Raw genomic sequence first — 284,381 nt, forward strand, 5'->3', positions numbered from 1 at the left:
AGCGAGCCTACAGATACTACCCCAGCCGTGGCCAGTGTCAAAAATCCCCACACTTGGAAATACATTCCTTGGAGAAACTTAGACATGAGCTGTTGTGATCACTCTCAAATGCTGCTGATCGAACTGGAAATTGACGTAAGATATCTGGAAGAGAGGGATGCCTGGGGGGGCTCAGTCGGTTAAGCGTCCGACTTCGGCGCAGGTCACGATCTCGCCATTCGTGAGTTCGGGCCCCGTGCCGGGCTCTGTGCTGACAGCTCGGAGCCTGGAGCCTGCTTCGGACTCTGTGTCTCCCTCGCTCTCTGCCCCTCCCCCCGCTCATGCTCTGCCTTTCTCAAAAATGAATAAACATTAAAAAAATAAAATTAAAAAGATATATCTGGATCAAGATCCCTAAAATGATCGTGGGTAGGCACGTAGTGGTGAAATATGGCAAAGACAGCAAAACATTGTAGAACTTGGATGGTGGGTTTATGAACGTTCACTGAAAAATTCTTTCGGTAGTCCTATATGTTTGAAATTTTTAATAATAACGCATGGGGAAGTAGATGGCCTTGTGAGTCACTAAGAGTGAAACCTAAGGAAATAGTCAAGAGACGCAATTTTTTTTTTTAATGTTTATTTATTTTGGGGGCAGAGAGAGACAGAGCATGAACGGGGGAGGGGCAGAGAGAGAGGGAGACACAGAATCGGAAACAGGCTCCAGGCTCTGAGCCATCAGCCCAGAGCCCGACGCGGGGCTCGAACTCACGGACCGCGAGGTCGTGACCTGGCTGAAGTCGGACGCTTAACCGACTGCGCCACCCAGGCGCCCCGAGACGCAATTTTTAAACATCAATAGTCCCTTGTACTGTTGGTGGGAATGCAAACTGGCACAGCCACTGTGGAAATCAGCGTGGAGTTTCCTCAAAAAGTTAAAAATAGAACTGCCCTGCAATCCAGTAATTGTAAATAGTGAGTATTTACCCAAAAAACACAAAAACACTCATTCAAAGGGATACGTGCACGCCTCTATTTACTGCCGCATTATTTACAATAGCCAAGATACAGAAACAGCCCGAGTCCATCAGTAGATGAGTGGGTACAGATGTTGTAGCGTGCCTCCCGTGGAATATTACTTAGCCATGAAAAGGAATGAAATCTTGCCATTTGCAATGACGTGGACGGAGCTAGAGAGCGTAATGCTGAGTGAAAGAAGCCAGTCGGAGAAAGACAAATAGCATATGATTTCACAGATGTGGAATTTAAGAAAGAAAACAAAGGGAATAAAAGAGAGGGAGGGAGATGCCATGAAACAGACTCTTAACTATTAAGAACAAACAGGTGGTCACCAGAGGGGAGGTGAATGGGGAGATGGGGGAAATAGGTGATGGGGATTAATGAGCACGATGGTGATTAATGGCACTGAGTAATGAACAGAACTGTTGAATCATTATACTGAACCCCTGAAACTAATATAACACTGTTGGTTAACTATATTGGAACAAAAATTAAAAATAACTAACTAAATTTTAAAAATAATATAAATCAATATTCCAGGATGTCTTTGGTAGACACCAATGGCCTCTCTTGTTGGCCTGGACACTGCCCTCCTCTCTCCGTCCCAAGGGTTGGTCTCGGCAGTCGTGCCCCTCCAGGTATGGCGGACGGGCCTGGGCACATGACCTGCACCTATCAGGATTCTGTCCCCAGGAAATTGGAATTTGACTTCCAAATGTGAGTTTATTCTCAGCTGGTCCCTTAAATGGAAAGACGTCAAAACTTAAAAGCTACGCTGTGGCTGTTCTGGATGGAGTTGCGTCCCCCAGAAGGATTGTGTTGAAATTCAAACCCCCAGCTGCCTCAGAACGTGGCTTTAGGGGCGCCTGGGTGGCGTAGTCGGTTAAGCGTCCGACTTCAGCCAGGTCACGATCTCGCGGTCCGTGAGTTCGAGCCCCGCGTCAGGCTCTGGGCTGATGGCTCAGAGCCTGGAGCCTGTTTCCGTTTCTGTGTCTCCCTCTCTCTCTGCCCCTCGCCCGTTCATGCTCTGTCTCTCTCTGTCCCAAAAATAAATAAACGTTGAAAAAAAAATTAAAAAAAAAAAAGAACGTGGCTTTATTTGGGAACGGGGGTCTTTGCAGGTGTAATGAGTTAAGATGGGGTCATACTGGAGTAGGGTGGGCCCTCGATGCAATACAACGGGAGACCTTTCAAGAAGAGGAGATAGATACCCAGACATGGGGAGGAGGCCGTGTGAGGCACGGAGGCAGAGATGGGAGCGAGGCACCTTCACGGAGCACCAGAACACCGCCAGGAGCCAAAAAAGGCGAGAGAGGATTCCCCTGCAGTCTCAGAGGGAGCACTACCTTGAGGGTTCTTGATTCAGACTTCTGGCCCCCAGGACCGTGAGACCATGCCTTTCCATTGTCTTAGCGACCACCATAGCAGCCACCTTCCACCATGGGAACCCAGCAGAAGAAAGAACAAGGCAGATGAATGGAGAGATGGGGGGGGGGGGGGCGGCGCAGGGCAGGGGGAGACATGGCTCTCTTTCTCCAGTCCCTCCCTGAAGGCAGGCACATGCCCTCCCTCGGCTGGGTGAGACGGCTCCTGCCCTCACCCTACGGCTCCCTACTCCATTTAAGTCAGTTGTTACTTATAACCGTAATTCAGTACCGTGGTCAGCACAGCCTCACTCATAGTAGCAGAAATAAAAGGGAAACCAATAAAATGGCCAACAAAGAGGACCAGGGAAATCAATGGTGGTACATTCATAAGGCTCTTAAGCAGTCCATCCAAAATCGCGGCGTGGACGCCTCTGGACCCCTGTACTTAACACACTCCCCCTCCAATAGGTGATTACCGCGGATTTGATACCTGTCACCTGCAGGGGGCGCCCTCATCTCCCCGCCCTCCAGGTTCCGGGGCACTGCCTCACTTCGCCGCCAGGGGGCCCTGCGGCCATCACAGCAATCTGGCTGCAAGGAGCGCTGAGTTTGTGGTCTTCCAGCTGGAAGGCGGACCCAGCCTCTCCAGGCCCAGTGTCCGGACAGCAGTCCTGCTAGGACGCCCTTCTGAGAAAGGTGGCCTTCCACGACGTGTGCTCTCTGTCCCAATTTGCCTGCTGCTCTTGGAGAAACAGGCGAGATTGTTACTCCCTGCTGCCTATACCAGAACGCTGCCCGTTCTCCAGGGGCTACTCAGTGAACTTGAGCTCCCCCGAGGTGCTCAGCTTCGTGGAACAGGTTATACATGGGCAAGCTCCCAGAAATGCACCAGACTAAGGGTCACTCGCTTCTTTTTTCGCTAAAACAAAACACATATTAGCGGCCTAATTATGTCAGGTACCGTCCCAGGCGCCATTGCTGACCCCTGGGGGGCACTTGGCCAACAGAGAAGCTAGTACATTATACTGATCCGGAGACATCCCCCCCCACAGGCACACACACACCGGAAGCCCAGCAGAATACCTTCTTCTTCTTTTTTTTAATGTTTATTTAATTTTTGAAGGAGAAAGAAAGACAGTGTGAGCAGGGGAGGGGCAGAGAGAGAAGGAGACCCGGAATCCAACCAGGCTCCAGGCTCTGAGCTGTCAGCCCAGAGCCGGACATGGGGCTCGAACTCAAGAGCTGTGAGATCATGACCTGAACTGAAGTTGGACGCCCAACCCACTGAGCCACCCAGGCGCCCCCAGAATACCTTCTTTCTGCATGTGATTATGGTGGAAAAACTCACAGGGAAGAAAAGTTACCACTTTAACTGTTTTCCCGTACACAATTCAGTGGCAGTAAGTACATTCACATTGTTGTCCAGCCATGACCGCCAGCTGTCTCTAGAGCCGTTTCATCTTGCCAAACAAAAACTCTGTCCCCATTACACAACGGTTCCCCATGACTCCCTCCCCAGGCTCTGGAAACTTCTTTTCTACTTTTTGTCCGTATGGATTTGACTAAGGCATATACTATTTGTCCTTTTGTGTCTGGTGTGTTTCATACACATAACATATTGTATATACGTTAGCATGTATGCTTTCGAGATTCATCCATATTATCGCGTGAGTCCAAATTTCACTCGTTTGTAAGGCTGAATAATATTCTGATGTATGGATGTACCACATTTTGTTTATCCATTCATCCATCCGCGGACAACGGTATAGTCTTCACCTTTTGAGTCCTAAGGCTAATGCTGGAGTGAACATTGACCTGTCTAAGCCCCAGCTTTCAATTCTTTTTTTCTTCTTCAATGTTTATTTATTTTTGAGAGAGAGAGAGACTGTGAGCAGAGAACGGCAGAGAGAAAGGGAGACTCAGGATCCAAAGCGGGCTCTGCAGTGACAGGCGGGAGCCCAGCGTGGGGCTCGAACTCACGAACCGCGAGATCATGACCTGAGCCGAAGTGGGCCGCTGGGTGGACTGAGCCACCCAGGGGCCCCTCCATTTTTCAAATCATAGCCATCCTAGCGGGTGTGAGGTGAAGAATAATCTCTGAGCTGAGCTAGTCTGGAGGAGCGTGTAGAATAGTCAAGCAACCGGGCAGGAGGAAGGACATGCCCAGCGGAGCCAGCCATACATAGAACGTCGGGAAGGTGTGAGAGTTCTGGAAGCCAGGGGACCAAGTGGGGAAGCCAGGGATGAGGCTGGGGCGCCAGGGAGAACCAGACGTGGGGGCCACGGAGGCGGTGCCCAGGCGACCGGACTGTCCTAGAGCAGTGGGTTCCCCCAAGAGGAGAGGCAGGGTAACCTCATGGAGTGCGGTGCATGGCCTGGAGGCAGACGGACTTGGGGGGAAGCTTCTACTGCTCTTATCATCTGTGTGTCCTTCGCACACATCACTCAACCTTCCTGATTCTGCCTTCTGACTGAGAACTGGGACCCGACTGTTGCTCATCACAGGATTGCGGCCAGACGGCGGTGACACGATCCATGTAAACCGGCCACCCAGCATCCACCCCAGGAGCGCTCCCTCGGTGGTGGCCGGGAGCGTCACGGGGGTTAATTACCATCCCAATAAAATAATAACCGTGTGCACGTCTGAGTGCATGTGATGAGTCGTTAGCAGCCACCGACCAGGCCGCTCGGAGGATAGAGAGGAGAAAGCGAGGCCTCTCTCTTTCAGTGAGCTCACAGTCTGCCTGCTGGACTTTGGCATCAGAGAGGCTGGGTTAGGATCTGTGGTGGCTTATATATATTTCCTGCCAGACGTTCCACTTCCCCTCCCCACGATGTTCTTCCGTAAGAGAAAGTGACACATCACTGTCACCAACTAGTGTCCCCTCAAAATTCACATGTTGAAGCCCTGACCACCACCACCCCCGTCGCCCCACTCCGTGGGACTATATATTCGGAGATAGGGCCTTGATGGAGATAATTCAGGTCAAACAAGGTCATAAGGGTGGTGCCCTAATCCGATACAACTGGCGTCCTTACGAGGAGAGCGAGAAACACCAGTGATGTTCGTGTCCCGGGGAGGCTCCTCACCACGGGAGGACACGGTGCGATGATGGCCGTCCGCAAGGCAAGAGAGGCCTCAGGAGAAAGCCTCCGGCACCATGATTTTGGACCTCCGGCCCCCAGAACCGTGGGACAGTACATTTCTGTGGTTTAAGTGGCCCCATCTGTTGTGGCCGCCTGAGCAGGCTAAGACAGTCCCCGCTAGCTCAACTCCTGAGTTCCGGTTGGTTCACTGAATGTGGGTAAGAGTGAGTGAGGAGTGCCACTTCTAAGCAGAAGATTGAAGAGCCTGTGTGGTGGGGTCGTACCAGAGGCTCCTTTCCCCTCTGCCGTGACAACAGCAACGTCCCTATTGAGGCTGTTCCCTTACTTGGGTCGCAGAGCAAAGGTGCCATGGAGCACAGCCATGGCCAGCCCGCGAGAGACAGGCGGCATGGGAGAACAAACCCCTGAGATGAGGCCTTGTGTACTACAGGATAACCTAGCCCATCCTGACCATCACCGGTGCTAAGATCCACGGCTCTGCGAGCTTGGGTGCCTTTGTTCACCTCCCTGAGCCCCGCCTGACACATAAAAGGGTCGTGATGACACCTGCCATGTAGGGTCATTGGTTCCTTCACTCAACACATTCACTGAGTGCGACATTACACGTCAAAGGGGAATTCAGCTTGCAGAAGGAATGAAGGGCTGCTGATTAAGTTAATAGGGAGATTATCCTGAATTATTTGGATGGGCCCTTGGAATCAACAAGGGCCCTTAAAAGTGGAGGGGGGAAGCAGGAGGGAGAGAACAGAGAGATGGGACGTGAGAAGGACTCAGCCGGCCATAATCGGTGGCTTTGCAGATGGAGGAGGGGCCACAAGGCAGGAAGTTCTAGAAGCTGGAAAGCCAAGGAAGCAGATATGCTTCCAGAGCCTCCAGGAAGGAGCCCAGCCGGGACCAACCCTTGTCTACAGCCCAGTGAGACCTGTGTTGCACTTCTAACCTGCAGCACCAGGAGATAAGAAATTTCACATTAAGTCACTAAGGCGGAGGTAATTTGTTACAACAGCCTCGAGAAACTGACACAATTTCCGAGAAGGGGAAAAGCAAGGGGAGGCCATAGAAAATCATGGTGGCTTGGGAGGCAGGGGGCAGCCTCACAGGGTGCGGTCGGGGAAGAGCTTCAGAAGACTTGAAATTCAAGCAGAGCCATAAAGGCTGAAAAGGATAGGTAGACTCTTGTGTGCAGATTCCCTAAATCAATAAAGGTCAAGAGCATGAGCTTAGCATCGTGCCTGACACGTGGGAAGCAACCAGCATGTTGTAGTTGGATTCTAAGACCTGTGCCCGGTTTTAAGAAAAAATCCAGCAGCCGAGAGATAAAGCCATGTGCTCTCATGCCTCCATGCCTTTGCTGATGCTAGGCTCTCTGCCTGGAACACCTTCCTCCTTTTCCTCTGGCTGGTAAAATCCTCCGCTGGTGGCAAGGGGGGCGAGGTCAGGTGATAATCCAGTTCCTCCCTCAGGGTTTTTATTTCATTCACCTTTTTTTCTTCATTATTTTTTAAAAATCTTTATTTATTTTTCAGAGAGAGAGAGAGACAGAACATGAGCAGGGGAAGAACAGAGAGAGAGGGAGACACGGAATCTGAAGCAGGCTCCAGGCTCTGAGCCGTCAGCACAGAGCCCGATGTGGGGCTCGAACTCACCAACCGCCCCATCATGACCCGAGCTGAAGTTGGATGGTTAAGCGACTGAGCCACCCAGGCTCCCAGAATTTCATTCACTTTTAAGCAAATATCATGACCACGAGAACGCCCCCCCCCCCCCCCCCGCCCCACCAGAGATGCTTCTAATCTAGTCCCATCTGCCTTTGTCTACTCTCCTTTCTGAATGGAAAGGGTGCTTTAGGAAGTCAGGGTGAGGGACAAGGCCAGGTAAGCAGCAACCACAGTAACGCAGCTGGGGGAGGGCAGAAACCATAGGGAAATACAAGAAAAAAGAAATTTCTGGTTTATTCATTGACCTCCCCATGTTACACCCTGCTTAAAAAAAAACCTGGGGGAAGGGGAGCCTGGGTGGCTCAGTCAGTTAAGCCTCCCCAACTCTTGATTTCAGCTCAGATCATGATCTCAGGGTTTGTAGGTTCAAGCCTCATGTCAGGCTCTGCGCTGTCTGCTTGGGATTCTCCCTCTCTCTTTTTCTCTCTGCCCCCTCTGGCTTGTGTTCTCTCTTTCTCTCTCTCTCTCTCTCTCTCTCAAAATAAATTTAAAAACTTAAAAAAAAATCTTGGGGAAGCACATGCAAAGTTATCATATGTTATTTATTATCATTATTAAGTATATGAAGTTTGGTGAAATTGTGAGTTACTAATTCTGTTCACTGTTCTACAAACAAAAAATCAAGGTTTCTGGACTGTCCTTTCCTCTTCCTTAAATCCTCTGGTTTATTCTTTTCTGGTTAGTGAGCAAGACAGAGAAGGCAGAACAGGAAGAGAAGCCTGCTGCACTTGAGAAAATATTATCGTCCCTTGTCTTTTCCAGGAACTGGGGCCCAGCGCTGGGGCTTGATTGGCTCAGCGTCCGGCCCAGGCTAATGAGACTTTCTGGAATTGTCTCAAATCTTGGTCGCCTAACTCTGGAACACTGAGTTTACTCAGCACCAAAAAAGCAGTATTGAATTTGCACCCAAAGTTCTAGAATTCAAAAAGTTTAGTCACGTAACATGTTTTGATCTCTTGATCTTAAAACCCAGTGTCGCTAAACGGGCGACCCGCTGTGTTTGTCGTCTCTGCAGCTTAGCGGAGCTGTTGAGACTGGTCTCAATGGGCCTGCCCGGAGGGCTGTCCAAGATTCACTGCGCCCTGCACACCGTTCTGCTTCTGTGCCTTTGTTCATGGGCTGCCCTTGCCGGGAGCACCCCTCCTGCCTTGCTGTCACCCCAGAAAAGCCTCTTCGACATCAGACTCCCTCAACCAGCGCAAACTGCTTGCCTCTGTTATGTGGTCTCATAGAACTTTCTGTATATACTTCCGTTGTAGCTCCTTATTGACCTGCATCCTCTCGTGGACCGTGGGCCTCTATCAGCCAGGAACATCTACTAATCATCATAATAACCACCACCCACCCCCCCGGCCTAGCACCGTACCTGAAATAAACGGATATTCAGTACATACTTCTCAAATGAATGAGTGAAGGATGGAGTGAGTGAATGAATAAGTGAACAGCAAATGCATTTAGGCCTTTGTTTAAGAAGAGACAGAATATCCCAGATCATAGCAAAACATACTGATCAACCCACCTTGTGATGGCTAAAACGGTGTTTTCCATGTTTCTTCTGTTCTCCCCACAGCATCCAGGATGCTTCAAACGCATAGCCATTGAGGGAAGCATCCGCAAACCTGATTCTGTAGACCGCTGACTCTTTTTGTCATCACATAATTCTTTTGTTCTAAGTAGCACTGATCAAGTGACGCCGGGTCTGCTAAAGAGTTGGTGGTTATGAGGTATTTGTTGCGGCTGAGTTTTTTTTTTTTAAAAACACTTATTATTTATTTATTTATTTTTTAAATGTTTATTTATTTTTGAGAGAGAGAGAGAGAGAGAGAGAGCAAGTGGGAGAGGAGAGAGGGAGACACAGAATCTGAGACAGGGTCCAAGCTGTCAGCGCAGAGCCCGATGGGGGGCTCAAACCCACGAACTGCAAGATCATGACCTGAGCCAAAGTCAGACGCTTAACTGGTTGAGCCACCCAGGCGCCCCATGTTGGAGCTGAGTTTTAAACTCGAATAGCCCATGATACCCTTGGCAATACTTTGAAAATGACCTGCAGCATTAACAGGAAGGTGTGTGTCTGGCCTCTGAAAGGGGATGCAAGGTCAAATGTGATATTCACTTTATGGAAACGTCAAGGCACTGTTGCCCTTAAAGAATTGTGCTCTATTTTAAGGGGGATGTTTGTATTAACCTGCTCAGGCTGCCATGACTAAGTACCACAGATTGGAGAGCTTAAACCGAAATGCACTGTTTCACAGCCCTGGAGGCTGGAAGTCCAAGATCAAGGTGCAGGAGGGTTAGTTTCTGGGGAGACCTCTCTCCTTGGCTTGCAGACGACCACTTCTAGCTGTCCTCACGAAGCTTATCTTCTGTGTGTGCTCACTCTGGTGTCTCTTCCTCTTCTTATAAGGTCATTAGTCCTATTGGCTTAGGGCCCCACCCTTTGACCTCACTTCACCTGAATTACTTCTTTAAAGGCTCTATCTCCAAATATAGTCATTTGGAGATTAAGGCTTCAACATTATGGATTTGGGGGAGACACAATTCAGTCAATAACAATGTCATACTTTATTTTTAAAGTTCATTTATGTATTTTTAGAGAGAGAGAGAGGGAGGGGCAAAGAGAGAGGGAGAGAGAGAATCCCAAGCAGTCTCCAGGCTATGAGCACAGACCCCCCCCCTCCCCATGTGGGGCTGGATCCCCCCACCCTGGGATCACGACTTGAGCCGAAATCAAGAGCCAGACGCTTAACCTACTGAACCCACCCAGGTGCCTCAACAATGTGATATTTTAACAAAAGTTTCACTTAAAGCAAAACAAAAGGCAAAACACAAAACCCAAAATGCCCTTGGAGGGGCGCCTGGGTGGCTCCGTTGGTTAAGTGTCCTGCTTTTGATCTCAGCCCCGGTCTTGATCTCAGGGTTGTGAGTTCAAGCCCTGCATAGGGCTCCACACTGGGCAGGAGTGAAGCCTACTTCAAAACAAAACAAAACAAAACAAAACAAAACAAAACAAAACAAAACCCTTTGACTCCCAATCTTTCCTAGGCAAGAGACAGGTTTTGGCTATAGGAACCCCCCCACCACCCAAGGAGAGATGGGTAGGAGACGAATCACCAGGGGAAGCCTCCCAAAGAGTGGAGCAGACCACAGAGTTCCTCCCAGAGAACAGAATCAGAACCTAATTGAGGGGCTGTCTTTCCTCCATGTGGGAGCCTTACGGTGTCCACCCATAAGGGATTTCAGAATTGCCCTGAACCATGCACCGCAGTGTATCTCCTACTTTTCCCCTTTCTGGAAGGTAATATTGATTACGATTCTCCTCCTCTGTCCCCACATCATATATTCTGAGTTTGGGGGTGGGAGAATAGCTCTTCTTTTCAGTTCATGAGCTCTACACCATGTGGACTCACACCCTGACCTGGTGGTGGGGGGCGGGGAGTCAACACTTCACCCAGACATCCAGGGCCTCGAGCTGGCTATAGTGATACACATTGGGTTGACTCCTTTGGGGAGAGACTAAATGTGTTCCACATGTGGAGAAGAAATAAACATGGATATTTGGAGGCCAGAGCACGTACTGCAGCAGAGATTGTCTTGAACCTCACCAATGCAGTTTCTCTTCTTGGAGACAGAACACCATTTCCCAGCCTCCCTTGCAGTTAAGTTGGGGCCACTGGCTGGCTCTAGCCAATGGAATGTGAGTGGAAGGACACTACCAGGCCTGGCCAGAACTACCTGTGCAGTCTCCCTTAGTCCCACCTTGCTCCTCAGTCACTCAGGCAGAAGAACCAATCAAGGACTCCAAGGAGGTTCTAGAACTGTGCTGTCCAACAGATAGCTACTAGCTCTGTGTGGCTATTGACCATGTGAAATGTGGCCAGTCTAACTTAAGATGTGCCCTAAGTATAGAATAGACTCTGGGTTTCAGAGAATTGGCATGGGGGTGGGGGAAGGTAAAACAGCTCATTAACCATTTTTATATAATTACATGGTGAAATGGTAACATTTGGAATATTTTGGGTTAAACTATATTATTAGATTTAATCTCTTTGGTTTTACTTTTGTTAGTTTTGTTTTTACTTTTTAAAATTTTTTAATTTTAATGCCGGTTCAGTTAACATGCAATGGTATATTAGTTTAGGGTGTTCTTTTTTACCTTTTTAATGTGGCTACTAGAAATTTTCCATTTTCATATGTCGTGGCCAACATATTTCCATTGAACAATCCTGTTCTGGAACAGCGTTTCTCAGCCTTTTTTTCTTTTTCTTTCTTTCTTTTTTTGTTTTTTCCTTATCATGCCCCTAAGGAGACTTTTTAGATATATCTTTTCCTAAATTCCTCTCTCCCATGAAATTTGGAAAACACAGATACACTGTATATCCGTTTATGTATTGTGGCCCTTGTAATAGCTAAGATTTTTTCACTGCTATCCCCCAAGAACCAATTTTGCCCTCTTGGGGGTAACATCTCCCATGCTGAGAGTGCGTGTTTTAGAAGATGGTGGCATTGTACGATGGGAGAAGCCAGAATTTCTGAGTCACCCATGGAAAGCTCCTTTCCAGCGAGAGCAAGAAATAAAGCATTATGGGGTAAGCCACCCAGATTTTAGGGCTGTTTGCTTTAGATTTTTTTTTTCGACGTTTTAATTTATTTTTGGGACAGAGAGAGACAGAGCATGAACGGGGAAGGGGCAGAGAGAGAGGGAGACACAGAATCGGAAACAGGCTCCAGGCTCTGAGCCATCAGCCCAGAGCCCGACTCGGGGCTCGAACTCACGGACCGCGAGATCGTGACCTGGCTGAAGTCGGACGCTTAACCGACTGCGCCACCCAGGCACCCCTGGGCTGTTTGTTTTAGATGCCACCACTGATTATCCTGACACACCAAACCCTAGATTTTACAGTGCCATCAGTAAGCCCAAAGAGATCTCTCAGAGAATCAAAAATCGGGGATCCACAGGGCCCAGCCCACAGATGGTCTGGATGTCTCACGATTTCTCCACACAGCCCCCCAGCACCACCCCATCATCTGGCATTTGCTGCCAGCTTCCTCTGCTTGGTGTCAGTTCACCCTGAGGGAGCTTCTTCACTCTTTTTGCTTCCTGTGCATGGATGACTCTCCTGTTTGCCTAGCAAACGTTTCAGACTCAGCTCTAGGGCCACTTCCTCCAGGAAGCGCTCCCGACAGGCCATCACCACTCCCGGCTCCCACTGTAGTGACTCCCAAATCCTTCCGCCAGAAGCAGCGCTGTCTCACGCATTCAGCACTACAGAGAAATAAACCAGTACGAATACGAAAACAAAATGCTCAAGGCCAATCCAAACACAGGAGGGGAAACCTGGGTGGAAAGATGCCGTATCTTAGCCTGCTACGCTTAAAATATTTTACTTTTGCAAATTTTACAAAACACGTGATCACTGATCATATTGCAAAGGCCCCTCCCAGGGTGAGGAAGGAAACCCTCTGAGGAGCTCTGAAGCTTAAGCCCCAAGGGCTTCTACAAAGAACAAGGTCCTATCAGTGAAAAAAAGTTTTGGAGTCAGATGCCCTGGACGTGGGAACTTCTAACTAAAGTAATTCAACCAAACAAATAAGTGTTGAATTATGGTAGGCACAGTACGCACAGTATGATTGAATACCCATCAAGGCACAGGACAAATTAAAGTGTCATTTATTAAGGTCATACATGTACTGAGCGCCGAAAGTTATCCTCTCTGGGGGACAAAGAGGATAAGGGGTGGAGAGTAGGGGGGGCAGGGGATGAGTGAAGGCTGGAAAGGGGCTCGTTAGAGGCAAGGGAGGGAAAGAGAGAATAAAGACCCTTAAGATAAGAAGAACCAAATACTGGACTCTACGGGGGGAAAGTACCGACAGCCCGCTTCGGGCTGGGGGAATCCGAGAGCCACGGAGGAAGGAAAGGGTGGTCCGCCCCGCCCCCAGCAAGCCCCTCCTTCCGCCGCTCGCTCCGCCCTCCATGAAAAAATCAAACCGGTAACCTCTACCCGGCCTCCTCCCATTGGTCACGCGAATGAGCGAAGCCTGCTGGAACCAATGGGCCGCGGCCACGGCTTGGCGAGCGCCTTCCGGCCCGTCCCCGCCGCACCGCCCGGCGCCTGCCTCACGGGCCGAGGGCGGGACGTGGGGCGGCGGGGGCGCGGCGCGCGGAGCTGAGGCGACGGTCGGACTGCGCGGCGGCCCGGGAGCTCGGCATGGCTCGCCTCGTGCTGGGTAGGCGCGGGCCTCCTCGTCCCGGGGGACCGCCGGGGAGGCCCGGGGCAGGGCGGGCGGGCGGCCTCGCGGGGCCAGGGCTGGGGTGGGGGATGCGGTCGGGGCCGCCCCTCGCGCGGGGGTGCGGGGCCCTGCCGGTCTCGGGGCGCGTGCGGAGGGGAGGCAGCGCGGCGGGGCTCCCGCAGCCCACCCCGGGGAGCGAGCGCGACGGGGTCGGGGAGTCTCGGGGTGGTGCATCCTGAGAACCACCGGGGAGCCCCGGGCCGAGGGGGGCGGCGGCGGGCCGGGCGAGGGTGAGGGCCGGGAGCTGCGTTCGAGCCGTGCCGAGCAGCTAGGACTCGATCCCTGGCGGAGGTGGAGCCGGGGGCGACCTGAGAGGGTTGGGGTCAGGGGTCCCTTGTCCTGGGTCCGCCCTCCTCACCCTGGCGTGTAGACGGCACGGCCGCGGGGTCCTCACCCTGCAGCTCGTCCTCACCACTTGTTTAATGCCGTTCCCACTAATTGAGAAAAACTGAAATATCAAAACCGAGCCCTGGAAAAGGCCGAAGAGTTTGCTTTAGAAAGGGAACGGTGCCTTCCCAAAGAGCTTCAAGTGTGAGCGAACTTCTAAAAACTAAATGGGACGCAGACCACCATGAATTATGTAAATCCCTGTTTTAGAAACTGTGCAGTGAGTGGGGTTGAGGATCCCGACCCCTTTCTGGCTCGCCTTGCTCCCCGCCGAGGCGCTCTTAACCTTCGTTACCTGAACGCGCTGGATCCAGACCGCAGAGTTTGAGCCCCAGCCGGCCCTGCCCCGCGTTTCCTAGCTGTGTGACGGCGAGCTAGTGACTTAATCGCTCTGGGCTCGTCCTCCCCCGCTGGGTGGGTCTCAGGATGCACGAGTTCACATGGGTCTCGAGAGCAAACAAGATGTAAATATTTGCTGTAGTACAGAGAGAATGTAGAGGAGGGGAAAAGATTCTAGTCTCTGTTCAGTGTCCCTCGGGTGAATTCACACTGGGCGCGGAAAGAGTCTGTGATTCTCTCATTTATTTGCATAAATGGAGTCAGACCTTTTTGGGAGCCCTCTTGGTTTCTAGATGAGTGCTGTGGGAGCGTGTACTCTTGGTGGCAGGTGTGGGACAGAGATGCTACTGATGGGGATTTATGACATCCTTAACTACTGTGGAGGAATAATGGGGAGCCACAGATGGCAAAACCATCTGCTCACATAGATTCTAGACACTTGGATGTTCCCATTTCCCATTGGTGCTCATTATCAGTGAGTGGAACAGCCATGTGAATTTTAGAAACCGAACGCTATTAGTCGGCATTGACCCAGTTTATCATCTTAAGTGGCCCGGAGTGTTTTGTTTGTCTTCTTGAGGGTTTTCATAGGGGGTAGTTAACATCTTTTAATCTGTTTTTCTGAGTAGTATGGTTCGATTTTTTTTCCAGCCCTATGTGGTCATATTGCCTTCTAAGGAATGTAAGTCTCAAATCTTTATCATCAAGACATTTCCACTAGAGAGTCATTTATAAGGAAGGTGGGGGGGGGCTCTCGTGAGAATTCAGCAAAACTTAAAGACAAAAAGTCGGGGCGCCTGGGTGGCTCAGTTGGTTTAGCGTCCGACTTCCGCTCGGGTCGTGATCTCACGGTTTGTGGGTTCGAGCCCCGCATCGGGCTCTGTGCTGATGGCTCGGAGCCTGGAGCCTGCTTCGGATTCTGTGTCTCCCTCTCTCTCTGCCCCTCCCCTGCTAGCACTCTGTCTCCCTCAGAAATGAATAAAAACATTAAAAAAAATTTAAAGACAAAAAGCCTAGCACTGTTACTAGGAGGAAAAAAAAAAAAAAGCAGCAGCCCAAGTCCATGTTATACTGAGTATCGGTAGCCACGACCATCTTTGTATGTAAAGGAAGCACATTCCTGAGGTGAAGTCGTGGTCCATCCCTTTGGTGACTCCAGCCTGCTGTCCCGGATTGGCAAGGGAATGCAGTGAACCTAATTCTCCTGCCACAATCTAACTAATGACCCTCCTTGGGATTATACTAATGCAGTCTCCAGTCCTTTGGTTTAAAATGTGGGTTGCATAACCGTGTTCTCTCTCTTTCTAATTATGTGGCCTTAGGCAAGTTACCCTTTCTGTGTCTCCATTTCCAGGTCTAAAAATGGGCATGATGATACATACACCACATAGAGTTCTTAAAATGAGTTAATATATCCTAAGTGTTTACACACTGCCTGGTGTGTAGTGTCATTTAAGTGTTATTCTCAGTTAACATGTCAGTTTCTGGAGGGTAGTTGGATAGATACATACATCAAAATGTTAGCTATGCTATACCCCCAATCCCTTTGTAAGATTATCTCTTAAGGAAATACTCATATTTATCTGAAGGGGGGAAGAGTGTAAGGATTTTCAGCATTGGCCTGTTAATAGTGAAAAATTGGAAAGAAATTCTGTTAGTGGTGAATGGGCAATGTGATATAGCCTTTAAAAATGGTTATACGGGGGGTAAAAAGTAATCCATAATTATGTGAAAACTTATTTTGAGTGGGGAAAAAAGGCTACAAAAAGGAATGTATAGTAAGAGCACATGCATATAAATATAATAATAGTTTTAGACTTCCGAATAGCACAGAGAAGTCCATATGAATATCACCAAAATATTAATTGCCCATTCCAGTGGGACTGTTCATGGGTTTTCTTTTGCTTTTCCATTTTTGAAAATTTCACATTGAGCTTAGTGTATTGAACAAGTATTGATTTATGTTGATTTTTTACAAAAAATACACTTTAGAAAGTAGATCTCCATGGAGGATTTTCCAGGCCCAGTCTTAACTTGTAAGCTTATTCAGAATTAGGATGGTCTCTGCTTGTTCTTAATTTACTTGATGCGTTAAATATGTCAAACTCCACTTAACCTTTACTGCAGCAACAAAAAGATTATCAAGCAGCACAATCCAGTAGAGATATGCAAATTTTATATCTAATTTTAAATAGTCTCGTAGCCACATTTCAAAAGGCAAAAAGAAACAGGTGGCGTTAATTTTAACATATTTATTCCCCACTGTATCTCAAATATCATTGTAGCGTGTAACCAATATCAAAAATATTAATGAGGTACTTTTTTTTTTTTCCCCTACCAAGTCTTCAGAATTTAGCACTTTGTATACCTTCACTCCATGTGGTGAGTGGTTAGCATGTTGGACAGCGGCAGTTATTAAGGCAACCCCAGTTTGGTTGGCCTGACCTCCATCCACATGCACTCTTTCCCACCTCTCAAAGTGGAAAAGGGGGCCATCCTGCCCCAGGCTACCCCTGCCACTGACTCTGGGTTCCCTCCCTTCCGGATTCAGATTCCAGGCATTTTGTTTCATGATTCCTCTACTTTATCTTTAGCCTCTCCCACTCCACATATTTTTTTCCCTTCAAGCTCAGATCACTCTCATCTTTAAAAAGAAACCTTCCTTCTGCCCCACATTTGTTTGCTCTCTTGTGCTCTTTATAGTGAAACTTGTTACAGAGTTCCCTTTTCATGAACTTGTTCCCTCCTACTGTCTCCAGTCTTTTGCAGATTGGCTGCTGCCTGTTTTCACTCCTCCACCTCAGCCATCCTGGGCTCTGGGGATCCTCTGTCATGAAATCCACCAGATCATTTTCAGTCTCCTACTTGACCTCCCAGCAGCGGGTGTTACTGCTGGCCATTCCATCTTCCCCTGAGTTTAGGTGTGACCCCACTCTCCTGATAGTTCCCCCATCTGCTGTCCACACTGCAGCCAAAACGCCCTTTCTAGAAAGCAAATCTGGTCATACCCCCTGCAGGATAGCCTTTTAGTGGTTTCATGTCCCCCTTACCAAAGTCCACAGTTTTATTTCATATGAGGTTCCTACATTATTAGCCACGTCTATAAATCAGATGCAGTGTTCTTGAAAAATAGAATTATGTTGTTTATTCATGCCCCTGACATACCGAACCATTTTATCCTGAGCTCTAAAAGACAACATGGTTTAATGGGAGGAGCTTGGAAATAGAAGCTAGAGACAGCAGAGGGGTCCCTAGAAGTGCCTTTGTTTCCTTATTTACAAACGAGGGGCGATTCCTACTCTTAGTTAGTAATGCTGTGAAAACCCAAGTGGTCCAGTGTATTTGCAGTCTTTTGAAAGTGGTTCCGTAAGCATAAGGTGAAATATTTAGCAACAGAACAGTTAACACTGGTGTACATTCCTTCCAGAAGAAATTTACCATTGGGTTATTCAAAAAGGTTCCATTTGAAATCTTCCAAATTCTGTCTACAGAGTAAGCATATGAGCACGTGACCACAATGGCATACCCGTCCGCTGCCTTAGGACACAGGTCCGCCTCATCATTTGTTGCATCAGTAGATAAAAAGAAAGAAGTTATATGATCATCTTCACAGATGCTAAAAAGAAATAGGTAGAAATTTCTTTAATATCCTAAAGTTTATCTGTTTCAACTCAAAAGCCAGCAAATGAGAAAATACTAAAGTCAAGAACAGTCCATTACTTAGCATTGTTCTGGAGGTCTTAGACAATGCAATTAGAAAACATAAAGAAATCATATGTTTAAAGGCAGAATTGGAATTTTGATAGTACTACCAACTCAAAAACGTTTTGAGTTTTTAACATATTTCTTTTTTTTATACTTATTTATTTTTGAGAGACAGAGTGAGACAGAGTGAGAGTGGGGGAGGGGCAGAGAGAGAGGGAGACACAGGATCCGAAGCAGGCTCCAGGCTCTGAGCTGTCCGCACAGAGCCCGACGCGGGGCTCGAACCCACAGACTGACCTGAGTCATGACCCGAGCCGAAGTCGGACGCTCAACCGACTGAGCCAGCCACCCAGACGCCCCTAGTTTTTAAGATATTTCTAAGTCCATCCGGAACTTGTTTTCCTATATAATTGTTAACAATTACGTTTTAAGTTCCTACAGTAGCCAACAAAAACGCATTTGGGCCACAGTGTGTGTGGCTAAACTCTGCTGTTAATAAGACAATAACGCTCCATCCTTCTTTTGTATATCATTTACGTGAAAAGTCTTTGCAAGCTCATCCAGCAGCGTTGCAAGTGTCTGGTGACTGCCATACATAGTGTGAGTAGAAATAAAAATATTTGTAAAAACAAGTATTGCCCTTGATAGAGTCCCAGTTTAGTAGACAAGACAAATAATTAATTTTTCCTTCAAAGGAAGCTTAATAAAGATACTGTACTCGGGCGCCTGGGTGGCTCAGTCAGTTGGGCGTCCACCTTTGGCTCAGGTCATGATCTTGGGGTTCGTGAGTTCGAGCCCCACATCAGGCTCAGTGCTGTCAGCGTGGAGTCCACTTCGGATCCTCTGTTCCCTTCTCTCTCTGCCCCTCCCCCGCTCGTGCTCTCTCTTGCTCAAAAATAAGTAGACGTTAAAAAAAGAGAGTGTGCTAATATTGCAACTGAATAACACAAAAAAATAAATGCTGTGTGGATTACTCGGGGTCACAGGGTAGCCTCCCAATTTTTCGGTGTCTTCGCCCATAAAATGGCACGAATGCTATTACTTCACGAGGTGATTGTGAAGAATGAAAATGTTAATACATAAAAAGCACCTAAGTTAGAGATCTTTTTCGATTGCAGCTCAAGAGATGAGAGTGTGGATCTCTTTCCTACTTGCTCTGTGCTGCACCGGTGGCAGTGAAATTCCAGGGGCTGCCACAGCAACAAGGGGGATGGGCACTGGGGGGTTAGAAAGGACCTGACCCAGGCCATCCTCCTGTGTGAAGAACCTTGGGCAATTCAAGAAGACGTTTCCTGCCAGAGCTTGAACCCTGTCATTAATGGTGTGCCTTTTGTCTTTTACTGCAGGTCTAATAAGCTGTACCTTCTTTCTAGCAGTGAATGGTCTCTATTCCTCTAGTGACGATGTAATTGAATTAACTCCATCAAATTTCAACCGAGAAGTTATTCAAAGTGATAGTCTGTGGCTTGTAGAGTTCTATGCTCCATGGTAAGTATAAAGCACTTGTGGATTATTTGTGGTACTTTATAAAATTAGGAATATTATATAAAAATGTGATTTTATTTAGTCATCTAGTTTGTCTAGTTTACTGCTTGGTTAAAAGAAGTAGAGAGGAAAATGGGGGATTCCACAAAGTGTTGTCTGTTAAAGGCCATGGAGATTGAATCCATTGGGGGGAAAAAGGTTGAAGTAGCTAATTGTTGCAAGAAAGAAGAAAGAAGTATTTTCTTATAATTTTAAGAAGATATATCTCTGTAATGAGGTAAGTAGGGTCTTGATGGAAGGGAAACTCCTTTATGCTGAAAGAATATTGGGCACAGGAAAGGGAAAAGCTAGTGATTGATTCCATTCTGTTTCTTGAAGAAGAGAGTGGCTTCTAGAAATACATAATTTTAACAATCTGATTTAATTTAAAAATTCCTCTCTTGACTTACATGCATTGCTGGAAAAAAACCCTTGTGGAGTAAAGATAGAATTTTCATTGAAATTAACGGTCACAACTATATACAGTCAAAATACTGTATTGCACTAATTGTTTATGGAGTTAAACGTATAATGCAAACAAAACAAAAATGCAACAAGTAGAAGTGCAGAGACTGGTTAATGGAACCTGCAAAAGGTACCCGAGGCTGTTACTTCTATAAACCAGCGGGGCCATGGGCACTCAGGTCCGGGGAGGCCTGAGCCCCAGCCAGCTGTATCTGCAGATCAACTGTGCAGTGATCTGAGATCCCGATCGTCCTTTTAGATGTGAGCTATGTCCCCTAAGCTCACATAGGAGGTAGTGAATGAAGTTATTACAAATTCTTCTTACCTGAGTGGGTGCACTTCAGAGTATGCCTGATGAGAGGTTTCCTTTTATTGCTTTAATTTTTTCTCTGCAAGACCATGAAACAGTTTTGGAAACTCAATGCCGGTCCTTGTGGACTGTTTTCGCTTAATGTTCAGTGTAGCAAATTAAGGTAATACCCTCTGCTTAAAAATTTATGTTCCCACTTTGTGAATACTGTTCATCCTAATGCCTTCATCATTTTTTTTAAATTTTTTTTTTTTAATGTTTATTTATTTTTGAGACAGAGGGAGACAGAGCATGAGCAGGGAAGGGGCAGAGAGAGAGGGAGACACAGAATCGGAAGCAGGCTCCAGGCTCTGAGCCATCAGCCCAGAGCCCGATGCGGGGCTCGAACTCACAAACTGTGAGATCATGACCTGCGCTGAAGTCGGACGCTTAACCGACTGAGCCACCCAGGCGCCCCCTTCATCATTGTTTTTTAAAGCTTCTCTTTGTTTTTTGTTTGTCAAATCCAAATGAGGATTCTGTGTGGAATGTACGAATTGTAAATGTACGAACTGTTATATTGTTGAATGCCTTTGTATGCAGTTTTTGCAAGTTTGATTTTTTTTTTTTTATCATTTATGGCATGAGTAATTTACATTGTTTTGGGAAGCTTCGATATGAGAGAATATACCTCATTCCAAAATGGAATCAAACAGCATAATTGAGAAGGCTGGATCTGGATCCTGTAGTTAATTGTTTTTGTGACATGGCACTTGGGCCTCCCAGTGTTTTGGGTAAGAGGAGGTGTCATTAGAGCAGGTGCCTTTAACCTCTTCTTGTGCTCAGACTTGGCAGCTTGGTGAAGGCTTTGAATTCTTTCCAGAATAAAGGTTTTCCTTTTCCATCTATGGAGTAAAGCATATAGGATCACAAAGGGAACCTAAAACATTGAAATAACATTCACAAAATACTAAAACAAATTTTGATGTGATTATGTAGTACTCTTTTACTGGGACAGTAAATACCAAGCTCCAGCAGCAGATGTAACACCTAGACATCATAATTTTGAAATAGCAATGGACAGAAATGAAGTTAAACTGTAGTAGCGATCTGAAAGGGGCTGAGTTTTCATTTGTGACAAAGTCAAATGCTCATGGTGTGTTGTTAATGTTTATAATTGAAGGGAAGTCTGCATTTCATTTACAAGTTAGTGAAATAGGGGGGGCCTAGGTGGCTCAGTCGGTTGAGCATCCGACTCTGAATTTCAGCTCAGGTCTTAATCCCAAGGTCATGGGAAAGAGCCCTGTGTTGGACTCCAGTGCTGAGTGCAGAGCCTGTTTAAGATTCTCTCTCTCTTCCTCTGGCTCTCTCTCTCTCTCTCTCTTTTTTTTTTTTTTTTTTTTTTTAAATTTTTTTTCAACGTTTATTTATTTTTGGGACAGAGAGAGACAGAGCATGAACAGGGGAGGGGCAGAGAGAGAGGGAGACACAGAATCGGAAAGAGGCTCCAGGCTCTGAGCCATCAGCCCAGAGCCCGACGCGGGGCTCGAACTCACGGACTGCGAGATCGTGACCTGGCTGAAGTCGGATGCTTAACCGACTGCGCCACCCAGGCGCCCCACTCTCTCTCTCTCTCTTAAAAATACTAAAAAAAAACCAAAAAGTGAAATAGAGGTGTTTTTACCCCCACCAAAAGTTCCTAGAGCCCCTGAATTTTTATACACCAGTCCTTCGGGGTTTGGACTGCAGGAGAAGAACCCTTGGGTCAGAGGTGTGCTGTACCTCGACTCGTGCGGCATTTCTGTCGGTCTTTACTACGCTTAATATTGAAATTGAAGGAGTATGGACTCGGACGTCTCCAATAGGAGTCCTTTCATAGACTAAACTCATTGAAAGAGGCACAAAGTCCTATAAAATTTTGACCCCCAGACTTCTAAGTAGCTCACCTGAACTGCAAAAAACTACTATATGTAAGTATGTAAACCAGCATCACAGGACATTTCTCAGAAGATCCTGACCTTTAAAATACTGGATTAAGGTTAGGCCCCTATGGAAGGGGCCACCAGTATACAGGGATGAAGAATGTGGGACCTGGAGGCACATAGACCTATGCAGCAGCTCTGTGACCAGATGACTTGTGATACTGGGTAGGTTTCTTAACTCCTCAGCCCCTGTCTCCTCATCTGTAAGAGGAAAATCGCAAGGCCTGTCTTCAGTGATGTGCTGACGGAATGAAATCCTGTATGAGGGGCTCCTCTTGGTCTGGGCACCTGGCATTTACTCATTAGGTTCTTAAACACTGGATTAGGAGACTTGACTTTGTCAAAGAAACAACTAATCACCTATGGATAAACTAGCTTTAGTATCTTCATGCAGTGGATGTTACTCAGTATTGAAAATGAACAGTATAACTGCAACCTTGATAAATGGCATGAACGTACCAGGTTTTTGTATATATAACTTTTAAAAGCGCTGTCTGTGTGTGTTATGTTTCACAATAATCTATTTCAAATACTGTAACGTGAAGGATTTTCTTTTCTTCTTATCTCTGTCTCTTGCTCGCTCCTGTTCTTTTATCACCATCTTGTGGTATTGAATACTTTTCAGCTTGCTCGGCATATAAAATTGGGATTACGTGTACATTTTTAACCCCACGTGCTGCTGTGGGAGCCAAAGTGCATTGAGATTTAGGCTCTAATTCAGATACTTCATCTGTAAAATGAAAAGGTTGGACTAGTTCAGGGAATATGAAATCTTAATGGGCTTAAAAATCACTGGTTGAACTTTCTAAGATGTAGGTTCCTGAACCCCTTCTCTAGGTGTTTGGATTTCATGCGGCCTAAGAGTCTGCCTTTTGCCTAGGCTTACAACTCAGACCACACATTGGGTCACACTTGACCAGATGAATGCTAAAGTTCCTACCCAGGGATAGAGTTACAAATGATGGTTTGTCTAAACTCTTTAAACATAATTTAAACAGTAGCTTGGGGGGGGGCACCTGGGTGGCTCAGTCAGTTCAGTGGCCGACTTCAGCTCAGGTCACGATCTCACGGTTTGAGTTCGAGCCCCACGTCGGGCTCTGTGCTGACAGCTAGGAGCCCGCAGCCCGCTTCGGATTCTGTGTCTCCCTCTCTCTCTGCCCCTCCCCCATTCACACTCTGTCTCTCTCTCTCTCTCTTTCAAAAATGAATACATGTTAAAAGTTAAAAAAAAACCAGTGGCTTGGAAACTTTTAAAATTAGTATATGAAGAGGAGTGATAGTAAAATCCTAAAATGGCGAGTTCCTTCACGTCACCGATCACGTCTCACTAGCGCATGTGTTCCCTGCCAGCAGCCACCCCTGTGCGTGTCCCTCAGTAGAGTGTTGGTAGAGTATTGTTGAATCGAGGATCGAAGACTTGAACCGTTGCCTTATTTGTGCTTTTATCTCCTCAAAGGTGTGGCCACTGCCAGAGGTTAACACCAGAATGGAAGAAAGTAGCAACTGCGCTAAAAGTAAGTTTCCAAGACGCCCACATTCATTCACGTGTGTGTGTATAATAAGTAAGAACGCAGCCGGGCTTCACGTGCCGCCGGAAGTTCATTTGCATGTTGGAGCTCAAAAACCTTGTTCTGGTGCCGAAAGCATGTAGGGAGCAAAGGGATAGTACACTAACACGTGTAATTCTTACGTTGTCTGTTTTTATTGAGTCAGTTTTCCGGATTAATGACATAATCCTCGCGGTCTCACTAATTCTCGGTGCTGCAGAGTCCCCTCCAGAGCTCCGTCCATTTCTCCCGTCATTCCACGTAGGCGTGACTTCCCAGGCTACAGGTCTCATTAAATCTGTCTGTAAACCTAACCTTGCCCTGTATCATCTTGGAGTCTACATGAGTTCAGTGATGGATCTTTGTGGAATCTGCTCCAGTGGAAAAGAAAAATTGATAAAACTCTTATATTTTCACAGGATGTTGTAAAAGTTGGCGCAGTTGACGCAGATAAACACCAGTCCCTAGGAGGTCAGTATGGTGTTCAGGGATTTCCTACCATTAAGATTTTTGGATCCAACAAAAACAGACCAGAAGATTATCAGGGTAAGGACTTTTCCTAACTACTCTATTCCCCTGGTTGGAATTTTAATTTCAACAAGTAGGTAAAAAATAGGAGCAAGGGCCTGTTTGTTTTTGTAAATAAAGGTTTTCAAAACAGTCACACCTAGTTTCATGTCGTGTGTAGCTGCTGTCACGCTGAAGGGGCAGAAGCGAGTCGCTGCAGCAGACCGGGTGGCCCGCACCCCTCAAAATCGTTTGTGTTCGCCGCTTTACAAAGAGTTTGCCACCTCTTGGTCTAGAGCGCAAAACCCTCTCTTTTTTCCTAGTACATTTGTTTTCTTTTTTTATTTTGAGAGAGAGAGAGAGTGTTTGCGAGTGGGGGAGGGGCAGAGAGAATCCCAAGCAAGGCCCCTCACTGGCTCATTCCCACAAACAGCGAGATCATGACCTGAGCCAGAATCAAGAGTCAGACACCTAACCTGCGCCACCCAGGCGCCCCTCCTAGTATATTTCTTGATTTGGCATATTTCCAAGTAGATTGGTAGTAGGGTCACCGGTTCCGAGGATGGAGGTCTTGGCCCTTCTGTATTAGGAAGTGACACACGTGGTGATGTCAGCCGGGGCCGCAGTCCCACACCATCTGAACATATACTGCGTGTTGCTCTACTGTATTTTCTTTCTAATGTCAGGGCTAAAAGTGTGCTCAGGTGTTTTTCTATCTTCCTTGGCAGTTTGGTAAGAAACTATTTAAAAAATGGATGGAATTTTCTAGAGACATTTTATTAGAGTTTTCCCTTTGAATGCTAAAGATAGCGTGGCCCATATTATTCGTACGTTTTTCATACCTTAATAGCCCCCCTGACTTTTTCTCGAGTGTATAGTTTTTTGGTTAAACTTCTAAAGGCTGTTGTCATTATTGAGTTTCAGTACAGTGTTTGTTACTTCTTAGATTAGGAGAGAATTCAGCTAAAGAACCTAAAACAGCCCAAGTATTGTAAGCAAGATAGAAAGAAGGCGCCTGGATTGCTTTCCAGTTACTTGGCTTCAGACGTTTCATATCCTACTTTTTCTACAGTTTTTTCTGCTTGTCATCATAGAAATAGTTTCTTCTGGGGAGCCCGGGTGGGTCAGTTGGTTAAGCATCCAGCTTCAGCTCAGGTCATGATCTCGCGGTCTGTGAGTTTGAGCCCCGAATTGGGCTCTGTGCTGACAGCTTAGAGCCTGGAGCCTGCTTCGGATTCTGTGTCTTCCTTTGTCTCTGCCCTGCCCCCGTGCACCCTCATTCTCTCTCAAAAATAAAAAAATAGAAAGGGAGAGAAGTAGATCAAAAATAAAATAGAAAGAGGAAGGAAGGAAGGAAGGAAGAAAAGAAAAAAAATAGTTTTCCTGTATTTCCCTCGATGTAATTTGTATTTAGAAACGTCCCCTGCTTTTTTTTTTTAACTAGGTAATAGGCTTATTTAAATCTGTATACATGTTACATGTTCAGTGGACATTTGTGAGTTTCTCTCATTTGTGGATGGCATTAGTAGGTGAACAGGATGTTTGTGTTTAATAAACTAAAACTGAAGGAGAGGATTTGGTTTTCCAAGGGAAAAGTCAAGTGCAGTGTGTATTACAGGGAGAACTTGACTCTGTGTTAAATACCCATGTGTTGTTGGGTCTGTTCAAACACCAGACAAAGCTGACAGAAATCTGACAAATGTAAAGGGCCACGGATAGGCACACGGCCCCCACCACCCATTCGTCTGATTGTCCTTTGTCTTCTGTAGGTGGCAGAACTGGCGAAGCCATTGTAGATGCTGCTCTCAGTGCTCTGCGCCAGCTCGTGAAGGATCGCCTTGGGGGGAGGGGTGGTGGATATGGTTCTGGAAAACAAGTAAGACTGTGTGATGTCAACTTTGAATGTGTGTGATGAGTTTGATGCCACAATATGGACTCTTTGTAGAGGATAGTTTTTGGGTGGGTTATTTTTGTTTTTTTGGGTTTTTTTTTTTGTAGTTACTACTAATGTTTTAAATTAGTGAACTTTCAGTTAAAAGATATTACAAGGTTGGATCAGCTCATGCCAGAGGGAATGAGCCACCTAGCTTGTTGATTTGGCCTCCTCAGAAGTCTCTAGTCCCAGAGCATCTGGCCACCACTATAGGCCAAGAATCAGGCCACAAGATGGGCTTCCTCGGCCCAGCACTGAAAGGGAAGAGTTTGGGCTGTAGAGCGAGCTCTTGAGAAAGAGCTTCAGACCGGGAAGCCAGGCTCTGGGACCCTTTGGCATTTGTAGTTCCAAAGTGGGGAGAGAGAGACCAGATCGGCTTGGGGACAAAGAGAGATGAAACCTGAACGACCTCTTGGCCTATATCTGGCAATCAGCCTGAAATTTTGGAAAATTCAATCTCAGTGGACAGGGAAGAAGAGAAAAATTCCTGTTCCATGGATTGGTATTTTAGATGCCCATGTAGGAGATGTGAACTTAACCAAATGTTCTTGTGAAAAGGCATTAAATTCTTACAAATGAAGGTAAAATGGCCCTTCGCTCTTACAGAGACCAGTAAAAGTAGCTTCTTTATACAGATGTAGAATTTACCCGAAGATTCCGTGCTCTTGGCTTTTGGCCCAGGCATCCGAAAGCAGTATAGTGAAACTGCTCCTGAGGTTTGCTACTCAAGAACACTCTTTGAAAATAAAGAATTAAATGTTACTTTTAGCTCTCTTGAATGGTAGAGACTTTCTCTATGGAAAGGTAGTAACTGGTTACGTTTAACATCCTGGGATGAGGAAGCAGCTGTGCCCAGTCGGAACTAGAGTAGAATCGGGTGGTTCTGTGAGCCGTGTGGGGGTTTCTCTTAGCACAACAGCAGGCGAGAGAATTCAGGAATATTCATAGCTTACGCTGGAGGTGCTGGTGATTGAAAGTAAACACTGTTTGACAAGTGATAATAATATTAAGGAATGACCCCAAGTGTAGTAGAATGGTTTTCACTAGAAAGAAGAACTCCAAACTTCGTTAAGATGCAAAAGAGATCATTGTCTGTTATCTATTTAGAATAAGAATAGCGTTCTTTCTGGCCAAGTGTAACTAAATGTTTAATGTCACATGCGACAGGGTAGAGGTGAGAGTTCGAGTAAGAAGGATGTAATTGAGCTGACGGACGACAGCTTCGATAAGAATGTCCTTGATAGTGAAGACGTTTGGATGGTTGAATTTTACGCTCCTTGGTGTGGACACTGCAAAAAGTAAGGGCTTTTTACCAAGTATTTTGAGTCCCAGTGCTTTTAATATATTCACCTAGCTGGCTCTGAAAAAGCTGACCCAGACGGCAGGTCAGTCACCAAGATCTCCTCCAGGAAGGCTCTGACGCCGAGTGAATGTTAAACATTGGCATTGGTGCCGAGTTTCTTCTGTCACAGCTTCAAAGATTAACAGGGACCTAGCGCGGGGGAGGGAGTGACAGAGACCTGGGAAGTGAATGTGAAAAGACAGCATCACATTGTACGCAAAGCTACGCACGGTGGTTTCCAAGCGCGGTGTGACTGGATTGGGCAGAGATGCGCGTCTCGGTTAAAGTGTTCGTGCTGACGGTTAAAACACACTTTTAAAGTGCAAATATCTTTCCATAGTCTTGAGCCAGAATGGGCTGCTGCAGCCACAGAGGTAAAAGAGCAAACCAAAGGAAAAGTGAAGCTCGCGGCTGTGGACGCCACGGTTAACCAGGTTCTAGCCAGCCGGTATGGGGTGAGTGTCCAGATGGCGAACGTCTTTGAGGAGTACATGCTGTTTTCAGCTGTGACTTCATCGGGTATCCGGGCTTCCCTGTGTGGTAGGAGGGGAGATGTTTGGCCATTTTGTAATGGAACTAAATTACTTTATTGTTAAAACTAACGAGTCTTGAACTCAGGACTGACTCTCTCTCCCTCTCTCTCTCTCTCTCAAGTCCAATATCTCACTGTTTCTGCTGTGTGCTGCATGTGAATTTTCAGCTTGCTCAGGCTCTCACAAGTCACTACTAGTGCTTTTGAAGTTGGTCCGCTTGTTCTAGAGCAGATAACGTTGTATTCAGTACATATGGAAGGTTTGAATAATACTCCGCTAAGCCTGGTGGGCAGGCTGTTAAAACTGCCTGATCAACAGACCTCTGTGTATCCTCCCTGATCACTGATGCAGCCTCGGAATATTGTTCTATTAAATTCCCTATAAGGTAGCCTTAGAACCCGTAAAGATTATTCCTTATTAAATATTAGTTTGATTTTATACTCTTGTCTTTTCTAATAGATTAGGGGATTTCCTACAATCAAGATATTTCAGAAGGGGGAATCTCCTGTGGATTACGATGGGGGGCGGACGCGATCTGACATCGTCTCCCGGGCCCTGGATTTGTTTTCTGACAATGCCCCACCTCCTGAGCTGCTTGAGGTAAACCGCTTCCGTCACTCGTGATCAGAACCGACCATGTCTGATGGGGCAGGCTCTCACACAGTAATGACACTCCTTTGGTGTCTCCAATTGGACTTTGTCCCTTCTCTTTTAAAATCCTCTCTTTAAAGTATTATTGGACTTTCAAGTGGGGAAAACCTGCCTGATAAACTGCTGCTTTTCATAATTTTAGTACTACAATCCTTACATTAGGAGGACGAGTGTGCCAAGCTTTTTAAAAATAGAATGCGCCTGGCCACTCTCTCCCCGTTGTCTCAGCCGCAGCTGCTGTTTGTGGAGCACCTAGTCATGTGACAGTGTGACAGCATCATTCTGCTTTTACGGATATTTTCCTTTCAGTTCGCACATGAATGCCTAGAGGTAAATACTGTTTTTATCTCATTTTATGTGAGGAAACAGAGGCACAGAGAGCCTCAGATCCCCATAAATATATAATACACATGTGTCTGTCTAGCTAGGTGATTGTCAGAGCCAGGCTCCTCTGAGGCTGTCTGCTTTTGGAGCCCACGTGTGTCGGCAGGTGCCGAGTCAGCACCGGGATGGCCCGGGGACAGACCCGGAAGGCCAGCTGTCCGTGGTGCCGTAGCGCGAACCTGGAGTGTCAGGGGGAGTCGCTCTGTCTCTTGAAGTCTTTGCTCTTCATTGAACGTGATGATACCGAGTCTCTGTCGTCAGGCTCACCTTTGGGTTTTGTGTCCGTGGCCTTCCAACCACCCCTTGTGCTCTGGGCCCACAGATCATCGACGAGGACATCGCTAAGAAGACCTGTGAGGAGCACCAGCTGTGTGTCGTGGCCGTGCTGCCCCACATCCTGGACACGGGTACGGCGAACAGGGGCGCCCTTCTCCGTGACTGCTCTGTGCTGCCTGCTCTGAGAACGCTTTCTAAGCTGATGAATGTTTCGGATTCTTTTATTTTTACCTTTTCAAAATTTTCTGTTTAAATTAGGAGCTGCTGGCAGAAACTCGTACTTAGAAGTTCTTCTTAAGTTGGCAGACAAATACAAAAAGAAAATGTGGGGGTAAGTTGCTGAACTTACTTTCTCAGTATGATTTGGACAGGAGGGCATAGTGCTACCCGGATACTGTCTGGTTCAGGGTGCCTGGGCGGCTCAGTCAGTTAAGCGTCTGACTCCGGCTCAGGTCATGATCTTCGTGGGTTCGAGCCCCGCGTCGGGCCCTGTGCTGACAGCTCAGAGCCTGGAGTCTGCTTCGGGTTCTGTGTCTCCCTCTCTCTCTGCCCCTCCCCCGCTTGTGCTGTGTCTCTTCGTCTCTCAAAAGGAAAAGAAGTAATGCAAGTCTTTTACCTGTCTGTGCCACAGTACCTTTTTTCATAAGAATCATTTTGTTTTATTTTTTTTAAGTTTACTTTGAGAGTGCACGCATGAGTGGGAGAGGGAGAGGGAGAGAGAGAGAATTCACGGAGCTCAGCTCGGGGCTCAATCTCACGAACTGTGAGGGCATTACCTGAGCCAAAATCGAGTTGGACTCTTAACCAGCTGAGCCACCCAGGCGCCCCAGATACAGGTGTGCTTTTAAAACAAAGTATGTCTGCTTCTTTCCGATTTAACTTTTTGTTTCTCGTCCTCTATCCATTGCTGTCTCACCCTCCTCAGGCCATTGCTGTCCCCCTCAAGTGACCTTGTGCCCCCTCCCGTTAGTTCAACAAAGTGTGGTGTGCCTACAGAGCACCGCATTCTGGCATCCTTCTCCCTCACCGTTGTAGAAGTTCAGTAAGAACTGTGGCTGAGCATTGTTACAGGGATTGAATAATGATACAGCAGTAAGTCTTAAGAAGAAGTTATCCTACTGGCGAACGTGCCCAGTTGTCCAAATGACATTAGTAGGATTTCAGGTAATAGAGACAGAAAACCCAGCAGGTTTAGTGGACAGTATTTTGGAGGCTGGGAGCAAACCGTATATAGATTTGGGAGACTTCTGGGGGTAGAGTGTAGGGAACATCCAGAATACATTATTTTTGTATTTTATTTCTGTTTCTACATCCATTTCATTCCATAAAATGTTGGGAGTGTAATCCGTTTTTGTTTTTTTTGAGTATCCGCTGATTCGATTCGAACTACTTTGAAAGGGATCTTCACCCTAAAACAAGCCTGTTTTTCTAGGTGGCTGTGGACAGAAGCTGGGGCCCAATCTGAACTTGAAAATGCGTTGGGGATCGGAGGCTTCGGGTACCCTGCCATGGCAGCCATCAACGCACGCAAGATGAAATTTGCTCTTCTGAAAGGATCTTTCAGCGAGCAAGGCATTAACGAGTTTCTCAGGTAATCTCTTGCCTCCTTGAGTTGTTTTTGTTCTGTGGCGTGGGTTCGAAGCTAGGTTTACATAGACCAGGCAGCGCGTGGAGTTAGAGTGCCTTTGGCATTCCGGGGAATTAGGTGTTTGAGTTCTAAAGTCATCGTTTTTGCGCTTTTGTTCTTTTCCGTGGAAGCATTCTGTAGGGGAAGAGGCCACCTGGCTGTTGCGCCATGCAACTCTGATCTCATGCAAGTCTCCTCTGGGCTGGTAGCAGCCCTCCGCCCCCCCCAGCATGCTTTGTGCCTCTCACCTCCGCTGACGCGGCTTCCGTTTCTGGCCGGTAGCGGTAGAACGTGTACTTCTGAAGTGATTCCAGCAAGGCGCAAACAACATAATAGGTTCTGAAACTCAAAACCAGTTGATAGAGCTCTCTGTCTTGCCCGGCCATTCAACTCCTCCAAAAATTGATTTGATCATCTTTCAGGTAAATCGATTAGCACGAGGCATCGACACTGTGCTAATTCTCAGGTGTGCGGTAATTTGGTTCGTGCCTCGTCCTCCTAACTGAGTCTCACAGGCACATCTCTCACAGACCTTCTCTCTGCTTACTACTGCAGGGCCTGGCTGATCGGCAGCTCTTGGTAAATAGTACGTTTTTTGTATGGTTTATGTACCATCTACTGTATTCTCACAATAAATGTTATTAAGAAAATGGTAGAAAATACACTCACATTACTGTAAAATTCTGCGAGTGGACTTGTATGGCTCACCCCACGTGCAGGGGTCAGCTGTGCTCATCAAATGTCATCCTTTCTCAGCAGCTGATTCCAATGTCACAAATCGTAAGAAATTTGTGAGAAAATCGTAAGAAATGTTTGAGGCGGATCAGTGACCATGAGGTTGAGCCTGTGGACTCACTGGAAATGGCAGGTCTAACTGCGGCTTTGATTTTATTCACATTTCTTTTCAGCCAGTTTCCCTTCTCTGGTTTGTTGTTTGTCGTGTGTTTTGTGTCTTAGTACAGAGGAGGTGGCTGGTTCGCGGGAAAGCTGCGGACAATAGCGTATCGTCAACTTGAGACCATCGCTGTTGCGCTGGGGATCGTACAGGCCACTGGTTCTCCAACTTCGTGCCTTAAAGGCAGCAGAGAACCTCAGAACCCACCCAGTTACCAGTGGGGAAGAGGACGCGGTAATGGGTCGAAAGGAGACACAGTGGGCGACAGTATACTTGTCTCTAGTCCCACGCGCCTTGTTTTCTGACGAGACTGGACATGTGCGCAGCTTGTCGCCGGTAGACGGTGCCAGGCCCGCCAGGGAGTTGGTGTCCACGTCCACCAACGTGTGCGCTTGAAAACCACAGACCTGAAGCTGAGACGGACTGTGATGAATACATTGGCAGTAACTCACAGCTACAGTCAACCCAAGACGAGTGTTAGTGATTCCTGTACCTCTCCCTGCAGGCGTGTCATTTAAGTGTTCCTTTCGGTGTAGCAGCCGAACATACGAGTACGTCATTGTGCGTGATGCAGCCGGAAGTGAAGAAAGGACTCGAGTTTCACAGAAGTTCATTGTTTGAAGCAGCAGCCATGTTTCTCGGGGCTCTTTGAGAAGAGATGATAGCATTTAGCCCTGCAAAGAGAATGGGGGCGCAGGGGAGGAGCGGGACTGAGCTGTTAAAACGCTTTTTTTTTTAAACAATCGAACCCTGCCCTCAAGGCATAGTTCCCTTAGAATTTTGTTCCTTTTTGGGCGCCTGGGTGGTTCAGTCGGTTGAGCATCTGACTTCAGCTCAGGTCATGGTCTCATGGTTCATGAGTTTGAGCCCCGCATCGGGCTCTGTGCTGACAGCTCAGAACCTGGAGCCTGCTTTGGATCCTGTGTTTCTCTCTGTCTCTCCCTCTCTCTCAAAAATACATAAACATTAGAAAAGAAGAATTTTGTTCCTCTTTAAAGGACTCTTGGCATCTTTCCATTAGTCCTTCTGTTTGCTGCTGCTGAGGACATTAAGTAGGAATGTTGGGGCACCTGGGTGGCTCAGTTGGTTGGGCGTCTGACTTCGGCTCAGGTCATGATCTCACAGCTCGTGAGTTTGAGCCCCGTGACGGGCTCTGAGCTGACAGCTCAGAGCCTGGAGCCTGCTTCGGATTCTGTGTCTCCCTCTCTTTCTCTACCCTCCTCCACTCATGCTCTGTCTCTAATATAAACATTAAAAAAATTTTTTTTAATTAAAGAAAAAAAGTAGGAAGGTAGCTGCTTTCTGAGCACCGACTCCCTACATCTCGGCATCTTCTTGATGAAGAGACTGATGTTCAGAGATGAATAATCGGATTAAGGGTCCCAAACTAGTAAGAAGTAGAACCACTGGCTTGCCTTTGATTACTTGCATGGGTTTGTATTTCTTATGTCAGCCAGAGCTTGGGTTGGCCTGTGCCCCCTCACGGCAAATGGAGCCATTCTGGTGTAGGTTTTTGATGGACTACGAGAGACACAGGTCTGACTCGCCGTGCCCAGTACCTCTTGACCCTGCACGCGCATCGGCGTGGAGGCCAGCGTCCTGCCCTGTGTTACACTTAGAGCTCAGCGGATGGCGGTGGAGCGTGGCTCTAGAGCGTGTGGATAATCGGTTTTTTGAACGTGACTCCTCTTCGGACATCAGGGTTTCTCGATGTTGGCGCTTGTGACATCGTGGGCCAGAAGTTTGTCCTGTGTGTTACCGGGTGTTTAGTACCTGTCCTCTAGATGCCAGTTGCACACTGTCCACATACACACACAGTTGTGATCATAAAGATGTCTCCAGACGTTGTCACATGTCCCCTAGGGAGAAACTCGCTCCGTTGAGAACCACTGATAACACGTCATAAAAAATGCAGGGTAGCCAAAGGCAGTGGATAGAATTCCCCCCTTTTCCACCGAGCCAAAGAACCGTCAAACACACGTGGGACACTTCCACTCCTGTCTCTCTTCCTCTCTTCCCTGTAGTCCAAGCACCCTTCACCATCTGGAAACTTTTTAAAGAAGGCTTGCTCCCAGTCTGGCAGTTGCCTCTACATCTTTCTAATGAAATGTTTATCAGAATTGGTCAAAGGCAAGACCTAATACGCCCTGTCACCACAGAACTCTTTCTTCTGTGTCTTAAAAGTCTGAGGTGAGGCTTGCCGCCATCCCCTCTAGGTCTGCCTGTGGGCTGGTGTTAAGTGCTTCTGCTCGCTATTGGAAGTCTGGGGAAGGAAACCGAATTTTTGTTTTAAGATGCCATCTTTCATAAAGTGTTTTGGGGTTAGTCTACAATTTTGTTCATCAAACGTTTTGCCTGTGTTCTACGTGAATGTTGATAGGTTTTGCGTACTTAAATTTGTATTCTAGGAAAATAAGTTTATTTTTCTTAATTAGTAGTAGTAACTAGCTTTATCTGATGCCAAGACCTTAGTCATTTCATGCCTGGTTACGTTGTCGTCCTTGCTTGAACGGATAGTACTGTGCGGGAGCAAGACGTGAGAGGCACCTGTGCAGAAACTTAGCCGGCGAGTCATTGTTTTAACACGTCGTGTCTTCATCAGTATGTCCTTTGGTCACTGTCCCCTCAGGGAGCTCTCTTTTGGGCGCGGATCCACAGCACCTGTGGGAGGTGGGGCCTTCCCCGCCATCAGCACCAGAGAGCCTTGGGACGGCAAGGATGGCGAGGTGAGTCCCCAGGGCTGGAGGCCACGCGCGTGCGGGACTCATCACGGGGTGCTTGTCCCGCCTCTCCTCACTCTCCCCGGCCCAGGGCGCCTTTGCTGTTTGTAGGCCGAGTCCTTTCCATCCGTGGCGTGGTGTCAGAAGTGCCATAACCTCGCGAGCCTTTCAGGGCTGCGTGACAGAGTCTTGACAGACAACCAAGATAAATTTCAGGAATGAGGTTTCATTCCTGATGCTTACCGCTAAACGGAGCATTTCACCCGGAATCCATTTACTTTGTATCTGAGAAGCACAAAATTACAACTTTGGAATTATCGTGGATTCTGGCACACTTGTGCCCCTCCCCCCTCAAAACGATGAGCTAAGTAGCTGTCGGTGTTGAAGAGGTAGGTGATCTGTTAAAATCCTACCTCACCTAAGTTCTCGGCTTTTCCGGCTGTAAAGTGATAGGCAAAGCTAAAAGCGGGAGCCAGATTGGGGCAGAACCGGCTCTGTGATCCGGGGTGTCTCTAGAAACTACCTTGCTGCTCCGCCGTGAGCCCGCGAGCTCTCCCAGCTCTTCCTGCAGGGCCTAACGAGTGGCTTTGTTTCCCAGCTTCCCGTGGAAGACGACATTGACCTCAGTGACGTGGAGCTGGACGATTTGGAAAAGGATGAGCTGTGAGAGGCCTGGCACAGACTTCAGTTTTCTTTTCTTGGGAGCAGATTTCCCCAGCAGTGAAGGAACGTTCTTCACGATCAGATGAATCTACCAGTGGCCTTTTTAACCAAGAAGTAGCACTTGATCGGTCATTTGAAAACACTGCAACAGTGAACTTTTGCATCTCAAGAAAACAATGAAAAATTCTATGAATTGTTGGAGCCGGTGAATTGGGTTGTATTCTGTCAAGTAATATTTTGGAGAAAACTGATGGGCTGTTGAAATATTTTTCCCTCCCTCTCTCTGACTGCTGCTTGAATGTTCTTGGAGGCTGTTTCTTATATATAAGTTTTTTAATGTGATTCTTTCATTTGAATATTGATGGCTTTTTTCCATTAAAAAATAAAATAATATTTTGGACAATGCCAATATACGTATGAAATTAGTGTCCACATCATAAATTCAGTAAATTTAGCCAGTAAATTGATACCATGAAGGGATGACCCTGATGTCTTTCCTCCCTATAAAATACTTGTGATTCCAAGGACACCCTCTGGACGCCTGCCACAATACGGATTTTTACGTGTGTCCCGCAAGGCCAGGTGCCATCCGTGGAATGTGAAACGTAAGGCGAGTTTACGGAAAGAAGGATGAAAAACAGTGGGTTGTCCGTTGAGAAGGACATTTCGTGCCCAACATTTTGTCTTTGGGCCATCCCCACTGACTTAGGAAATCTAGCTGGTTATACGGTCAGCTCAAGATTTTTAATGTTCTTCCCAAGCCGTCCCAAGAGATCCGTTAAGACACAAAATTAAAACAGCAGGTGACCAATTTCTAGGCAGTCCCCAGTTATGTAAAGTGAGGCTTTGAATTACGTTCGAACATAAAAGACCATTCAAAGGACGGGGCGTTTCTTTATTGTAACTTAAAAAAAAATAAATACAACTGTAACTAACTTTTGTGAGCAATTTCTCTCCAACTCTAAGTTCCGTGGGGTTCCGCGGCCGAGGGAAAGAGCGGCGTCTGCGGAGTCCGCGCGGACGGGAAGGCCTCGTGGGGCCAGCGGCTCCTAGTCGAGCAGGCTGAGGTCGATGTGGAAATAGACGTAAGGAAAGTAGTCTTGGTTGCCGAGCTGCAGTCCCGGGATGTCCACAGACGCCTGCAAAAGAGGACGCGGCGCTGTCGCTCTAGGTGCAGAAGGCAGTTCGCTGTCCCGTCTTTATGTTTTTGAGGAGGCTCTCCGGGCCGTGACGGTATCTTCTGCCCCGCGCAGCGCACCCTCGCCACGCACACACGCACGCACACACACACACACACACAGCCTCTTCCTCGTTACACTTTCGCATTTGTGAAACGTACATCTTCGTAACAGGCAGTTTCGGGATCTGGCAGGTTCCCAGGTGGGGAGGCTGACCTTAGCACAGAACCCCAGCCGCTTCTGGATCGTATACCTACATCCAACACGCTTGCAGCCGCTACTTGATCCAGATGTCTGAAGACAGAGTTCAGAACCTCTCTTAAACGTTTGGTGGAGGACTTCTTGTGAGGCTGGAGGAGCACCGCCTGGAAATTCACTGGAAGTCCGTACCTTCCCAGACAGACAAAATGTGCGCATAAGTTACCCCAGATGGAAACGTGGGGAAAACAACCCTGACAAGAAACAGGCGGTTCTAGTAAGAAGAAAAAAAGCTTCAGCTGACACCGCTTAAGACAGTAAAACTCAGTGGAATGAAATATTTAGGGTCAGAGGTGAGACTGGTGACTGGATTTTTCTGGAGGGGAATGTGCCAGAACAGGCTAACCGGCCATTTCTGGATAACGGTGCAGCGTGCACTAAAACGCGGAGGTCTGCTGGATCTGCGGGCGGGAAGCAAAGCGTACGTGAAGGAGGCCGTGCCCACGCGTGCCGCTGCCTTCGCCACACACCGAGCCTAACACCTGCTTCGTCCTGTGCGTTTCCAGGATGCTGGGCCGGCAGGACCCCGATGTCCGAGCCCCGCCTAAATGCTCTTTCCAGGAGGCAAGAGCCAGAGAAGCTGGCGGGGGCAGACGGGTCACGGGCGAGGGGAGTGGCCCAGCCGATGGCCTCCTCTCCGTGTCCCCTCTTACCACAAAGCTCCGGTACCCCCCGGGGGAGTGAGCGGAGGGGCCGCGACCATCTTAGCTGAGCGAGCAGCCCCCCTCCTGACTCCCTCCCGCAACTCCCAGTGCTTTCCAGAAACCCACTCCACACCCTCGGCCTCACCGACACCGCTGTCTCCACCTGCTGACCACACACCCCAGGCAACACGTACGTTAAGGACGCGCATTCCGGCTCCCAGACCGTGGTGCCACCGCGCTCTGTCGTCTGACCTGGTCATTCCGCCAGTCATTGCAGGTTCCCTGGGAGCTCGCTTACCCTCCCGAACGAGGACCCCTGTGTCCCAGCTGTCCTGTCTTTCCCAGCCCGCGAGCTCCCATCGGGGCAGAGGCACGGGTCTGTTTTGTGCACGGTCTACTGTGTCCCCAGACCTGGAGGGCGGCAGGCACTCCAACACTTCGTGAATGTTGACTGACTGCTCCTCGTCCCCCCCCTCCCCCCCCCCATCAAGCCTCCAAGCCCTGGGCCCCTTTCTCAGCCCACTCTCTCGACTTTGGGGCTTCCCACGTTCTTCCCAGATCCTTCCAGCCCTTTCCCTGCTGACCCTCCCTCTGGATCGATGTCAATGAACACCTTCTCTGTTCTGCTCAGAACACGCCTTCCAGGACAGCCGGGTCAGTGCTCATTCTCCACAAGGCCGCCCCCACGCTGCTCCTTGCTCCACTCAGTAGAGGACCCTCCTCCTCCCTGACCGCCGAGGTCACCCGGTGGGGAGCCCTGACATGAGGCCCCACACCGAGACCTCTGTGCCACGGGGGCGCCAGCATCGTCTACCGCTGTCCCCTTACCCCTGTAACATCTCCCCATCCTGCCCTCCTTTGTAAGAAACGCCCTCAGCCCCCTTGGGCTCTCATTCCAAACTTGAGAGTGCCCAGTGTCCCGTGTCACCCAGTCATCCGGCCACCACACTCGAGCTTGTCCCACCGATGACCTCGTGACCCTTTTCACGGGGATACCTAAATCCTTAAGCTTCTCCTCCCTCTGACTCGTCAGCCACTCCCTCCTTCTGCCTGACTTCCTCATGAGCTTCTCTCTTCCACTCTAAATATTGGGGTTCCCCGAGGTGCCCTTTCAGTACCTTCCCTCTGCAGGGCTCTCCCTAGACGATCACGGCCACGCAGCCGCCGTCAGGATTCCGTAACCTCTGTTCCCCACCGAGATCCAGACTGACTAGCTTCCTGGCTGGCCCCTCCACTCTGCACCCAGCAGCCCCCGGTTCACTGCGCCCTGAGGGTCAACCAGCTCTCCCTCAACTGAGGGCTGAGTCTACTTCACTTTGACTTTATGGAGTCCACGAACATTTCACATCTGGAAGTGTCTGGAAGATGTCCATTTCACATCTGTCCGACTCTGAGCGGGGTGACAGAGGCAGAGAGGGCGTCGGCCCCTCCCTCCCCACCAGGCGGGAAGTACAAAACAGCTCGGAGAAGAGGGAGACAGCGGCCAAGAGCCAACTGGGGGTGGGGGGTGGGGGGCGGGGCAAAGACCAACAGGGGGTCAAAGGAACAGGCAAGCAGGTGAACTTCACCGTCTGTGTGCCCCAGCAAACGTGTCAGTTCAGCCTCTGTTTTCCCGGATTACGATCTGTCCACAGGATAGAATATGAAAAAGCCATTAAAAAAGGATCAGGTAGCTTCACCCGTGCTGAAGAGACTGATTCAGAGCAGATGAAGACAGCAAGCCGCAGGACGCTAAACGATCCCATTTGGGGGAGAAAGAAGAGTCTCGAAACCATTAATCATGATTACCTATGGGCAGTGGGGAACTGGGAACTGTTTCCACAGTATGTATTTCTGAACTTGAATTTTTCAAACAGCGCTCATGTATACAACCGTATTCCGGAAAAATACAGACACAGTAAAAAAAAAAAAATCCTACATTGAGAGTCTTGTAAAGAATTACTTTTACATATACTTTTAGGAGAAATCCTGTTTCATCCAACTTAAGGACATCCATCTCTACGTCTCTCGAGCAAACGGGCATCCGCACTGTAGTGAGCCTGAGAACCACTGATTTCCGAGGCCAGCAGGGTCAGTCTCGGGCCCCGTCTACACCACAGGTGGCTGGCACACTCCAGGTTTGCTCGTCTACGCCCCGCGGCCCAATGCCACAATCCACGCCACTCCAGGCCTCTGAGATGGGTGGGGGTGGATGACCACGAGAGGAGCCACGGTCGGATCCTGGCAGCCGCCATATTGTGCTTGGACAAAACCACACTGGCAGCCGCGTGGAGGATGAACCGGAGGCACAGAACCAAGTGAGAGCCCGTGGCAAGAGCTGGCCCGGCCAGGCGAGGCAGGGACGGAGGGAAGAGAGAGAGCAGGGACAAGCCAGGGGGCCCACCAGAAGCGTGGTGGGGTGCAGGAGTGGGCGTAGGAGGCGAGGGTGAGGGAGCAGAGGCATCTGAGCCCGCCCTGAGGCTTGGGGTCTGGACACAGGAAAGACGTGAGCCCACGGGCATTGACGGGGCGGCCGGGGAAGGGGTCAGGAGGGAAGATGAGCCAGATGTCCAGGGGAAGCCCGTGTGAGGTGAGAGGCGGACAGGACGAGGTAGGAGGCACAGACTAGAAAGAGAAAGTATGGAACAGGTCTCCAGGTGGATGGCTGGGAAGGGATGGGGGGGGGGGCACCCGCCTTGCAGGCAGGGGAGGGGCTGGGGAGAGCACTTCAGAGGGCCAGAGGGGGCCAAGAAGCAGGGGTGGAAGCTTCCAGAAAAAGGGTACAGCCAGCCGTGTGTGATGCTACCAAGATCCCCCCTCCCCACATAGCTCATGTCACTGCACATGTTCAAAACGTGGCAGAAAAACAGGCTTTAGAAAATACTGCTTGATTCCATTTTTGCAAAAATTTAGTAAAAAAAAAAAAATATGCATATCTGTAAACTAGAATAAAAAAAAAAAGCAAAACACAAAGGAACAAAAACTCCTAAGGTACACACCTGCACACTAGCCAGCAGACTTTTCTCCCGGCGTTAAAATTACAGGTGATTTTTTTATTCACTAGTCGTGCTTACCTACAGTTCCCAAATCTCCCACGGTAATTGTTTTCACTTTGGTGAAAAAAACAAACAAGGCCAAATTTTTGTTGTCGTCAGTTCGGTTTGGTTCAGGGCTTTCATTTTTTTGTGCCGCCTTGGGCTCAGAGGTCAAGGACTGAGACCGTGCTGCTGTTTCCTCTAGGAGTCGCCAGGCCCCGGCAGGTGCACGGGGCGGGGCGGAGCATGCGGCGAGAGTCTGGCAGGAACGGGACGCGGAGCACAGGACGGCAGGGCCCGCAGGGCTGAGGGAAGGCTCCTGTGACTCAGGAGACCCTAAACATGTTGCCAAGAGCCAGGAGGAGCGCGCGGAGAGGACGGGAGGGCCCGGCAGGTCCCAGAGGAGACTGGGGGGTGGGGGGGCGGGGGACGGCAGGGGCAGGCGGCAGCCCAGGGGCCCCCCAGAGCTCGCTGCCCCACCCCGGGCTGGGCGGCGCCTCCACGCACCTGAGCACGGACTCCACAAACACCCTCAGGGCCTTGATGTGGATCCAGGCAATGAAGGCTTCGCTGAAGTTCACCTTGAGCCAGCGCAGCAGCGGGCCCTGCAGAGACAGGAGAGCCGGTGACGCCCGCTGGCCGCTCCGCCCACGCGAGGCCGAGGAGGACGTGGGTTTTGACAGAGCAAGCCCCGAGCGGCGAAGAAACGCCCGGCGGCCAGCGGAAGCAGCGAGGCGGTTGGCCGAGGGCCGGGACCGCGTCGGCCGGGCCGCCCCGGGGGGCGGGGTGGGGGCCGGGGAAGCGCCGCGGGCCAGCCACCCGGCGCATGCGCGGGGCCACCGCAGACCGGGCTGCTGGGGCTGGGCAGCCCCTGACCTCAGGGCTGTCAGCAGGCAGCCCGCAGGCTTCCCTCTGACGCTGTGCTGCGAAGGGGCCAGCCTCCCAGGGAGGCGCTGCCCCGGGGTCCTGGCGTCATCCACCAGCCGCCGCTTCCAGGGGGCCCTCCGAGGAGCCCGCCTCACTCGGCCACGACAGCTGCCACTAATGCCGGCCACGACAGCTGCCACTAATGCCGCTGTGGCCGCTACTCGGGGGGAGGGAGCCTCGAGTCTTGGAGCAAAGGCACCTCCAAGTGCCCACCAAGGTCAGGGGTGGGTCCAGCCAGGGCAGCCAGGGGAGGAGAGCCGAGCCGCCCGACCACCAGCACCTGTCCCCGTCACCAGCTCCAGCCACCTCCAGACAGGGCGGGGGCACCCTGGCCAGCAAGCACCATCCACTGCCGGGGGCGGGGGGCAGCTCCAAGGAGGCCCCCCGGATGAGGAGGAAAGGCGTTTGATGCTGGGCTCCTTGATTTGAGCCCTCAAAAGCCACCTTCGGTAACAGAAAACGTAAGGCTTTGTTTTCTCAGAAGACGCCTGCACTGGCGAGGACATGCGAGCGGGGGAAGCCCAGGGCTCCCGGGTGCTGCTTACCTCTCCCTCGCCCTCACTCTCTCTCTCTCTGTCCGTCTGCCCCGCAGCGGGCCTATCGGGGTTCCCTAGCGGGGTTACCTGAACCTTGTGGTCCGGGAAGGTGGATGATCCCTTTTTAAGAGCAACACAGGAAGTTTGCTAAAGGCACAGAAATGATTTATTAATCTTTCGGCAAACATGCATCACAACAAACAGAAAAACTCGCATCGCCTGAAAAGCACAGGGAGGCCGGCAAGGCCGGCCCGCCCTCCGGGATTGCGTGCTGGTCGGACTCGAGATGGGACCAGGGTGTTAAGGTCTTCAGGCCCCATATTCCAGGGACGGAGCCGGTGCCCACATCCCCCCCGCCCCTGCCTGGCCCCGGTCAGGACCTCCCCTCCACGGGGACAGGACGGGGACAGCTCCAGGTGGCGTTTGTGGAAACGGCTCTGCCTGAGGAGCGTGTCCCCACCACGTCCAGCCTCGGTGGCTGGGGTGCGCTTAAGCATGCCACACGCGGACGGCGGGTGTGCTGTTGGGACACAGCCTCCTTTACCCTCTCTGCAAACAGAAAGCACAGGAAGCCCCCACCCCGTGCTCTCACAGGGGGCCGAAACCCCAGGCCCCGGCCTGTCCCCTCTGGCTGGAGAGTAATCAAAACGGCGGAGGATGCTGACCGCACCCATCTCCCAACAAGCTAAGGGGGAAAGGGTCTACGCAGCCAGGGTAGGGCCGACCCCGGCTGACCCCTGCTCACTGGCACCCAGCGAGAGCCTCGCAGGGAGCTAAATGTTTCCGAGCTAGTGTGTCTCCTTCGCATCTCCATTTCCCCTGCACAGAGAGACCCTGGAAGGGCTCCCAGGGCAGCGTCGGGGAGCAGCACCCTCCGCCGGCGGGTAACCGGAGACCCGGGCGGCAGGTGTCGAGCTCCTGCGTATCACCTCGATCCTCGGGGGTCTGTGCCAGCGCGGAGGGAGGGGCCGAAGGCACGGACCTGACCACCTGTCCTGCGGGCAGGGCCTCGCTCCTGGACACCGTGACAGCTGCCACAGTCTAGCCCCCAACCGGAGGCCAGCCAGGGCCGGCCCCGAGGCCGGCAGGGTTGCTCAACTATGATAGAGACCACCGAGCGCTCCTGGGTGATGAGGGTCCGGGGCGAGCTGAGGTCAAGGAGAAGAACCCTTTGGTTTTCCAGCTTGTTGGCGAGCACCCTTCCTGCCTGGGCGTGTCGGGTCTGAGGCCTCGGGCCCGGGGCCACCTCAGCCCTTTGTCTCGGGAAGGGGTCTCAGCCAGAGAAGCCCGGCAGATTTGGGATCCGAAAAGCGTGTTCCCCTGGTGTGCGCACACACACGTCCACACACAGACGTGTGTGCTCGGGGCCGGGAGGGGCCGAAACCGTGCACGGGCACGACCATAGGACCAGTCCCCCGTTCCTCCTCAAGGGGGATGGGCCAGTCTGGGGGGGCTGGGAGAACCCTATTTTGGGAACCCCCATGCTGCTGCCACTTCTGAGGGGGTTGACTTGTCCGGAGTCCTTGTGAAAAGGCCACCGACCCGGAGAGGTCACGTCGGAGGTGCAGACTCCCCCGGCCCGACAGCAGAGAAGGCTCGGGGCAAACACTTGGCCACACGGGAGGTACATCTTGCATCATCCAAGCACATACTTACAGCCTTATGTCTACACACCGGTCTTCCTCCAACAGGCCTGAAGTACTTTCTACTCACTCTTCCCCTCCTCGCTACTCCAGAGGCTGACTAGAAAGCTTCCCCGAGAACCCGCCCCGGGTGGGGGGTGGGGGGGATGGGAGAGAAGGGACCCGGAGACATTCCACCGAGGCAGGCCCCGGGAGCCACCTGGCTTAGGCCCGCTCTGCAGCGGGAGGATGCCACGTGGGGAGCGTGCCCGTCTTACAGAGCGGGGTGCCCAAGGCCACGCTGTTCACACTTCTAGACTAAGAGCCTGGTTTTCGCCCCCCTGAGCTCAGCTGCCCTTGCACACGGGAGGTTGGCTGTTGTCAGTTCCTCCGGGACAAGCACCCACTCTTTGCCGGAAGCGTAGGGGACACAAATACAGGTGCTGGTGACAGAAGGTGTCACATCGCACCCGGGGAGCCGCACTGCCGAGAATAGCAGGGGGGCGGAGGGGACGGAGCCACCCACTTTCCACTCAGGGATCCCCGCCTTGCCCTGCCCGACCTTGGGGCGGAGAAGGCTCAGGTGGGGCCCTCTTCCTGGGGGAGGTGCTCACTGACCCCCCCTCCCCCCCCAGAGCGTCAGTTTCTCAGCTGCAGAGCGGAACTGGGAGTCCCTTCCTGGAAGGGCAGCACCAGGACTGAGGAGCTCGGACGGACTCACAGCTCAGGCGCCACCTCGGGGCCCCTCTGCCTTCCCCAGACGCACCCCGGCAGCCCCAGGGGGGCACACAGTCCCGGGGCCGTGTGCCCCCAGGGAGGAGCCGCCCTTGCCCGGAGCCCGGCCGCCGCGAAGTCTACTCACATACTGTTGCTTCTTATCAGACAGCAAACGGCTCAGCTCTTCCCTTTCCCTCTTTATCTCTTTCTCATCATAGTAAAATTCACGGACAGTGAACCTTAAAACAAGCAAATGGGAGGCGTTTGCCAAGAAGCTTCCAGTCGGAGCAGAGGCCCCTCCGGTGCAGACAGACCAGACCCGGAGCAACCCCCCAAGGCCAGCCCTTACTTGTTCTCTTTGGCTTTGGTTTTGAAATCGTCGATCACTTTTCGAAACAGGGTCACCGTGAAGAGGCCGCCCTCGTTGTCCTCGGCGATCAGTCTGGGGGTGAGAAGCGTCTGTTCACGGGACTCATCGCCGGGCCCGGCGTCAGAGCTGGGCTAGGAGAGCCCTGTCCTCTCCCGTCGGGGAGGCGGGTCACCGCAGAGGTGAGGCTCCGTCCCCCTCAGCCCACTGGCCCGTGTGCAGGGGCCCAGCCAGCAGCGGAGGGCAGGGAACCGGACGTCCCTTATTTCCCAGCTCCTGGCCGTGTGGGCTCAGCCACCTGCTGCGGCCCGCCCCCTCTCGGGCTCCTGCCATTCAGCCTCCAGGCTGAGGCCTCAGGGGCCTCCAGGTGATCTAAACGCAGGCCCTCGAGGGGAGGAAAGGACAGGAGACTAGCTGTGCGGAGATGCGCGCGCGGTTCAGCTCTGGTTTGTGAAATGCCCAAGAGATCACGCTAGTCCCGGGTCTCAGTCGCCTCGTGTGAGGACGGGGGGCCCTCGCTCTGACGTGCTGTGCTCACAGCGAAGCAGGGCAGAGCTCGTCGGTGGGAAACCACCCCGCCACGTCCACCTCACGTCCGATGTTGTAATCGGACGGCCTCCCGAGGCACACCTCAACACGGGACCCCCGTGGGCACCGCCCCAAACACAGGGGTTGTCAGAGCCAGGGGCCTGCGTCTTTGGGTCACAGACCTGAAGCCCTTCGCCAAGCCCAGGCAGGTCTCGTGGACACGCTCAGGGCCGGGTCACCTTTCCGCTCTCCCAGAGTGGGTGCCCAGAAGGGCCGCCCCAGGCTCCAGAGACTTTTCCTGAGTCACCTCTGCGGATTCTCGGGCGCCTTCTGACAACGAAGGGCCTGGGGGCTCTGGTCTGAGAAGCCAAGCCACCTACTGAGGCAGCCTTTTGGACGGGGCCCCCTGGCACCTGGCCACAGAATGCCACTGTTACAAGAGCTGGGGGTCGTCTGCTGAGCCGGGTGACTTCAAGGACCAGCCCCTCCATCCATCTGTGTGCCTTCCGCCCCACCCCACCCGCCCCGCCCCTGCAGACGTGGCTGCCCCGGGCCTGTTCCTCTGGCCTCCCCTGTGGCCTCAGGCTATGACCGTCCTGTTCCCTGCACCCCTCAACTCAGCTCCTAACTGCTACCTCCAGTGAGTTGTGGCCCTGGAAGAGCCGCCCTGCAGCAGGTACCCCCAGCCAGACGCCTCCGGGCCGAGATGGACTTGGGCAGGGGCCACCCTCCCTCTCGCCACGGTGCCCTGGGAAGCAGGTGAATTGGCATGTCTGGCCGAGACTCACCCGCCAAATCTTTTAAAATGACAAACCATTCGCGGGGCGCCTGAGAGGCTCAGTCGGTTACGCGTCCGACTTCAGCTCAGGGCATGACCTTGCGGTTTGTGAGTTCGAGCCCCGCGTCGGGCTCTGTGCCGACAGTTCAGAGCCTGGAACCTGCTTCAGCTTCTGTGTCTCCCTCTCTCTCTGTGCCCCTCTCCTGATCATGCTCTGTCTCTCTCTCTCAAAACGAAGTGAACATTAAAAAAAATTTTTTTTCAAGGACCAACCATTTCAGACGTGTGAAAAGGTATAGAGAATAACAAATACCTGTGTCTCAGCCGCCCCATTTAAGACCTAAAGCAATTCTCATACGGCAGACCCCCCCCTCCCGTGGCCCTCCCTGGGTGCACGTCGCGCTGTGCCCCCAGGTCGCCACGTTTCCCATGCCCACACACCTCCACGGCTCTACTGGGCACCTGCGTGTGCCCAGATCGCATGTGGTTTAGTTGTGTCTGTTTCTAGAGCTAAAGCAAAAGAACTTGCTTCCCCTGCTCAGTACTGCATCGCGAGAGCCTTTCCTGCTGCTGCGTGCGGCCCTGAGATACTGGTCTCCCCAGATGCGTGGTATGCACGGTTTGTGAACCTTCTCTGCCACCTTCCCAGGCTTCATTGGCCACTCCTGCTCTGACCCCAGGAGGCCGGACGCTGAGAATGCCTTCCTCCCCTGCTCCCGCCCTGTGGCCATCAGAGCCAGGCCCTTGCTTGACCCTCAGGCGGGGAAGAATGACCTGGGCTGAGAAGGCACCGCAGAGTGCACTGAGGGGGGGGGGGGGGGGTCTCTGCCAGGAGGCAGCCAGAGAGGGCTTCCTGGAGGAGGGGGCAGGGAAACCACATTTTAAAAGATGGAGAGAGTCTGGCATGGGGCCGGGTGTGTGGCTGCAAAGGAGTTCCAGGTCAAGGGACCCTTGTGAGAGCGAGTGGGGCGGGCCGAGGGTCCTCACACCTTCCGGCACGCTTGGTGGCCGGGTGCCAAGTTGGGGTCTCACTTACTTAGTAGACCGAGGGACCACCATGTCCGAGAGGGATTCGTAGGTTTTTTGCCATTGCGCGTAGCTTGGTCTGCGAGGATACAGGATCATTCAGTGATTTCTGCTTAAAAACTTCGGGGCATCCCAAGTATTTGGGACCCTATATACCCCTCTTCCCAAAGGACTGGAGTGAGCAGGCCTGGGCCGGAGTGCCCCCCACCGCCCGAGGCCCTGCCATGGGCACCGAGAATCTCCTGCCCAGCCCCATCCCGGACCCACCCTCCCCGTGAAGGCCCGGGACCCCGCAGAGGGCCCGTGTGATTGTGTCGGAACTTTCTAGTCCCGGCCCTGTGTGGCCTTGGGCAAGCCAGCTGACCTCTCTGGCCTCAGGCCAACGGAGTAACAGCAGCCCGGGGTTTGTCGAGAGTGAGGCATGTGGCAGGCACGCCTCAAGCGCTCAAGAAACGGCTGCTTCTGTCATTGCATCCCACCGCGGGTGCTGTCCCCCTGCTCCCGTGCCGGCCCACGCAACTCCCATTTAGTGCTCCCGGGGGCCAGGCCGTGGGGGGCTCCCCTTCCTCTCCGTCGGGCAGGCCGGTTTCCTTCCGGGGTCACCAACACGGGCTGAGGCCCCGCACCACCCACCTTCCCGGGCCACTTACTTGGGCACGATGACCAGAAGTGTGACAAGATACTCGGAATCCAACACGAAGTCTTCTTTGCTCACAATATCGCTCAGCGTCCGAGTGAAGAGGTTTCCCCTGAATCCGTGTGGGACAAAGGGGGTGTGATCAGGAGAAAGGCGGAGGGAGGCAGCGTGGGCCTGGGCTTCTGGGCCGCACGGGCCCCCTCCCCCCACCCCGTACACCCACCAGCACGGGGGCCCGGGGACCAGAGGGCAGGCAGGAGACAGGAAGGGCTCAGATGCCCCCCCACCCCCGGGAGTGCCAGGGCCCTGGGCTGAGGGTGTCCCTGATCCCCCAGTTCTGGTGGCCAGACCTGCTGTGGCTGGCAGGGCCTGAGGCCCCGTCACCGTCACCGAGGGGTGGCTGAGTTCAACACCTCCCTGGCCTGCACTGCCCCGGTGCGAGCCACCGGCTGTTGGGAGGGGACCTCGGGGGGAGGGGGGCGGGGGGGGCAGGCAGCTTGAGTTACTTGAGTGTCGGGCTGTCCTGAGCAGACACAGGGACCAGAGAGAGGTCCGTGTCACTTTTCACGCCTCACAGGTCCAGCCGCCAGGGGACCTTCACCTGAAATAGCTTTCATCGTGCCCAGTGGAACCCGGTCTACATCGAGGTCGTGGTATTTTTAGCACACGGTTCAAGGCTATTGTATCAGCAGACGAGCCAAGGTAATGCTACTGAGACTGTCTACAGCCTCAGCACCCAGCCAGGGTATCAGTGCAGCACAGGACGTCTCCCTGGTGAATGGCTCTCAAGCACTCGGGTCAAGGCCAAAGCCTCAGGTACAATGCCCCCCTCCAACCTCACCTCTCCTACCTGCGCCGTCACTGGTAAGTCCCTCAGGACTCTCTCCGAGGGCACAGGGCCTGTACCTCCTACCTTGGCATCTCCACATTACCGTCCCACCCGTCGGGTCCTATCTGTCTGGGTTATGCCTGTACTCCCTGCACAAAGCAGATTTTCTGTAAATATTTGTTGAGTGAATAATTGTGAGCTCTCCAAGTGCAGAAATTACCTTTTATTCTGCTTTGCATCTTTAGGGCCTGGCATAAAGCCTGAGGATATGGTAGGTGCTTAATAAACGTTTATCAAAAGAAGAAAAAGGGGGGCACCTGGGGGGGCTCAGTCGGTTGAGCATCAGACTCTTGATCTCTTGATCTCACGGTTCGTGAGTTCGAGCCCTGCATTGGGCTCTGTGCTGACAGCGTGGAGCCTGCTTGGGATCCTCTCTCTCTCTCTCTCTCTCTCTCTCTCTCTCTGCCCTTCCCCCACTTGCACTCTCTCTCTCAAAATAAATAAATTAAAAAAAAAAAGACAGGAATAACGGACAAGGAGGTAAAGAACAGCCTTACCCTCCCTTTCCCTTCTCTTCCCTCCCCTGCCCTCCCCTGCCCTCCCCTTCCCTCTCCTTCCGTCAGCAAACACTCTGGACAGACCAATGCTGCTGTGACTCAGTGGATGGCTCCTTCACTGGTCGACTGAAGAGGCCGCACCAGATGTTTGCTAAGCCCCAGACAATTCTCAAGGAGCCCACAGTTCGGTGATGCAATGAGGCAGGCAGATGGTCAATGCCATGACTGACCTATGCCAAGGTCACCATTTAGGGCTCTCTGCCGTCGGCACCCTGCCCTTTTCCCATCCTCACCCCTCCGTAGGGCCAAGGAGGAGGCAAAACTCAGGTGACGCCCATTTAGTTCTGACACAAAGTCAGGCCGCCACCAATGGCCATTTCCAGTCAAGGTGCGTCCCTCCCTTTTTGGTTTTCCATTCTCCACTGAGGCACCATTTGCCTCGTTCACAAGACGGCTGGCCCAGCGGCCATCCGAAGGGAGAGGCGGAAATGAGAGGGTGAGCTACTCAGAGGGATGGCCGAACGAGAGGACAGCCGGTTCCAACCTCCCCTGGGTACTTCCCTTCTCTGGAGTATCTGCAGAGAACTGTCAACGGAATCAGATCCAGAATCTGGGGAGACTGGGAAGGTCCTCCGTGCCAACTCAGCCCTATTCAGGAGCAACTCCCACACTTCCTGGCAGGAGCTCATCTGGCTTTTTCTTACATGCCTCCACCAACAGGGCGCTCACTACCTTACGAGATCATTGCTGCCTTCACGACCCCGGGCTTATGCTTTTCTCCGGACACCTCCTGCTGTCTTGGTGCCTCGTGACTGCTGGGCCAAGCAGTCTGCTTCCTCTCCCTCACGAGGTGGTCCTTCAGCTGGGTGGAGAAGGCACCGGAGTCCCCGGGGTTGCTCTGCCCTGGGCTGCAGAGCCCACTGCTCTTGGGGGGCTCTCACAAAGGGCCAGGCTCTGGCGGTCTGGTCCCCCACTGCCTCGGCGGGGAAGGTCCTCCGTAAAGAAAGATCTTGGGGCACGGCCTACGTATTCTGGGGAAACCGGGGAGGGTGGGAGAGGAAGGGAAGGCAGGGGAGGGCCAGCATCGGATTCCTCTCCGGGCACAGGCCCCCTCCCTGCTCGAGCCTTTCCTCCGGGGATGTGCACCAGGGTGGCTCGTCTCCTCTCCCTGCACACACCTCCTGGAGAGGCAGGCGTGCCCTGTGTCCGCCTGCCCGGCTCGTCTCTCTCTCAGATGAGGGCACAGTGAGCCTGGCTCACCCAGTGACCTGGAAGGCCCGCTCCTGCCCCAGCCCGGCCCCTGCCCTGGCCCGGTTCCAGCAGGGTGGCCACTCACATGGATTTCTTCTCCAGGTTCTCCAGGTTTGTCTTCAGGGTGTTGTAGGCGGCCGTTCGGGACTTCAGGTCGGTCTCGATTTGTGCCAGTTGCTGTGTGGAAAAGCCAGAGAGTTTCGAGAGTCGGCCAAACTTTCCAAAACGGCCATACGCTGTTCACGGTGCACTTAGGAATCCGTGTCAGGAATCCTCACGTTTTTGCCCCTGCTGCTCTCCCACACGTGCCACCGTCTGGCCCTACCAGCAGCCTGAGGGGAGCAGGGAAGGGACTCCCGTCCCCACTTTGCGGGTACCGAGGCCCGAGACACGAGCGGCTCTGCCGGGATCACTCAGTGAGCTGAACCTTCTGATTTCAAGCCCTTCTTGGGCCGCCAGGCCAGCCCGGGTGACCCCCGACCTGGCTTCTATGGGGACCCACGTGATGGCTCAGCCCCGACCAGCGCCGGGTCCCCGGGCTCAGCTGGGCCCAGCAGCCCCTTCCGTTCTGCGCAGGTAGGAAGGTGCCTTTCAGCCCGGAGGCAGGTCACCCGCTGGGCGCTAAGGACGCCCCCTGTTCTCAAGTTTCAGGGTGCGAGTCGCGGACCCCCTCCCGCAGCGGGCCGGGCAGACAGGCCGGGGAAAGAGGGGACACGGGACGAGCCCGGGGCCCACGGCCTCCCTCTCCTGCTTTCTGGCTGCCTGGCCTCAGATGCCCCACGTCCCCGGGCAGAGTGATAGCGTCCTCCCCAAGGGGTCCAAACACCGAAAGGCAAATGCCGGCCAAGGCCCACCTCCCCGGAAGCCCTCGAAACACAGTAGCTGTTAAAACGACCACAGCCACCCTCCAGGGCTCGGTGGGGTCCATGACTACAGAGTTGGTTCAACAAAGTCTGGCGCCCCACGTTATGGAGCACCGAGCGGCCGTCGAAATGATGCCAGTAGATTCCTGCACACGGGCACGCGGTGGGGTGCAGGGCCAACCCCCACGGCTCCCGACACAGATGGCACAGTCCTCCCAACTCTCTTAGCCCCACGTTCTGTGACCCCCCCCCCACCCGGCGGTGTATAAGTGCCCGTGTGGGCACCACGCCAACAAATGCGACATGTCAGCACTCCGCTGTGACCCGGAAGACCCCCCCCCCCCAGAGTCATTAGACGAGGAAACGGAGGCAATCTGAGGGCACGGACAGTTTTGAGTTGAAACACATAGGTTTCGTATATAGGTGGAAGGATCCACTTGGAGCTGTTAAACCCTGGTCACCTGTAGGGCGTTTCAAAGCGAGAGGGGGCAGCCGGCTGGCTCAGCCGGTTAAGCGTCCCACTCTTGATTTCGGCTCAGGTCGTGATCTCCCAGTTTCCGTGAGTTCAAGCCCCTGCGTCGGACTCTGTGCTGAGAGCTCAGGGCCTGCTTGGGATCCTCTCTCTCTCTCTCTCTCTCTCTGTCTCTCTCTCCCCCTCTCTCCTCCTCCCCCACTCACTCGTGCTCTCTTGCTCTCAAAATAAATAAATAAACTTGCAAAAGTTAATGGGAGAGGACGTGGAGGGGATCGCGTCATGGCAAGCCTTCAACGTTTTGATCTTTACATCGCGATATGTTTGACTTTCAAAATAAGGTTGATAATTTTTTTGACAATCTCTTTTCAAACCTTTTCCTTTTAGGTGATGACAGACAGACTCATGGGAAATTACAAAATTTATAAAAATAGGACACAGAGATCCCATGTACCAGTTTCCCCCGTTAGTGACATCTTACATAACATTAATGCACCACTGTAACCAAGAAACGGACACAGGTCAAATGCACAGACCTTGATTTTTAAAACCATATACATATGTATTAGGGGGCCTGGGTGGCTCAGCTGTTTGAGCGTCTGACTCTTGACTTCGGCTCGGATCGTGATCCCAGGGTCGTGGGATCAAGTCCCGCCCCTCACCACCCCTGTCCCCATGCTCTCTCTCTAATTACAATAAATTAATTCAACGATATCTACGTTTTCAAAGGAAAAAAATCGAACTAAAAAAAAAAAATCTGCCCTCTTCCCTTCTCTCCTGGTTTCACCGCAAGCCAGTGAAACCCCGCAGAAGAGCGTTTGGAAAACCACGGACGGTGGGAGGGGGCAGGGCTTTGGAACCGGCCAGGCCCAAACCGGATGCCAGTTCCCTGCGTGTCTGCCTGTGAGTCGGGTTCTGAACCTCTCTGAGCTCGGGGCCCCGGCATGGCCGCGGGCTCACAGAATCTGCAGAGCGGGCCAGTCCCCAAGGCGAGGCCCGCCTCCACCAGACCGAGCTCCTCCAGCGGGGCCGGGTCCTCCCCGTCTCCGCAACCTGGGGACGGGCCGCTGCACGGGCACCGCGGAGGGCGTGCGATCGGCCGAGGGGGGCTCCCGGGCGTGTGGCTGGCCGGCACTGCCCACCGCTCGGCAGCCGTGCCCGCCGGCAGCCTTGGGGGCCTCGTGGGACTGCCCCGCAGAACCCGGGGATGTTTCGGGGAGGTGCAGACACGAGCAACCAGCGCCCCGAGGGGGTTGGCCCGGAGCCACCCCACCCTGGGCTGGACGCGTGCGCGGCGAAAGAATAAACGCTTTGCCATGTTACACTGGTGACATCTGGGGGCTTTTGTGAAACCGCGGCGTGACCCGGCCTGCGGAGACCGACAGGGCCCCGGGCTGGGCGCCTGCCCAGGTGACACGACGGGCCGCCATGTGCCGCGTGCGGGACCGGAAGGGGGCGAAGCCCTCCCCACGCTTGAGCCTCTTCCCTTAAGGGAAGCAGGTGGGCTCAGTTCCCAGCTGTTGGGAGGGTCCGGAGGCCTGGCCCTGGCCATGTCAGCACGGGGCTCCTCCCAGGCTGGGACACCTGCCGGGACACCCAGAAGGTGCTCCTCGACGCCCAGCGGCCCAGCGGCTTTCGCCTCCCTGAGGGTCTTTCTGTGCAGGGAGTTCCTTTGACCAGGATGTCTCTACTCAGCAGATTTAGGCCCCCGCTGGGGGAACAGACCTAAGCCAGGGCTGCGGGCATCACACACGTGGTCCTGTTGCAGGACAACCTCAGGGAGCCAATCCTCATTGCTTCTGCCCAGCCAGCCTCAAAGAGCTGGTTCCCTGCAGTGGAGACGGCCCAGGGCTTCCTTGTGAAGCCGAGTCTCTCTCTCTCTCTCCCTCTCACACACACACACACACACACACACACACAGCCCAGCCAAGACCCGCACGCCCATCCCGGGTCACCTAACCTCTCGGCCAGCTTCCCCACCTGAGACCGGAGGATGCGAGAAGGAAGAGCCTCGTGTGTTCTGGGCACACGGGCAGGGCTGTCAAAACCCGTGCCCTCCTCCCACCCCCTGCTGTCCTGCCAGAGTCACCCTTCGGGGTCTCGGGACTAGAGAGAAGCTGAGTTCTGTCCGCTGCAACGGCTCTGCTCCCCCCTCTCAGCGGACGCCCTGATGTGTTCCGGGGGGCCCTCATCACCGTCTGGCGTCCCTGGGACAGCCAGGCCAGCGAGCATCGTCCCGAGCGGACTCAGAGAGTGGCCTGAGCGCCCCGCCTGGCTCAGCCTGGCCTCGTTAGCGCAACGCGGGGCGCGGCCAGCCCCACAAACTATGGGGTGCTTCTGGGCTGGTGACAGACGTGCACAACACCTCCGGGAAGCCACACCTGGCACAGGTGCTCTGGGCAGCCCCCCCTCAGAGGGCTTTCCAGAACCACTGCCCAATTGTCGCGGGAGGGGCCGGGACCTCTGTGATGTAAGAGTGGTGAAGGAACCGCACCCAGATTCCGGAGCCTTCTGGCCCCGCCCGAGTTCCCAGAGACACAGGCCGGGCACCAGCGAGCCGTGAGGAGAACGCAGGGTCCCAGGGGCCCATCTCCTCCGCCTGACCTGCCCAGACACACCTGGGTGGCGCTGGGCTCTGAGGAGACAACAGGAAGGCTTTGTTCCTGGCCTGGCTGAGACTCTCTCTCCCGGCCACTCCAGGAAGAGACCTGCCCTTTCAGGGACTCAGTTTATGGTGGAGGGAGGGGGACAGACAATCAGCGCTCACCCTCAGCGAGACAAGCAGGAGTCAACAAGGCCGCGAGACCCCTGCCACGTCCCAGAGACCTGTGCCACCGGGCTTTTATTTCTGAAGTGACAGCTGGAGGCCATCGCTTACCGGGCTGGTGGGATCAGGGGTGCAGCACTCACGGGCCTCACTTTTGTCACAGGCCCCTCAGAGCAGGAGCCTGGGCCCCTGGGGATGCCTTCCATCAACGCCTCCCAGGACTTAGGGCTCCTGGGCCAGACTCTCCACAGAAGCAGATAGTTTTTGTCCGGTCAACACTCGGGGGGGTGGGGGTGGGGAGGCTAGGCTCCCATCATCAAGAGCAGGTCAGGGGAGTGTCCTGTAAGGTGCAGCCGCCTGCCGGGTGACAGGGCCAGAGGAGGTGCAGGGAGGGCAGGTGCCCGCCTTGAAACGCAAAAGCCCCTATCCTGGCCCAGGGCATGGAAGGCCACACCTCAGAAAGGCACCGGGCCTGGTCAGGGCTGGCAGGAGGCAGGCGGGAAGGGGACCCCAGCCAGCCTCCCGGCTCTGGCCTCCCGGAAAGTTCCTCTTCGCATCACCAGGGTCCAAACGCCAATGCAGATCCACCCCAGATGGTCAGCCATCCCCGGTCACCGAAGTCTCACCGTCCCGTACGGGAAGGCCTCCTCTTACCTTTGCTAGAGTATCCACGACGCTCACCAGTGGCTGCTTCGCAGGATATTTGGCCATGTCCCACTCAAAGTGGGTCACGAAGGATGTCAAGTCAACTGGAAGAAACACATTTCAACAAATGAGCGGGGTTCTCCCCATCTGGTTGAGGCCAAGGTTGCCACACCCCGGGCCAAGCGGCCCCCCCTTGAACCGAGAGAGGCTGGAGGGCAGGCTGGGGGCTCTGGGAAAACACTGTCCCCGGGGGAGCAGGGCACCGAGGCAGCGGGCTGGCCTTCGGCAAGGACCCTCAGCAGCACCCACAGCCCCTCTGGAAAGCCCGCCACCAGCCCCGGGGCCGCTGGACCCGGTGCACTCCTGTACCCCAAACTCTCTCCCAGAGATCTGCAGCGGGGAGATCCCGCTTTCCCAAGAGGAGAGCTTCTGAGGGCCGGGCCGATGCCCCCCGTCTTTTCCTGCTGTGTAGGACAGACACCCCTGCTGGGTTATCGTTCTGTTTTGAAGTACCTCCAAGATAAGACTCGCCAGAGAGCCTCCAGCCAACCCTCCGAGACCACAGAGCCAGTTAGGGTGCCGCCTGCCCTCAGGGCGGGCTGCCTTCTCGCCTCCCTCGTCCAAGCCCTGGACGGAGTGGACTTCCACACACGTGGTCTGTTTTAAAGAAGGCATGTCAAACCCTGGCAAAATACTGGAAGCTGTGACTGCCGTTTTTACCCCCTGGGGTGGGGGTGCCCTGGTCACCGTATGTCCTTTATATAAAGGTCTATATACAGGGAGTAGACGAAGTCGGTGTTTTCCCACCACGTGTCCCTTCTCCCCTTACTTTCTCCAGAAACAAACCTGAACCTGCCGCCCTCAGGAGGTTTCTAGTTCCCTAATCAGCCACGGGCTGATTAGGAGGAAGGAGCTCTGGAGTTTGAGGTCAGACAAGCCACACTGAGTGGCCCTGGGCGGATCCCGAGACCCGGGGCCTCGAGCACATTAGCATCTAAGTCCCTTTGCACCTCAGTCTCCTGACCTGAGAAATGGAGCAGGGAAAGGAGGCCCCACGGCCCTCCGAGCGCCTCCTCCTCAGATCGGCTCCACGCACGCTTAGGGAGTGCTCCCGGGGGCCAGCTGCTGGAGACACCCAGCCCATTCTCCTGCCAGTAAGTCAGGTCAGCCCATGCAATGCTGACACAGCCCCCCAGGATCCCGTGAGCCTGTGCAAGACCAGCCTCCTTCTGCTAGATTCTCACCCTGGGATACGTGCGCGCCTGCCCTTCCCAGTACGTCCTTGGGCGGATAAAAGGGACACTTTTGCTCACTCGAAGGTCAGTCACTTATGCTGAACGTCAGCGCGCTACCCTGAGGGGAGGAACAGACCACACCCCCTAATTTCAAGGTGCTCAGTTTCTTAGAGAGACAGCCAGGCAAACGTCAAACCACAGTGAGCGGCAACAGAGTGTTATCAGGGTGCTAAGGGTGGGAGAGACGGTGTCTGGCTCCCAGGGAGGGCACGGAGGGTGGCGCACGGGAGCTGGAGGTGACCCGAGTTTGCCACGTGGCCAGCGGGAGAGGGCGCTGGGTGTTCGCAGAGGGCGCCTGGGGGACATCTGCGTGGGGCATGGGAATCTCTGGGACAACCCAGTGGAGCAGGAGGGCCCGGGCAGGTCATGGAAGGCGGCATCTGCACTTTCTCCCTGGGGCGAGCAAGACACTGGGGCGCAGCTCCGGAGCCCCCCACGATGTGCCACAGATCGGCCCCACAGCGACTCCAACAGCGGGGCCGGAAAGGTCACCGAGCGGGCCGGGACACCAAGCATCCAGCGGCTACGCAGCCAGTCAAGGGCACGCACACGCTGAGGTTTCCGGGGGCCTTGCGGGAGAGAGGTGCAGGCGTGGGCGACAAGAAGGCGCAGCTAAGAGGGGCCACAGCTCTGGGCGCAGAAAAGGGAGGGCCGGCCCAGCAGGGTGCGGACACCCTGGCCAAGGAGGCCAGGTGGAGGGAGGGGACATGCATTAAGCCGGGCAGCATGGGGCAGAGGGGAGAGGAGATGGGCTCAACCAGGGGCAAGTTCGAGGCCGATAATGACCGCAGACGACTCCCCAGGAGGCACGTGGAAATGAAACGGGGCTCGGAGGAGCGACCCAGCCCTGCCGGCCGAGGTATGAGCGCACAGGAAGCTGAATGCGCCTTATATAAGGACGCCGTCGCCGCCCATGACAGCCGTGAGGGTGGGGGACGCTGACTGCCCACCTTGGCCAGGACACAGGAATTACTTCACTCAACCGAGCTTTCAACCCTATTAAGTACTGTTATCTTCCCCACCTTAGAGGTGAGGGGATCGGCACAGGGTAGTTACCTAACTAACACCCACTACGAGATGAGACGGTGACCGCGGAGCACGTGAGGGACCACGGTCCCCCGCGGCCTGCCCACAGTCAGGTCACAGCTCCCCTGCGGGGGAGCAGGGGGCTCGCGGCCCATCTGCGCAAGAACCACATGCTGATGCGTCTGGGCCACTCGCACCTAGAAGATGGCCTTCAGATTCCCACGGTGCCGGAATAGACAAGAGGCACCAAGGTGGGGCCCTGATCCGATAGGACAAGCGTCCTTATAAGGAGAGACACCAGAGATCGATCTCTCTCTCTCTCCCTCCCCATGGGCTCACACCAAGGAGGCAGCAAAGGAACCAACCTCCCGGCACCTTGACCTTGGACTTCCAGCTTCCAGAACTGCGGGAGATAAATGGCTGCTGTGTAAGCACCGCCCCCCCCCCCAACCCCAGTCTGTGGTATTGTGTTATGACACTTCGAGCTAGTACAGATGTGGGGATAAATCTGGTATTAATATGGGTTTGGGAACTGCCACACTCCGGCAGGGAACGGTTTGTGCAAGGGTGCGGGCCAGGGAGGAACAGAACAAACATCTGAATTATGGGGGGGTGGGGAGCAGTCAGAGGCAGGACCAGAAGGTCGAGAAGGACTCCTCCTGGGGCAGCCGATCCCACTCATGGAGCCCTGGTGAGGGCCACGAATGCCGGCCACACGCTGACCGGCTGGAGCCACGGCCCGGCCCCCGCCGCCAGCCTCAGGCAGGAGATGCCGGGCAGACGCGTTCTTTGGGATCTGTGCCCCTTCTCTTCCCCGCTCAGCCACCTCCAGCACCCTGCGGGCACACCTCTGCCCAAGCCGAGCCACCTCCAGCCCCTCGCTCTCTCTCCCTGCTGCTCTTGTCCTTCAACATCGGGACAGGGGCCGGCTCCTGCAAGCCCGCCACCACGCCTCCTCCTCCTGGCCTCGGGCACGCACCTGTTCCAGGACGCTCGTGACGCTGCATGACCCCCCCCCCCCGCCATTCTCTTTCGGGCTCCTTGAGGGGCAGATGACAGTCTCCGTGTCTCCAGAGCCTGTCTCAGTGCCCAGCACAGAGCGAGGGTTCCATATGCGAGTCTCCCTCCTAACTCTCGGCGACCGTACTAACCCGAGCTAGCTGGGTGGCCCGGGAGAGATACATTTCGGACCACGCCCATCTCCACGCACGGTCACAAATTCTAAGGCCTTCATGGCACAGCAGAGAAAATGAGTTGCCTCTTTCCTCTAGAAGAGCTCCTCCCATTCCTGCAAGACTCTGCCCGTCTCCTTGAGTGGCTCCTGAGCGTTCGGCCTCCGTCCCGTTCCCATCACAGCGTGGGTGGAACTGCTGGGCTGTCCCCTTGGCCCCGAGCCCTCGGAGAGCGGTCACCTCCACGTGCCCAGCAGCCAGCACGGCGCCTGGGACTTGCCAGCCATGCGGGAGTGGCCACGAAGGAAGAGGCTGCAGATAAGGGGACTGTGCAGACCTCCCTGCAGAGGTCTCTGGAGACCTCTGGGATGTGACTGTGACCTCCCCTCCTCGGGACACCTCCCTTCCCACGTCCGGAGCACCCGCTCCAGACGCTGCCCCCTGCCCTGGGTCACGCATCCAAGGGCAGCATTGCCCTGTCCGCGCCCATCACCTCTGGTGACAACATGGCCTGAGGCCGGTCCTCCGTCTCAGAAAGCCACGGCCCCCTTGGGTCTGCCGGTCCTTCCAATACGGCAGCCTTCTGCCTGCCCAGGGAAGAACCGCCTCCCCTCCCCTGGCTGAGGTCAGAGAGGCCTGGCCTCCAAGGGAGCAACTCGGGGCTGGGGCTGTTGGCCAAGGTCGAGGTCAGACCGTCAACAGCAGCTCGTGAGCAACCGTGATGTCATCTCAGAACCCAAACAAGGCCTTCCCGGCAGGCAGAACGAGGGACCTGTGACCACAGGAGCTGCCGGTCAGCCAGCCAGATCTCCAGGTGTTTGTGACTTCCGTCACGTTCTAGGGTCTGCGTCAGGCAGTGGTGTGCTTGCCCCGCGTCTGCTACAATCCAAAGCATCCCTGTCCTTCCAGCCTCAAAGCTCGGTTGGGGGCGGAGAACAAGCAGAAACACGAGATGCCGCGGCCAGGCTAGGAGCCCGTGAGGGGATGAAGTCCACTGACAGGTGAGAACACCAAGACCCAGACAGGCGACCTGCCAAGGTCCAGGACCAGGTCTGACCGCTCCAGGGCTGCAGGGCTGCTGCTGGCTGGCCGGGCAGCGCTGCCCCACCCCCTCCCGCCGGGAGATGGCTTAAACCCCACCTACTGGGGGCAACGCTGAGCCTTCCAGTTAATTGTGTCAGTAGCTAGTTCCGTGGGTGTCCTGCAGAAGAAAAAGAAAAAGGTTTCCCAGCCCAAACGATATCAGGAAAACCTGAGCCAAAGTCAGTCTGAACAGAGGTCTTGACTTCAGTACTTTTCAGAGCCGTTACACATTGTGAATGTCAGGAGTCCTTGGCAGGAACACTGCTGTAGAGCCCTTGACCTTTATTTGCACAGGGCTGGTTACAGAACAACGCTTAGAAGCTCTAGTCTCAGAAGTCACAGGGACCCGATTCACTGGCGGGGGTGGGGGGTGGGGGAGCTGGAGATAATGAAGCAGATTATGTAAACAAATAAAGCTGAATTTCCGGGGCGCCTGGGTGGCTCAGTCGGTTAAGCGTCCGACTTCGGCTCAGGTCATGATCTCGAGGTCCGTGAGTTCGAGCCCCGCGTCGGGCTCTGTGCTGACAGCTCGGAGCCTGGAGCCTGCTTCGGATCCTGGGTCTCCCTCTCTCTCTCCGCCCCTCCCCTGCTTATGCTCTGTCTCTGTCTGTCTCAAAAATAAATAAAACCATTAAAAAAAAAATTTTAAGCTGAATTTCCTCCTCCCGAGATGAGAGGTGGCCGGCCCTCAGAGTAGCTGCCATCTGCACTGGGGACGGGGATAGTGGAGTGATGGCCTCTAGTTCTAAGTAACGTGAATTCTGAGTAGGATATAAGCATCCTGATTGCTATTTACTTATTTATTTTATTTTTCCCTGACTGCTATTGTAGTGTGAGCTCGAATCCTCGTGCCTTAAAGACCAGGTTTGGATGCAGAACAGGAGCTCTCTACCGTAAGTCAGCTCTTCAGTCTAGTCCCCTGCTGGAAAATAAGTCCAGCTGATCAGTGAAACAAACTAATTTTTTATCAGCGCCAGCAAGAAATTTCCATGTAAACAAACAGATAGCACGTGGAAAGGTATTTGGAGAAGTGCCAATCGGTAAAGATTTGTGCTCATCCCGAATGGGTTGGCTGGCCTTAATTCCACCAGTTTGAGCCAGTTGGAGAAAACCCAAAGCAAAGGGCTCCTTCTTTCTATCGCTGAAGCCACGAGTGGCCCGTTCGGGCGCAGGGGCTCCCCCAGGAGGCTCAGGAGAAGCAGGGTCCTTGGCCGAGCGAACCCCCTCAGGGCCACGCAAAGCTACGCCTGACATTTAAGCCGCCAGGGTCCACCAAGCAACCGGCTTCCAAGGGCGGGCAGGGGAGGGGACGCGGAGGACAGACATCCAAGCGAGTAGAAGACCACGAGCCAAAAGATGCAGAAGTCCGCCTTGAACTCGAGAGCCAGGGCACTCCCCACTCCTGGAGGCATGCAGTGCTCGGGCGGGAAGGCAGGGCAGGCACGAGAAGGAGGGGAGGGGAACGAAACCGGCGATGGGTCGTACGGATACGGTGAGCAAGGTGCCAGGGTGTCCCTCGAGAAATCCCCCGTGACCCCATCACCGCACCCCTACGACCAGGGGAGAATCCACCTTCCCAGGGGCATGCGGGCATCACACCAGGCACACTCACGGCAAACAACGCATAACCTACTCTTTAAGCATTTCAGTTTTTCCTTCAAACCTGCAACGTAATAAGGGGAGGGAGGTTATTCCACTGCGTTAACACGCGAAGCCAAGTTCAGGTTGGGGAGCACGAGCGTCCCCATTTGTCCAGTTAAGCAAGCAAATAACACGGCCTTTTATGGGGTTCCCAAGAGGGGACAGCGAACACGAACTGATGTGTAACGAGTGACAGGAGTGTTAAATACAGAGTAACACGTGCAGCTCCTGCACACGCGGACAGCCACACGTTGAATGACCTCCACGGAGTTTCAGCACCGAGTTCTAAAGTTCCCAGAGTCTCAGAGTTTCTGTCGTGCACGTTGTAAGGGCACCCAGTCTGTACACGATTAATGGGCCTCAATGTCTCCGGAATCCGGAGGTCTCCACTGGACCACAGGGGAGACGGACGGACGTTCAAAATGCGAACACAGGACACAGAGCAGTTTTGGTCTCTCTCGAGTAGTTACTGGGCACAGTGAAGACTGAAAGTTGGAGGCTCTCCTCAGCCCCTCAAGGCATTTTCCAGTGTGGCGACAGGGATAAATGGGTGGGGCAGGGGTGGGAGGGGTGGGGGAAACGGATGGAATTTTCCACGCAGGATAAGAGCACAAACTGAAAAACGTGGCGGGTAGGCCAAACAACCGTTAGCCCCCACTGACCCCATTCTCCCTTCAGATGTCTACAGGGTAAGAAACGCCAGGTTCTGGGGCTTTAGAAAGGCCGCCGCTGGACCACAGAAGTGCCCAGGGGCATCTCTTCAAACCAGTGGTGCTGCTGGGCTCAAAACAGCGAGCGCGGCCCTGTCCGACGCGTCAACTCAAGACGCTCCGCGGGGGCTCGTAACATTTCAGCACGGCCAGGGCCACCGATGGGCTAGGACCGGCTGGGAGAGCCCCGGCTAAGGACATTCCAGCGACCTACCTCCGTTGGCCAGGAGGTTCTCCGGAACCTTCCCCTTGGAGTCTTCCATAACTTCTACCACGCTCTGGGCCATCCTCTTTATGAGGCTTCGGGGAAAGAACAAGAGACCATTAGAGCAGGAACGTGCCCTCCGAATACTCACGCTGGGTGCCGCCCTCTGGGGAACCGTGGGGCAACATGTAGGCAGACGCTGAAAATGTGCACAGTCTCTGAACCCGTATTTCCACTTCTGAGAAAGTAGCTTAAGGAAATAGGACAAACAGAAACAAAACAAAACACCTTTCTGAATAAAAAGATGTTCTTCCCCAGCACCGCTGCTGACAGGGGAGAACCGGAAACCACGAGAAGATTCAACAATGGGGGATTGTTGGAGGAAATGATGGTATATCCAACGGAGGGATTATTAGGCATCCGTTGGAAATAAGGTTTACAAAGAACTCCTAACAGGTAGAACAAGGCATGTATTATAATCCTCCGTGGAAAAAAGCCCCAAGATCCGAATTGATGCAGACAGCGTGGCTGTGACCATGCGAAATTGTTCTTCCGACTCCGCGTATTTCCGATCATAATCCGTAATGGTGATTCGGATCCTCGTAATGATAACTGAATTAATACCGAGTATAGTTCAGGATTGCTTTGATAATGAGAAAATCAAGACCGTTTAAGTCCCCAGCAAGGATCCCAGAGGATTCAGAAAGTATGAGAAAGGACGGTGGGCTGGCAGAGCATAAGGCTGTCAAAATCGCTGTCGTATACCTGAAACTAGCGTAACCTTTGAGGACCCAGGAAAGAATAAGACACACAAAAAAGGTCTCCTCCCTCCAACCAAAAACAAAGTATGAGAAAAAGAAAGGGAAGTACAGGATTTCAAGGCAGAAGGACTCAAATTCCCACGGCTCTGCCAATTACCAAATGTGTCACTCGTTTCTTTGTTTTGGTTTTAATTTTTTTAATATTTTATTTCTGAGAGAGTGCGAGCGCGCAAGCGGGGGAGGGGCAGAGAGCAGGGGACAGAGGGTCCCAAGCGGGCTCTGCATGGACAGCAGAGAGCCCAATGCGGGGCTCGAACGCACGAACCGTGAGATCACGACCTGAGCTGAAGCCAGACGCTTAACCGACTAAGCCACCCAGGGGCCCCTGTTTTGTTTTTAATTTTTTTTTTTTCAACGTTTATTTATTTTTGGGACAGAGAGAGACAGAGCATGAACGGGGGAGGGGCAGAGAGAGAGGGAGACACAGCATCGGAAACAGGCGCCAGGCTCCGAGCCATCAGCCCAGAGCCCGATGCGGGGCTCGAACTCCCGGACCGCGAGATCGTGACCTGGCTGAAGTCGGACGCTTAACCGACTGCGCCACCCAGGCGCCCCTGTTTTGTTTTTAATTTTTAAGTAGGCTTCATGTCCAACGTGGGGCTCGAACTCACAGACCTGAGATCAAGAGTCGCATCCTCTACGGACTGAGCCAGCCAGGTGCCCCTTGTAGGTGTTTGTTTGTTTTTTTTTCCTTTTTCTTTTTAGTAATCTCCACACCCAAGGTGGGGCTCAAACCCATGACCCTGAGATCAAGAGTCACACGCTCTTCCGGCTGAGCCAGCCAGGCACCCCCAAACGTGTGATTCCGACCTCATTTATTCCATCTCTTTGTGCCTCAGTCCTTTTATCCGGAGGATGCAGAGTACAGCCCATTTTGCAGGATTATCACACATATGAATACGACAACATATTAATACAACATATTAATCAGACACCGAGTATCTAGGAGCAAGCGTCTGCTCCTAGAGGCTGAGCAGTGAGAAGTCGGATCAGAAAACAAGCCAAACTAGGACCCAAGTCTAAAAGCCCTGAAGACCCAAATATCTGCCTTAGGCGCCCCCCCACCCCCACCCCACACACCTTCCCTTGGCTCCCATGAGGGAGGCCGCGTCTGCAGGCAGCGTGGATCAGGTCACTGAACTCCAGATGGGGAACATGGCCCTTCTGCTGTTGCAGACACCGGCCGTGTTGGCCGCTCAGAGCATGAGGCCAGGGGGCTGGGGACCAACGCAGGAAACTGAGTCAGAAGGGCACTGAGAGGCCCCGGATAAAATGAAGAGAGGGAGGGCGGAAAGAAGAGAGGGAGGGAGGGAGGAACCTGGTCTCCTAGCAGAGTGACACGTATTCGCGGTCAAAATTGGAAAAAATATCAGAAAAAAGAACCACCAGTTTTCCTCCTCCCAAGAGGAAACACGCACTTTCATTCTGGTGGGTTTCCAAAGCCTTAACTCTTCTACAGTGTATGTGGCTTGAGGTTTTCTGTCCATAACACCAGGCACCACATTCTCTCATCATTATCTCCTTCGACCCCCGCAAACACTCTAGAGATGGGCATTATCCCATTTTACAGATGAGGCCCAGAGAAGTAAATCGGCCCCACCCGCCCGGTCCGGCTGAGGACTCCCAGGCTCTCAGCCACCCGGCCACGCGGTCGTCTCTACAGTCCCCGAGACCCATCCTGGGCTCAAATCTTTACGAACGTGTTGGGAATTTCCTAGAATCGTAGCTCGCCTCTTACTAATCATAACTAATGAGAGTTCTTTTGCCAATGCGTCGTTACCCAACGAATCTGTTTCCTCGGCCGCAAAGTGGAGATGATGCTGTGCCTCTCACGGGCTATTTGTGGAGTCTGATGCAACGCACGTGATGTTCCAGGCGCGGGGAGTCTGTGGCAAATGTCTCCAGTTGTGTTCGAAGCAGCCTGGTGGACCGCCTCCGGGCTCTCTGCCCCCCCCCCCCCCCGGCTCGTGGGGACATCAGGGTGGGCGGGGGACAGGGTCAGAAACCTCTCCCCTCCCTTCCCCTGCAGCCTAGGGCTGTGACAACGCCTCCCCATCTGCCTGGCTTCGTACACCGTCCCTTGTGGGTCACCTGCAGCCCCCACACAAGTGTCTGTCCCTTTACCAATGGACTCTCCTCAAATAATTCTCCTAATTTGAGTGTCTTTCTGTTATCTGTAGAGACTGGCTCGACACGTTCATTCATTCGTTTAGGCATTCATGTGGCAAATCCCATACATGAAGCAACTGTGTGCCCAGCACTTTCATAACGCCATGGACCAAACAGAGTCCCTGCTCCCTGGAAGCTTCTATCCTAATGCCGTCAACAGCTCCTCTGTGATGCTTTGAAGTAATTATCAGTTTACACGAAGGCAGCAGTAACTCTCACCCCGACCACAATGCCGCTGCTCAGGAAATGTTTGTTGGGTGAATAAACGAACTCTTTTTAAAAAGTGGAACCGACCAGCAAAAAAAAAAAAAAAACCCCAAAAAAACCAAAAACCAGCAAAGGGCGTGAACATACTATTCACAGAAGACGAAAACAGGCCATTCGTAGAGTCCACGAATCTATGAAAAGAGGTCCAGCCCTCCTCAGCGCCTAAGTAACACGCACGCTTCCTTCCAGGTCAACCTAAAAAGAGAACTCACTCACCATTTCGGTGATGGCTTTTTGCCTGCTCCCGATTCTAGCCTGTGTGAAGTTTTTAACAATAACCAGGACGGCCACACGCCTGCCCTCGGGCGGGTACACGACCACGGAACATCTCAGAATAACGTGGTCCGATAAAGCCTAGCTGCTGTCTTTCCAGATCACTTACGGCACATAACAAAAAGGGCCCTGGCTCAGCTGTGACGATTAACTACAGTCACCAGGAAACCGTGGCATTACGGAATCAGAGCGCTTGTCTTCTTGGAAGGAGCCTGAGAGCCTGTGTGATGTCTCCCTTTTGCGACGCTCCAGTCCACTGCGAACACGTTTTCAGGACCAGAGCTTCCCGTTCCTGATGTCTCTTGCGTGGCATTTCGCTGCGTGACTGTATCACAACTACTTCTCCTGGACACGGGGGTCGGTTCCCTGTGATCGCATGTCGCCACGACACACACTCGTCTCGCACGCTTGTGTAGGTGGGATAAGTTGTTAAAGAAAAACTCCTGTCATAAAGGGTACGGATGTTTACAATTTTAACAAACAGGCCAAGCCACTCTCCAGACATACAGAGGCAGTCTGCGCCCCCAGCAGCAATGGACAAGAGTGCCCGCTTCCCTGAACCTTCGCCAACGTTAGGTATCCTGAGTGTTTAATCGCTGCCAATCTGATAGCTGAAAATTTTTATCTCATTGTTGCTGTGATGGGCGTCTCTTTGATCACGAGTGAGGCTGGCCGTCTTTTCAGAGATTCACGGACTCTACAAACGGCCTGGTTTCTTCTGTGGCCGGCCCCGCCCAAGCCCTTTGCCGGTTTTTCTGCTGCCTTGTTCCCCTTTTTAAAAAAAAAAAAAATGAGTTGTAAGAGCTCTTAAGGATCTCAGGAACTCAGCTGCTGAGACAGTGCTTGGAGTCAGGTAACATCCTCACTTCGAAGGTGAAGACGTGAAGACTTACGTGGCTGAAAGTGGCCCTACACAGGGTGACAGGTGTCCAAGCAGAGACGATCCCAAATCTACATGACTCCAGACTCCATGCTCCTCATCGCTAGCTTATATCACGCTCTGGCGCTCTCCTCTAGAGGACCTGACAAAAATGTGCACTAATCCAAAAGGGAAGATGTACAGATCGTATTTTGAATTAAAAAAGCAAACTGCAAACACCGTGTCGTCCCGATTGGGGTGTTGGGTACCTCGGTGTCTGTCTCTGTGATGTAACCATTTGGGAGTCTGGAGTCTACCGAAGGCCGAGACCTTAAATTGTGGTTAACTTGCGTCAGTTTCAGCTCTTAGCACAGTGGCAGCGACCCCCTTCCCATCCCCCAGCCGCATGGCAGGCACCTGTGTGTTCCTGGAATGACTTGTTCACAGTCTATGGGAGCCAGGGTGGCCATAAGCGACCCTGTTCTCGAGACACTGAGGACCTGTGCTCCGACCAGTGATTGTGATCGCACAGGTACAAAGAGAGGGTGATCATGGTTGTTGCACCTCCCCGCACTGTGCAAGCTCCTCGCCCTTCAGCTACAGAGACCTCCAAGGGGTTTAAAGAGCCTGTGTCCTTCTCCCCCCTTCATTTTCCTTTTTCTCATGTGGGAGTCAGACATAAAGACTCGGACATTCAAAAACAACCGTGTGCATGGGAAACATTAGAAAATAAGTGTTCAAATCCAGGGAAGGGCTCAGAAAACACCTGTGGCGACTGTATCTTTACACGTCAGGCTGATCCTTGGCACAAAGACAACAATTTAAAATAAACACAAGCAGGGCGCCTGGGTGGCTCAGTTGGTTAAGCGTCCGACTTCGGCTCGGGGCACGATCTCACGGTTCGTGAGTTCGAGCCCCGCGTCGGGCTCTGTGCTGACAGCTCGGAGCCTGGAGCCTGCTTTGGGTTCTGTGTCTCCCTCTGTCTCTGTCTTTCCCCCGCTCACACTGTCTCTCTCTGTCTCTCAAAAAATGAATAAATGTTAAAAAAAAAAACTTTAAATAAACATAAGCAAAACTAATAACAAAAAACAGCAAATCCAGGGAGGGAGGAGGATATGATTTCCAGAGTTACCACATCATTAGACTCAAATGTCCAGTGTTCAAGAAAAAAAATCACAGGGCATACAAAGAAGCAGGAAAGCACTGCTCATTCAGAGGAAAGAAATGAAGGAACGTAACATGATGGCAGATCTACCAGACAACGACTTTAAAGCAATTGTTTCAAAGATGCTCAAAGAACTAAAAGATGTTGAGATGAGCCTTAAGGAAGCAAGCTATGAGCAAAACAGAAATATCCATAAAGAGACAGAAAATCCAAAATAACAACAACAACAACAACAAAAATTCTAGAGCTGAAAAATACAGTACCTGAAATGAAAAATCCACTAGAGGGACTCCCAGGCAGATTCAAGCAGAAAGACTCATCAAACGAGAAGACAGGATTCAGAGAGTATCAAGTCTGAGGAATAGAAAGACCAAAGATTGAAGAAAAGTAAACAGAGGTTAAGGAACCCGTGGGACCCATCCAGCAGCCGATATATGCATTGTGGGAGTCCCAAAAGAAGGAGAGAGAGAAAAAGGCAGGAGAACATTTGAAAAAATAAGAACAAAGCTGAAGGACTTTTACTTCCTGATTACAAAACTCACTACAAACCTACAGTAGTGAAAACAGTGTGGTACTGGCATAAAGACAGACATACAGACCAATGGAATAGAACAGAGACTCCAGAAATAAACCCTCACATACATCCTCAAATGATTTTTGACAAAGATGTCAACACCATTCAATGGGGGAAAGGACAGCTGTTTCAACACAGAGTGCCGGGGAAGCTGGAGATCCACACATAAAAGACTGAAGTTGGACCCCTACCTCACACCATATATAAAAATTAACTCAAAACAGAACAAAGACTTGGACCCCTACCTCACACCATATATAAAAATTAACTCAAAACAGGACCAAGACTTGGACCCCTACCTCACACCATATATAAAAATTAACTCAAAACAGAACAAAGACTTGGACCCCTACCTCACACCATATATAAAAATTAACTCAAAACAGGACCAAGACTTGGACCCCTACCTCACACCATATATAAAAATTAACTCAAGATATCACTAATCAGCACTAATGGCATGGAGGAAACAACAAATGGCTCACAAACATTTAGGATAAAAGCTCAACCTCACTCGCTGTGAAATATTTTTCACTTATCATAGTGGCATATTGAAAGGATTTATGATTTCAGCACTGGCAAGTACTCTGGGAAACAGGAATACCAATGCCCTGTGGATACAAGGTGTTAATCGGTACAGCCTAGTTACAGAGTACTTTCAGAACAGCCATCAAAAGTTTTTAACACACAAGATACTTTTGCCCAGCAATTTCACTTCTGGGAATTGGTTCTTCTGATAATCTTGCTCCTGTGCACAAAACCATCTACACAAAGATGCAAAAGACATCTCTACGGTACCAGCAAGGGACCCAGGTGATAAAAATGGATCACCAAGAAGTCTCTAAAAAAGAAGGAGGAAGCGGGGTGCCTGGGTGGCTCAGTCGGTTGGGCATCCAACTTCAACTCAGGTCATGATCTCGTGGTTCGTGAGTTCGAGCCCCACGTTGGGCTGTGTGCTGACAGCTCAGAGCCTGGACCCTGCTTCAGATTCTGTGTCTCCCTCTCTCTCTGCCCCTCCTCCATTCATGCTCTGTCTCTCTTTCAAAAATAAATAAACATTAAAAAAAAAAAAAAGAAGGAGGAAGGTCTTTTATGGATTGCCATGAAAGGTTGTACATCTTTGGGTAAAAGCAGGAAAAAAATAGGGACACCTGGATGGCTCAGTCAGTTAAGCATCTGACTTCGGTTCAGGTCATGATCTCGCGGTTTGTGGGTTTGAGCTCCACATTGGGCTCTGTGCTGACAGTTCAGAGCCTGGAGCCCGCTTTGGATTCTGTGTCTCCCTCTCTCTCTGCCACCCTCCCCCCTGCCCCTTCCCCACTCTTGCGCACACTCTCTGTCTCAAAAATAAATAAACATTAAAAAAAACATTTTTTAAGGGGAAAAAGAATAATAAATAATACCTATAGGTATGGTCCCATTTTTGTAAAAACAAAAACAAAAGCCATAAAACTACACGCTTGTAGTATGCATGGAAAAGTCCATAAAGATTGACACTATATTGTTGAAATGGTTTCTTTTATGGAATAGGACTGCAGAGGTGGGATCCGGATTTTAAAATTACCAGCCATGTATTAATAATAAAGCAAGAATAATGGCAGTGCAAATGAACAAAGCAATAAGTAAATGAAGTATTAAATTCAAGGGCATGCTGCCTGGGCTCAGCTGGTTAAGATTTCTTTCAAATTAACCTTGCCAGTCAAATGGGGAGCCAAGGGGAGAAAGTGAGAAAGATGGGGACGGGGAGGTGGGGGCATCATCCAGGTGTGAGGCAGGGCAGGTAGGGAACTGACGGGGTTGGGGGGGGGGCTTCAGGAGCTGGGCAGGCAGAATCCAGATGCTAGAACCCCAGGGGAGGGGCGGGAGGAGGTCGGGAAAGAAGGGCTGCCTGGGCCCGGTGTGCAATGAAAATGCTCTTTCTTTCTGAGAACACTGTGTGGCACCTCTCGGCGCTGCTGATTTCCGGACCCCGAGATCCAAGGGGGCTGTTCCCTCCGGCCCTTGGGACCCAGGATAACTCAAGCGCTGAGAGCAGAGTAGGACAAAGACCCCTGAGATCTCTGTCTCCCTCCTCTCCTCCTCCCGAAATCCCATGCTCACCCGACCGGCTGTCATGAAGGGCCCCAGGGCCCTTCCAGACCCCTCTTGGATGGACAACGGACACACAGGAGAGGACTAATCTCCACTCACCGGAGTGCCCCTGGCCCAGGACCCAAGCACAGAGGACAATCTTCCTAAAGGGTGGCCCCACTGCAACCACACGCACAGCAAAGCTTCATGTGTTTCCTCCTTCCAGAGCGCCCCTGTGGGCCCAGTTTTCATCATGGCGCCCCCCTTCGGCCGGAGGTCAGCTCCCACCTGCCCCACTCCGGCCTTGTGGGAAGACGGGCTGAGTCTCACCCGCCCAGTTCGCTGCAGAGGGAGTGTGTTTGGTTATCAGGTTCCGAGGCCCTGAGTGCATCCCTGGGAAGCAGAACAGAGGGCTTTCCCCCCTTCCCCGGGTTTTCTGGATAATTCAGGCAAAAGCAGACTGAGGTTGGTCTGGTTTTCAGAATTACTCCAAGCCTGGGAGTTGAGGGCCAACAGGTGACTGGGAGGGTCGGAGGGGGTTTCCATAGGGTTTTGAAGCAAGAATAGCAATAACTTGTCTCTAGTGAGCTGTCCTCGGGCCTCAGGCACTTTGTGTACATGTATGTTTCCATAAACCAATGACAGAGGAGGCGAGGCCATGGTGAGCTCAGGAAACTGAGGTTCAGAGAGACCACGGCACTTGCCCAAGAGCCCTCTGCTGGTGGCCTCGACATCAGCTAGTACCGCCCCCCTACCGTGCCCCTACCGCAGGCCTCTGTCCACGGCAAGAACTGCTCTCAGAGCACCAGCGGCTAATGTGTCCCTCTCTGGATAATCAAAACCCGAAGCACACCCCGCTGAGGAGGAGGCGGGGGGGGGGGGGGGGGGGGGGGCTCTGATAGGTCCAGCCTCCCTTTGCAGCCACTCAGAAGCCCTGGGACGTGAGGCCCAGAAGCTTCCGCACAGCTGGTGACTCACAGAGCCCCTGGGCACCTCACCCCGCTCCTTTGTCTCTGCTTCCTCCTCGGTGGCCACAGGACAATAAAATCAACATGCCTTGCAGCAATGATCAGGAACAAGTGACTGGACTGTGATTCTGTGACTTTCTTCTAATAAATATAAAGGTCCAATGAGGCCTCTGAGAAGGTTTCCCACTCGGGGCTCTGGAGGGCTCTGGCCACAGAGATACGATGCTTTGAATTCCGACCTTGCTTCTTAGAAACCGGGAGTTGCAGTAAGGGACCAATAATTCCATCCTTAGAGGGATCCCCTCTGCACACCATTTGCAAAGCCATTCAGCAAAATTCGGCATCGTTCCAAACAGAATTTGCTTCGGCCAAGTTGGCATTCGCAGCTGGATTTACCCACACGGTCGCTGATGATCCTTGGTTCTCTTCAAAAACCAGTCTACCCTCAGAGAAAATTTGCTCCCTAAGGGGCTATGGCCAAGGAAGGCCCCTTGTTCTGAAAGGTTACTGAAATGCTCCGGGGTCCCACAGCCTTTGAGGGGTAACCAGGCAGTCCCCTAAGCACCTGGCTTAGAAGAGAGCCTGGGATGTGTTCAAGGTCTGGAGCATTTTCCAGAAAGTCAATCCACCCGGCAGCCCAGGCACCGTGCCCAACTGCAGGGGTCCCACCCCCACGGGGCTGGGCCCAGCGCCCACAGTGTGAACAGCGGCCCTGGAGCGGTCCAACCTGCGGCCCGCCCCAGAGGACGAAGGCGCAAAGGCCAGAGCCCGCAAATCACAAAACCCAGTGTCTGACGCGCACCTGAAAATATGCTTCCTCTTGCGGGTTACCGAGAAATACACATTAAAACAATCACACCTCATTTTCATTTCGCCAGGTAAACAACAAGAGTGTCTCGAGGCAGTAAACTAACAAGGGTATGATGAAACAGCACTTCCTGGCAACCTCATTGGAGAACAACTTAGCCATATGTACAAACCGCTTTAAATATGCCTATATCCTTTGACCCGGTAATTCCACTTTTGGAAATGCAGCTGTAGGAGGCAGCCAGAAATGTGGCTGAAGATGTACGTGATGATGTGAATCAGGGTGTTATTAGAATAGAATGAACTAAGTGTTTTACCACCACGAAAAAGAAAAACTTAAAGAAGCCGTCCCTCCATTAAAAATCCTTGACATTAGAGTCACGCCTGGGTAGGGTGACGAGAATATGGTCTGCCCACAACGGTAACTAAATGGTTAGTTTACCATTGTGGGGGGTCCCGGTCGGAAGGGCCTTCAGAGACCCAGGAGAGATGGGGACTGATTTGAGGTCACACGGCCCGGAGGTAGCCGACCGGGGTAAAAATAAGACCTCAGTTTTATAGTAAGAAAGTGGATTTAACAACAATGTTCTTTCATAAAACCTCTTCTTGGGGGCGCCTGGGTGGCGCAGTCAGTTAAGCGTCCGACTTCGGCTCAGGTTGTGATCTCACAGTTCGTGGGTTCGAGCCCCGTGTCAGGCTCTGTGCCGACGGCTCAGAGCCTGGAGCCCGCTTCGGATTCTGTGTCTCCCTCTCTCTCTGCCCCTCCCCCGCTCACGCTCTGTCTCTCTCTGTCTCTCAATAATAAATAAATGTTAAAAAAAACACAAAAACCCTCTTATCATTTAAATTCCTTGTCTCTTTGCACTACGATAATTTTTTTTTTAATGAAAAGAATGCAATAGACTGTTCAGGCAAACATTTCTCAAGGCCACAGACTGGGGGCCTCCCAGCCACTCTGACTACGGGACTCCCCTCACGGTCAATCACCTTCTAGGGCCCGTCAACACACATTTCATGGTAAATCGGCAGGGAAAGTGTTACTTCTCTTGGTTTATCAGAAAACACCCAGGCTTTCTATTTGCATGAAATGCCCGGAACAGGCAAATCCATACAGCAAGTGGTTTGGGGGGATGGAGGAGGGAGGGGGTGGTGGCGAATAGGCACAGGGCTTCCTTCTGAGATGCCGAGAAGGTTCTGGAACCAGATGGTGGTGACGGCTGCGTTACTTTGGAAATATACCAGAGACCAATGACTAGCGCACATCGAAGGGGTGAATATTCCGGTGTGTGAATTATATCTTAATTTTTCAGAACACGCCCCAGCCTTTCTCTTGGCTTTGAGGGTGAAGACCCAGTCTGGAGGAGAATGTCAAGGACGGATGTGGCCCTTTAGGCTGGATGTCATCACCTTCTCCTAAGCTCCTTGGCTCTGCCCCTTCCTTTTCCATCACCGCTATAATTTTATAGTTCCCACAAACCTGCCTGAGCCCTGTCCTGGGTCACTGTCCGAGGCGGGCCACGTCATCTTTCTCCAACTCTCCTTCAATGGCTTCCTCTCTGGTTGTCTTGCCTCGCTCAGTCTGGACCCCTCCTGTTCTATCCTGCCAACGGCAACCAGAGGGATCTCTAAAAATACACAGCTTAGCGTGCCACCGGGCCATTTCAACTACGTCCGTGGTTTTCCAAGAAGTTCAAATATTGACGTTCGAGCTTCTGAGCAGAGTTTACAAAGAACGCTCCTGCCTGTCTGGTCTTCTCCTTCCCCACCCACTCACCACTGCCCGTCCCGCGCCAGCCTCCTCTGCAGGCACCTGGAATATCTCGAGCCACCTGGATGCCACTCACCCTTTATAACAACAGCCCAAGTGCCCCTCCTTGTGGCAAGTCCACCCCTAACAAACACAAGAGAGCATCGGATAACGCCCCCACCCAGTACATGCTGCTTCTTGCCCTCAATAGAAACACACGGTCCATTATGTCCCAGGCAACATTATGCGGGAGCGCTAGTGAACAAAGCGACCATAGTTGCTACCCCCATGGGGCTCCCTAGAAACCGCCCTCCACCATAGCAGTTATCATACTGTCAGAAGTGTTGGTTTCCTCATCTGGGTGCTCCGCCAAAACAAAGAGAGCTCTGAGAAATTACGAATTGTACGACCACCAGCTCCAAGGAAAATACAGTGGTTCCTGGCAAATGCACAGATGCCCAGCAAATGGCGGCCGGCTGGACAAGTGCCTTAAGATGTGAAGCAGGATGTTGGACCGGTGCTCCTCAGAGCCATCATGGTCCTCCCCCATTTTTTGCTTTGTCCACGTGTCACACGGGATTGAAATGATCTCTATAGCCATCTACCTCTTCTCCCAGAATGTGATCTTTTCAAAGAATGGCCATTTCCTTAAACAACAACAACAACAACAACAACAACAACAACTTAGTATTCCCCATGTCCACAAAATTCTAAGTACTCAATGCAACTGAAATAGTAAGCTTAGCCCATGACAAGGGGGCCATGTCCTGGGACCACAGGGGACCCCAGGCTTTAGAAGGTCCCCAGGTGACCTTCCTCCAAGCCACATCCATCCCATAGGGCCAGGAAGCAATCCAAAGGTTTGAGGGTCAAAGGGGATGTGTGTACCCACACTCTGTGTACCCAGGACTCCAGCTGCCTCAACGGGTAGGTATTTACCTAAGAGAAATTAAAAACATACGCCAATGCAAAGATTTTACATGAATGTTCATGACAGCTTTCTTTTCAATAGTCCCAAACTGGAAGGCATCTAAGTGTCCCCCACCAGGTGAATGGACAAAGAAATTGGGGCTTACCCATAAAATAGAATATTACTCAGCACTTTAAAAATGACTGTTAATAGACACACGACAACATGGATAAATCCCAAATAATGATGTGGCATGCAAAACCCAGACCAAAAAAAAGAAGAGTATACACCATCTCATTCTATTCATACAAATGTTCTACAAGACGCCAACAGTCTTATAGGGACAGAAAGCATAGCAGCGTTCAAACTGCTGAGAAGGAAACTGATCACAGAGAGGCACAAAGAAACTTTGGGGGGGGAAGGATATGTTCATTATCTTGGCTGTGGCGGTGGCTTCACAGATGTGTGTGTCTCAAAACTCATCAAATTGTCCACTTTGAAAACTTGCTATCTATGGCTTATCATTTGTCTACATAGAGCCATTAAAAAAAAAAAAAAAAAAAAAAAAGCTACTATACCCAGGCAGCGTTACTTAACTGTCAAGTTCATAAAAACCCAACATTTGACAACACGCTTTACGAGAACGGGTTAGGGAAATGCGGACTGGCCTTCATTGCGGGTGGAAAGGCAAAAGGGTCAACCCAGAGACATCTGGCAACATCTGTCAAAATTACAAAAGCATAGGGCCCTCAGACCCAGCAGTCTGCCTCTGAGAATCCGCCCTGCAGATACACGCACACTCTCTCCCGTGCAGAGTAATGGTAAAGGTGCGAGATTATATCCCGAGGCACTGTTGCCAAGAGCCCCCTTCCCCATCAGAGTAAATAAGCCAGCGCCCACCTTGGGGCTGGTCAATAAACTATGGGACCGTCCCCATGTGGAATGCTGGCTAGCTTAAAAAGAGAGAAAGCTCTTTATGGACCAACAGGAGAAATCTCCCAGGATATAACGCTAAGTGAGAAATCAGCAAGATACACCCCAGCGCATGTGGACTACTACTTTGTGCTTAAAAAGGGAAACAAAACAAATATATACTGGAATTTTCTTGCGTTTGCATTAAGAAGCACTGAAAATGTATTGAAGCAACTCCTAAAACTAGCTTTCTTCAGCAGAGGCCAGGGAAGGGGTCACCCAGGGGGGAGAGTGCAAGGGAGACTTCTCACTGTTTTTATCTTTGATGCATGTGAATGTATTACCTGCTCAGAAAAAAAAAATTTTTATTATAAACTTTTTAATCTCCATTTAGAGTCCCTGGTCTTGAGATCAGCTTCCTAGAAATGCGTTAAGATCGAACAGGGTTGGGGCCCTGGGTGGCTCAGTCGGTGGAGCGTCTGGCTTCAGCTCAGGTCACGATCTCAAGGTTCACGAGTTCGAGCCCCGCGTCGGGCTCTGTGCTGACAGCACAGAGGCTGGAGCCTGTTTCGGATTCTGTGTCTCCCTCTCTCTCCGCCCCACCCCAACTTGCGCTCTCTGTCTCTCAAAAATGAATAAGTGTTAAAACAATTTTTTTTTTAACTTGCCCCTCCAGCCCTTGAACATCAGGGGAGTGTAAGTGACTGCCATCTACGCAAGGTGTGACGAGCCAACTCAGAGCACAGGGTGAACGTGGTTGGGCTGAGGTCCGGAGGACAGTGGAGCCCTAGGATCCCAGGATCGGGAGAGATCCGAGATGCAAGTAAGCGCCTTCTACTAAAGTTAGCCTCCAAAGGATTATTTTGTGGATTTCACAATGTTGCCTCAGGCTGACCCTGACCCCAGGCCTGCTGCACACAAAGCGGCCAGCCGGCATTCCTTCCTTCCCTGCTGGCCGGACTTCTGGTTTGGTGAGAGCTCCCAGGAGCTGGGGGGTGGGGGCGGGGACTGTCAGGTACTGGGCCACCTCAGGCAAAGCAGAGATCGCCACAGCAGGGCCCCCGAGGAAGGGATAAAGGCAGGGCAGGCAGGGGGGAAGCTAACCGAGCCACGTGCCAAAGCCTCTGGCTGGGGCAGGCAGAGAAGCAGGTGCACGGGGCTCAGGCCTGACACTCATCAGCCACGTGACGTTGCACACACAACTCCACTCCGTGTGCGTCAATATTCTCGTCTATAACGGGAGGATAGTCACGCCGTCCGCAGGGCTGTGGTGAAGATTTCACAAGAAATAGAGAACTGAGCAGTGCCCGATAACGGTGCCTGGCACCCAGCGAGCGATCCGTGAACGGCACCTGCCAGAACAGGGTGGTGGAGAACTCAAGACCAAAAACAACACAAACAGAAGCACACGGGACATCAAGTGCAGCCCTCGGCGGAGGCCCCAGTGTCAGAGCTTTTTTGCATCCGGCAAGAACAGCAAACCGCGCCCTGTATGAACACGTGGACACAGCAGGTATGAAAATCATTGGTAACTGTCGTTTCTACACACACGTACGTTGAGCCTGAATCCCAGGCTCAGCCCAGTGCTCTCGATACAATGAGAACAAGAGAACCAGGCAACCGCGGAACGCTCAGAAAAAGCAGCAAGATATGAGGTCACAAGAGCACTTCGAATGTCCGAAGATGGAAACAGCACTGACTTCACACTGAAAATGCAGATTTTCGGGCCCCACCTAGACCTACTGACTCAGAAATTCTGGAGGAGTCAGTCATCTATTTCTTCCTTCCTTCCTTCCTTCCTTCCTTCCTTCCTTCCTTCCTTTTCTTCCTTCCTTTCTTCTCAATGTTGATTTTTGACAGAGAGAGAGGCAGACTGCAAGCGGGGGAGGGGCAGAGAGAGGGGGAGACACAGAATCCGAAGCAGGCTCCAGGCTCTGAGCTGTCAGCCCAGAGCCCGATGCAGGGCTTGAACCCACAAACCGCGAGGTCATGACTACAGCTGAAGTCGAATGCTTAACTGGCCGAGCCGCCCAGGCGCCCCCAGGAATCTATCTCTTAGCAAACTTTCCAGATGAGTCTGATGCACCCGGCAGTTTAAGAGCCACTGATTTCAGTGTCTGGAAGTGACATGCCAAGTGTGGTCTGCAACCCAGCAGCACAGTATGACTGCAGAGCTTGTAAGAAATGTTGAATCCCAGGGGCTCCTGGGTGGCTCAGTCGGTTAAGCATCCGACTTCAGCTGGGGTCATGATCTCACGGTTCGTGAGTTCGATCCCTGTGTTGGGCTCTGTGCTGACAGCTCAGAGCCTGGAGACTGCTTAGGAGTCTGTATCTCCCTCTCTCTGCACCCCTCTGCTTGTTCTCTCTCTCTCTCTCTCTCTCTCTCTCTCTGAAAAATAAATAAACATAGAAAGAAAGAAAGAAAGAAAGAAAGAAAGAAAGAAAGAAAGAAAGAAAGAAATGCTAAATCCCAGGCTCAGCCCAGACCCACTGAGTCAGAATCTGCATTTTCCCAAGATCCCCAGGGCATTCACCTGTCTGTTTGAGAAGCACTGTCTAGAATTCTAGCCCAATGCTGTCTAATAGAAATATAATGGAGCCACGTATGTAATTTAAAATCTTCTAGTAGCCCTGTTAAAAAAATAACAGTGAAACTAATTTTAATAATATATTTTATGGAACCCGCTGTCCCAAACATGGTTGTTTCAACAGGTAACGAGCATAAAATGTTTATTGAGATTTTCCTTTTTTTTTTTTTTTTTGGTACTAAGTCTTTGAAATCTGATGTTTTATACTTTACCCATCTCATTCCAAACTAGCCACCTCTCAAGAGCTCAAGGCCCCATGTGTACAGTGTAGTGAGGATGGAGAACAGAGAACTCTTCCGAATTCTTTTTACAGAGCCATCATCATTCCGACACTAATGTGGCTTTGTGATTCTGTGCTGTCACACAACAGACCAATCTTAATTTTGTGTTAAAAATAAGGACTCTGGGGGCACCATCAATTGAGCGCCCGATTCTTCATTTCAGCTTAGGTCATGATCCCAGGGTCGTGAGTTCGAGCCTCGTGTTGGGCTCCTCACTGACTCCTCCTTCCCAAGCATGAAGCCGGCTTGGGATTCTCTCTCTCTGCCTCTCTCTCTCTCTCTCTGCCTGTCTCTCCCTCTCTCAAAAATAAAGTAAACTTTTTTTTTAAAAAAAAATGGGGGATTCTGGGGGCTCCTGGGTGGGTCAGTCGGTTAAGCGTCCAACTTCAGCTCAGTTCATGATCTCGCAGTTTGTGGGTTCGAGCCCCGCGTCAGGCGCTGTGCTGAGCCTGGAGCCTGCTTTGGATTCTGTGTCTCCCTCTCTCTCTGCCCCTCCCCCACTCGTTCTCTGTCTTTCTGTCTCTCTCTCAAAAATAAATAACATTAAAAAAAATTTTTTTTAAAATTGAGGATTCTGGGGGCGCCTGGGTGGCGCAGTCGGTTAAGCGTCTGACTTCAGCCAGGTCACGATCTCGCGGTCCGTGAGTTCGAGCCCCGCGTCAGGCTCTGGGCTGATGGCTCGGAGCCTGGAGCCTGTTTCTGATTCTGTGTCTCCCTCTCTCTCTGCCCCTCCCCTGTTCATGCTCTGTCTCTCTCTGTCCCAAAATAAATAAAAAATGTTGAAAAAAAAATTGAGGATTCTGGAGCTAGACTCCTTTGCACCTTACCTTAGCTCTCAATAAGGAAGTTCAGGGCATTTGTGGGCCGTCAAATTAATACATGAAAATCCCAATTTATAAATCGTAAACATTTAGAGAAAAGATTTCTAATAGGAACTAAATAAAAAGCAAAATTTGGAGGAAAGTAATCAATGAGATACTGTGCAGGAATTTTACTGAATGAAACATGAAAGTTCTCTACCAGAGGACGAAAAAAAAGGAGTTCAGTCAATTGAAAGATGTACTGTGTTCATAGAAGTACACAAAATGATAAGAATGTTAATCTCCCATAATTTCAGTGTAATCTCTTTTGTATCATTAAAAAAAATTTTTTTCATATTTATTTTTGAGAGAGAGAGAGACAGAGCACAAGCGGGGGGGGGGGGTGCAGAGAGAGAGAGGGAGACACAGAATCCAAAGCAGGCTCCAGGCTCTGAGCTGTCAGCACAGAGCCCACGCAGGGCTGGAACCCACGGATCGTGAGATCATGACCTGAGCCGAAGTCAGACGCTTCACCAACTAAGCCACCCAGGTACCCCTCAGCGTAATCTTAAATAAATTATCAGTAGGATTGTTGCACTAACCACGTGATAGGTTCTGTCCTAAATGCTTGGGACATATCTAAGTTTAAAATCCTGTACTTAATAGATACCTCAAAATAAGGTCTTCAAAGTTTACAAATATTAGGGCTAGAGCCTGAACATACGTGTATTTTTTGTTTTGTTTTACCAAGGAAGGAACCATACAAAATCCTCATAATGATTGCCTCTGGGGAGAGGGACAGGGGTAAGCTGGAATTTTCTTTTTGTACCTTTCTAGATCATTCTATTTTAAAAAAATTAATATTTATTTTTGAGAGAGAGAAAGAGAATGAGCGAGGGAGGGGCAGAGAGAGAAGGAGACACAGAATCCGAAGCAGGCTCCAGGCTCTGAGCTGCCAGCACAGAGCCCGATGCGGGGCTCGAACCCATAAACCATGAGATCACGACCTGAGCGGAAGTTGGACGCTTAACCAACTGAGCCACCCAGGCGCCCCCTCATTTTTTTAAATGTGTAAATATAATAGTTTGTGAAATGTCAATGAGCAAGACATTTTTAAATGTTGTATTTAAAAAACATCATGATGATTGACTGGTGAATCTGGGTCAAGGCTCTATTCCTTCTCTGCTGCCCTGAGCCCACCCAAGCTCTTTCTAAGAGCATCTTTCTGGGCACGTTGCCTCATCTGGAACATGAAGGGGTTAGATTAGCTCTCTCGGGGTCTCCGTGCAGCTCTGATATTTCAGGATTCTTTCTTCCATTCATTCATTCAGCTGGTTTTGAGGGCCTAGAACATTACAGGTGCAGGGAGCTACGTGTACCAGTGACCAGCCTCAGGGACCTTACAGCGCGCTGTGGTTAAGTGCTGTGACGCAGGGGTGCGCCTGGTTGTATTAGGACAGGGTCGGTCAGCACGTCTGAAAGCAGGGGTGGGGAGGAGAGTCTGGGGGAGCTGAGCAGCATGAGTGGGTACTACTGGGGGTTTACAAGGAGGGGGAGGTCGGAAACAGTCATTAAGAGCTGAACAGCGAACACATCCGGTTAGGACTGTGACAGATCATAGGAGTCCAGATCATTAAAAGGTGTTCAGTTGATATTTGTCCAGTGACTTGAAGAAATGTCACGCGGCCAGGGTAATTTTTTAACTTATATTTTGCTTCTCTTTATTAAAAAAATGGGTTTTTTTCCTAAGTTTATTTATTTTGAGAGAGAGAGAGAGAGAGAGAGAGAGCGAGCGAGCATGAGTGGGGAGGGGCAGAGAGAAGAGAGAGACAGACAGATCCCAGGTAGGCTTCACAGCTGTCAGCGCAGAGCCTGACACGGGGCTCGAACTCGCACACCGTGAGATTATGACCTGAGCTGAAATCTAGAGTCAGACACTTAACCAACTGAGCCACCCAGGTGCCCCTTGCTTCTCTGTAGAATGCCCTCAAGGGCGCCTGGGTGGCTCAGTCGGTTAAGCGTCCGACTTCGGCTCAGGTCATGATCTCACAGTCCGTGGGTTCGAGCCCCTCGTCGGGCTCTCTGCTGATGGCTCAGAGCCTGGAGCCTGTTTCGGATTCTGTGTCTCCCTCTCTCTCCGCCCCTCCCCTGCTCATGCTCTGTCTCTCCCTGTCTCCAAAATAAAACGTTAAAAAAAAAAAAATTAAAAAAAACAAACAAACCAGCTTTCTAGAATGCCCTTAGAAGAACCCACTCCTTAAGATCTGCATCATTCAGCAGACATCCACACTCAGATACGTAATCTTCGATCCACATCTTTGAGCTAACCCTTAGTCAACTTCATGGAACCACACGGGTAAAGAAAAGCCACCAGCTATACCACAGGTAGGTACTGTGCTCAGGGGCGAGTGACAGTCACCAATGTACCACAGAAATGCAGGAGGTATATACGGGTGTCTAAGCACCTGTGAAATGCAATATTTCAATCAGCATCGCGAAGCAAGCTAAGACACTGGGAAGAGCTCAAAACAACTGCTAATGGGGGGTGGGGGGGGCGCCTTTTTTCAAGATGGAATCATTTGGTTTCTCAAATGTTCCCGAATTACAGGGTAAATACAGAGTAAATTAACAAAGTCACCATGGAGGAACAAATCAAACAAACAAACAAAACAAAACAAAAGGAGAGAGGGAGAGAGAAAAGCCAGGAAGCGAAACCTGCCTTCCAGCTACATGGAAAAACACTCTAGTGCCCCGAGTAAATAAATAATAAAAGGATATGGAAACAATACACCCTGAAAACTCTTGTCCCTCCTCTGTTCTCCTGGCCAGAAGCAGTGCCGACAGGTTTGTGCTGCCTGAGCTACAAACCCAGCTAGCATTTATTTAGCTAATAACACTCGAGGACTCTTTAAAGAATCAGGTAGGGCATTTCAAAGCCCCGAAGCCTGTCAGTCAGTGTATCCCATTATTGGACTCCAAGCTCCAGTATTAACTCCGGAGACAAAGTACCTTGGCCCCCGGGCCAGGTAAATGCTAGAAATAAAGGGGGCTCAGATCACACCATTTTCCTTTCTCGCCGGTAGGAAGGCTCCTGAGAACATGTACCCACAAAGAAAAAGACTGAAACAACACACAGTGACTGTCAATTCTCACCACACCTAGCCCTGTTTTTAGAAAACATCTTAATTCATATAGGTTCTGGTTCCCGATGATAGCCTTAACCTTGCCTGCTCACATACTTTCATATTATTTCTTCAACACATGCTGTGCCACCCGCGCAAACAAGCCGTGCAACCAGTTGGTGTGGAACAGAACACGAATAAAAACAAAGCAAAACACAAAGGAAATGAAGGTGGAAATGAAAATCCAGCATCACAGAATTTTAGAGCTAGAGGAGGCTTTGGGGAGTAAGAAACAGGCTAAGGACCTGCACTAGGGCAGATAATTGGTAGCAAAGAAACATCTAGAAGGGTCTAGAAAAGTCTAGAAAGGTAAAAATGTTGACTAGCTGTCACTTCTGCAGGAGGCCTGGAAACAATTCTCTTCTTAAAGGCAATATTGCCACTTCTCATTATAGAACCTCATGAAGTGGTTTGTCAGGGCTGCTGAGAAAACTAAAAGCAATGGCCAGCCTAGGGCAGTGGGCTGGCCTCCATGGTGTCTGTCAGACCCACCTCCCTATGGAGAGCAGCCTAAGAAAGGAGTTGATATTTAGGGATCAAGCCACTTTCGGAGGGGGGGGGGTGTCCATTTTTCATAGAACCTGTCCTGGGATTTGACAGTATTTGATTTAACATGATTTCACTCCCTTTCATTCTTCTATGGAAGCAGAGATGTTCCGTACTATCCCATCTTACAGATGAGAAAGCCAAAGGTTTGTTTTCTTTTTCAAAGACTCCGTGCTGCCAACTACTTGGGGACAAGGGCTGCCTTTAGGTGGTCAGAGCAACATCCTCCATGTAGCAAAACGTTACCAACAAAGGCTGATTTCCACTCTCAGGCAAGGGGTGGGTGAGCCGCAACAGAAGCAGAAAACCAGAAGAGAACCAGGACGGGACGCAGACAAAGATCAGTAGGACTCCTATAAAAATGCGGAGGGGGGCGCCTGGGGGGCTCAGTCGGTTAAGCATCTGACTCGATTCCGGCTCGGTCACGATCTCACCATTGGAATTCCCTCTCTGCCTCTCTTGCTCTCAAAATAAATTAAACAATTTTTTTTTTTCAACGTGTTAAAACAAAGCGGTGACATGTCACATCACCGTCGCACTGAAAAGACAAAACAGCAATGTTGACAGGCCCTGAGGATCTGAAACCCTCTGTGGAGGTGGTGAGATCCAGCGGGGGGGGGGGGCTGGCTCTGGGTCTGTGTCCTAGTCAGGACCTGGCCGTCATGGACCATTTTCCTCATCTACTGCATCTGTATTCTTTTTCTTGTCTTCCTTTTTTTTTTAGAGAGAGAGAGAGAACATGCAAGCTAGGAAGTGGGGTGGGGGGGAGAGAGAGAGAGAGAGAGAGAGAGAGAGAGAGAACCTTAAGCAGACTCCACACTCAGCACAGAGCCACACATGGGGCTTGATCCCACGACACTGGGATATGACCTGAGCCGAAATCAAGAGTCGTTCTCTCAACTAACTGACTGAGCCACCCCGGCGGCCCTGCATTCTTCTTCAATTAAATGAGAACCTCTGGTAAGCAACATGTTTTCAGTTTCACCCAAACTAGGGATTATTATTATTTTAAAACACCCAAATAAACAAATTATGGCAAATCTCTATGACGTAACGCTACAGTGGAAGAGTTAATGGCGAGAGCCAAAGTATAAGATGTGAATGGGGTGCCTGGGTGGCCCAGTCGGTTAATCGTCTGACTTCGGCTCAGGTCATGGTCTCACGGCTGGTGAGTTCGAGTCCTGCATCGGACTCCGTGCCGACAGCCCGAAGCCTGGAGCCTGCTTTGGATTCTGTGTCTGCCTCTCCCCTGCTTAGAATCTGTCTGTCTCAAAAATAAACATTAAGAAAATTAAAAAAAAAAAGTTTAAGATATGAAGAGCAAGTTACAAACACATATAATATGATGTCACTGTTACTAATATACGCATGCGTAAATAACACGGGTAGAAAAAAACTGGATGGATGTACCCACTGCAAATACGATATAACATCACAGTGGTTTTCTCTGAATGGCATAACTCCTGGTGATCTGTATTTTTGTTTTCACGCTTTTCTGTGATCCATATATATTTTCTAATGCTTATGTACCGGGTTTGTAGCAATTAAAAAATAAATAAATAAATGCCTTGAAGACTTTAAGATATCTTCATGTACTTTTGGTGGGAGTGTGGATAGGGAACAATTCCTTGGAGAAGGGATGTGGGCATATGTGTACAACGTTGCATGCAAATACTCTTTGACCCGGCGTTTCAACTTGTAATGACCCGCTCCCACGGGTGCGCAAAGAAGCAGACAAAAGGACCATCAAGACGGCATTGGTTGTAATAGCAAAAGACCAGAAGACTCCATCAATAGGGAAATACAAGTAAATTAGGGCACGTCAAGTAAATTAGGGCTAATACAGCCAGTAGAGAAACCCAGCTGTGGACTGACATGAAACTATCTCTAAGCGGGGCGCCTGGGTGGCTTAGTCGGTTAAACGTCCGACTTCGGCTCAGGTCGTGATCTCGCGGTTCGTAGGTCTAAGCCCCACATCGGGCTCTGTGCTAATGGCTCGGAGTCCGGAGCCTGCTTCGGATTCTGTGTCTCCCTCTCTCTCTGCCCCTCCCCAGCTCACACTGTGTCTCTCTCTCTCTCAAAAATAAAGAAACATTAAAAAAAAAAAAAACCAAAACACCTCTATCTCTAAGATACGTGATTAAGCGAGGAAAGCAAGGTGCAGGATATATGCAGTCATTTGTGTAAAACTGTTTTTGGTATTTGCTTGCACATGTACAGGCTGTCTCCAGAAGGTGCTCCTAAAGATTATAATAATGTTGCCTCAAAAGAAGGAAATGAGGAAAACAGGAAAGAGGAAGCCAGATGAGAGGAAAGCTTAATGTAATTGGCTAGCCTTCCTTCTGTACTTTGAATGTTTTACTTTGAGCAAATATTACCACGAAAACAAAACCCAACAAAAAAACTTGAAAATGTAAAAGCCGCAGGGGAAACCGCATCAATTATTTTTCTAAAGGTTTCAGCACCTTATGTCAGAAGCCTCTTCCTTTTGAAGGCAGCCCCCCCAGTATTGCTGCCTCCGGGAAAAAAAAAAAAACAACACAACTATTCAAGGGACCCCAAGTGTTGCTGTTGACCTGGGGCCCTCCTGCAGAGTCACGCTGGCTCTTTTTTTATAATGTTTTTTAAGTTTATTTTTATTTGCAAGAGAGAGGGGCAGAGAGAACGGGAGACAGAATCCAAGCCGACTCCGAACTGCCAGCACAGAGCCCCCTGCGGGTCTCGAACTCACAAACCATGAGATCATGACCTGAGCCGAAATCAAGAGTCTGACGCTCAACCGACTGAGCCACCCAGGCATCTCCACACTGGTTCTTGATGTGACCTCTAGGATCGGGTTTGGACAAGCACGGGTTCAGGCAAAGCAAGAGGCTGTGTCCTTTGACAACACCATCAAATTCTCACTTGTATGCAGTAAATAAGAAATTGTTTACCTTTCAGCAAAGGTATCGAGTTTCCCCAGCTCATCAGAGAGGCCAACAAGGGAATCCAAGGTCCCCACCTAGAAAGGTTGCAAAGACGTTAGCGGCTCGCACTTTATGGCAGGGAAGGTGTAGGTCACTTTCAACAACAGTGCAGGGACTTCTGTGACTTCCGTCTTGCCTTAGTTATTCTGGGTCAACGGCCAAACTGGAAATTGGGAAGAGCTCTTAAGAGAAATCAGCGGATTGGGGATATTTTCTCATTTTTAAAGTTTAGCTATTATTATTATTATTATTATTATTATTATTACTGCCAACAGGATGAACTGTTACATTTCCGCCACAGGAAGGAGCAACTTCTGTATCATTGTGGGACCCCAGCTCATTATCTTCTTAAAGTGGCAGTCTGCTGGTCACATGATCAATCCCCATCGCTGAGGAGGAAATGTACCAGAAAGCAAGTTAAAGAAGTTACCATTTGTTTTTTCTTTTAGTTTTTATTTATTTATTTTTTAAGAGAGAGAGAAAGAATGCACACGTGTGAGCAGGGGAGGGGCGGAGAGAGCGAGAGAATCCCAAGCAGGCTCTGTGCTGTCGGCGCAGAGCCCAACACGGGCCTCGATCTCATGACCCTGAGATCATGACCTGAGCTGAAATCAAGCATCGGATGCTTAACTGACTGAGCCACCCAGGTGCCCCAAGAAGTCACCATCTCTAAACGCTTTTCTTCTCCAAGATGTCCAACCAATCCCTGTCTCTGTTCTGCTTTGCTGTTATTAACAATGATCTTGCGGGAGTGGGGGGGGGGGGGGAGGCAGCTTCCTCCCCTCCCCCCGCCTCATCATTCTTGCAAGTCTTTCTCTTTTCAGATTACTTATAACGATCTATTTCTTAATGTGAAAATTATTACGCAGCCCAAAACTGTATTGAAAGGTCTCTTCCCGGAATCAGAAGGAGAGACTCTGTGTTCAGATTACCAATCCCCCATCGGACATTAAAAAGTAATTAAGATTAACACTGCGTGTCAAGTATACTTTAATATAAAAAAAAATACTTTGAGAAATACCTTAAGAAAGGCAGTTAGGAAATGATGAAGCACAGCTACCTCTAGTAAGTGCAGTTTGCTTCTCTTTCAAGCGACCTGATGTTAAGCCATATTTGGCAGAGGTCCTGCCTCTTATCTTTGTTCCCTCCAGTCTAACACATTGCCTTACAAAGAGTAAGCGGCAAGTGGATGCTGAATTCCCCGACCTCCACAGCGCCGGTCGCCAGGCAAACAGTGGCAGCAACATACGGATTCAGAAATCAGTGCCGCCACTTACCAGATTTACCACCCTCGTCTCCTTTCCCCGCCCTTCCTGATCTATAACGTGGACCGTGTGAACATTCCAGATGGTGTGTTCAAAGTGCCTGGCCCCCAACATACTGCTCGATAAACGCTAGCAAATAGGGTCGCGCCACCAATGATGCTGACGGTGCAGCCCTTTTGGTAGACTGGCCGACTGAGGTCTGAAAAAGAGGACAGGGCAGTTTTCTAGAACGGCTACCACTGGGCAGTTAGGGCCATCCCCCCAGCACCCACAGTGCATCTGCATAGCTGTCACTGAAAAATGCCTCAAGCCTCTTCTCTCTGGAAGCTTACAATCTTAGGCTGCAACAAGGCTACTCTTCGGAAGTAAAAAGACTGCACGCCTCGTTCCTCTCTCACATTTGTTTGAGTCTAACTTTGTTCTCCACAGCAAGAACCCTTAGACTTCCCTGCCTCGTGTCTTCCTGCCATCGGCCCGGTTACCATTAAGTTCCCTTCCTGCCTCTCCATCAGATTCCATCTGAATCTCCCACCCTGCTTCCAGTTCAAGAGCACAATCAAGACCGAAGCTCTCCACGCCTGTACATTTCAACTGTATTGTGGGGCTTCTTGGATGTCGAAGACAAACACTCTCCCCATTTTTCTTTTTTTTTTTTTTTTTTTTTGAAGACACTGCTACCCACACCCTTCTCTCCCTGTTCATTCTGTCCTGTGTTTTGGGGTCCATAGGAACCACAATTAACTCTGGGCTGTGGCACGAAGTCCCATCCAGACCACTGACTTCCCTGTGCATCGTCCCCCCCCCCCAGGCTGATCCTCAGCGTTGCTGCCTTTGACCTGTTATTTTCTCCTTGGCTTCCCAGGAGACACCCACCCACCCCAAACCATCATGTCCTTCCTCTCTCCCCAGGAACTTTACCTTGAAGTCAGGAATCGAGAATTTGGTGTTATAAGACAGGTTGGACTTGGAGGTGACCGTGTTCATCCTCTCCAGGGCTTGTAAGTTCTCCTTGTCGCCGGGGGCAGAAATTAACCAAAACTCCGACATGGCTTCCGGACCTCTTTTATCCAGTTACTGACCAGAACCACAGCAACGTGCACAAACAGAAACAGGAGGAGAGAAGTGTCAAATATCTCTACTCCTTCACCACTTCCCTTGCCTCAGAATTAATCCTCTCCAGGAGGTGTTGCCTTTACTATATCCCATTCTTTGTCCCCCGCGACCTTCCAATTCAGATTCTCTAGTTCCAAGGACACCCATGTGCTTGCTGATCTGCAGTGCTCTTATCTTCACTTGAAAAGACCGCAAAGTCTTCAGCTGGAAAGCCCTCAGGTCTCCACAGAGACTCCCAAACCATCCCTAGGGTGGCTCTGACTGCTTTTAAGGGTTGGGGGGAGGGATGGGGACAGCAAGATTCCCGGTCCTTTGACTCCCCTCTCTCCTGACATCAGAATACAAACGGGGGTGAGGGGGGTGGACAGCCAGCCAGCCAGGCTGGGGCCTCCTGAAATAGTTTCCTCCTTTCCACATTGTACTTTCTGGACGAAGCGAAGGCAGGAATGAGACAAGGTGGCGTTTTCACAACAGGAGGCTTGGGCAAACCCCAGATCGTTTACTGACCGGCCTTCAGAATGGTGCTAGCCTTAAAAGTAAGACTTCAGAAGAGCTCCCCCTCGTTCCCAAATAAGCAAAAAAAGGCCGGGTGGGGGCGGGGGGACGACTAAAGTCATCTTCCACCAGCCCAGGTGTGCGCTCTGCAGAGGCGGGCATCGTGCTGGGCCTGGCAGTTTCTGTCCAGCGCCTGCCGCTTGCAAAGTCGATTCGTTCCGCTCATTCAAACGTGCACACGCCCACACCTCTGTCCCCTCGGCCCGTGCCTCCCTTCCCATCGCCTCGCGAAGCGTCTCCGGAAGGCTAGGGAGAAACAGGCGACGGCCAGCCAGAGCCCCGGCCTGGAAGTTTTTCCTTTTGACCCACATCTCACTCCACTCCAAGGTACCCCCCGGTCCCTCCTAACTCCGGGCACAACGGACGCAGTTCCTCTCGGTCTTGACCGCCGATGGCCTGGGGACAAACTGGCCCGGCGCAGAAGCTGGGGAGATGCCACCTGCCCGGCCCCGGGGAGGGCGCCGCGGAGGCGCTGGTTCTCTGGCTCCCACCGGGAAAGCGCGGCCCGGGACGGCGGACCCGCGTGCGCGGGGCGGCCCGCCCCGGTCCCCCGGGTCTCGGCGCCGCCTCTCCCGCCGCCGCCCCGCGTCCCCGACCCGCCGCGCGTCCTCTTACCGGGAGCCGGCGGCCGCGCGGGCGTGCTGGGGACGGGCACGGGGCCGGAGCGCACGGCCGGCTCCCGGGAGGCAGCGGCTTCTGCGCGGCGCCCCGCCCCGAGCTTTTATCCGGAGCGGGAGGCGGCCCCCGCCCGCCCCTCGGGTATTTGCATACCCGGCCGCCCGCCTCCCGCGGGGGCCCGGCTGCGGCCCGCGCGCGTCCCGGGCCGCCGGGGCCCTGGGTCGCCCCCCCCCCCCGGCCCCCCCGCCCAGGTGGGTCGGGGCGGGATCCGGGGGGAGCCTCGGGCGGGGTCTGCAGTGCACAACGTAGCGGAGCGCGCGGGACGTGCCAGACCGAGCGAAGCAGGTGGCGCGAAGTACTCGGGACTCCCGCCCCCACCCGGCGATGACCGAGCACGGGGGCTCGGGAATCCCGCGGCGAAGAGGCCCGATCTGTGGGAAGAAACGCCACAGGTCCACGTGTGTTTTGGAGCACACCTGGACAGAGGCCCAGACCTTCCTGGGCTTGTGGGCGTGAGCTTGCCGCTGGTTGCCAGGGAAACTCCCCACTGCCAGGCGCGCCCACCTCACCTTACCCCCTTCAAAGCTGCCCTGGATTTTGGAGGGGTTTAAAACTCAGAGTCTGAGTACCAGGATGTGGGGTCGTGATCCGTGCTGTTTGAAACAAGACAAGGAACCACCCCCCCCCCCGGAAATTAACGTCTGAATGTTAAACAAAACAAGAAAACCCCGACTTCATTTCCTCTGGGGTAATGGAGGAAACTTTAGTGTAGCCTTCCCTGTGGGCGACGTTTTTGGTGGTTTCTGGGAAAGATAAAAATCTCAGAATGAGGTTTTTTTTTTTTTTTTGGGAGGGGGGGGCGGGTGTTGAAGAAGATTTGGTGGCTTCCTGGAGAATGAACTGTGCCTTCCTAGATCAAACTAGGGGGACTGTCATCCTATTGCCGAGAATGCTTTCGGGTCTTCGGAAGGGAAGGGAAGGTGTAACTCCAGATGCTGGCACGAGAAGCCCCAGATGCGGAACAGAAAGGTGGCTTCTAAGATCACAACATGCTCGCACTGCAATCCTGTTGTGGGTTTGGAACTGGCGGTTCGGAACTCCCAACACCTGCGCCGTGCATCATCGTTATTGGGACACTCGTGTGCATTAGTCAGTCCTTGCAACATCTTCCCGAGGGTGGACACCTGAAACCAAGGGATGAGGAAACGCCATGGGCACAGGGAGGTTAAATGGTGATTCCAAGCGAAGGAGTGGCCTGGTTGCACGTTGAACCTGGGGTCTCCAATCTTGGACTTGACCCCGTGATGCCATTCTTTCCAGCTAGGCAAAACAGAACTGTAGAGCTGGGGGCAAACCCTAAGTACAGAGAAGAGTAAGGTTGCCCCACAAGTTGCATGAATTGCTGGGTGTCGTGTCACTGGCTAATGGCAAAGCTACGCGTGGGACCGAGGGTCCTTTGCCTTGCTCCCAGCAAGCCTGCAGGACGGGGTCGTAACTCTGGGGAAGAAAGCATGTTTTCCATTTCAGATAACATTCAGAGCCACTGACCTGGCTTCTTAGAGACTGGGCAACACATTTAGAGGTGTTCCCAACTTTTGCTCATGGCACCATTCTTTCTGTAAGTATGGTTTCCTCTAACAAGCTTGTTTCATGGAATTAAAGACAAGTCAGACACAAAATAACTCCCGGACGTCTGATAAAGAAAATGTTGAGAGCCTCCAGTGTTCCTTGTCTGACTTAAAATCTTCCTACTCAAAATCTAAAATCTTTCTGGTTATTGTACATCTTGCTTGGGCTTCTTGTTAACCATCGGAAGTTGTAATGGTTGATGACTACTGTTCTAGAGATAGCATGACTTTTTTCAACTAACTTTTTTCTGCTTCTCAAGGTAATTCTATCCTGCGTATAGAGGATTTGGAAACCAGTAAAGTATAAAGAAGAAAGTAAAAAAATTGCCTATATTTCCATGATCTCAAAATAACCACTGTTAACATTCTCTTTGTTACTTCTTTTTCTTCCTTTTTTTTTTCTTTTTAGGTAGTCTTCACTACCTCCCAGCATGGAGCCCATCGTGGGGCTTGAACTCACGACCCTGAGCTCCAGACCTGAGCTGAGATCAAGAGTTGGACGCTTAACTGACCGAGCCACTCAAGCGCCCCCCTCTTTGTTATTTTTTAATGCATATTCGTAAATACAGGCATAGACTTTTTGGCATGACTGAGATTACATATTATACATAAGGGTCGGCACCCTTCTGTTGATTGTTTTTTAGAGATCAAAAAATTATCAAACCTATCTTATCAGCGAAGGATAATCCAATGTCATCAGCAATTTACTACAGCTCAGAATTTGAGTCAGATGCATTGGATTTCAAAGGTAAATAGAAATCTGGTTGGACAACTTACATCTTAAAGAAAAGGAAAAAAAAAAAAAAAGAACAGAGAGAATGAAGAGGGAGAGAGAGAGAGAGAGATGAAGACAACAGTATGTTGCCCCAGGGGGAATCTTTTGATTTGCAGCTTTCAAAGGCAACATCTGTACTCATCAGTTTTGAATGGACTTGTGTTATTCTCTCAAGTTCCCTATAATCAGTCTTTAACACAGAAAAATAAGGAGAAATCCACCAAAAGCAGTGGAATCTGGTCCCTTGGTATATCTGGAAGGTATACAACAGCACTCCCACTAAGGAAAGTTGTTCCCTTCCATACATCAGCCTGAAACAGCATTTAACAACCCGCGTTCGGTTCCTCCGCCTGTCCCCACACTCCCAAAGTCTCTGAAATCTACAGCTAAGCGATTGCAAGTTTATGTGCCTTGACCACTGCTTTTAAAATACCCCCTGGTTACGAAAAGTGCTTCATAGACAGAATCCCGAAAGAACCCAGGTTATAAAGAATACTCTCTCTTCCTGGGAATAAAGCCGAGGGAGGAAATACTATCAGCTTGGCATAATCTCAAGCTAATTATGAATTTGGCTTTGGCTACCTAGTCCAGAAAGGTTTCTGCAGTCGGCACTGGTTACGCATTGAGCCAGCTGGAGTCTGTACAAGGGGGAACAGTCCCATCAAGTTTGGGAACCAGAAGGACCAGGCTGGCCTAGTTGGGCTGCTGTCCTCTAGCCTCTCCCAAATGATGGCCTTGGGATCTCTTTATTGCCTAGTGTGGACATAGCCCTCATAGGATGCTCTTACCATTAGCACAGACACACCATTCCACCTGCAGGTGGCTCAGGTGGATTTTTCTAGGCTTTTCTGAGAAGAACGCAGGGAAGTTTTTCTAGAAGGACAGCTCTCTGGTGGAGACAAAGGTAAGTAGAACAGCCTGTTGCGTCAGTACCGTGTTGGAGAAACAGATTAGGCTTTGGAATTGGGCAATTGGATAAGTTACTTAGTTAGCCTTGATCGACTGCTGGCTTCCCATCTGAAAACAGGGAGCGGGGGTGCGTAATGATGTCCACCTTTCAGGCTCATCCTGCGGGTGAGAGAGAGCCTGGGGCACCGAGGAGGGGGCTTGGAAGCTGTGGTGTGCCCAGCGAATGTTCCCTTGACTTCCCTCTCCCTCTGTTGTCTTAGATGTCCCATAGGTCTTTATACCCTAAGTGTGGGCGATTACACCAGTGGCTCAGCGATGCCCAGCATAGTTCCCCATGGGCTCATCTACGTCTTCCATCCAGCCAATACCCTTGTGATTCAAGGACAGCCATGGGGACGGCTTTCACTCCTTCACTGGATAAACTAAGGCCGTGAGTTCTCACGGTCTCTTTGCCCAAGTGCGCACGATTAAGGAGAACGCCAGTCTTCCTTTGCCCATTTAACCGGTCGTTATTGTTGTTTTCAGTGTCTGCAAGGCAGTGAGGGGAGCGCCAAACATACATGAGAGTTTTCAGTCCAGCGATGGAGAAAAACCAGCTTGGTAGGCAGAAGTTTGAGTAGTCCCAGCTCCCTACGGTCTGAATACGAGGCTCTGGGCAGGATGTGATACATGCATAAAAATGAGGTATGAGCGTTCAAGAATGCCATGATCCTCGTTTCACAGATGAAGAAACAGGCCCAGGGAGGTTAAGTGATCTAATCAGGAGCCCAGTTAATGGTAGACCTGGAACTCGAACTTCATTCTTCTACCCCTGAGTGCATATTGCTCAACAAGGTCTATGCCACCCTCCACTGCCCTGTCCCAAGAACCAGTCACTAGCATTCCATCTGTGACTATGTTCCTGGCGGTTCTACTCATTAGCTGAGTGAACTTGACTTCGGTGGGCTGCAGAACAGGGATAAACACGGAACCTGTCCCCTAAGGTTTTTCTGGGGACTCCGTGATATGGCACAGTGACCGGCCCCTATTCAGTAACTGGTCGAGGTTGCCCTGGGTATTAGCCACGGCCAACACTCTCTGTGTCTTTTCCTTCCTTTGTCTCTCCTTTCCAAGTTCCTTTTTCCCCTCACAGGGTTCTTTTGCAAGATACCGATTCTGCCCTCTTGTAAACACATGGCTCATTTGTCACTCACGCGTTCAGTCACTTCAAGCATGTCTTTGATGTAGTTAGCCTTGGAGGAAGCAGAGCACAGCAAGTGCTCCGGGACGAGGCTACAGCAAAGAGCCACGCAGGGGGTGGGGCTCTGGCTGTGGAATTGAGAGGATCCGACCTCACCTCCCAGTTCTGGCGTGTATTAGCTGTGCCCTTGCCGAGTACCCCATCTTCCCGAACTCCAGTTTCCTCTGCTATAAAATGGGGGCTTCAAGGTCTAGTTAGAGAGTTATAATAAAAATGGAATGGTGGCACCTGGGTGCCTCAGTCATTCGTTAGGCCTCCGACTTGGGCTCAGGTCATGATCTCACGGTTTGTGAGTTCGGGCCCCGCGCGAGGCTCTCTGCTGTCAGCGCAGAGCCCGCTTCAGATCCTCTGTCCCCACTCTCTCTCGGCCCCTCCCCTGCTCACGCGCGCTCTGTCTCTCTCTCAAAACTAAATAAACTTTTTTTTTTTTTTTAACGTTCTTAGTGCTGAGTAGATGCTCAGGGAATATTTTTTCGATCACCTAGAGCACGGAGCTTAAATGCCAGAGACTGCTTGGACGATCGGGGGAAGCTGAATGAGAGTTGTTTTTCCTCTTCTTAAATCTGTTCTGTTTTAGAAATGTTAAATGGTTTGAAAAGGTCGCGAAGAGATAACACCGTGAGGACGCAGTGGCTATGTATGTCAAACGTGAGTGACGACGTGCTTGCTTCGTTCGACAGCACAAACACTAAAGCATGATGACCTCCACCGTCATTTAATCATACTCACAAGATTGAAAATTGGAGACAGCAGAGATGCCCAGCAAAGAGGGTTGGGGTGGGCAAACCAATAATGGTCTGATCGTGCTGCCATTGAAAATGTTTTAGAGGACAGCGAGCGACGTAGTCAAGATTCCAACTTTGTAAGAGATAATACGACAAATACCATGCATGTGTATATATATCCCTTTTTTATTTTTTTATTTTTATTTTTATTTTTTTTTTAAACATTTTTTTTTATTTATTTTTGGGACAGAGAGAGACAGAGCATGAACAGGGGAGGGGCAGAGAGAGAGGGAGACACAGAATCGGAAGCAGGCTCCAGGCTCTGAGCCATCAGCCCAGAGCCTGACGCGGGGCTCGAACTCACGGACCGCGAGATCGTGACCTGGCTGAAGTCGGACGCTTAACCGACTGCGCCACCCAGGCGCCCCTATATATCCCTTTTTTAGAGGAAATAAACACATTTCCTCTAATGTGTTTATTAGAGGAACACATTAGAGGAATGTGTCTCTTTTCCTTTGACCTTTGTGTTTTCAACTTTTTAATAGTAAACACACCATTTTTTAACTCAAGAACAATCCTGAATGATATCGGGGTGAATGGGCAGCCATCCACCCCACCAGACATCAATTACTAAAGCGCGATAATGTCCCCACATTTTCCGCCTCCTGTTCCGAGCTCTGAAATCTCCCATCCTGTCCCGTCCCTGCCCAACTCTTCAGCTCAGAAAGTCAGAGAGAGACTGCCTTCTTTTTCTATTTCTTTCTCCTGATCCTCGTAATATTCTTTTGGGCATCTGAATATTCCCATCCTATCTTTTAAAATTTTTTTTTAACTTTTTTTTTAGTTTATTTTTGAGAGACAGAGACAGAGCGTGAGCAGGGGGGGAGGGCAGAGAGAGAGAGAGAGGGAGACACAGAATCCGAAGCAGGCTCCGAGCTGTCAGCACAGAGCCCGACGTGGGGCTCGAACTCACAAACTCTGAGATCACGACCTGAGCCGAAGTCGGACGCTTAACCGACTGAGCCACCCAGGCGCCCCTGAAGATTCCCATCCTCTGTTCTTGGAAATGCAGTGCGTGATCCACATTTGATTCCGGGAGGCCGGGAATTTAGGCAATTTTTATCAGCTACATTGTTTTGTTTATTAGTAGTAGTAGTAGTAGTATTAAACCTTTTCTTATGATTAGTTACGTATTTATCTCTTGAGAGCTAAAGTTTAAGTGCCCTGAATTACCTTTTCCCGACTTTTAAAAATTGAATTTTATTTTATTTTATTTTACTTTATTTGATTGTCTTTCACCTCTCTGAGGAAATTAGTAAAGGCCTGGCATATAATAAACATTGAAAGCTTGTTAAGCAAGTATTTGTTATCACCAAAAAAGGTGCTCCCAGCTTTGCTACAATCTTTAAAAACATGAGCCAGAATAGTTCCATCTGTTCTGTTCTTCAACCCTTCCTTTAAGCAGCTTTCTCACCACCAGTCCAAGGCGTGCCCTCCAGGTCCTACCTCCAGAGTGCACCTTGCACCTGACCTCTTTTCTTCTTGTCATCTCCCTGTTCTGGGCTCTCATCCCCTTTAACTCCCGTCTCCTGTAGTGGTTGACTCACACTTGGCTCCCAAATGTGTCCATCCAGAACCCCAGAATGGACCTGATTCGGAAAAGGGGCCTTCGCAGGTGTATTCACAGATGTAAGTCGTTAAGGATATCAAAATGATATCATATTGGATTTAGGGTCGGCTCTAAATGCAACGACCGGGGTCCTTATAGGAAGAGGGGAGGAGACAGAGACACAGGGAAGAGAACCAGGCAAAGACAAAGGCAGAGATTAGAGCGATACAACTACAAGCCAAGGAAGACTGAGGATTGCCGGGGCCACCAGAAAGCAGGGAGAGGCAAGGCAAGGTCCGCCCTAGAGACTTCAGAGGGAGCACGACTCTGCTCACACCTTGGTTTGGAGCTTCCAGGTTCCAGAACTTGAGACAACAAATCCCTGTTGTGTTAAGCCCCCCAGTTGGTTGCACTTTGCTAAGGCAGCCCTAGGAAATGAACACATCCCCTTAGAGCCCAGAGCTGTGGTTCATAACACGTATCAGATCACATCATCACATCTCTGCTCAAAAGCCTCCAACCGCTTCCCATTGCTCTTAAACTCCAAAACCCCGTTTCTCATACAGAAGGAAAAAGTTATAAATATGGAAAAGGAGAAAACTAGAAGAAACCCTGTGTTGCTGGATTGGGACTGGAAGTGTCAGTAATGAGCTCCTAGATTGTAAGGTGGATGGACGGATGAATGGATGGATGGATGGATGGATAGATAGACAGATAGACACACAGACAGATTCTTTCCTAGCTCTGTTCATTGAGAGAGCCTAGAAGCACTGAAAACATCAATAGTCCAAACCTTGACTTCTAAATATCGTTGTCCGTGAAAAGGAAGCAGGGAACCGGGGAGGAATGGGTGATTCCAGAGCTGGAATGGGGGGCAGCAAAGGGACATAACGTCTTCAACTTACTCTCAAACTGTTCAAAGTAATAATAACATATATATTATATATACAGATACAGGTATCTCTCTCTTTTTTACATGTAGTCTCACCATATAGCTACATCTATGGAGATTCCGTGGGCTATTCTATCATTTTGTTGTTTTTTTTTTTTAAATTTTTTTTTTCAACGTTTATTTATTTTTGGGACAGAGAGAGATAGAGCATGAACGGGGGAGGGGCAGAGAGAGGGAGACACAGAATCGGAAACAGGCTCCAGGCTCTGAGCCATCAGCCCAGAGCCTGACGCGGGGCTCGAACTCGCAGACTGCGAGATCGTGACCTGGCTGAAGTCGGACGCTTAACCGACTGCGGCACCCAGGCGCCCCTATTCTATCATTTTGAAACTGTATTACAATAAAAAGAAAATCTCCCTTTGCAGGCCTCCAGGTCTCCAGTCGGTGGAAGTGAAGAGAGGGGTCCTGTTCCCCACCTCTACTCACAGCCTGGCCCTACTCTGTGCCCTGAGGCCACTATCCCTCTATCCCTGTTCATTGGGTCACCACAGGAAGCCAGAGACCCCCAGGTCAACGTTCCCTTCTCACCCCTCCTTCTGTCCATCTTCTCATCCCTCTTCAAGGGCTCAGCCCCTGTACCTGTGCCCCCAGAAACTCACATCCCTCATCGGCAAACCCTTGGTGTTCCGACTCCTTTCCGTTCTCCCTCACTTTCTTGTGCTGCCCTCAACCTGGCTTCCCCTGAGGCCGCTGTTGTCCTCAGAGCTCTCTCAAGTGGAGGCTTCTTTTTGACCCCACACCTGCTAGCACGGGGTCTCTAGTGGGAAGTAACCTCTCTGCTCCTTCTTGCCACTTCCAGCTGCTTCTTCCTCGATCCCCCCCCCCCCCACACCTCTCCCCAGCTTTGAATCTCTGGGTGCCTCATCCAATGGAATTTTTCTGCGTCCGATGGAATAGAAACATTTTCTAACTGTGCTGCCTTCCCTAGGTGGTAGCCACTAGCCCCGTGTCTGTTGGGCACTTGAAATGTGGCTACTTTTACTAAGGACTGGAATTTTACATTTTATTTAATTTGGGTTAATTTTAAGTTAAACAGTGACACATGGAGGGTGTCCGCCATATTGGACAGTGCAGCTTAGACGTACCTCCCGCTTCCGCTTACCGTGGTGATCTACAGACCCCCAAGGCACATCCTCTTACTTCCTGAAGCGTTCAGTTCCTCCCCTATTCTCTCCATGTCTACTCCTGCCTTAACGCCTCGTGAGGCCACCAGATACTGAAATGATTCTGGCCACACCCTGGTCTCCTGTTTCTTTGAACTCTTCTCCTTCAGTTGATGGTCCATGCCATCAACTTTTACTCCACGAGGAGCCTTTTACTCCCGCCTTTTACTCCTGAGGTCTTTAGCCTTTGTCATTACCACTGACTGGGACCCCTCACTGGTCTCAACACCCTGTGTCCCACTCTCTGACCACTGTAAAAGCCAACGATAAAGGGTCTGAAGTTTTCCTATTGCCCAAAGAGAAAGCAATCTTTCCCGGCCTCCCTCCCTTTCCTTCTATCAGAGCATTTGCTGGAGAAGAGTGTGTGTGTGAACCCTACCTCTATCCTTTTGACACGTGTATAAATCCTGTTTAAAGCTACAGAAGCCTCTGGCCAACATTACCACCCGGAGAGGCTTTTCTTAAGGCTTTAGGAGCCACCTCTTTGGAATGTAAATATCAAGATACCTTTCTGTTGCTGCTTGTCATAGAAATATGAGCAGTTTTATTTTTTTTCCTTTGGATAAAGGCAGTTAAGAACACAGATGGCTACCTCAGTTACCAGGTGGATTATTGCCCCCCCCCCCAACACTACTACCCTATTTTCCTAGTACCCTACCTGTCCACCCCACCGGGACCAAAATCCATCGGTCCCGCCATTGCCTATCACCCCCCACCCCCGGTCATGCCCTCACTTCCCTCCTTAAACTTTACAGTCCATATTGTATCTACCCCGGTGCTCACCCTCTCCGTGCTCTTGACACGTCCTTGCTGTGCTTTATTTGATGGCCCCAAATCCAACCCTGGGAAAATCTACCTCTCCACCAGCCCTGTGCCTGTATCCTACAGCAGTAGGTGGCTGGAGAAAAACACAGGACCACACTGATTGATCTTGAAGGAAACCCAGAACATGTCACCCCAAGGTATGCCACTTGGCTTATTGACCGTTTTGAATTAACGGGACTTCAGAAACAGCAGGTGCAGGAAAGACACTATGACCCTTCTTCTTCCTAAAAACAGGTGAGAAAACTCCCTTGTGAAAGGTGCCCTCCCTGTATCAGGAGGAAGGGAAGATATTCTTATCATCAGGGACAGAGAGCTGGGAGCCAAGAAACCTGTACCGACAAGCTACTTAAACTAACCCTTCTCTTCCTGGTTGCTTCTTCACCGCTTATGACACCTAGTCTGTCATTTACTATACTCCCTTGATCCATTTTGTCTCCCATTCTTCCAGACACCTATTCAAACTCTCCTCTCCGCCTGTGTTCAACTTCCCTTCCCCCGTCTCCCCCCTCAGCAGAGAACTTTGCTAATTCTCTGAGAAAGGGAAAAGCATCAAAAGACAGCCTCCACAAGCCCCCATTACCAGCTACAGAAATGAACTCGAAATGGATCATAGACCTAAATGAATATGCCGAAGCCATAAAATCTTCAGAAGAAAACATAGCAGTAAATCTTTGTGATCTTGGGTTAAGAAAAAGTTTCTTAGATATGACACCAAAATCACAAATAACAGAAGAAAAATAAATTGGAGAAGTAAAAATAAAAATAACCTCTGTGCTTCAAAGGATGTCACTAGAAAATGGAAAGACAACCCACAGAACAACAGAAAATATTTGCAAAACATACTCGATAGGGAACTTGTGTCTAGAATTTATAAAGGGCTCTTCTGAACTCAATGATAAAAAGACAACCGTGGGCAATGGATCTGAGTAGACATTCTCCGAAGGAGATATACAGAAGGCCAATGAGCATATTAAAAGGTATTCAGTATCACTAGTCACTAAAGAAATACAAAAAAAAAAAAAAAAATCACTATGAGGTACCACTTCATACCTATGGCTATTATAAAAAAGAAAGAAAGAGTGAAAGAAAGAAAGAAAGAAAGAAAGAAAGAAAGAAGAAAGAAGGAAAGAAAGAAAAAAGAAGAAGGAAAGAAAGAAAAAAGAAAGAAAGAAGGAAAGAAAGAAAAAAGGAAGAAAGAAGGAAAGAAAGAAGGAAAAGAAAGAAAGAAAGAAAGAAGGAAAGAAAGAGAGAAAAAAGAAAGAAAGAAAGAAGGAAAGAAAGAAAAAAGGAAGAAAGAAGGAAAGAAAGAAAGAAGGAAAGAAAAGAAAGAAAGAAAAAAGAAAGAAGGAAAGAAAGAAGGAAAGAAAGAAAGAAAGAAAGAAAGAAAAAAGGAAGAAAGAAGGAAAGAAAGGAGGAAGGAAGAAAACCAGTGTTGGTGAGTATGTAGATGAGTTGGAACCCTCATACACTGCTGGCGGGAATACAAAAAGGTGCAGTCAGTTTGGAAAACAGTTTGGCAACTCCTTAAACATTGAACAGTTACCGGATGACTCAGCAATTCCACCCCTATGTACATATCAAAGAAGTGAAAACACGTGACCACACAAACACTTGGCCATACGTGTTAATAACAGTATTATTCACAATAGCCCCAAAGTGGAAAGAACCCAGATGCCCCTCAGCTGATGAAGAGAAAAGCAACATGTAGTATATCCATGCCGTGGAGTACTATTCAGCAGTGAAAAGGAATATGGTGTTGACACAGGCTTCAATGTGGGTGACCTTGGAGACATGACGCTAAGTGAAGGAAGCCAGTCACACACACACACACAAAGTGCATTAAATGATTCCCTTTATATGATATATCTAGCATAGGCCAGTCCATTGGGCAGAAAGGAGGTTAGAAGCTGCCTAGAGCTGGGGGAGGGGGGAGGCGAGGGGCGGGGTGAGACGGGTTGGGGAAAAATGGAAAGGGACAATGGATATGGAGTTTCCTTTTGGGGTGATGAAAAGGTAAACCAATTGTGGTGATGATTGCACAACTCTATGAATATACCGAAAGAAAAAAAAAAAAAACCCGCAGTGAATTGTACAGTTTAACTGGTGAATTGTATGGTATGTGAATTATATTTCAATAATGCTATTAAAAAAATAATAAAGCAGCTGCAAATACCACATGCTAAAAAAGGTAGCCTAAAAACAAACAAGCCTGCTCAAGCATGACCTGCCCGTGACACCCTTCCAGGTCCCTGTTTGGGTTTCCGTACTGCCTGGTGTTTCTCATCCGTCTGTGACGGTTTGCAGCGCATGAGGCTGTGGCCCTTGGTTACTCACGTGTCCCCAAGGCGGCGCTGTGAGCCCCTGGAGGCCGTGAGTCACTCCTCACTCTTCTGTGGGTCAACAACACCCAGCACGGTGCCTGGCACAGAGTGGGTTGCCAGTAAATGTTTGTTTAGTAAAAGTGGATTCTCGTAGTTTCTCTTGAAAAACATTACATTTCATAAGTCTATCCATCAGATAGTTAATTATTTGATACACATATATTGTTCACTTGCCGCGAATCCCACAGCCTCGATTCGTACACAGCTGATACACATTGCCGGAACTATCGTTCTGAGATGCACGCTGCGCTCAACTTCCGGGGTCAGGGATGCCAGTCTCGGGATGCTTGACCTCTCTCTTGATCTCAACATCGCACAGCCAACATTTGATAAAATAGAATGAACTAACGTGCCGCCTTTTTAAAACACGTCACGGTTTTTAAGGTGTGTTCCTTTGGAAACTGAGCAGCACCACCCTAGGGAATTTTTCGTTTGATCTTTTTAAATTAAAAAAAATTTTTTTTAACGTTGATTTATTTTTGAGAGGCAGGGCGGGAGCAGGGCGGAGAGAGAGGGAGACACAGAATCCGAAGCAGGCTCCAGGCTCTGAGCGGTCAGCACAGAGCCTGACGCAGGGCTCGAACCCACGAAGCACGAGATGATGCCCTGAGCCGAAGTCGGACGCTTAACTGACTGAGCCACCCAGGTGCCCCGATCCTGGGGAATTTTGAATGAGCATGTTCTAAAGGAACAATGACTCTCCACGGGCATGGAGGAGCAGCAGGAAATTTCCACAAGTCTCTGCTTTATGGAAGCCTGCCGAAGCCCTGCGCAAAGTAAAACGGTTCACATTCACACCCCAACTTACAAAGTGGGGCTTGCAAGGCGTTAGTAAAACTAGGGGTGAAATCTCTAGGCAAAGCCCTTGTGGTCCAGGCTGGGTAGGAGCCTGAGCCCCGTGTCCGTGGGCTTGGAGAGGCCCTTGGGGACCCTCATTTCTTTGACCAGCCCCGTCGCACCCTGCAAACTTCCTGGTCATCCCTGCTTTCTCCCACCCTGCTCTCCTCTCTCTGTTCTTTCCAGAATGCTCTGCATCCTCCCTCTGGTCCTGAAGCCTCAGGGATCCTGGGAGCCATCTTCCAAGGCAAGTAGACAAGCCGCATGTCAACCATCCTCGTTCTCCCCCCGGGGCCCTCCCCTGAAAACATTCGTGGGGGAACCGCTGCTGCCACACCAGATGCTTCCAAGACTGTGACCGCGGAGAAGCCCCTCTACCCTGACATCCGGCTGACCACCCCCCCCCCCCGCCCCTCCTAGGAAGGGACGAGAGAAAGCAGACATGTGTCCTATGATAGGTGCTCAGGGATGACGAGATCCACCAGGCAAAGACCCTTGTCTGCCTGCTTCACTGCAGGGTGAGGCTAACCAGCAGTATTTCCCGAATGAATGAATGAATGAATGCATGAAATGTGATGAGTGATGAGCGAGGGAAACGTCATCATCTGGCCCCTGCCCCTGCCTCCGAGAAAACTCGGGCATCTGACTTTGGTGCAGTATTTCTCTCCAGCCCAAGACAGGGTGGCTTGAGTGTCCCCAGGGACAACGTCCACTCCCTGCGTCTAGGCTCCTGGAGCTCCCCCACCCCAAGGCTCTTCCCTTTGTGTCTTTCAGCTCCCACTCCTGCGGCCACACCCCGCCCCTTGTCATCACCTGAAACTGCCCCACCTCTGAAATCTTAGATACCACTGGCCCACACAGCACAGCCTACGGTCCTCCCCGCTCCCCTGCCCGGCTCCCACTGCGTGTCGCACGGCACGCGCACGCGGGCACGCTCACATGCACACACATGTGCTCACGCGCACACCTCCGCCTTCTCCTGTGCTGTCACCTTCTTGTTTTGCTTCTTTTCCTGCCAGGCCTCACTGTCTGAACTTCCGTCACGTCTGCACCCTCGTTCTCTCCTGCTCTGCTCTTGCCATGGATCACCCCCTCCCCTCCCCGGGTGCTCAGCAAACCCTTGCCTTGCTCCTCTCTAACTTCTTCACCATCTCCACCTGGCCGCTAGGTGGCGCTGGAAGGGGCCACACAAATCTGACCCGCGCTGCCTTTGGCACCTGACGTTTTCCTCGGCTCGCTGGCCCCTTCATTTATTCCACAGCTATGCACCGAGCACCTACCACGGGCCAGGACAGGTGCTGGGGACCGAGTCGTCAACAAGACAGGGCGGGTCCCTGCTCTCAGGGACCTTACCCGCTTGGGGGGGGGGGGGGGGGGGGAGACAGTAAATCGATACATAATTGTCAAGGAGATTCAGCCAGGCTAGGATCTCCGCTCTCCAGGAATCCCTCCCTTGGGCTTTGCAGCCTTCGTTGTGTACATGACCTTGCCTCTTATATCCCTTCTAATTCTCCCAGCCTGTGGATGTTTCACCCTGCACACCCCTTGCTCCCACCCCCGGCTGTTTTTTCTTGTCTCCGAGGATGTGACAGGTCCCTCCTCTCGGAGGCCAGTGCCACCACCTGCCCACAGTGACAGACCATCTCCCCCATCAGTTGCCCCCCCCCCCCCCTTTCCTTATCCTCACATGTTCCTTGAACCATCCTACATGCTTGTGAGATTCTGTGTTCTTGGGCGTAGCGACGGTTCGTCTCAATTGACTGTATTCATTGTCAGTCGTAGACATCGCGTGCCGGTGACCTCGTTTCAGATTTGGGGTTATTATGACGAATGCTGATGTGAACATTCTTGTAAGTGTCTTTTGGTCCCCACATGGCACACGTTGCATCGAGTATGTGTCTAGGAGTGAAATTGCTGGGTCCTCGGGTTTACACGGGTTCAACTTATGTAGATAATTCTAGATGGTGTTCCCAAAGTGATTGCACTAATTCCCACCTCCCCCGCCCTGCCCCCCGGCAACGTGTGAAACTTCCGGTGGTTCCACATTCTCACTGATACTTGTCAGTGAGTATTGTCAGGATTTTTAGTTTTAGCCTCTTGGATATGTGTACGAGGACAGCTCATTGTGGTTTTAACCTGCATTTCCCTGAGGAATAGATATATAGAGGACACTTTCATGTGCTTATCGGTCATTATCATACTAATACATTTTTATTAGATTTTTTTTCATTATTGAATTTTAGGAGCTCCATAAATATACTAGATACCCATCCTCTTTGGTAAATGTGTTGTGAACATTTCCTCCGAACTTGTCTTTTGCTTATTCATTTCAACTATGTCTTTTGACGACCAGAACTTTCCGGTTTTGATGATGCCTAACTTATCAACTTCTCTTTTATGATTACAGATTTTTTTGTGGCCTAAGAGAGCTCTGCCTATCCCCCAGGTCACAAGATATCCTCCTGTGTTTCCTTTTAAAATCCTAATGTTTCGGGGCGCCTGGGTGGCGCAGTCGGTTAAGCGTCCGACTTCAGCCAGGTCACGATCTCGCGGTCCGTGAGTTCGAGCCCCACATCGGGCTCTGGGCTGATGGCTCAGAGCCTGGAGCCTGTTTCCGATTCTGTGTCTCCCTCTCTCTCTGCCCCTCCCCCGTTCGTGCTCTGTCTCTCTCTGTCCCCAAAATAAATAAACGTTGAAAAAAAAAATTTTAAAGTAAAATGTTTATTTATTTATTTGGAGAGCAAGGGAGCATGAGTGGGGGGAGAAGGAGGGAGAGAGAAAGAATCACAAGCGGGCTCTGCACCGTCATCGTGGAGCCTGACACGGGGCTTGGTCCCATGAGCTGTGAGATCATGACCTGAGTCAAAATCGAGGGTCAGACGCTCAACCGACTGAGCCACCCAGGCACCCCTTTCCCCAAAGTCTTTTGAAGAAAACACTTTGCACTTCTACACATTTTACACATTTTGCAATCGGGTTGTCAATTTCCACTAAAAAAACCCAGAAACGAACACGAGAAAAACAAAACCCCAAACCCGAAGACTCCGCTGGGATTTTGATTAGGCTTTCATTGAATCTATAGATTATTGTGATGAGAGTTGACATCTTCACAAAAAATTCTCATCTTGAATTATTTATCTATCTCTCCCATTCCCCCCCCCCACCTGTTCTTATACCACATACTACATCCAGAAAAGTTGAGAAAACAGTATTTTCAACAACTCACATACCCATTCCAGAGATGAACAATTGTTAACACCTTTGGGTAAATTTCTCTTTTGCAAACCTAAGTCTCGTCTTCTTCATTTGTAATATTGGAAAAAATTAAAAAAATTTTTTTTCTTAATGTTTATTTTTGAGAGAGAGGGAGAGAGAGTGAGAGCAGGGGAGGGGCAGAGAGAGAGAGAGGGAGACATAGAATCCGAAGCAGGCTCCAGGCTCTGAGCATTCATCAAAACGAAGAAGTTAAGGGGAGCCTGGGTGGCGCAGTCGGTTGAGCGTCCGACTTCGGCTCAGGTCATGATCTCACAGTTTGTGAGTTCGAGCCCCGCGTTGGGCTCTGTGCTGACAGCTCAGAGCCTGGAGCTTCAGATTCTGTGTCTCCCTCTCTCTCTACCTCTCCCCTGCTCATACTCTGTCTCTCTCTCTCAAAAATGAATAAACTTAAAAAAAAAACAACTGAGAAGTTAACACCTGGTACGATACTATTTACTAAACTATAGATTTTATTCAGATTTTGCTAATTCTTCCATTAACGCCCTCTTCCTGTTCCAGGAGCCAAAGCAGGACACCGAGTTGCATTTAAGACTTAGTTCTTGGGGCGCCTGGGTGGCTCAGTCGGTTAAGCGTCCGACTTCAGCCAGCTCATGATCTCGCGGTCCGGGAGTTCGAGCCCCGCGTCAGGCTCTGGGCTGACGGCTCAGAGCCTGGAGCCTGTTTCCGATTCTGTGTCTCCCTCTCTCTCTGCCCCTCCCCCGTTCGTGCTCTGTCTCTCTCTGTCCCAAAAATAAATAAACGTTGGAAAAAAAAAATTAAAAAAAAAAAAAGACTTAATTCTTCTTAATGTCTTGCTTGAACACGTACAAGTAAACCCGGCTAAAGTTTATCGTGGTTTTAGTTCTCGCGTCACTGCACAGCAAAACAAACTTCCGCATTATTTTCAGGCAAAACGTTAAAGGTTCACACCAGTGTAATTCAAATTAATTTAATATGGTGGTTGATACCATTTTGATGAAAGCCATCTGCCACTTTGCTAAATGAGCTGCATGAATTCTTTTGCATTCCGGGCCGCTACCTGATGGAGTTGATTCGATTTTTTCCATATACGTACTCTGTTTGAACGACCATAACACCTTCTTTCCCACGGCAGGCCATGACATCGTCGGACTTCTGCTTGGCTCAAACTTGTCCCTATCATGTTACTTCATACCAGCCACCTCCCCTTCTAATCACTGAGGCAAGGCAATAAAAGGAGTGACACGTGGCACCAGTGAACTGTAAACTTAAATGCAAACTTGGCATTGACACTGAATGGTAGTACTCTCAGGAGATGGCCAAGCAGATAATCAGATACGCTCATGTTGGGCTGTTAAAAAGACCGTCATTGAAATACAAACCCCTCTATTTCTTTGAGAATACAACTGTAAGCCCCGGCTTAAGAAACACTGCAGTGAGATTATATACAATGTTCGATGAGAAACTTAGATATTTGAAGACCTCCTGGGGATGGAGAAGAATGAATGGGAGTTACTGAGGTTTGTAGAGGGAGGGAGTTGAAAGAAGTCAGAAGAGTAGATGTGGAGGCATAAAGAGGTAAGGGGGGGGGGTCTTGTACTTTTCAAGCTGTAAGTAATTCAGCTTGGGGAGTGCGGTGGGTGAGGGGCTGGGTGGGAGAGGGGCTGGGGAGGGGCAGTATGACGTATGGCGATAGGAAGGCCAGAGAGGCCAGCAAAGGTGTGCAGATGTGTTCTTCTAGGTTTGGGAAGAACTGAAGAGTTCTGAGTCGGAGTGTGGTGTGATCCGATTCTCCTGTTAGAGATGATTTTGTCTCCCGCGGGAGACAGAGACCAGGAAAAAAGGATTACGATGGGCCAGGTGAGAGAGGATGAAGGTTTGAACTCTTACAACAACAGTGGGAGTAGAGAAGAGTGGGTCTGACATCTGACAAGTAGAATGGAAAGGATTTGGGGATCGATTGGGCGTGGAGGCAAAGATTGAGAGAGGGATCTTGAACGTTACTCGAAAGTTTCTGCAATGGCACCGAATAACAGGACACGTAAGTTATTTGGAGCCGAAATTTGGCTCCTTTTTTTTTTCTAATTTTTTTTTTTCAACGTTTATTTATTTTTGAGACCGGGAGAGGCACAGCACGAACGGGGGAGGGGCAGAGAGAGGGAGACACAGAATCCGAAACGGGCTCCAGGCTCTGAGCTGTCAGCACGGAGCCCGACGCGGGGCTCGAACCCACGGACCGTGAGATCGTGACCTGAGCCGAAGCTGGACGCTCAACTGACTGAGCCACCCAGGCTCTCCGAGACACAAGATGTTTAAATGGATGTGTTTGAAACCATAATCATCTGGAATAGAGATCTGCTGTTTTTAATATTACCAAAGGCCAAGATGTAAGGATCAAAGAATTAGGACTTTGGGTCAGGATGAGCAGTGATAAATTAATCGATTCATTTTTATTAAGGAATACTTATTGAAAGTGTGCCACCTACTAGGCATTGGTTTGGGCCCAGAGAACCCAGAGATGAATTAAGGCTCAGGGTTGCCACCAGGTCAAGATGGAGGGGGTGGTCAGACAAGTACTTTACAGCCCGCAGAGATAATTGCCACAGAACTGCTTCAAAATTATTCAAAATCACCCAAGGATGAGGGAGTGGTGAGGGTGTAAATGAAACATGATGGGTCGTGTGTGCGTTGTTGAAGCTGGGTGATATATACAGGCGTTTCACATACTATTACACTTTGGGGGCCCCTGGGGGGCTCAGCCAGTTGCTCGTCCAGCTCTTGATTTCAGCTCAGGTCATGACCTCACAGTCCGTGGGTTCAAGCCCTGCATCGGACTCTGCACTGAGTGCAGATCCTGCTTGGGATTCTCTCTCTCTCTCTCTCTCTCTCTCTCTCTCTCCCTCTACCCTTTCCCCAGCTCTTTGACTCTGTCTCTCTAAAATGAAAAAAAAATTTTTTTAATCTAGCAAAAAGATATAATGGCCACAAAGTTATTTATGCAGTACAGTGAACACATAGGAGACTGAGCAAGGTGTTCAAAAGGTGAGTTTTGAGGAGCTGGTAGAATCTGGATATAAGGAGAAATGGAAGGCATTGCAGAATCCAGATTAGCGGAAGCAAAGATTCAAAACTAGAATAATGAAACCAGTACTAATGAAAGAGAAGGCACATTTAGGAGTCAGTGGGAAATCAGATTGTCTGGTGAAATGGCCTTGGGCCCTTAATTATCAAAAATTAGTACAGTAGATCTATATATCTTCTAACACATAGCACTAAGTGAGATACTATTGTGTTTTACAATCAGTGGGCTTTTACAATACATTCTCGAAATAATAGAAGTAATCATTTTTGCACAAAAGTATTCAAGATTTCTTGGAAATCATCCTGCATATTTTGGAAAATAAGTGCTTTCTTTTTTTTTTTTTTTATAAGATTTTTTTTTTAATTTTTTTTTTCAACGTTTATTTATTTTTGGGAGAGAGAGAGACAGAGCATGAACGGGGGAGGGGCAGAGAGAGAGGGAGACACAGAATCGGAAACAGGCTCCAGGCTCTGAGCCATCAGCCCAGAGCCTGACGCGGGGCTCGAACTCACGGACCGCGAGATCGTGACCTGGCTGAAGTCGGACGCTTAACCGACTGCGCCACCCAGGCGCCCCACTGTGCTTTCTTTTTTTATGACTTGCTTAACAGACCTATTTTACGATTCTTATGAACCCATGACCTCTCTACCGTGGCATACTGCCTCCCCAAGGAGGTTTCCTGCATATTTCCTCAAAGAAACTCTCAAGCAGAAGATAGAATCTGGAGGGGAACTTTGAGGACAGTTACAACAAAAACAAAATTGCTAAAGCCCCACAGAAGCCCTCGCCTTGCCATGAACTAATAAAAGCCTGTGCCCCAAATGACCCACCTCAGCTACAGGTAAGGGACGTGAATACTATGTTACAATTTTAAACGGACACGTTTGACTGCTGTTAACCGACATTTTCTCCTTAGGTTTTCCTCTGAGCGGAAAATTCTGCACTTCTCACAGCTAGGCAGCAGTAAAGGCAGTTCTCTATGCAGTTGGACAATCAACAGCCTGTGAACTTTCTGAAAATGATATGTAGTCAGGGGCTGTGTCTGTCTGTCGTTGCTGTCACACACGTGTCTCAAAAGACATCAGGTTCCAAAGCACTTCACCCTTGATGTCGACTCCTTTAAAAACAAAAGCAAAAACACATTTTTAAAAAATGTTTATTCACTTTTGGAGCCAGAGTGTGAGCAGGGGAGGGGTAGGAGAGAGAGGGAGACATGGAATCCGAAGCAGGCTCCAGGCTCCGAGCTGTCAGCACAGAGCCTGATGTGGGGCTCGAATTCACGAGCCATGAGATCATGACCTGAGAAATCGACGCTTAACTCACTGAGCCACCCAGGCGCCCCGACTACTTCTTTATCGTTTTCTTTTTCCTTAGTTTGCTTTTTCTTTTCTTTCGCTCCTTTGTGGATGAGTGTCGAACAAATCTAGACGAAAGTAACATTAAAAAAAAAAAAAAAAAAAAGGTTGAGAGAGAGGGGGAGAGAGAAAGGGAAATTCTCCTAAGCAGGCTCTCAGAGCCGGGATCATGCATGACCTGAGACAAAATCATGACTTGGACGATTAACTGACTGAGCCACCCAGGCACCCCCGCAAGTAACATTTTTATACGTCAACTTTAAAGAGCACTTATTTGTAATGTAACGTTGCTGAAAGAAACACGGTGGAGGAGAGAAGAAACCACCCTGAATACTCTGGATTCGCCCAGGGGCTGGATGGGTTCCCTTGACCCAGCTCCCCAGGCCACCGGTCGCCGGCCTGCACCGCCTGCCCCACTCGGGCGGCGACACTTCGGCCAGGATAGCGACCCCAGGAGAGTGTCAACGCACGCACTGCGCAGGGGAGACTGCGCGGCTCCCCGCCCTCCCGCACTCGGGGTGGCCTGGCCAGAGCCCCGCCCCCAGCCGCTCCATTCCATTCGGCCACGCCCCCTCCTCCGGGAACTGGCGCAGTTCCGGCGCCGCGAGTGCGTCATCAGCCGTCGCCAGCGCCGCACGCCGCCCAGTCGCGCCGGGGACACGCTGCGGTTCGGGTGCTCGCGTGTGGCGCGGGGAGAGGGGCTCGCGGAGGAAGGTGGGTCGCCGCTGCTCTGTCCGGCCATGCAGGTGTCCAGCCTCAACGAGGTGAAGATTTACAGTCTCAGCTGCGGCAAGTCCCTGCCTGAGGTGAGGCACTTCGGGGTCCCCCGCCTCTCGAGGCAGCCGCCCCTCTCCTCGGCCCTGGCCTCCGTGTTAGCCTGGCCCTGGCCGGCCTCTGGCTCGGGGAGGCCCGGGGGGCAAGTGGCCGTGCCCGCGGGAGCTGGTCGGTGCCGGTCGTCGAGGACACTGCTGTCCCCGCGCCAGAAGCTGGGCGGCGGGTGATCAGGGGCGATGAGCTTCGCTGGAACTTTTGCAGAGTTCTCTAGAACAGGCGACGCGCGTCCTTTGGGGCTTCTGGGGATGTTCCCCGCTTCTGCCGCACCGAGGAGGAAAGCGTGGACAGATGGGTTGCGGGCATTTCTCCCCCATTTTAATGTCCACGCATCAGCTGTTTGTTGGATTCCTATTGTATGGCAAGTTCTAGAGATACAGCAAGTGAGCAAGAAAACCCACACAGACTTTGCACCTGCAGACTTCTGTGGTGTAGAGGACAGTGTTTCTGAACCTTGCCGACCTTAACTTGATTTCATCGGGTCTTAGGACCTCAGAGTTTGAAGGAGCTGGGGAAATAGTGATTCTTTTACAGTCGTCTTCTCATGTTTAAGGTATGCAGCAGATCCAGCGATGGCAAGGGTGAGTTGTCCAAGCTCACACATCTATGATCTGCGGCTTGTTTTTTTTTAAATTTCTTATAAGCGATGAGCAAGCCTCTGTCCAGGCACTGCCAGTGGGAAGAAACTTCTAGCAGAAGCTCATTTCCATTTTAAGATTACTTGCTAGATACTGGTGTTGAAACTTGCGATTTTGTAGCATGCAGCTGTTAGTTCCACTCTTGCCCTTAGAAATCTGAATAAACGAAGAGCTGTTTCTTCTTCGCTGTGCCTGCCCCCGAAAGATCTGGAGTCTGTGATTAGAGTCTGCCTTTCTTTTCAGAATTCAGGCCAGCTAATTCCTCATCTTCCGACTCTTCGTCACACAGCATGATCTTTCTCGTTTTGGTCATTCTGCGCATTTGTTGAGAAGTAACTACGTGCCGGTAGCCCTGTTCTGAGTGTTGGGATACATGGTGATAAGTTTCCCTGTTGGGGGAAAGGAGAAGTGAGCAAACAGGAAGACAGCTTCGATGAATGGACTAGAAGAGAGCATTGTGAATTTAAGAAACAAAATTACATGAACATATGGGAGGGGGAAAAAAGAGAGAGGGGAACAAACCACAGAGACTCTTACGATAGAGAACAAATTGGGGGTTGCTGGAGGGAGGTGGTGGGGGGATGGGCTAGATGGGTGATGGGCACTAAGGAGGGCACTTGTTGGGATGAGCGCTGGTGTTATATGTAAGTGACTGATCACTGAGTTTTACTCCTGAAACCAATGTTATGCTGTATGTCAGCTAACTAGAATTTATCTCTTTTTTTTTATTTAAATTTTTTTTTCAACGTTTTTAATTTATTTTTGGGACAGAGAGAGACAGAGCATGAACGGGGGAGGGGCAGAGAGAGAGGGAGACACAGAATCGGAAACAGGCTCCAGGCTCTGAGCCATCAGCTCAGAGCCCGACGCGGGGCTCGAACTCACGGACCGCGAGATCGTGACCTGAGCTGAAGTCGGACGCTTAACCGACTGCGCCACCCAGGCGCCCCTCAGCTAACTAGAATTTAAATAAAAGTTGGGAAAGAAGAAAGAGTGTTGTGGCGAAGGTGGTCAGAGAATGTTTTGGATAAAGCCTTCAGGGAAGGCCTCTCTATAAGAGGTGATAATTTGAGCAGAAACTTGGATAATGAAAAGACGGGGAACGAGTTTTCAGTGTTGAGAGAACAGAAAGCGTAAATGTCCCCAACTGGGAATGCCCTTGGCATGTTGGAGAAGCCGAAGAGGCGCGGGTGTGGCTGTGGCATGCTATGGGGAGACAGTGGGGGCAGGTAAGGCTGGAGAGGTGGGCCTTGTAGGCTCAAGTGGGAAGTTAGGGTGTTCCCGCCAGTGCCGTTGGAAGCTTTCATCCGAGCTGCTTTGTGCAAACGACTGTGGCCGGGGAGGCCTCACGAATGGGGAGGAGGTAGCTAGGCCTCCTGAAAGACTTGGGCTTTAGAATTACGCCGTCTGCTAAATTGAGCTACGTTAATTTCAGAAGAAAATCTGCTCCCAGAGGTGCCTGGGTGGCGCAGTCAGTTGAGCGTCTGACTCTTGATTTTGACTCAGGTCCCGATCCCGAGGGTCATGGGATGGAGCGCGAGTCAGGCTCCACGCTGAGCATGAAGCCTACTTAAGATTCTCGCTCTCCCTCTGCCGTTCACCTGGTTTGCGTGCTCGCTCGTGCTCTCTCTCTCAAAAAAAAAAAAAAAAAGATCTGTCAGTGAGTATGACTTAAAAGCATCATTTCCATATTATCAAGTGTCAGCTATTTGCTTAATGATCTAGTTTTGTTCCTTGTAAAAAATATGCTCAAGAAACTTTCTCCTTTTAATGGTTTGCTTTTTAATATTTGACCTAAATAAAGTTGTTCCATATGTTAGTGGTAACCCTCCTAATATTTGAGGCTTATTACTTTCCCAGTGAATTCGTTTTCTCTTGGGTAAAACATAGTGGTTCTAAAATGTCTAGGGGCGCCTGGGTAGCTCAGTCGGTTAAGCATCTGACTTCAGCTCAGGTCATGATCTCATGGTTTGTGGGTTTGAGCCCCATGTCCGGCTCTTTGCTGTCAGCACCTAGAGCCTGCTTTGGATTCTGTGTCTCCCGCTCTCTGCCCCTCCCCTGGCTCACGCTCTGTTTCTCTCAAAGATAAATAAACACTAAAAAAATAATAAATAAAATGAATAAAATGTATTGTCTAATATATGTAAGTGTATACAAGAAAAAAAAAAAAACCCGGGGGATATGTTAACAGGGTTGGGATTATAGAATCTTTTCACTTCCTCTGTTAATATATTCCTGTAACGTTTTAACGTTTTTAATGTGAGCACTTTGGTAAGCAGGAAAGCAAAGTAAATCTGTTTTAAAATAAAGTCTCTTCATTTTCTTTAAGTGGCTTTCTGACAGGAAGAAGAGAGCACTACAGAAGAAGGATGTCGGTGAGTATGTTTCTCCCCACCCTGGCTACGTGCACGACCTGTGCAACAGTGCTTTCACACATTTGTTACCATATTTAAGTGGAGGTTGACAAAGATACAGGGCAGTTAAAAAGTGGGAAATAAACTTTTTGCCCTTTTCCTTCCTAAAAACCTTTCGCGGTGGTTGATATGTTCCTGGTGGGTGTGAGGTTGAATTCTACCTACTTAAAATGAGTTAGCCTGTTAACGATTTCACGGACAGTAGTGGAAGAGACAAGATTCCTGGGTCGGAGATGAGAACCCCAGCTTGGCACAGCAGATGGCACGAGCGTCGGCGTATCTCTGCCAGCTCCCCTTGCCCTGAGTCCCACAGGGACACTCAGCACGGCCCAGGTGGCTGCAGGCACACGGGGTCTGTGTTGCAGCTGAGCCACACCTAGCTCGGGAAGTCCGCTGCTTCTGTAGCCGCAGTGAGCAAGCCTGCCGTCTGTCCAGAGGAGACACGTTCCCTTACCCATCAGGGTTCTCGGCCGCGCAGACACCCCTGAGAGATGGCTCAGGCGAAGGCGCGACCGGGGCACGGCAGTCTTGCCGGACCTAGCAAGGTGGGCGGGGGTGCGGGAGACCCGAGGAAGGCGTCTCTCCTAGCAGGGCCGTGACTGCTTTGTTCTCCAGCACGTCAGCATCTTTTTCATAAAGGATAATTGCAGAAAATTTACATTCTTTAATTTATACTGGCTGGGAAGAATAGGGAAAGATAGAAGATCAGTTGTTCTTTTGAGGGAGGGGCAGATCGCAGCTCCCGGGCATCCCACCGTGTAGGTGGGTCGCCTTGTCACCTTAGGGGCGACCTTTATGCGCCCGGATGTTCGTCTCACGTTAGCTGCCAGAATTCGGGTGTCACACTGAATCGTTCTTTTCCGGATTCATAAGTTTAAGGCATTGATCAGTTTTGTTTCGAACAGATTTTTGGCAAATTTTCTCCATTACAGCTTGTCACATGTGAAAGATGATTTATCTTTCCATATATGTTGTTTAAATTAGTCTCTAAAAATCAAAGACTAAGGTGTCGGAAGGGATTTCTGTGTGTGTGAGATAAATACCCCAAGGCAAGCATCTTGGAAGAGGCGGCTTTGTGTAGATAGTTCTAAAGTTAGAAAACGGAAACTTTGAATCCAAGGAAAACAAGAACTGCCCCTTTCGTAATGTTCACTGATTCCGATTTCTTCTGACCACTCCCCCCTCCCCCACGTTCTACCCAGTGGCCTAGAGTGTAGAAAAGAGATTCAGATTACTTAGAGGAAAAACTGTTCATCAACCCTTTCTCTCAGCCCATCTCAAAACTATCATGTGTCTTTCATATTGAGTGGGCCATTCCTACTCAGTTGGTTTGAATCTTATATTTGGGTTTAATTTAATAAGCAAGGCAGTAATGTGCCATGGAGTCATAAATGGTCCTTGCAGTAGACACATTGTGTGGATTGTAGAAGGGAACCAGGTTTTGTGAGAGTCCGTGTTCACGCCTTTTGATCCAGAGAGATTGCTCTAAATCTTAATCCAGTCTGGGTCCTCTTGACTCAGAACCCTGGTGCCAACAGAGGCAAAGTCAGCTTGCCAGCAGTTTCTTACATAAACTTAGGATTTTGAAGATTTAAATTAAAAACAATTTTTTTAATGTTTGTTTTTGAAGGAGAGAGAGAAAGAGAGAGACACAGAGCGTGAGTAGGGGAGGGGCAGAGGGGGAGATGCACAATCTGGAAGCAGGCTCTAGGCTCCAAGCTGTTAGCATGGAGCCTGACGTGGGGCTCGAACTCACAAGCTGTGAGATCATGACCTGAGCCGAAGTCAGACGCCCCACCGACTGAGCCGCCCAGGCACCCCTAAACTTATTTAGGAGGAAAAAAATGGTAAGATTTTTGTCTCAGCCGTGACTGAGTAATGATAGTGGTATAATATTTGTTGTGTTCCCCCCTTATCTGGCTCTTGAAACTGGATGTTTGATATACCACTGTGGACATTTTTTTTTTTTTTTCAATTAGTGATGATACTTTTTAAAAAGTAAAAAATACTGGGGTGCCTGGGTGGCTCAGTCGGTTAAGTGTCCGACTTCGGCCCGGGTCACGATCTCACAGTTCGTGAGTTCGAGTCCCGTGTTGGGCTCTGTGCTGACAGCTTGGAGCCTGGAGTCTGCTTCGGATCCTGCGTCTCCCTCTCTTGCTGCACCTCCCCCGCTCATGCTTGCACTCTGTCTCTGTCAAAAATAAATAAAAACTTAAAAGAATTTTTTTTAAAGTAAAAAATACTAAGCTTAGAAAGCTAAGGTATGAGCTAAGAAAAAGCCTTCCTGTGTGATGGGTGGGGCTGTATTCCGAGGCTTGGAGGCGCTGGGACATTGTTGACCTGTTCAAGTGACTGTTCTGCATGCTGGGTCTTAGGAGATAAAAAAAATGAGCATCTGGTCGTGAAATCAGTTCTTTACTTCCTGTCTTTGCAGATGTCCGTAGGAGAATTGAACTTATTCAGGATTTTGAAATGCCTACCGTTTGTACCACTATTAAGGTGTCAAAAGATGGACAGTATATCTTAGCAACTGGTAAGCATGTTTTTGGTTATGACTTACGTACATTTCCTAGCAGGAAATGCTAGTGTGGGAAAGGTCGCTTTTTTTTTTTTTTTTCCAACGTTTATTTATTTTTGGGACAGAGAGAGACAGAGCATGAACGGGGGAGGGGCAGAGAGAGAGGGAGACACAGAATCGGAAACAGGCTCCAGGCTCCGAGCCATCAGCCCAGAGCCCGACGCGGGGCTCGAACTCACGGACCGCGAGATCGTGACCTGGCTGAAGTCGGGCGCTTAACCGACTGCGCCACCCAGGCGCCTCGAAAGGTTGCTTTTTTTAATTACCTTAACGTTTTAGCATAAAAATTTTCAAACATACGGAAATACTGGAAAAATTGTAAGGTGAACATCCTTTTACCCACCACCTAGATGCTCAGTAGTATGTTGCTGGATCATATCTGTCCATCTCTGTCCATCCATCAATCCATCCTTTTTTTTTAATCCTGTTTTTTTGTTTTTTTTTAAACATTTATTTATTGCTGAGAGACAGCATGAGCAGGGGGAGGGGCAAAGAGGGAGGGAGACACAGAATCCAAAGCAGGCTCCGGGCTCTGAGCTGTCAGCACAGAGCCCGACGTGGGGCTCGAACCCACAAACTGCGAGATCATGACCCGAGCCTAAGTAAGATGCTTAACCGACTGAGCCCCCCAGGCGCCCCCATCCCGTTTTTTGATGCATTTCAGAGCAGGTTGCAGATACCAGTATACTTTTCCCATAAATACCTCAGCATGTGTACCATTAACCAGACCGTATTTATCTACGGCTTTTCTTTTAGGTAGATTTACATGCAGTGAAACGCACAGATCTTTTGAGGAGTTTTGACAGATGCATTCACCTATGTAGGCGAAACCCCAGTTAAGATCTAGAACTTTCCTCTCACCCAGAAACTTCTTTCATGCCCCTCACAGTCCATCCTGATCCCACCCATGCACCGGCAACCACTGCTCTGTGGGAAACTTGATGTAACTGTAGTCACACGCTGCATATTCTTTTTATGTGAGATCTTTTTTCTTAGGTCTTTGAGATGCGTCCATGCTGGCACAGGTGTCAGTGGTTTTTTCTTTTTACCAAATAGTATTTCTTCGTAAGAATGTACTAGAGTTTATCCGTCCATTCTCCATTTGCTGGACACCTGGACTGTTTTCATTTTTTAGTATTATTAATAAAGCACGGTGGACAATGTTACACAGGCTTGTTTTGGAGGACATTGCTGGGCCGTAGGGTAGATGTATGTTTCGCTTTAATGAGCGGCCACCAGACTTTTTCCAAGGCGGTCAAGATCATTTTACATTCCTACCAACAATGAATGAAAGTTCCGGGAAGGGTTGCTTTTAACATAATTTTCTGTGTAATGGACTAATATTTTTTATGCCACTAGCATTCTATATTAGTAGTGTTTATTCGTTAGTATCAAAAAGCCCTGAAATATAGGTAACTTTTAACATGTTATAATTTAGAAGAGCATTATCCAGTGTGTGTTTTGACTGTGATCGTGGTACCTAAATCCTGTGTATTGTGCACTTTTTTTTTTTTTTGCTGACTTAACATTATATCTATTTATATCTCCTTTCCAAACACTTGCTTTTTTGACAGAACTTTTGTACATCTATATGCCAGTCTCTTTTGTTCCGTGCTGATGATTGTCTCACTAACACATTGCTTAGTCTCCAGTTCATATGTATGAATTATATATACTGTATATGGTTTAAATATGTAAACACTTATATAATATATAACATGTGTTATGTGTGTATATTTGTATGTTATACTGCATAACCATTAAAAAATTTTTTTTTTGTTAATGTTTATTTTTGAGAGACAGAGACAGCATGAGCGGGAGAGGGCAGAGAGAGAGAGAGAGAGAGAGAGAGAGAGACCCAGAATCTGAAGCAGGCTCCAGGCTCTAGGCTCTGAGCTGTCAGCACCGAGCCCGACACGGGGCGAACTCACGAGCTGTGAGATCATGACCTGAGCTGAAGTCCGACGCTCAACTGACTGAGCCACCCAGGCGCCCCCTACTACATATTATTTTTTTTCAACGTTTTTTTTAATTTATTTTTGGGACAGAGAGAGACAGAGCATGAACGGGGAAGGGGCAGAGAGAGAGGGAGACACAGAATCGGAAACAGGCTCCAGGCTCCGAGCCATCAGCCCAGAGCCCGACGCGGGGCTCGAACTCACGGACCGCGAGATCGTGACCTGGCTGAAGTCGGACGCTTAACCGACTGCGCCACCCAGGCGCCCCTACATATTATTTTTAAATGAGGTCTCAGGGATTCGAGAACTACCTCATTCCTTTTTTTAAAAAAAAAAATCTTTTGGCTTTAAAGACCAGTCTTTGTTTCTTTTTGATTGCAAACACGATAAACTTATAAAACATGCAAACATTACAGAATTGCAGAAGACAAAATGCGAAATGCCCTAGAATTTGCTCTTCACGGGGATCATCACCGTGCTTCTGCCAGCTTCTTCTGTCCATGGTGCTTATGCCGTCAGTGTTGACTTACACAGACGTGGGACCCTAGGCGCCACTCTGGGGCGCTTGCCTGTGCTCTCTGCCCTGTCCCTCGTCCTCGGTGGCATGTTGTGGTGGCTTTCCCCGTTGGCACAGGCCTGGGCCATCCTCTCGTGAGCCATGTGATGATTGGCCATCATTTATTGAACCATTTCCACGTCAGTATGCGTTTTATTTGCTCTCAGTTTTTGGCCAGTTGTAAACAGCGCTGCGGGAAACACCCTTTGTGTCTTTGGCACACTTGTGGGTGTGTTTCTCCAGGATAAACTTGTATCAGTTGAAATACAGATTCAAGGTGTACAAACATCACATATTTTACAGATTTGCCAGATTGTCCTCCAGAGAAGTTTATGCTAATCACCAAGTGTATGAGAGTGCCTTTTTAACACTCTCACCTACACAGATATTAACCGTCTTTTAATCTTTGCCATTCTGACGGACGGTAACTGTCTCATTGTTTTTGTCTACTTAGTCAGATTATTTGTGAAGTTTAGTAGTTACGTGTATTTCATTTTCTATGACCTGCTTGTTTATCTACTTTGCTGGTTTTCTCCTTGGGATGTTGGGGAGGGCTGCTTTTAAATTCTTTTTCTTTCATGTGGTTATAATGAATCCTACTTACTTCTAAACAAAAAGTGCACTTAACCTGTCTGCAGGATATTGCCAGTGAAAAGTACCTCCTTTAGGCTTTACATCACGTTAATCTTTTTTATAGGAACATATAAACCTCGGGTTCGATGTTATGACACCTATCAATTATCCTTGAAGTTTGAAAGGTGTTTAGATTCAGAAGGTAAGTAAGAGATTAAATTTGAATTCATGAAAGTAGCATTTTTATATGTGGATAGTTGTCTTCTTTTTAAATTTTTTTAAAATTGATTTTGAGAGAGGGAGGGAGAGGGTGCACATGTACTAGCGGGGGGAGGGGCAGAGAGAGAATTCCAAGGAGGCCCCACGCTGCTCGAACTCACACACTGAGATCATGACCCGAGCCAAAATCAAGAGTCGGACATCTAACCGCTGAGACACCCAGGCGCCCTAACTCTTCTGCTTTTTAAAATGGGAATGCGTTGTGTGTTAGTTTTCTTTGCTGTGTAACAAATTCCCATGAGTGTGGCAGCTTAAAACATCCATTCGTTAGCTCGTAGCCCTGTAGGTGAAGTTCATCCAGGCTGTGCCGTGTTCTGTGCTCGGCGCTGACCTCTGGGTGTCAGCCAGGCCCACCCGGCTCTTACTCGGAGGCCCTGGGCAAGAACCCGCTTCGCAGCTTTCCGCTTGTCGGCAGAATGCAGTCTGTTGTGCTTGTAGGGCCGAGGCTCCCGTTTCCTGGCAGCCGCGGCCTGTGTTCCTTGCCACCTGGTCTTCGCCTCTAAGCCAGCACCTGGTCGTTGGGTCCGTGTCCTGCTTCGAGTCTCTCTCCCACTTCCCCTTCTGCCGGCAGCAGCAGCAAACTCTGATTTTAAAGGGCTCACGTGATGATAAATCCCCCCTTCGCCATCTCCTGCGATGTAGTCACAGGAGGCTCCCCGCATTCATAGGCTCCATCCACTCGGCAGAGAAGGCGACTGACTGCACAGGGGGGAGGCCAGGAAATAAGCAGGTGTTTCCGTCAGGCTGCTGGGGTTTGGGGTCGAGAGAAAACAGGTAATGGGCTAAGTATTCTTCAGCTTGTTTTACCCATTCCTTTTTGAAAACAGTACAAGCTCCACATGCCGTTTGTACTCTTTATGTTTAGTGGGTGAATGAATAAAAAGCTGCTGTTCTCTTTTTTAAAGAAATAATTTTCTTAATGTTCTTCTGTCTGTTTTGGGCATCTCAGACAAACTGGTAGAATTTAGAAGTCGTTATGTTTTGTGAGTTTATTTAATTAGCTTCAGTTCTGCAGAAAATCTGGTTGATCTGCGTTGAGAAATTATAAAGCTTTTAATTTTCCATTTGGTGTTTTGGGGTCAATATAATATGGCAGCTTTCTTGTTTTATGGAAGGACAAAAAAGGGGGGGGGGATCCGGTGTTTATATATAGTTTGTACATAGTTTTTGTGTTGAATTGGAACCTTTGCCTCAGGTTTGCCTTGTTATGAAGACTGTGGATTGGTAATTGTAATTTTTCTTAACTGTTTTCTTGTTTTTCAGTTGTCACCTTTGAAACTTTGTCTGATGACTATTCAAAGGTACGCTTGATAGTATTGGGTCCTCAAGAAGTCATGAGAAGTATTTTTGTAATGTTCCTGTTGTTACATTAAAAATAGCTGTGTGGTAAAATAAAACCTATTATTTTCTATGAATATATTTTTTAGTTTGACACATGTGTGATATATAGAATATCTTTTAAAAGGACAGTGATAGCGATAGCCTTTGGCCAGTCTAATACCAAAATAAGTTTCCTGGATCGCATATGAAACTTCATCTGTGTTGTCAAGAATGGTTAGCGGCCATCTTTTTTAGACCATGTTAGATTGTAGATTTGTGATTTTTAATTTTTACATTGACACTGGTGTTATTTGCCAAGCTGCTCTCGTATGTGAAAAGTAAAATAACATTGTTACATGCTTAATTTTCTTAACACTGCAAATAGGTAGTTGTGGAACAGTTCTGAGACAGCTCGAAACACAGCTAAATATATATATTTTTTTTCTTTTCTTTCTTGGTCCCATTAGTCCGTCTCTCAACCCTTAGGTCGTTTTCGGTAGTTACAAAGTTGTCAGTAGAGTACCTCATTCAATTTAAAATTAAAATTTTTTGAAAATAAAATAAAAGTTTAGTGACGTCAGATGTCATCTGGAAGGAAAATTGAATTTTCTGAGCTGACGTGGCTTTATGTATTGTCCTCAGTTCGGAGACTGGAGCCCAGTTGATTCTTTTGCCTGTGGTGGTCATTAATCATGTGTTCGGGGACATGCCATTTTATAGTGTATTTTTCCCTAGATATTGATGGATTTGCTTCTAAATACCATCTGCAGTTTCTAAGATACCTTTGTAATATGTTAACATTAGGTTGATACAGGGAGTTTATCAAACCCTGAGTGGTAATTGTGAGATGATTAAACTGTGTTCTTCAGGAAAGTAAGAGATTACTCTCTGAAGTTGCCAAACATTGCTCTGTGCTCTAAAGTGCCGGGGCCAGGTGCACGAAGGGCATTTGTTTTCAGTCTGTCTCAGAGGGCAAGAAAAGCTTTCCTGGGGTGCAAGAAGGCATTAAGGAGGCAGGGCAGAGGTTTGGTTCTTAGTCCCGGTCCTTGGTCACCATGGAGACTTGTGAGACTTGTGTCACACAGAGCGGGTGAGAGAGATCACAGTTTCTCCTGCTTTGTCAGTTCTAGTGATGATGAAATAAATGCTTTTCCTAGAAACCTCAGCAAACTGATTTTCTTCTTTCATTTTCAGATTGTTTTTTTACATAATGATAGATACATCGAATTTCACTCACAATCGGGTTTTTACTACAAAACCAGAATACCAAAGTTCGGGAGAGATTTCTCCTACCACTATCCGTCCTGTGACTTGTACTTTGTTGGCGCGAGGTATTGGGGCTGATCACCTTGGCTTTCTCCTTTCCGCCTCCAACTTCTGTTCTTAAAATCGAGGAGAGGAATCAAGAGAGGGATAAGACATGGTCCCTCAAAGGGTATAGTTCCAAAGTAACTGCTCACTTAGAAATTGACTTTTATTAGCGGCGTGCTCTGAGTCTGGAGCAACGTGGGTGCCTAATAGCGGTCTTAGTGGTGGTGAAGTCGGTTGCGGAACCCCATCGCATGACGTTTTGAAACCTCATTCTTATTTTTTTTATTTAAAAAAAAATTTTTTTTTTAACGTTTATTTATTTTTGAGACAGAGACAGAGCATGAACGGGGGAGGGGCAGAGAGAGAGGGAGACACAGAATCGGAAACAGGCTCCAGACTCTGAGCTGTCAGCCCAGAGCCTGACGCGGGGCTCGAACTCACGGACCGCGAGATCGTGACCTGGCTGAAGTCGGACGCTCAACCGACTGCGCCACCCAGGCGCCCCTAATCTTTATTTTTAAGACAGAGAAGGAAAGACAGAGTGCAAGCAGGGGAGGGGCAGAGAGAAAGGGAGACACAGAATCCGAAGCAGGCTCCAGGCTCTGGGCTGTCAGCACAGAGCCTGACACGGGGCTCAAACTCATGAAAGCAAGTTCATGACCTGAGCCAAAGTCAGATGCCCAACTGACTGAGCCACCCAGGCGCCCCTGAAACCTCATTTTTAAATACCACCTTCTATATGATGATAAAAATGGTAAATCATTTTAGAAAATTGGGAGAATATTTTCAAAAGGATGAATGAAAAAACCCCATAATCATGTCGCCTTAATAGTGTTTTATTGTATTTCTTCTAGTCTTATATATACCTATAGATCCATTTTGGATCTTGGATTCTCTGTGTTTTTAAATAATATTCTTCTTAATAAGTTCATAATATTTCCTTGTCACGTGAGTTGTTTAAATCACTTTTATACGTGAACAGACTCACAAATAAGGTGATTATTGTTTAGGCTTAAGATACATTTTGGTGTTTTTGGAGAGAAGTAATGCCTTGTAAGCCAGAAATGTATATATGTATGTATGTATGTGTATATATATGTGTGTGTGTATATATATATATATATATATATATATATATGTTTCTAAAATTTATATTTACTTGAAGCAAAGTTCATTGCCATTTGCCAGCTTTCTAACTTTATTCATTACTTTGCAGCTCTGAAGTTTATAGATTAAATTTAGAACAAGGACGGTACTTGAACCCTCTACAGACGGATGCTGCGTGAGTGTCTTGTCAGAATCCGGGTGTTTCTCTCGGCCAGGAGGGGGAGCCAGACGCTCAAGTTATCAGATAGCTTGTTGCATTTAAGCAGAGCTCTGGGCAACTTGGTTAAAAAGAGTTTCAATTTGTCTTGAACATAAAATTCACCAGAAGACCTGGTGGTTTCTTTAAACTTTCAATTTTATTGGCAGACTAGAAAATTTTTATAACTCACTAAGAAGTCCGGTTTATTGTTCTTTGCAGTGTTCTTTAAATTCTCATGATTTTGTTCTGTGATAGTAATCTCTCGTGGAGACATTTTGAATTCACTTGGAGTTTCATTTTTAAAATTTTATTTTTTGTGTTTTTGCTGGCAGACGTTTTCGGTTTTTTCAAGTTTTCCTTTGATCATACGTTATAGTCTACATTTTTGTCTTATTCAAAGAGAAATCCTTAAGAATACATTTGTCATAATCATAATATTGAGTAACAGTAAGAGTGATAATAGTGAAAAGACTCTGTGCCAGATATTATTCAGCATTTTATATGTATTAGCTCATTTTACACTGATAACAATTTTACGGTAGGTACTATTAGTATCTCCATCTTATAGACAGGACTGCTCAGGCGCAGAGAGGGTAAGACCACGGTCACATAGCTAGTAAGGGGTAGAAGCTAGATTACTTCTCCTCCAAGTGTATAAAGAACTTGTTGGGTTTTCCTTATCGCTTTGAAAAGGTTTTTAAAGGTTGGAAGGACATGTGGTGACAAAGACTAGGTAGACCCTGGCTAATGTTTTCACATTGGCTTGCAGCGCTCTTATTTTCGTTAAAAAAACAAAACTAGAGTAGCTTCCTGATGTGTTGTTGAATAATAAAAAGTTACCTGCTCTTTCGCTGCACACTTCCCTGTTTATGGTAGCTATTACTTATTTGTTGAGTGTCTTGTCTGTGCCGTGCGTTTTGTAAATTTTTTCATGTAACCCTCACACAACCAAAAGAGGTGGGTGAAGTATCCGTTTTAAAGAAAAAGAAAAGGAAGCCTCGATGAGTATGCCCGGCCCAAGCTAGTCTGGTCTCAGGACTGGCTTAGTGGTTGCCCGTGTTCTTTCTGCCGGGGGAGAAAACACGGAGAAAGTCGAATGAGCCTTGATTCTCATGGTGGGAGATAGTATTTCAGAGGGAATTCCTCTCTTGTCTCATCTGCCTGGCAGATTGAGTGTCCTTCATTTCTGGTGTTTTTTCACGCGCGGGTCAGTGAGGAAGAACTTGCATGTTTTCTTTCTGCACAAGACTGGGCTGTTTATGTAGAAAGTTCACCGAGTATCCCTTCCGCCTAAAATAAATAATAAAGCTTTCCGTTGTTGCTTTCCTGTTTTAGGGAGAATAATGTGTGTGACATAAACTCAGTGCATGGCTTGTTTGCCACAGGAACAATAGAGGTAAGCATATGTTGCCTTTATTTTTTTAAATATTTGTTTCACATTTGATGACGAGTGGAGTTTTACTCAAAGACAGAGTTGCTTGTGGAGCCCGGGGGCCCAGTCAGTTCAGCATCCGACTTCAGCTCAGGTCATGATCTCAGTGGTTCATGAGTTCGAGCCCCGTACAGGGCTCGCTGCTGTCAGTGTAGAGCCCACCTTGGAGCCTCTGTCTTCCTCTCTCACTGCTCCTCCCCCTCCCTCTCTCTCAATGAATAAACACCGGAAACAAAAAAAAGGACCGAGTTACTTGTTCTCAGCAGGGTGCCAGTGGAGCCACAGGCTACTGGTTGCTGCTTGTATGGAACATTGGTACCGCTCCACGGTGTTTCTGTTGCTGCAGACTGCCCCCTCGTGCATCTCGTCTGGCTTTGACATTGATCGTCAGGAGCTAGACGAGCATCACCAGCTCCACGGGACCAGCGGCTGTGCCACAGCCAGCCTTTTTCTTAACTGGAGGCACTCTGTCCCGGAGTCCCGGCTCTCTGATACTTACTGGTTTTACAACAGAATTAATTGCCCTGAGGCTTAGTTTCCTCATCGAAGAACTGCAGGTGACACCACCTTGCCAGCTTTATAGAGGTGCTGGTGAGAACCCCGTGAGATGCGCCATGCGGAAGCACCCTACGCCATAGAGGCGAGTGGGATTGTGATTTGTATATCCTGCGTAGTAGCATTCGGGAAATACACAACATTTTCCTTTTAAACTGCAGTGCTTTTGAATCCCTGTTCTTCATGCTTGTCAAGAATTTTCCTAGATTTGCTTTAAAAAAATTTTTTTTTAATGTTTAGAGAGCGAGAGAGAGGGACAGAACACGAGTTGGGACAGGGCAGAGAGAGAGGGAGACACAGAATCCGAAGCAGGCTCCAGGCTCCGAGCTGTCGGCACAGAGCCTGACGTGGGGCTCGAACCCACAAACTGTGAGGTCATGACCTGAGCTGAAGCTGGACCCTTAACAGACTAAGCCACCCAGGCGCCCCTAGATTTGCATTTTTAATTACAATAGATACTCCTAGTAAAAAAAAAAAAGGTCAGAAACATATTATTGAAAAAATGTCATCTTGTACTTTCCAGTCACCAAATCCTACAGCCAGAGTTAATTCTTTAATGTTTCTTTCTTGGTATATGCAGGTATACGTACGTGTTAGGTATTTTTAAAGTTTTTTACAAAGATGAGATTACATACTGTAGCTCTTCATTTGCTTTTTTTTAACATAATAGTATAGACCATGCATCTTTATACATTTGTACTTATTAAAATGCTAAACTAATTTTGAAAAACTGATGGCTAGGATTCCTTTGTTAGAATGTACTGTAGTTGATTAACCCAATCCCATGTGGATGAAATTTAGGTCTCTTCTCAAGCTATTTATTTATTTATTTATTTATTTAAAGTTTATTTATTTTTGACAGAGAGAGAAAAAGAGCATGAGTGGGGGAGGGACAGAGAGAGAGAGAGGGAGACAAAGAATCTGAAGCAGGCTCCAGGCTCTGAGCTGTGAGCACAGAGCCCTGTGTGGGGCTCAAACTCATGAACCACGAGATCACGACCTGAGCTGGAGTCAGACGCTCAACCGACTGAGCCACCCAGGTGCCCCTATTTATTTAAGTTTGTTCATTTTGAGAGACAGAGAGAGAGTACTGTGTGCAATCTGGGGAGGGGCAGGAAGACAGGGAGAGAGAGAATCTCAAGCAGGCTCCACACTGTCAGCGCAGAGCTAACCTGGGGCTCAATCAAACAAACTATGAAATCATGACCTGAGCCTAAATCAAGAGTCAGACGCCCAGACTGAGCCACCCAGGCGCACTTCTCATCAAATTATTTTTATGTTAGAAGATTAGGATTCGAAATGGACACAGTTGGCCTAATGAAAATCTATAAAACTGTGTTGAATATATTATAATAGTATTGTGCCTAAATCAGGCCAATGAAGCATTCTCTTGGTAAGTACTTTTCTTGAGATTACCAAGGGGAGGTTTTAAAAGATTTTCTTCGGAAAAATAGTTTTTTTTTTTTTTTCCACGTTTTTTTATTTATTTTTGGGACAGAGAGAGACAGAGCATGAACGGGGGAGGGGCAGAGAGAGAGGGAGACACAGAATCGGAAACAGGCTCCAGGCTCCGAGCCATCAGCCCAGAGCCCGATGCGGGGCTCGAACTCACGGACCGCGAGATCGTGACCTGGCTGAAGTCGGACGCTTAACCGACTGCGCCACCCAGGCGCCCCAGTTTTGTTTTTTTTTAATGTTTATTTATTTTTGAGACCAAGAGAGACAGAGCATGAATGGGGGAGGGTCAGAGGGAGAGGGAGACACAGAATCCGAAGCAGGCTCCAGGCTCCGAGCTGTCAGCACAGAGCCCGACGCGGGGCTCGAACTCACGGACCGTGAGATCGTGACCTGAGCCAAAGTCGGACACTTAACCGACTGAGCCACCCAGGCGCCCCTGGAAAAGTAGTTTTTAAATAGAGTCCTCACAGACCAGTTTACTCCTTACGATACTTGCCCTGTAAGAGAAGGTATCCACCAGAGCAGGCTACTCCCTCACCAGCTGTTGGTTAGGCCTGTCCCTGAGGGGAGACTGGACCCGCTCTTGAAATTCCTGGATTACTGATTACCGGGGGGCTTGACATTTGGTCTGCATAGTCAGACCAGACTTCCACAGTCACTTTTACATGAAGTCGGATATTCCATGTTGGGTTTTTATTTTGTCTGTGACAGGTGTTATTACTTACTGTCAGAATCAAACAATAAGGGCTTGCGTTTTGTGCTTTTCGGAGTACGTGAGAGTGCGGGCTTTAGCAACAAATATTCAAATTTAGGTCACACAGAGCCCTTATGGTTAAAAAAAAAAAAAGTTTGTATTTACTCTGGAATTTATCTGCATACCTGTTTTTTTGTTTTTGCAACGTGATTTTTCTTTTTTCTGCCCATAAAGCCTGTTAACTCATTTTGAGAAGGCATGAAGGCCAGACCACTTGGAATTTCTTGCTGCATGATGTCTGAGATTTCCTTTATTTATCTTTGTGACAGACACGTTTGTAATAACACTAAACGACTCACGAGGTCAAGCCTTTCAAGGGTGTTTGAGGTCTTACTTTTTAAGGTGGTTGTTACAGTAAACAGTTTTTTAAAAAATCTTTATGTTTTTTTATCATCGCAAAATTGAGTAAATACAGAAGAGTAAAAAGGGAGAAGCGTAGTTCCCTTTCTGCCTACCCCAGTCCTGTTTCCTTCCACTTCCTAAACACTGTTAATGATTCGTTGTGTGTCCTCTCAGGGTTTTCTGTGTTAGCACAGTCATTTTTTTAAAACAGACAGTGGGATCATACCTTTTTTTTTTTTTTTTATGAGACCGAGGGAGAGCCTCTTAAGCAGGCTCCAAGATAGGGGGCCTCAATCCCATGACCCTGAGATCATGACCTGAGCTGAAGTCAAGAGTTGGATGCATAACTCCTGGATTGAGCCACCCAGGTGCCGCCCATACTATTTTCTTTAAGTAAACTTTTTTTTTTACCTGACAGATTGTGGACGCATTTCTAGTATATGCACATCTAAGTCATTCTTTTCAGTGATCACAAAGTATTCTTAGATGGGTTATGCCACTTGTTCCCTTACTCTGTTGGTTGCAGTTCTCATTTTGTTTTTTTCACGTTTTGCTTTATTTGCTCTATTTGCTTAATTTCTTGCTTTTTATTTAAAAAAAAATCTGAAAATCTGAAAACTTCACTTTCTGCAAAGTTGAAAACATAGTTCACTAATCACTTATATACATTTTGCACATTTGCTTTCTTTTGCTATAAAAATGCATGTGTATTATACGAAATACGTTTTTTGAGCCATTTGGAAACAAGTTGCAGACATTATGATATTTTAGCCCTAAATACTTCTGAAATGTTTTTCTTAAATTTTTTTTTTCAACGTTTATTTATTTTTGGGGGGACAGAGAGAGACAGAGCATGAATGGGGGAGGGGCAGAGAGAGAGGGAGACACAGAATCGGAAACAGGCTCCAGGCTCTGAGCCATCAGCCCAGAGCCTGACGCGGGGCTCGAACTCACCGACCGCGGATCGTGACCTGGCTGAAGTCGGACGCTTAACCGACTGCGCCACCCAGGCGCCCCTGAAATGTTTTTCTTAAAAGCAGGGGCTTTGGAGCTCCTGGGTGGCTCCGTTGGATAAGCATCCAATTCTTGGTTTTGGCTCAGGTCATGGTCTCATAGTTCGTGGGCTTGAGCCCCAGCACAGAGCCTGCTTCAGGTCCTCTGTCTCCCTCTCTCTCTGACCCTCCCCTTCTCACGTGTGCACTCTCTCTCTCTCTCAAAAATAAACATTTAAAACAAAACAAAGCCCAAGGACTCTCTTCTATAAATCATATTACTGTTATCATCCCTAAGAAATTTAAATTGATACAATAATGTTACATATTAAATACTTAATGCTGATACAGTATTCAGATATCCCCAGTTATATACCAAAGTGTCTTTTACAGCTCCTCCCCCATCCACCCTCCCAAGCAAACCAAGGTCCAGACAGGGATCATGCATTGCATTTTGGACTTCTTTTCTTAACCAATCATCCATTTTCTTTTTCTTTCTTTCTTTCTCTTTCTTTCTTTTCTTTCTTTCTTTCTTTCTTTCTTTCTTTCTTTCTTTCAATTCTAAAACAAACTCAGCTTATCATAAAACATTTGACAGTATTAAAAAGGGTATTAAGGTAAAAAGTTAAATTCTTATCTCCCATGAGACTGTTAATAAGGCCCTTTTTGGTGTCTGTCTAAAAATACCTGGCAGTAGCTGTTGTGTAAAATCACCACTTTTTGTGTGTTGAGGGTCGTGTGGAGTGCTGGGACCCAAGAACTCGCAGCAGAGTCGGTCTGCTAGACTGTGCACTGAGTAGCGTCACGGCAGATTCAGAGTAAGTGGGAATTGGCGTACTTTTTAAATATCCGTTTGCTTGTGGTTTAAACGCATGTGTCAATACCAGGTTAACATCAGTAAAGGATGAAATTCTTCAGACTCATGTCTAAGGTTGTAGTTTCGTGACCATTTTATGTAAAAATCCTTCTCTTGGAAAAGTTCACTAAGTGGGAAAGCCAGACAGAATTCCTTTCTCAGGTGCTACATGGAATGTCTTTTTTGTTAGTTGCCGTGGAATTGTATTGAAATTGATGCGTGGGAGGAATTTGTATTTCCAATTCTTTAGGGTCTAGTGATAGAACCGGGAGGTCGCCACTCGTGTCAGTAAGTGAAAAGGAAAGATGTACTTTGAGTTCTACCTCGGAGAGAGGCAAGCGTTTCTGAGATTTTCTTGTTCCTGTTTGCCAGTTGCTACATTTATAACAGTCAGAAAAGTAACACACGTGGGCGCTAAAAACTTCTAAATGCCTGAATTAAGTAAGAACTACAAGCCCCCTGTCCTTTCTTCACTCACCAGAGAGGTTACTGTTTGGTACATGTTTTCAGACGTTTTTCTGAGCTCGCATTAGTACGCAGTCTTATACTCTCTTGGTCAGATTCTTAACATGGGATTATTTGCTATAATCGGTTCAGGAACTTCCTTTCTCTGGGCTCTTGATATTTGCAGTAATGTAGCTTTATTAGCGTTTATTCATTTCAGCTGCTCAAACATTTACCTGTCTGTAGTTGTATCATGTGGGAGGTGGGGTGTTTGATGAGTGGGGTACAGAGAGAACATGGACCCTCTAAATTACTGCTGATTTGTGTGTCATTTGCGTTTTTCTGGGGGAGAAAAATTTATATAAGTTGTATCTTTAAAAAAATTTTTTTAATGTTTATTTACTTTTTGGGAGAGAGAAAGTATGGGGAGGGGTAGAGAGAGGGAGACACAGAACCCAAAGCAGGCTCCGGGCTCTGAGCTCTCAGCACAGAGCCCGACATGGGGCTTGAACTCATGAACCTGTGAGATCACGACCTGAGCAGAAGTCAGACGTTTAAGTGAGCCACCCAGGCACCCCTGTATAGTTCCGTCTTTTGAGAAATCAGCTTATATAAAGCTTGACTTGGAGAAAAGTGAAGAATCACTGAACTGGAAAGACGTCTTTTTCTAATATATATTTTTCCTGATGTAAGTAAAGAATAAGTTGATTTTTTTTTCATCTGTTAATCATGACACTTAAAGGGAGTATAGGAAATTTTTGCCCTCTTGCTGAGTTTTATTAAAGTAATACTAATGAACAACTTCACTGATCACAATATGGAGTATAGTAAAGAATTTTAAAGTGGAAAATTCACTCATTTTATATTCATTTTTTTCTTAGAATCAGACATTTTTGTTGTGAAATATAACACACATACAGAAAATCTCTAAACGTTAACACACAGGTTACTGAATTACTGTGAAGCTCTGTTTGTCAATGGAAGGAACCAACAAAAATGCTTCTCAACATTTCATTATATTGGTATGAAAGAAAACAAATCCAATACCTGCTTATTTTTAGAAAGTAGGGAGTCAGTTGTAAGAGAAAGCTATTTACCCACTCCCTAGGAAGCAGAAAAGTTAATTTTCTTTTGCTCATAAACATTAACTTGTCTTTGAATTAAAATGGAGAGACTTGGTTTCTATTTATAAGCTCTGTCATCGACGATTTCTTCTTAGAAAAGTCATTTGAGGAAACAGGCCAGCGTTCTTTGTATTATGATTATGTCTTAAGGTTGTTTTTGCTTTAAATTTATGACTGTAATAGAAGTGAACATAGAAAATTTAAAGAAGGGATATGAAAAGACAATCTCTCCTGTGGTCTTTAGAAATATTCTTTTTTTTTTTTTTTTTAATAGAATATTGATTCACAAATAGTTTTTAGTGGCTTCGTTTGTCCTTGGTGGGGCATTTTTTTTTTTTTTTAATGTTTGTTTATTTTTGAGACAGAGAGAGAGCATGAACAGGGGAAGGTCAGAGAGGAAGACACAGAATCTGAAGCAGGCTCCAGGCTCTGAGCTGTCAGGACAGGGCCCTATGCGAGGCTTGAACTCATGCTGTGAGATCATGACCTGACCGAAGTTGGACGCTCAACCAACTGAGCCACCCAGGCGCCCCCTGATGCAATGATTTTTTTTTAAACATAAGGATAGAAGTGTGATTTCCCCTTTAGAATTGAAGATTAATAGGGGCATCTATGTGGCCCAGTTGGTTAAGCATCCAGCTTCAGCTCAGGTCATGACCTCCCAGTTCATGAATTTGAGGCCTGCATTGGGCTCTCTGCTGTCCGCATGGAGCCCACGTTGGATCCTCTGTCCCCGTCTCTCTCTGCCCTTCCCCTGCTCTTTCTCTCTCTCAATAAGTAAATAAAAACTTCCAAAAAAGAGAATTGCAGATTAATAACGACTTTTTACTTGGAAAGTTTGACCATATATATATGGAACATGAATATTTTGCCTTTCAGGATAAACAGTTTACCAACAATCTCTGCTTTGAAATTTAATGGAGCCTTGACCATGGCAGTTGGAACATCTACCGGGCAGGTAAACGTGTTTAAATTGAGAACTTCGTACTTAACGTTAGTATCTCAGAGACATGTATGTATTCTGGGAAATACTTTCTGTTCACTGTGGGAACAGGAAATGAGGCATTCTTGTTTTAGCCAGAGTGGAGTGGGTTCTCCAGAATCCTCTATCTTAGTACCTTGAGAAATTCTGATTCTGGCCTTCACGGTGGGTCTGAGGGGCTGTCGAGCTGGAGGTACCATGTGGGTATGCCTCAGGCATTCTCTTGACCGTGGTTTAGAACAACATTTTCCAGAGTGTGTGGAACAAAATTCTGTGGTCTACAGAATCTGGAATTCTGCCAGACTCCTCCTCTTGGAGGCTCACAGTGCTTTTCAATATGTATTGAAGGCTCTGAGATTCCCCTAGACAAGAAATGTGTTTAACAAGTATTTCCAAAACTTACTTGTACCTTTTTTCTCTCTGAGCACCACTGACCACATCCCAGGCAGTAACATACCTTAGCAGAGCTGGTCTGACAGGGATGGATTGAGCGGCTACAGAGGGTTAATTTCATCCTTTCTTTCTTCCCTTCTTTACTTCAAGGCAGAATTCACACACTTGTAAGTTTGTTCTCCAGAGCGGGTCTGGACCCTGCTTCCAGTGGAGTTCACCTCTGTCATCAGGGTCTACAGAGGATCTGTCACCAGGGACTGGCAGCTAGCTTCCCCAGCCCTCTTGCCTCTAGTGACAAGGCTCAGAAGAGACCTGCCCACCCACTCCCCTCCCCTCCCCTCCCCCAACAGTCCTAACCTTGCCACCCCCATGTGTCGCAGATCTGCCAGGATCGTCTTCACTAAGCCTTTTATTCTTATTTCTGTCAGTTGCTGGACAGCGCTTGGTCCTTAGTAGGCCCTCCGCATATACATTTGGTTCGGTTCACAAATGGCACAAGTTCTTACGAATTTTCCTTTTTGTTCCTTTCTTAATGTAGCTCAGTGGTTCTCAATCTTAGTGTGCCAGAAACTTACTTTCCAGCTAAATCAAACCATGTACTTTGGGCACCTGGGTGGCTCAGTCGGTTGAGCGTCTGACTTCAGCTCAGGTCATGATCTCATGGTTCGTGTGTTCGAGTCCCACGTCGGGCTCTGTGCTGACAGCTCGGAGCCTGGAGCCCGCTTCAGATTCTGTGGCCCCCCCCCCCCTCTGCCCCTCCCCTGCTTGTGCTCTGTTTCTCTCTCAAGGATGAATAAACATTAAAAAAAAATTGAACAAAAAAACCGTGCACTCTACAGGTAAACTTAAGAGATTTTTCTAGAGTATTTTTGCTGTCTGACTTTAAAATCTTTGTGCCCTTTGGGGTGCCTGGGTGGCTCAGTCGGTTGAGCGTCCGGCTTCAGCTCAGGTCTTGATCTCACGGTTTGTGAGTTTGAGCCCTGTGTCGGGCTCTGTGCTGACAGCTCAGAGCCTGGAGTCTGTTTCGGATTCTGTGTCTCCCTCTCTCTCTGCTCCTCCCCTGCTCGTGCTCTGTCTCTCTCTCTCTCTCTCTCTCTCTCTCAAAAATAAATAAACATTAAAAAAATTAAAAAAAAAAATAATATCTTTGTGCCCTGAGTAAGTGTTCACTGTGCTCATAAAAAGGTAGTGAAACAAATAGTAGCCATTATTCAAAGTTTACAAAGTTGCTTTTTAAGATAAATATGTTTAATTTGTTGAAACAGAAATAACTTGTTTTCTTTTTTTTTAGGTTTTATTATATGATCTTCGATCAGATAAGCCATTGCTGGTTAAGGATCACCAGTACGGGCTGCCCATTAAGTCACTTCATTTCCAGGATTCATTAGATTTGATTTTGTCTGCAGACTCACGAATCGTCAAAATGTGGAACAAGAACTCAGTATGTACTTTTCTGTTGACATAACTTATTAGTGTGTTTTCCTGAGGATTTTTTTCTTTCTGTTGCCCGTTTTGAGTTACGTGGGCTCTTGAGAAAGATGCCGAGTCCCTGTTTGGGAACTTAGCTGGGAGACAGGTACTTCAGCAGAGCTAATGTTCCCACTGAGATAAAGTAGTCCAGACTGCCTTCTTCCTGCTACGAAGTTTTCCCGGTTTGCTAGAACTGGCATGCCTTTTGCTTGGGTTCGTAAATCACGTTTAAAACCGTGTTTGCTTGGGTAGCGTAAATCACGTTTTAAAAACATCGCCCCATGAGAACCTCCTAGATCCTGAGGCTCTCTCACGGCCTTGGGAAAGTTTTTATGAGCAACTAATTATCTTTCCATGTCAGTGTTATTATGTATTTCAGTTTCATACCTCTTAAAACCAATCTCAAAAGAATTGGCTTTTGGAAATGACCCCTTCACGGTAATTCCTTAGAGTGTTTTTTTAAAAAGCAGTATTTTCTTAAAACTCTCTGTTGTTCTTTCCCCTCAGTTCCAAGTAACAGTGAAAAAGTAAAAGTAACAAAAGCCCATATTTCTGGTTTTCGTCTGCCTTGTGCTTTTCGTCTTTCATTTTAAAACTTGGGAGAAACTAGTGAAAGGTTAGTTCGTCTGCAAACTGGGAGAAAATGTATTCAGTATAGCAGTTGCTTTTAAGAGCTCTTTGCGTTTAATTAGTTACAAACTTTCATGTCTTGAGTCAAAAAGCGTTACTTCCTTTTTATTTTTTTTAACTCGTTTTTGAGGTGAAGAGGGTGCAGGGTCCAGAGGCCGCAGCCTTAGCCGCCAGAGGACAGGCCCGGCCTGTCCCGGGGGCCCACGTGTGCCCGACACAGCGGCCCGCGACTCGACCTCATCACCCCTCCGCTACGCCCTGGGGTTCCTGGCCGCTTGGATCATAACTTCTGTGTCCACTCTTCATTTGGCTAACTCGCAGAGTATTGACTGTTCCTAGCTCTGTCTCGAATTAGAATTTGGCTGCAGCTTTTCACCGAGCGTGCGGGAGCCGTCCTCCCCGTGCCTTAACTGTCCCTTCTCCTTTGCCCTGGGAGCCTCTGGTAGCGAGTTAATAAACGTGAGAGCTGGCAGACATTTTCAACACCAGCGCTTGAAATTATCCTGCCGTTGTTGCTGCAATAAGTTTTATTTTGGCGTTGTTATGACTAAATACGCCCTCTTGACCAACACCCAGATTACTTGGTTTTGCTTGACTTGCTTTTCCTTGTTTATCTTTCTCATCACCTTTTCCCATTCCCATCTTCTCCTCTCTTTTGTTTCTTTTACTTTCCCTCTCTTAATTTAAAATATAGCACGTTCCTCCCCTCTCTCCCATTGAAAATAGAAGTGTGGTAGTCTTTCCTGTGTAAGTAACTCATTGCGTATTTACAGGATTTCATTTTGTAAGTTATCATTTATACCCATTGTCTTCCTTGATCCTCCTCAAGGCCTTATGGTATACAGTTGGCAGAAAGTGTCTTCGTCCTGCCGTGTTGACTCCCTCCCAGTCTTTGGTTTCTTTGAGTACGGCTTTAACTGGGGATTACGAGTTCAACGAGTTTAACTCCAGATTATGAGAGATTTCCTGAGTTGATGCACAACTTTATCTTAAACTTTACCCATTGCCGCTGTGAAAACATTATCTGCGAAACTGTATTTATTTCCTTGGTTAAGTCGCTTTTCCCCCATTCGCCTCAGTTTCTTTGTTTCTAAAGTGAAAGCATTTGATAAATTGATAAAATGAGCTCTCTACCGTAGTTTACATTCTTTATTTTCAATCAGGTGATTTTATTTCTTTACACAGTACCATTTACACATAACCACGTGGCTATGTCATACCTCCGGTTTATTTTCTTTACTCAGCGTTGCCAGAAGTTGTCTTCCTTTAACTGTTTTAATAATTCCTTTTTGCCTCTTCTTTTAGGGAAAAATATTTACTTCCTTGGAACCAGAACATGACATTAATGATGTCTGCCTCTATCCCAACTCAGGTATGCGGTATGTAGCGATGGGTCATTCAGTGAGATAAATCTGAGTTGTGCTTTGTTGGGTTTTAAACACATTTCATTTCATTTGTTAAGACGGGGTTTGGCTTGGTCAGGACTGTTCTTGGATATTGTATTTACTGGAAGAATCGCGAGCAGGAAGTGGTGTGGATGATTCAGAAAATGGCACTCTCAGTGACTCAGCCCGTAGCCAGCCTAGCTATTAGTAGAAACTGGTAACAATATATAGGTAGGTGGCAGGTGAGATGCTATTTTAGTGTGCTCTTCACCCTTTTATGTGATTAGTAATAGCGTGTGGAAATTGAGGTTAGAGGTTCGAAGAAGGCTGGGATTGCCCGATAACCCACGAGGCTCACGAAGCCAGGGGTTCTGGTATCTTCTGTATTGTATACTGTTTTGCGGATTACATCGTGGATTTCTAGATTTTACAATACATTTGAGACAAATCGGTGAAGAATTTGGGGGCAGGCAAGAAAATGGGAATAGTTCCCACTCTCAAGCAGTGTTGCGTTCTGAGGACAGACACGGCCCATTTTGATAGACGGATACAAGGCAGAGCAGGAGAGACCTGTCATGTGTGTACAAACAGCACTTCGCCAGCGTGTTAGAGAAAGGCTCAGCCAGAGCAACTGGGGAGGGGAGATGCCAGAGGAGATGTTTGTTCAGGTGTGTTTGGAGTGGTGAGTGAGATTCGGTAGGTGGGGCGGCGAGATGAGGCACATCCCTGTGAGGGAGCAGCGTGAGAACGGCAAGAAGGATAGGCTGTGGCAGATGCCACAGGGTCCCATTGGTGGGGCTCGTTTGGGAAAGCGATGGAGCCTTACGTGCCAGAGCCCTGGTGGCTCTCCTGGGAACCAAGGTGGAGGAGGTCCGGGAATGATGTGCTGAATGATCTGGGCTCGGTCTGTAGTCAGGACCTGTTCAGATTGTGCTGTCCGTCCTCTAAAAGGTACATTGGTTTTGAACCAAAGTTAGTAGGAGGGGATGCTCTGAGCTGATTGAGAACATAGGAGACAGAGCAGGTTTAGAGAGACTGTTTTCTTTTTTGAACATTTGAATATTATTAGGAGGCGATGGGGCAGTGACAGTGTCTGGCAGAGGGTCTCAAACCTGGCCGCTGTCAGTATCACCCAGGGAGCTTTTTAAAAAGGACAGGTTCCTTGGCCCAGTCCCAGACGTACTGAGAGCATCCGGGCGGAGGGCCCAGAAGCGTGTTTCCCAAGTGCTCGTGAGGCCCTGCCCTGCCCCACCACCTTGCAGCGGGAGCCAAGTCAGGTGCACGTAGAAAGTGCCGTCTCAAGAGAAGCAGGTCTGCGGTTGCAAAGTGTGGAGGCCTGTAAACAGGGCATCTTTCAGAGGTGGGAGTGCGTGAGATCACCACGGGAATGTGTACACAGCAGGACCCGAGTCCAGTTCAGCGGGGATTGAGGAGAAGGAGGTGCCAGCTGAGAAACTTAACAGGAACAGACAGAATGGCAATAAAAGGAGTGACAGATTTCGAAGTAGAGCAGAAGCTAAGGCACAAGCGATCCAGTGGTCCCTGCTCGGCAAGCTTGAGGGCGACTGAGGTTGAGGCGGGAAGGAGAGAACGAGTTCTTAATGCTCCTGTGCTTCCGGGCACGGTGATGACCACGCATCATTTAATCTTTCCAGAACCCTGTGTAGTTAGTGGCACACACGTTTTTTTCTTTTTTCTTGTCTGCCTGTCTCACGTCTTAGGAGGTGAGAACTGTTGAGTTATTGGGCAGGAGTTGGTGGCTCAGCTGGCTGTGGCAGGGCCTCGGGTAGAGCCAGCCTTTCCTGGTTCTGGAGCCCGTGCCCTTTCTAGTTACGTGCTGCTGTCCCGAGAAGGATGAGGCGCTGTGTGTCTGTGGTCACGGAGAGGGTCTTGTTGCAGCGGCGAGGTGACGTCCAGTGCGGACGAGTTCAGGAATAAATTGCAGATGAGGATGTCGGGGTCCCCGTTAGAGAGTATCAGACGGTCCGAAACCAGGTCTGAGCTGCCCACGAGGAGGAGTAAAGTCAGGTGGCACTGAGGTTGGCATAAGGCTGGTGAGTGGGCGGCTGGGTTAAGGGGTGAGAGGATTTTTTTTTTTTTAATGTTGATTTTATTATTTTTGGAAGAGCAGGAGAGCCCGGGAGGGGCAGAGAGAGAGGGAGACAGAGGATCCGAGGCGGGCTCTGCGCTGACAGCAGAGAGCCCGACATGGCGCTTCTGCTCACGAAGCGTGAGACAGTGACCTGAGCCAAAGTCGGACCCGAGCTTAACCCGACTGAGCCACCCTGGTGCCCCTGGGGGGTGAGAGTTTGAAGGGCAGCTAGTGCTGAGAGACGGAAGCTGCATGGTCACGTGTGGCCGCGTGTGGCCCTTGAGACCTGGCAGGGTGACCGACCTGAACTGAGTGAGGTGTGCTCTGAGCGTAAACTACCCGCCAGGTTTTGAAGACATCGTGGAGACAAATCACGCGAAATAGACCTTTAATTTTTTATGTCAGTTACATATTGAAATGGAAACGTTTGGGGCATACTGGCTTAATAAGATACATTAAAATATGTTTTACCTGTGTTTGAAATTGTTTTTTTTAAATCTGTCTAGTAGAAAATGCAAAATCACACGTGAGCCTCGCACGATATTTCTGTTGCACAGCTCTGGCCCAGACTCGGGGATCTGGCCCAGTGTAGGGTGCAGCTTTGGCGTGAGGGAGCTGTGGAAGTCCACCGAGGGCGTGTGGCGTCCGTGTCGTCAGAGGGACTGAGGACCGCCAGCCCGTCTAATGACTCTCGGTCTCCAGTATTGTCTTACTTCCGGTCCGTTCCTGCGTTTCCCCGCTTGTCCCCCAGATGCCGTTTGTAGCGCCTTGTTTGGAACCAGGCCGTAATCAAGGTTGTGTGTTACGCTGAGCTGGGGCCATCTTTAGTTTCTTTCAGTTTGCAATAGTCGTGTCCCCCCACCCGTCCTTGTTTTGTTTTGTTGTGTTTTGTTTTGTTTTCTTTGATTTTTCCAAGATCAGGGCAGTAGTCGCATAGAATGTCCCTCACCCTGGATTCGTGTGGCTAGCTGTCATAATGTCATTGACCTTGTGCCTCCAGCCCGTGTATTTTATCTCAGATAGAAGTTAAATCTGACTGTGACGCACCGTAGGTGAGAGATTGTGGCCACGAGGAATGCTGGGTCCTCTGTGTCAGACCCCTTCCCAGAAGCATCCGGGGCCAGGGAGGGGCAGCGTGGTCCCTGGGTTAAGGTGACCACCGGGTCTCCCCATTGCAAAATGTACTTTCCTGGGAGGTAAACATTGTAAGAGTGATGTTTCGAACAGAAGGACGGCTTCACTGTCAAATAACTTGTAAGAAGCGAGTCAAACACAAAAAGTAGCCAAATGGTTTGTTCCCTGAGCTTTGCAAGCACAGTGAGACCAGGGCCTCGGCTGCCGTGGGGGTTGCGTGTGAGTGGGTGTGATTCACGCGCTGTGCTGCTCTCCCCTGCTCTGTTCCTCTTCCCTTTGACGCCGCTCTTGATGCCTTATGCTTAATCATCAGGCGCTTAATCATATTTTAGAAAAGCTAAAACGTCCTTCTTTCTTTATCTTCTCACTTACTCATTTTGAAGTAATTAGAGCCGAATCACAGTTACTGTTTTGTAATGTTTTTCTAATACGAAGATTGCTCAGAATATTGAGAAATGGCTCCGCCTTCCTGGCTGCTGTTTTGTTCCTGCTCTTGCTCACTCGGCCGACTCCGGCGTCTCTGCGCCGGGCGCCTGCCCTGCAGGTCGGCTCCGTGACGGCGCGTTGGCGTGGCGCGGCGCCTGTCGGGCTCACGGGTGTCTGAGCCCCGCCGCCGCTGGGACCCGGGATCGCTGGGTTCGAATCGCCACAGAGAAAAGAAGATGGGCTTTCGACTCAGAGAGACTGAATTCAGGCTGAATGATCGTGTAAAGCACCCAGTGTGGTTTCCCCGGCCGCCTTCCAGGCCCCTGCAGACGGCCTTCCCCGTTCAGTGTGCAGTCGCCTTCCCATCTGTGGCAAATGTCCTCTCCCAACATGGGAAAGAGCAGCTCGGGCCATGTGGAAACATCCTGGGTGCCCTGTACGGTAACATCCCAAGCTCCGTGGTCACATCCGCGGTTGAGCACATGGAAGAAATGTCCTGGCCTTTCCTCCCTGACACAGTTCTGTTCTCACAGGTGCTCTGCTCTGAGCTGTTCAAGGCGGTGACTGCTGCTGTACGTTTCAGTGCAGATGTTTCTGAGGGCGGAGATTGTGTTTTTCCTTTGTGTGTAAATTTCTAATCCGTTTCAGACCGGGTACTTTTGGAAAACGTACTAAAAAGAGGTTACAAGGGAAAGGAGCACAGGTGGGGATCTCCCTGCAATGTCGCGTTACTCTTCAGCTTTCTGAATTCTTCCTTTCCACTTCTACACTCAGCGCCTGGCCGGGGGCGGGTTTGCAGGGCGGCCCTGGGAGTGGAGTGAGTGGCACTGGCAGAGGGCATCCAGTCTGGTTTTGGAACTCTGGGCTTCAGTGAATCCTTTGGCCTCTGAAGCACGTGCACAGGAGAATCCGAATGTTCACGCTTCCTGGGAGGGGGCTGCTGATCCATCCTCTTTGGCCGCCCTGTTCGGCCACACCGGGCACTGGATACGTCACTCTACAGTGCTGTTTCAGACTGGATGTGTGTTCTTTTGACTCCAGGCACTGTTGAGCTCTTCCTTCTCTTTTAAAATTTTTACTGTCGGGGTGCTTAAGTGGCGCAGTCGGTTAAATGTCTGATGTCAGCTCAGGGTATGATCTCGCGGTCTGTGAGTTCGAGCCCCGCGTCGGGCTCTTGCCGACAGCTCGGAGCCTGGAGCCTGCTTCCAATTCTGTGTCTCCCTCCCTCTCTGTCCCTCCCCCGCTCACACTGTGTCTTTGTCTCTCAAAAATGAATAAATGTTTAAAAAAATTTTTTTAATTGGTATTGTCATTTTAATAAGCATCACTATAAAGGAAACTTAAAGGAAAAATCATTCATAAGCCCACAGTCTCTTCACGAGTACCATTACAATTTCCATGAGAGAAGTTCTCGTATTAATCTCGTGTTTGTATGTTTTCAATCATTGACCTCATGCTGTGTGTATAGTTGTCTTTTGCTTTCCAGTTGACGTGATATTAACATTTTTCCTGTTGCTGTATGGTGTTTATATTTGCACTTCTGAAATTTTTATTATCTGACCCCGCAAGAAGCCTTTTCATTTTATCTTAGTTGTTACTGTGGTTTTAGAGTCCTGCGTTGCACGGGCTTTGGAGTCCGTAGAATATCAGCTACTCTCCTTCCTAGCTATGTGGTGACCTTGAGCAAATTAATTTTGTGAGGCCACACTGTTAATCTGGAAATAAAGTTCTCCTCTCTTGCCCATGATCATGTTAATTTCTGCTGAACTTCCTTTCACTAGTTTTTTTTTTTTTCCTTCTTGTTCTTGGGCTTTGTTGAGGTTGCCGGTTTCTCTCGTTCATGATCGGTTTTAGTCCTGACCTTCCCCGGTTTAGTTCGGTGGTAAGTCAGCTGCTATCATTGTCCATATACGGCCAAGAAAGATCGTATTCCATGTGGACAACGATCCGCCGTGTCCAGTCTGGGTTCTTGAGAGCCATTAGTTTAGAGCCCTCTCTGTGGTTTGGTGGGTAGGTGTGATTGTGTGTCCTTGTGGAATGCTCACTGCTGAATGATCCGTGTTCAGAGTCAAGCCAGTGAAGCCAGGCTTGGGGAGTATGTTTGGCAAGAACCTTCTTTCTGGTGGTAATCTGGCTCCTCAGTCCCCAGAACAACTTCTCTCACCGTGTCTAAAGGACGTAAGAGGTTTGGCTCTAGAATTCTCGGGCTTGTGACAAGGGCACTCAGTCCCGCTGAACTTTTTTTTGATCTCTAAAATAAGGATGCTGTTATTATTTCAGAGATTTTTTGCATGCGCACCAAGATGGTATCTGCGAAGGCGCTTACCGGGTTGTAAAGAACTCCCCAGACGGTGGCTGATTTCAGCTGCATCGAAAGTGCCGTCATTCTGGAACAGGGGCTGTGAGCACTGGAGCCGCCTCAGGAGGCTTGCGGGGAGGCGTAGGCCGCAGGTGGCAGAGGGCAGGGAACAAAGCCTGGGACATGTGCACCCTGGTGCTGTGCCACAGAGTGACGGGGTCCTGGGGTAACAGGGGTGCCATCATTGAATGCCAGGAAGTTTGCCCATCCGTCAGCTCTGCTTTCTTAAACTGTGCATCCCGGGAAGACTAAATGATTAACCACTCTGTTAGTTGAGGCCGTTAGGTTCCCCGACGACGGAATTATTGGGGAGAGGAAGGGCTGTGAGACCCTGGAGAGGTCTTTGCTGGTGTAGCTGCACACAGCACCCGCTCAAGTCAGTCCCTTGGTTTTCCGCTCAGACGCGAGGTTTAACGCAAACCTTAGGAACTACTTTGCCGTGGCGTTTTGTGGGAGATGCTTTGCCTTGGTTCTTGGATTCCTGATTAACAGAAAGAAGCCTTTGTTCTTAATTTCTTCAGTTTATAATCATAAATGGTGTACCAGAACTACATTTTGTCCACGTACTTAAAGCTGAAAACTTGTACTGAAAGCTGAAAACTCCTCGGAGGATGATGGCAGGCTCTACGTAGGCCTGAGCACCCGACGGTGGGAACTGCTTGTGTACTTGGCTGGAGCGTTTCGCCGATGGGAATGTTGTAAAGAACTTCACGGTACTTCAGGTGCCCCATCTAGGAGGGCCGGGGACGGAAGCCCATGACCCGCCTGGTTTCCGGGTCCGGCTCTTCGCCACGCACCGTCTTCTGGGCACCTGGAGCACCGGTCCATAGTGTAAAACAACTAGAAAAGGGCACCTTCCTTTTCCCCGCCTGTTTACCCTTCTCGTTGTGCTTATTTTTAGGAATGCTTCTTACTGCCAATGAAACCCCCAAGATGGGCATCTATTACATTCCGGTAAGTAATACAAATAGGAGTTACGGTAAAAATAGGACAAGCAAAGGTAGTTTATTTTTAAACTGGGTGTACTGAGGGCCTTCGGGTCTGCCTGCGGCTGCGTAAATTAAACACAGCGGGCTCACGGGTAGCTTCGCTCTGCTTCCTGGAGCCGGGAAAAGAATGCTTAACCATCGTTTTATGGGAAACTGCTTAATATCCCATTAAAGTAGACATTAAGAGTTAGTCTTTGTTCTTCAGATTTACATTTGGATTTTGTTTCCAAGTATTTCGGAATCTTGAACTTTAAGCTGTTAGCGATCAGGAGGCCTGATTCTGAACCAACAGCCTGGTGCTCTTAAGTCGCGTCATTTCTCTTACAAACAAGTTACACCTAAGAAACCTGTCTCGGGTGGACCTGCTTGGTGCTGGCACACAGCCAGTCCTGGCCCTTTGTTCTTCCTTAAAGAATTCTTCTCTTGCATATGACGGAAGCTTCCCTAACTTTACGTTTCAGATTATAGTAAGAAAGAGACGGGGAAGAGGGTCCCCTACACAGAAAACAGCATAGTACAGAGCTGGCACTCGATCACTTTATGGCCGACGAACAGCTCCGTTTCTGAGATTTGGGGAGAGGACGGGAGGGGTGAGGAGTGTTTCAGAGCAAGACTTTCGGGACGTGAATTCTGTAACTGCTGGCAGCCTCCGTTTCAGAACGTTCTTCATATTTACCGTGGTTCTTTTGAAATAGCTTGACGGTGTGTGTATTTCCCCCAAAAAAGTATTCTGGTGGATGTCAACTTTTTGTGGTTTCAGGAAACCGGTAGGTAAGTTGTTGAAAGCACTTTGAGGTACTCTTGGTTGTTAGTGAAACAGGCCATTCCAGCGGCAAACTTGTCTAAGTTGTCCTTCGTTCCATTTTCCCTGGCAGCTCAGACGCCGCTTCTGTCTTCCTGTCAGTTTATCCCTCTTTCCTTGTCTTCGTGTGGTCAGGGAATACATTCATCGATTGCATCAACTGTGCGTCCGGCCCCATCTAGACGCTGGCAGTGTCACGGGGTGTGGAGCGCTGTCCCCTCGCTCAAGCAGTCCCTTGGCAGGGAATGAAGAGAGGCAGTCCAGTGTGAGGGACGCCGTAACGGGACGAAGGAGGGCGCTCTGGGGCTCGGGAGGGGAGGCGCACCACCCAGCCTGGGGCTGGGAGCTGACGGGGGGGGGGGGGGGGGGGCGCCACAGAGGGTACTGAGAAACCTGCCCGCGGGGCGGACTTCCCAGGAGAGACCTGGGGAATGGTGACGTCCACAGGAAGGAGAGGGTGGGGTGCAGAGTGCGAGAGAGGTCTTGGAAGTGGAGGGAACGCTGTGCAGACATCAGGGAGAAAGTCCCCCATGTGGCCGAGCCACAGAGAGAGAGGGGTCGGGGTCAGGAGCCAGGGGGCGCAGCGTCTGGTAAGCCCGGTGGGCGTGTCGGCGGGGAGTCCTAGACAGGCGTTAAGTGGGGGAGTGATGGGATCAGATTTGCATCTGGGGAGGATTATCTTGGCTGCCACTAGGACAGTGGCTTAGACAGGGTCTAGTAAGATGACGCCATAGCCACGTGCAGGAGCGACGACGGTGCCCGCGTTACCTGGGCCGGGCTTCCCTTCTCAGGGGTCGCAACCTTTTGGGTTCTGGGATCTGAGAGGAGTCTGAACGGGCAGGCGGTCATTTCAGAGGCTTGTTGTCCTTGCGTTGCCGCACGGCGTGCCCAGAGGTGTCTGCTGACGAGGGCTCGTGTAGATCACAAGAGATGCCTTGCCTGGGTCCCGCGTGACGTCGTCTTCCAGACAGAATAACATCCGCTCAGCCCCTAAACCTTACTTCTCGTCCCGAGAGAGGTCCTCTTTGGAGTGCTTACTGTGCTTTGGCCTTTAGCACTTGCCCGGAATGTGTTGATGTCCCGTATACTAGAGGCATTTCCGTGTCAACTGTATGGAGACTCAACCCGTGGAGGGGGACAGAGGTCTAAGACGGAGCATGGATGGCTGCATCAGGAGGCCTCCAGAAAGGGTCAGGAGCTGCAGGCCGCAGAGCCCCTTAGTATAGACGCAGGAGGGGCGGTCCTGAGCGCTCGTGCAGTAAGAAGACCACCTTCCCGGTTTGTGCGCCGCTGGGGGCGGTGGGGAAGAATTGAAGATAGCGCGTAGCAGTTGACGGGACGTAGGGAGTCAGGAAGAGGGAAAAGCGAAGACGGCAGCCCTGTTTCTGCTTGGGTAAGCGTGTAGATGAGGACAAGGTTGGGGGATATTAAAAATTATTCTCCCTTTGAGGGGGGCGTCCGGGTGGCTCAGTCAGTTTAGCATCCGACTCTTGGTTCTGGCTCAGATCGTGATCCACAGTTCATGAGTTCGAGCCCCCACGTCAGGCTGTGTACTGACAGTGCAGAGCCTGCTTGGGATTCTCTCTCTTTCCCTCTGCCCCTCCCTTGCTCATGTACGTGCGCGCTCTTTTCCTCTGTCTCTGAAAATAAACTTAAAATTATTTTCCTCTTGGTACATGTTGTATGCTTTATAAAGTGATCTTTAAAAGGAACGGCGCACCGTTTTTTTTTTTTTATTAGACAATGAATGAATGTTTCTATTTATGCTAAGTGTTTTACAAAGTATAAGGAAGTAAAAACCACCCATTCCCTCTTTGTAATATTATAAATGTTGGTAATATTGAGATGCAATAACTTTTAGTTACGATGCTATTGGTGTGAAGTCCTATTTTATATAAACATCTGCATCCTGGTTTCTTGAATTCACTTCAGAAGTATTAATTCCAAGGCATTAAAATTACCTACAACATTTTGAGTTGTCTCCGTTGTTTTTCCTTTTACTTTAATTGCAGTGTAGTTAACACACTGTTACTTTAGTTTCAGGTGGACAGTATAGTGATTCAGCACTTTCACACATTATACTCCGTGTTCATCACAAGTGTACCCTCAATCCCCTTCACCTGTTTCACCCATCCCCCCCCCCCCCCCCCCCCCCCCGCCCCTCCGGCCCCGTCATCTCCACTGTTTTTCATTGCCTGGCCTGTGACATTTGTATCGTCTTAGAACTAGAGGAGACCCATTATTCACTTCTCTGTACCTCATTCTTGGGGTGGGCTTTTCTGTTCCAAGTAACGGGGGTTTTAATTAGCTTGAATGATAGGGGCCAGTACCAACGAGGGGGTGAGAAACTGCCTTCTTGACAAATGTTAGTCTCTCTTCTAAGAGCTTTTTAGTTTCAGCTTTGTAACGCAGAGTTAACAGAAGCCATGAAAAAGCCCATAGGGACCGTCCGCTCAGGGTGACCTTCTTGCGCAGCTGAGCTCAGTGCTGGGACTTGCACTCGGCGCTCCTTCCCGACCTGCCTTTCCACCCTGCGCTGCCTGGTGTTTTACAGCGCCCTTGTCTTCACCTGGAAGATTCCGCCAGGGCAGGGAGAGAGCCCAGGGGTCTGAAAGCCTGCCATTTGTCATAAGATTTTATCAGATTTACCAAACTGATCTTTGGCACAATGGTTTGAGGCCTATAAAAGCGGGGAAGTGTGTTTTTAATGTGTGATTCATGCCAAATTTAGGAGGTTTGGATTGCGATTTGTATTAATATCTTATAATAAATCAGGTATGAAAGCTCTTTTCCCCCGCTTTGGGCCTGTACTAAAAAGGAAGGCAGGTGAATGTTCTCTTAGCTTGTTAAGTTTTGCGTTTCCATCTGATACCATCTTTCTTGAATACTTGAAATCTTTATAGATTAAATGTAATTCCCGGTGTATACGCTGTGCCACATTCAGAGCCCCTCAAGCAACTAATCTTTTATGGCCAAGGTTCCTGCAGCTCCTTCCCCATTTTCTTAGTATACCCCTTTCTTCCCTCTCAGAGACCAGGAAGTATTATTTTGCTTGTTTGTTTGCATTTTAAATTCCAGGGTCTAATTCAACTGCAGCTCCTGAGACTAATGCCAGGAATCGTTTTTCAGGTTTGGTTTTCCCCTGAAATGGAATTTAATCTTAGGGTAGTTCTTTATAATTAAGCCTTTGGCCTCTGTGTAGACTCTAGAAGGAATCCGAGTCTCCTGTGGCACCCCTCCCGAAACCCAGCCAGTGTGGTTAATATTGTTTCTGTTGGAAATGACCCTGAGTTCCAAGCTCCCAGTGTGTTAGGAGCTCCTGAAACCCCTCACGCCTGAATAGTTGATTACTTGTAAGCTCGAGGATATATATATGGATGTGTAATCTTGAGGGAAAATGTAAGGGGAGGACACATTATTATTTGTTCAGGAAGCTATTTGATTTAGAAGAATAAACGCCAAAAATGTAATTTTTAAAGCATGCAAATTGAAGCCACTATGAAGATTATACGCAATGTCACCGAACCCAGCAGTCCATATTGGCGGTTAGGTATTTTATTTTAAAACATTTCCTTAGGAAAAAAGATAACTCTGTTGTTTTTATGGAAATGTTTTTACTATCTGTAAAAGATCGACCAAGCATTAAGCATTTTAAGTTTCACTACTTATTTAACTTAAAATTGTGTTTTCAGTTTGGAAAGTATTTTGGAGCCCCGTTACCTGAAAATGTGGCAGAGCGAAAACACAAAGGACTGTATTTAACCTGCATTAGCACTTGTATTTTTGCTGGGAAATAGCGCTGGAACTCATCCAGCGTAACGCATAAGCCCACAAAACTCTGTCTTTGCGAAGAGAGATAACGAGGTGTTGAGAATCATAAACGCTCAAGAGTGCTTGCTTCACTCGCGTACAAACCACGCACGCACGTCCTCACCAAGGCACGTAAAGCCCAAGGAAATGCAGACGTTTCTCAGCAGCCGAACGTTGTGAAATGAGATAAAAGGCTCAGACTAAGGAAAGAACGTCTCTTCGCTTCAGCGAGTTGTCACTCTCAGCTGCGCAAAGGTCTGCTGCCGGGCCAAGGGCTTCTGATACCGTCCCTGGGTTCACTTGCTCCTGTCTTCGTAAGGGTTCGGTCGCTGGTTTGGGTCACACGTCCATGCGGTGGTCCTCAGAGACACAGGAAGTGCCACGTGGTTTGCGGGGGCAGTCGGGGGGGTGCTTTGGAAACAACCCGTCGCCTCCGGAAGTCGGTTTTAGGAAGTGGCATGAAAAACGTTTTGTAGTCGCCATATGGATACTTGCATTTGGGCACACTTGGTGTGTTGCTCAAGAATTAAAAAGGGGCGTAATTTTCTCCTCAGTGTTTTCGTTCTCCAGGGGCTTTTGTGACCAAGACCAAAAAATTCAGTTGCAAATAATCTTGCCTGCTCTTGTCTGTGGCAAATTGGATTTTTAGCCTATTTCTGAACTCAGCCACTTTGTCAGACTGTTGTAGAGGCATTTCCGGATACTTGTTCATCGCTACCTGGCTACTCTCAGATACAGCAGCATCTTTCTTTAAGTCCAGTATTTCAAATATTACTGCTCTGGGACGCTTTGGCATAATTTTCCAGAAGACTTTAAGAGCATAGCCATAGAGTGCTTTCTAACAATTAGTTCTTACCTCCACCTCTTAAGAATGTAACAAATTTTACGGGGCGCCTGGGTGGCGCAGTCGGTTAAGCGTCCGACTTCAGCCAGGTCACGATCTCGCAGTCCGTGAGTTCGAGCCCCGTGTCGGGCTCTGGGCTGATGGCTCAGAGCCTGGAGCCTGTTTCCGATTCTGTGTCTCCCTCTCTCTCTGTCCCTCCCCCGTTCATGCTCTGTCTCTCTCTGTCCCAAAAATAAACGTTGAAAAAAAAAATTAAAAAAAAAAAGAAAAAAAAAGAATGTAACAAATTTTTGTCAGCTATCCAAATTATAAATAAGTTATTTTACAACAGACTTGACCATGTCTGAAAAGTAAATGCCTAAAAGTCTTAGATGGGTGGCCCTTTGCTCTTTTGCCTGGTAGTATTTTTATCATTTCCTGTATGATAAAAGTAAACGGAGGAGACCGACCAGTGGTTCTGTTTATTCAGCAAGGATACATCTTGTATGTGCTTGGAACCAGGAATGTGTTGGTGAGTGAAACCACCTTCCTGTCCTGCCTTTGTGAGTTCACGATCTGGGGGAAGATGACGGTAAACAAATGTGTAGGCAAATGCTGTGAAGGAAAGGATTGGGGTGCAGTGACAGGAATATGCTCCGGGATGGGGGGTGGTCGGAGGATCAGACCGCAATTATCAGTCTCCATTTTACATAAATATTTTATGTCTCCTTTTTTTTTTTTTTAAACGCTTGTTTATTTTTGAGAGCAAGAGAGAGACAGAGTGTGAGCAGGGGGCGGGGCAAAGAGAGGGGGAGACACAGAATCCGAAGCAGGCTCCGAGCCATCAGCACAGAGCTCAACGTGAGGCTTAAACTCACGAACCATGAATGAGATCATGACCTGAGCCGAAGTCAGATGCTTAACCGACTAAGTCACCCAGGCACCCCATTATGTCTCCTTTCTCCTTTCTGTATAGATGTTCTCTTCCTGGTTTAATCTTAAAGTTTAGGGTTAAAGACTTGGTCTTCTTTTTGTCTCATGATCACAGCACATATCTGCGGGCAAAATGGTGAATGACAGATCTGTTGCATGATCTCTAGAAACAAAGTCAACAGTAGAGTGAATCTGGGCCAACCGAGAAAGTGATGCTTTTCCAGGAGAGCCAGCTGTACGAATAGTCAGGTGCCCTTGCTTCCTTAATATGTATATCACACACAGATCGCTTAACTTAATCTCTAAATAACACTTGGCACAGCTGACCCGTCCTCTTTGAAACACTACCTTGGCTTCTAGAACACCGTATTCTCTTGGTTTTCTCAGTCTCACTTGGTTGCTCCTTCTGTGTGCGGTCAGGGCTCGGGCCTTACCTCTCTCCTCCTGACCTCCAAATCTTAGTGTACCCAGGAGTTTAGTCCTTGTCGCTTCTGTTTACATTCTTTCCCAAGGAGCTCATATGTCCCTAGGCTTTCTCTGACACCTGTGGGCTGATCACTTCCGAATTGCCATCTAAGTCTTTCCTTCTCGGAGCTATAGTTAAGTATCCACTAACCTACGTGGGTTCTCCACTTAGAGCTCTAACAGGCACATATATTTAATAGGTCCGCAGTGGAATTCTTGATCCCAGCTCCCCACCCTCACCCCACACCTGCCAGGTGTTCCTGTTTCGGCAGAGGAATCACCATTCACCCAGTTATCCGGGCCCAGAGTGCAGGAGCCAGGAGCCATCCTTCTCCCCACCCCTTTCCGCTCACGCTCCCTCCTCCATCTGTCTGCAGGCCGCATCTACTCCGCTCCTGGTGGTTCAAATCCAGCCATTTCCCAGTGCTTCGGTTCCCGTGCTCTCATCTGGATTGCCAGAATGGCCTCTTCGCTGCTCTTTTTTTCTTCTCTCTCTTGCAGTCTGTTTTCCATATAACAGCCCGAGTGATTTAAATATAAAAATAAAGACAAAACAAACGTAAATTGGATGATAACGCTCTACACCTTCCAGAGGCTTATCCCTCTGCTTGGCATAAGCCCTTTCATGACTTAAAATGACCTACATGCAGAAAAAGGCTAAAAATCTAGAGTCTCCATTTTCTCTCACCCATCGGAGAATAGAGATCTCTGTAACCCATTAATCCGTTTATGGAGGTCACCAAATCCCCAGCCATTGTTGCCACCAAGGGGGAGTAACATAAATGAACCAAAACCGATACGTCAAGTTGGTAGACAGGAAAATTAAACTGAGAAAAGCAGAGTTCTGCTGTACGCCCCCCTGAGCTTCACCTCTGGGGGCCAAGGGGAAGGCTGTGCTCGAGCCTAAGCAGCCCCCGTGAGGGGCACTTCTCGGGCTGTCGGGGTGTGCCTGGCCGTCAGGTGAATCCGCTGCGCTTCTTGATGAGACCTCCGAAACGTAAAAGATCATTTCAGAAAAACGTGAAATCATGACTCTCACGTAGATGCCGGATAAACGTGTTGAAATATTTTACTTAGCCTGTTAATTAAACGAGGGAACCGGACCCAGTTACACCAGATCAAAGGAGGAGTCTAAAAAAAGCACAGATCTACGGGGAATAAAGTTGCGTTGAGTTGGGTGCGTGCAGATGGACACGGATCGGATTTGTCAGAGGTGTGGAGGGTCAATCGTCCGGGACAGAACTCACGCGCAAGTCTGGTATTTTGCATTGCTGCCAGTTACCTCCATGTACGGACTTGGAAGACAGATTCCAGAAAATCAGAATCACATCAGCTCGAAGGGGTTTGGCAAACTAAACACCAGCACCTGCTTTTGTAAATGGTTTTGTTGGAACACAGCACACCCGTTGGTGTACGTGTTGTCCTCGGCAGCTTTCGGACTAAAATGGCAGAGCTGAGCGGTTGACACAGAGGCCGTATGCCCCACAAGCCCTGTAATAATGTACCAGGCCCAGAAAAAGTCTGCTGGCCCCTGCTTTAGGCAGTGCTATAGTTTTCCATGAACACATATTTTCCCGACACTTACCTACTTCAAATATTTATGTATGTCTTTCCTCCTCCTAATACAAAGCATGGGCTTCGGGGGCACATTTCGGCCTTTTCACTGCTACACTCCCAGCACCTGAAGGAGCGCCTGTTTGTTACACGGTAGGCATCCGGGTAGCACGCGGTGAAAAATCAATAAAACCAAGATGTGGGAGAGTAACCCGATGACTGTGATTTGGAGAATCTTAGGTAATGATTGTCAGCTTCCACAGTGGCCGGTTGGCAATGCTGATTTTTAGCTCTTCTACCAAATTCGCGTTTTCCATTTGCCTTCTGCTGCTACCACTGTTGAGTGACAAAAGTACAGAAAGAAGAACATGGCTTCTAAGTGCCAGAGTGTCATTTTTATACAGTAGGATAAGGATCGGTTGCTTTGCTCTGACAGTGCATTCTAATCAGCCAGATCAGAACATCTTGGAGTGATGCAATCTTTGGATTTGGGAGTACTGACAGATTTATAAAAGTAATGCCCTGTCCAGAAGGTTTAATGGCGATGCTGTTAAGAGGATAAAGTCTTTCCTAGAAGAATACAAAAGGAAAATATGAAGGTAAGGGCATTTAGCTTTTGTTGGACCCTTTTTGAAATTTGTGCAGAAGTTGGCTTTTCATCTGGGTAAGGAAGACTTATCTGTTTTAAAGATTGGAAACGGTGCCTTTGTTTTTCTTCCTGTGCATGCCTGTGCTTTGAAGTAGGAGTTGGCCGAAAGTGCTCTCCAGGCTCCTGTCTAAGACGTGGGTTTGAATCTGGACCACGATTGGTCCGGTGGACCCATTTCAGTTCCAGGCCAACACTGAAAGCCCTTTTGTGTCCACTGATTGGATATTTGGAAATTCCCCAGATGTGAGATCTGTCTGGCCACCTGGTGTATGGTGAAATGGCCTTGAATATACTGGTGTCCAAGTATAGCCCTCAAAGTGGCAAATCACATTTTCACCTAGAACGCTCACTCGAGGAGAGGGCTGTTAGACACAGTGACAGAAGTAGATTTTGTTAGAAATTCCTGTCTCAGAATGCCAGTAGCAACATACTCTTCTTGGTTTAGGGAGGTAGTGCCAGATGCAGAGAAAACCATCCCCCCCGGGGAATTTGCTAGCACACAGAGGATGTACAAGACAGAACGTAAACAAGTAGTTGCTGAATTGTTTCCTCACTAAAGGAATTTTCAGCGTGCTGTAAAGGAAAAGGGGAAGCTTTTGAAGCACAGAACACGAGAGAAGGAAGGAACTTGGGGGTCACCTAGTCCAGCTCCTTAATTTATAGCTGAGGAATCAAGTTATTTGTTCAAGGTCAAATGACAAGTCGGGGGGCAGGGCTGGCTCTACAAGGCATGTCTTTGGTCCGCATTACAGAGTGGAAAGACATCAGATTTTGTAATTAGTCTCACCTGACTCTGAATACCAGCTTCGTCACTTAAAAATGTGGTGGCCTTGAGGGAGTTACTTACCCCGTCTGAGCCTTAGTTTCAGGAACTGCGGAAGGGGAATGAGGTGAGGTGGTCGTGTGGAATAGATTTATCACGTCATTCATCACAGTGCCAGGCACGTAACAGATGTCCAGTTGATGATGACTGTTACAGCCTTCCTACAGCAGCAGAATTCAAGGAGCCCAGTGGCAGAGAGTATCTGGCATTATGTGGCCTTCCTGTTGCTTTTGGAAGGAATGTGCTTTGAGCAAAACAGAGATATACTGAAAGGTTTGTGACAAAACCGTTAAGTACAGACTAGGAAAATGAGTTCAGAAATATGGCTTGGTATTGTTCGGCCTGTTACAGATCATATAAAATGCAGGCTGAGACAGAGCATTTGAATGCCATGAGGTTTGCTGCTGTTGAAACAAAGCAAGGGGTGCCTGGATGGCTCAGTCGGTTAAGGGTGCGACTTCGGCTCAGGTCATGATCTCGCAGTTCGTGAGTTCGAGTCCCGAGCCGGGCTCTGTGCTGACAGCCTGGAGCCCGGAGCCTGCTTCGGATCCTGTGTCTCCCTCTCTCTCTGACCCTCCCCTGCTCACGCTGTGTCTGTGTCTCTCAAGAATGAATAAATGTTAAAACAGAGAAACGGAAAGCAGTGGTGAAATCTGGTTGCTAAAATAAGAACTCTGATTTTTAAAAACTGAAGTCCATCTCCCTTCCATTTTATCATCACAGCTCTTTATAGAACATGGCAAATAGGGGCGCCTGGGTGGCTCAGTTGGTTGAGCGTCTGACTTCGGCTCAGGTCGTGATCTCACAGTCTGTGAGTTCGAGCCCCAACGTTGGGCTTTGTGCTGCTGATAACGCAGAGCCTGCTTCGGATTCTGTCTCCTCTCTCTGCCCCTCCCTGACTCACTCTCAAAAATAAACAAACGTTAAAAAAATTAAAAAACAAGAAAATGGCAAGTGAAGATAAGTAGAAAGCTCAAACACCTTTCCACCACCCAAACACAAACACGTTAACATTTTACTGTATTTTTCCCATTGTTTTAATCTGAAACATTGTTTCTGTGGTCTCGTATCTTGCTTTCTCCCCACGTCAATATAAACTCCTGGAGATGAGTAAAAAGTGGGTTTTGTGTGTGAATATAAGAAATAATATGGAGCTATTTTTAAAAATGTTGAAATATCAGAAAAGTGAAAAGAACGCTCATAGCCTCACTAGTCAGACATTCTTGCTAACGTTTTGTTATATTTTCTTTGTATTTGGCAATATTTTAGTGGCCATTGATTAGGTTTATAGCACAGTCCTGTAATTAAGTTCACTTAGCTTACATAAATATAAATGGAAGTCCTGTGAGGTGCGGAGGGCTAGTGTGATAGAGCACACGGTGTCACTTAACGTGGCGGCTCGTTCCGTGTGGTGGACACATGTCCTGGACCGAACTGCACGGGGGAAGAGCCTTTTGTCAACTAAGAAAATTCAGTCCTAATCCCGAAGGAGTCCACTGTATGCGATCAGTTCGTTCCCTCCTGTGCACTGAGGAAGGTACTGGTTCTGTGTCATTCTTGGGAGAATAGAGAAAGTAGTGTGCTGTTTTTCATGTCACGTGGTTGAGATGAACGACGCCGTTAGAAAAAGGCTGCTTGAATCTGTCATTTGCCGCCAATGCGGTTTCCCCGGGTATCTCTCATGGTGCTGCCACGCTGAGTGTGATCCTGATAATTGGAGGTACGGGGTTTGGGGCATGACAAGGCCACTAGATGCAGGTCACGCATTGTATCTGCCCTGTTCCAACACTGAGAAAAATGTGCTCTTTCACTTACTGAAGGGTATCCCAAAGGGATTTTCAAATTTTTATTTCTGCTTGTACTCCGTTTAGTCTTACCTGCTTGATGTTAGAGCCTGATCTCCATGTAAGAGGTTAAACCAATGAAATTGAACTTCAGAAATATTACCATGCAGTGGATGGAGTGAGAGAGGGGAAAAGATTTTGAAAACACAGTTAGCAGGTTCAGGATGGGCAAGAGGGCTTAGCAGCAGCCTCAGTGGAAAAGAGATCTGGGAATTCTCTCCAGCTGTAAGTCCGAGGGGCGGGTGGTAAGAAGCAGAATGTTGGCCGTGACTCCACATGTGACCGGGGCAGAGAAGGACAAGGAGGTGCAACGAAGGGGTGATCCGGGGCCTCTTCATGTGGGGATGTTCATTGAGAAATCTTTTGCAGGCTGAGGGTCAGAGCGAGCTCAGAAGAGAGTACAGGAGTCGTGTTGTCATGCACATGCAGAGAAGGCGTGTTTTTAGGATGTAGGCAAAGAGGAAGATCATGGAAGAAAGGCACGTGTGTGAGGCAGAGGAAATGGTGGGGTATCGGACTGCAGGAGAAAATGTCTATGACTCAGAGTATGGGAAGAGCTGTCGGAATGTGGGGGGAAGTGCAAGGAAGAAAGCGAGAAATTTGAAGGAAAAACATCGTTCATTGTACACTGAGTTCAGTTTTCAGATCAAGGTGCATGTTTTTTAGATGTCTTGAGTCATAATAATGCAAATGGAACGTATATTTAATTTTGTTCTCCAAGAAAAGCATTTTAAAGATAGAGCTAAGCCTTTAAGATCTAAAAGGGTAAGGTATCTTACGAAAGATAAAAGGCCTAATTTTATGGAGAAAAAAAATGTGAGGCACATATAGGTTAGTGGAAGGGTTAGATCCAAAGCGTGTGTATTTTCATTACCTTTTCCCGGTGAACAAAAGGAGAGGGATGCAGAACGGATGCCCCCTTCACTGGGGGGTGAGTTTCCTTTCCAACCCAAGTTTACAGCAAATCTGTCATAATTGAACTTCATTTATGCATGGAATTGTTTTATAAGGCGTGGTATGCTGTCTGTAACTTTTCCGTTATATATTCGTGACTATGAAATGGGAAATAAAGACAAAAGTCAGGCAGCTGGCTAATAAGGTATTCTGTTCTAATACAGACAAGTTGTTTGCATCTTTACGACGGGGATGTGTGGGCTTCCTGTTTTATTCTGAACACTTTCAGGCAGCAACATAGTATCTGAGGCATTTTCCCCGACAATGGAAACCCTCAGATCATTTCCATTTTTGATGACAACTTATTTGGTCGTAAGAATGGCAGACCTGTGGGAAGCATTAACGTGCATCACTCGGGAAGTCCTCTTCCGAGCATCCCGTCACATCTGCAGAAGTTAATTGCAGTTCTGGTTAGGTAAAGTGCATGTCATTTTCATGTGGAGATACTTGATGTGCACGTGACATATGCTTTATTATGTTAATGTGTCAGATGATGCTTAGTTTTGCTTATATAGTTACATGCCTGCATGCCCACTTTCTTGAAAATAGACGACAACTTCCTATTCAGGTGCTACTTACTCAGCTTGAATCAGATGTTGACCAAAAGGCTTGTCTCCTAGAGAGACAAGTTATGTCTCTTGGGGCTTACCACCTTGATCTCTTTGCCATCCTTATTATTTTGGGCAAGATAGAGTTGGAAGTAAATCTAGTATGCCAGTGTCCTGTTGGTGTGGCCATGTAGGTGGTGGTGATGGGCTAGAGTGTCCACAACCAGGGATTGGTTTTAGCTTCTGAGTGTGCCTGACTCTTTAAATCATATGTCACTTTCTTCAGTTAATATGCCCATTGCCTGCTCTGATTTTTTTTGGTGTGTTTTGTTTTCTCCTTAAAAATAGAAGGCGAGCTGGGGCGCCTGGGCGGCTCAGTTGCTTAAGTGTCCATCTTTGGCCCAGGTCGTGATGCCACGGTTCGTGACTTCGAGCCACGCAGTGGACTTGCTGCTCTCAGCACCGAGCCCACTTTAGATCCTCTCACCCCCCCTCTCTGCCTCTCCCCTGCTCCCGTGCTTGTGCTGTCTCTTTGTCAAAAATAAATAATAAACATGTAAAAAAAAATACAAGGTAAGTTCTACAAATAGGCAAGAATTTGGGGCCGCATTCTTTTACATTCTGTTTTCTGACATGCACAGAAAACGGTAAGAAAGGTCTAGGACTCGCGCAGTCTTTACTTTGACTTCGTGTCCTCAAATCCCAAGAAAGTTGGTCCCCTGCTGCCATGTTCGCGGATGTAAGCTCCACAAGGGCAGGACTTCTGTTGTTAGTTTTTGTTGTGGCTCTCGTGCCTCGAACAATGGCTAGTGCTTCACAGGCTCTCACTGAATACGTGCTGACCTGAAGGAATGGATGGTATTGACTTGATTTTGAGAATTTTATTATGGAAGAATTTCAGATATGCATAAAAGCAGAAGTATAGTGAACCCCCGTGTACTTATCCCTTTGCTTCGGTATTTTCAGCTTTGGGGAGAAGTGGGGGTAGGATTGGTTTATGTTCCTAGCACTTCAGGCTGTTCCAGAAGGTAGTTGTTAAAAATTGTTAAACGGAGGGGTGCCTGGGTGGCTCAGTCGGTTCATCAGGTTATGATCTCAGTTTGTGGGTTCGAGCCCCCCATCGGGTTCTGTGCCGACAGCTCAGCCTGGAGGCTGCTTTAGATTCAGTCCCCCTCTCTCTCTGCCCCTCCCCTGCTTGCACTCTGTCTGTCTCTCAAAAATAAATAAAACATTAAAAAAAACATTTTTTTAAAATTGTTAAATGGAAATGAATAATTTGACCTTCACCTTGGCTCATATGTTTTATTAGGTTGTGTATTTACCTGCGTGAAGAACGGAACATTATTGTTGGTTGGAAAGAAATCACGTGTAAATGATAGTGAGGCATACTGAAAGGAAGGTTAGGTCTGCCTATCCATGTTTCTTGTGCGTCTGCACATGGTCGTGTCATTCATTCATTCATTCATAATTGTACTTTTTAGAGCAGTTTTAAGTTCGCAGCCAAATTGAGTTGAAAGGACAGAGAGTTCCCACACACTCCATACACACATTCACACACAATACACTCTCCTTCATTGTCAACATCCTGTAGCGGGGTGGTACATTTGTTACACTGGGTGAACCTGCGTTGACGCTACATTATTGTCCAAAGTTATTAGGGTTCACTCTTGGTATTGTTCGTTCTGTGTGTTTTGACAAAGGTAAAATGATGCGTATCCACCATTATGTATCATACTGTATAGTTTGCACTGCCCCCTCCCTCCCGAAAATCCCCTTGTGTTCCACCTTGTTTATCCCTCCCGATGGCTCTCGCGAAGCCCCTGGAAACCACTGAACTTTTTACTGTCCACACAGTATTGTCTTTTCTAGAATGTCATAAAGCTGGAATCGTAGACTATGTAGCCTTTTCAGATGGGCTTTTTAAACTTAATATGCCTTCGATCCCTCCGTGTCTTTTTGTGGCTCAGTAGCTCATTTCTTTTTGTTGCTGAATTCTGTTCCGTTGTCTGGATGAACCACAATTGGTTTATTTTTCCACCTGTTGAAGAGCTTCTTGTTGCCTCTAGTTTGGGCATTTATGAATAAAGCTGCTCTCAATATTTATATTGAGCATTTGACTCTAGATTTCGGCTCAGGTCTCACAGTTTGTGGGATCGAGCCCCGTGTCGGGCTCTGTGCTGACAGCGTGGAACCTGCTTGGGATTTTCTCTCGTGGGCGTGTGCGCTCTCTCTCTCTTTCTCTCTCTGCCCCTCCCCCTCTGGTGCTGGCACACATACCTGCGTGTGCATGCTCTCTCTCTCTCTCTGTCTCTCAAATAAATAAAAATAAACGTTAAAAAAAAAAAAGAAATGTCAAATCAGATTGTCTTGAAATTCTTTCTCCCATGTGTAGGAGTTAAAACTCTGGAGCTTCAGGTATTATTGTGCTAAAGTGCTTCCTGGGAAGAAGTTTTGATCTTTTGGGTTTTTTTGATGCATCTCCATGGAAAGGATCAAAGGTTGTAAGTGCATTAGGTTCTTGAATTTTCTGGAAGAAAAAAAAAAAAATCTTTCTTCAAGGTCTTATCTCCGTCCATATCACAAATACCAGTCCAGGTGTTCCCTGAGGACCTCAATCCTGAATTATGAGCTGGGCTTCGGGTCCTTTGTAAAGACTGTCCGAACCAGTTGCTGTTTCAGTTTGCTGTTGTAGGGGGCTTGCTAACCCTTCGTACCTGTATCTGCGCCTCAAGTCCTTTGAGGGGTGCTATTTGCTTGTCTTTAGAAAAAAATGTCCTAATTAAAAAAACAAACGTAAAAATAGACAATCACAATAGAAAGGAAAAGTTCTTCCCAGTCACCCCTCCAAGTACCGTTATTAACAAGATGGGGTACAGGTCTTTGCGGGGTCAGGTCAGTTCTCTACCTTGCTCAGCTCCCAGGCCCTACACACGCAAGCGTGTGTGCTTGAGCAGAATTGGAATCTCATTATGCGTATTATTATGAAAGGTTTTTTTTGCCCTTTAACAGTGTATCCTTTTGATCAGCACGTAAGTCAAACCCATTCTTTTTGATCGGTGCCTGGTATGTCATTTAGAGAGTGGTGGTGGTTTATTTACTTAGTTTCCTATTCATGGATGTTTATTTATCTCATTTCTTTCAATTCTGTAAACCACGGTTCAGTAGAACATTCTGCAATGATGGAAGTGTTCTAGAATGCTCGACCCACCATAGTAGCCACTACCCATATGGGGCTCTTGAGCATTTGAAATGTGCTTAGTGTGCCTGAGGAACTGGATTTAAATTTTTATTCCATTCTAATTAAATTAAATATAAATAGCCACACGAGGCTAGCAGCTACTATATAGGACAGCATGGCTCTAAATGATTCCGGAGTCAAGTTAGGTCGTAACACCGTTTGCTTGGATCACGTAACTTTGGCCTTCATAAACACAACTTAATGGTATTTGATGTGTAACACTCCTATGACGTGTATTTTGTAAACCTCTTTTAAAGAAACATTGTTCAGTATTGGAGTCCCTTAAAGAAAGATCTCTTACTTCTTGAGTTTAGTTCCAGGAGAGAGTTTCTATTTCTAGACATGTCAGTATCAAGTAAATGGTATCTTTTTACTTCTGCGTGTCTTTCTGGCTTGGTTGGCAGGGAACCCAGAGGGAAAATTTTGGTCAGCTAATGCGGGTCGTATGTTACCCTTGCCCACTCCCCTACCAGACTGCGTAGCTTTCCATTCATTCTGAGCTTACAGATTTCATGGTGGATATGGCTTTTCTTATAAAGCCCCCTTCTTTTTACAGATAGATTTTACGTGAAGTTTTTAGATCTGTCCTGACTTCACTGAAAAAGAGCTTAATGCTGTGTACACGCTGCTTCCCTCTCACAGACCCCTCCCCCAGCATCGATCCTAATCAGGTCTTTAATAATGTTATGTGTCTCATGCCTGTTTATCATCTCAGTGGGAAGTACAGATATTTGAACTCTGAAGTAGACGTTCTGCTTAGGGTTGTAGAAAGTTACTTAAATACGTAGCGGTTGGCCACACATTATTCAACTATGAGTCCATTTTGGGTTCGTTTACCCTCTTCGTTCACTGTGCCAGTATGATGCTCTCCGTGGGCTTTTTTGAAGGATGTGTGGGAAATCTTACTTTGCTTGAATTTAAAATGTCTTCAGGATTTCCTGCTTCCGTGTGTGGCACTGTGTAGGTAAACGGTAACTGCACACGGGGGACAAAATGTTTTTTGATCCTCGTGGAATAGCGTTGTTGAGGCGTAGGACCTCGAGAAAAAGCGTACCTGTCATTTTCAAACATTTCCTCTTCCTTCGTTTCTGCCAAGGTCCCATTTCTAGATATCTTAAAATATTAATATACCGCCAGTCTTTACGTAGACTTCAGAATTACAAATTGGAAAGCATAAGAATGTGCAGAACAGTTATAAATAAATTCTTCTGCCTGCAAGGAAGTGGGATGGAACCAGGAAACTAGTGATGTGGTCACCAGGATAACACAGGACAGCCATCTGTGTGAGCCTTGGCGGGAACCGGGTGACAAAACAAGATCTGGGGGAGCGCTCACTGCCAGGTGTGTGATCAGAAAGATAAATACGTTCTCACAGGGTAGAACTGGCGTGGTGCCTTCAGCCCGTGGGGGGTGTGTGTGTGTGTGCGTGTGCGCAGACCTAGCCGTCAAGGTTGAGCATTTTTAGCGTGGTTAGGAAATTGGGAGAGGCGGAGGCTGCAGTGGCCGACATTAACACTGCCTTGCAGGTATTGTCGCTGCGGACCCTGGCTGTGAGCTCTAGGAAACTCAAGTGTCGTGTGATGGTAACCATGAAGTAGGGGCTGGGGTGTGAGGCCAGGCTCTCCAGGACAGAAGCAGTGGGAGGCCTTCAAAGAAACAGATGTTCCCTATTTAACTAGCAGTGGACTTTGAAGAAGTTTGGGACTGTAGGAAGATATTCTTCCTCTTGAGAATGTAGGGCCTTGTTGGCAATGTCACGGAAAGCAGAAGCAGAAAGCATTTTAGCATAAATTAAGAGTTGCTTAGGTTTGCAACTTATAATGCAGTTTTGACTGCTTAAGAGAGAAATTTAAGAGATTTGTGTTATTGAAGGGATTTCATGGTTTGGAATAAAGTGTTTGCTCTCTTAAATTGCAGTGGTTCGCTTGAGTGTGATTCTGTTCCTAAATTTAGCAGAAATACTGGGTTTTCGCTAAGCTTCCATGTTCTAAATGCAGTCAGCGCGTGTCCAGTGGATATATGTGTCTGGTTTTCAAAAAAAAAATGGTCACTTTGGTTTCCCAGAAGCTTTCTTGACATTCCGGCACCTCAATTAAACGTTGATGGTGTTAAAAAAAGAAGAGAGTGGACTGAGTTTGTGTGTCTGTGCACTTGGTGAAGTAAGGAGACAGGAGAGTGTATCTTGTCACAGAAGTTTGCTGAAAGGTAATTTCATGATAACAGCTCCTTTTGAAAAGAACTGAAGTGTGTCCCTGTCTTCAGTCTTGCTCATCTTTCCACTTGATTTGTGTATGTGTGGTGCGGGAAGAAGGGGGGGAGGGGGACAGGTACAGTGTTACTTGCATCTCTCCGGTCTCTCCATCTGTAGTCCCAGTAGCCTCTCTGGTTCGTGGGATCTGGTCCCCAGATGAACCCTTATTGGGCCCCCTTTCCTGTAAGCTCATTTTATACCCCAAATCCAAAATACGAAGGGAAAAAAAAAGTGTAAAACACATGAAGCACGTGACATTACAAATAGTAACCATACAAAGCCAAATGCTTGAGGTCGAAATAGCTTTAAGGGTTGTTCTGGCACCGGCCAGCGGTGCGTCCTCGTTGGCAGTGTTTGACCGAATCTGACTCTGAGAAACAGTCCGTAAGATGTGGAGACCTCTCCAGATCAGCTGGCCTGAACTCGGAAAGGCAGGAGGAGCTCTTCTAGCTTAACGGAAACTGAAGAGGCATAATAAGCTAGTGCAACGTGTGATCCGTAATTAGGCTTTTAAAAGTAACGGCTTCTTGGAGACACAGTTCACAAGCCGTAAGTGATAACCCTTTGAAAGAGTACGATTTAGGAGTATTTAGTGTATTCCGAGTTGTGTAATAAGCACCACCGTCAAAGTGCACGTTGGAGCACACCAGAAGGAAGCCCCATACCGGTCACTCCCTGACCCCTGACCCCGTCCCCACCCCCGGGCAGCCACTATTCTACTTCTGTGTCTCTGGATTTGCCTGGAGTGTGGACATTTCACAGAAAAGGAGTTCGAGACTATGTGACCTTCTGTGTTTGGCTTCTTTCACTTAGCTTCATGTTTTCCAGGTTCATCCGTGTTGTATCATGGATCAGTGCTACGTTCCTTTTTAATTGCCGAATGACATTCCCTCGTATGGGAAACTGGTTTGGGGATCTTCGTCTTGTTAATCCGCTCATCAGTCGATGGACGTTTGGGCTGCTTTCCCTTTTGAAGTAAATGTTGCCGCTCCTACACGTAATGCTGCTGTAAGCATTTCGTGTGGACATGTACTTTTGGTTCTCCTGGGTGTGCATATTTAGGATTACACTGGCTGGATCGTATGGCGGCTCCGTGCTTAACTGAAGAGGCCACGCTGTGTTTTGCACGCCATTTTGCATTCCCACCAGCAGAATGGGAGGCTTCCAGTTTCTCCACGTCCTCAGCATTACTTGTTGCTTTCCATTTTCTTGGGTATTGCCATTCAAGTGAGTGATGTGATACCTTAATTTGGTTTTGATTAGCATTTCCCGATGACCAGTGGTGTGGCACCTCTTTTCATTTGCTTTTGGCCGTCTTCAGATCTTTGGAGAAATTATTCAGATCCTTTGCCAAGTTTTTTTTTTTTTTTTTTAATTTTTTAAATGTTTATTATTTATTTTTGAGAGAGAGAGCTCCAGCGAGCGAGCGCGGGGGAGGGGCAGAGAGAGAGGGGGACCCAGCATTCGAAGCAGGCCAGCCGTCAGCACAGAACCCAGTGTGGGGCTCAAACTCGGGAACCGTGAGATCATGACCTGAGCCAAAGTCGGAGGCTTAACCGATGAACCACCCAGGCGCCCCTCCTTTGCCAAGTTAAGATAAATTACTTATCTTTTTATTGTTGAATTGTAAGCCTTCTTTATCAATTCCGTCTTTCCTTTGTTTCCCTTTCTGGAGTGTAGAGATTCTTGTTTGTTTTATTCAGTGCCGTATCTACCATGAAGAGACAAATGTCTGATATAACTATTTGTGTAATAAATGAATGGTGATCTTAGGCGATCTATTCTTATTTAAGAATGAGGCACTAAAATACCAATTGGAAGCTCTTTGTATGTGGTGGTCTTGTCTACTGTAGTTTTCATGCTGACTGTTGAGCTAATGACTGTAGGGTCATCTTTCACTCCCTGCAGAGAAGCATCCCCCAGTGTCTTTTTTTTTCTTTTTTTAAAAATTTACATCCAACTTAGCTAGCATATACTGCAACAAAGATTTCGGGAGTAGATTCCTTAAGCCCCTTACCCATTTAGCCCATCCCCCCTCCACAACCCCTCCAGTAACCGTCTGTTACATGTTCTCCATATTGAAGAGTCTCTTCTGTTTTGTCCCCCTCCCTGTTTTTATCTTATTTTCGTTTCCCTTCCCTTGTATTCATCTGTTCTGTGCCTTAAAGTCCTCAGATGAGTGAAGTCATAGGATATTTGTCTTTCTCTGTTCTCTAATTTCACTTAGCATGATACCCTCCGGTTCCATCCACGTAGTTGCAAATGGCAACATTTCATTCTTTTTGATTGCCGAGTCATACTCCATTGCATATATAGACCACATCTTCTTTGTCCATTCATCCATCGAGGGACATTTGGGCTCTTTCCATACTTTGGCTGTTGTTGATCGTGCTGCTATAGACATTGGAGCATCCCAGTTTCTTTCTGGGAACATGGGGGGTTCAGGCTGGCAGCAGCACCGCATCGGTGGCTTTTGGTTTTCTGGAAGATGAGAAGAGAGCTGAGGGTCCCACTGGTGGACGTGCAGACTGCCACCTAATGAACTGATTTCAGCCCCACAGTCAGGTCTCCACGCCTGCTGCCCTCTCTTGTGGAGCTGTCTCCACTTCTCTTTCTCCAGAGAATCATCCTCTGGTCTCCTAAGGGCTGGTGGGAACGTAGGCGTTCCTCGTCTCCATCGCCTCCCCTCCATTCTGGCCTAGTTTCCCAGGTGAAGTCCTGGGTCTCAAGGACTCCAGGGAAGAATTTACTCCCCGTTTTCTGTTCTCTACCTCCGTAGGCCCCCAGCATTTACCACGTTAAATCCCTCGACTGCTGCATTTTCTTCTTTTGTTCTTTTTGTCCTTGAAGGTTAATGCCTCTTTATATTGACGGACTGTGAATTTTCACCAAGCTTGGGAGGGAGAGGAGACAAAAGCATGTCGTTAGCGCGCCCTTACTAACAAATCCCGGTTGTTGTCCCTATCGGTCTTAATTTTGTATTTAAATATTTGCTCGGGGTATCCTGTCTCCCCCAGCCGTTGGGTGTGACAGGCATTCCATATCATGCTTGTCTGTACTCCCAGAGCCTCTCATACAGAGACTGACTGTCGGTTTGGTTGGCTAATAGTGAGTAGACAGTGGCATGAGCAGTCTGACATATTTGTTCCGCTCGGCCTTATTCTCTTATCATTTCCTTCCAGTGTCTAAACTGCTTTTTCAAAAACTAACTCAAAATGCAAATCATGGCAGGTAATAATTTTTCTCCTTTTTGAAATCAACCTTTTAAAATGTTGAAATTCAATTGCTCCTTTGCTCATCTGATTTTTAGGAAGGAGAGGACAGAGCACTATGAGTACCTGTAAGTGACTCATAATTACTCACGCAAATGCATGTAAACTTGGGTATGCAATTAGGCAGCTCATTATGTTGCAAATGCAATTACATGCTTAAATGCATGGCCACTCCCTCGGCTCACCCAGCTGTCTCTCTGGTTTTGGGCTTACCGTCGGTTATTATTAAGCCCCAGCTGTCAGAATTTGAAAATACATGCTGGTGCCGGTGGTGCCTTTCAACCAGTAGTGCAGGAAAAGTTTGAAAGGAAATTTTCCTTTAAGTGTACGTTTTGAATAGTCGGTCTTAGTTGGCAAAATCCCATTCTGCCCCTAGAGATGCAAGCTATGCAGTTAGAAAAATTAACCATCATAATATTATTTGTTTGTTTATCATTTTATTTATAGTACAGCATACCTCTGTTTTCTCTGATCCACGGTTCTGCGGTCCATAAACCCCTGAAAATTTTTTTATAATTCATTGGTGGGAAAACCTGACTTGACTTGCTTCATCGAGACTCAAACCTGCCATGTAATGATGAGGCTTTTTTTTTTTTTTTTTATCCCATATCACTGGTATGAATATGTATGGGTTTTGCTGCAGAGATAGCAATGTGTCTGAATATGGACCGTTGACCCAGACCTCACCAAAGATTTTATAGAATATACAGTATGCATACCACATCACCTTTTTCAAATGCACAAAAAATCTGAACTTCAAGTTCTTTCTGGACCCAGTAGTTTCTGATAAAGAGTTACGGCCTCCTAACAGATTTCTGGTTGGATGCGACTTCAAATTCTTAAAGGGGGATGAAGAAACTCTCTGTTTGCTAAAGTGATTGTGATTTTTGCCGTTCTTGATACGATTTTCATCATTGCTCTAGTTCCAGAAACTCCTATTTATACCTACTTTAGAATGTCCTGAAAACAGTTCTCTGACAGAATCTTCTAACAGATAATTTACTTTTGGTTGTTAGACAGTAAAATTGTTGTGTCTTCACACTCTCCATTGTTGCTTGTAAGTGTAGTGCTTATCTATTCAGTGGTGTCATTATAAAATAGAGTTTAAATTGAGGTTCAAGGATTAAAGTAGTATAAGGTCACTAAAAAGTAAACCGATAATTCTAAGTAGGCATCTTTTATATGATGCGTAAAATATATATTAATTTTGGTAGCATTGAATTTAAAATATTTCACACGTTAGTTAAGTTTTACTGGACGTGTAATTTCCTCTTCGAATTTTTCAAGGCCTAGCTCAGAGGGCTTCTTAAAAGCTATCTTCAGTTCCTGTCTCAGTAAAGGAAGGGCTCCCCGACACCATTTGAAAATCTCTCTGCTATGATGCCAATCACATTTATATGTTGTATTTCACTGTTTTCCAAACTCGTTTTACATATGTTTGACATTTGGCACTTGACCTTTAGTAAATGCTCACTTAACCTTTTGAATGAACGAATGAGGCTGAGGAAATTGAGAATCATCTAGTCCTTCCACATAAGTATTGTTGTATGTGAAACTCCTTTCCTGTGGGGTTTTATTTCGCTCCCTGATTGTTGTTTTTGTTTTTTAATTTTTGAATTACTTTTGACAGAGTGAGCAGGGAAGGCGCAGAAAGTAAGTGGGAGGATAAAGGATCCGTAGCGGGCTCTGTGCTGACAGGGGAGAACCTGATGGGGGGCTCAAACTCAGGAACTGTGAGATCATGACCTGGGCCAAAGCCAGACACTTAACTGACTGAGCCACCCAAGTGCCCTGCTACCTGTTTTTATGGAGTGGAACATAATAAGCATGGAACTCAGTAAATATGTGATGAATGAAAAATGAATTAAGATCTGCCCTGACATTCATTGGAGCTAGTTTTACTCTCTTAACAATATACTTAAGCCATTTTTCCATGTGATGTTATGCTCTCTTCTACTATCATGATTCTTTTTCCAGTTATCATTAAAAGATACCCTACTTCACACTATGCTGCAATGCATTCTGAGAATCCTGGAACAGAATAGTTTTAAAAATCAACTGTTTGTGCTGGGGTACATCCTGTACTTCTGTGTGTGCTAATAATGTCAGTTGAAGTTTCCCAGCTTATAAGCCCATTTTGGTTCAGAGTTATTTACTGTCTGTGGTATAGTTCTCCCAAGTAGAGTAATTAAGAATTTTCTCAGTTGCTAACGGTTTTTTTAAATCATTAGAAATTTTAAATCATTAGAAATTAATTTCAGGGAAAAACAAACAGCGAGGTACGACCTCACACCTGTCAGAACGGCCGAACTGAACAACGCAGGAAACAACAGGTGTGGGCGAGGGTGTGGAGAAGGGGGACCCCTCGCGCACTGTCGGTGGCAGTGGAAACTGGTGCAGCCACACGGGAGAACACTGGAGTTTCCCCCGAAAGTTGAAAGTAAAACTACCCTATGACGCGGCAATTGCACCACTAGGTATTTACCCAAATGATACAAAAATACTGAATTGAAGGGACACGTCCACCCCAATGTTTATAGCAGCATTAGCTACAAGAACTAAATTACGGAGAGAGCCTACATGTCCATCACCCAATGAATGGATAAGGAACATGCGTCTATACACAATGGAGTATTACTCAGTCATAAGGAAAGAATGAAATCTTGCCATTTGCAACCACGTGGATGAACTAAAGTGTATTATGCCAAACGAGATAAGTCAGCGGAATTTAGGAAACGAAACAGAGGAGCATGGGGTGGGGGGCAGAAGAGAGACACCAGAAAAGAGAACAAACTGAGGGTTGTTGGAGGGTGGGGGTGGGCCTTAGGGAGGGCACTTATGATGGCACTGAGTGTTAAGTGTAAGTGATGAATCACTAAATTCTCTTCCTAAAACTAATACTACAGTAGATGTTAACTAATTGGAACTTAAATGTAAAACTTGAAATAAACAAACATAAAAGAATTTCAAATTGAACTGCTGTTATCAGTTATTTTCTTACCATTTGACGGTAGGAAGATGAGGAGATTAGTTGTGCTCAGTAGCTTTGTAAGTAGATGGAAAAAATGATGAGATTTATACTGACCTACTAGTTTGGCTCTTTGTCTCTAATAATAGGAATAATACTTTGTTGTTGTTATTTTACCTGTCCTTAATCTGTTAAAAACCACCCCTTTAGAAAACTCTCAATCTTCATTTCTGCCCCAACCCAGCTTTGGGATGCGTGTGACACAGTGATTTTTCGTAAGTAGGGTGTGGGAGGGCCGCCCTCTTCTGTCAACTCCATAAGAATTTTAATAATCCATTCTCTTTTCTCCCCACTCTGTCATTTTTGTCCACTACCCGAATATATGAGAACTTTGAATTTTAATGTTTATTTTCGAGAGAGAGTGTGAGCAGGGGAGGAGCAGAGAGGGAGACCCAGAATCCGAAACAGGCTCCAGAGTCTGAGCCGTCAGCACAGAGCCCGACGCAGGGCTCGAATTCGTAAACCATGAGATCATAGACCTGAGCCGAAGTCGGAGCTTAACGGGCTGAGCCACCCAGGCGCCCCACGAGAACTTTGAATTTTAAAATTGAGCTTATGTAAGTAACGTCTTAAAGGAAGTTCGTAGTCGTAGAGACAGATGATCTTGGGCACGTAGCGTGTGTTTTCACGTACTTTAAAATCAGTTCTTCTTGCTCACATGGATGAGAGCAAGCAGATACTTGGCTGCCCTGGAGTTGAGGCCTTCCCAGGGCATGTTGATCAAGATTGTTTCCCATTCAGGAGGACCACATGTTTCTGTTTAGATTCATTGAGAAGATGATCACGAAAGTTGCTGAGGGACCCACAGTGTCCCTTAATAGTAGCTCAGAGAGTCCCTTTCCGGTTCTCTGCTGTATTGACTTGTGACTTTAGGAGGTTCTTACAAGTTCAAAGTAGAAGTTCATTAACAGATAACAGAAGTTCAAAATAGAAGAGTCTTCACCAGCTTTCTGAAACCACTCTTAAGGTGCATAAAAATGTAGGTAAGCGAGCAATAATCAGTTGTGGCGGAAGTACGGAATATAGCAGTCTGACGACAGTACAGAAAACCTAGAAGCTTTCGATACGTAGAGTAGTAATAGGACACCAGTGGTTAAAAAGGAAGCTTTCTTCAAGTTGGAAAGCCTGAAATGTAGGAAGCAAATGAATATATTTTTAAGGATTAATTGAAGGCTTAACATATTTTGAGTGAAAACAAGGACTTTTTACACATTAATTAATATTGTGGTCCTTATGGGTACCCCAGAGAGTTGTGCATATGGTTAAGTCCTCCAAAAGCCAACTACTGCTTTTACAAGCTAATGGTAGACCTTTGAGGAGAGCTGTGATTTAGGTAGACCTGCAGTTTAATGCCAGTTAAATCATTAATTTCAACTTTGTTATGGTTGTTCTGATGTGTTTTGTTTTTTTTTTTTCCTGAAGAGGAACTAGGGAAATGTGATTAATAAAATCAACCCACCCGATTAAATTTTGTTTTTGATGGAAATATTTCCTCCTGTAAAATTTAATGGCCACGAATTTGACTGCAGGGTGTATTTACCGTAACCAGATCTGTCCCCTGAGAGGCCGTTTAGAACAATTCCATTAGAATCCAGTTAACTAATCAAGATGAATGTCGTGGAACGTCATCAAAAAGGACTTTTGTGAAAATAAGTTCAGATCTGGGATGATATTTTGATACTCCTGCCCTTCACCGCCCTCCCTCCAGAAGAGTCGGTTAGCACAGTATATTCTTACTGTCTTTGAAGCCCATGTTTATCACTGATTGAAGGTTTTTAAAGGTGAAACTGCTTTATTATGAGGTTATTTGGTAACCGTTGCCCCCTCGCATAGGAGGCAAAATAGTCTGACTTTCACCAAAAAGTGTTGTCATATCCAGTAGTTTTATGGAGAAGTATTTGAGTGTTTTTTTTTTTTTTCTGAATAAGGAAAATTAAACAATTTAAAAAATACTAATGCCAAACAGGACCCTTTCAGTCTTTTTTCTTTTTAATTTTTTTACATGTTTTTTTTTATAATTAAGAGCGAGAAAGAGACAGAGTGCAAGCAGCGGAGGGACAGAGAGAGAGGGAGACAGAATCCAAAGCAGCTCCAGGCTCTGAGCTGTCAGCACCGAGCCCGACACGGGGCTTGAGCTCACGAGCTGTGAGATCATGACCTGAGCCGAAGTCAGATGCTTAACTGACTGAGCCACCCAGGTGCCCCAGGACCCTTTACATCTTAGTACTTTGTGCATGTGGAATTTATGACACATTCATACATGATGTGAGAATAGATGTATTTGTGAAATATGTATTGAAAACAGTACTACTTGGCAGGCAGTGTTCTAGGTACTCGAAATTCAGCATTTAGAACAGATGAAGTTCCTACCCTCCCAAGAGGACAGTATCTTGGGGATCATATTCTGGAGAAGCGACCATAGGGTGCTTTCTTTCTGTCTAAAAGAAGAGAGGAGGTTGCCGTCTTAGGTTCTGCTCCAGCAGATGGCAGAGCTTTTGCTTTATGCGTTTGCTTTATGAACGATGGGACGCACATACCTGGAGTGTAAGTGCCCAAGCTCTCTCTTGAAGGGGCTCACGATTTTCCCAGCTTACTCAGGAGTTCGCTTCCACCTGAAGTCCCTCTGTATGTGCTTTTCGGGGTCCCAGCCTGCCCAGGGCCCCCACCTGTCTTCCCCGCGGACTCCGTGCGATCTCAGTCTGTTGCTTTACACAACTGAGTGTTGTGTGCATGTGTTCCGCTAGATTTTCTGCTCCAGCCAGACTTGATAAACTCTTCGGTTTTAGCACAGTGCTTTATATGTAGTAGCGTTTATCATCGACATTTGTTGACTTCGAGCTACTGTCCTAAAATTGTTTAAAATCATAGCAGTTTCTTTAAAAAGTGTCCTACATTGAATTTTTTTTAATGCCTTGCATTTCTTGAAGGTTTTATCTTTTATGGTTAGAGTCAAACCACTCAGAGCATCAAAAGCTTTATTTTTTTAAAAATTGCATAGATTATGCCAATATGAAACTTGTTGATAGGACTCCTTTTATGCTCCTTAAACATTATTTTTCATGTTGATGAGTGCCATAACCTTTGGGGCTTGGGGGGATCACCCTTTCTAATCGAGCACGACGATACTATGCCAGTGTGGCCATATCTAACATTTACTATTTTTTTGAGTGAAGGTGGTATTAGGCACTGTTGTTCCTTGTTATGAGTCTCTCCCACCTTCCCTTCTCCAGAAAGTTTAAGCTAGGTTTCATCATTTTCATTATGATTTTTGTTTTTCTCCTGGTGAGTTGATAGCTATCAAAATACACAGGGAAGTAGTCACGGGAAGTTCCATTTTGTCAGCCCAGGGTTGTTCTTCTGAAAGCCTGGAGTTCAGCAGACACTTTTCAACAGCATAGCCTTCCCGCTGCGTAGCATTGTTTCATTTGGGATAAGCCTTGACCTCAGTGGGTGAGGCGTAGTGCTGGGAAAGATCTGTATCAACAGCAGAAAAGTAAAAAGCAGTCACATTTTATGGAAGCAGTTGGATTACAACTATGAATTGTGAACTATTCATATTGCATTAGTGGGTTATAAATTGTATTCAACTTTTATTCCTCAGCCTATCATTGGGATTAACTTGTGGGTCGTGGTGACCCATTTTAGGTTAAGTCTGAAGGATTCTGTATAGAGAATTTTAATTTTTAATGAATTAAATGAAGTGGACCACACAAGAGCAAATATAATTATCAAGTAATTAGTTGAAAACCCCTGAAAAGAAGGTGATTTGCGGGGTGCCTGGGTGGCTCGGTCAGTTAAGCGTCTGACTTCAGCCCAGGTCATGATCCCACGGTTCCCGGGTTCCAGCCCCATGTCAGGCTCTGTGCTGACAGTGTGGAGTCTGCTTGGGATTCTCTTTCTGTTTCTGTCTGTCTGTCTGTCTGTCTCTCTCTCTCTCTCTGCCCCTCCTCCACTTGTGCTCTCTGTCTCTCTCTCAAAATAAATAGGCTTTAAAAAAAAGAAAGGTGATTCTCATTTTAGACTTGTCTTCATGAGAGGTGGACTTAAAAAAAATCTCTTATGCCAAATATGCTTTTGTAGATTCTAGCACTCTTTTGAATGAAAGAGAAGATAAATGGATGGATATTATTTTAAGTACCTGCATTATTTATTTGTATTTTGATAGTGCTAATGTAAGAACGTTCATTAATATCTTTGCATCCCAGGGGCGCCTGGGTGGCTCAGTCAGTTGGGCGTCTAACTTCAGCTCAAGTCACGATCTCGTGGTCTGTGGGTTCGAGCCCTGCATCAGGCTCTGTGCTGGCAGCTCAGAGCCTGGAACCTGCTTGGGATTCTGTGTCTCCCTCTCTCTCTGCCCCACCCCTGCTCAAGCTCTGTCTCTGTCTCTCTCAAAAATAAACAAACATTAAAAAAAAATTTTTTTTAATATCGTTGCATCCCAGACTGAAATTTTTCCCTCACAAGCCTAAATTTTTCCTACTTTATTCCCTTCCATTATATACTTGTTGATTATGCATATTGTAATTAGTTTCCAGCACTTCTGATACAAACAAGCATTTTTAAATTTAAGAAAATCTGGTTGTAAAGTAAGTCACTGTTAGTTGATGTGGCGAGAATGTACATTTGCTAACCTTTTAATCCACACCGGTAGGTTTTGGGCCCTGCTCCCAGGTGGTGCTCCTTCCTGGACAACTTGACCGAAGAACTAGAAGAGAATCCAGAAAGCACAGTTTACGATGATTACAAATTTGTCACCAAGAAAGACCTCGAAAATTTAGGTAAAAAAAAAAAAAAATTATGATAAAATATTTATAAGGTTGTTGGGGAGGGGGAGTTTTGAACATCGGGGGCAGTAGAGTCACGTTTTATCTGATTCTCTGCATCTTCTTTTTCTGCCAAAGCAGATATAACAGTCTATGTACGTTGTCAAGTTGGTAATCTCTGCTTAGGACAGATTCAGATAATTCAACCTCCCCAACCTTTTTTGTATCTTAAGTGAGGAGTAACTTTCTTGAGCACACTAGCTATGTATAGAAAAGTGTCAAGAAAGCAGTGATGTATTTTTTTTAGTACCGCTTTGAGTAAAAGGTTTTGAAAATATCGCAGAGACTGCACGTAAATGATTTCTGGCTCCCTTTAAGCTTACAGAAGACCTCATCCAAAACTTAGAAACCCGATTGAATCCTCAGATACGTAGAACCTTAATAGTTCCTTTAGGCTTGAGCGTCACAGACAAGAAATGCCTTTTATCAGCGGTAGCCAGCACTCGTAGGGCTTACCATGTGCCGGGTAATATTCTGCACGTTCACATACAGCTCTTAATCCTCGCCGCTCCGTGGAGTGGCTACGGTTATGATGCCACTTTGTAGACGAGGAAGCTGAGGCCCAAGAAGGTGAAACGAACTTGCCAAAGACCCCAGTGATCGTGAACGTGAGGGTTTGGCTTTACACCTGGAGCATGTGCTCTTCACCTCAACCATACCGCCCCTCAGGGGAATGCGTGTTGCTCAGATGACTGGTACTACCCTGTAGGATAAGGAGAGCAGATCGAGCTGATCGAGTCGTGTTGTTGGAGAGAGGCCGCCTAAGAAATTTGCATGGAGAGCGGGCAAACTCAAAGGACCCATTCTTTACGAATCCAGGCAACTTAGGTGTCTGTGGAACAGATGGGTATACAGCCGCAGTTAAACGTTAAGAGAAAATAGAGTTGTGGCATAAATAGAGAAGTTATTAAACCTTATTTTTAAGCGGTATTTGTTTTGTAATTAGCTCTAGCAGAAGGGCAGAGGGAGGGAGGGAGAGAGAATCTCAAGCAGGCTCCGAACTCAGTGTAGAGCTTGATACAGGACTGGATCCCACAACCCTGGGATCACGACCTGAGCCAAGATCAAGAGTCCGACGCTTAAGCAACTGAGCCACCGAGGAGTCCCTTAAGGTGTATTTCATCGCACAATTAATCCAGGCAGAACTCATTTTCTGCCAGTTCCCACCAAAGTAACTCTTTAAATGTTAATGTTTAAAGAGGAAAGACTTGTAGTCAGCTTTTTAAAAATGATCCCTGAATGAAATATGGTGAAATAAGATTTTCCTGCTTCTGGGCCTTCCTAAGCATTTTCAGGGTAATTTTTATACTTGTGTCTGTCACACTCACCTCCATTCTGAACATGGGAGGGGAAAAGTCATTGTTGTTTTGCAGGGTTTTAAAAAGACTGTGTTTAGTTCATCTTGGGTGCTTGTTTAGTCTCTCTTACTGTGTTTACTTTGGGTGAGGAAGGCAGTTATAAAGCATGGTATTTCCCAAAACATGTTTCATGGAATATTGTGCCAGAATGCTAGACAGAACGCATGGTGACTAACACCGTGGGCATCGGAGGAAGGCTGACGGGTACACATCCCCCTCTCCTGCTTCATATCTGAGGGACTTGGCCAGCTTGTTTACCCCTGTTAAGCCTTGGTTTTCTCATCTATAAAATGAGAATAATGGAAAGAACATGCCCTTGCTACGTTATCATTGTGATAGCGTGCTTTGTGTTCGGAAATTATGGAAGATAATGCCCCCCGACCCCACCACCACTGCTTCTACCTGGCACAATGAAAGTTGGCAAGTTACTGTTGATGCCAGGAGTATTTTTTAAATTAAACTGATCCATGGAATCCAAAAATCTGAGAACCATTAGTATTAAGGATCTTTCTTTAGCAGTCTTTCATAGTTCATAAAGACTTTTTGTCACCTTTGTGTTTAAGATGACATTGAAAATAAGTAAGAGTGACACTGCTTAGAATGGACTAGATTTTCTCCATAGTTTATGAAAATTAGTGGTTCTGGTCTCCAGAGTAAAATCTTCTGATAATCAATCAGAAGTGAAATTTTACTATAATCCAAGAAAACCTGTTTATTTTTCATCAAGATTTCATAAGGACCTGGGGCACCTGGGTGGCTCGAGTCCGTGAAGCATCAGACTTTGGCTCAGGTCATATTCTTACGGTTCATGAGTTCGAGCCCCACATCAGGCTCTGTGCTGACAGCTATGAGTCTGAAGCCTGCTTCAGATTCTGTCTCTCTTTCTGTCTCTCTCTCTGCCCCTCCTCTGCTCTCACTCTGTATCTCTCTCTCTCAAAAAAAAAGAGTAAACATAAAAAAAAAAAATGGAAAAAAAAAAAAGATTTCATAATGACCTGCCCTCTTGTGATTAACTCTTTCCAGGGCTCACACATCTAATTGGGTCACCATTTCTCCGGGCATATATGCATGGATTTTTCATGGATATAAGACTCTATCACAAGGTAAATAGAAAACTGCCCTGATTTTATGTGATTAATGAGCCATTTCTTTTCTATTTACTTGCATTTTGCAAAACATACTTGATTTGTAAGACAGTCTGTCAGCATAATAGTCATGGTGTATATGAAACACGCTCTTAAATATGACTTTTATTTGTGAACTTTTTTTTCCACTTTGAAAAGGTGAAATTGATGGTAAATCCATTTGCTTATGAAGAATACAGGAAAGATAAGATCCGACAGAAGATAGAAGAAACACGTGCACAGAGAGTCCAGTTAAAGGTAGATACTGTGCTCACTGTTGAGTTTACCAGGGGAAAGTACTTAATTTTCATTTTGTGTGTTATTCCAAAACAACCTGCCATCCGTTTCTTTGTCTTCCCATTTTTAGTTTACATCTGTTTCTAATAGTTTTGGTGTATCTTACTGGTCATGAGGGTGGACACTCTTTACAGGTTGATCGTAATGGATTCTGTGGTCATGACGTTGTGGGAAGGGATGCCGGAGGGACTGATAGTGGCGGCCCTTCTAAGAAAACGCGATGGAGTTTTCGGATGAGTTTTCAGTGTTTAGGGTGTTGAGGCTTCGATAATTCCCATTTCTGACATTTGGCAGTACCCTAGGCTGTCTGCTTGGATCAGGGCCATCAGACTATGTCACATCAGGCCACCTAGTTACATTAATAGAATTCGACGTAAAGAATCGTCAGCCAGGTGTTAGAGAACTGAGGCATCTTGATACTGATATGGAATAAGGATATTGATAAGAGAGGCAGTGGCTGCAGGAAGCAGGTAGCACGGCTGGGTGGGGGGCGGGGAGCACCAGGAAGGAGGCGGGCCCTGAGGAGCTGGGCTGCTGAGGCTACCGCTGGGACCCGGGCTTCCCAGGAGGGCTGCAGCCGGGGCTGGCGTCCTGGGGGGGTGGTCAGAAAACCACAAACTGGAACCCCAGGTTGTGCTGACCATCTGTTTGCTGCCAGGGGGAAGAACTTTTAACTTTCGATGTTGGCCCAGCAGCCAGCAGGCAGGGACGCTGAGGCCCTCTGCTTCCCATTCTCTCTATTGCCCCGCTCGTTTGTAGCTGAACATTGGTGATAAATGAACACACAGATGCATGCGTGTGTACAAATATGTACATTTGCATAAACACACACGTATGTGCACACACTCAGTACTAAAGACGCATGCATACATACATACACATACGGGTGCATAAACACACATATTTGCACACAATACTAAAGATGTACATACGTACATATACATGCATGTGCAAAACACGTATGTACACGCACTGAGTACTAAAGACACATGCACGTGTACGTTTACATACGTGTGCTCAAACGTGCACACAGTACCAAAGACGTATGCATACGTACATACACATACGTGTGCACAAACACACACGTGTACACAATACCAAAGACACGTGCATACATACATACACATACGTGTGCATAAACACACATATGTCCACACACTCAGTACTAAAGGCTAGTCGCTGGTATTTCCTTTTTCCAGATTACTTGTTTTTTAGGAGTGTCAGATGTGTGTTGGGGGGCAAGGGGGAGGCTGGGACATGGAGCACTCTTGTCCCCTTCTTTGCATTACTTGTCCAAGTTGTATTTTACAGGGGACATAAGCACTAAGTGGGGAACAATAAAGAGCTCGCAGCTTTGTCCTGAGAGCTGTCAGACTCACACCTAGAACTCCCCTTAGAAATCTGCCACTGCAGGAGCAGGAGATAGTGCATTTGGCATTATTAGTAGCGTTTTAGGGGTTCCCTGAACCCCAGCCAGGGGCCGCAGCGGCAGGCCTGCTGGCCTCCCGTTCACAGTGAGGGCCTCCCCCGGTGCGCTGACCCCCCGAGACTGCTTCTCCCAGCTGGCTTCTCCATGCACAGGAGGGGGCCGCGTGAGCTCAAGCGCTCCCGGCGCTGAGGGCTCTGTCCCTTTGTGTGTGCCTGATGGCGTCCCCTGTGTCCGCATTCTTCCCTACTCTGGGGACGACGAAAGTTTGAAAATGAGAATTAGACATCACCTGTTGGTGAGATTGTACTTCTTACAGAACTGTTAACTTTTAAAGCTAAACTGTAGACATTTCATACACCTTTTTTTTTTTCCTGCTGTTAGAAATTGCCGAAAGTTAACAAAGAGCTGGCACTTAAATTAATTGAGGAGGAGGAGGAAAAGCAAAAATCTACCTGGAAAAAGAAAGTTAAGGTAAGATTTTATAAGGCAGTGGAGAATTGATAAATTGTTTCTGTATTTTCTTAGTGGTAGCTTAAAATTATCTTTTCCCTTTATTCTTGAAAAATACACGTAGCTTCATCTCCCCCCCTGCTTATAGGATAGTATACACTCAATATGAGAAGTCTGGAAAATAGAAAAGAAGGTAAAGCGTGTCGCTTATGTAATTCTACCCAAAGAAGGCATCATTAAGATGTTACTGAATTTCCTTCCTGTTTTACTTCTCTTAAAATTCTAAGCTATGATGGCGAGATAATATTGTATACATATTTATCCTGGTTGTGTAAAATAACACAAGTGGTTTCCCATTTTATTAAAAATTCTTTGTAAATTCTTTGGAGAGCTGCATATACTCTCCTAAGGATGTATCGTTTACTTAATCCTTTTGCTGTTAAATACCTAAATTGTTTATTGTTTTTCTTTGTTCTGACTAGGTCTTTTTATAATTCCAGAAGTAGCGAATTTTTGTTTAGACTTGGCATTGTCAGGAGGTATGCACACTTCTGTGTAACTGCAGCTCAACTTCCGTTACTAGTGTGAAAATGGATGAAGATCAGCCCTGAAATAAACGCTTCATGTAGCTGACATTATCAGGACAGGGGGAGATTTTTCTAATCTTCCCAGATACCTGAAGACTTCCTCATCACCTGCTTCGAGCAGGCAGGCAGATAACTCAGCCTTGGCTCCTTACTAGAATGAGTTGTAAAGGTCACATCTCTCAGGAGCCTGTGGGACCTGACTCTGAGCAAAGGGCCTAACCTTGGGACTTTGGACCGGTTATGCTCTCGAGCGGTTCTTGTTTGCTTGTTTATTCTTTCTCTCTTCTCTGGGTAGTTTTTAAAGAGGTGAGTGAACATGAGATGAGCCAGCTCCTTGTGTGTTTATTTTTGTTCCAGTCTGTTCCAGGAATTGCCAGTGGACTACAGATGAAGGGTCACGTCGCTCGCTAGTTTCTTGCTCGCTGGTTGGGTCATTCTGGGTGACCCTGGGCTTCACTGGGGCATAGTTTTTTCTTCTATAACGTGCAACGATGGGACAAGAGGGGGGCCTTCTTGGAGTGCTGTGATTTCTAAGTGGAGTCACACTCACTGCTTACCCTCTGCCTCCTCATCCTTGCCCACCTTCCATCCTGGCCTATTACATTGAAAAAAAATTTTTTTTAAGTTTATTCATTTATTTTGAGAGAGAGCGAGCGAGCATGAGTGGGGGAGGGGCAGAGAGAGAGTGAGGGAATTCCAGGCAGGCTCCACACTGTCAGCACAGAGCCCAACATGGGGCTCGAACTCACAAACCGTGAGATCATGACCTGAGCCGAAGCCGGACACTCAGCCGACTGAGCCACCCAGGCGCCCCGCTACATTTTTTTATTATATTATTTAAATCTTGATTTTCGGAAGCCCACCTTAAGTAAATACGTAGATGATGTTTATGCTTCCATTTTCAGTATGTGAAAAATATGCCAACATTGGAACAATTATTTAAACTTACTACATACATTTATATGCACGTGCTGTATCTACGCACCCTCCTAACTAGCGTCAGGGTGTTAAGTGTGTACGTGTATCATAAAGTACTAACGATGTGAGTGCTCCCTGCACCGCTGACTCTCCTCAGGGCACTCTCCTGGGTTTTCCTGTTAGCCCAGCCTGAGCTAGGGAGCTAACTTCTCAGCTTCATAACGTCTAATGTCATTTTGTAAGCTAAATGGAAGTGATCTTTGGGTTACAGGCCCAAAAGCTTCAGGAGGAAGAGAGTGGGGCTAATGGAGGATGCAGATATATGCTTCCTGTCAATGTTTTATGCTTATGGGTCTTTATCCATGTGATACATATGTAAATATTACAGAGAGTAAGACTAACTTGCAGTTTTGATACCTGTGCAGTGTGGTATGCTCAGTTCAGAAGCCTTTTAAAAAGGCCCTCGTGATTATGAAAATGTGGGAAAAGGACCCTGTCCTTGCCCCGCCACCCCCTTTCTTTCATTGAGTTTGGGGGCAGCCAGAGAAGGTTTCTGACACATAGTGATAGTCCTCACTCTGCGGGGGGGGGCAGGATGGTAAAAATGACTCTGTGAACGAAAGCATGCAAGATGATCATAAGAGCCAACGGGAAAAGCCATGACCATTTGTGCATTTAATTTTTTTTTTTTTCAACATTTTTTTATTTTTGGGACAGAGAGAGACAGAGCATGAACGGGGGAGGGGCAGAGAGAGAGGAAGACACAGAATCGAAAGCAGGCTCCAGGCTCTGAGCCATCAGCCCAGAGCCTGACGCGGGGCTCGAACTCCCGGACCGCGAGATCGTGACCTGGCTGAAGTCGGACGCTTAACCGACTGCGCCACCTAGGCGCCCCTCATTTGTGCATTTAAAATTTGTTGTGAAAACAGTAAGGGGTCATCCTGTGAAGAATCCTCCGTCAGGCTCTGTACTGTGGACAGGCTGTGTGCTGCTTCTGTGGCGGTGCCAAGAGGAACAGCCTTCAAAATTCTTATCCTCTCTCCTCAGACAGCATTGTGTCTCTAGCTGCTGGAAGTGCTGTCCTGGTAAAAGCTGTGCCACCTGATAAAATTCTGCTAGAAAGTGGTATTTGTAAAACGTGCCCCTAATTTGCTTTTCAGTGGCTTCCTGACCCAATTTGGGGCCTATTATCAGGGCTCAGTTTCCTGCCAGAAACTCTTGAGTACAGTTTTCGAGAAATCTGAGGCTGTTCTTAGACAAAGCTTATACGATCTGTTGTTTACATTGTCATCGAATTAAAATGAAGACCTTAAAAAGCGTTCATGAGCCGAGGAAAGAACCCTTCATAATGGGCAGGATACTTAAAAGGTCTGTTATGTCTGTCAGCAGTTCTCCAAACCCTCAGGAGCTCGCCCAGCTCTGCTGGCTCCTGATTGGAAAGTCAGTATGGTTTCGTTCTGCCTTGGCCCCAACTGGAATTTCTTGGAGGCGGACAGTGAAATATGTCTCCAGATATTGCCGCCCCTCATGACATAACTAAAGCCTAATAAGGTGTGTACTGTTCAGTTGATGATGGACCTGCGGTGGGAAGGGGCCCTCCCACCGAGCGGTTAGTGTCAAGAAGCATCATCGCCATCTTAAGCCAAACGAAGGCACTTGGGGGCGTTAATTGTAGTTAAGTGAGAGTCAGTCCATCTGTTCTCTCAACAAGTGTGAATTGACTTCCCGTGTGCACAGGCAGCTTGGAGAGGTGTGGCACCGGTGAGTAACCATTTGATCGGAAAGGGTTTGAGCCATTTTCCTTACAAGTGCCATTCCCTGGCTGTTGGCCTCTTCTCCCAGTTTCTCGCTGTTGCCGTAGAGTCTTGTGTGGACGTCCTTCTGCTGGATTCCGCGGCGGTTTAGTCCCGGGTTGTCCTGCAGCACTTCTCCAGGCCAGGCGTGCCCTGGCCCGGAGCCGCGGGGCGGTGTCTTAGCCCGGGGGTTATTCCATACCATTAAGAGCAGGTCTTAAAGTCATAATTCATCTCTCTAGGGAACAGAGGCAGCCGTGCGTGTGTAGACACTGGGCTGGATCAGATCGGCTTTGACATCCCAAATACTATTTGTAAAGTTTTTATAGTACCAGTGAAAAATTGCTCTTGGTTTTTATCACGGTTTTACACATGTAGTTTTAGAAACTAAGTATTTCTCCAGGGTTTGTTAGGAACGGTGGCTCTCCCTCTGTCCTTTCCTCCTCCACCTCCTCCCTCATTTTCTCCTGTCCTGAGATACTTTTGCCTTTTCAGCTAATTATTTTGGTGTTAGGCTCCCTTGGGTCCTAATACTGCCCATGCCGCTCCCCCCTGACTTTTAAATGCCAGGCCAGTCATCTTACCTGTTTCCATGACCTTCCCTCCCGATAAGTTCTATTGCAACTTGGGACGCTCAGCACCCAGCACTTGCGTCAGGACCATGCAGGTGCTCTTTCTGCCCAAGGCCGGGTCTGGAGGCAATTCATGGTTACATTTCCCGTCCAGCCTCCGTCTTCCCTGGACTGAGTGTTGACTTTTTGTTTGTTTTCTGTGTGGTGATCACTAGTTGCCCCTACTTCACTAGCGGTAAACTAGTTAACCAGTTTGCTGGCTCTCTACATCTCCTCGCAGGATATTTATATGAATATCGGTTTTTACATTAATTTTTCTTTCCCTGACGGAGCGTCTTCTACATGTGTCGGCCCTGCTCCGTTCTGGACTGGTCACCTCCGAATGCCGGTGCGCTGCCGGCATCCCGGGGATTCGCTCCACTTTCTCCCCGTGTTGCATACAGGACCTTTAGCCTTTAGCTTTCTGAAGGAATATTCTCTCCAACCCAGACAAGCAGGCAGTCAGTGTAAGGGGATAGAGTGAAGAGATTGTTCAGACATGCATGCTGTCAGCAACAACCACACATTACATTTATGTGCTTATTTTCCTCGGGAAATTCCTTAGGATTCTCTCCTCCAAAATAAGGGAGTCGGGCAAGGAAGAGGAAGAGTGGAGAAAGTGCCCACGGAGGGCTGAGCCTGCACCGGGGACTGGCTTCCCTCTGTTAACCCAGCCCTCAGTGCCGGCCACTGTGTGGGCCCTTTGAATCCAGAAACAGGCTCTTCGGTGCTGGGGGAATTTTGGGGGGAAAAGTTTTTTTTAAGTAGTTTTTCCTCCTGTGACCTCAGGTCATTTGTTTATATTTAAGAGTGAAAGGTCTAAAAAGCTGAATGGCAACTCTGAGGTGGGGAGGCAGGACTCCCCACGCACTGTGTGGTGACCTGGCCACGCTGTTTCCTCGGGGAAGCTCCCAACAGCAATGTCTTTTGGCCTTTCTCTTGGCTGGTCAGGTTCTGCTGCCTGGAGGGTGACGCCCGGCTCCTAGCATTCTGAGAACCCTAGTCACGACGGCTTGGGGGGAAGGGTGACATTAGTGTGCAGCCCCTTCGTGCCACACGCTCCCCTGGCCCTCAGGGTCCTGCTGTCCCGGAGGACACGCCTCTTCCCCTCCAGGGAAGAAGCCTCTCCGTGGACAGGGCAGGTTTGAGGCCTGCCTTTCTTCTTTCCAGAATCTCACCGCTCCTGTTTCCTTTTTTGTCCTCCTCATCCTTAAGGGTCGTGTCTTCATTTAAAGTCCATTTTCTGTTGTTTTAATGGAATTGGCAGAGATTAGAAGGAGATGCGTGTGTTCAGACCATCTTTACCCAGAAGTCTGCGTCATAGCCATCGCGGCATTAATTTCATAGATATCATAGCATTAAAGGAATTGACTTGTTTTCAATATGAAGCATTCCTTGTATGTTACTGTGTTGGGACAGAATATTCAGAATAAACATCCTACTCAAATCTTGGAAGCAGGGCTAGGAATAATGATGCTTCCAGGTGTTTTCACCTTTGAATGGCAGGTGTTGAGCATATGTACATGTATCTTCCTAGGGTAGATAGCTACCCAGACACTTACAAACTACTGTAGAATATCACTCATCTTATCCTTCAGCTGTGAAAACAAACAGACTAGGAAAAATCTCCAAGGAAGATATTTTTATACTAGGTCCGAAGAGTTAGTAGTTCATAATTGTTCATGCAAAACATAACTTGTCTTTAGGCAGTACAATTTATTTTTGAAGATTAAGAAAAAAAAGTTAGTGCTAGCAGCGTATTCTTTTTTTTAAGCTTTTTTTAAACTTTATTTTTGAGAGAGAGAGACAGAGTGTGAGTGGGGGAGGGGCAGAGAGAGAGGGAGACACAGAATCCGAAGTGGGCTTCAGGCTCTGAGCTGTCAGCACAGAGCCCGACGTGGGGCTCGAACTCACGGACCGTGAGATCGTGACCTGAGCCGAAGTCGGACGCTCAACCGACTGAGCCACCCAGGTGCCCCACAGTATATTCTTTTTTAACATGTTTCTCTGGTACTAAATATGATTATTTAATACATATAGTAGGATGAAAAGGAAAATATTTCTTTTAGGGGTTCATTCATTCATTGTGTAAATGCATAATAGGCTAACCGCTATTCATTTGAAAATACTTGGATCTTTGGCAATGTCACCTATCCTATATTTACAGGTAACCCTAAAAATGTGTACAATTTTGCCTCCTTCTCTCACTTGAGACTGCTGCGTTGTTCCCAGACATCTAATGGTGTTCATCAGAAACCAGATGACGTTCTCCTTAAAGACTAAGTTTTTTTTTTTCAGAGCAGTTTTAGGTTTACAGCAAAATTTAGGGGAAGTCACAGATATTTCCCATATGCTCCCCTGCTCCCACACATGCACCGCCCATCCCCCACTCCACGTCCCCCACCAGAGAGGACATTTGTTACAATGGATACCCCTGTGCTGACACATCAGAATCACCCAAAGTCCACAGTTGACATTAGGCTTCATTCTTGGTGTTGTCCATTCTCTAGGTTTGGACGAATGTATAATGACCTGTTTCTACCATTAGAGTATCACACAGAGTATTTTCACTGCCCTAAAAATCCCATTCGTCCCTCTGTTCCCCCCGCCCCAACCCCTGGCAACCACAGACCTTTTCACTGTCTGCATTGTTTTACCTTTTCGGGAATGCCATATAGTTGGGATCATACATATGAAGTCTTTTCAGAGTGGCTTCTTTCACTTAGTAAAATGCACGTAAGATTTCTCCGTGTCTTCTCATGACTTGGTCGTTCATGTCTTTTTAGCACAGAATGCCGTTCGGTTGTCTGAATGCTCCATGGTTCATCCATGCACCTACTGGAGGACATCTTGGTTTCTGGAACATAATTTCTCGTCCTTCGCTCCACCCTACACCTTTTTCTGATGATCTTCAGTGATGGGTCCCCACCCCTGGTAGCCCTGACTTTCCAGTCACTTAAGCTAGACTTCACACCCTGCTTTTCACTCTCCCCCCTCCCGGCTCCTCTGTAGCTGCATCTGTCCATTCTGAGGTGGAACTGTGTCTCATAGTCACCCTTTCCTCCAGCCGTACTTGTTCCCGCCCTTAGATCCCACTGCTCTAAGATAGGCCCCGTCTCTTCTCTCGGTTTCCTAAAGCGGTCCGGTAGTCACAAGGTGACTGGTTTCTCCCTCAGCAGTCCATCAGGCACCGCGCTGCCGAGGGCTCTCAGTGCAGAATTCTCCTTGTCACCCAGGGGTCCTGGAGCACACCTCTGTCACCTCTTTCCTCCTCCCCCTCTTCCCCTCCCGAGCAGTCCCCTCACCTATAGAATAAAGGGCACGGTCTTACAGTGTTGATTTCCGTTACAGTCTGGCCTGATCAAAACATGCTTTTCCAAATTCTGTCATTATTCTTGTGTCATCAGACTGTTCACCACTCCTCAGTGGGCTGGAGATGCTTTCGGCTTTCCGTCTGCCGCATCCCCGATGAACCCTTCTCACGTGCCTCCTGTTGGGAGTTACCCTTTACCTCTCGCTTTCCGAGCACTTGCAGCTCTGCCTAGCATCCTTCGTAAGGAGCCTTGCGGCGTCCAGGCTTTTGTTTCTGTTACTGTGTTTCTGTTTCTCCTTAGATTACCTTGGGATGAGGAACTGGATCTTACCTATCTTTGTTTCTTCCTTGAACCTAAATCTGTCTTGGAAATGATATTTAATCAGGGAAGACTTGTTCGGTATATCTTAAATATGTATTCAGTGTGTCACAGAAATTTAGGTTAAGCGTTTATCAGATTTTAGGTGCCCACCAGGAACAAACAGCCAAAGTCCGTCAACATCTCACCATTTGGCAGATTTTTGTGTAGCCGTATTCTACGTACCACGCCCAGAACCCAGCTGTTTCCACCCGCCATGAATGGGTTAGCCTATTCGGCCCACGTTCGGGCTACTTACTTTACAGACCGTATTCAGTAGGTTGATTTATCTGGTTTCCAAACCTATAGAAGATAAAAAACTATAGGAGAGCCCTGAGTGTAGAGGATTGTCTTCTGTTTACATGAACAGATACGTTTATAATACGTTCTAGAAAAGTTTCTGTTCAGAACCCTGAGCTATTCATATGAGTCTCAATAGCAGTTTTATTGTGTCAGGTTTACTCTGCGTCCGTTGTGAACAATTCAGTGGCCTACGGAAAATATGAGGAGGCCATCCTCTAAGAGGTGGAAGCTTCCCTTGTGTTTCCAAATCACTCAGAGTCAGGAAGCTTTGACCGGCAGCTCCCGCCATGTTAATTCTTCTTAGTATTATTAGTATTATTCCCTTCGCAGTTTTCAATGAAGTTGGAAGAGTCACTAATTTTATTTCAGTATAGTAGCTCTGCCTAAAAAGCTGTGTTTCGAAACATGTATTTCCTTGAAGAGTGTTGTTCATGAAAAAAATGGTAATTGAGGAAAATTCTGTTCAATATATTAAGCATAAAGTTAAGCCAAAGAGGTTTATTCTTAGCTCATTATGTTGAATGGCCAAGTAATACATACCGTCTGAAATGGATTAATAGAATTTGTTTGTGAGTAGGAGAGAAAACCCAAGGGCAGTTAGAAAGTTCTGGAAACGAGTTCTAAAGAAGTTCCCTAATAATTAAAGTAATGCCTTGTGCAGCTTATTAACTTATAATTGACAAATATCTTTAGGCCATCTTTCTGGTCAGATTTTATTCATACTAACTTTACATTCCTGCATTCTTTTTCTCATAGAGCCTTCCTAATATTCTCACTGATGATCGATTTAAAGTTATGTTTGAGAACCCTGACTTCCAGGTGGACGAAGAGAGTGAAGAATTTAGGCTTTTGAATCCACTTGTCTCAAAAATTAGTGAAAAAAGGAAGAAGAAACTAAGACTCTTAGAGCAACAAGAACTTCACGAAAAAGTAACGTACTCCTTGTCCTTGTGTTTACTCGTGTTTCGTTAATAGAGTTTTCTGTGCGAGGTAGAAGAGCCTTTCAGACCCTTGCGATGTAATTTGCTTGACCTTCAGCTTAGAAGTCGATCTTTGACGAAAGGCCTTTTTCTCCAATGCGCGCGATGTCACGTATCCCAGTGGGCGACTGCTGGTCACCAGAAAAGAACAGGTCGGGGTTTGGCGAGGGGAAAGGAGCTGCTGCTTACTATTTTTATTTTCAGGAAGAGGAGGAAGAACCGGAAGGAAAACCAAGTGATGCAGAAAGTTCTGAGAGTTCGGATGATGAAAAAGACTGGGTCGAAGAGGTCAGGAAGCAGCGCAGACTTCTGCACCAGGAGGAAAAGGTGAAGCGGCAGGAGCAGCTCAGGGAGGACCGGCAGACGGTCCTCAAGCCCCAGTTTTACGAGATCAAAGCAGGCGAGGAATTCAGGAGCTTCAAAGATTCTGCCACAAAGCAGAAGCTGATGAAGTAAGTAACGCTGCCCGCTCTCGGTGGTGCCTCCCCGAGTTGGCCGTGTGGCCGGGGGCCTTGCTTTTCCTTTTCCTCTCCGCCTTGTCGCCCCAAGGGTGGATTTGCATCTTTGGATGTTATGTCAGTTAATGTCAGGGAAGCGCCATAAGGCTTGAGGGGAAGTAACACTGTCTTTATTGAGATGACTTTTAACAGCTTTTTGGGGTGGTGTTTACATACAGTGAGACCCGGGGTCTAGCCCTCTGGGTAGTGGCCAGGATAGTGAGAACACTTGTCCACCATAAAAGTCACATTGCTTTTGTTGTCCTTGTTTTTCCCCCGTTTCCCCAGCCTGCAAATATCCATTTTATTCTCTGCCCCGCAGTTCAGTAGTCTTCTGTACAGTGGTAATTAACAGGGAACACATTCTTTCCCTCTTAAAAAAAAGTTATTTTTTTAATTAGAAGTGCAGTTATATTTATCCCTCTCTCAGCTTACCTGATCACTGAAAAAGTCACTTGGACACTTTGGCAGAAATTTTAAGCCTTCTGCGAGACAGCTGAGAGACGAGCAAAAGTGATATTCTAGAATAGTCAAATACATAGAGACAGTAGCATGGTGGTTACCAGGGGCCGGGGCGAGGGGGAATGGGGAGAAATCACTTTATGAGTCGGGAGTGGTGAGGAAGTTCTGGAAATGGATAGTGGTGATGGCTGCACAGCAACGTGAATATAGTTTACCACAATAAAAAAGTCAACATGGGAAAAAAAAAGGGTGTTATTTGGACAGTTTCTGTTGTAGGACATGACAACAGAATTCTGTTGTACGTATTATAGGACAGTTTCTGTTGTGTCTAAGTAAGGAACAAGCTAGGTCCTCAGTTCTAGATTGTGTACGAGCTGTAAGTTGTGTAAGTCTCTGCTCTGAGGATTCTTGGGCTGAGTATTAATGTGTAAGATGAAGTGTGATAGATGGTCGTGATAGGTGATCTCGAAAGAAGACCCCAAAGGTGTGGGGAGTCCGCCGGGGGCCGGGGGGGGGGGGAGCCACATGGCGAGGTGTGAGGCTCGGCTTAGTACCACTTCCGTACCTGTACTTCTCCAGCTCCTGGCTTCCCGTTTGGAAAATGTGGTTTTTCAGAGGCAGGAAGTAGGGAAAGGGTGGAGAGGACATCGTTGGACAGGCTGGATTGTTTCTGGAACGGAGATCTGGCTAGTCCTGTTTATCTCACCAACTTCTAGTGAGCGTCTGAGACACCGGATGTTAAGGGACTCCTGTAACGTAGAATCCAGGAGCATCTCAAAATTCCGCTTCCGACAAACAAAAGATCTGTTGGTGAACAAAGAATCTAGTAATAGGGTTGATATCATTTGAAGATATCTTTACTGGCCTTTTTTTTTTTTTTTTTTTTTTTTTTTTTGGGTAACAACTTCCTTGAGATACAATTTACATAACATCCAGTTGACCTACTTAAAGCGTGCAGCTCACCCGTGTCTAGTATAATCACTGAGCTGTGCAGCTATCCTCACAATTCATTTGAGAACGTTTTCATCTCCCAGAGGAGACCCCCACCCCCCAGTGGCAGTCGCCGCCACCTGCCCGCAGCCCACCCCGTCCCCGGGCGACCGCTGTCCGCTTTCTGCTCTGCCATTTCCGGTAACGGGGACCACGCGAGATGTGGCATTTTGTCTGGCTTCTTTTACTTAGCGCAACGTCTCCAGTGTTCATCCGTGCTGTAGCATCTGCAAGTACCTCCTTCGTTTTCTCGCCAAATAATATTCCAGCGTGTGCCTAGACCGGCCCGCGTACCCGTTCACCCGGTGGCGGACGTTTGGGTCGCTCCGCCTTTCGGTTGTTGGGAATGATGCCGTCGCGAACATCTGCGTACCAGGTTTGACACGGACGTGTTTTCATTTCTCCCGGCTGTATTCCTCGGGGTCACGTGGTAACGTGATGCTTAACCTTCCGAGAAGCTGCCACGGGGTTTCTCAAGGAAGCCGCTGCATTTCACATCCCTGCCGGCGGCGCGTGCAGCCTGGCCCCGCGTCCCTGTTACTCTCGGGCATCTAACCTGGGGTCCGCCTCAGTAGCGGGAGGAAGGCTAGCCGTTCGTAGTGTTCCGATTCCGGGGAGGAAGTTTCTTTGTTAGACCATCTGCTGCTTTGGTCTCGCTTTGTTTACTCTATTGCTGGCTTCTGAGTCAGTACTAGACCCAAGTAAGCACTTGATGAACCTTGGTGGAAGGGGACCTTCTGTGCCTTGGCCACGTGTGGGGCATCTCGGGGAGTTACCCTCGCCAGGGCTGCTGAGAAAGAATCATTTACTCCAGCCCACCGGCCAGGGAGACCTGGGAGCGGCGGTCTCTAGCGTAAGCCTGGCAACGTCGTGATTTGGGGCCGGAGGCATGAGTAAACCTTCTTGACATTTTTGCTCTGCCTGTGGGTTGTAGCAGGACATTAATGTGAGAAACAAACGAGATGGAGTATTTAGTGGATAAGTAATAGCCAGGTTAATACACTGCAAGTAAACATTTCTTTTTTTCTTTCTTTTTTTTTTTTTTTTTTTGAGTAGAGAACTATGTAAGTGATAGGACTCCATGAGCTTAAAAGGGGAGTCCCGTAGCCGAAAGTAATAACCCTTTGGTTTGAACAGCCTGTAGTTGGCTGGGTGTTTTGGCACAAACTGCTTATTGAGTTCTAGTCTTGACTGGATCATTTTGGCAGATCCCGAACTTGCAATATTTTAGTATTATTTAATGAAGCATTGAACCATTGTCCTTGAGAACACCAAAGCGAACGCCTTCCGTTTATTCTCTCAGTTACCACAAGGCAATCAATAAAACACAGCATCAAAACTGAGTATGTTGTGTTTTCAGTGTTCACTCGGACCTGCCCGGCTTTAAAACTGCTTCTGTGAAGGGAAAAGTGAACGATGAGTCCTAACTCGGTACTTGAGTGAGTCCCTCTCTTCGCTTGGCGTAGTGACACGGCGTCAGATAGATACATATGTCTGTCGGCACACATTTATGTGCCTTGCGGTGTGCTGTGCGTTGTGTTTATTCATCCGTCCATCAGCCTCTCTCCTGGCCCATTCTTCAGGCGGATGTTCGTTGAGTGCCTGCCTAGTGTGAGCAAAGTGCAGTCCAGAGCCGGGGGATGGAAACACAAGGCACAGCTCGCGTCCTGGAGCCTTCACATTCTAGCTGGTCCTTCGTGAGCCGTGAAGAGGCGTGCGGAAAGCGCGGAAGACCGAAAGGGATTGAACTTTTGGAGACTTAGGAAGTCTTAACAAGAAGTCATAGCGAAACTGCTCTTCTGAAAGGCAAAAAGATGAGCCCCCAAAGCAGGGTGGGAAGGATGCTGGTCCAGGAGGAGTGGCGTGCCGGCACAAGAATGCTGTGTGGAAACGGAGAGAAGCGTGATGGTGCGGGAGGGTGACCGGGGGGAGCAGCAGACAGGCCCCCCCCCCCCGGCCCGAGCACAGGAGCCCGGGAACGTCGGGACGCTAAGATTAACACCATCAGATCTGTTTCCAGCCCCTCCACCCCGTGGTGTGCATGCTTCTATACAGTAAAAGCAGTTCGTGTTTGTTGTAGAAAATAAAAATACAAAGTCCCTCTTTCTCAGAAACTATTAATGAAATATCTCAGTTTTAGGGAGAAAAGGCAGGGAGTAAGTGGGCCCCCAAGATCAGCTAACAGGCTATACAGTATCCCAGTCACAAGTGATGAAGCCTGAACTGGGGGCAGCGAGAACCGGGCCGACTTCGAGCCACGGCACTCACAGACCGTCTAAGAATGAGACAGGAAAATGGGCGTATGCCACGGTGTTGTTCCGTTACTGATTTAATGGCAAAGGAGGAAGGAGTAGTCGGGCGATGTTGAACCGTGTGGCAGTGTTACCGCTGAGATTCAGAATACGGAACGAAAACCGGGTTGCAGGCTGGAAGTACTGAGCTGGGTGTCCGCACGTCAAGTGTGCGGTGCCCAGGTGTCCTCTGGGTAATGTTCAGTAGACAGGGAAATGGGGGGGGGGGGGGGCGAGACACAGGGCTGAGACCCCAGCTTTTCCCGTGTGATCGAGACCGCGGTCGCGGTATGAGGAAGACCAACGTGTAGGGCGCGGCGAGGGTGACGCATGGAGCCCCTTGGGAGCAACGGAGGTTTTCTCTTGAGTCCACGATAAAAACCATCCGCCTCTCTTTGGAAAAATGCAACTGGAAGCAAAACGCTGCGTGTAAATTTAGAGATGGCACCGCACACACCAATAGCCGAGGGCGAAGAGTTCCGATCGGAGGACAGGCTAAGGGGAAGGTAGGTAGTAAAAATTACCGGGTAGTTTTCAGAAACGGAGGAGGAAAACCGGAGAGAGCCGAGTGGGGAGGGTGTGGTGCGAGTGTGTGATGGGGCAGGAGGCCCGCGAGCCGGAGGTTTAAAAGGCCGTTAGGGAGATGTCTTGCCGGGACTCGTTTCGGAGGCATCGGCCCAGATGTCTGATTGCGATTGATTGATGAATGAATGGAGATGATAAATATTGTGAACAGTGCATATGGATGATTCTTCCAAGAAGTTTGGCAGAAAAAGGAAGGAGTCAAAGCCAATAACTCAATGGGAAAGGTTTTTTAGGCTCGAGGGACAGAATGTGTTAGTGGGGGCGGGGTGGGGATTGACTGGCAAGCACACAGTGACCCAAGAGACATAAGTAAATTGACAGAGCTGAATTCAGTGAGCAGTCAGGAGGAAGCGGCCAGGGCACGGCTTAAGGAGACAGCCTCAGAAAGGACAGGGGGTCCCTCCTCAAAGACCCGAGGGGAGGCTGGCGGGATGGGTGGCAACAGTCAGGTTTGTAGCTAGAAAGTGGGGGCGTTCGTGCTGCTGGCCCCGGGCCGGGGTCTGGGCGCACCACACTTTGGTGATCGGGGCGGTAGGGTCTCGGGGAGGCTCTGGAGGCGGGGTGATGGGAGGCGCTGGAAGGGGGTACGGGGAGCCTGCAGGGGGGAGCTCCTAGAGCACAGCTTCCTCACCCCCTCCCCTCGGGGGAATACATATTCCCTGCCAGGCGGGCCTTCAGTAGGAAAGTGTTCTTTGAAGCACCCGGCCTGTGGTCTGCCTTGGAAATTCAAAGGTTTCAAAGACATTTCCTGCCTTGGAGGAATTCACCTTGTTCGCCAGGTGCTTGTAGTAGCTCTTGGGAAGCCGCTTATCACACCTACGACTTTATCCGCTTTGTGGACGGACCCTCCAGCTCATTTCCCTCACTGGTCGTGGATGAGAGCGGAAGACACACGCTCTTCGTTTAATACAAGCATTTTTTAAAGCTGACTTTGAAAGTGATTTCATTCCAAAGTTGCACTTGGTAAAAAGAATCTTACTCAAGTTGATAGGCACTCAGGTGATACATAAGCACATTTTCATTGTGATACTTAAAAAGAGTGTAGAATAAAAGGCGAATCTCCCTCTGACCCCACACTCCCTCCCGGAGGTGACTGCTGTCACTCACGCGTGGTCAGTGTTAGCTTTTTCCTGGACGGGAATGGGCCCTGCTGTAATCACATGGCGGTTGAACTTCTCACTTCATGCAGCAGGAAGTCTTGAAAATGTTTCTTTGTAAGTACGCGTAGGCCTACCTAGAGCTGCGTCAGTCTTTCATAAGGTGGAGGGGCCATCACATGGGTCACATTCCCGGATTCGGGATGGTTAGGTTGTTCCTTGCTTTTCTCTTCCCTTTTTCATGGTGATAAATATATACACACGTGCGGGAATTCCTTTAGAGGCTGTATGACCTAGTCATGGAACTTGCTGGATCAAAAGGGGTATGCGATAGATACGGCCATATCGCCCTCAAGAAAGGCCTCGAGCTCTTTGCTTCTTACCAGAGTGCCTATTGCCCCGCACTTGCGACAACAACAGTGAACGTTAGGAATCTTTTTAAAGTTGAACAAAGCTGATAGATGAGGTATCCAGACACCCTGGTTACTTCAGGGTTCACATCTGCGAAGATAGGGGCCTCGAAGGAGCACCTGCAGACAGAGAGCATCAGACCGTTTTCAACAACACATACGGTCTCTGTAAGTATCTGTCAGAGTCATTTGTTCTAAGCAGAGTACGTAACGTCTGCCATTTATCTGTAGATTCCATTTCTCCGCTGCCGCCTTATTCCCTTTGGTGTAGACTGTGGAGGAATGAGTCCTTTGTTTTGAGTTAACTCATCTCAGTGCTGTACTAACTAACACAACGTGCCTCCACACAAAGTGATTTTTAAAAACTCAGTTGAGGGGCGCCTGGGTGGCGCAGTCAGTTAAGCGTCCGACTTCAGCCAGGTCACGATCTCGCAGTCCGTGAGTTCGAGCCCCGCGTCAGGCTCTGGGCTGATGGCTCGGAGCCTGGAGCCTGTTTCCGATTCTGTGTCTCCCTCTCTCTCTGCCCCTCCCCCGTTCGTGCTCTGTCTCTCTCTGTCCCAAAAATAAATAAAAACGTTGAAAAAAAAAATTTAAAAAAAAAATAAAAACTCAGTTGAGGTGCATTAGTTCTGGGGCATACAATAAATATCTGATGTTTCCCCTTGTACTTTGTGCCCCCTCCCCTTTTTTTTTTAAAGATCGCCTTGCTGAGAATTCTGGTTCTTCCCCTCATCGCCCTGTCTGTCCTGTGCTGAGTAATTTCTTTCTTTCAACCTTTAAAAGCCCACATCTGTCTCCCTCACCAGTCCCCACACATTGGTGGGGCGGGGGGAAGGGGGCTGTTCAGCTTGGGACAGTGAACTTTTTTCCCCTGAAATTCTTCACCTTACTTCTTGGTGACACACGGTGTGGCCCTGTGCATTTTGTGCTTCTGTTATAGTAGATGGTTTTCAGGTGTCTGCTTCTTGAATCGTCTCTGACTGAATTCATTCTCAAGGCGCTGGCTTAGGGATGGCTGGTTAGAGCCACGTACCGTAAACTGACTTTCAAAGGGAGGGCAGGGGCGCTTGCTTTAATGTAGAAATCTGCACGCTCAGTGCCTGTGTCTGATCTTGTGCCACGGCTCATTCTAAAACTCCGCTTGTCTTTCCAAGCAGCCCAGACAGAACAAGTTTTTACAAGTGCACATTGAAAGTACATTGAGAGGAAACCAGAATTTATAGACCCTATCATGGAGGAAATAAGGTCATTCTTAAAAGAGTAGTAATTGCCCACAATTTACTTGAAAAGTCACTTTCTGCCCAAATTAGCGTTTTCCGTGTGCCACCCTGTCTCCAAGGCTCCGGAGCTATTCAGAAGCCACGAAAGGAAAGAACAGAAAACGGCACGAACAGGCCGAGGAATGTGCTTAGGCCGACATCACTCCCATCCACGCTGGAGTCCGTGTATGCTTCACGTCGGGATTCTTGTTAAAAAAAAAAAAGTAAACTAGATCTTAGCTCCGTTCCGTTTGTCGTGTGGAAGCGTGTCCTTCAGGAGACCCAGTGGACACATTTCCTACACAAAACTTTACAAATCGGGTTTGGCGTGGCACACTCCTGGAAACCAGAAATTCTCAAACCGGAATCCTGGCTTTTAGACTTGAGTCCTTGTGTGGCCTGGGGCGACCAGTTAGCTTCTCACCTCCCTTCTCGCCATCTATAAAGGATACATACTTGTGTCTCAGGGATGTTGAAAGGATTAATTAGTTCGTCTGTAGAGCGCTTTGAAGATGAAAAGTACTTTAAAAGTGCTTCTTAATAACATTATTGCTTAGAAAAGAGTGCCACTTTTATGCTAACCACTTCACGTCTCAAATTGTGTAAAGAAGACCTGTTTCGTACATCACTACCAGTCGTAAATTGGAGATAAATCTCTCGTGGTGTGCACATCAAACGTTTCCTTCAGAATTTCAAAGGAGCATCGCTTTATCTTACGGGGCGTTTCAGAGTAGTGTTCTGCCCAGTAATTAGTGATGAAGATCGTATTTCAGGAAAAAGAAAACCCTGCACCCGGTTCAGCCGTCTTCCAATTCAGTCAGGTCGTTCAGTATTAACTTGAAAGGGAAGTGTGGTTACTTTTTTCGAGGAGGGAATAGAAGAGAGAACCACGTTCTTGCCTTCTTTCTTCCTCTGCTCCTCGCACCCGTTTCCATCACAGGCACCTGAGGGTGTTGCCGCTTTGCCGTTTCTCCAGGCGTTAGAGCTAATATTAAAACTTACGGGAAGTTTTTGTCTTTAAGCCTAACGCAGTTTTTTCCCCCTCTGAACCAAGTTAACAAAAAGGGCCGGTGTTGTGATTTTCTAATAAAACGTTACAGCAACATGCGATGAAGTGTTACATGTGCAAGATACAAATGGAACGTCTTGCTTGTAAAGCCGGGGCACAACGATGTTAATTATGCAGATGACAGAGAATTACGGGGCACGGCAAACCGTAACAGGGGCAGGAAGTACGGAAAGAGACTCTAGAAAAGTTTGGAATATATGATCAAGAAATGAAACAAAATTTACATTTGGGGTAAAGTGCTTCGGGAAGAGTAATTCAAGTAAGAAATTGGAAGGAAAAGTCACCTGGAGAAATAGCAGTGAGTGAGTAGACTGAATCGGATAGAATTTGCCCTCGTCTGTAGTCAGACCGGTTCGCGGTTCGGGTTGTTCTCGAGACGGGTGGTGAGTGTAGTCCAGGGAGCTAAGGGTGAGCGAAGGAAAAATCAGAATTCGCGTGGCCCTTCTCCACGCCTTGATCTGGAAGACTTGACCTGTGTGTCCGCTCCCTCGACGAGGTGAGTGAAACGCTCTCCTGCCTTGTGCGTGCTTTAAATACGAAATGCTTCGGAAGCATACGTGCCGCTGACCATTACAGGAAATTACAGGCTTCAGAAATAGTGCTCCTTGGATCTTGGCTTCAGAAATGTGATTTAGTAAGATAAGCGGCGATCATTGAAAATCTATTTGGAACCACCACTTAAAATACTAAGTTCGTGGCTGTTTGGGCAGCTGTTGTTTTTACCGCGTATCTACTGGGTGTGAGCAAAGGCTGAGCGCCCTTAATTCTTCCCGCGGTTGTGTTAAATGAATGCCATTTTCTGTCTTGACGACAAGGGGAAAGGATTTTCTCCATGTGAGCAGTGCTCATTAAAACTGGTTTCAAATGCTAAATCAAAACGTAATGCTAATTAACGTATCATTCTCTTAAATTTCCCACAGTAAAACGCTTGAAGATCGTTTGAAACTTGAGGCAAAAAATGGCACGTTGAGTATATCAGACACCACAGTTGGCAGCAAACAGTTGACGTTCACGTTAAAGAGGGTAAGTTTTTAGTGTTATGTTTTTTTCATTCAAGAAAGGAAAATAGGCTTCCAGGAGAGCTACGTGTGTGTGTGTGTGTGTGTGTGTGTGTGTGTGTGTGTGTGTGTGTCTGACCTCAGAACTGCCCTCCCAGGCTTTTCCCCTCGGAGGAACCGTGTTCCCGCTCTAGCACTTCTCCCGCAGCCACAGCCCCTCCTGGGTTCCTGGGTTCCTGGGTCCAGGCCAGGCACACAGCTTGGCCGAGGCAGAGGCAGGCGGGTCCCGGGGTCCCCGGGGGGACAGGGCGGCAGGTGTGGTGTCTGGGTCACTGGGCTCATTCTGGTCTCTGGTCCCTGGTCTCCCTGTAAAGGGAAAGTCCTGACTGTCTGGGGCTTACACAGTTCGTGCGAAAATGAAAATAGGATGGCTCTGAAATTATGACTATGATTGTTATTACTATTTTTTTTTTTTTTTTTTTTTTTTTTTTGGCTAAAAACAAAAGCACTAAGAAATACCTAAAATGGCCCCATGGTTGAGTCAAGCAGAGGCTGTGAAACTCTTTTGGGGGATGCATCAGTTAATATTTGATTTATGCCAGTTGTGTCATTTGAGTAACCAAATTTTCACTTCTTAAATCTCATTTTTACTTAGGAATAATTAGGGAATCTGTGTAGTTTTTAATAGAAATCTCTTTCTCTACTAGGTGTGTGATATATTTAGGTAAAATCTCAAGTTTTTCCAAGATTTATATATATACTTTAAAAAAAATTTTTTTTTTAATGTTTATTCATTTTTGAGAGACAGCATGAGCGGGGAAGGGGCAGAGGGAGGGAGACACAGAATCCGAAGCAGGCTCCGGGCTCCAAGCTGTCCGCACGGAACCCGATGCGGGGCTCGAACCCACAAACCATTGAGATCGTGACCTGAGCCCAAGTCGAACGCTCAACCGACTGAGCCACCCAGGCGCCCCATTTTTTTTTAAAGTAAACTCTGCCCAAGATGTGGGGCTCGACCTCACGACCCCACGATCAAGAGTCACGTGCTCTACCAACTGAGCCAGCCCGGCGCCCCTCATGTATACTTCCTAATGTGTGAATAGAATGGAAGGGGAAAGTTCATGCTCTCACATTATTTAAAATTGTATAGTGGCAAAAGTAGGATTAGGTCCCAAATCCAGTTTTCGAACTTCCTGTACCGTAGTTCCTCCCTCATCGGATCCTTGGCGAGGCTGCTCCGTGTGGTCTCGCCTGCGCCCGTGTCCCCCCTTTCGTTGGGCCGGCCTGCTGGTGACTGTGGGAGAGCAGCCGGGGCAGGACCGAGATGGAGCAGGAGAGGAAAACGTGGAGATGAGCTATTTGGCCCATAGATCATAAGGGGCCGGTCACGTGGTGTGGACGTCTTCCAGGACGGCCTTTCAGAGAGAGGCTGGTGCGGGTCCCTTTCTGGATGGGGCTCCGTCTGTGGGGCAGTCGTGGCTGCTTACAGACTCCTCAGGAGGCCCCTGCCTTGGTGGGGAAGGCCTGGCCGGGCCCCGCGCCATGTGCAGCTGGCGAGGGAGGTGCTCCCGGAAGGTTGCTCTTCCGCCAGACCCATAGGGAAACAAACGCCTGGGACGGACGTCCGTGTTGAAGCTGCAGAAACGCTCCAGCGCACCCTGTTTACCTTTACTTGGTTCATCATTCCCCGAAATTGTTTGGATGAGACACTTTCGGGGATTCTTTTTAACATGAAGAAACAAAATATTAGATGCCCAGTGTTGACTGACTCTACAAGGGTCCTGATCCTGTTACCTGGTGTGCCGGTAGGCGGGTTCCCTCGGGTTTTCTGAGCTTACCGTTAACAAGTGCGTCTCAGATATCCGCTCTGGGGTGTGTGCCCGGGATACACAGAACGAGACAGATGTGGTCCTCGCCTCTCCGGTTCTCAGTCTGTCGAAAGAAGCACGCCCCCAGTTCCATCACGATGGTGGTGGCGGGGACCCCGGCGGAAGACAGAAGTGCGGTGAGAGCATCCGCCGGGGCCTGACCCACACATGGGGGCCGGGGAGGGCGAGCGATGTGCAGGGTGAGAGCCCCGAGGGGCCAGGCGGGGCTCCAGGCTCAGGGTACCACCGAGGCAGAGTTCTTGCCTGAGGAGGGAGGCAGTCGGGCACGCCCGAGGGTGCGGACGAGGGCCCGCGTGTGTCAAACGGGATCCCGGGAGGAGTGGCGTCAGATGTAGCCGGAAGCACAGGGGGCCTGGTCCTGCGGGGCCTTGTGAGTAGGCCGTGGGTTTCTCCTCGGACCTAAGTGGAACCGTGGAAAGCCGTTGACAGGTTTTAGCAGAAAACTGACCGTTTGTATTTCCAGAAACTGAGTGTGGCTGTTTTCCGAGGAGTAGTGGGCCGAAGGGGCCCGGAGCAGAGGCACGGTGGGCGCGGAGGAGCTCGGGACACACGGGACAGGAACGTGCGGCAGGATTGATTTGGAATGGGCTCTGAGGAAACAGTGGGAATCAGAAAGAGAACTCGGGGACTCATTCGGAGCGCCCGTCTCGGAGCTTCCTAGAGCAGGGGATCGACGCTTCGGGTCGTCTCTGCTTCCCCAGCACTCGCTCACCTCTCAGCTCTGGTCGGGAAGTACTGAGTCGTGCCAGCTGGGGGTGAGGACAGAGACTTCCCCTGAGGAGCAGGACACAGAGGAGTATTTTCGGGGCGGAGAGCAACACGGGCCACCGTCAGGCAAGCCTCGTAGGTGTCTGTAAGGCGGCGCTTTTCAACTCGGAAAAATTAGGTCCCGGCAGCGCTTTCTCAGTTTCCCTTTTGTGCAGTCCCACCAGCTGAGAATATTTTCTGAGCTTTGCATCCAAGAGTTGGTACCGTCGGGCCCGTCAGGTGTGATTTGGAAACCACACGGCTCTTCCCTCCACTGCGGATTCTGCGTCGAGGAAGTGCCGCCGAAAGCAGTGGGCCTCCCGGGGGCCGGGGCGCCTGCGGCGCGGTCGGCCCGCTCGGCCCGCCCGGCCCGCCAGGAGCTCGCAGGCCACTTGTCCGCCCAGCCTTTGTCGGTGGTTAACGGTAGCAAATCTCTGGCTTCCGAGGGGAGTTTGACTCTTCGGAAACAGCCGGAGAATCTTTGGAACCAGTTCTGGCGGATGATAATTAATCGTGGGTGGGTTGAAATACACCGTTAGTACCTGTAAGTGTTGTTTTGTTTTGGGTTTGGGGCCACGTAAATACGTGTTTTGGGCTTCCGAATAGGGCAGCATTGTAGGGGCAGAGTCCAGGGGCCAGACCACGTGCCCCGGGGTCCCGGGGGCAGTCTTTCCAGAGCCCCGCAGCGGGGCTGTGGCCGTTGGTGGTCTGCCGGTCCCCTTTCTGTAAAGGGGGTATTGGGGTTTTCCTTCCTTCTCTCTCACTTCTCTTCCTCCTTCAGTCTGAACAGCAGAAGAAGCAGCAAGAGGCCGAGAAACTGCACCGACAGGAAAGGAAGACACTGCGTCGCTCAGCCGGTCACCTGAAGTCAAGACACAGACGGGGACGGCCATCTCACTGAATCGGGAATGACCCTACGTGTGGTGCGGAGGGAGCGCCCGGACCGCTCGCCCTCGGGGTGCGTTGCAGACGGGGGAGCGCGCTCCGGAGGTTCCCGTGATCCCTTGGTGCCTCTGCAGGGCGAATGGCGGCCTGTCCCCGTGCTTCCGCGTCAGACTCCGCAGCCGCCCCCGCCCCCGCCGGCCAGTGCGTCGCCCCCAGGCTGCCCTCTGTAAGTCGTGGTTGCCGCAGTCGGTCCTCCCCGGGTTTTAATCAGGTGGAGCAGGTGGTGGTTCTTCCACGTGGTGAAACGTGTGCCGCGAGATGGGAAGTCACTGTGGGCTGAAACTGCAGGCTCCTCGTGGTCCCGGGACTTTCGTCCCCGCGGCACCTGCTGCCACTCACTGGCGACCCGCCCCGTCCCACCCGGTGCCCGGGTGCCGGCCGGCTTCGCGGTCAGACGTTCGGACGCTCGTGGCTGGACGCGTGTTAGTCTGGGACTTTTAAAAAAACGTTCGTGTACCAAGAGAATATAATTTAGCGGTAATAACAACCTAAGACAGGAAACGGAAGCTACTGGTTATTCTTTTAACTTTTCACAAGAGTACAGATTTTTTTGTTTGTTTCTTAAGTGCAATTTGAGAGACACTGGCTGGAGAAAACATTTGTAAAAATAAATACTTGCATTTTAATGGCTCGTTTGAGACAGGTCCGTTCTTTGAATTAATTTGAAAATGAAATTTGGTTTCCCTAGTTTTTCAGGTATTCGTGGGATTTTGGAAGCGTGTTTCTTTATGCACAGCTGGAACGGGGGCTCTTTGGCCCGCAAATGACAGAGTCTTTCTGAAGATGCTGTGAGCACGAAGGGAAGGTGGAACGTGCTGAGGGCAGCAGGCTGCAGAGTGTGTAGCTGGCCTCGGGGCCCCGGACTTAGCCCACTCTCCCCGCCTTCCTGCTGCACGGTTCCTTATCCCTCCGGGTCTCCCCGGCTCACGTTCCTGGCCCATCCCCCGTCCCCATCCCATCTCTGTTGCTTCTGTGCGGACAGGTGTCCGCTTCTGAGGCCCGAGAGGTGCGGTCTGCTTCCAGGAAGAAAGGTGCCTTGTCTGTGGCGTGTGAGTCCGTGTTGTGTGTATGTGTATCTGTGGTGAATGTGTCTGTGGTGCGTGTCCGTGTGGTTTATGTGTGGGGACAGACTCTTCGCCAGACAAGAGTCTTATTTATTGCCCGCACCCAGCCCAGCTCGTGCTCTGGGAGCAGAGGCTTCACCCGTTTCCATCCCTGGAGCCACTGCTCTCCTTTTCCGGCTTTTTATCCCCTGAACCCCTTTTATGAACCACCTCCTCCCGAAGGAAGGGGCCTCAGCTTTTCTGCACTTCCTTTTCTCTGTTTCCCACGTTGACCACTTCCTCAGAGAGGACTCCAGAAGTGAGGCGAGGACACTGCTGGCTGCGGGTTTTCCCCCCGGGGGGTTGAGCAGACCCATTTCCTGGGGCCGGGTGCTTTCACACCTATACCTGGCCTTCCCAGGCCTCTCTTTCCCTTCTTGGGGGACACTCCCTGGGGGTGGGGAGCCAGTGTGCCGTGGGGGCTCTTCTAAGATGGGGGGCCGGGGCCTCCCCGGGGCGAGGAGCTGGGGCGCTGGCCACAGAGCTGGCCCGACCGAGGGTTCAATCCCGGCCCTGCTGCCCACCCACTCGGCAGCCTTTGACTGTTTATTTAACCTCTTTGAGTCTCACTCCCTCCTATAAAATGAGGTTGGTGCTTCACGTTTGTGGGAATTCACTGAGGTGCTTGTGTTAGGTGAGCATGAGCATGGGGCGAGGTTCGCGAGTGCCGCCCTTCCCTCACCTCTGCACACGTCCCTGTGGACTCAGCCGAGTTCTTAATACCGAGGTTTTTCCAGGGCAGGGCTGCCCCTCGCTCAGCTCTTGTCCTGGGGGATCCCCGAAAGGGCAGAGGGATCTGTGACGGGTGTTCAGGGAAAACTTACTCAGCAGGTCGATGTACAGATGCCCCCTCCAGGCCCCGGGGCCCCCCTGTCGGGGCCTTAGAACAGCCCCCTCTCTTCCGGGTTGAGATTCTTCAAGTACCTGCCACAATCTTCTCCCTTCTTCGGAATGCAGGTTTCATACTTGGTAATTGTTTGGTTTGTGATGGATTACTTCCCAGCCCTACGTTGTGGGTCTCCACCAGAGAAGTACATGCAGGGCGTTAGGGAGCCGGGCACAGCCTAAAGATGGGGGCTTGGTTTCCACACCAGGACCGTCCCAGGGGCTACTGAGCGGTGATTTCTCCCCTCGTCCTGCTCCAGATACCCCTCAGTCTCTAATATCCCTGACCTGATGCCTAAATGTGGGGTTTTTACATTCTTTTTAATGTTTATTTACATTTTGAGAGAGAGAGAAAGAGCACAACCGGGTACAGGGCAGAGAGAGAGGGAGACACAGAATCCTGCGAGGCAGGTTCCAGGCACAGAGCCTGATGTGGGGCTCGAACCCATGAACCATGAGATCATGACCTGAGCCGAAGTTGGACGCTTAGCCGACTGAGCCACCCAGGCGCCCCTTTTGAAAGAAAGTGAAAGGGGAAATTGATGGGCACACAGTGGGCACGATGGGGCATCTGGGCTCTGGTTGGTTCTGCCCCTTAACGTGGGTGGTAAGCTATTACCCTCACGACTGGTACACCTTTCCGTATGCATGTTATACCCCAACTACAAAATCTTATTAGAAAAGAATTGTATATGGGCGCCTGGGTGGCGCAGTCGGTTAAGCGTCCGACTTCAGCCAGGTCACCATCTCGCTGTCCGTGAGTTCGAGCCCCGCGTCAGGCTCTGGGCTGATGGCTCAGAGCCTGGAGCCTGTTTCCGATTCTGTGTCTCCCTCTCTCTCTGCCCCTCCCCCGTTCATGCTCTGTCTCTCTCTGTCCCAAAAAAAAATAAAATAAAAACGTTGAAAAAAAAATTAAAAAAAAAAAAAAAAGAATTGTATCAAAGTCACCTGTACCCATTATAACACGTTAGTCCCATCTGATCCCCCGAGATCACTCCTGAGACACATCTTTTCAAATATTCTTCCGTCTTATAAGCAGCTATATACACATTTGTTTTGGTAATCAAATGGGGTCATACTATTTATGCTGTTCCTCAGCTTGATTTTTAGAACTGATTTTCTCAAGTGCGGACCTATGCAGAGAGATGTACTTCATTGCTTTTTATAAACTTCAGACTGTTTTACTGTATGGTTGATCCATAATCTGACTCTTCCCCTATTGATGGTTATGCCTAAAACTCTACGGAAAGAACCTTTTAAGAAGTCACATCTGTGATAAGTGTAACCCAACTTATTTTTTCAAAGGACGTACGTAGGTAACTTTCTGGAACACCCGTGCGTGTAGCAAAGCACTGTAAATGGCAATGCTGCTTTTTGTTCTTTTTCTGTATCTCTTTTCTCTGAGATTATCTCTCTTTTTTTTTCTGAGATTATCTCTTATTCTGAGATTTGAGAGAATTCGGTTCTCTAGTTAGGCTATTGTTTTAGCTCTATCCGTGGGACTCACCATCTGTCCTAAGAGCAGAAGCAGATATTTTTTTTAACGTAATTGGGCTACCCTTAATGACGTTCTTTTCCACACTGTTTATGGAGTGTACTGGTAGGCCTCCAACTATAATTATTACAAAGTTCCTCAGACAGTTGTGTGGGTTTTCATCTCTCGCGCGAGACCCACACCGTGTGTCCTCCGGCCGCCACGAGCAGCACAGACCTGACCTGTGAGTGCACAGGCAGGGGCACCGTGGCACTGCCCTTGCTGCTTCTAGAACACTCCGGGCATTCCCTTAAGCCCAGATGCGTTCTCTTTGCAGGTGCATTTCCTGTGCTTGGAGTGCTTTTCCTCGGCCGGCCATTGGCATGTGTGTCACACTCAGGGAGCAGCCAGCCGATGTTAAATAAATGGTCACGCCCTTGCCCCCAGCACACCTCAGTGGATACCCAATACGGTGTGCTTGTAAGAGACTTGCTTATGGAAATTGTCAGACATGTACCGAAGCAGAAGACAGCTTAATGGGCTCCCCATACATACCCATCACCCAGCTTCAGTAATTGACAACGATCTGATGTCATTTCACCGTGAACTCCTACCCGCTGGCCCCATTACTTTGAAAGATTTTGATTCCAGATATTATGTTATCCATAAATATTTGTGCTGCTTTTTTTTTGTTTGTTTATTGTTTGTCCCCCACCCCCATCCCACACCAGAATGTACCCTGAAGAAGGACAGGGACTTTTTTTTTTTTTTTTTGGTCTGTTTTGTTCACTGCTGTATATCTAGCATGTAGTACGATGCTTGGCACATAGTCGCTGTTTAATACATTTGTATTCAATGAATAGTTGAGTTAGATGGAACTTTGAATTCAATACCACAGGGGGCGATTGTCCCTTGGCAAGAGCCGTCTCAGGGCAGAAAGGCCTCACTGGAGTGGTTCAGGAGGGAGTCGGCAAAAGGGAGTCAGAAGGAGGGATGGTGGGCAACACTTGGAGTTTTGGGACATACGGGAACAGAAAATAGGACGTGTGCGATCAAGAGACGGCTTTCTTTAAAACGAGAGAAATCCCAGCACGTCTGCAAGTTGCTGGGAATCATCCAGGAGAAGGAAAAAGTGATGATGGCGGAGAGGACCATCTCCAGAGTGACAGCATCAGTAAGTGTAGTAGTTATCTACTGCTGTGTAACAAGTTACCTCAAAGCTTAGCGGCTTAAAATAACAGCGTCACCTAACGGTTTGGGTGGGTCGGGAATTCAAAAGCAGCCTGGCTGGGTGGTGCCGATGCAGGGCGAGGCTGCCGTCGTCTGCTGCAGGCGTGACCTGGGCTGGAGGGCACATCCCTTCCACACCCAGACACACAGTTGCAGGAGGAGGTCCCAGTTTCCCGCCACCTGGACCTCTCCATGGGGCTGCTGAAGTGTCCTCAGGACTTGGTAGCTAACTCCCCGGAGCAACAGATCAAGCGTGAGAGAGACCAAGATGGAGGGCACGATGCTTTCGAGCATCACCTGGAGCCAGAGGTCATGCGTCAACACTTCGCTTTCTTCCGTTTGTTAAGAGTCGCGAAGTACACCCCCCACCCCCCCACCCCCCGCTCAACTCGATTAGGTGCCGTCTTCTGAGCGTAAGGAGCATCGGTAAGGCTGCCAGATAAAATACAGGACACTTGGTGAGATGTGAATTTCAGATAAGCAAGTAATTTTTCAGAGTATGTTCCGCACATCGGATAGGCCATCCTTACGTGAAAAACTTGTGATTTATCCAAACTTCAAGTTTAATGGATGACCTATATCTTTATTTGCTAGATTGGGCCACCCTACAAGGAATGCGTAGACGTAGTTTAGAATCGGCACAGTAGCAAAGGAGGGAATGGGGTGTGGTGCATAGATAGACGTAGTGACCTTGCATAGACACGCGGGCAGATTGTAACGAGAGAGAAGGCGAAATACACAGGCAAGTTCAGGTAGGTAGGTGACGGATAGGCAGATAGGGAGAGGGAAGCTGGTGGGCACTCCCTTGAATTGCTTCTGTTTCCTCCCTGAATTAGGAAGCAAAGCTACGGGCCAGAGTGAGCTTCCTCCCCTCAACTCCCCTCGTCCTGAACTTCTGTGCTTCGCACACCAAGCTCACTCTTGATTCAGAGCCTTTGCTCTGGTTGAATCTCTTAGTCCCCAGTTCACTGTCAGTCCTGATCTTTTTTCTCCTTCCTACCTCTCTACCCCGCCATCATTTTTGGAGAACAACCGATTGCTTCTTCAAAGTAATAAAACCCAAGACATCGAGTTGAGAAGCGTGGGCTCTGCTTTTTCTTTTCCCCTGGTTTTATTGCCTCTCTGGGTTTCCTAAATTCTACCTCCACTGGTTTCCAAATGTTTCTTACTTTGCCCCGCAGTAAGAAACACATTTGACATTGTGACCCAGAACACGTGCGTATCAAAAGTGATACAAACTGGGGCGCCTGGGTGGCTCGGTCGGTTAAGCTTCCGACTTCGGCTCAGGTCACGATCTCGCGGTCCGTGAGTTCGAGCCCCGCGTCGGGCTCTGTGCTTGCTGACGGCTCAGAGCCTGGAGCCTGTTTCAGATTCTGTGTCTCCCTCTCTCTCTGCCCCTCCCCTGCTCACGCTCTGTCTCTCTCTGTCTCAAAAATAAATAAACGTTAAAAAAAAATTTTTTTTTAAAGTGATACAAACTGTAACCTATTAAGCTCCCTGCGATTGTTCTTCCCATCCTATTCCAGTTTCCTTCGCTTCCCCCACCCCCCACCCATCCACGTAATAAGTTCACACCCATTAAATTGACTTCTCGACCCACTATGGTACATCCAGCCCCAAGTTGAAAATCACTGCCTACCCGAACAGGTGGATTGTATTGTTGCATTCCAGAAACTTGGTGCAAAGCCCACTGAAATTCATCCCCCAGAGGTGTCCTTGTTGCCACAACTTGTAATTGCGATACATTGTGTGGTGAGACATTTTGCCTGAGCTTCTAGAAGAATTTTTTTTTTTTTTTTTACTAAATGTACAAGATGAAGATTTAATTCTTTTTAAAAGCTCTGTCAGCATCGTTTAAATGCAAAACATATTTCAGGGTGCCTGGGTGGCTCAGTCAGTTATGAATCCAGCTCTTGATCTCGGCTCAGATCATGATCTCACGGTTCGGTTCGTGAGTTCAAGCCCCGCATCGGCTTAGGATTCTCTCTCTCCCTCTCTCCGCCCCTCCCCTGCGTGCACTCTCTGTTTCTCTTTCTCAAGATAAATAAGTAAAAACATTTAAAGAAATAAATGCAAAACAGATTTTATAGAAGAAAGTTTTCGTGGCTTTATAAAGAAACATGAAAGATTTTCTAGTTCTTAGGCAAATTTTCAATGCGTTAAAAAGCTGGGTTTTTATTTGATCAATTTTGGTTTTGAAATGATTTTCAGCCTTCACTTTACCTGTGTAATCGTGAAGTTGAAACAAAACTCTCGAGTTTTTGAGCAAATATAGACGGTGACCCTCACATAGCCATTTAACTCTTTGTGACAAAGACTAGTTTCCACATTACATATTCAATAGAAAACTCGTCTCTTCTTTGCATTTGAGAATACCAAAAGTGTATTTTAGTCCAAGCAAAGTCCAAAGTAAATGGATGTGTTGGGTCTTGGGATGACTGAATTCTATTTCATACTTTGAAAGAGAAGCACAAAGCATTAGAAAACTGTGTGTGTGTGTGTGTGTGTGTATACACATATATATGTAGATACTTGATGATTTTATCAACATTCCTAAAAAGTTTACGTATCCAAGTTGGTATAAATTTTTTTTCTTCTCCTTGGGAAATTATGGACTTGTCTTATATCTGGAACTTCCTTATATTTAGGCATATATAATAACTTGATTTAGGATACTATATGTCTCCTTGCACATGCATGGAAAATTCCAGTCCTAGTAATTTTCCTTCTTGAAAATCAGTTTTTATCCCGATGTAAATTTACCTAAATTCATGAGTGCGATACAAACGGTCTAATAGTTCTACTTGAATGAACTATATGGGGAATTAGGGTGCCGTCCCGTACTCCAAACATTTGTCCTTCATCACGAACGAGCACACAGCGGGTGAAAAATTTATTAGAAAATCTGTGTGCTGCCCTGCTCTCCTGATGCGGGGCGGGGCGGGGGGGGGGGGGGGGGCGAGTGATTGTGGCAGGTTCCAGAGGAGGAACTTCAAGGTCGTGGGGCCAAATGCTTTCCTGCTGGGTGGGAGAGAGGCCAACTACTTTTCTAGTGGCCTTGGGTTTCTTTCGGACCAGGACAGAGTCATGAGTCCCAGGCTCCGAGGATTTGAAAGAATCTTTAAGTTTAGCAGCAACACCTGCCTGCGTGAGTTTCCCATATCACGTCCCTGGAACTCGCTGTCCTCCGGATGACACACCCAGTTCCCAATTCAGATGCTCCAGTTGAGGGTTCAAAATTAGGGAGTTGAAACCTTCCTCCGCATCCGACCCTCCTCTCTCTCCCTCCTACCCCTGCTGGTTCTGCCGCCCACGGTTCTACACAGCGGGTCTACACAGCCGATCTACAGGCTAGTTGACTGCCTCCTCCCTCCTCCTCGTGGCCCCAGGCCTGCGTCCATCTGCCCGCAGACCCTCCTTCCGTCCTCCAATAGCTCTTAGGCCGGGAGCTCATCTCCAGATTTTGCCAGATCTGAGGCCAGACTTCTCTGACCCCGCTTGACTCCCCTGTCCTGTCGGACACCGTCCAGGCCCTCGTCCTCCTTGGTCTCACTGCCAGCCCCTTCCCCTCACCGCCCACACAATGCTGACACAGTCGGGGACTTCTTCGGCGAACCTTTCGTTCCCCTTCCCAGCGGTCACCACCTCTGGGTCGCTGCGTCACCTCTCCTGGGTGTCCCGGAGCCACCCACCAATCAGCTGCACCTGTCGCCTGTGTGGGGCCGTGTCAGGCTCGGCGTGTCCCAAACAAGACTCGGGGACCCCGTGCTCCACCCCCGCCAAACACGCTCCTCGTCCTCATCGTCCCGCTCACACCCTGAGTCAAAACTCGAGCCCCGTGTGGATACTGAGCGATTGCCCGTGCCGGGGACCAAGCAGAGGGCGCTGCGCCCCTGGGGCCTGCCTGGTGGGTCACGGAGAGACCGGGATCCCTGCCGAGCTCACTGGAGCTGAGGCGCGGGATGGGGGCCAGGGGAGCCGCCGCCGGGTCAACCAGGCCACGTGGGGACAGGCGTGGGGAAGAAGTGAGCCTGGGGAAAGGCGCTTTTTTTTTTTAAGTCTATTTATTTATTTTGAGAGAGAGCTAGCGGGCAGGGGAGGGGCAGAGAGAGCGAGAGGGAGAGAGAGAGAATCCCAAGCGGGCTCTGTGCTGTCAGCACAGAGCCCCACAGGGGGGGGCTCGAACTGTCGATCACGACCTGAGCCGTAATCAAGAGTCAGACGCTTAAGCAACAGAGCCACCCAGGCGCCCCTGGCGGGGGGGGGGAGGTCTGAAAGGACATCTGGCGGGGGGGGGGGGGGAGCATTCCAGGCACAGATACTGGAGGAGCCCCCAGATTCCAGGGGTCCCCACCATGGCAGCCGCTGCTGATCCGGGCCCTGCTCGGAGGGCCCCTGGGTCGGAGCAGAAGCCCCCGAGGCTGCGTTTGGCCTGCTCGGCCGGCACTGAGGGGCAGACTTCTCCCGACTGAGGCAGGTGCGGCTGGGAGTCGGCCTGTGGCCCCGCGGCCGCGCCTCCCCCCTGCCAACATCAGGCCGAGTGCGCGGCCCCCAAGGCCCGTCGCTGACTGTGCCACACGAGGCCGATGGAGCAGTGGTGTCCTCTCTCCCCTGCTCCGCTCCCTCCCTCACCCCTGCAGCACCCCCTCTGCACTTGGACGGTGGCAGGGCACGCTGCGGGAAGCCGAGCCCTTCGGGAAGAAGGGCTCTCGGAACCCAGAAGGGAGCCCGGTGAGCAGAGACAGCAGAAGGCAACAAGAGGAGGCCTGGGTCGGGCCCAGACTTGCTCGCGGCTAAGCTGCCAGTCCGTGGCCAAGTCGCTTAACCCGTCTGTGCCTTGGTGTCTCTGCCTGTAAAATGGGTCTAAGAGTATCTGTCCCCTGCAGACTTCAGAGGATGTTTGTGAAGCTTAATGAGTGGGGTCCATTAAACTCCTCAGAAGAAAGGTGTAACTACACATAAAGCACTATTGTAATTAGCTCTCAGGCTCTTTAAGGCAGGTCGCATCTTGTGTTCAGAGAGTTACCGTGACAACGGGTTTGTTTGAAGCACACATAAGAAAAGGTGTGGCCGTGTAGCTCACGATAATAAGTAAATTTACCCTTGCTGGTTTCTGCCGTAACAAAGAACCGAGTAGCTCCCGACCGACAGCGAGGCTGGCACCTGCCACCTTCTCGTCCCCGCCGTGGCACGAACCGCGTGGTTCTTTCTCTTGGGCGCAGAGCGGGCACTTCAGCGATTTTGAGCGAACGCACTCACAGCGCCTGACACGCCGCCGGCTGCAAGGAATGGAGATCTAGTCCCCGCTCGGATAACACTGATTGCACTAGGTTGTCCGGGGAGGGCCCGCAGCCTGTAGACACGTAAAGCGATTCACTGCGAGGGGCTGGCTCACCCGGTTACGGAGGCTGGCGGGTTCCCCAGATCCGCCGTCAGCCAGCTGGAGACCCCGGAGAGCCGACGTGGTGCCCGTCCGAGTCCAGAGGCCCGACTCAGAACCCGAAGATGCCGTAGCTCCGGCCAGGAAGCCAGCAGCCTGGAGACTCCAGAAGATTCGGTCTCAATCTGAAGGCCGGAGAGGCCCAGCGTGCTGGGCAGGCAGGAGGAGCTCCCTCTTGCTCTGCCTTCAGGCCTTCGACTGTTTGGGTGAGGCCCACCCCCACCGAGGAGGCCCATCTTTCCTCAGTCTACTAAAACGTTCATCTCATTCAGAGGCACCCTCACAGAAACACCCGGGAGAACGTTTGACCCGATGTCCGGGCACCCAGGGGCCCAGTCAGTCAAGCTGACACATGAAATGACCCAGCACGCTGGGATTCGCCGGGCCCTCGCTATGCGCCGGGCGTGGGATTCAGCACGCGCAGCGAGTTCTTGGTCCGGCCTTGTTGAATGGGTGTGGGGAAGCTGCCGGACACAGCCTCGTGCTTCACATACGCTGGGCAACATTTCGGGGCACCAACAAAGGTGTGGGAGCTACTAGACTTGGGAGCAGATGTTAGTTAATAAACTACTAAAGTTTCAGATCGGAAGATGAGGCTAAAAAGACTAAGGGGGATGGCAGAGAACACCGCTCTTAATTCATCACCAACGGGGGCGCGCCTGGGTGGCGCAGTCGGTTAAGCGTCCGACTTCAGCCAGGTCACGATCTCGCTGTCCGTGAGTTCGAGCCCCGCGTCAGGCTCTGGGCTGATGGCTCAGAGCCTGGAGCCTGCTTCCGATTCTGTGTCTCCCTCTCTCTCTGCCCCTCCCCTGCTCATGCTCTGTCTTTCTGTCTCCTTCAAAAATAAATAAAACACAAAAACAAATTTTTTTTTAATTCGTCACCAACGGGGAAAGTGAGGTCTGGGTCTGAGACGGGCTATGTTCCAAACTCCAAGGATCGGACTCCGTGGCAGCCGGGTTCTTCTTCCCTCCGGGGGCAAGAACTGTGCTGTCTGTCCGTGACTTCACGTGAGAAAGCAAACCCTCTCCGGGGCCTGAGGGCCTCCCTGGCGGTCCCACAGGTCTCCGTGCTTCTGGAACTGCCAGGCTCGGACGTCGGCGTACGTGGCCACTTAGCCTCCTCTCCCGTTTCTCTGGAGCGGGGAATCCGGAACACCCCCGCCCCCCCGCCCCCGCCAGCAAGGCTCTGCGCACGGCCGACCGTGGAGCCACAAGTCCACGGCGACGGCAAAGACTTTACTCCCACACTTGAAATAAACCGACTGGGACCTCCTGATGGCACGGTTGGTTAAGCCTCGCACTCCTGGTTTCGGCTCAGGTCGTGGTCTCCCAGTTTGTGAGTTCAAGCCCTGCATCGGGCTCCAGGCTGACCGTGCGGAGCCTGCTTGGGATTCTCTCTCTCTCTCTCTCTCTCTCTCTCTCCCCCTCCCCCCTTTGCACCGTCTCTGGGTCTCAAAATAAATAAATAAAAATTTAGAAATAAATAAAATGTAAGGTATCAAAAAAAGAAAGAAAGAAACTGGAAAACGCCACGTCTTGGGGACACGCCGCAAGGGGTCAGAAGGGATCGGGTTCGGGAGAACCAGGCTCTGCGATGGAAGATACAGAAGGTGTGGAGGTGGAGGGAGGAGCGACGGGAGGGGCCGAGGCCGGTCAGCCGGAGCTCCAGGCGGCACTGCGGGGACGTGGCTTGACCGAGCCCGTGCGAACCTGTGACGGCCACTGTCGTGAGGAGGCAGGTCCCGGTGGGGACAGGGAGCGGGCTGGTGAGTGGCAGGGCCTCGACCTGAAGGCGGTGAGGCTAACGGGTCGGCCCTTGCGGAGACGGAGGGGACGGAGGGGACGGGGCTGACCGAGAGCCACGGGAACACAGCCAGGGTTCCCAGCAGAAGCTTCTTGCAGGGGAGAGGCCGGTGGGGCAGCAGCAAGAGGGAGCGAGGAGAGAGAGCGGCGAGCAGCGGACCCTCCGAGGCCTCCTCCTGGCCCGGCTGCCAGGCGGCGTTCATTAAGGGTAGATTGTTCTAGGCCCCTGGGCTTCTCGGCCCCTGAGTGGGGGGAGGGGTACTCCTCTCGGCAGAGGGGGGATGGGGGGGTGCATCTTTGAAGAATCATTTAAGAAATGTCTGCTGGAAAATAATTATTTTCCCTCAGGGTTTGGCCTAGCAAGTGGGGTCACTGCCTTTCATGTAGGTGAGCTCAGTACCACATGAAGGAAACGCGGCGTGTTCTTTCTTCACGGAGACCCGGGTGGCAGGCGCTGTGTGCAATTAGATGGAGAGACTCAGGTTTTCTTTGTGTTTTAAAGTTTCTTTAGTTGGCGAGAGAGAGCGCGTGTGCGCACACGAGTGGGGGAGGGGCAGAGAGAGAGAGAGAGAGAGGGAGGGAGGGAGAGAATCCCAAGCAGGCCCCATGCTGTTAGCGTAGAGCCCAGCTTGGGGCTCGAACTCACGAACCGTGAGATCATGACCTGAGCCGAAACCAAGAGTCGGACGCTTAACCCGCTGAGCCACCCAGGCGCCCCCAGAAAAGTCAAGTGTGGGGGCCAAACTCTTCAGCTCGCCCTCAGCCTCGGGGAGTGTTCAGGGGCCACACCATCCAGGGGTTCTGTCCCTCTGGCTCCTAGATTGCTCTCTAAATCCTAGCTCTTCAGTTCACAAGGCCATCCATCATCGTCACCCTTAACCTTCCAGCCTCGGGAGGCCCCGGGGGGGTCCGCGATGTCTCTTGGTGCAGCCCTGTCTCGACTGATGCAGATAAAAGGGGAGGGTGCTGGGGCAGAATACGCCGTGTGCCTCTGCCCACATCTGGCTCCCACCAGAACCTGGTGACAGAGGTGACATCGGGCAAGGCGAGAGTGCCCTTCAAAAAAGGGCCTGACTGACAGGTCTGCCCCTTTGTGAATTTTGGCAAACATGGGGATTGGATGCCTTCCACTTACCGGTAACCATAGCAACCTCCTCCCCGCCGGGAAGGGACCCTGACCACAACCGGGCCTGCCGTGTGCAGAGCATCAGGAACCACACATTCGGGAGAAACAACCAGATTTACCATTTACCATAAGTTTGGGGGGCGGTGCATTTAATGAGGTAAAGTGCGTAAGGCACCCGACAGGGCCTGGAAAACGGTGGGTTCCTGGTGGGTGTTCAGCATCACCCCGTCCCTGCCCGGCCTGGACCAGCTTGGCCAGAGATGTGGCGTAGTGGGGGCGGGGCGGGGTGGGCGGGGAGGGCAGGGAGCCTCATTCTGATGGGTTCTGCCCACGGGACGGTTATCCATGTCACAAGATGGCAACACAGTGGAGACTGTGCTCCAAATGAGGTTCCCAGACCCTGTGTCCGTGGCGTGGGCTCCACGCTCGGGCCACAGGCACCATTACCACGGAAACAGAGTTCTTGGAGCCCTGGGGCCCCCTCCCCACTGCCTGACCCCACTTGTCCCACCACCGTTTTCATCAGTTAGAGGCCAGATCTCTGATAGATTGGGCCTCCCTCTTCCTGATACAACCTGCCGGATACATTCCATCGTAGGAGAGTCATGTCTTTGGATCCAGAACAGAGGAGAGTTACTTCCTGGAGGTGCTGCTTCCTGCCTCGTGCTGCCCGGTGGTCTGCCGTGGCCTTGCCTCTCGTGGCTCAGGGAAGGAAGAACTCCCGAGAAATTGAGTGAATTTCAAGAATTTCACTTCCTTCATCCGCCCCCCCCCCGCCCCCCGCTGCCTCCTCCCTTTGATTTCGGAATCCCAGTCTCTTGGGTTTCGAATTATTGGCCTTTTTTTTTTTTTTTCCAAAGCAGATCTGCGGTTTCCATCACAACCTGCCATGCGCAGGCCTGACTTATAACTCTGTCATTTTTACGAAATATTTCCGGCGTTTCTAGGCCGCACAGTCGCCAGTGGCGACATCCCACTGCGCGAGCCCTTGCGAGCTGCGTCACGGGTGTGTGTTTCTGGACGATCGGTGTGGCGCGACTGGGGGGGTGGAGGGAGGGAAAACGGCTCAGAAGAAACCCCCAAACTGCCGCCCGCAGCTTTCAGGGACACGCAGGGCCTGGAGACGTTGACTCTGTTCATACGACCGCGTTCCCAGCTTCCTCTATTAGGACGTGCTCTCCAACCGGGACTTGGGACTCCAGCAAGTGATGTCAATCATACTTGACATCTGAGACTGTTCAGATTGTTCTTCAGATTCTAGAAGGAAGCCCTTCCCCCCCCCCCCGGTGCTGTCCCCACAGCGGACGGGGGTGGGCAGCGGGTGGGGTGTACGAGAGTCAGGGAAGACCCGGGCCCTCGCTCCAGTTCTGCCTGGAGAGACAGGACAGGACAAGGCCATGACCGCCTGGGGCGGTCCTAAAACTCCAGGCAGGGGGGGCCAGCCCAGGAATGAGGGTCGGCCAGCAACAGCGCCAGGAGGCGGCCAAGGGCTTCCTGTGGGTCCTGGGCGCCCCGAGGACCCGCGCCTCCCTTCCTGGAGCGAAGGTGCTGGGCAGCTCTTGAACCCAAGGTGGCTTGGCCAATTCAACCCCCTGCTTTCCCGATCACCTCCACGCCTTGCCTTCTCCGGAAGGTTGCTCATCAGCCCAACTTCAGTTCTTTTCAGAGGCGGGGGCTGGGGGCCCGACATGCCTTAGGAGGAAACGGGGTGGCTCTGGGCCCGTCTCGTACCCTGCTCATCCTAGGTAGACACCGGCCTCTCCGTGTGGGAAAATGTCCACGTCCGCCTGCTGTGCTGAGATGACAAGCGGGCGGCCCCGCCTCAACTGCTGGACTTTATTTTATTGTTTCTTTTTTTATTTTTCAAAAAGTTAGCTTATTTATTTTCTGGAGGAGAGATCGAGCACGAGCGGGGAGGAGCGGAGAGAGAGAAGGGGAGAGGGAATCCCAAGCAGGCTCCACGCTGTCAGCGCAGAGCCTGACTCAGGGCTCGACCTCCCGAACCGCAAGATCGTGACCTGAGCCGAAATCAAGAGTCGGACGCTCAGTCCGTTGACTGAGCCACTCAGGTGCCACTATTTTATTGTTTCGAATCGGAAGAGGCATTCATGCTGATTATTTAAAAAGACTCGATTCAACATTACAGAAATGTAACAAGGAAAGCGAAATCCACCCTCCCCCCCCCCCCCCCATCGCTGATCCCTGTCTTTCCAAAGACAACGGTGTTGAGTCACTTGAACTCACATAGTTTACTGGTGTTTTGACATTCGCTGGGAGAGAGGGCGGGTTCCTGCTTCAGCCCCTTCCCTCCATCCCGGGCCGAGCACTCGAAGGGCAGAGCACAGCTCTGGGTGCTGTGTGGGGTCCCGGCTAACGAAGTAGACCACAGTCCCCGCAAAGCCGCTCCAGCCAGGGAGACGGGAAGACTGGATGTAACTGTGTCCTAGGTCGGATCCTAAGACAGGGAAAGGACAGCAGGGAAAAATCAAGGAAACCTTGGTTCACGAATCGTAACACATGTTCCAAACGAATCTGTCCGTGAGGGTGGAAGCTGGGTGCTGGGTACAAGCAAGCCCCCTATACTCTCTATTCTTGCTTTTTTCTGTAAATCTAAAACCGCTCAGGGGCGCCTGGGTGGCTCCGTCGGTTGAGCCTCCGACTTCGGCTCGGGTCATGATCTCGCGGTTCGTGAGTTCGAGCCCCGCGTCGGCTCTGTGCTGACAGCTCGGAGCCCGGAACCCCGCTTCGGATTCTGTGTCTCCCTCGCTCTCTGCCCCTCCCCCACTCATGCTCTGTCTCTCTCTCTCTCTGTCAAAAATAAAAATAAACATTAAAAAAAAAATTTTTTTTTTTAAATCTAAAACCGCTCCAAAAAAAAAATTCGGTCTAACTTTTAAGAATTAAGTCTAAAGAAAAGACCAGAAAGCCACAAATTAAGGCAAAACGGTCAGTGGCTTGTGGAGGCTCAGTCTGTGCGTCCTCCTCGGGCCGGAAGGACCCTGGAGGGCGGCCTTCGCGACGGCTGGCCTCCCAGCACGTGGGGGCAAAGGAGCCGGGGCTGATCTTTCAGGAGAGAGCAGGCGGGGCCCCCTCTGGACACCTGTCCTCACTTGTCCTTGTGGCAAAAATACCACAAGAGGAGAAGGGGAAATTACTGGAAATTCGGAGGCCGGAGGCCGGGCCTCACCGCTCTGGTTCTCGGCCTCCACTGCCAGCACGCGGGAGGGCTCCTCAGGTGCCCACTGAACATGAGAGAATGGGAACGAGCCGTGCGTTTATTTCTAGATCTCGGAAGGGCCGCATCAAAACGGCCAAAGAGTAGGAGCCCCCAGCTGTCTTTCACTCAGGGTGAGCGGAGTCTGGCCGAGGCCCAGACGCTCGGGAAAGCCCTCTTGATCCGCATTCCGTTTGACTATTTTTTAGTTACTGGAGTCAGATCTCAGAAAGTTTCTGAGCCCCAACGCTTCCTGCCCCGAGCTCGTCCCCGCAACTCCCTTCCGGCTCAACACCTGAGGAGGGTTTCGAGCCCAGGGAATTGAACAGCAGGCCTGGAGAAGCCCCGTTCCTTCTGGTTCCTTCCCCTGGACGTGTGTTTGTGAAGGTCTCCGCAAACACAACCGTTTGGAAAAGTCTTGAAATAGGAAACAGAGTCCCGGCCGAGCGTCTAGGTGACACGAGAGTCTAAAAAAAAAAAAAAAAAAAAAAAAAAAAAAAAGTTACGATCATTTCCTCCGAGGTTGCCAAGTTTGGAGGTCCTATCCGGATCTGGACATCCTGCAGATGAGTCAACTTGAGTTTCCCTCCCCGTCTTCCACTCTGGCAGCGTCCGCACCCCAAGGAGCGAGCGGCCCAGGGCGGGGCGGGGGGGGGGGGGGAGCCCCAGGGCCAGCCTCACACTCCGTCCTTGTCTCCCTGTTTCCCCGGCCTGGGCTCCGGCTCACTCGGCTCCCTGAAGCATGTGCTGAACTGAGAATAGCATTTTTCATACCAGTAAAAAAAACCCACGCCTGTCCCTTCCGTGGGGGACTCTGCTATTGTAACCGTTTGTGGGCACACAGTTCAGTGGCTCGTCATCCCACACAGAAACGCTGTGCCCATGGAGCGCTAGCTCTCCACCCCGGCCCCCCCCCCCCCCCATCAGCCCCTGGAAACTTCGATTCTACCTTCTGTCCCCGGGAAGCTGACAATTCCGGGTAGCTCACGCAAGGGTGGGGGGGTGGGAATCGCACAATAGTTGCCCTGTTGTGTCCGGCTTACTTCGCTCACCATAACGTTGTCAAGGTTTACCCGTGCCGTGGTAGCATGTACCCAGATTTCATTTCTCAGGCTGACTTATAGTCCATTGTGTGCGCGCGCACACATCGGGCTTCTCCAGTCATCCGTGGACGGACACGAGGCTTGCTTCCATAGTTCGGCTGGTGTGAACGAACCACGCCGCTGTGAACACGGGGAGCTGTTTGAGTCCCTGCTTTGAGTTCCTTTGAAGTCAAGCGAGGGCGGCCGTGGCCCCAGCCGCCTGAGGACAGGGCGTCCCTGCCCTGCTCTGTCCATCACAGCCGGGGGTCAGGCTTGCCGCTCAGGAACACCCCCCAGCTCCCTCCCTGAGCGCTCAGGTTGCCTCCTTCACGCCTGATCAGCCGCTTCCTGCACCCCGGGTGCCTCCCTGTGCGCTGACTCATCGGTGCCCTTCAGCTCCAGGGTCAGGAACTTTGTCTACTGGATGGGTCCCTGTGGAAGCAGCCGCATCATCCGGGGAAGCACGCAGCGTGGGTTTTAAATAATACTGACGGAAAAGGAGAGCAAAACCCACGCCAGGATTATGACACAAGGCGTGATGCGTTTGAAGGACACGGTCGACTTGCCCCGCCGAGTCCGACCCGATTTATTTGTCACATTCCTCAAATCGTGCAGACGGCCCAATTCCTCGTCTCATGGGCGTTCGCCACCCCCGGCCAGGCTCCAGGGACTCGTGCCCTCCTTGTCACTGCTTGGATTTGAGTTCTTCTGGGGGCGAACACCGCAGACTCCACGGGAGCTGGCGAGCGAGAGGTAGTGAGTGGCACGTCAGACGGAAGAGGCAAGTCAAACGTGGTGGGCCCCGCTCCTGATCTGGAGTGCGGAGCTTAACACAGCTCGGGAGCTGTGATGGAGTGTCCACACCCTCCAGGAGTGATGCCAGTTCCGTCCCTGTGCCCAGCCCTGCTACATCAGCAGGACGGGGCTGGGCCGGGCCCCGAGCCACCAGGCATAGGTGCCAGGACCCCGTTCCCCCCAAATCTCTGGATGATCCTGCTAATTGGCACTCACCTAATTGCTGGAGAGTCACATCGCTTAATTCCCCTGAGATCAACACCATGATTTCATATCATAGCTGTGGTCGAGCCCGTCTCCTCGGCACACAAGAACTTGGGCCACGTTCTAACCACACCTGACACCGTTTGTTTGGATAACTTTCCTGCCACTATCCCTGGCGGGCTGTTGGCCACAAGAGAAAGTCTGGACGTCAAGAACCAAACAGGCTCGGGGGCGCCCGGGTGGCTCAGCTGTTTAAGCGTCTAACTTTGGCTCAGGTCATGATCTCGTGGTTTGTGAGTCTGACCCCCGCGCCGGGCTCTGGGCTGACAGCTCGGAGCCTGGAGCCTGCTTCGGAGTCTGGGTCTCCCTTTCTCCCTGCTCCTGCCCTGCTCGTGCTCTGACTCTCTCTCTCTCTCTTTCAAAAATAAATAAACTGGGGCGCCTGGGTGGCTCAGTCGGTTGAGCGTCCGACTTCGGCTCAGGTCACGATCTCACCGTCCATGAGTTTGAGCCCCGCGTCGGGCTCTGGGCTGATGGCTCAGAGCCTGGAGCCTGCTTCCGATTCTGTGTCTCCCTCTCTCTCTGCCCCTCCCCCGTTCATGCTCTGTCTCTGTCTCAAAAATAAATAAACATTAAAAAAAAAAATCAAAAATAAATAAACATATATGTGCATATATGTTTAAAAAATAAAGGAGCCAAACAGGCTCATTACAGGTGCACTTTGCTTTGCCTCTGAGCATCTCAGTGGAGAAATCTCGGAGCACCAGCAGGCTGTGGCCACACCGGCTCCCTCTTCATGACTGTGGGTACCTGGGTGTGTGTGGGGGGGGCCCAGGTGAGCCTGCCAGGTGCAGGCCCCGGTTCCCCACGCACCATCCTGCTGAAGGGAGCCTCCGGCCTCCAGCCTCCCATCAGATGGGCTGAGGTCCCCAGCTCTCTCCTCCGAACGAAGGAGATGTGCGCTTCCCCGACGGGACCGAGGCTCAGAGAGTAGGTGACTGGGCCAAGATGGTCCTAGGACCGGGGCTTGGAGGTGGCTCTCTTGCTCACCCACCTGGCTTGCCCCTAACACGCCCACACGCCCAGGAGTGCAACTCCGGCAGGGGTCCAGCCTCCTCCCCATACTGGCCCTCCTTGTCCCAGCGTTAGATGGGGATCAGACACAGGGTTTCTGCCTTGTCTGTGCAGATACTGGTCCTTACTCTAATTGCCTAATGTCTCCAGAGGCATTTGCTATTTAATTTTTTTTTTTTTGACATTTGTTTATTTTTGAGAGACAGAGAGAGACAGAGCACAAGTGGGGGAGGGGCAGAGAGAGAAGGAGACAAAGAATCAGAAGTGGGCTCCGGGTTCCGAGCTGTCAGCACAGAGCCCGACGCGGGGCTCGAACTCACAAACCGCGAGATCATGACCTGAGCCCAAGTTGGATGTCCAACCGACGGAGCCACCCAGGCGCCCTGGGATTTGCTATTTAAAGGCATCTCATGATTAATCTTTTCATAAAGAAAAGAATCAGCCCACTTTTCTGTTGGGGGTATCTGAATTTTCATAGGGGGGGTCTGCTTAACGTAAGGTTTGCCAGTTGCAAGGGAGGGAGGGAGGGAGGGAGGGAGGGATGACAGGAGGGTATAGGATGCTTTAGTGAGATCTGAATTTCAGATAAACAACAAATACTTTTTTAACGTGAGTCTGTCTCAACTCCTGCGTGGGACACACTGAAATTCACATGGGACTGGGGACCCTAGTGCATCTTCTGTTGGGGGTTGTGTCCCCTAAAATCCACACGTGGATGTCCTAACCTGCAGTACCTACGAGTGTGACCGTATTTGGAAATACGGTCACTCAGATGATCCGGTCAACACGAGGCTATTAGGGTGGCCCCAACTGTCCTTGTAAAGACGGGAGATGGGGACACAGACACGTACACGGGGCGAGCTCCGTGCAAAGATGAAGGCAGGCAGGCGTCCGCGTGATGCTTCCACGAGCCCAGGACCACCAAGGATTGCCAACAAACCACCAGCGGCGGGGGGAGAGGCCGGAACAGATCCCCGCCTTCGCAGCCTCGGAAGGTACCAAGGCCACTGACTTCCGGCCTCCAGAACCGTGACGATAAATCTCTGTTGTCCAGCCTCTCGGGGTGTGGTGCCGTGTCCTGGCGGCCCTGACGGGAGCCCCCCGCTTTGGAAAAGGGGGGCTTAGGCCCACGAAGGTGCTTCTGCTCCTCTCGTCCCTGCCTCCCTGGGCCCAGGGGGCTCCACCATGGTCCCCCGCAGGCTCGCGTGGCTTTTGTGATCTTGCCCGTGGCCCTCGGGGGTAGTGGCAGGAGAGATCGAGTGCCTGAGGGAGGCTTGCCTTACAAATCAGGCCGCAATAAAGGGTCCCCGGGCAGGAGGGAGTCCCAACACCTCAAAGTTGGGGTGTGACCAAGGCCGTGCTTCGTTCAAAGGGAAGCCGAGGCCGCCCCGGGGGCCTGCCGCAGGTGTAGTGTTTGAGGAAGGGCGCGATGCCTCTCTTTCACGGCCTGGAGAATAAAGCGGCCGTGAAATCAGTGATGCCACATTATTGCTTCCTGGTCCCGCGGGTGGGCCTTCCTTCCCGTGACCAGCAGGCCCCCCCCCACCCCCCCCAACCCCCCCGTCACCGAGCCGCAGCTCTGTCGCTGGAAAAAGGCTGCAGACACGTGTATCCTGGACAGCTGGGCTTGGGAGTATTTCCTCTTCATTGTTTGAAGGACACTCAGGAGTAAATATGGAAAAAGCCACGGGGTGCACGCAGGCCGCCTGACCCTGGGGTCGCGGCGAGGCCTTGGGGAACGCGGCCTGCCCGCCACAGGCCCGGGACCCAGCCTCCAGCTTGCAAGTGCCTGAGGACTGGCGTCCTACCCACTCGGGCCTTTTTGTCCCCACGGCCTATAGAGCTGTTGTTCCCGACGGAACAAGGGCAGTGTCATTTCAGGGGGGGCCTGGGGGCTCCCCACTGCCTCTGGTAATGTGGGGGCCTGGGGGACCCAGCTGGGGGGGCGGTCCCTGCCCGTCCACTACCCTCAGGACGGAGCAACCGTGTTGGATTTTTGCACAGCTTTACTCTGGGGCTGGAGAAAGGGTTTGATTGCTAACGGTGGTTGGCTCTCTCCTCTCGGGGCGCCCGCCCTGCTCACCCACAGGGCACATCCCCACCCCCCCCAGGCCCAGCACTACTGTGCACACATCAGGGGTCCCGTCAGAGGGGTCCCCCCAAACTGGCCCAGAACCTGAGCTCCTTCAGGCTGTTGCATTGATCACTACCTCCTACAAGTTGCCAGCGGGTTTAAGTTCAAACGGAAGGAGAACCAGTTGAGTCAAAGAAATGCCAAGTGCCTCGGAAGGCAATGACTGCCTGTCGAGGGGGCCGTTCCAACAGAAAAGGGGCAAAAGCATGACAGGAAACTATGTTCGTCATCACCGGGGCCGAAGGTGTGGGAACCAGTGGGCCTCCAGGGCCTTTCGAGCAGCGATTCTAAGAATCTTTATAACTGGCGGAAGCACACGGGCCCCGCGGGGCGCATTAGACACGGCGTGGAAGGACCTATGAGCCCAGCGTCTCCCCGACACCAGGGATCTCCAAACCACCACTGTTTCTTCTAGGCTTTGGTGTTGCAGACCCCACACCTCTCCTCCCCTTCTCCCAACAGGAATCCTAAATGCTGGCACATGACCGCTGGAATAGACTATACTTCCCAGCCTTCCTGGAGCTAGGTGTGACCACGTCAGTCGGTTCTGGACAAGGGCAACGTGGCAGAAGTGATAAACGCCACTTCTGGGAGTCACTGTTTCTTAAGAAGGGACCGTCCCTTCCAATCTCCTGCCTCTTCCCCAAAGGCTGGAATTTTAGCGCAATGACCAGATTCCAGCAGCCATTTTGGGCTGTGAGGACAAAGGATACACGCCAGGGATGAGCCTCGGAAAGCCCGTTAGAGCACAGATCTCGGTGATTTTGTGGAGCTCCCAGCTGGTCTGGACTTCCGGAACGTTGGAGGATGCCGCTTTGGATCTCTGCGTCGTGATGCCAAGTGGAATGACTAATACGTTCAGTCGACAACAATATCCACACCTTTCAATTTCCTTGCAGGGAGAGACTGCGTTGTATATTTCTTTGTATTCTTTTCAGCACGTGGCACGTAGAACATGTTTTGATTTGATGTGATTTGATCCGACCTTTTCAAGTCCTGTTAGCCGGGGAGTGACAAAATCCGTGCGGCGACTTCCTGCCTTGTCCGATAACACTTCCCGTGTTCGTGCTAAAAAGTACCTCTTTTAGGCTCCAGACGGGCCCTTTTTGAGGGATGACGCGCTCCCCCTGGACCCAAGTGATGCCCATGACAGGTCTGGCTGGCGTCACTTCTTAGATCCAGTCTTTCCAGACAGGAATTCCCCTCCAGTGGCTGCTGAACGAAGCCTTTGACGGAGGCCGTGTGCAGGCCTGAGGACGGGGGAGGAAAAACCTCCAGGAAGGAAGGGCCAGGGTCAGCTGTCCGGCTCAGGGCAGACCCTGGTGGTGGGGCAGGCCTTCCGGTATGTCATCGGGACCCTGGAGCTGGAGGGCCGCACCAGCCGGAAACCACCCTTGCTGGGGACACGTGCAATGGGAGGGGTGGCAGGGGACAGAGTGTCAGGAATCGTGAGGCCAGCTGCCGGGGGTGTGCTCTAGAAGTGGGCGAGAAGCGGTTCTTTTCTGACAGCGACAATTTCTTTCTGGTAGGGGTGGCAGGGGAACATTTGATATCTTCCTTTATGCACATCTGCATTGCTCTTAGGTTTTCACAGCCCGTTTGCTACTTCCGTCATTGAAAAGGACGGCTGGGTGGCTCAGTTAAGCGTCTGACTCTTGATTTCGGCTCAGATCACGGTCTCCCGGTTCTTGAGATCAAGCCCCTCGTCGAGATGTGCGCGAACAGCACGGAGCCTGCTTGGGATTCCCTCCCTCTCTCTCTGCCTCTGCCCAACTCGGGCTCTCTGTCTCTCTCAAAATAGATCCACGCTTTTAAAAAGCAACAGATGAAGAGAAACATTTAAAATCAATTCCTTTTTTTTTACGTTTATGTATTTATTTTGAGAGAGGAGGGCGGGGTAGAGAGAGAGGGGGGGAGAGAGAATCCCAAGCAGGCTTCACCCTGTCAGCACAGAGCCCGATGTGAGGCTCGAACTCACGAACCGTGAGATCCCAACCTGGGACGAGACCAAGAGCCAGACTCTTAACCGACTGAGCCCCCCCGGAGCCCCTAAAATCGATTCTTAAAAAAGAAGCCATTAGCAATGAAAGATAAAACCCAGGAACGCCCATTTGCAGCCTTCGTGGGGAATGGGACTCTCTGCCGACCGTGGGGTCAGCCGGACGAGGCGTCACGGGTGAGAGAAGCTTCGGGAATTCCAGATGCCGTGAGGGCACGGCTCTCGGGAGAATGTCAGAACGGAAGCAGGCAGCCAACGCTTCTGACTGAAAGGCGTTGGGACACCCCAGTCCTCCGGGGCGCCCGGTGGGTCCCCGGTGCCAGCACGCTCCCTTATCCCCCTGTGACCAGGAGCCCAGCCCCGCACTCAGTCTGGTTTCCAGTTCTTTACTTCTCCAGAATAAAGAGTCTGGCAGCAGTGGTGGGCATGTGGTTTGGCTGGGGATGATGCCAGGTAGTGACAATGGTCAGGGAGCCCGGGAAGAGCTACGGGGACATCTAACGGCGAAAGGACTCGAGAGAATATCTCGATTTCCACACTCAGTGTGTTACTGGAACCGCTGAGCTGGGCTCCCACAAGAAGAGGCTGAAACCGCAGAGCTTTGGGGCTGGCTTCGTGGGAAGGACCCCAAGTCAGGGTGGGGAGGGGGAGGGTGCCCCCGGGCCTTGAGACGGTACCCGGGTACCTCACCCAGGGTGTACTTCGCAGCTTTAAGAACTAGATATTGTGTAAGACGCGGCTCACATGACCCTGGTGAGCCCCCGTAGCGTCTGCCCATTTCATAGATGAAGAAACTGAGGCTGACCAAGGTCCCACAGCCCACGAGTGGCCCAGCTGGGAACGGGCGCCTCTGGGTCTCCAAAGCTGAGCCGTGTCTACCCCACCGGAAGTGCCTACTGAACTGATCCCAAAGTGCAGGGGATACTTAGGACAAATTATACTACGCTTCACGCATTTTCATTTACTTCTCCGGCACCCACTGGGCGCCTGGCCTGGTGTGGAGCTCATCAGAGGGGCCAGGGAAACATCATGCCAAGTCTTCCTTCAGGAGCCGGCTGTCTGGCTGAGAAGCAAGGTGCACACGGAAGACGATGCCCAGAAGTGCTTCCGGAAGCGAGTCTGATTTGAGCTGAGCTTCCAGGCATGAGCAGGGCGGGAGTAGGGAAGACCAAAGGAAGAACTCTCCAGAAGGGAGAAATGGAATGAGCAACAAATCAGAGACCGGCAAGCGTCGGGCATAATTGGGAGACAATAGCCCTGCCTGGCTGGAAGAGCAAAGCTCATGGTGGGGTCGGGAGGAGGCTCAATTTGGAAGGTGTAGTTACCCACGCCCAGCACAAATGAATCTGGAAGATTTTATTTCTTCACTAAGCAATGAAATACAGAAATGATAAGAAAAAACAAATGATCCGTGAACAAAGAACCTCATTGTTTACTCAGACAAGATCGTGTTTCTCCTTGAAATCTACCAATTAGGCAAAGATTTCTGTTGTTAAAATCTGGCTAATAGCTTTCCATCTTCCCTGTTGTCATCTATTTGTGCAAACTAACCAGAAGATTCTATTCTTAAAAAAATTTTTTTTTAATGTTTATTTATTTTTGAGAGAGACAGAGACAGAATGCGAGTGGGTTAGGGAGAGAGAGAGAGGGAGACACAGAATCCGAAGCAGGCTCCAGGCTCTGAGCTGTCAGCACCGAGCCCGACGCGGGGTTCGAACTCACGAGCTGTGAGATCATGACCTGAGCTCAAGTTGGACGCTCGCTCAACCGACCGAGCCACCCAGGCACCCCAAAGATTCTATATTTTTAATGACTGTGTTCAGACCTCTTCATTGGTACAGTTTTTAAATAGGTTAAAGAACTCTGTTCCCCCAAGTTTTGATTTATTTTAATTAATTAATAAATCAATTAATTTTTATTTTAGAGAGAGAGAGAGACCATGAGCATAAGAGGAGCAGAGGCGGGGAGAGAATCTTAAGCAGGCTCCATGCTCGGTGCAGAGGCGGACATGGGGCTCGATCCCACGACCCTGGGATCATGACCTGAGCTGCAATCCGGAGTCAATGCACGACCGGCTGAGCCACTCAGGTTTTTAAAGCACTCGGATACGAAAGCTCTGTAGTTGACACATTGCCAGGGGACCCTCCACCAAAAAAATCACACGACAGTCTCCTTTTCAAGTGTAGTTTCCGAAATGCTCAACGGGACAATATGAAGCAATTTCTTAGAATTATTGGAACGCCACTTCTGCCCCGAAGGCCCAGATGGCGTGCACGTCCGGGTGCGTGTGCCTGTGCAGCCGCGTCTTAGACACCTACCAGGCAAGTGCATCAGACAAAGGGGCAATAAATTGGGACACTTGTTTTTTGTTTGTTTTCAGCTCCATGGGCCTTTTAACTGTTCTGTCACAAGATCACGCTTAGATCTTCGGGGAACAAAAGATTTTCTGCACTCTTGTCACCATCGCAAAAGCTGGACGAGAGCCTACTCTGTTTAAAGGTTTTATCTTTATCAAAGTAACCACCTGTATCTGCGTGCATTTCTTTGCATTAACCTCGTTGCCTTCCTCAAGGACAAAAGGAGTGAGTTCCCTGCCTCACTCTCTTTGTAACCTGATCCCGAATTCTTTCTTTAAAAGAAAAAATTCCAAGCCGAAGGCAGCTCCAGTAGCTCTCAGAGTTTTTCAATAAACACATTGTTTCAAAGAGGTCACTTACGGTTGAGAAAATGCCTTCCTTTAGGGGCTCATAAAAAAAAAAAAAGTAGTTCTTTGTGTAAGTCATTTATTGAAATGTGATCTTTTCCAGATATAGTAACAGTATCTGTGGTTTTATTCAATTGTACAGCATGCTTCCCGCTGAATAAATGGTTTCATGATCGCTCAAATCTCCACTAGTGTTTTCTAGGCATTTTCCTGTTGGAAAGTGTGTTTGTTGGCGAAGGAATATATTTGTGTTGGTTGTCACCTGCTATTCCATTTTGTAGCCCATTTAAGTGTTTGCCTGCTGGTGATACCTCTTAGGCTTTTTTTCTTTAATGTTTTTATTTCTTTTTGAGAGAGAGAGAGAGAGAGAGACAGAGCACGAGCGGGGGAGGAGCAGAGACAGAGGGAGACACAGAACCTGAAGCAGGCTCCAGGCTCCGAACCGTCAGCACAGAGCCCGATGTGGGACTCGAACCCACCAACTGTGAGATCATGACCTGGGCCGAAGTCGGACACTTAACTCCAGGTCTGGAGGGGCCTGAAGCTTGGAAGCCTTGTTCCCATGACACGGAAGTGTGCCACCCTCCCGGAACGTGAATGTATTCATCAAGCCCCATCATTTAGGGGTTTTTAATGGAGGCTTCGTTACATAGGTATGATTGATCGAATTGTTGGCCACCGGGACTGGAACTTAATCTCCAGCCCCTCTCCCTTCTCTGGAGGGATTGAAAGTTCAAACCCCCTAATAGTGGCTGGATTTTTCTGTTGACCAGAACCCACGTTGGAACTTTCTAGCACTTTTGAGACCCCTCACTAGCATATACACAAAACACACTCTTATCGCCCCAGAGATACCAGGGTTTTAGGAGATCTGTGCCAGGAACTGGGGACAAATATAGTACTTGGGCTTATGTATTAGGATTATTTTCAATTGTAAGATTTTTTTCCTGAATCATTTTAAAGTCGCTTCTCCATTTGAAGACAGTTACTTTGATTTTTTTTTTAATGTTTATTTATTTTTGAGAGACAGAGACAGAGTGTGAGCGGGGGAGGGGCAGAGAGAGAGGGAGCCACAGAATCCGAAGCAGGCTCCAGGCTCCGAGCTGCCGGCACAGAGCCCAACCCGGAGCTTGAACCCACATACCGTGAGATCATGACCTGAGCTGACGTCAGATGCTCAACCGACGGAGCCACCCAGGAGCCCCTGAAGACAGTTACGTTAGTTAAAATCAGACGATGTGTAATCCATATATCCATAATGACTCTTCTGACTATGAGTGATCCGCAAAGGTCACACAATGCTAAAAAGAGACAAAACGTGATGCACGATGTGGGTGAGGGCTCCCTGGACTTTGCACGCAGGAATAACCTCCCAACAGTGTCAATTTGAGAAATGAATATTTGTAAATCTTACTCTCTTGGGATAACTGAGTCAGTGAGGATTCTCGAGGCTGAGTGATTCATCCCACAAGCATGGACGGGGAGCTTCCTGGGTTTCCGAGGCTATGAGAAGTGCAAAAAGACAGTTGCTCTGAAAGCACACAGTTCAGTCCTCAGTCCACCAGGGCAGATAATTCTACTCTTAGGTGTAAGTATCACAGGGTGATGGCCGATGTCACCTACGTTAGTGGTGAGTCTCAGGAAAAGGGTCAAAGATAAACTTTGAGGAGGAGGTGATACGTGAGCTGAGTTCTGAAGGTCAAAGCGGAGAGGACCAATGTTAGGACAAAAAGCTTCAGGAAATTCGAAGGAGTTGGGTGAGGCCCAGAAAGAAATTTCCTGAGGTTGAGCTGGACGAAAGCGAGGTCAGCAAGAGGCCAGGTCACAGGTCTTGTGTGGGGGCCACGGCCTCTTGACTCTCCTCCTGGGGTATGATGGGAGCCAGTGAAGGGCTGAAGGGAGGTGTCAGGTAATATTTGAGTTTTAGGGGGATCTCTGTGACAGCAATTTGGAGGAAGATCTGGAGGGAAGACGACACCGGAAGCAGGGAGCCAGCCTGGGGGCGGGGGGGTGGGCACTGTAACTGTGGGGACAGCACCTCTGGAACGGGAGCTCCCTGGGGTCAGCCAAACTCAAGGTTGAGGGCCCATCCTCCACAAGATGGACCTCACCTAAGACACCAACCACAAGCTCAGGGATCCCTAGGGCCACCGACATTTCAGAGCCGCTGGCTACAAATTTGGCAGTCCACGTGGATCCCCTCAGGTTTGACAATTCCCTACAATGACTCACAGAACTCAGGCAAGGGTTATACTTTATGGTTACAGTTGTAGTATAGCTAAAGATAAAAATTAAACCTGGCCAAAGGAAGAGGGTAGAGGGTATAGAAGTCCAGAGGGTTCGGAGTAAGGAGCCCCCACGGTCACTGGGGTCGTGGCATTCGACTGTGACATTGTCCACTGGGGATGCTCACTCGAGCTTTGGGGTCCGGCATTTTTCCTGGGATCTAATTACCTAGGCACAATTGCTTGAACCATTGGCTATGGGATTGACCTCAACCTCCGATTCCTCATCCTGCCCCTCAGGTCGGCTCTGATATCGTGTGGCTGAAGCCCCAACACTCTAATCACTCGGTTGGCCTTTGCGGTGTGGCCAGGCCCCCTCCTGAGTCATCTGTTACCATGAACTCTCAGGACTCCCTCATCACCATGGATAACAAGACACTCTCTTACTCAGAAGAGTAAGAGAGGCTTTGAGGCTTGTCCCAGGAGGTGGGACACAGGCACCGGTGCACAGGACACTGTGGGGGTGTGTGGAGTCCGGGGCTGGGAGATGAGACGTGCCCGAAAAGGAAGGTGTCTGAGCGGTGGGGGTGGGGAGGACGGGGGGGGTTGGTAAAAGGTGTCTATGGTCAGCAGAGGGGGTGGGACTCGGGAAACAGAATCCTTTTATCATTTTTTCCCTTATAGTCTGTGCTTTTGGGGTCTTGTTTAGGAAGCGTTTTCCAATCTCTAGGTTACATAGCTTTCCTATGATATTTTCCTTCTGCAGGCATATGTCAGAAATACTGTGGGTTCAGTTCCACATTATTGCAAAAAAGCCAATATCGCAATAAAGTGAGTCAAACGAATTTTTTTGGCCTCCCAGTGAATATAAAAGTTATGTGTACCTTTTACTATGGTCTCTTCAGCGTACAATAGCACTGTGTCTAAAAAACCAAAACAAAACAAAACAACGTGCAGACCTTAATTAAAAAGTACTCTATTGCCAAAATGCGCTGGCCGTCATATGAGCTCTCAGTGAGTCAAAACCACTGACCGCATAAACAGATCACTGCTCGCCATACCGAATAGACTAATGGCGAGAAAGTCTGAAATATTTACCAACTATTTCGCGACCCATATGTGACACCAAGGCACAACGCAAACAAATGTTGTTGGGAAAGTGGAGCCCAGAGACTCGACGCAGGGTTAACGCCAAACTCCGATCCGTGAAGAACACGGTGTCTGCACAATAAAACGAGGTACGCCTGCATCAGGTTCGTAATTAAAGTGATTACTTCATCACGGAGTCTGCTATTTAAGATGTGCTCTGAGGTACAAGAGCCCGCTTCATTTTACACGTATGAGGAGTCAGTTTCCCCTGGTTTCCACGGGGCCGTCTTTACTGGACGGCGAGTGCCCGAGTGAGTATACCCGGAAGCATTTATGAACTCTCCATTCTGCGTATTCGTTTCCTCATCTATTCCTGACCTAGTATCAGACTGATTTTATTTCTGACTCTCTACTAAGACTAACAGAATCTGTTATGCTGAACTTGCACCGGCTGTGGGGCTGATGCCTCCAAGCTGGCTTTGCCCGGGAGGGCCGGGTGGGAGGGGAAGGGGGGCCCCTGAGCCGTGTCCTTGGGGCAAGCCACCCACCTGCTCTGAGGTCCCTGAGCCCCTCTCTGCAGGCTATAGGCCTGGTGTGACGGGGGGACTTTGGTGCTAAAACGGCCCCAGGCAAACCAGCACCAACTCAATCAGGAAACGAAGGAAGGAGGTCACTGTGGTTCCAAGAATCCCCTTCCCCAAGATCCGGCTGGCCTGCGTGGCCTCTCTTTTCAAATACTCAGCCCGAGCTCCGGTCGGTGACACCAGGGTAAGAAGTAAAGTTTTTTTCCAGATGCAAGATCAAAGCTAAAAGCCAAAAGAGTATTAGGTTCCAGGGCAAGGACTTTCCAAACAATGAGGCTCCATTGTTTGCGTGTCTTCCAAGGTTGTGATAGGGAAGGCCCTTTTCTTTTTTTCTCTGGACTGCCAGTCGAAACAGGACTAAGCAAAGAGCAGCACGAAGTACCCAGCAAATATGGATTCATGAACGAGCCATCGCTGGGACTGGACTGGGGCTGGGGGGCGGGGGAGGCCAGCTCTGCCTTTAAAGGCCGAGGGGGAGTCGGGCCCGAGGCGCCTCTCTATCTAGGTCCCAGGGTGCAGCGGTGCCAGATATGAGATGCCAGCCCAGACCGCTGATGAGAGGGCACGCTTCGAGGCCTGGGTGCCGTGGCCCAGCCCAGCCCCGTCCAGCCCAGCCCGCGCCCGCTCTGGGAGCCACTTTCCCACATGGGGAAGATCGCATGTGCAAGATGACAATCATAAACACAAAAAAATCAGGTGATCAGGCTTTTTGTGTTTATGAACCCGGGCAGAGGGCTGGTGAGCGCTCAGGAGACCTGGCCTGTCATCCCTCCCGCTGGGTGCCCGGTGGTGGTCTCTCAGTGCACTCGCCAGACGACTCGTGTCCCTGGACCGAGGTTCAAAGTGCCAGGAGGGTCACTCCAGGTAGCAAATCCAGGCCCCGGGGCCTCCTGCCTGGAGCGCAGCCCCCGTGGTGGAGAAGCAAAGCCACGGGCAGATGCTCTGATGTTCAGTCGGCCTCCTCCCCCTGGAAACCAGCCAGCAGCCTCGGTCCGACCCTCAGGGCTGAGTGTCCTTCGAGAAGCCAGATCGTTCATTTTCTCTGCCAGCCCTCCGGATGTCTGACGGCCACTCCCTTCTCTATGTGTGTCCCCTGTCCTCCACGTTAACAAACCAGCCAGGCAGCAGGTGCCGGCGTTGACGAGGGCACTCACCCCCCTGGCTTGGGACCAGTTGTGTAATTTGGAGAGATTTTAATAATTTAGGAAAGCTTCCCCCCCCCCCCCCGATCCTCCTGCGTCTCTTCCTTGCACACTGCTGCTACCCCCCACATTCTGACACCAGAGGTGTGGGGTTCGTCCCGCATCGGGTGATTCCTCGACACCAGCCGGATGTCCCAGGATTGAACTCAATTCTGACACCATCCACCTGGAGACAGTGTCAGATCCCACAGGTTAGGGGCTCAGTCCCAGGGACAGCCCCCAACCTCCCCCAACCCCCCCACCCCCCCGCCAACTTCAGACGTCCATGGCAAGTCCGGATGGGCATCTGTGCTTCCGACCGTCTGGCTGTGAATTGCAGGTTCCCATGACCTCCTCCTTCGATTAATTTACTCGAGAGGCTCTCAGAACTCACGAAAACAGGGGCGCCTGGGTGTCTCTGTCGGTTGGGCGTCCGGCTTCGGCTCAGGTCACCATCTCACGGTCCGTGGGTTCGAGCCCCGCATCGGGCTCTGTGCTGATGGCTCAGAGCCTGGAGCCCGCTTCGGATTCTGTGTCTCCCTCTCTCTCTGCCCCTCCCCTGCTCACACACACACATACACACACACACACACTCTCTCTCTCTCTCAAGTGAATAAAAAAATTATTTTAAAAAAAGAACTCACGAAAACAGATGATGTACTGTTTACTCATTTTTTTTCTAAAAGGATCGGACAAAGGAGACAGGTGAACTTCCAGTCAGAAGAGGTGGACAGGGCAGGGTTATGTGGGAAGGGGCTTCACTCCGTGCACAGTGCACCCCCGGCACCTCCACGAGCCACCAGCCTGGAAGCCCTGGGTCCCCCGCACTTGAGGGCTTTTTAGAGAGGCTTTATCACCTAGGCATGATGGCCCCTTAACTCCAGCCCAGCCCCTGTCCTCTCTACGGAGAACGGAGGGTGAGGCTGGAAATTCCAGCCTTTGAATCACGGCTTGGTCCTCTGGTGACCAGTCCCCTCCCGCAGCCCGCCGGGACTCACCTCGTTAAAACAAAGACACTGCTATTACCCAGGAAATTCCGAGGGATTTAAGAGCTCTGTGTCAGACTGCGGTCAAAGAGCAAATATTGGAACAGAAATGCTCCTAAATGCTCTTATCACTCAGGGCATCGCAAAGGTTTTAGGAGCTCTGGGCCAAGAACCAGGGGCAGAGACCAATATACGTATTTTCTATTATCTATCACGGGTGCAAAATAAAAACGTAGGGCCCTTGTTCAGAAATCATTACATGTTTCAGAATGGCAGCAGCAGAGCGTTAAACCGACTCCGGGCCCTGTGCGACGGCCCATGACGACAGCCTCATTGTGGTCACTCCCTCCCGGGTGGCCTCTGGGCTGTCAGGGCCCTCTCTAAAGGGCAGGGGTCAGGCTCACTGGGCCTGGGCAGGGTGGGCATCAGACCTGGTCAGGTCTCTCCCTTGTCCAGTGTTGCAGCCTGTGTTCAGAGATGAGCCACTGTCCCCAAGCCCTGCGGGCTGCCCAGAAATGCAGATTCCAGGCCCCCCCCCAAGTCCCCTGGGTCAGCATCTCTGGGTACGAGCTGACGCCTCTGCCTTCTGAACCTTCTCCCCGGCTCGAGCTGCCGCAGTCAAGAGGGCTGAAAGTCACTGAGTCACTGCTGGCCCCGGGCCTTTTTCTGCAGCCTCTGGGAGGTGGGGTGGGGGTGGGGGGTGGGTGCGGGGAGGCTGGACTGTTCACAGAGTTGACTGTCAGCTAAATTTCTCATTCTTTTCCAGCCCCGTCGCCCCATCCTTGGCGCGAGCAAGCTCTTTCTGACCTTCTCCTTGCAAGAGCAGGCCTGACCTTACATCAGCCGCCAGGAGGGAAGCAGAAGTGACAGGCGGGAACACTGCCCAGCTGCCCGAGGTAGGAGACGGAGGGGACTGGGGCTCCCTCAGAGCTCCTGCCACGGGTCCGGGGGGCCAGCGAATGAGCAAGGCCACCAAGGTCCAGGACAGCTGGCAAGGACGCGTGGATGCCGGAACGTGCTTTGGAGGGAGGGCCCAGAGGGAGGACACACCTGTTTGTGGCCGTAGCCATGAAGCTGGGCAGGGCCCCCCCGACGACCGTGGCCTGTGACCGAGTCAGCTGCCGTTTGGTCTTCCTGCCAGGCCCTTCTCTTTTCTGGACCCCCCTCCCCATCCTGGTTCTCATTCTTAGTCCCCCACGCCAGCTTTCCTTTCGGCTTCAGCAGCTCAGGGCATGAAATCTGTCTCCTGGGGGCTCCTGGCGCTCACGGGGGGGCCCCCCCCAGGAGGTCAGAGCCCGGTGCTCAGAGTTGAACCGAGGTCCATCCGGGGCCAAAGTGCAGAGTCAGAGGTGAGAGAGGTGCCTCAGGTGGCCACAAGTGCTGGCCTGTCTGCCTTGTTGGGAACGTTTGAGGAAGGACGCCGGTGGCTGCGACCCATGTCACAGTATGATGTCATTGCACCCGGTTGTCTGGGGGGCATCGTTTCCAGTCTTTCGGGAGCAGAAACTGAGTCTTCCCACAGCAGGTGGTAAAGCATTTATAAGGCAGGAGGGGGACGTGCCCGAATTTCTGGGAGGAATGTTGCCTACGTACCTGTGAATGACTACAAAGCAAACCTTTAGGAACAGACGTTGTGGGGGGCAGTGGGGGGATGGAATGGCCCCGGGGACCAAGCCAGGAGGTCTGTGCCCCAAGGGGCTCTGCAGAGGGGGATGAGGTTCGTGTTTCCGGCTGTCCTCAGGGCCAGAGGTCTACACCCAGCACTTTAATCCGCCTCTGGTGACTGGGCCAGGTTGGGGACTCGCCCTTCCCAGAACAGGGGACGTTGACAGGGTGGCTCTCGGCCCTGAAGACGTGCAGGGAGTGACCCCAGCGGAGGCAGACAGCTCCGGACCCTGTGCGTACCGCCAGCAAGGCCACAGATGTGCTCTGAAAGTGCCAGGGGCCCGGGAGCCTGCAGGGCGCAACTCAGGGGTTCTCTGCGGACCCCAGACGAGAGTCGAGCGGTGACACCCTGCTTGAACCCCAAACTCCTCGGCGAGGGCCTGGGTAGGCAGGCAGCAAGGACCCAGGGAGCCTCCTTGGGCCTGACATTCATCACTTGTATGCGAAGGAGGCCCCAGCGTAGGTGTTAACACACAGACCAGAGCAAGGGCGACAGAAAGCCTGCCTGCGTCCAGAACATTCCTGCTGAAACAGCAACAGCACGAGGCAAAGAGACGCATTCCAGAAATAGGACCCCCCACCCCCACCCCGGGCCCCAGGGCTGCTGTTGGAGCAAAAGCACACACAGCAGGCTCAGTCTGGATGCTTTTTGCTTTTTCCCTTTTTCGGTTGTTGTTTCTTGTATAAATATTCCGGTTCCTCATCAAAGCCCTGAGCGCTTATGTGTCTTGTCTTGCTCGGCCGTTTCTGAGCTGGCGAGACAGAGCCCGGTGTCCCCAGGTGAACTCAGGATTTCAAAACGATCTCCAGCCCTGATTTTTCCCCGGTTCTTCCAGAGACGTCCTCCACTCACACAATGTGTTCCTAAATCTTCATGATGGTGGGTGATTCGGGGGAAAGCCCCACCCCCCCACCGGCCACAGCAGGAATGGCAGTGGCCATGACGGAGGCCGCACACGGGAACCCCGTGGGTATTGAAAAAGCAACTGCAGGGCACGGGCCCCACCCGGAGACCCTGATCTAGTGGGTGTGCAATCTGTTCCCTGGTGATTCCGACACAAGGCCTGGGCAGGGAAGCGCGCCCCGCCTTGCCACCAGATGCCAGCTGACCGGCGAGAGGCAGGAAGGGCCCTAGGTTCTTGCCAGCGGAGTGACTTTGGCAGAGGCCTTGGGTTCCCCACGTGCGAGCTGGGATAACATCCTGCCCTGTCTCCCGGGGCCGTAGAGAACGTCAACTGATTTAAAGGCCGGGCCGACTGCTGGGCGGCCGCCAGGAGATGCCCTGCCTCTCCGAGGCGGTGCGTCGCTACTGGGAGTCTAAGGCCTTGGGAAGGACACCAAGCCCCCGTGGGCTGCAGAACCAAGTGCAGCGTGGGCTCTGTGACCGCGCAGAGGATCCGCCAGGAGGCGGTGGGGGCCCTCGTTCCCGGGCTTCCGCGGGGAGCAAGGGCCGGCCCAGGTGGAACAGGGCAGGGACCGGGGACGGTTTGCAGGTGTTGGCTGCACGATGCCAGGAGGGACCCCAACGCGCTTCTGCGATTGGAGGTTTCCCTTGGGTCTGGAAAGAAAAGAAGTTACAGGGTGGTAGTTTGAGCGGAGGCCCCGGGGCCACACCGCCTGCATCAGAGTCCAAGCTTCCCCCTGGAGAAGCCACTTGAGCCTCAGTGTCTCCATCAGCACAGAGGCCCTAGAGCCACTCCGGGGACCGGATGAGACAATCCAGCCCGGTGCTGGCCTTTGACGTGTTATTATTGCTGCTGCCGGAACCATGGTTGGGCCGCGACTGGCCCGTGACTTCAGGGGTGCAGCTCATTTCTTGTTCACAGCCGTCCTACGGTAGGTATTATACTCGCCCCTTTCCTAGGTGAGGCGACTGGGACTCGGGTTGAGTCACTCGCCTGAGGTGACAGAGCCCGTGGGCGGAGACAGAGCCAGAATTTGAACCTGCGTGTGTCTAACCCCGGAGACGCTGTTGCAGGTGCCCGGCCTCGTCCAAACAAGCACTTTTGAAGCTGTGCGAAAATGGGAGGGAAGAGAGGGCCCTGGGCAGCTGGGGGCGAGCAAGCAGCAGCTTGTCTGACAGAAGCCCCTGGTCCCCCCCCCCCCCCCCCGCCTCCCCGACAGGAGCACAGGGGACACCTGGGGGGAGGGGCAAGGGAATGGGAAGGCTCAGAGAAGCAGCGGCAGGGGATGAGGCTCTGGGGTCTCCTGAATTCGTGCCATGTGCTCAAAGGGCGAGTAAGGTGTTTGCTGAATCCTGAATCCGCACCCTCGGTGCGACTCTCCTGGAGACAGTCTACGATCTGTGACGGACGAGGGAACGACCAGGCCCTGTGTCCAGTCACCGGGAAAGACACAGAGGATTGCAACAGACAGAAGGGTGAGGAGGACGTGGGCTCTGGGACGGCTGGGTGCTTTCCGCCGTGGAGAGGCCCCAAGGGCACCCAGCATGCCCGCCCACGTGCGACCCGGTCCCCAGGCCTCTATAGGGCTGGGTCCCCGCTGGAAGCTCTCTCTCTCTCTCTCTCTGCATCGTCGCGTGTCCAACACAGCTCTCCCCGTCCCATCCACACTCTCCTCCGTGGTCCCCAGCTGGGATGGGGTCCGCCCCCCGACCTTCCAGGGCTATCCGACCGCTTCGAGGGCCCGTCCGGGTCTGCGTCTTCGCCCTCCCGCTGACGAGACTGGAAAGGCAGCCGGAGGAACATGAGAGAGCAGCCATGTGCTGGGCCTCGCCTCCTGGGACTTGGGCGTTGGGTTGGGGCCATGGCCTGTGCCTACGTTATGAACGGGGGTGACAAGCAGGGCTGCAGGGGGGTTTCTGGAAACCCTTAAGTGTCTCTCCCGAGCGTGTTATTCCTGGTCAGTGGCATTGAACCTGGCTGTCCGTTCCTCTCGGAAGCTCTAAGCCTCACAGCCTGAGCTACCGTGGGCCCTCTTGTCTGCAACCGGGCACCCCGAGGAGACCCTCAAGAAGAGAGGAATCTGGCGGTGGTTACCCTGCCATCAGGGTCTCAGGCAGGGCAGACCCCGTTGGCATTTCAAGAGGGAAGCGTGACCCACAGAGGAGACACAGTGACCGAGCTCACGTCCTGGGCTCACCTGGAATGGAGGCCTCCGGAGCCCAGGGGAGGCCGGCCACGCGGCCACTGGGGTGAACCGTGTTGAAGGGCCTGAGCTGTGTGGACTGGCACCTCCTAATTGTGTCAAGAGTTGGAAGAAAGAACGGGCTTGAGACATGTTAACAGAATCAGAGAGCTTGTCTCTGTAGCCTTGGCTAATGTGACTCAAAACTGAGCACAGGCCGCAGGCACCTGGGTGGCTCAGCGGGTTAAGCGTAGGACCCTTGACTTCGGCTCAGGTCATGATCTCACGGCTCGTGAGTTCAAGTCCCACATCGGGCTCAGTGCTGACAGTGCGGAGCCTGCCTGGGATTCTCTCTCTCTCTCTCTCTCTCTCTCTCAAAATAAACTTAAAAAAAAAAAACAACTGAACAGAGTCTGACTTGAACACAGAGTGATTTCGTAGCCCTCCGGACGTCTTGAGGGAAAGTGTGGGAACCTTGGGAATTGCACGGGCACTTTTGGGAATGTTTGCTTTGCTGGGATGCCCAAGCCCCCAGAGCCCGAGAATCACCCCCCTCCCCCCGCCCCAGCTGATAAAGCTCCACCTTCTGTCTCCTCCTCACCCGCCCACTCTTGCTGCCTTTAGACAGCAAGAGGGTCACCAGGCAAGATGAGGGAGACCAGTCTTCAGGACACAGAAAGGGTACCAAACTCCTACCAAACCCCCCAACATGTGCCAATGTATTTAATCCCAGTCTCGAGGAGTATATGTGAGAACAGATTTGAAAATATTTAGACTAGGAAGAAAGAAATTGAATGCTAGATTGGGTTGATCTCATTAAATATAGTTGCACTTAGCAAAAATCTGGAGTCCTGGTGAGCCGGGTGAGGCTGTTGGCTCAGTGGTTGGCTGTTAACCTGGACCCGGTGTTGGCCCAAGATAAAGGAAGTTGAGTTTTCCCACTAATGTGAAGCAAAGAGTCCAAACGCATCAGGGGAATAAATGGTGGGCAGACTTGTCCTGTGCAGCCCCTCCCCCGCCCCCGCCATTCCCCCGAGGACACAGTCCCTTTACCTGAGTCTAGCTCTCAAAGTTAGCGGACCAGCATCTTTGAAGAGAGAGGAAGTCAATATCCCTCCCCCTGCCCCCTCCCCGGGGCTGCCGAGATAGCCCGGGATCTGTCCCCACTGAGATGGGCTCTCTGATTTCAGAGGGAATGTTGGGGTCCCTGAAGGGGCCAGGTGGGTGTGTCCCTGAGACAGGCAGCGGGACCCACATGGTCCTCAAAGGCGCTGCCCTGCAGAGGTCTTCAACCGATCACAGGGTTCCTGGGACCTAAGAAAGACTGTCGCTAATGTCCTCGTCGATTTGTACGACCAAAGAAACGTCCAGCTTGACAAGCAGAGACCTGGCCTGATTCATCATGGTGGAAAGTCAGGTGTTTCACCCGCTGCCCAGACCCGAGAGCCCTTGGAATCACCGAGGGGAGGTTCCCCGAGATGACACTACAGGTAAATGCCGCAAACTGCCCGCCCCCCCCCCTTCCCCAAGGGGGCCTATGGCCATAATGAGCAACCGTGGAGTGGACCAAGAAGAACCAAGACTTGGGGGGCATTGCCAGACACTGGTCCTGAGCTCTAACGACCAAGGACTAGTTAGTAGGGTCTGGTGACTCTGGCGCACGGGTCCGGACACTGGTTCATGGGGGTCAGTAATAAAACAAATTTTTGAATGGTTCCGTTATACATGGACCAGTGGATCCAAGGCTCACAGGACAAGGATTGTCACAGTGGAAACCAGCTGAGTGGATGTCTCCTCTCCTCCTCTCTTCCTCCTCCTCCAAAGCTCCCTCTCCTTATAAAAAGTATCAAAGCCCTACCACGTGCCTACTGAACTCAGAGACACCATTTTTACCATCAAGCCTCAAAAAAAGAGACAGTGATTTAAATTCTAGCACTCTGGGCTTTGCAGAGACCTAAGGGTCCTGGAGGATGATGGGATTCGTGTGAGCTCGATCAGGTGGTGACTCCAGCGACCCACGGCTCCTGTTCCCCGCCCCCCACCCCTGGGGGCCTCTTTGCTGGAGCAAATAGCCAGCAGCGGCACCTTTGGGCAGTTATCGATGTGGGAAAGGCCCTCCTCCGACCCAGCAGGCAGAGGTCCCGTTGTCACCTGGGGGGGTCTGCGGTTTCCTGTTGCTGCAGGGTTGCTCCTTGGCTCCTTGCCATAGTTTAGTCCCCGAAGACTTGAATCCCTCGTTGCTGCAGATGACATCGGGCGGGACCATGACAATGAGGACATCACCGACGATCGGGAGCACAGAGTACCATCTGTACATGTCCGGAAGTCACCTGTGTGCCCGAGGGTATGACAACCCCCCCCCCCCCCCCCCGCCGCCTGAGCAAAGTCCCCTGTAAGATGAACTTTGTGCTCTACAGAGAAAGGGGCACAGAGCATGGTGAGTCCCTGCGGAGTTTGGAGACATCAGATACTGCATTTCCACGGGCTGCTCTGTTGCACTTAGTGAATGGCCACACCGTAGGCTTTGTGGCGAGGGCCAGCGAGGTCTTTCTAGCCGGTTCAGGCCTCAGTGCGGGGAGCTTGGGCCCTGATGGAGCCAGGGTGCCCCAAGTGTCCGTGACGGACCCGGAGGACCCAGGCCAGCCCCGATGAAGGAATCACAGCACAGACGCCCCGCTCCAGAGCAAAGCCCCACTTCGAACGGCAAATAACGGCTCTTCGTTGCAAAAGCGGATCCTAGGCTGACTGTGGCCATGGAAGACACCAAGTAATGGTGAACTTCAGCCAGACCCCTTGGACTGAATGTGGTCTGAGCCATCAAGCCGTAGACTGGGTGTGGCCATTCAATCGCCAGGGGAGGTCGTGTTTATGAGACCTGCCTTGGGAAGGTCCCAAAGGCCCAGGTAAGTTGAACAAGCAGATGGTTCTTGTTGACTCCTGCTGCGTGACTGCCTGTGGCCGAGATGACGCCACGTCCTACAGGGGGGACTCCCTACGGCCAGTTGCATCAGTTTCCCAGGGCCGCGGTACCAAGTACCTCAAACGAGGTGACTCAGAACAACCAAATTTATCGTCTCACGGTTCTGGAGGGCAGAAGTCTCATGTCAAGAGGCTGGCAGAGCCGTGCTCCCTTTGAATCCTGTAGGGGGCGTCCTCCCTGGCCTCTACCGGCTTCTGGGGGTCGCTGGCAATCCTTGGCGATCCTTGACTTCCAGATGCATCCCTCCGGTCCCTGCCTCTGTCGTCGCGTGATGTGTGGATTATGGGTCACCTCCCATACTACTCCAGGGTGACCTCATCTTCCCTGACTACATCAGTAATGACCTTATTTCCAAATGAGGTCACATTCTGAAGCACCGGGCGGTGGAACGTCAATGTAGCTTTGGGGGGGAGGGGTTGGGGGGGGAGGGGGACACAGTTCGGCCCAGGCCCCAGAGGACTCAGGAGGAGAAGTCTGAGCCCGGTTTAAGACTCGCTCTGCGTGGCCGGTGGGCTGTCCGCCGTAGGCCCGGCCCCGAAGGCAGCGAGACGGGGAAGTCCCAAGCAGCCTGGTGGGCCTCATCCACGGTGAGGCTGGATCCTTCCAAGCTTGGCTCACTGGCCATCCGGAAACTGGGTATCCTGGCTAACGCTCCATGATAAATACCTTTCTGTTCAAACTAGCAAGAAGGGCCCGATCTGCTGCCTCAAAGAACACTATGATACAAATACTCCTTTTGTGATTAGAGAAAAGCAATAAAAATGCAAACGACAGGCTTCCCAGGGGAAATGTTGCCAGGAGGCAGGGGACTCCTGTGGGGTCCTGGGGGAGGGTAAAGACAGCCATCTGTGAGCTGGTTTGTGCCTTGGCCCCACTGGGTCCAACCAAGCCCTGTATTTGGAGGGAGGGAAGGAGGGAGGGGAAGAGAGAGAGGAAAAAACACACCCTTAGTACAGGCCTGGTTCTCTGAGCCTCTGGGAAGCTCAGCCCCTTACCTGTAGCACAGGGCAGTGAAACGGAGTTGAGATATTGGTCAACAGAACCCTCCCCAGGCGATGTTCTTGAAATTCACACACACACACACACACACACACACACACGACAGGGCAGATCTGGGTGTTGTGGTGTCTGAGACTTAATTTGGGGAGCCCCATTTAAGAAAAAAACCCACACATTAGGGGCATACCCCCGATGACTTCGTTAGCTTCCCGGGAAACGACGGGGTCAGGGGCCATCCCGAAGGCAGAGAAGCACAGGGAAACACCCCTGTGTTTGGAAAGAGACTCCTGGGAAAATGCAGGACCGACCAGCAGGGCTCGGGGCAGCTGGAGACCAGGGACGGCCGAGAGGGCAGGACGGGGCCCAGAACGCGGGGCAGCACGGCCAGGAGGGGCTGGGCCAGGAAAGGCTGGACCCTGCGTCTGAGGGAGCCAGCCCGCTGGGTGAGCACAGGAGAAAATGATTGTGGCAGGAACATCGTGAGTAAATTAGAGGGAAGAGAGGCAGTGAGGCTGAGGGCCGTTCCTAGCTGCACGGGAGGAGGTGAGCGCAGGTAGAGGCTGCATAATGTAGCCATTATATCCCTGGGAGGAGGGGAGGCTGGCCGTGGCCCCAGGGTTCTGGGCTGGAAAGCCGGGGAAGAAGGGAATTTGACCTGAAGGGGGACAGGTGGCATCAGAGAGTCTGCAGGAGGAGAGGAGAGGAGAGGGAGGAGGCAGGACCAAGGGGAGGAGGGTGTATGCAAGAGGGAGGAAGGAGAGCCAGAAGAGCGTGCACACGCAGGTCAGGGTGTGGGGAGACCCCCAGGCCCACCCTGCCCTAACCAGGCCGTCACAGACGCATCCAGAAGCCCGTGAGGACCTTGACGTTATCCTACACCGTGCTGCAGATCTAAGAGGCTTAGGAGCTTGGAGCTTACGATTTGCGACCACGAAGCCGTCAGGTGGCCTCCCTACTCCCAAATGCCTTCTCCCCCACCCTGCACGGCAGGGGCGGTGGTGGGGGGGGGGGCGGCTCGTGCCCTCGGCTCGCTTTTTCAGAAGTGTCGTTTTGTCCTTATCATCCCCTTTCCCCGTCCGTGTCCGTGCATCAGCGGTTACGGCCACAGAGCGGAGGACGCTTCCTGAGGCCTGGGCCGCCCAGCTGTGCCCCTGCTGGAGAAAGACGTCTCTCCCTCCTGGTGGCAAGGAGCCGTCTACACCCTGAGCTGGCCACGGGGCGTGGGCCGCCCGCTTCACAGACTGGGTGGCCCAGCCTCACTCCGCGCTCCGGCCCTGTGGGATCTCTGTGATCGGTCCCTCCTCCCCCTCCACGCCCTCCGGGCCCCCCTGACTCACCAAGCTCCAGTGGGGTCCCTCTCTGTCCTGCCGTGCCGTCCTCAGGTGTGTGGAGACCCAGACCCCGGCAATTGGCTGTGGGGAAGGAAGTGTGTTCTTCGAAGTTGGAGGGAGGTTAGTAAGAAGGGATGAAGGGGAGGCGACTGGCCACCGCAGCGAACCTGGCCAGTGGATCTGTCTCTGAACCTAGTGACTCTGATCCTAGTGACAGGCCGGCCAGTGTCTGCGCGGGCTCAGCAGGAAGAACCGGGCGGCACAGCCCCGCCCTTCCATGATGCAGGTGGGGAGACTGAGGCCCGGAGCTGGAACCAGAACCCAGGGGGTTCCACCCCCCGGGGTCAGGCTGCCCAGCAGATCTGCCCCCGAGGCCCTGTGCCAAGAGTAAAGGAGAAGCCATACCCACACAGCTGAGAGACAGCAGAGCACAGCCCTGTGATCTCGAAAAATGGAGAAATCACTTACAACAACATTTGGCTTGCTAAGGGTCCACATCTGAGATATCTGAGATTTCAGTTGGCTTATGGGTGCATAACCCCGGGGGAGGGCTCTTTCATGAGAACCTGGCAGACGGACGCTCTCCCTGTGCCCGGCCTCCCATGACCCGAGCCGCTGTGTTCTTTGTCCAGCTGGCACAAGGCATAGTTGGGTCCCCTGGGGTTTGCCCCAAGCCTGAAAGTCAGCCCAGGGCAAGAAGTACAAGCTTCCTCCTCCTGCCCCAGCCGCCCCACCTGGCCGTGGCCTGGATACCATTACCTGAACGCTAATATAAGTGTGTTGTTTTAAGTTTATTTTGAGAGAGAGAGCGCGGAGGAGGAGCAGAGAGAGAGGGAGAGAGAATCCCAAGCAGGCTACAGGCTCAGCTCAGAGCCCAGTGCAGGGCTCAAACTCATGAACCTTGAGATCCTGACCTGAGCCAAAACCAAGAATCAGACGCTTAACCAACGGAGCTACCCAGGCGCCCCTGCTGGGTTGTGCGTTTTGGTTTGTTTTTCGTTTTTCGTTTTAATTTTTCTCCGGTCCCCCACCCCACCCGCTCTCTGGTGTTTTTTTTTTTTTTTTAACTGCATATAATATTCTGGGGACTCTCCCACAGCAATATACATTACCCAAAAGCAAAAATTATTAATTCACTTGATTTAAGCCTAAATTTCTAGAGACGCTAAATTATCCATGGTGTCCGACACATGGTAAGTCCCCACTGCCAGCTGAATATGTGCATAAAAATGCCACTTTGTCCCCGCATTTCACTACTTTCCGCCTCTCGGCCGGCTGGTCTCACGCCTCTGGCCTGGGCCAAGCAAGTCAGGCGGAAGAGATTTGGAGGCACTGGCCTGTAATGGAGAAGAGATCCTTCCAGATGACAGTCCTATTTTCTAGTAGAGAGAGCAGGTGAGAGCCGGCTCTGCCCTGATACAGTGTAGACGCTGTTGGGAGTTTTATGTGCATTATTCCAGCAACCTACGTAATAAAGGCCTGACCGGGCAGAGATGGCCTATTTTCCCCTATTTTCCCCACCTTCTTCCTTAGCAAAAAGACCCTGATTCTATCTGGACACACGGGTGCTGGAATAAAAACTACATTCTTCAGAATTCCTTGTTGCCGGGTGGGGCTATGTGACAAATTCTGTCTGAAGGTCTATAAGCTAAAGTGTTGTGTGTAACTCCAAGAAGCGCCCTTTAAAGAGAGGCAGAGGACCCCACTGTGCTCCTTTTTTCTTTTTAATGTTTATTTGTTTCTGAGAGAGAGAGAGAGAGAGAGAGAGAGAGTGAGCAGGGGAGGGGCAGAGAGAGGGAGACACAGAATCCGAAGCAGGCTCCAGGCTCTGAGCTGTCAGCACAGAGCCCGACGTGGGGCTCGGACTCACGGACCGTGAGACCGTGACCTGAGCCGAAGTCGGCCGCTTGACCGACTGAGCCACCCAGGCGCCCCTAAGCTGGAAATAAGACATGTGGCTGGAGCTTGGCAGCCATGTTGGGCCAGGAGGCGAGAGCATCCTGCAAGGGTGGCGAAGACGGTAAGAAAGATGGGGACTATATCCCTGCGGATTGTGACATCACTCAGTCAGCCCAGGACTGCTTGCCTGTAGAACTTTACATGACAGAAAAAGAAATTTTTATCTTGTTACAAAAGCCAAAAGGCCATGGCAGGCCTTTTAGAGCCCTGGGCTCTTTCCATGGATAGCTCCCTACTATTAGGGAAGATTGTTAACATTTATTGAGTGCCCACCACTTGCCAGACGTATTATATACCTTATTTAATTAAATTTAATGTAATTTAGCTTAATTTAATTTCCCCAACAACCCTGGAGTGTTAGTATTATTATCCCGTTCCACAGATGAAGAAACTAAGGCTCAAAGAGGCTGAGGGACTGGTTAAGTCACACAGCTAGTAAATGATAGGGTCTGACTACCCCGTTGAGTACCTCCCTGCCTCCCACACTCGGGGTTCATTGGCCTGCGCCTTCGTCAAGAGGAATCCACCCGAGGAGGTGAAGTCACCGAAGGTGGCTTTGTCTTGTTTTCCGCCACCCTCACATTTGAGCTGAAGTTCCAGAAACCATGCCATTTCCCAGGGGTGTGAAGGAAAACTGAAATCATGTTTTAATATCAGTAAATTATTTTCTTCACTTACGGGGGGGAAAAAAAAAATCCCGTCGTCAGCTATAATAAATCCAACTCAATTACCCTTATTATAGTGATTACTGTTCCTGCCACTCTAATTGGCTTCTCTCTGCGTTTTCATTAAGAACCTGCATCTTCAAAGGTTTATAGCTCAGACACATTTTGACTCGGAGCTGAAAGCCAGATGGGGAACCCAGGCGCCACGAGAGGGAAGAAAGCCCGGCCCCCACCCCTGGAGCCAGCCCTCTGGGCCTCGGACGGTGCCCTCACCTTTGCACGGCTGGTCACTGCAGCCGTCTCGGCACGGACCTGAGTCGCGTTGGGATGGGTCCCTGGGCTTGTCGGGTGGCAGTGTGGCCACAGCCCGGCCAAGGCTGCACTCCAGCTGGGATTCCGGAAGCTCATTCTGTTGGGACACCACTCCCCAGGGGACCCACCCGGGGCTGGGGGCGTCGGGTGGAAGGAGGTCAGGACGAGAAGTCAGACCTGGGTCATCGTCCTCCTTGCTGTCCCGTGGTCTTGGGCCAGGTGCTTGGCCTTTAGAACGCCTCCTCTTCAAAGTGGATAATGGTTGACCTGAGGCTCAAATGAGATCGACCGTGGAAAGCACTTAGGGAAAAGTGCTGGGTGCGTGTGAATGTCTATGGTGGACCCTCAGAGCACCAGTCGCCTTCTCTCTTAGGTGGGGAGCTCGGACAGGCTGGTTTTCTGGACCGGGGGGGAGACACACACTCAAGTCCCGCCCGCGCCTGTCAGGCCAGCGACACTGGCAGGGTGCCCCCTCGGGTGTACGGGCTCCCGGGTGGCCGAGGGACGACCTCGTGGCAGAGGGGAAGGGTGCTTTCCTTGGACGGCCCTGGGTTCCGATCCTGATCGCTCCACTGGCTCTCCAGGTGACTCCGGGCAAGTCCCCCGGTTTTCGCCGGTCTGAAACGCAGGTGATGACTGTGCGAGGTGCAGGCCAGCACAGGTTGGCCCTCCGCACAGCAGACCTACTGTTATTAGCAGTGGGTAAACTGGCAAGAGTCACAGAAACGGAGGAGCAGAGGGGACCTGGCTGGCAGTCTCGTTGCGCAACGTTCCCCCGGCCCTGGTGACTGTTCCCGAGGGAAGAATAAACGCTATCCCGCTCGAGGGGAGCAAGGCCCATCCAAGGGTGGCATTTGGGGAGCTCACCTGGAGGCCCCTGCCTAGGGATCTCGACCGGGACCCCCAGTTCTCACCTCTGCCGGCCCCACCTGCCGCGTTCCCGCCGCTCACCCCCCAGCCAGCGTCACAGGGGTCATTATTGCTTTATTTCTTGCAGCAAGACAGAGCCAGCCTCGATTCGGGGGGCGCGCGGGGACAGGGGGCAGGGGGGTGGCCCCCGCAGAAGGGCCGGGTGAACGTCTGGGGAGGGCTCCTTCATGTGGCCAAGATGCAAGGTGGCTGTGGGAGCAGGGAAGCCTGAACTCACTCTTGGTTCTCCCTTGGGCCCCTTAACCCCTGCCCTGCTGTCCCTCCCCGTGACTGTCTCTCCCGCATGCTGAGGCCCGACCACGACAGACCGGGCTGCGGTACGCGGAGGGTGGGCCCAGGCTTAGCAGGTTGAATGCTGGCTTCACTCACTTGCGGGCGGGAGCAACTTCCTGGGCCTCTCCGGGCCTCAGTTTCCTCATCTGTAAAACAGGGTAACAAAATGAGGCAGTGCACTAGGTTCTCAACAAACACGGCAGCCTCCCAGGACCCGGTGACCACCCGCCCCTTTATCTAACAGGCCCGCGGGCCAGGCATCCGGGGCGAGGGGGGAGCCACAGCTCGCCGCCTTGCACCCCTCCCACCAGAGCGGCCGCACCCACCCCTCCCACTCCAGCGCCTCCCCCGTCAAGGCTCTTGTCACCTGCACTGTCCAGCAAGCTCCTAATCAGTCTCTCTGCCACCAGCTTCTCCCTTTCCCGTCCCTTCTATGGCCCACTGCCCCAGCCGCCCTCCGAAAATCTCTCCATTCAGAAGTCCTCAGTGGTACTGCTGTATGATTCCAAGTATGTGACATTCTGGAAAGTGCAGAACCACAGACACAGAAAAAAGGTCAGTGGGTGCCCGGGGGTGGGGTGGGGCGGGACGAACGGAGCACAGAGGAGCTTTAGGGCAGTGAATACTCCGTAGGATGCTGTCGTGGTGGGTACGTGATACATACCCGGCTGCCAGATGCCTGGAAGGTACGACACCAACAGTGGCTCTAAGCTTGACCTGTGCACTTGAGTTAATAATGCATCGACATTAGTTCATCAGTGGCAACAAACGTACGGTGCCAATGCCCTGCATTAATCAGAGGAGAAATCGGTGGTGGGGGGGGTGGGAATTTGGGAACTGTACGTTTTGGGCCATGTTTTCGGTACGCTCAAGACCGCTCAAAAAAAAAAAAAAAAGAAAACAGACCACTCAGAAAAAAAAAATATATTCTTAAAAAAAAAAAAAAAGAAACCTCCGTAGTTCTATACCCCTTAATTGCAACCCCTCGATTTGACATTGAGGCCCTCTGGGAATGGACTTCACCTCTACTCCAGGCTCCCACCACTCCATACAAACACCCCCTCAGTGTAGGGGTCTGTCTCCCCTGCGCCTTTGTTTCCACCCCCCCCTTCTGCCCACTCCCCCCGCGCTCCCCCTGCCGGCCCCTGTGGTCTCAAAGCCCCCTTCCCAGTTCCCCTGCAGCCTCTGCCTGGCCCCCACACCCCTTCCTCCCCACCCCTCAGCCCCTCCAGAGCACTGACTCCCCACTGCTCCAGGGCAGAGGCCCCATTAGCTCACTCCCTCATCATTCATTTCTTCACCGACTCTTCGGTCAACAAACCTCAGTGGGGCACCCACGGGTGCCAGGCCACGTCTGCGGGCTGGGGACACAGCATAAACAAAACAGAAACATCCTTGCCTTGGTGGGTTCCATTCCAGGGGCCAGGCCCCCATGAAACACTGAGAAAGTGCCGCAGGGGAGAGACCGGGCAGAGCAGGGCAGGGGGCGGGTGCTGGGGACTGCCGGAGGGCGTGGCACTGAACAGGTGGGTGAGGTGTTGGGGGGGGGGTGCCCCTGGCAGAGGGAGAGGCGTGGGGGCCCCAAGGCTGGCACATCCAGGCCCCGCACCAGCTCTCCCTGCCTCAAAACAAACGGAAGATGAGAAAACAGGCAACATGTTAGCGATCCTGCCCCACCCACCCCCACGCATCCCTCCCTTTCCTCTCTCTTCCTAATTTCTAGAAGAGCCATCTACATTCTTGGTCGTCACCTCCCACCTCCCGACCCCCAACTCACCTCAGAACCTGTGCGCAAAGGTCCCTTCTAACTGGCGGGTCACGGCCGGTTAGGGAACAGCCCCAAACCCTGCGGGGAATCGTGAATGTGTGAGATGGGGACCCTCCTCCCCCCACCCCACCACCGAGGGGAAGGGATGCGGTCAGCAGAATGGGGGTGGGGGGGCTTGGGGGTTACAGGCCCGACCTCTGCCGGGCATCGTGGACCCAAATGGGAAATGGACAGGAGGTCCCTTCCCGCCACCTTCCAGGCCCCGTCAGCAGAGCCCCACAGAGTGTGGACAAGACAGTTTGCAGGGTCCCCCTCCAGCATCACTGGAGCTGAGCGGAGCCGGGAGGGGCGGGGCTGGAGGGAGCCTAGAGACGACAGGTGCATCCCGGGCGCACCTGCTGGCACCTTTCACACCGACGGTGCTGATGGCCGACATCTAAGAGCTGCCTGGGGCCTGGGGCCGGCAGCACCCTGAACACGCCCCCTCCCCCCACCCCGACCATCTTACGTCATCACCTGCTCCTCCCAGTCCGCCTCCTAAATTTCCGGGGGGGGGGATCCTTTCCTCCCCCTTTCTCACCTCCAGCTCCCCCTACCCAGGTCATTGCCACAGCCTAGTCTCTGTTCTGCCTCCACGCCACCGCCCGGGGGACCCAATCACGTTGCAAATCCATCAACGTGGACCCTTCTGGAAGGCCCGCTCAGCCCCAATGCCCCGGCCCCACCGAGACAAAGCCCCTGCTCCTTCTCGGGGTGCGTGTGGCCACCTGATGGGGCCCTGTGCGTCCCTTGGCCTCAGCTCTGGCCTTCCTCCAACAAGAGCACTTGCTCCTGGCTGCATCTCCGTCACGCTGTTCTTGCACGTGGGCCTTCGTTCCAGAAGCCCCTCGGTGCCCGGTCCGGCACCTCCTCCCCCTGCTCGGCTAAACGCCTATGCAGCGTTTAAGACTCGGACCCGGAGTGTCCCTCCAGCAGGGCCCGACCTCCCGCCTCCCTTCCCAGGTGCTCCAAGATGTGCCCTTTCACAGGAAGCGGAGTGGGGGGCAACCCTGATGGGGGCAGGTGTTCGTGGCTCTACACAGGAGGCGCCTGGGTGGGCCTCGTTCTCCCCTCTGCCGAGCGCCCGCTGCCGGCCAGGCTTTGTGTGGTGCTGGGTTCAAACACTCACTAGGAGACGGACACAGAGAACAACCCAAAGAGCGAGTCCCCCCTTCTCCAGCCCTTCCTTCTCTGGGCTCCCAGAGGGCGCTTTCCAAAGTCATCCGGACCAGGGACCTCCCCGCTCGAAGGAGCAATCCACTGCTCTCCGAGCCAGAGGCTCGGCGTTCAGGGCCCCTCATTATCTGGTTCTGCTCCTGTGTCCCAGCCCTGCCTCTGTGTGCCCATTGATGCGTGCGTGAGGCTGTTTCTCAGGCCAGGACGGCTCTGTCTCCCTCCCCCACCCACCGTGGGGGTCCTCGTGTGCCCTCAGGCCCTGAGGAAGGCGGCGGGGAGCAGGGGGGTGGGCAGTTTAATGATGACCAGGATATGGCCCTGCTCTGGGGCCTCACAATCTAGGACCACAGCATTTCCCCTTATATTATCTTTTACTCAATGAATGAATGAGTGAGTTAATGAACGGGGTAAGCTGATGACTGAACTCAAAGACAGTGTCCCGGGAAGACAGGCAGGAAGACGTTAATGAGTCTGTAGGTCACGTACTGGGAGGTATTCCTGTCTGGGGGGGTGGATGGCGTCCACCCATGAGATTTCTCCTGCAGGGAAGGTACGAATGCAGGTTGTAATGGACGGGATGTTGTGTCCCCCCACCCCCACCCCCCCACCAAATTCATATGTGGGAGCCCTAGACCCCGATGTGATGGTATTAGGAGGTAGAACCTTTGGGAGTAATTAGGTTTAGACGAAGTCGTGAGGGCGGGCCCCGCAGGATGGGATTAGTGCCTTTAGGAGAAGGGGAAGACAGACCATGGTTCTCGCTCCGCCATGTGAGGACCGCAAGAAGGCGGCCGGCCGTCGGCAAGCCAGGAAGAGGGCTCTCACTGCACCTGCTGGGACCTTGACTTTGGACTTGCCGCCATCGGCGCTGTGGGAAATAAACGTCTGCTGCCTAAGCCGTCCTGTCCGTGGCGTCTTGTTCTAACACGCCGAATACACACACGAAATCACATCTGCGGTGCACCTGCGTGGCTAGTGGACAGAAGGCTCTGGGGGAGACAGCCCGCCTTGGGTGTGCCCCGTGCTCGCCGGTGCAGGCCTCGGCTCTGGGCCCTGGCCAGAAGTGACCGCGTGGGGCCTGCTGTCGAGAAGAGTCTCTGTGACCCGGGGACCAGAGACGTCACTGCGGCCACCACTCGGGCTCCCGGCTCTCCTCCCACACCCTCGCTGACCGATGCCCCCCCCTCCCCCCGCCAGAGCAGCTCTGACCTCGAGCAAATCCTTCCCAAGGTTAACTCACGTCTTCTTGGAGTCTGTCTGTTGAAGGACTTACATCTTTTTCATTTGGGAGGCAGAAAGGTACATGTCAGAGAATTTGGGGATTGCGGAGAGTTCCCCACGTAGCCAAGAATTCAGAGTTCGTCGCGGTTAACGTCTTATTGTAGCTCTTTCCATTTTGTTCCCAGGATTTTCCTAAGGGCATTTGCCCCTAAAATGGTCCCATGTTGCCCGTATAATTTTGTACGGCTTCATCTATTTGTTGGTTGTTTCTCTAACAGGCGGGTGTTTTCGCATGTCATTAACTATCCCTCCGCTTGTGGATTTTGATTTCTCATTCATTCATCCAACAAACGTATGCTCAGAGTCCACCACATGCATTTCGGGCGCTGATAATGCAACAGGAAATAGAACAGATGCCCTTGAACGGGATGCCACCCGATGGGAAAGCTGGGTAGTAAATACGGCATTGGAAGGGAGACAAGTGTTCCAAAGGAGAAGTGCAAGGTGTTCTCTCGATGCAAACAGGAGGAACCGCCGCCTGATCAGGAGATTCTTTAAGGAACCGAGGTCAACACCGAGATCTGAAGCCTTTGTGGACGTATCTAAATCGAGCTGTGCTGGGAGGTAACATTTAAGGCAGAGTAGCATGTGCAAAGGTCCTGGGTCTGGGGAGTGTGTGATACGTAAGGGAAACAAACAGAAAAGCGTGGCCGGCACAGAAAAAGCCTGCACCCTCCTCCCCAGAATATCCCCGAAGGGATGGGTTTCTGCTCTTCTACACCCTCCTCCTGCGACGCACCCACCCCAGGAAGGCCTGTCTGTCACTCACCAGCCCCCCTGGGCCTGAAGACCAGAGATCTTTAGCCCACGTTGGGAAAATGGAAGCAGGAAGACGTTGTTGGATATCCTCCCAGTGGGCTTCAGGTTTAGGTCTCTGAGGAGTGGTCGAGCTGTAAATTCTGTACAAGACAGGCCAGGTCCTCTGTCTACCCGGAAGAGGAAGACAGCCCCGGATGCCTATCAGACTTCACCTTCAAAGTGTGGCGAGCGCGCCCCCTTGGATCCTTGCCCGATCCGATGTTTATGTGAGGAGAGGAAATGCTTGGGTGTAACTTGCCAGAGGGATTGTGAAGTAGGAGGCAGCTCCCCGGGTTCCAGTGTCACTGTCTACACCTCCTTCTGGCACCAAAAAGGCAACCCCTGATGGGTTTCGTCACCCAGAGGGCCCGGCTTGGAAATCGCATGCTTTCTCCACAGTGGCCACATCTGGACTCCCCCGACCCGCCTTTATCTGCATCCAAGCGGAAATTTTTTTTCAAGGACAGTCATCTCTCCCAGACGTTTTGGGGATTTAAAAAACAACAGCTGTGATCAGGAGATCTGTCCTCCAGCTTAGAAGCCACTTCTGGGGGCTCCCCCCGCCCACACACAGCAGGCTCTCGGATCAGCGGGTTGACTTTGTGCTGTTTTGCTGGAAGGTGGGCGGTGGGCACAGTGAGCTCCAAGCATGGCGAGCACTAGATTGTCCCTCCCACCCCCGTCCCCTGGCCTCCCCTTCTTCCTGTCTAACATAGTCCTGATTGTCTTCAGAGCAAGAGGGCGCTCCGTCCAACGAGAGAACCCAGGTTGGTTTAAGTAATCATGATAATCTGATTCCATTTGGATGCTTGGTTGGTTAAGGCTCCTCCTAGCTAGGGCACATCACGTGACCGCATCTTGGACAGTGAGATGCACAGGGTGGGCAGGGTGTCTGCTGGGAAACTTCGGTCTCCCTGATAAAACAGGCAGATATGACTTCATCTCTTCCCTCTTTTCTTGCCTTAAATATGGGTATGATGTCTAGAGTTATGGCAGCCATTTTATGACAATGAGATGATCAACATGAAGAAAAGTTGACACACATGAGGGGATATATAGAAAGAACTTGGACTGCCCCCTTACCCCAAGGTCAGTCTTTATAAATATTTATTTATTTTTGAGAGAGAGAGAGAGACAGACAGAGTGTGAGTGGGGGAGGGGCAGAGAGAGAGGGAGACCCAGAATCCGAAGCGACCTCCAGGCTCCAGGCTGTCAGCACAGAGCCCGACGTGGGGCTCGAATCCACAAACCATGAGAACGTGACCCGAGCTGAAGTCGGACGCTAAACCAACTGAGCCACCCAGGTGCCTCCCGCAAAGACATTCTTGAGCAGATGACCCAATATCCCCAACTGTCTACCCCTAGACTTCTGTTATATAAGAAAAATAAGTCCCTGTCGGTTAGGTCTCTACTATTTGCAGCTGAAAGCATCCCTAACCGATTCACTTGTATGTCTCACATCCCCTCAAATTCTCTAAAGCTGGTTCTGTAGCCGTTCCAGTTCTAGGATCTTTAACCCAAGCAAGTACGATATCTGTTGCAGCAGAAAGAATGCCATATGTTTCATTTCAAGGAGTTTTGTCTCCTTTTGTAATTTTCTGAGATTTAGTGTAATACCAGTCGATTCATCTCTATACTTAGAAGAAGAAAATTTACCTAGAGTTCAAAATTCAAAGCCCAGGATCCATGTAAGGTAGGGACCCTACTAGCAGATCGTGAGCCCATCATCCTAGAACTCTAAAGGACCACCCACCGAGGATTAGTGTGAACCAGAAGAAAATCTTCCCCTCTTCCCGCACCGTAGAGACTACGAGGAACGGTTTCTTGGCACTGAGGATATTGCGGGGGGGAGGGGAGGGAAGCTCAGTTGTGGGAAGTTATAACCACATGCTAACCCTCGCGCAGATGGGTAGCCCAAACTCACATTACCTGAAAGGTCCAAAAAACTTCAAGAAGCAAGTGTACATGAAGGTGATTCTGGAGAATGTTCTTAGTGTGTGGCAGAAGCAAGTGTAAACCCTTTCCAGAAGAAGTCATGTTCATCCCAAACTCAAAAAATTCCCACTAAGTGATTTCCCAAAAGCAGTAAGCACACTAAATAAAATAGAAAAAGCATGAAAGGATGGGAATGCAAGCTGGTGCAGCCACTCTGGAGAACAGGATAGAGGTTGCTCAAAAAACTAAAAATAGAACTACCCTACGACCCAGCAATTGCACTACTAGGCATTTATCCAAGGGATACAGGTGTGCTGTTTCAAAGGGACACATGCACCCCCATGTTTATAGCAGCACGATCGACAATAGCCAAAGTATGGAAAGATCACAAATGTCCATCGATGGATGAATGGATAAAGAAGATGTGGTCTCTATATACAATGGAGTATTACTCAGCAATCAAAAAGAATGAAATCTTGCCATTTGCAACTACGTGGATGGAACTGGAGGGTATTATGCTAAGTGAAATTAGCCAGTCAGAGAAAGACAAAAATCATATGACTTCACTCCTATGAGGACTTTAAGAGACAAAACAGAGGAACCTAAGGGAAGGGAAACAACAATAATATACAAACAGGGAGGGGGACAAAACAGAACAGACTCATAAATGAGACCAAACAGAGGGTTACAGGAGGGGTTGTGGGAGGGGGGATGGGCTAAATGGGTCGGGGCATCACGGAATCTACTCCTGAAATCATTGTTGTACTATATGCTAACTAATTTGGATGTAAATTTTAAAAAATAAAAAATAAAATAAAATAAAAGCATGAAAGGAAATAAGGCAAGAAGAGCAAGAATAAGCAGAAAAAATAGCTCAGCTGACCCCCAAATGCTTCATATATTGGAATAATAGGAAACAAATCATAAATCTGTTTATTATGTTAAAAGAAATAAAATATAAACTTAAAAATATCTGCAGGAAACAAAACTATATAAAAAAAACTGACCTGGCTGATTAAAAAAAAATCAAATAGATCTTTTTTTATAGACATAAAAACTACAATAACTGAAATATAAAATTCAGGAAATGGATTTAATAGATTAAATATAGATAAAGAGAGAATCAGTGAACTGGAATATGGGTCAGAAGAAATGGTTGAATGAGAGCACAGAGAACCAAAAAGATGAAAATCATGAAAAAGAGGTTCAGGGATGGGCAGGACAGAGTGAGAATGTCCAGCCACATTTACTTGTTAATTCCCAAAGGAAAAGCAAGAGAGAAGGGGGCTAGACTATTATTTGAAGAGATAATGTCTCAGAATTATTCGGAACCGATGAAAGATGTCAATCCACAGATTTAAGAAGCCCGACAAATGCCAAGGAGGAAAAATAAAGAGTGAGGATGTTTGGACTCTGAGTGCTCGGCACAGCCCTGTCTCTTACAGGGTAGTCCAATGACACGTCCAAAGGGCTGATCTCAGCCCACCCTGGGACACGGTAGGGGGTGAACCAAGCAAGTGCATGTGCAAATAATGGCCTCTGTGAAGTTCATTCCTTCTTTTCTGGCACAGGTGTGCTGAGCACCAGGATCAGAATGACAGATGAGGTGTTATCCCTCCTGATCTGCCTTCTGTTTGTTATGTATTGTACAAGAGAGATGCGGGAAATGATGGAAACCCCATTCCTCCAAGGCTGGATTGATTTATTATTAAGAATTCTGGCATAAATTCCTTGTTTACCCCACCCGGCCCTTTAGCTTAGTCCCCACGTCCTCCTGTGTAGTGTCTTGCACTTAGGATCTGATAGCAAACACTCTGGGAACTCTCGTCCAGCAAAGCGCATGGAGAAAAATTCCATCTTGTAAATTTTGGAATATCAACGCTTATGTCTCATTTTCAGGTGGGGAATCTGAGGCCAGAGAAGGTCAAGGACACACAAGGGAGGTCTGAGGTAAGGCCAACCTGGGCCAGCGTCACCCGACGCCCAGTTCAAGGTCCCATCCGCCATTTGCCTGCCCCCTTCTTGGGGAACACGGAGGCAGGTTATTTCGTTCTCGGGGATGGCACTCAACAACTGTTCGTGATAGCATGTGACAGCGTGTGTGAAAAAGAACGTTCTTAAAGCTTCCCATGGTGACATAGAAATATAGACGCGGGCACCCTAAATCAAAACAACCCAGTTACATAACTGCGACAGCAAATGGTGAATCATTGCCGTGTAATGGAAAAATCAGATTGGTCACTAGGACAAGTAAAAGGATCACTGCGGTGAGTCACCGGGCCCACCCTCCCGTTGAGTCTCCAAAACGCTACACCTACCGGTTGATTCAGAGTCTGGGCTTTGTCTTCCTTTCTTCCACATCAATGTTTCGATATTTCACAACGGAACTTTGCAAGTGATGTGAATTTCTAAAGAAGGCTGGGCCAAAGTCCCACACACTGTCTCTGGACTGTTCTAACTGGTGGGCTCCACCCCTACACCCAGGAGAGATGACAGCCTAAAATGGAATAATAACTAATATTATCAAGTGCCTGCCATGTTCCAAAATGGCACTTGGGCTCTTTGAAATTCGTTATACTGATTCATCCTCGTTACAACTCTTTGAGATAGGCATCATCCCCATTTCACAGATGAGAGAGCTGAGGCTAGGGATTAGGAACATGCCCAGAGTCTCGTAGTTAGCAGGAAATGACAGAGGGAAGAATCATCCCAGGAAAATCCTTTCTAAGACCTACCCACTTTCTACCAGAATAGAACGTCTCCTCTGGGCTTTTGTGACCTAAGAGAAAGGTGGGCCCCCAGGTGGTGGGAGAGGAGAGAATGAATGGAATGACCCTACTCTCCTGCTGCCCCAGTGACTATGCACTGGGTAGGATCTTCCCCTTTTTAGTAGATCATAAGAGTTGACGTGGGACAAGGGCAAGTACAGCTCTTGGAAGAAGCCTTTTGTTCAAAGGAGAGCAAGGCTTCAATTTCTCGGTCCCTTCCTTGGTAGACCATGTGGAAAGTTCTGGAAGGCAGCCTTTTACTCAACACTGACAAGGAGCACTTTGAGGGAGGTCTGGCCTGTGCTGCATAGTGGAAACTCGCCCAGAATAGCATTTTCCAAAGCAGCTGTTCACTTGATAGGCCGGGCGTGGAGAATGCCTCTTCTGCCGAAGTTCCGGCTAAGCTGCGTGAAAACACGCTATTTTGATGGCCTGAAAAAAATGATTCACTTATTTGTGTATGTTACTGCTGTGACCCACTTCCTCAGCCACTTCTCCTTTCAGTATTTAAATTAGCTGAGCAGTTGCCCCAGAGCCTCAGGGACTCAGTGCAAAAGGGCCAGACCTTCTGCCTCCAGCTGTAGAGAAGTCTCTCCCACCCTCGGAGGGTCTGGGGATGTTGAACGTCCCTGGCCTCACCCCACACACTTCCAGAAATCGATTCCAGGTGGACTGGAGACTAAATAGGAAAGGGGAAACAACAAAGCCTCTAGAAGAGAGAATAGGGGGGCATCCTCAGGGTCTTGGGATTAGCAAAGATTTCTTTCTTTTTTTAAAAAAATTTATTTACATCCAAGTTAGTTCACGTATGATGTGATATTGGTTTCAGGAGCAGAATTTAGTGATTCATCACTTACATACAACACCCAGCGCTCATCCCGACAAGTGTCCTCCTTAAAGCCCATCACCCTTCTAGCCCATCCCCCCCCACCTCCCTCCAGCAACCCTCAGTTTGTTCTCCGTATTTAAGAGTCTCTTATGGTTTGCCTCTCTCTTTGTTTTTATCTTATTTTTCCTTCCCTTCTCCCCTATGTTTATCTGTTTTATTTCTTAAGTTCTACATGTGAGTGAAATCATATGATATTTATCTTTCTCTGACTTATTTCGCTTAGCGTAATATGCTCTAGTCCCACCCACGTTGTTGCAAATGGCAAGATTTCATTCTTTGTGATCCCTGAGTAATATTTCACTGTGTATATACACCACATGTTCTTTATCCATCCATCCGTTGATGGACATTCGGGCTCTTTCCATACTTTGGCTATTGTCGATAGTGCTGCTATAAACATTGGGGTGCACGTGCCCCTTTGAATCAGCATTTTTGGATCCTTTGGATAAATACCTAGATTAACAAAGATTTCTTAGGCAAAGCACAGAAAGTGCTAACCATAAAGAGAAGAAACTAGTGAGTAGGACTTTACGAAAATTAAGAACTGCCATTCATCAGTTAAGTTGCCATTCACCATTGTGAGAGGGTAAAGGCCAGCCACAGGGTAGAAGTTACCTGCCATACATACTTCTGAGAAAATACATGTACTCGGAATATATTTTTTTAAATTCTCACAAACCACTAATAATCAGACAAGCCAACAGAAAAATGGTCAAAGGACTTGAACGGGGTCTTCACCAAAGACTAAATCCAATGGCCAGTAGGCAAATGAAATTGTGCTCTGCTTCATCAGCCATGGGGCACATGCAACAAAACCAGAATGTGGGGGACGCCTGGGTGGCTCAGTAAGTTAAGCATCAGACTCAAGAGCTCACAGTTGATGAGTTGGAGCCCTGCATCAGGCTCCATGCTGACAGTGTGGAGCCTGCTTGGGATTCTTTCTCTCTCCCTCTCTTTTTCTGCCTCTCCCCTGCTCTCTCTCTCTCTCTCTCTCTCTCTCAAAAATAAACATTAAAAAAAACCCCACAATATGGCACTGCACACCCAACATGGCGGCTACTTGGCTGAGACAGACAATACCTGGTGTTGCCAACAAGGCAGGATGGCCAGAACTGTCATCACTGCTGGTGGGAGGTGAAAATGGGCACAATCACTCTGGGAAGTGGTTTAGCCCCATCTACTGACGCTAAACAGAAGCTGGCCACTGGTCCGGCAATTCCGCTCCGAGGACATGCCCACAGCAGCATACCCACATGTGCACAGAAGGGGGGGAAGAGTACTCACAGGAGTCAAGCTGCAAGTAACCCCAACATCTACCCCAGAGCTGAAGTGTATTCCAGTGATGCAATAGGGCACGGCAACCAGACCAAATTGCCGATTCTCCTACCAGCGTGTGCGAGGCCACGAGTGTGCAGCTGGGCCCCGGACAGCGTGGTGCGTGTTGTTAACACATACGGAGTTTGGAGACAATGAGGAGGGCTTTGCCACGTAAGAAGTCAGAAGGCAGGTTACCCTTGGGGGAGTTAGTGACTGGGCGGGGCACAAGGTGGCTTCTGGAATATTCTGTCTCTTGCTCCAGGTGCCAGTTTCACCTTGTGAAAGTGCATTGAGTTGTTCACTTGGAATTTGTGCTTTTCTGATAACAGGTAACAGTCGGTGAAACTTTTTCTTAAAAAATGTGAAAGGGAAGAGATCAAGGTCACTCTTTTCTTCCAGGAGGCCTCTCCCACTATTTATGAATTTGCCCACCCCCTCACCTCTGCCGCGACCCTTGCACTCTGGGTTTCAAGGATCACATCCAGGAATGGCCTGTGACTCCTCTGCGCGTGTAACTGTGCAGGCTGACTCTGGGGCCTCTGCCCAGAATACAGGACACGTGCTTGCTTTTCCTGCTGGAGAAGGATCTGGCAACAGTAAAATGGCAGCTTCTCTCACCAAAGCAAACAGCAAGTTTTGCCTCACATTGGACTACACACACACACACACACACACACACACACAGACACACACACACTTGCTGACTAAGCAAGAGCTGCGGGCCCATTCTAGAACTTTTAGAAAATACAGAAAAGAATAAAGGAGGAAATACAAATCATTTGTGATTGAAAAAATAATTTTTTAGAAAGGGGGGCCCTGGGTGGCTCAGTCGATTGGGTGTCCAACCTCAGCTCAGGTCGTGATGTCACGGTTTGTGGGTTCAAGCCCCCCGTCGGGCTCTGTGCTGATGGCTCGGAGCCTGGAGCCTGCTTCGGATTCTCTGTCTCCCTCTCTCTCTGGCCCTCCCCGGCTCATGCTCTGTCTCTGTCTCTCAAAAATAAATAAACATTGAAAAAAAATTTTTTTTATTATCTACTGGATTATCTATTTAATTATCTATTGGACCCTATTGCCCAAACACAAAAGAACTTATCATTTTGGTACGTATTCTTTCAGTCTTTCTCTTCTTTTCTTTTTTTTTAGGTTTATTTATTTTGAAAGGGAGGGAGGGGCAGAGAGAGAGAGAGAGGGAGAGAGAGAGAGAGAGACGCCCAAGCAGGCTCTGAGCTGTCAGCACAGAGCCCAGCATGGGGCTCAATCTCACGAACCATGAGATCATGACCGGAGCCGAAATCAAGAGTCAGATGCTCAACCGACGGGAGCCACCCAGGTGCCCCTCGTGACTACATTTTTTAACAGCTTCATTGAGATATAATTCACATACGATGGAAGTCACCTGCCCTCACTGCACAATTCAAAACTTTTCAGTAAATTTACAGAGCTGTGCAACCACCAAGCGTAGGGCATTTCCATCACCTCAAAGGATCTCTCGTGTCCGTTTGCTATCACTCCCCCCTTCTACTCCTGTCCCCCAGGCAGCCGCGATCTGCTTACCGTCTTTTCCGGACATTTCGTATAAATGGAATTATACCGTCTGGAGTCTTCCGAATCTGGTGTATTGCACTTAGCATAACGTTTTGAGGTTCACCCGTGTTGTAAGCAGGAATCAGCAGTTCGTTCCCTTTTATGGTTGAATATTATCACCCCCACGCATGGACAGAGAACGTTGGGGTTCGAAGAGCATTTAGATTTTCTCCATTTGGGCCATTGTGAATAACGCCGCCGTGAACATTCACGTACCACTTTTGGTACAGCCGTATCTTTTCATTTCCCTCGAGCACATTTTCACGGGAGAAATCCTGGGCTGTGTGGGAAAATTGTGTGTAACTTTTTAAGAGACCAACAAGCAGTTCTTTTGAGGAAGCGTTTCTAGTTTATGTCCCCAGCGGCCACATACGCTTGTATTTACCGCAGGTTTTGAAAACCGTAGCCGTTCTAGTCATCGTGAAGTGGTATCTCAGTGTGAAGCGGTTTTAATCTGCGTTCCCCTAACGCCTCATGAGCTGTTTGTGTATCTTTTTTGGTGAAGCGTCTCCTCAAATATTTTGCCGATTTTCAAATTGGGTTGTTTCGTCTTTTTGTTGAGTTGGGAGACTTCCTTTATGTGTTCCGGGTCCGCGTCCCATGTCAGGTGTAGGACTGACAAACGCTTTCTCCCAGCCTGTGGCTTGTCTTTTCATCTTCCTAGTGGCGTCTTTTGAAGCACAAAAGTTTTTGACTTTGAGGAAGTCAGTCCAGCAGGTTTTTTCTTTGGCTACTTGTGCTTTTTGGTGTTGTATCTAAGAACTATTTGCCCAGCCCAAGATCACAAAGGTTTTATCCTATGTTTATTCCTAAAAAATTGTTTTAGAATTTTTTTTAGTGTTTATTTTTGAGATAGAGAGAAAGACAGAGTGTGAGCAGGGGAAGGGCAGGGAGAGAGGGAGACACGGAATCCGAAGCAGGCTCCAGGCTCCGAGCTGTCAGCGCAGAGCCCGACGCGGGGCTCGAACTCACAAACCGTGCGATCGTGACCTGAGCCGAAGTTAGACGCGTACCTGACTGAGCCACCCAGGTGCCCCTATTCCTCAAATTTTTATAGTTGAAGCTCTTATACTTATGTCTAGGATCTATTTTGAATTATTTTCTGTGCATGATGTGAAGTAAGGATCTAAATTCGTCTTTTGGCACGTGGATATTTTTCCAGCGCCATTTGTTGAAAAACCGGTCTTTCCCACCATTGAATTTCTTTAGCATCTTCGCTGAAATTCAATTGACCACAAATGTAAGAATTTATTTCTGGGTTCCTGATTCCGTTCCACTGTTCTCTCTATGTGTGTGTGCAAGTCCTATACTGTCTTAATCATTGTAACTTATTTGTAATAAGTTTTAAAATCAGGAAGCGTGAGTCTTCCGACCTTTTCTTTTTCAAAATAGTTTTGGCTAGTCTGGGCTCTTTCCAGAATATAAACTTTAGGATTAGCTTGTCAATTTCTGCAAAACTGGCCTGCTGGGATTTTGATAGGGACTGCATTGTGCATACAGTTCCCTTCGAAGAGAATTGCCAACTTACCAACACGGGGCCCTTCAACTTGTGAACATAGAACATCTTCCCGTTCATTTAAATCTTTAGTTTCTTTCAGGGGTGTGTTTGGTGTATAGGACTTGTGCTTCTTTTGTTTGATTTATTCCCAAATATTTTATGCTTTTTGATGCCATTGTGAGTGACATTGCTCTTGTAGTTTTATTTACTTATTTATTTTTTACATTTTATTTATTTTTGAGAGACAGAGAGAGACAGAGCATAAGTGGGGGACGGGCAGAGAGAGGAGGCACAGAATCCAAAGCAGACTCCAGACTCTGAACTGTCAGCACAGAGCCCGACGCGGGGCTCGAATCCACGAGCGGTGAGATCGTGACCTGAGCCGAAGTCGGACGCTCAACCGACTGAGCCACTCAAGCGCCCCTGGAATTTTTCTATTTTCTAAAGTTTATTTATTTATTTTGAGAGAGAGTGTGTGAGAGGGGCAGAGAGAGAGGGAGAGAGAGATAGAATCCCAAGCGGGCCCCACACTGTCAGCGCAGAGCCCCTTGTGGGGCTCGAACTCCCAAACCATGAGATCATGACCTGAGCTGAAACCAACAGTCGGATGCTTAACCAACGAGCCATCCAGGCACCCTACTTTTATAATTTTATTGTTGGATTGTTTATATTTATTTATTATTTTGAGTGTGTGTGTGTGTGTGTGTGAGAGAGAAAGAGAGAGAGAGAGAGAGAGAGAGAAAGTGCACACACACACACGCCTGAGTAGGGGAAGGGCAGAGAGAATCCCAAGCAGGCTCCACACTGTCAGCACAGAGCCCAACACGGGGCTCGAACTCACAAACCGTGAGATCATGACCTGAGCTGAAACCAAGAGCCGGACTCTTAATCGACCGAGCCACCCAGGCATCCCTCATTGTTGGATTGTCAATGGATCTTCGTCATTGAGCTTTAAGCTGTCACCTTGCTTGTTTATAACTTCTAGTAGTGTGTGTGAGCGTGTGTATGTGCGTTTCTTAGGATTTTCTGTCTTCACAGTCGTGTTGTCTGCTTATGCAGACAGTTTTGCTTTCCTCCTTCCGATCTAGATGCCTTTTGTTTCATTTTCTTGCTTGATTGCACTGGACAAAACCTCCAGTAGAAAGATGAATACAATGGTGAGAGTGAGCATTCTTGCCTTGTTACCAACCTCAGGGAGAAAGCCTTTGACCATGAATCATCATGTTAGCTATAGGCTTTGGTAAAGTAGGTTGAGAGCGTTTCCTTCTGTTACTACTTTGCTGAGAGCTTTTATCATGAATGAGTATTAGATTTTTTCAAATACATTTCTCTGTTCCTACTGATTGTGTGGTTTTAGTTTTTATTCTACTGATACAATGTGTTACATTAATTGATTTTTTCTTGCATTCCTGCGATAAATCCCAGTCGGTCATGGTGTATAATTCTTTTTATACATTGTTGGGTTAAGTTTACTAGAATTTTTTTTTTTAATTTTTTTTTTCAACGTTTATTTATTTTTGGGACAGAGAGAGACAGAGCATGAACGGGGGAGGGGCAGAGAGAGAGGGAGACACAGAATCGGAAACAGGCTCCAGGCTCCGAGCCATCAGCCCAGAGCCCGACGCGGGGCTCGAACTCACGAACCGCGAGATCGTGACCTGGCTGAAGTCGGACGCTTAACCAACTGCGCCACCCAGGCGCCCCTACTAGAATTTTTTTTGAGAATTTTTGTACCTGTATTCGTAAGAAATATTGGTCTGTAGTTTTATTTTCTTGTGATGTCCTTGTCTGGTTTTGGCATCAGGGTTAATTCTGGCCTCACAGAATGGTTGTTAAATCTTCCCTCCTCTTCTATTTTCTGGAAGAGTTTGTGGCAGATGGGTGTTATTTCTTCTTTAAATGTGAAGCCCTCTGGGCCTGGCCTTTTCTTCAAATTCTTCAAATTACAAATTCACTTTCTTTGCTGGTACAGGTCTATTTAGGTGATCTCTTTCTTCTTGAGTCAGTTTTGGTCTTTTGTGTTTCTAGAAATTTGTGTTTGTCTTTTCCCGCTTAACTGTCTGTTGGCATAAAATTTTCCATGGTATTCCCTTACACTATTATAATTTTGGTGGAGTCTGTAGTGATGTCTCCTCTTTCATTCTTGCTTTTGGTAAGTTGTAACACTTCCCTTTTTCTCTTGGTCGGCACAGCAAATGATCAATGTTGTCGACCGTTTCAAAGATGAAGTGTTGGTTTTACATCTGTTCTTTTTGTTTTTATTTCATAGAGTCCACTTTAATCCTCCCTTGATGTATATACAAATATATATTTTTCTTTTTTTTAATTTTTTTTTAATTTTTTTTTTCAATGTTTATTTATTTTTGGGACAGAGAGAGACAGAGCATGAACGGGGGAGGGGCAGAGAGAGAGGGAGACACAGAATCGGAAACAAGCTCCAGGCTCTGAGCCATCAGCCCAGAGCCGACGCGGGGCTCGAACTCCCGGACCGCGAGATCCTGACCTGGCTGAAGTCGGCCGCTTAACCGACTGCGCCACCCAGGCGCCCCGGGCCTGGCCTTTTCTTCGTGGGAGGTTTTTCAAATTACAAATTCACTTTCTTTGCTGGTACAAGTCTATTTAGGTGATCTCTTTCTTCTTGAGTCAGTTTTGGTCTTTTGTGTTTCTAGAAATTTTGTCTTTTCCTGCTTAACTGTCTGTTGGTATAAAATTTTCCATGGTATTCCCTTACACTATTATAATTTTGGTGGAGTCTGTAGTGATGTCCCCTCTTTCATTCTTGATTTTGGTAAGTTGTAACACTTCCCTTTTTCTCTTGGTCGGCACAGCAAATGATCAATGTTGTCGACCGTTTCAAAGATGAAGTGTTGGTTTTACATCTGTTCTTTTTGTTTTTATTTCATAGAGTCCACTTTAATCCTCCCTTGATGTATATACAAATATATATTTTTCTTTTTTTTTAATTTTTTTTTTCAACGTTTATTTATTTTTGGGACAGAGAGAGACAGAGCATGAACGGGGGAGGGGCAGAGAGAGAGGGAGACACAGAATCGGAAACAAGCTCCAGGCTCTGAGCCATCAGCCCAGAGCCTGACGCGGGGCTCAAACTCACGGACGGCGAGATCGTGACCTGGCTGAAGTCGGACGCTTAACCGACTGTGCCACCCAGGCGCCCCTTTTTCTTTTTTTTTTAAAGTAAACTCCTTACCCAGTGCAGAGCCCAACACAGGGCCAGACTCACAACCCCAAGATCAAGACTTGAGCCAAGATCTAGAGTTAGATGCTTAACCGACTGAGCCACCCAGGTGCCCCTGATGTGTGTGTGTGTGTGTGTGTGTGTATATGTACACATATATATGTATATATATGTGTGTGTGTTTGCATACATATATTAATGTATATTTATACATACATTTATATATATATATATATATATATATATGAAGTTTATTTATTTTTGAGAGAGAGAGCTAGCATGTGCACACATAAGCACTCAAGTGGGGCAGGAGCAGAGAGAGAGAGAGAGAGAGAAAGAATCTCAAGCAGGCTTCAAGCTGTCAGTGCAGAGCCAGACTTGGGGCTCGATCCCGTGAACCATGAGATCATGACCTGAGCCAAAATCAAGAGTCGGATGCTTAACTGACTGAGCCACCCAGACATCCCACTGATGCATGTATTTGTAAATGTAGTTTGATTTGTGCAGTTTTGTTTCCCGTTCTTTTCCTTAACGTTGTCACAAATCTTTGCCCATCATTAAACGTTCCTTGAAACTCAGTTTTTGTGGGTGCTTAATATTATACTGTGCTAGTCAGTGATTGCCCTACTGCTGAACATTTGAACGCTTTTCTAGTTTCTCGTGACCTTGAACAAGGCCCAGATGAACATCTTTCCACTTCCATCTAATTATTATGTTTTAATGTTTATTTATTTTTGAGAGAGAGAGAAAGAGAGAGCCAGAGCACAAGCGAGGGAGGGGCAGAGAGAGGGGGAGACACAGAATCGGAAGCAGGCTCCAGGCTCCGAGCTGTCAGCACAGAGCCCGATGAAGGGCTCAAACTCACAGACCGCCAGATCATGACCTGAGCCAAAATTGGCACACCCAGGTGCCGCAACATCTAATTATTTTTTGAGGGTAGTTTCTCAGGAGTAGATTTCCTGGGTCAAAGCAGGTGACTACTAATTCCTTTCTGGAAGGTCTTCACCAAGTTATGCTCTCTTGTCTGGGACGAGAGCACTTACGTGACTGCACTTCTGTTAACAAGTGTTTAAGTGGGAGTCCTGGCCCTGGTTTTCTGGGGGCTCAGTGACAGTGGGGACCCTGAGGGCTGCAGCAGGCCTGAATCTGAGCAGAGCCTCCTCAAGCCGCTTTAGGTTGGGGGTGAGTGGAGAGAAGGAGAAAGCCGTCCTCTCCCAGGTCTGGTCTCGGGGCCTGCAGACCGGTGCTTGCTGGCCACGCTGAATCAGCACTTCCCAGAGATTTTTCTACCTCGGTTTCTGCAGTGGGAATCTGGAGCTGGTTCGTGACTCCTAAGAGCCACGTGGCTCCCTCAGGGTCAGGGCCTGGGTCAGCCATTCAGATCAGCACACGCTTGGTAAGCACCACACATCGGCCACCAGAGCGATTGGAGCACGGTGAGGTTGGTTCACCCCACACCCGGCAAGTCGCCACTGGTCTGCAAGGAAGGAACGAACCAGGAATTCTTTAGCCTGGTGTTCCACGGCCGTCCATAGACGGCCCCAACTGAACTTTCCAGCTCTGTTCTTTTTTCCTTCATTTAGGCAACAAATAGGAGTACCTACTATGTGCCAGGCACTTTTCTAAGTACTGGGACACAGCGGTGGTGAAAACACGAAGCCTGCCCTCGGGCGGGGGGGGGGGTTCCGGTGCCCTTGGCCCTCCCAGCACCTGGCTCTCCCCCACACACCTGTGCCATAACCACATTAGCCGCCAGCTCGTATAGAATGCGGAGAGGCATTCTCTCGCCACAGCTCCACCCCTCCTTACTAGAACATCTCCTGCCGCCTTGTTGGAAAGCTCTGCCCACCCAACCAGGCCCTTCAGACTCACCTCTTCAAGAGCAGCTCTCCCCGGGGCGCCTGGGAGGCTCAGTCGCTCACGCATCCGACTCTTGATTTCGGCTCAGGTCACGACGTCGTGGTTCGTGCGTCTAAGCCCCACGTCAGGCTCTGTGCTGACAGCACGAAGCCTGCTTGGGATTCTCTCTCTCCTTCTCTCTCTGCCCCTCCCTTGCTCACGCTCACTCTCTCTCTCTCTCAGCAACAAATAAATAAACTTAGAAAAAAAGAGAAAGAGCCACTTTCCCTGGCTGTGTCTGGGCCCAGTCCTTGGCTGACACAAGGTCATTAGTAATGTTTATGAATTCAAGAGTGCTGGGCTGTGGGCCAGCTCCCGGAAGTGCCGTGGACCTCCTGAACACAGGGCTGCCTTCATCCGTCCCCTGTCTTTGGTGCCTCCTCACTGTCCGAGGGGGCCCAGCAGGAGGGGTGCAGGTGGGTAGGTCACAGGGGCCAGCGTGGGACAGCAGGAGTCTTGCTGGACATCAGCTGTGGGCCTCCCGCAGGGCTATGCATCCTCTTGGGGCTTTGGGGTGCTGCTCTGGAAGACAGAGGGCTCAGGCTAGATGGCGAGTCCCCAGAGAGTAGCGACGGTCCCTCCTCTGAGAATTTTGTTACAGGTCGGATTCCGGGTTCTAGCCCCGGAGGCCCTGATCCGGGGGGCTGTGGCAGGGCCCAGGAATCTGTGTTCTCAGTGGACTGGGAAAGCACTGGACGAAGTGAGCGGCGAGGGCTCCACAGCTCCCTGAGTCTCTTGGATCTAAATTCGGTAACTCAACTCGGAAGTTCTGGGAAAGTCCCCGGTTAAATCTGCTCCTCTGGATTTCTGCCATTTTTCTTCCTTTGAAGACGGGGCCCACTGCTGGGCTGGGCAGGTGACCGGCTTGCCCAGGTGTGGGGGAACCAGGCCAGCCAGAAGCTGTGTGCAGCCTTCCGCTTCACCAGACCTAGTGCCCGTGTGTGACCACTGTCCCTCAGAGTCCTGCCATGCCCAGAGTCCCAGCCTGGGAGTCTCTTCTGCGGTGGCCCCTCAGCTCTGGCAGCCACAGAGGTCTACGAGCCACAGGCACCGTGCAGGGGTGGACGATGGGGAGCCACCACACCTGACGTGCCGCCTCACTGAGCCTCAGTGTCCTCTTCTATTCCGCGGGGTCCCCTGCCAGCCTGCCTCATAGGTGATGCTCATGGGAGTGTCTTAGGGGCCCTGGGGGAACAATATTCTGCATCAGCCCTGGAGCTGAGCCTAGAGGGAGAAAGGCAAGGGGAGAGGGGGCAGGAATCGGGGGGGGGGGGGCAAGTAGAGGTTGGATCCCCAACAGCCATGAGGCCAAGGCCTGAGCCAGGAGCCGGGCCCGGCGGTGGGCATGCAGGGAAGGGGCTGGTAGCAGCGGCCCTCGGTGCCCGTCCCTGACGCCCAGCCCTGGGTAAGGCTGCCTGCTTCGATGGCTGCTGAAGGCCCAGGGCCCATCCAGGGCAGTCGCTCCTAGAGGCCAGGTTTCCTCCCTCTTCCAGAGCCCTGGGGAATCTAGGGACCCACCTGGGAACACGACGCCTTAGGAAACCCGCGCTGGCCAGAAAGGGGGCTCAAAATGGGCAAGGCCACCCCGGGACTCTGGCCGGCTTCCTCTGATCAGCTGCAGGTTTATGCGAACTGCTGGGTGAACCTGTACATCGTCGCAGGAGGCAAAGGTGGGAAGAGCCCAGAGTCACAGAGCCTGTCAGTGCATGTCGGGGATTTGAACCCTGGCTCGAGAAAGAGAAGAGCTCTAGAAAGAGAAGAGAGAACTCGAAACTGGAGTCGCTATTGGGGCGCCTGGGGGGCTCGGTCGGTTGAGCGTCCGACTTCGGCTCAGGTCACCATCTCACAGTCCGGGAGTTCGAGCCCCGCGTCGGGCTCTGGGCTGACAGCTCGGAGCCTGGAACCCGCTTCGGATTCTGTGTCTCCCTCTCTCTCTGCCCCTCCCCCGTTCATGCTCTGTCTCTCTCTGTCTCAGAAATAAATAAACATTAAAAAAAATGAAATAAAATGGAGTCACTATTTCAAGCTTGAAGGACGAGACAGCAAGCAAACCCTCCTAACTGCCCTGCCCTGCACAGCTTTCCAGGTGCTTCGGTATCTAATCTTCATTTCTTAGCTACAACAGTCCTATGAGGGGGACGTTACTATCCCCATCTGGCCGATGAGGAAACTGAGGCTCAGGGGAGCACGTGTCCTGCCTGGGGTCACCTAGCTAGGGAGGTTGGAGGCAGAACTGGAGCCTCGAGCTTTCGGACACCATCTCCACTGCCTCCGTTCAGAACCTTCCAGGGACTGAGTAGGGGCGAGGGTGGTGTGGGTGCCGGAGTTGCCTGTGCCCTTCCACTTTACAGGCAGGGAAACTGAGGCTCGGAGGTACATGCCAACCCGCCCAAGGTCGCTCAACCAGCCGGTCGGCCCAAGCCCAGCAGTTCTTCCTAGACCCGGGCCCCCCTGCGAGTCGCATTCTCAACTTGGCCCAGCGGGTCCTGAGGCGTCCCGAGGTCTACTCGCCAGCCAACCGGGGGACGGGGGACCAGACCCCTGGCGAGTGCGGGGCAGCGCGAGTTCCGGCCGGGAGGGCGGCCGCTGAGCCCGGCACAGAGCACAGCCATTTGGTACTTTGGGTTTTTCGCAAATCCTGAAACATCACCTCCTAATTGCTTAATTTTCTGCATTCGTTCATTTATTTAGACTAGCCTGGGGCTCTCCCGCCTGGCGTATTAGAGAACTTCTTACTTTTTAATAATAATACTTAGCATTTATATAGTGCGTTTCATGTTCAAAGTGCTTTACAGAGTTCACTAATTAATCGGAACGCTAACTGCCGCCCTGGGCAGGTTTGACCAAGTTCTCAGGCTCCTAATTGCGAAGGGAGGGTAATCCTTCCTGCCGCCCGACCCCCGGTTCCCTCTCTGGACCTCCACTTCCAGCTGCAGCCGCGATTCTGGACCGCTGGTCACAGCTCGGCCCCCGCGTGCTGGGCCGGGCCTGGGCTGGGGACACAGAGCGGGGTCAGACACGCCACCCCCTCTGGGAGCCCTCCGACAGGGAAGGACGCAGACTGTGTGCAGGTGACCTAGTGCTGGGGTGGACGCCACAGGGGAGAGAAGCCAAGAGACCCCTGGAGGGGGGCCCAAAGGGCACACAGTGCCTCACTGGGCCTCCCAGAGCGGGGGTCCTGCAAGGAGGGAGGCTTGAAGAAAGACAAGGAGAGCTCCATGCAGGCGGGGCAGGAAGGACATCCGAGGCAGAGGGCATAGCCTATGCAAAGAGGTGGCGTTGAGAAGCAGGGGTTCCGTGTGGACACGGGAGGGGAGGGGCAGGTGGGCCCGGAGGCCAGGGGCCCGGCTGCAGAGGCATTCGGAAGAGCTGTGGTCTTATGCACAGATAGTGAGCTCTCGCTGTGATTCGGCTCTTTCTGGGTTATCCCACGGTTCGCAATGAAGCTGAGTCAAGGACGGGAGCCACATGGAGAGGCCTGCACTGGGGGAGATGGGAGGAAGGGCAGGCCCAAGGGCGGTGTGGGGGGAGGGGACCAGGAAGGGGTGCCTGCAGGTTTCCTAGCATAGCAATAGTGAGTTGAGATGTTGGCTGTGAAGCAATCTGTGGGTCCAGGGCTTGGGGGAGATTTGGAGAGAGGTCTGAAAAAAGGCCAGACTTGGAAGTCACTGGGGTCCAGGTGGCATCTGAGACCTGGGGGTATCTGGGCTCTCTGGGAACACCGGTCTTTCAGGGGCGCATCGAGGAGAAGGGCTGGCGTGGACGGCCGGACAGAGCGGACGGGTCAGCCGGACAGAGCGGTGCCACTGAAGCCCGAGGGGGAGAATCTCAGGCCAGCAATGGTGCGGCAAGGCCAGAGAGTAGGCCTGGGGACCGGGGGAGCCCTGTGTCGGGGGGGCGGAGCACGCAGATGAGGAAGGGCCGGCAGGTGCGTGTGCGGGGGGTGTGAAGGGAAGGGGTGGCCGCACAGTGGCCGATGGGAGAAAGGGCCACAGGAGGTTTCCAGACTGGGGAAACTGATGGCGTGAGAGGGTCCAGAAAAGACGAAGGAGGCTGGCTGACGACGGGGACAGCCCAGAGGGGTGTCTGTCTTCACCTTGCTGGGCCGTGTGAGGACGCATGCCGGGCAGGCGCACAGGAGCGGAGGGGGTTCCTCGGTGGAGGACGGGACGGATCTCTCCATGTGGCAGAAGGACCCGGCCCTGGCCTCGAGGCCGCGGCCACCTCTCCGGACCTGTCCCAGCCCTCTTCCTGCAGAACTGGTGGGAGCTCAGGGTGGGGGACGGGTTTGCCCCCCTGGGGAGCCTTGGGCATCTTGGGGACTGCTGTGCCCATGGAGGGCTCCAGTGTTCCTCCTGGGGGTGCCGTGACAGCCCATCTGTGGCTCCTGCCCTCCCCAGAGTCTCCCACGTGGACAGGGTCCAGCTGTGGGCTCACGTTCCGTCCCGGCCTGGCCCAGTGCCAGGGACCTCACTTTTCAGGAGTCTTTGAAGGAGGTGGACCCGGCCCTACTCCTCCTGGTCAACTCTTTGGGTGCATCAAGCAACAGGGCTCAGGGGGCCTGCCCTTATTCCCACTTCCCCGTCCACATCCAGCACGAGGGTCAGAGACCAGGCCTGGACCCCAAATCTGTGGGCCCAGAGGGGTGCGGCGCCCCAGACCCCACTTCCCGCTAGCCACAAGGCTCCCACAGCTGGATGCACCCGCGCCTGAAGCAGGCTCGGGCGTCTCATCCGAGAAGACCAGGGAGAGAGCAGAGAAGCGTGGGGCAGGCCAGACAGCAGGGCCCGGGAGCTGGAGGCGAAGTCTCACACGGTGGGGGCAAAGGCAGGGCCTCTGCCCCGCGTGATGTCTCCGTCTGATGGTCTGTCTTGGCCGACAGCGAAGGGGGGCCGCGAAGGAGGAGGCACTGGCTCCTGCGGCCTGGGGCGCTGCCAGGTCTGCGGCAACCGGGAGACGTTACTGCCCCGGAGGGAGGGAGGAGCACGCCGGTTCTCAGTCTCCACTCAGGGTTCTGACTAAGGGGGTGCTCAGCGCCCGGGCCCGGCAGCCTCCTGGGTTCGCAAGTCCTCGGGGCTGGGAAGGAGAGGAAAGTTAATTGAACAGCTAATAGGTAACAGGCCCCGTGCCAAATAATAATAATTAACTTTTACTGAGCGCTGTGCTCGGCGCTCCCCGAAGCTCTTCACACGAATGATCTCAGTTAAGGTTCACCGCAGCCCCGGGAGGGAGGCGTCCCTGGTATTGTCCCCACTTTACAGATGGGAAAACTGAGGCAGACCGAAGTTCAGGGACGTTGGCAGCCGCAGCACCGGGACCAAAGCCAGCACCAGGCACCGTGCTGGGCGACCCCCTTGCCGGCCCTGCTCTTGGATGCTATTGTCCACCCGTGCAGATGGGGCACCGAGTCTTGGGGTGCCCAGAGGGTATGGTGTGTGTGTGTGTGTGTGTGTGTGCAGTGTGTGTGGTTGTGCGATGTGGGGGACGGTGTGTGCCTGGTGCGTGCGTGTGATATGCACGGTGTGGGTGTGTGTATGCCTGTGGCCAGAGAACTTTCTCCTCCCGCAGTTGTGGCTTCTTCATTAGCAACACGAGCCCTTCGGACCAGAAGAATCCCAACCTTTTCAACCACAAACTTACTCCTCAATGGCAATCTTCCATGGGATCCTCAAGATCTGAAACAGATTTTAAAACCAACACTTCCCGGTGGGGCCACAGCTGACGTGACTTCTTCCCTGGCCCCCTGGCTGCCCCAGAGCCCCGGAAGGACTCCTGCCAGTCTGACTCCAAGACCCTGGCTATTGCAGAGAAATCTGTCGCGTCCACGACTAAGTACGACCCCCTTCCAACACGAAGAGCTCTACTGACCAGAAAAGAGAGTCGCCGTAGAGAGTTGTGAGCGAGCGATCCGTACACGTGCGAACTCGATAGGAGTTAGCCCAGCTCAAAAAGTTAACTGTATCTGCAGTACAAAGATATCCAAATTAAATCATCGTGACCTAGTGGTTTGTTTTTTTTTTTTTACCTTACCATTTGCAGCCTTTCCCAAAATGTAAACTGAAATCCACACCACTTTATAGAAAAAAGGCACCAGCGCCATATTTGACAAATATTTACTCTGGCGATTCTCTCCACGAAGTCCCTGGGGCCCAGCTCCCACCCCTGCTGGTCTAAGAGACTTCGGGGGAGGGCCTGGCCATTTTGAGTGACTCTGAGACCGAGGCGCCCCAGGGCATAGCAGTGCTGTGCGTGATTTTCATTTATTCACGTTATGATGCGTACGAATTCAATCCGCATACACCGGGCACTTTCTGCCCGGCCGTGTTGGGCGCTCAGAATCTTGGGGGGCCAGGGTGGTGTAGAAGAGCATCCCTATTATAGTGACCAGTGTAGACCGGCTGGGGCGCTTGGGCCTCACTCGGGCGCCCCTGGTCTCCCGATTCTGCCCCCACTGGCAGTGCTGAGGACCTGCTCCGGGCGCCCAGAGAAACATGCAAACCAGGCAGCTTGGGGGAACAGCTAGGAGGGACAGTCCCAGGGCCCTGGTTTCCCCATATGCACCTGCAGCCACACCTCCCTCCAGCCGTCCTTCCCTTCCTTCTCCAGGCGCCTGGCCCTGATCTCCGGGCTCCCGGCTGGGCCGGATTCTCACTTGTATAGTAAGGAATTCTGGCACGATGACTAGATGCTGTCACCTAAATGGGTTTGTCAAACAAATCAGAATCCTTGAGTGTTGCCCTCGGAAAGTCCCCTTGACGTTATGCAATCCACGCCAAGGTGGCCTGAACAGGTGGCTAGCCTGCCCTTGCTTGAACACCTCCCATGATGGGGACCTCACTACAGGTAAGGCAGCCCCTTCTACTTCTCAGTGGCTCTTATTGGAGACTTGTTAAATTTTTCCCTTAGTGGTTGATACACGTACATCTTCAGGGCAGCCCGGACCAATCTCTACCCTTTTCCACGGAACATTCCAGCTGCCGGAAAACTAGGACTCACGTGGGCCGACCAGAGCTGCAGTCACTTCTACGTGGAGTGTCATTCATGCCCCCGCCTGCGTGGGCCCAGAACCCATCGTCTACACCTGTCCCTTCCACCGAGGGCGCCCAGCCCCCCGCTCTAGCCCCCAGCCCTCCTGGGCTCAAAGCCTGCTCACTGCTCCACAAGAGGTCTTCTGTCTCCTTTTTAAGACTAGACACATCTTTTTTAGTTCATAGAGTTTTCCAGAGGGTCCATTAGGGTGACCACCGCCGTGAGCCCTTTGCTGGCAGAGGGAGGTGGTGGGGCTCAAGAGAGTGAGAGATGAGATCCCAGCGCTGTCCCGCCCACCGGCCTCGGGATCTTAGGGGCAGATCCAGGGGTTCCTGGCCGAGGGGCCGACTCGCCAGGCCGAGTGCCTGATGGAGGCCGCATCTTCCCGGAGACGCGCTCCCTCCCGTAGCACAGGGGACGGGCCCTCACACCAGCTTCAGCCTCGCGTGGGGACTCAGAGCCTCTCTGAGCCTCACTTCCCTCGTCTGTAAAACCGCGTGAACGGTGACCCCGAGGAGGTACCCCGAAATGTTTGAGCGAATGAACCAAGGAACAAACGGTACCCATCGCACCAGGCCATTGTGAAGACTCACGGGGACAGTACAGGTGCTTACGCCGCACTAGGCGCCCAGTCGGTACTCAGTATATGATCACTTCCTTCCCTCGCCTCCTCCTCTAGGTCAAAACCAGGAAACCCTGCTGCCTATCCGGCCCGTTACACGCACACGCTCTGCTTTTTGGGTCTGCCCGGCGTTTCTTTCTCTTTCTACACCGCGCTCGGGGCCAGGACAAGGTGAGCGGCGGCTGCACAGGGAGGCTGATGGGTGGCGTGGCTGAGGTTCCGCGCCCGCCCGGCCGGCCGTCTGGGCGACGGGCCCCGCCCCTCCCACCCTCTCTCTCAGTGGAGGCGATTACAGGCCTTCGATAGAAGAGGAAAGTTAGTCAGTCGCCCTGCCAGCCAGCAGCCGCAGCAGCCCTGTTACATCACAGCCCGCTCAGCCGCCTGCCTGTCACCCACCCAGCACGCTGGACAACGCCCCGGCCCCGGCCCCGGCCCGTGATGCATCATGACGGTAACTCCCTCCTGCCTCCCTAAACAGCTGGCGGGCCCCGTCTTGCCTCGGCATCGTCGGCTCCTATTCTCACCACCATCATTATGGGGAGTATGGCATGAGCAGCCTCTGTGTCTCCTGGGGTGAGGCGGCCCAGAACGCTTGCCCAGGGCTCCGTGGGATCCGGGCTTCGGTCCCAACTCACCGACCGGGGGACAGCTTCAGATGGCCGTTGGCCTAAATGATGCCAAAGGACCGCGTAGGGATTGCAATGCGGTGTGGGAGTCCGCTCGGCCACTGACCAGCTGTAACCCTGAGCGCATCTCTGACATCTCTGAGGCTGTTTCCTGAGCTGTGAAACCGGGATAGTGTCGTAAGGGCACCTGCTTCACACGGCGTTTCAAGTTAAATGAGAGAACGCTATGGAGCCCTTGTCACCGTGCGCCCGAGGGAGAACCAGGGCTTGTTTAGGAAACGGGTCCCGGGACTGCTGAAATAACGCTTGGTGTTCTTTTCTTCTGCTATTCGCCAAGTGGCCAAACGTAAATGCTCTTTCCCATGGCATACGGTCATGTGGAGAACAGATAGAAAAAAAAAAAAGGCATCATTTTGAATTAAAAAAACGAATCAGGTTGGGGGGGGGGGGGACAGTTGGTGGCAAGAAGGATAAAACAAAGATGACACCTGTTCAAGCGAGGCGAGGGGCACGCGGGGGTCCTTACACCCTTCTGTTGACTTGGTGTGGGGTTTGGTATTTTTTCATAACAAAACGGTTAAATAAAAATCAGTCTGTGAGTCAGGCCGACGCTCGGGTTGCGTCAGCACACTCGCGTCGACTGAGACGGGACAGATTGAGTGACGGTTTCTCTACTGAGGACTGATTCTGTGGCCGGCTGGGGAGTCGAAGATGAGGAACGGCGGGCCCACCGCCCCGGTGTTCCCGCGTGATGGAAGAAAGACACGTCGGCAGGTCATTTATTCGAGATGAGCACGCAAGGGGGCCTTCCTCAGGAATGAGGCCCGCTGTAGGCCTGAAGCCAAGCTCAAGGCAAGGAAGAGCGTTTCAGCAGCGAGGACAGCACCTGCAGGGTGCACAGTGGGGCCCAAGCAGTTCTGGGGAGAGTGTCTTGTGACGCCACGCGCGACGGATAACAAAGCCAGGCAGGTGGCGGGCAGCAGGCGATAGCTGTGGCTGGCTGTGTCTCTGGGCACTCGTCTGGAGACAGAAGGGCCTTGGGGCTTCTGCCAGGTAGGAGAAGGACTTGGAGCAAGAGATGTTTCAGAAAGTTCATTTCACAAGCATGAGGAGAATTTCAGGGGACCCAAGGACCGGCCGGGAGGCTCCTGCGAGGGGCTGATAACACACGAGCGGAAAATCGGCAGGGCTAGGCTTTGATCAGAAGGAGGTGGGGGCGTCGCTCTGGACCCCCGCCCCCCTTGATTCTGGCCGGGATGATTTGCAGAATCTGAACACTGGGGAGGAAGGCGGGGGCGGGGGAGTGGGTGGACCCCAGGCCCAAATTCGGCTCCCGAGGGACCTACCATTGATATTTCCTAGTGCGTCAAGTTCAGCCATGGCTGGAAACGGAGGTCGGCAACGTGAGCGGGGAGGTGACGGCCAAAGCTGCTGGGTCCCTCGAGAGGAATCTCGCAAGTGGGAAGGGTGTGGGTCACGTCAAGGGCATCTCAACATAAAGGGTGAGTGGGACAGGAAGGAGGGGCATGGGAACCAAGAGGGAGAGAGGGTCTGGGCGCAGTCTCCGTGTTGGATGGGGGTCAGCAAGACACGACATTTGCTCGTCGCCGGAGACGTCCGCCGGGGCTGAGCAGGCACTACAGCCGAAGCACCACGGATCGAGTAAGCACACAGCAGCCCAGGTCCTAGACATCCCGATGGAATCGTGCAAAGAAGGAGGAAGTGGGAGGGAGCTGGGATATTTGGGGTGGGCTAAGTTTCTCGGATACAGCCTCATCCTCCTGCAGGGGACTCGTCCTGACCACAGGCACGCCCACGAGGCCAATGCCAGCCTGGACCCGATCGCACAGCCTTGGACTGTTCACACCACAGACCCCCGTGACCCAGAGGAGGAGCATAGAAAGTGTCCGAAGACCCGGCTTCTTATCAGAGCTCCGCCAATCCTCAGTTTTCTCCTCAGTGAAATGGGCACAAACGTGTTGGGTCATTCCCACGCTCGGGCAAGGTCACACACGTGGGTATTTCTGCATATGGTAGGATACGTGTGTGAGTAAGGAGAGCGTGACTCTCACTTGACGGTGCTGGCCTCCGTCCGTGCGGGGTTCTGCCGTCCTTCCTCCCCTGAGTAAGTCTTAGTGCGTCAAGGGTCAGTCCCCGTGATCCCACCGCGAAAAGCCACCGTGGTCTTCCTGGGGTTGCAGCTCACCACCAGCTCCCGGGGCCTCGTTTGCCACGCGGGTGTCCTCAGAGCTCGCCCGAGTCCACGGCTCTGTCCCACGTTCTGCAAAGGTAAACACGGCTTGGCCTTGACGGTGCCCTGAATGGCTTCCAGGTGAATCAGTGGGACGATGAACACATCCTGTTAAGTAATCATCCTCTCTCCCGGGGGTTCCCCTCTTTCCAGGATGTGATCTATAGAAAGCCTGCTGTCTCTGCATGCGCCCTTTCTCAGCGTCATCGCCTGGGTTGCGCAAATAGCCCGTGAGCAGTGCAGACACGGGCCAGCTGCTGAAGTAGATGCTTCCAGTGAGGGCTGATGTGGGGCCCAGCGCAGGTCGGATACAGGTTCCCGAAGCTGCCGCTGGTGGCTGTCACCCAGGGCCTGCGTTCGGCAAGAAAACATTCTTCTATGGTTATTTGGGTCTCGAAGTGCCAGCCCAGGGGAAAGGAAGACACTGCCTCTTAACCGAAAAGTCAGGCTGTTTCCAGGATGAGACCACCTGCTTCCTTGCAATTGAAGGGTTTAGCACAAGCCTTAGGGTCTAGGAGGGTGACTCCTGATCAGCTGGATCCGGCAGACGGATCCAGACGGACCCTCTGAGCACCTACTGTATGCTCATGAGGGGTTCTCTTACCCTGTCATGAAATGATAGTGTCTTAGGGTCAGAAAGGACTTGTACAGCCATCGGGCCCGAGCTGCCCTCCTAACGTGCTTGAATAATCTCTCTAGCGGTTCAGCCAGGAAGGGGATCAACCCCCGCTTTGTTAAATCCTTTAGGGCTAAGGGGCTCCCTGCCTTAGGAAGCGGTCAGTACCGTCTTACAACAGCTCACACCGATAGGTTTTCTTCTTGTAAGGATTTTAGCAAATCCTTAGTAAATCACCCAGGATTTAGTAAATCACCCCAGGAGGTCTGACCGGTCTTGCGTTGAGCCCTCATCCACCCGCCAGCCCTCCAGATATTTAAAGACAAACCTGTGCCTGCTGCCTTCTAGAGTCAATTTTTTAAATTATGGCCATCTCAGTGGGTGTGAAGCGGGATGTATGACATTGTGGTTTCGATTTCCACTTACCCAGTGGCTAATTATGTTGAACCTCTTTTCATGCGCTTACTAGCCATTCATGTATCTTCTGCAGAGAAACGGCTATTCAAAGCATTGGCCAATTTTTAAAATTCGATTATCTTTTTATTGTCGAGCCGTAAGAACTCTTTATATATTCTGGGCACTAGACCCTTATAAAATATACGATTTGCGAATATTTTCTGTCATTCTATGGGTTGTTGTTTTTTTTTTTTTTTTTTTTACTTTCTTGATAGTATCCTTGGACACACAAAAATCCTACTTTATTTTTCCAGCTCTATCGATGTATGGTCGGCAATTAAATCGTAAGATATTTAAAGAGTACAACATGATGATTTGAAAAAGAAATTTTAATTTTTTAATGCTGTATTTTTTTTTTTAAAGTAATCTCTACTCCCAATGTGGGCCTTGAACTCACAACCCTGAGATCAAGAGTTACACGCTCCACCAAGTGAGCCAGCCAGGAACCTCCCCCCGGCAAATTTTAATTTTGATGAAATTTAATTAATTAATTTATTTATTTATTTATTTATTTTTGCCTCTTGTGTTTTGGTGTTACGTTTAAGAAGCCATTGCCTAATCTAAGCACACGAAGATTTATGTCTTTTTTTAGAAGAGTTTTTAAAAGAGTTTTATAGCTTCAACTCTTCCATTTAAAAAGCTTTGATCGCTTTGAGTGATTTTCTGTATGTGGTGTGAGATAGGGGTCCAACTTCTTGCTTTCACATTAGCTCTCCGTCTGTGTCAGCACCATTTGTTGAAAAGACTATTCTTTCCCCCATGGAATTGTCTTGGAACCATTATTAAAAACCAATTGCTGGGGCGCCTGGGTGGCTCAGTCGGTTGAGCGTCCGACTTCGGCTCAGGTCATGATCTCACAGTTTGCGGGTTCGAGCCCTGCATCAGGCTCTGGGCTGACTGCTTGCTCAGAGCCTGGAGCCTGCTTCAGATCTTGTGTCTCCTTCTCTCTCTGCCCCTGCCCCGCTCACACTTTGTCTCACTTTGTTTCTCAGAAATAAATAAATGTAAAAAAAAAAAAAAAAAAAAAAAAATTAAAAAAAAAAAAAGAAAGAAATTGGGAAGTGTGTGTCCTCCAACTTTGTTCTTCCCTATCAATATTGTTTTGGCCCATTCTGGGTCCCTGGAATTTCCATATGAGTTTGAGGATCAGCTTATCAATTTCTTCCTCCCCCCCCCCAAAAAAACCCCATCTGGCATTCTGATAGGGATTGTATTGAATCTATAGATCACTGTGGGAAGAAGTGTTGCCTTCTTAACAATATTAAATCTTCCAGTCCACCAACTGGCAATGCGTTTCTAGGTATTTAAGTTTGCTTTAATTTCTTTCAACGATGTTCTCCCTCTCCCTCTGGCCCCATTCAACCTTCCCGTCCTGCCGAAAAACTAGTCCTTCCAGGTTACACATAAGACACGGTTATAAGCCGGTCGGCCTCCTCACTGGTTGTCTGAAAGTGTTCCCGTTAGCCCAGGTCTCTCTGACGGTGGGGGACCAAGAACCCTGAGCACAGGGCCCGTGCGGCAGGGAAAGAGGACTGTTCCTCTCGGGACCCCCTTGGCCCCCTAGAATACCATCGCTGGCCTCCAGCAACTCCCCTGTTTCTAGGTGTCCAGCGTGCTGATCCTCACTATGGACTCATCTGCCTCCTCCAGGACACTGAGAACGGGTTGGGGGCAGGAACCCAGGCTCAGCCAGCTCTCCGTCTCCGGGATCTGACTCCAGGCTTCTGTTAATGTTTGCAGAACAAGGAGGCTCCCTTGTTCCGGAACTAGACGGCTACGAATGCCACCAAAGAGTGCAATTGGGGAAGCTCCTGGACACCGCGGACCCTATGGCACGTCTGTGAGTTAAAATCCCTCTGTCTTTGGAAACCGAGCATTCTGAGCATTATTGGAGATCCCCATCCCTCCTCTCTGATTCCATAGCCTGCTTCAAACTGACGACTCAGGACATTTAGCTCTAACTAGGGTGCCTAAATAGGAGCATTGTTCACTTTATGAGTACCCAGCGGCTCAGAGATGGAACACTTTAAATGTGATAAATAATAATAATAATAATACTCTCTTCTCCTGGGGGTTAAGTCTTTAAATTAAATGCTTGGTGTGAGTGGCGCCTTCCAACGCCTGCAGGCAACATGTAGCATCTTCGGATAGGAACTGCAAATAGAAAGAACCATGACTCAGGCTCAGGAGAGACTCAGGAGGATATTAAGAGCGCGGTTTCTGAGATACAGCATCTTGGGGGGCAGAAGTCGTCGGAGGTTTCCCGGTAGGGCAGAAACAAGACCAGTCAGAACAGAAGACCCTGGATAGGCTGTAAACTAGACCCAGAGCCTGAATGAATGAAAGATTCCTTGGGGAATCAAGCGGTGAATCGTCTGAGCTTCTGCCCACGCTCCTCACTCGGGAGGTTCTCACTGAGTTAGGCCATCTAGAGAAACCCCACTGGCCGGGTCGCCAACACCCGGTCAGGTCGACACTGGATGGATACGGCACATCCTCTTTTGACTAACAGAAGAGCCTGGATCCTCACCCTATGTTGCTGGGGTGATTTTACTCACCCAATGGAAATTCCACAGTAGGTGCAGTTAGCATACATGATCTGGTCCTACGTTCTGGGGTATCTGTCTTTCCGAGAGCACTATGGAAATCGGAATTTTATAAACTGATCGTGTTTTGTGTGAATCTGCTCTCCCATGTTCAATGAAGGATTGGCTGGGGCTCACCCAGGTCACTGCCATACCCAGCGGTGGTCACGATAGCCGCTCCCCGCAGTCCCCCGTGACCACTTTGGACTGGCTGGGGGTCACCCAGCCCTGCCTCTCACCCACGGCGGGGGCTGATTTTCCCACTTCTGGATCCGGAGACTCAGGCCCTCCTCCCTGAGGTGGAAGGTCGGACTCAGTGAGCTCCAGGCCTTCAGGCCCTGACGCCCCAGGATGCCTTCTGCCCTGACCGTGTCCCAGCCACAAGCAGAGCCTTGGGAAACCAGGAGCCCCTCCCCAGTGCCACTCGGCCAGCGGCAGGCGCCCGGGTACAGCCCCACGGCCCGAACATTCAGGCTTCTCTCAGGGGTGGCAGATCTGAGAAAACCTAACACGGTTTCCTCTTGGATTAGCTCTTTAAAAATGAAAATTACTGGGGCACCTGGGTGGCTCAGTCGGTTGAGCGTCCGACTTCAGCTCAGGTCATGATCTCCCGGTTTGTGGGTTCGAGCCCCGCGTCGGGCTCCCTGCTGACAGCTCGGAGCCTGGAGCCTGCTTCGGATTCTGTGTCTCCCTCCCTCTCTGCCCCTCCCCCACTCGCACTCTGTCCCTGTCTCTCTCTCAAAAATTAATAAACATTAAGAAAACTAAAAGAAAAAAAAGAACCGTTATACAACAACATCTAAGGTTTAAACGAGTTCTACAATACCAGCCCCCACCTTTCTCTCTCTCCTTCACCTGTGGGCCCCTCTTTGTTCTTTTAGGCTCACCTGTTGAATCTTAGTTGGTCATGAGACAGTCTTCCCCGGTCACACTCAAGGTCTTGGTCAGCCGGATGCTAAAAGCTTCTCTTGGACTTGCCCTTTCTCTGCCCCAGCCGCGAGCAGGCTGGGTGGCCTGGCCCGCCCTCCACGGCACGGAGCGAAGCCAGCCTGTGCCCGGAGCCCTCGGCCGGGTCCCCACAGGAGCTGGCAGGGGCGAGGCGGCGTTGAGGCTGTGAAGTACCTTGAGGAGGTGGAGGGGCCGGTGGGTTGGGGAGAGGGTCTGTCAGCAAGAGCAGGGAGGCCCGTGAGGAGAGGGGGGAGCACGTCCTCCTCGCCAGAGGGGGGTCCTGGGTCAGCGTTGCCAGAAGCGCCCTAAGAATGTCCCCCACATTGAGGCCGGTGTGCAGGCCACACAACACTGCCTCGAAGCAGCCTCAGCCGGGGGCGTCCGGGCCACCACACTTCTTAGGCCTGGTGTCCTGGGCCACCGCCTACAAGGCAAGTCCCGCTGTCCCTTATGTCTCCTCACTAGACAGTGTGACCCTGCGGCCATGCTCTCAAATGGAAGAAGTTAGTGGAAAAACCCAATTGTATCTTCATACCTGGCTGCCTTTTGGAATTTCTATCGGCACCAAAGTAAAGACCTAAAGACACAGACATGTTGGGCACACTGTCCCCCCAAGAAAGGCCTAGGGCAATGACCCTATAGCCCTGCCTACGTGCCCAGTGCTTCTAATTGCCACTTCAGCACTTCAGACAGCCAAGGACCCGGGGCTTGGAACTACAGAGACACTAGCAAATAAGCCAGAAAACACAGTCTACGTAAGGAGAGGAAAAAAATCATTCATACTGAAATCCTGAAAACACTATTAATTCCACTCATGAAGGAAGCAGTAATAAAAAGCTCGATAGAAGGACTAGAAAATTCAGTTGAGGAACTCTCCCAGGAAGTACAGCGAAACGGTATGTGAAGGTTCCGGAGAAGAAAAGCAAGAGAACGAACAGTCTTGTGCAGGAGGCCCAATTAAAATAGAAGAGACTAGAATACCCTCCAGCAAGAGAAAAAGAGGAGAGGAAGCAGTTGACAAAATAATTCAAGAAAAAGTTTCCCAAGCTAAAGGCCAGAGTGTCCAGAATGGCAGGGTCCCTGAGTTCCAGCACAATGGGTGAAAATGGGCCGATGACCAAGGCTTCCCCGGGAAGGTGGCTCGATTTCATTTCTCTGAAGAGTTGTAAGCAGTCATTTTCCCCTCGAAATATAGGAGAAGAGAGGCCTCTACCAGTTGTTCTCAGTTCTGGTGGGCGAGAAGACTTTGCAGACGGAACTAAAGGGAGGGCCGCTCAAGCACAGCGCCAAGGCCTGCCCTCTGTGGGCCCCCGACCCTCCCTGAAGCACGCTCCCTCCTTGCCTCCTTGGGGACCAGCTGAGATTTCCCTTGGAACCAAACGTCACAGGATGACACGTTGGACTGGAGCGGGGTCTCATCAGTGGCGAGGCTTACTAACGGGGAGTGAGGCCCAGACTGGGTGCAGGAGCTCCATTAGGGGTCCAGGACCCTCTCTACCCACCCCCACGCCACCACTGACTCCCTGGGGAGCCCGGAGCTGGAGAAAAGAACCAGGTTCGGGAACAGGGGCATCAGGGACTGTGGTGGAAAGGGATCTCTGAGGGCTCCCCGGGGGGAATCTGTGTTGGGTGGGGGATGGGTGCTTTAAACGCACTTTGGCTGAAAGAACAGATGACACCATGGCATCATTCGCCACTTTGGCCTTCTTAAAACCCCTCATCTGTATGGAAAGCAGTGACAATATGTGTTTCAAAGCAGGTTGAGCAATCCGCTCATACTTACTTTGTGGTTGGGCGTGAAGAGACCAAAGCAAGGATGACAAGGCTGAGAGCCTTTCTCCAAGCACAGGATTGATCTGGGATCCCTGAGTCACAAGTAGGTGAATGGGAGAGGCTTTCAAATCGGGGCGTTGGAGAGAATCTCAGCTTATGTAATAGAAACATGGTGAGCTGTTCTTGATATGATTACCACTCTCGGTAATTATTATTATTATTTGACCTACTCAGATAAATCCAATTAAGTAGAATTGTTTTGCAACCAGGTTGTTCAGACGATGGCAAAGAGCTCTCTCTGTGGAGGCAAGAACAATCCCTTGGGCTCGTGCTACACTGGATGGTAGTCCCACCTGTAGAGTCTCTTTTGGATTTTGGTCCACACAACCAACTGTATGAGGAATCAGGTATGACTGTCCCCATCTTATGAGCGAGGAGCTATTTTATGGCTCCGAGACACTGAGCG

The 284,381-nt window shown here is 50.0% G+C and overlaps 3 protein-coding genes and 1 pseudogene across 13 annotated transcripts; 2 read left to right on the forward strand and 2 right to left on the reverse strand.

Moving 5' to 3' along the window:
• Window positions 1-13,264: 13,264 nt before the first annotated feature.
• Window positions 13,265-35,658, forward strand: PDIA6 (protein disulfide isomerase family A member 6). Its single transcript, XM_043604541.1, has 13 exons — window positions 13,265-13,417; window positions 19,258-19,399; window positions 23,628-23,685; window positions 24,138-24,264; window positions 25,995-26,101; window positions 27,326-27,456; window positions 27,841-27,955; window positions 28,493-28,633; window positions 29,391-29,475; window positions 29,603-29,675; window positions 30,777-30,935; window positions 34,496-34,592; window positions 35,185-35,658. The coding sequence occupies exons 1-13, from the start codon at window positions 13,399-13,401 to the stop codon at window positions 35,251-35,253; spliced, it is 1,323 nt and encodes a 440-aa protein (XP_043460476.1). The 5' UTR covers window positions 13,265-13,398; the 3' UTR covers window positions 35,254-35,658.
• On the reverse strand, window positions 27,920-89,532 carry ATP6V1C2 (ATPase H+ transporting V1 subunit C2). 11 transcript variants are annotated; one of them, XM_043604538.1, is made up of 15 exons: window positions 89,451-89,528; window positions 88,086-88,241; window positions 85,870-85,937; window positions 62,007-62,092; window positions 61,075-61,104; window positions 54,875-54,969; window positions 50,204-50,295; window positions 47,495-47,593; window positions 46,855-46,923; window positions 44,495-44,587; window positions 44,291-44,384; window positions 41,816-41,953; window positions 40,851-40,948; window positions 36,685-36,817; window positions 27,920-28,033 (listed from the first exon to the last, which is right to left on the reverse strand). In XM_043604538.1, exons 2-15 carry the CDS (start codon window positions 88,212-88,214, stop codon window positions 28,013-28,015), a joined length of 1,245 nt encoding a protein of 414 aa, XP_043460473.1. In that variant the 5' UTR covers window positions 88,215-88,241; window positions 89,451-89,528; the 3' UTR covers window positions 27,920-28,012. The 11 variants fall into 11 exon arrangements, with proteins under 11 accessions (XP_043460473.1, XP_043460464.1, XP_043460465.1 ...); XM_043604529.1 differs by lacking the exon at window positions 27,920-28,033 and adding an exon at window positions 35,439-36,388 and having other exon boundaries at window positions 36,681-36,817; XM_043604536.1 differs by lacking the exon at window positions 27,920-28,033 and adding an exon at window positions 36,131-36,388.
• Window positions 89,533-110,783: 21,251 nt separating this feature from the next.
• On the forward strand, window positions 110,784-201,140 carry NOL10 (nucleolar protein 10). The gene is made up of 21 exons (XM_043604542.1): window positions 110,784-110,974; window positions 113,967-114,012; window positions 116,486-116,584; window positions 119,841-119,918; window positions 121,259-121,296; window positions 122,510-122,646; window positions 123,843-123,908; window positions 125,268-125,328; window positions 130,198-130,283; window positions 132,769-132,847; window positions 134,556-134,705; window positions 136,670-136,736; window positions 143,662-143,714; window positions 173,395-173,521; window positions 175,948-176,027; window positions 176,208-176,306; window positions 178,156-178,245; window positions 186,864-187,037; window positions 187,292-187,539; window positions 196,668-196,770; window positions 200,163-201,140. Exons 1-21 carry the CDS (start codon window positions 110,909-110,911, stop codon window positions 200,280-200,282), a joined length of 2,067 nt encoding a protein of 688 aa, XP_043460477.1. The 5' UTR covers window positions 110,784-110,908; the 3' UTR covers window positions 200,283-201,140.
• LOC122467457 lies at window positions 114,777-114,934 on the reverse strand (annotated as a pseudogene).
• Window positions 201,141-284,381: the final 83,241 nt, after the last annotated feature.

The sequence above is a fragment of the Prionailurus bengalensis genome, chromosome A3 (genome assembly GCF_016509475.1).
Source record: "Prionailurus bengalensis isolate Pbe53 chromosome A3, Fcat_Pben_1.1_paternal_pri, whole genome shotgun sequence".
NCBI lineage: Eukaryota > Metazoa > Chordata > Mammalia > Carnivora > Felidae > Prionailurus > Prionailurus bengalensis.

What these genes read in the sequence shown, in the direction of transcription:
- PDIA6 (XM_043604541.1), top strand. An exon ending in CAGACCAGAAGATTATCAGG is followed by an intron (nt 24,265 to 25,994) that starts GTAAGGACTTTT and finishes TGTCTTCTGTAG; the next exon opens with GTGGCAGAACTGGCGAAGCC. An exon ending in GGGACGGCAAGGATGGCGAG is followed by an intron (nt 34,593 to 35,184) that starts GTGAGTCCCCAG and finishes TTTGTTTCCCAG; the next exon opens with CTTCCCGTGGAAGACGACAT.
- ATP6V1C2 (XM_043604529.1), bottom strand. Translation starts at nt 88,214, where the DNA reads ATGTCGGAGTTTTGGTTAATTTCTGCCCCCGGCGACAAGGAGAACTTA. An exon ending in TCTCGATTCCTGACTTCAAG is followed by an intron (nt 85,938 to 88,085) that starts GTAAAGTTCCTG and finishes CAACCTTTCTAG; the next exon opens with GTGGGGACCTTGGATTCCCT. An exon ending in GAACCTCCTGGCCAACGGAG is followed by an intron (nt 61,105 to 62,006) that starts GTAGGTCGCTGG and finishes ATTACGTTGCAG; the next exon opens with GTTTGAAGGAAAAACTGAAA.
- NOL10 (XM_043604542.1), top strand. Translation starts at nt 110,909, where the DNA reads ATGCAGGTGTCCAGCCTCAACGAGGTGAAGATTTACAGTCTCAGCTGC. An exon ending in ACTACAGAAGAAGGATGTCG is followed by an intron (nt 114,013 to 116,485) that starts GTGAGTATGTTT and finishes CTGTCTTTGCAG; the next exon opens with ATGTCCGTAGGAGAATTGAA. An exon ending in TTGTACTTTGTTGGCGCGAG is followed by an intron (nt 122,647 to 123,842) that starts GTATTGGGGCTG and finishes ATTACTTTGCAG; the next exon opens with CTCTGAAGTTTATAGATTAA.